Source organism: Aethalodelphis obliquidens, unplaced genomic scaffold (genome assembly GCF_003676395.1).
Source record: "Aethalodelphis obliquidens isolate GAN/ISIS:26980383/991018 unplaced genomic scaffold, ASM367639v1 scaffold1, whole genome shotgun sequence".
Classification (NCBI taxonomy): domain Eukaryota; kingdom Metazoa; phylum Chordata; class Mammalia; order Artiodactyla; family Delphinidae; genus Aethalodelphis; species Aethalodelphis obliquidens.
This window is the reverse complement of record NW_020837945.1, coordinates 95,449,922-95,738,279: the sequence shown is the minus strand read 5'-3', so window position 1 is coordinate 95,738,279 and position 288,358 is coordinate 95,449,922. Positions and strand designations below refer to the sequence as shown.

At 42.0% G+C, this 288,358-nt stretch overlaps 3 protein-coding genes across 6 annotated transcripts; 2 read left to right on the top strand and 1 right to left on the bottom strand.

The window, feature by feature from the left end:
* The first annotated feature begins 10,230 nt into the window (after positions 1-10,230).
* Positions 10,231-43,318, top strand: SKIL (SKI like proto-oncogene). 3 transcript variants are annotated; one of them, XM_027111939.1, is made up of 7 exons: positions 10,231-11,410; positions 11,820-13,578; positions 25,301-25,398; positions 34,213-34,445; positions 37,492-37,733; positions 38,028-38,183; positions 38,915-43,318. In XM_027111939.1, the coding sequence occupies exons 2-7, from the start codon at positions 12,481-12,483 to the stop codon at positions 39,071-39,073; spliced, it is 1,986 nt and encodes a 661-aa protein (XP_026967740.1). In that variant the 5' UTR covers positions 10,231-11,410; positions 11,820-12,480; the 3' UTR covers positions 39,074-43,318. The 3 variants fall into 3 exon arrangements, with proteins under 3 accessions (XP_026967740.1, XP_026967726.1, XP_026967736.1); XM_027111925.1 differs by having other exon boundaries at positions 10,431-11,410; positions 38,028-38,252; XM_027111935.1 differs by having other exon boundaries at positions 10,431-11,414; positions 38,028-38,252.
* A 14,772-nt stretch (positions 43,319-58,090) lies between these two features.
* Positions 58,091-72,786, top strand: CLDN11 (claudin 11). The gene is made up of 3 exons (XM_027112523.1): positions 58,091-58,525; positions 62,078-62,242; positions 71,475-72,786. The coding sequence occupies exons 1-3, from the start codon at positions 58,300-58,302 to the stop codon at positions 71,705-71,707; spliced, it is 624 nt and encodes a 207-aa protein (XP_026968324.1). The 5' UTR covers positions 58,091-58,299; the 3' UTR covers positions 71,708-72,786.
* Positions 72,787-96,819: 24,033 nt separating this feature from the next.
* Positions 96,820-215,884, bottom strand: SLC7A14 (solute carrier family 7 member 14). Of its 2 annotated transcripts, XM_027111905.1 has the most exons (8): positions 215,678-215,884; positions 164,373-164,829; positions 136,394-136,630; positions 134,586-134,803; positions 125,847-125,993; positions 123,101-123,309; positions 120,032-120,909; positions 96,820-97,903 (listed from the first exon to the last, which is right to left on the bottom strand). In XM_027111905.1, exons 2-8 carry the CDS (start codon positions 164,674-164,676, stop codon positions 97,581-97,583), a joined length of 2,316 nt encoding a protein of 771 aa, XP_026967706.1. In that variant the 5' UTR covers positions 164,677-164,829; positions 215,678-215,884; the 3' UTR covers positions 96,820-97,580. The 2 variants fall into 2 exon arrangements, with proteins under 2 accessions (XP_026967706.1, XP_026967713.1); XM_027111912.1 differs by lacking the exon at positions 215,678-215,884 and having other exon boundaries at positions 164,373-165,504.
* Positions 215,885-288,358: the final 72,474 nt, after the last annotated feature.

The window sequence follows — 288,358 nt, the reverse complement described above, 5'->3', positions numbered from 1 at the left end:
TTTCACATTAGAATTTTCCAGTCTTTCTGCATTGTTAACAACACTGATACACGACCTTGTTATACGTCTTTTTGCATTTGTCCACTAGGATGAATTTTCAGAAGAGTAACTGTCAAGGGTCAAACGGTATAAAAAATTTTAATTTTGCTACCTATCTTGCTAAATTTTTACCATTATATTTCTCTCGGTCTCTTAATATTTCACTTACTAAACACCAAGAATATAATTCTCCCTCTTTTCACGTGTGTAAATGTGTAAGAAAGGAAACTTTCGCTTCTGTAATCAGCTCACAAACATGGTTGAGTCTCACAACCTTGTTCTCTTCCTTGTTTTTTTTTCGTGAAACTGCTTATGAAAGATTTTTAATGTTATTTTGGGAAATATTCCTATCTCTAGAATGTTGTTTTATTTCAAGAAAACGTTAGGGTGGCTTGACTGCTGCTAGTGAGGCTACCATCCAAGAAAGAGGAAAAGATAAAATTCCAGGTGCTCTTTTTTTCACTTAATTTTGCAAATTTTGTAAAAGATTAATTAGAAAAACCCCAAACTGCTCTCAGGATGGTGGAACAGCTGACAAAGTTTGGAAAGTCGGGCCAGGCTGTTCTCTCAGGAAAGTTTGCACTTGCACTCTGCCCTGCCTGCCCGAGGGGCTGGTATGAGCGATCCTGTTCCCGTGGGTGTTCCTTGTCACACTTCAGGGAGAAGAATTCTTCCCCATGCTTTTCTTTATACTTCCCTTGGTGTAGAGCTTCTCAAATTGAGAGGGCAGAGAAGCACCTGGGAATTTGTGCAAACTGCAGATTCCTGTGCTCCAACCCCTGAGATTTTCTAACTTGGTAGTTCTGGGGCCCAAGGACCTATATGTTTAACAAGTTCCTCAGATAACTGGCACAGGTGCTTGATAAACCGCACTTTGAGAAAAATTGCTTCAGGGACTTAATGGGTACTTTTGGGGTGAGAGGAAATGAAAATTAAGTTTTCTATTTAGGGACTTCCCTGGTGGCACAGTGGTTAAGAATACGCCTGCCAATACAGGGGTCATGGGTTTGAGCCCTGGTCGGGGAAGATCCCACATGTCACAGAGCGACTAAGCCCATGCACCACAGCTACTGAGCCTGTGCTCTAGAGCCCACGAACCACAACTACTGAGTCCGCATGCCACAGCTACTGAAGCCTGCGAGCTTAGAGCCTGTGCTCCACAACAAGAGAAGCCACAACAATAAGAAGCCCGGGCACTGTAATGAAGAGTAGCCCCCGCTCAACTAGAGAAAGCCCGCGTGCAGCAACAAAGACCCAAAGCAGCCCAAAATTAATTAATTAATTATAAAAAAGATAACTGATGCATAAAAAAAGTTTTCTATTTAAAAAAAGTTTGTTCTATAAAAAAATTGGTTATGCTACACTTTGTTTTGGTAAGTCAGTTCTGGGTCTTATCAAACAACTTTCTTAAAGAGAATATTGAAATCTGTCTCCCCAGTACTTCACAAACAAGAATGCTATTGGCCCTTGCTTTTTCCTACTATCCATCCTGTTTAATTGACTTACGTGTTCACAGTCTTCCATTCCTAAATCCTCTGGTTCTGTTCTTTTTGGACCACGCCAGAATCCATCGAGGAGCTCTACAGTTTCTCCTGATCCTACTTTAGGAATTAGTATTTTGAAGACTAGCCCCTTGGACAGGTCAGGGCGTATGTGCGGAGGTTATTTGGCTGTCTGCCAGAAAAGGACCAGGCTGATGTTATCTGGGTTAATTAGAACCTGGCTCTTTGCCTTGATGGTTCAGATACTTGATTTTGTCAACAAACAGGACTGGATCCGGTCTGTGAGCAGGTTCACTTTAGCCAAACTCACAGCACCTTGTGCACATGACCAGCCTGCCACACATTTGTTTACAGTTAGAAAGGGACTGGAACATTTCCACCATTCGAGTGCTTTGGGACGTCCAATCACAATCAGAAGTTTGCTTCCTGGGTAAGAAATCAGAATAAGGGAGGTTCAATACATAATTTGCTTTCTGATACCTTGAGGCTGATGCATTCATTGCCACAATTGAGATAGCCTCGCTAACCTTGCTGACCAGATAGCCTTCTGAGGGATACATTTATTTTGTAGATTTGTTCATGCTACCAGTTAAATTTTAATCTGACCAGAGAACTATCTTTTCTCTTCAAAGTGACTTTGCCTCTCTCTGCTTCCCTCCTTTCTTTCTTTTTGTTTATTTTACAGGTAGTTCTTATTATCCTTTATCCCTTTTAATATCCTTGTCCCAAGTTATTGTGTGGAGTAGGAGATAGAAATGCAGTTTACAGTTACTGGGTCAGGCACTTCATAGTTGTGCCCTAGTGTTTCTGCACTGCTCGCAGTTTTCTTTTGATTCTTATCTTGACACTGCAAGCCAACTTTACTATTTGTATCTTGTTACAGAAGAAAACCTATTTTCAATGATTAGAGAGCTGTCCTGTTCAATATGGTAGCCACTAGCCGCATATGGTGGCTATATATATATATATATATATTTTTTTTTTTTTTTTTTTTTTTTGTACGCGAGCCTCTCACTGTTGTGGTCTCTCCCGTTGCGGAGCACAGGCTCCGGACGCGCAGGCTCAGTGGCCATGGCTCACGGGCCCAGCTGCTCCGCGGCATATGGGATCCTCACACACTGGGGCACGAACCCGTGTCCCCTGCATCGGCAGGCGGACTCTCAACCACTGTGCCAACAGCGAAGCCCCTAGATATATTTTTTTAAAAATTTGGGGATCTCCCTGGAAGTCCAGTGGTTAGGACTCCGTGCTTTCACTGATGAAGGCACAGGCTCAATCCCTGGTTGGGGAACAAAGATCCCACAAGTCTCATGGCATAGCCAAAAAAAAAAATTTTGGTTTCTTAGTTGTACCAGACACATTTCAAGTGCTCAACATGTAGGTAGTGTTTCCTACTGGGCAGCACAGATATAGAACATGTCCATCATTGCAGAAAGTTCTACTGACCAGCACTGGTCCACAGACTCCTACATTTAAGAGAAGTGAGAAGATCCTTAAATATCTCACATGCCAAAGGCAAGAAAAAATGATTAAAAACAATTTTAGTTGTTTTTTTTTTTTTTGGTTGAGGACTCTATTGCTGATGAGACTCGGCAGTTTATAACTAAGTCCAGTGATACATAAAATTGAAGTGTGTGGGTCTTTCTGCCACTATCCCATCCTTCCACTTCTTCTTCAGGCTCTCTTGTTTGAAAGTAACAGAAACCCACTCTGACTAGCTAAAGCAAAAAAAGGGGATTCTGTTCAAAGCTGCAGGATTATCCAAGGACAGGAGGACAGGTCAGCCTGGAACCAAACTGGGACCTAAGACTTAGGTCTTATCAGCACTCTATCTGCTCCTCTCTGCACCTGCCTCATTTTGGCTTCTCTCTGCAGACCAGCTTACACTGCTTTTCTACTCCATGATACAGCAAGTATGACCACCAATAGCTCCCGAGATTATATTACCTCCATTCACTATGTCAGCTAGGCTGAGGCTAGACTCTTTCAGTGCTCATTCCAGTCATCTCTGGGAAGGTGTTCATTGGCCTAGCTCAGCTCAGGTGTCTATTCCTGGTCCAATGGCTGTGACTGGGGGCAAGGTCAACCATAGCTGCATGAAGCCTTGCTGCCGTTACCATGTGGTTTAGAGAGTGCGACAGGAGCCAGGAAAAGACACAGCCAGGAAAAGACACAGAGCTTGGCAGCCAACCCCATGGGAGGCCACTGCAATTCTCACTGTATCATTTGGTGGCCCAGGACTCCCCTCTTTAGTCATTTACCTAAACTATACACTCCCTGAACTATTTCCCTCCCTGAACTATACCACAAATATACTCTATTTCTACATCCTCCTCTAAGTAAAGTTTCTTTATCTTGTGTACCATTATAATAGGATTATGCTAGAAGGGCAATTATTCTGATATTGACAGCAAACTGTAGCAAAGATTCAGATAAACCTAGAATATCAGTTTTCTCATCTGATAAATGAGGATTATTTTGTCTAGCTTAAGGTAGTTTTTGAGGTTTAGAGTTTAATAATAATAATAATGCTATTCCCTTCAAAGTAATACATTTTCAGTTTAACCTGGATATTAATGGAAATAAAATATCTTATGGGAATTTCAAACACTGTCAGAAAGGCAGTGGGGGAGATAAAAACTTTACTGAACCTGAGGTCATATAATATAAACTTTAATTCTATTTTTTTTACATCCAGATTGGTCTTGCATAGAACTCAGATTTGAAAATCAAGTATAATCTTTTTCATAATCTGAGGGGAAGGATTTACCTAGCTGTGTGATCTTGAGCACAACACCGTGCCAGTTTCTTCATCTATAAAATGGGATAATAATAGCCACTACCTCACTGACTTGTGAAGATTAAATGAGTTATCATATGTAAAATATAATAGAACAAGAGCCTAGCAATAGTAAACACTATGTAAATGTTAACACTGATTATTATTCTTTGACACATTGTTTCTTAAACTGTAGGTTGGGATGCATTAGTAGCCAATTAAAATACAAAGAAACAGACCAGAGCAGAATAAAATAGTAGAGAGCGCTGCACATGGTACAGGTATTATTGTGGGTTGTGATAAATATGCCATAACAATTGGTACAATGCTACCTACTCTGTAAGTTTCAATATTTGCTCTTTTTGGGCTAATTTGAATCGGTTCTTAAAGCTTATTTGAATGAATACCAAGAAGAGTGAGAAAATGAAGAATGGAAACTCCACTGATTGGGGGTCAGATGCATTTAGTTCTAACCACTGTTCTGCCACTGATCAGCAAAGTGGTTTGACACATGACCTGAACTCGACACCTCTTTTATTAAAAAGGGAATTTCTTGTATGTATCTCAAAGGAAAGTGTGAAGCACTGTGAGCCCTTATAGTCCAGCACTACATATGAATTAGACAACACCTCTCAACTTGTCGGTTTTGAATTATAGTTTGGCAACATCATAGGGCTAATTATGACTCCTCCCTTTTTTTTTTTTTTTTTTTTGGTTTGGAAAAAAAACACACGAAGTTCTCTGATTTGCAATAAATGCAACTTTGCCAAATTCTCTGACCACTCATAAAATTCCGAGAAGTGACAACGAAATACACTTAATATGTCTGTTACGTTGATTTTAGAGTTTATTGCAATTTAAGCCTGAAAATTCAAACATTTCTAACATCACCTTTTTCTATTTTACCCTTTCCTTTTTGCTTTCTTTCTCTTACTTCCATTCCAATTCCATAGGGCCCAAGTTAAAACCTGAAGAAAAGGGCTTCCCTGGTGGTGTAGTGGTTAAGAATCTGCCTGCCAGTGCAGGGGACAAGGGTTCGAGACCTGGTCCGGGAAGATCCCCCAAGCTGTGGAGCCACTAAGCTCGTGCGCCATGACTACTGAGCCGGCACTTGAGAGCCCGCGAGCCATAACTACTGAGCCCGTGCACCTAGAGGCCATACTCCGCAACAAGAGAAGCCACTGCAATGAGAAGCCTGCGCACCACAACGAAAAGACTAGCCCCTGCTCGCCACAGCTAGAGAAAGCCCGTGCGCAGCAACGAAGACCCAATGCAGCCAAAATAAGTAAAAAAAAAAAAAAAAAAAAAAAGACCTGAAGAAAAGAATTGCTATATGACATTATTCAGGAAGAGGAGGCGAATAGTTTTTAAAACATCTGGTCCTCATCTTATTTAAAGCATGAAAATGAGAATTGGAATCTTGTAGCTCTAGTATTGATTTGGCAGCTAAGAGAAGAATGGCGCCCCAGAAGGAAGTCTAGTCAATGAGGGGAAGGAACTTTGCACTGGCAGGGACAGTAGCATTAAACTAACATGGGGAGTAAAGTGCGCAGGGAAGAGGATTGGTAGGAAAAAGATGAAAGTGCTCTGAGAAAGTTAAGGATCATCATCCTCCCCATCATCATCATCATCATCATAATTCTGACAAGTAGAAATAAATCAAAAGCTACAGAAAAAAATGAGATGGAAAAGGAAATAGTTGAGATTCTTTTGTGAAATTGAAGGAACTTGTAGCATCTGACTTGCTGCTTTAAAATATTTCACACAAGTTTTTTTGTTGTTGTGGATCAAGGAAGGGGGAGAAGAGGCACTAGAACCATCAAGCTACAACTAGTTTCTCTTGAAAAAGAGCAGAAGGTAAGGGAGGGGATATATGCATATGTATGGCTGATTCATTCTTCAGTGCAGTAGAAGCTAACACAATATTGTAAAGCAACTATACTCCAATAAAAATTAAATTTAAAAGAGAATTGATTAATTTAAAATTAATTAATTTAAACTAATTTTAAAAAATTCAAATAACAACAATAACAAAAAAGAAACCAACTACTGATACGCACAACAACTGGGATGGATCTTAAGGGCATTATACAGAAAGAAAAAAGCCAATTTCAAAGGTCACATATGTATAATTCCATTTATATAACATTCTTGAAATACGATTATAAAGATGGAAACAGTGGTTTCAAGGGCATAGAGATGGGGAGTGAGGATATGGAATGATGGGTATGACTCTAAAAGGGTAGCACCGGGGATATCTTTGTGATGATGTAATCATTCTGTATCTTGATTTTGGTGGTGGTTACACAAATCTACACATGTGGTAAAATGCCACAGAAGTATATACACATATTGTGCCAATGTCAGTTTCTGAATAAGGGCAGGTACGTCTAAAGAACTATCTAGACCACCTGGAATGCAACACAGAACAACAGAAAGTAGAAAATATGAAAAAGAGATTACAAAACATGGAGGACAGAGTGAGGAGATTTAATATTATCTAATTAGTGTTACAGAAGGAGAAATGGGGGAGAGGCAAAACTAGAAGAGATCATATCTGGGCAGTCTCCTGGTGGTCTAATGGTTAGGATTTGGTACTTTCATTGCCGTGGCCCGGGTTCAATCCCTGGTCGGAGAACTGAGATCCTGCAAGCCATGCAATGTGGCCAAAATAAAATAATAAAAAATTTTTTTTTAAAAAGAGGAAAGAGCAGAAGGTATAAACGAAAACACAAGCCTGTTGGTACGCTCAATAAACATTTATTTGACTTTTCTTCCCCATACTTCATAAAAATAAAATGAATTTATATTGAATGTTTGCACTTTACCCTTTTTTGCTTCCATGTTCTTCATAATTAATATTAGTAGGTCATTATCAATAGATCAGTAAATGGAGACAAGAAGAAAGCATTTGCTTCAAACCATTTATCAAGTCAGAGGGCAGAGCTGGTCTTCAAATTTATAACCTCTAAATTCTTGGTTTCTATTATTACCAGACATCTGTAACTACTGAAAAAGAAGTTCTAGACCACCTAGTACCAGCTAGTTTGCATCTTCTATCTGTGCTGTTTAATGGAAGATGAGACAGTAGGTAGTGCTCCCGTACCCCCAGTCGTTTGGAATTTTAACGTGCACACAGGCACACACTCTCACTGTGGCCTTGCTTAGCACCTGCTGGAAACCAGGATGGTAAGGTAGGAGGCCATGCAAAACCAGTTTAATAGCTATTTACTAACTGATACTTAAACTGACTTTTCAACGCTGATGAAGACCATCAGTATGTGGGGATTACAATATTCATTACCTCACCGTGATTATTTTTTCTAAGGCCTGTATTCTCTGTGATCATTCAATTTTGTTTCTCAGATAAAGAACCATTATCGTTTGTTTCAGTGCTTTTTGTTTTATGTTATACAGTCAATTTTACCGATAATTTCCAAACATCCTTAAGTAGGCCTGCAAAAATGTCAGTTAGTGTGTGCCTTCCCATCTGCCTCAGATCTATGTAAATGTACCCTGCTTAGTTTCACTTGAGTTCAAACCTGTACCTTTGAGGCCAAGACCTTAGGAATTCAAGGGCAAAGTGAACTTTAATCTGGTACATTTCGTACTTTGATGAATAGTGAAAAAAAAAATCCTCAAAGCTTGATTGGTTCTAGTCACATTTGCCTGACACTATTTCTCGAACCATTGTACATAAAGTCACCAGCACAAAAGATCCTTCACTAAAAAAACATATACCAGGGGAAAGCAAATCAAAAGAACAGGGGAGAGGATAATGTGTTTGATTTCTCAAAAGTCTATTTACTGTCCAATTGATTTTGGCCCTTAGGCCTTTGGATGTGCTAGCAAGTAATTATTTTTATGGTTGATAAAATGAGTACTGAATATTTATCATTAATTGCAATTTGAAATCACTTAAAAAAAAATCTGTCATTTTGGTTTCTAAAAATTGTTTCTTCTGGCTAGACACGAGCCAAGTGCCGAGAGCTGACCAGATGCCAAGTCTCAGGACTGTCCAGTCTTCCACATCAGACCTTCAGCCGGGCCTTCTGACTCTTCTTGAGGTTAGAAAATCTATCCCCCAGTCTCGCAGATGCTGTTCTCCCCCAACTGGCTCTACAGAGAACATCATTATCTTTGCTGAGCTTCTGTCTCTATGGCAATAACAGATGGGAAGTGCTGCGGAATTATTCATGTTCTGGAAAGGAGGCAGTCAAGGAGGGGAAGATGGGGGGTGGGAGAAGGGGGCACGACCCGGGAGCACGGCGATCGTGGTGTAAAGAACGGAACGTGTGTGTGGAGCGAAAGAGAGGCTCGTGAGCCTTTAGTAGGCCCGTTGGGAGGAAAAGAGGGAAAAAAATCTATGAGCACAGGGGTATTCCCAGTTGGCTGGCTCCAAATGTGGACCCCATACGAGTGACCTCGAAGCAGTAAAACCAGGAGAAATGGGGCGAAAACTGGCAAAAAGAAAAAAAAAAGGAGGGGGACGAAGCTCGAGTCTTCTGAATTTGGTGCACTGAGACCTGGGGGTCAGTCTCCTGATTTTGCGGTGGGGCGGGAAAAAGGGTTTTTTCTTGGTGTTTCGAAATATGACGGAGCAGCTCGGCAGAGTTCAATATGCTAACTAGCCACCCCGGAACACAGACCAGGGAGACCACTGTCCAGCCCCGAGGGTCACAGCCGAAAGCTCTTCAGTCGTCTCTTTCCTCGTCTCATCTCCTGATCGCTTCCAAAACAAAACCCCAAAGCCCTCAGGAAACACTGCAGAAACATGTAATTTCTAGCTCCCTTTTAGAACCGAGAGAGCAGTCTGGTGAGGGGGTGGGAGGAGGGAGTCCGAGAAGCAGAGACAAAAATGTTTTCTCTCTGTTTTGCCGGAACTTCGGCCAGCCCTCCGGCCCGGCCGGATGGCGGAGAAGGTCAGCCCCGGCAAGACGCCTGGGCGGAGGCCGCCCGGGCAAGGCGGGGGCCGCCGGTGTGGGGCGGAGCGCAGCGCCAGCAGCTGGCGGGGCGGCCCTCGGGCGGGGGGGCCCCGCAGGGGCGGGGGGCAGCCCCAGCGCGCAGGGCCCACACTGTGGGGGGTGCGAAACTGGGAGGCCGCCGCTCGGCTGCCTCCGGGGCGGGGCGGCCCAGCTGCGCCCCGCGGGGGGAGGGTCGCCCGTGCCTGACCTCGGGCGGCGGCGCTCGGCCGGGCGGGCCCTGCCTCCGCCCTGCCGGCTGCTGGGGTCGCGCACAGTGCACCGCGCGGCCGCCCTGCCCCCTCTCTCCGTGTCGTGCGGCGGCCGAGCGTCCAGGGCGCCCCCGGGTCTGGCCCGTCTCCACCGAGCAGCGGGTGGGGCGGGGGCGGGGCGGTGGCGGCCCCAGACAGCCGGCTGGGCGACTCGAGGAAGGAAGGAGGGAGGGCGGCGGTGGGGGTGGGGCGGGGAGGGAACATCCTGTCTGCGCCGGGTGCACCGCAGACAGCGCCGCGCGCCAGCCGCCCAGACGGCGCGCGGGGCTGGGAACGCCGGGCGCGCGCCTGGGGGGAGGGGCGCGCGCGCCAGGCGACGGGCCGGGGTAGCCCTCGGGAGCCACAATAGTCCATACGGCGCGCGCGTCCCCGAGGGGCTAGGAGCCGCGAGGCGGCGGCCGGCCCGCGGGCACGGTGCCGCTGCTGGCTCCGTTCCCCTCCCCCCCGTCCCTCCGCCCCTCCGCCCCTCCGCCCTCCCTCTGCCCCGGGCGGCCGGAGACGGCGGCGGCGTCTGCGGGAAGCCGTGTGTCTCCGCAGTGACGTGGGCGGGCCGAGGACTCGGTGACGTCAGAGGGCTGTGTGTAGCGATGTGTGTGGGGTTCGGAGCGGCGCCGGCACAGCCGAGGGGAGCGGGCGAGCGGCGGCGGCGGCGGCGGCGGCGGCTGGCACAGGTGCGGCCTCGGCTCGCTCGGGGGACGCGGCGGGAGGCAAGGGGCGCGCGGCCCCCGGGGCGCCCGACGGCAGCGCCGGGGGTAGTGGGGAGTTAACAAAGCTCATCGGGCTTCCTGGGGCGCGGAGGCCGGAGTCGGGGGTGCGGATGCGCGGGTCACGGGTGGGGTCGGAGCCCCGGGGCGTGGGGGCGCGGGGCGGGTGTCTCACGGCGTATCTTGTCTCGCTGATGCCGGGCGGTGGGCAGGGGCAGGGCGCTGCACTTGACCGGAGCCGTCGGGACCCCGGAGACCTGGGCGCCAGTCCCCGCCCCCCCGCCGCCTGTCTGTGCTGCGCGGGGATGCCCCGGGCTCGACCCGGTTGGTCGGCGCCCAGCGGCTGGGGGATCCCGGCTGGGCTCCCCACCCGCCCCTCTCTCTTCTGGTCCCGGGCGGGCGAGGGAGGTGCAGCCTTAGGGGTGCTGAGGTAACACCCGAGAACTTCCCGGGGAGAGGGTGCACGGGGGATTTCCAGTCTTCTCAGCGGCCCACTCAGCGGGGTGGTGTGGGGAGGGCCCTGGGGGTGTTCCGAGACCGCGGTGGGGTGCTCCTTTTCCTCCACTTCCCACGACCCCCTGGCACGCCCCGAGGCGTCCCGGGTCCCTTCCTCCCCACCGCCCCGCCGCCTCCTCGGGTTTGAGATGGGTGGGTGGCTTTGCGTGGGCCGAGGATTTCAGGGTTTGGGGGCTCCCCCATTCTAGGTCTCGCCTCCTCCCCTCTTCCTTGGCCAGCGTTGGCTGAGGTGTTCCTGTGGTGGGCGAAATCAGTACGTTGGCTAGTGGCCTTGGTCCTTAACCCTTTGGGTCTGTTTTAAGGTAAATTCCTCGCAGTTTGGGAGGCAAAAATTTCTATTTATTGGGATTCCTTTTGGAATTTCTCTCAAGAAGGAAGTGGAAGAAGAATCTTTTCTTTTTTTCCCTCTTCCTCCATTTGCATTCTTTGTGAGGTCTGTCTGCCTTGTGCTTTTTGTCCCGGATTAGTCTTGTTCAAGGATGGAGATTCCCAGGAGTGGAGTCTGTAGCTTTTGGCTTCCATTAAGCAAATTCTCTAACCCTTTAAAGGGAAAGTTAATTTTTGCTTACAGTCATTCCAGAAAAATAGCCTACGCTGACTAGATGGATTATGCACTTAAGATTGTAACTTACATATGGTAGGTATGTTAACTAGTATCTGATTTTTTTGGATGAAACTGGTGGGTTTTTTTTTTTTTAATTGAGAGATGAAGTAATAGGTGATTTTAGCTAAAATGGCATAACTGAGAAAACCTTTAGTACTGAGTTTTGGGTGAGATGATCTCTTTAAGGTTCTTCCTGTTCTGAGTAGGAGTAACCCTCTCCCTTTTGAGGGATATTATTGCAACCTTTACCCATTCTCCGAATTGCTTTCCTATTTAAATGAAGGTACTTCTAGTTAACTGGTATTAGATTTAAAGGAATCACTCAAGTGTCACCTTTGGTAAAGTGAACTCAGTTTAAGATTAAGAAACTATTTTCAAACTGACCCTTCGGGCTCTGGAGCAAATTCAAATGTAACTCTCCCCTAACCCCCTTCTCTTCCAGATTAATTAAAAGAAGAATGAACAGTAATCCTGAAGATAACTGGGCAGTTTTTCTTTAGGTTTCATTTTTAATTGTAGAAGTTCAAGTGGAGTCAGAGACTCTTCTTAACTGGTGTGAGGATTTATACAAGCCTTCATTTTGTCCACACAGACCAACAGATCATCATTTTTAGAGAAGATACTTTTTTTCCTCCTTTTTTGGTGTCCTTGGTGCCAAATACTAAATTTGGGTGCATAATTTTGACTCAAGTAATTGCATAAACTTTTTGCGTGTTGTGCTTAAAACCAAACCAAACTATTGCGTTGAACTTGGACATCTTGAATTGAGAGAACTGGTAACTTTATTTTAATACGTATATCTGAAGAACTTAGGAAAACAAAGGCTTCCTTGGAAGTGTGCCTCTTAAAATTATTTTCTGTGTTATTAGACAATAAGAAATTTTATAGCACTTGAAGTGAAATTATACTTGGAGTATAAGCAGAACCAAAACAAAGTTGCAAAATCTATTGAGTAGTTTAGGGAGATCTCTTTGGAAATTTAAATTTTCTGTTTGAATAAGTTACCATAAGTATTGGTATACATTGTGTTTCTCTCTTCAAATAAGCAACTAGTTAACAATGCAAATCTCAGACTTACTTATTTAACACAATAGTTTTTAGCAATGGAAAACCTACAGACAAATTTTTCCTTGGTTCAGGGCTCAAATAAAAAACTGAACGGGATGGGAGATGATGGCAGCCCTCCAGTGAAAAAAATGATGACAGACATTCATGCAAATGGAAAAATGATGGTAAACAAGATGCCAACTGTAAAGAAGGAACACTTGGACGACTATGAAGCGCCAATGGAAACTGATGAAGAGCATGTCAAGAGAACCTGTGCCTCTGTGCCTGAACCTTTACATTTAAATCCCAGTTTGAAACACACTTTGGCACAATTCCATTTAAGTAGCCAGAGCTCTCTGGGTGGACCAGCAGCATTTTCCGCTCGGTATTCCCAAGAAAGCATGTCACCTACTGTGTTTCTGCCTCTTCCATCTCCTCAAGTTCTTCCTGGTCCACTGCTCATCCCTTCTGATAGCTCGACAGAACTCACCCAGACTGTGTTGGAAGGGGAGTCTATTTCTTGTTTTCAGGTTGGAGGAGAAAAGAGACTCTGTTTGCCCCAAGTCCTAAATTCTGTTCTCAGAGAATTTTCACTCCAACAGATAAATACAGTATGTGATGAATTGTACATCTATTGTTCAAGGTGTACATCAGACCAGCTTCATATCTTAAAGGTCCTGGGAATACTTCCATTCAATGCCCCGTCCTGTGGGCTGATCACATTAACTGATGCACAAAGACTGTGTAATGCTTTATTGCGGCCACGCACTTTTCCTCAAAATGGTAGTATACTTCCTGCTAAGAACTCATTGGCCCAGTTGAAGGAAACTGGCAGTGCCTTTGAAGTGGAACATGAATGCTTAGGCAAATGTCAGGGTTTATTTGCACCCCAATTTTATGTTCAGCCAGATGCCCCGTGTATTCAGTGTCTGGAGTGCTGTGGAATGTTTGCGCCTCAGACATTTGTGATGCATTCTCACAGATCACCCGACAAAAGGACTTGCCACTGGGGCTTTGAATCAGCCAAATGGCATTGCTATCTTCACGTGAACCAAAAATACTTAGGGACACCTGAAGAAAAGAAACTGAAGGTAATTTTAGAAGAAATGAAGGAGAAATTTAGCATGAGAAATGGGAAGAGGAGTCAATCCAAGGCAAGTTTTTTTTTCTTAATAGCAATTTTGAATAACGGTAATGGTTTACTTTGAAATTAAAAGTCTATTTAGAATATAACTGTTAAACTATTACTGCTCATGCAACAACAGGAAAAACTCATCTAAATAATATGTTTGTATTACACGTTTTAGGCTATAAAGTGCTTTCCTGTATGTGTTCTCATTTGATCTTCCAAACAACCTACTGAGAGAAGTGGGATTATTCCCATTTTACAGATAAAGAGAATGAGGCTCAGAGAGATCAAGTGGCTTTCCCAAGATTATATAGCCAGGGAGTGGAGGATCTGGGGCTTCTTTTTCAAGCCATGTCCTTGTTTTCACACATCTTGCTTTTTGATGACTAAATCAGTTGTTTTCCTAGGACTCAAGATAATTTACACTTTGGTGTTATCTCTATTTGCAAATGATATAATAGGTAGCCCATACAACTCTGGTGGTGGGCTCCAAACAGCGTTTTTTCAAAGGTGTATTTAGGATTTCTGACATTGTTTCTGTAATTGAATATTCAGACTTGATCAGTACTGGAGACAAATGCAAATGACAGATTTATCTGAAAATTTCTTGATTCTAGTCACCAAGAATTTTTTTTAAAGAGAGGAATAATTAAAAAAATTATGGCAGCTAGAATAAAGATGATTTTATTTTTTAAATTAAAAAAAATTATTTTATTTATTTATTTTTGGCTGCATTGGGTCTTCATTGCTGCACTCAGGCTTTCTCTAGTTGCAGCGAGCGGAGGCTACTCTTCCTTGCGGTGCACAGGCTTATCATTGCAGTTGATTCTCTTGTTGCAGAGTGCGGGCTCTAGGTGCCCGGACTTCAGTAGTTGTGGTGCGTGGGCTCAGTAGTTGCGGTTCATGGGCTCTAGAGCGCAGGCTCAGTAGTTGTGGCTCACGGGCTTAGCTGCTCGGCGGCATGTAGGATCTTCCCGGACCAGGGCTTGAATCTGTATCCCTGCATTGGCAGGCGGATTCTTAACCACTGCACCACCAGGGAAGCCCAACATTATTTTAGATTAAATAAACATTAATATAAAAACGTCTCAGCAAAGAGATTTTAAACTTATTTTCCCACTGCATTATCTGGTAGGCTACACTAGTTCATTCTAAGAGTTTGAATGGCTGGCTAATAGATAAGATTTAGGCTATTAAATATTCAGTTTGTTGATCTGGTTTTTAAATATTCGCCTACTCGATTAAAATCAGTATAATAGCTAACACTAAGTGTTTAAAATGTGGCAAGCATTGCTTTTGAACAGTTTTACACGTACAATTTTATTTGATTGGTACCACAAAAGATTGGCCGTGTTTCATCTTAAGAATCTAATATTTCCACTATTAATTAGTTTTTATTCCTTGAAATATCTCTGCCCTTTCTGCTTCACAGAAGTATTAAATGACTGAAGTTTATTTACAGCAAGATTAGAGCTTGGGCAAGAAACTTAAGGTTTCATGGCCTGTGCTTTAAACCTTTCAGGTTTTGAGGGAAATTTAGTTACAGTGTAGTTTTAAGACAGTGATTTGCTTCAGAAGCCCAATGAAGATAATTTCAGACTTGAATTCAGGGTAGTTTGCTACTTGCTGATTCCAAACCGGTCAGTACTTCTTGGAAATTCCTTGCCTGTGGCTACTAGGTAAGTTTATATTGTTTAACTGATTTTAAAGCAGAATTGACTTCAAGCCAGTTCTCACATTGTTGGACACGCTTACAGCTGGCTTGGTCCCACGCTGAAAATAGTGTTTAGAATTGTCTGTATTCTCAAAATGTGGAATGCCCCTTTTGACATTTATGATATCTTGCCCTAATGTAACTAGGACTCTCACATGTCCATAGGTGGCCACATTATTTGCCAGATATTCTTGGTCCAATCTTGGTTGCTCTGACGTAAGCATTTTGGGGATAAATTACTTTGCCTAATATTCCTGCTCTGTGTTTGTGAGAAAAAATATCTGAGAACCATGATAAAGGTTAAAAAAAAAAAGGTGATGAATTTACTTAACTGAAACTGAATGTGCTAGGGTTTGGTTAAAATTGAAACTGTCCTTCATCAGGATGTAGTCATTTATTGTCTCAGAATTTATTAATTTGAATTCAGTTTTTATTTGGGGAAGCCGTGAGATTTTTTTTCCCCATATTTTTACTATGTTATGTTTTGCAGTATTTGCCAGTGTTTCTGGTGTGTTCTGTTATTTTTTCCAATTTTATGTGAATTTTAAGCAATTTAAGGGAATTTGAAAATTTCCAGTAATCAAACCTTTAAGAAAGAAGTGTTTGGGGAGTTCATGTGTAGTAATACATGCTTGCCACTTCACATTTTGAAAATTTACTCCTCAAAACTTGGCGAAGTAGTTCTCTTTTGAAGTTGAGATGAGAAACCGGTGGGTTCAGATGGGTCACATGCTTCTGGTTGTATAACTGGTAAGTGGTAGAATCAGGAGTTGAATGCAGTTCTTCTGACTTCAAGTCTAGTAATTTTCACTACTTTTCCCAGAAGCAAACTCAGTAGCAGAAACTGAATTTTGAGAAACATTAACTTTTCTTATCAACTTACCTTAGTATAATGGTTCCTAAGCTCTCTGTTAACTTGTATGTAGACTAAGGTATTTTACTGGGAAGGGGTCACGGAGATAGTCCTTGGCTGGGGAACATTTTTCATTATCTTCTGTGAGTCAACTGAATTGGTTGCCCAACAAACCAAATACATCCAGAGGAAGCTCATTTAAAAAAGTCAAAACAGGATTTTTTTAAAAAAATTAAAGCATATGCTAAATATATTAACCTCTTATCTAAAGGTCCTTATGTTTAGTGTGAACACTGATGTAATTGGGTATGTTTAGTTAATGTAGTCAGAGTAGGTTTTTGAATTTTAAAAATCCCCTCAAACTCAGTAGGCAATTGTTTGAAATGTAGCAACTGTTGAATTATTTCTAAGGATGGAAATTATATTAGTGATGGTCACCAAACTATTTGCATAACTAAAAACTATATTTACTTTGCATAGTTAGGAGCTATATTTAGATGGGAGAAATAAGTGGTAGAAGGTCAGTGTTCTAAGTGAAGAGCTGACTATTCTTTGCAGACACCAGAGGTATAGTATTTTGAACTCTTTCTCACTCAGGTCACCACAAGAAATAATACTTGATTTTTAGATTTGCCTAGGTTGCTTTGCAAAATGGTGTTATCAAAACTGTCTCTTCATATCATTTGAGTTTTTTATGTTTTTATTAGAAAAATGATTATTGTATTTTATAGTGCACAAACATATGGAAGAATATCATATTCTTGATTCTTTTCCATATCTCCAGTGGGTATTGTTTATTTGATCTAATTCTGATTTTGTTGAATCTTAGTTTCTATCTGTGGAAAAAAGGTTTGCCAAGCAAACTGATCATTTGTAAGTAAAATTTGAAGGGTGATGTTTCCTTGAGATTATTTTCAAGCACATTAGAAAAACCTATTTGTAGTCAACTGATAAGATCATTATAGGTGATTCTTTGCTGTTACAGCATGTGGCTGACATTCTCCAGTTCACTAAGTAAAGATGGTTTATGCCTTTATAAATTTTTAGGGGTTAAAATTTAGATTTCTAACATTTAGACTTGAGTACTGTTAGGTAAGTAAAATAATACAGTTCTTACTTTGCTTAGGGAAAAAATCCTATGGATTATCTGTGATGCAATAGATTACCTAAAGATATCAACTTAAAAGTTTTCCTCTTAAAGCCTATTAATTAAACATTTCACTTTTTTTAGTTTTGCATTTTTCTTACAGTTCATTTCTGCGAGGTCATTGGCAATAATGATAATCCTCCAAAAAATTTCTCCCCTCTTGTAAGCTATTATACTTCTGTTTAGGAAGTGTGTTTCTTAGTACCAACCTAAGTGAGGTAAAGAAATACACTAGAGAGGATGGGTAACTTGCAGAGTAGTGTTGGGACAAAATGTGTACCAGTAATAATTGTGATAGATTTGATGGTAATTTGTTACATCAGAGGCAGAGTTTGCATTTTATGATTAGCATAAATTTTTATTAAGTGGCTATAAGGTCAGAATCAAATGAAGTATTTGTGCTCATATAAGGGACGAGTATGAATATTTTTTTCTAACTTTATAAAATTAACAACTGTCTTAATGAGTTTTGAGACGATCTTTTTCCTGGTTTCCCAGAATTTAGTTTACTGCTTGGCAGGTCAAAGTTACTCAGTGAAAAAGAAAAAATTTTTTAAACTGAATAAATTTTGGGGAGACAATGCTCCATTGTATTTTAGAATATTGGGGATTTTTTTGGAAAAATTATGGTTTAACCCTTAATAAACTTATATAATTTGCAAATAAACTGTTGAATAAGACAACTGGTCAAATGAGAGAATGGATTTAAAAGTACTTTGGAAGTTGAGTCTAGAAATATCAGATGGTACTTCAAACTATTATTGAAATATTTACTAATATGTATTTCGGGATTTTTCCTTTCCCCAAACATTTTCTTGATTTATCTAGAATTATCTGAAGATATTTCAAAGTAAGATAACTGAGTGTTGGGCTCAGCTGTATCTCACTTTTAGTTGTTTGTACACAGTAATTATACTAGTTGGATATTTGTTTATTTATCAGAATGAAGTATGCAAGAAGAAAGTACAAAACACGTTTGTTATAAAATATAAGAAGGAAATTTCAGTGAAAACACATTTGTTATAAAAAATAAGGAAATTTCAGTGAAATCTTTAGAATGGCTTTGGGAATAGTGCCCCCTTATGGTTTAGGAAATATAGAGTCTATATTCATTTTATCATTAAAAAATTTTAATTTTTTAAACATTTTAAAATGTTAATATTTTAAAAAAGGCTTCTGATAAAACGCTTTATCCTTTTGGTCTGAGAAATGGGAAAAAATTAAGAAACTTCAAGGAAGAAAAGAAAAAGGATAGGCCTGAATCGGTACATAGTTAGCCAGTAGTGTTCTCATACCTATGCATATGTTATAATTTATACCACTTGGAGAACAAGGAAGAAAGCAAGAATTGGATTAATTTCAATGCCTTTAGAATTCTGGTAGTAGAGAGTGTGGAGCCAGAACTCAATTTGTTCAAGTAAAGAGGTAGAACTAGTTTGGGAATAGTTTTAGTAATGGCTTGAACCTTTATTTTGTCAATGCATAAAATTTGGTCTGTTGAGGTTTCATATACGTTACATGTACATTAAAATAATGTAAGGATTTTATTTGACTAAAAAGACATGAAGAATATATAATTTAAGGTGTGGTTTGGTTCCATCACTAAATAAAGTATTACAGCACCATGCTAGGCAGAAAGAGAAATGAATAGGAAAGATTTAAAGTTAGTTTAAAACTCATTTTGATTCCTAGACTTAGAAATGGGTCACAGAAATATGTATGTAAAGACTAGTTGGAGGCTCCCTAGGGCAGGAATTCATCTCGTAGTTTCTAAACCTAGAATGTGATGTATGCTTAACAAAAGTTTGGATGCAACTGAATGAAAAGTCTTAGTAGCCCTAGAAAGCTACCAGTGATTTTCAAGGAGGAAAAGAGTTTCGTTTTAAAGCGAAACAGCATTTTGTTTTTATTTGTGGTATTGAATTTATTTTGAGATTTCTAATAGCCTTAAAAGTGCCTATTTTGTTTATCTTATGGGGACAAGGAATACAAAAGTTAAAATTACTAAAGACCATTTTGGTACATAATACTACGGCTTTCCATTTTGAAAAAAAAAAAATTTTTTTTTTTTGAAAGCAATATAGGCCCATTAGAGTAAATCCTAAAAAAAGTACAAAGAAGAAAACAGAATTTCCTCATAATTTCACCATGGAGTGATAACCACCATTGGAATTTATTCCTTTACGTACATAATGCTTTGTAAATCTGTGCAAAAGCATCTGTAGAGTGCACAGGTTATTAACTTAAGACCTAATTGTTGAAATAATACATTTGGACAAACTTTAGGACATGTACTTAGAGCAGTGTTTATCAAATTGCAATTTGTCACCCATGCAGCCTTTCTCATCTGGGGTTCTATGAGAGGAGAATTAAGCCATAGAAAGGATGGTATATAGTACCTTTCTAAGTCCTTTGGAGAGAAGTTAATTTAATGCATACAGTGGAAGCTTTGCAGAGTTTGGGCTTAATTTTCTTGAGAACCTCAGTTGAGAAGGGTGAGGGGGATATCAAAAAAGTCAATTTACTGGGTCACCAGCATTTTAAACATACATGAAATAGAGTAAAATTTTAAAAAATGCAATATATTGCACATAGTAAAATTAACTAATTTACATTTTGATATTGTCAATTGACATTATTTGAAGGCCAAAATCTGAGATAATTTTTAAAAAGCATCTATGCTGAAATGGGATAGAAAAGCAAAGCCTAACATGTATATAGATTAAAACTTTTTTAAAAAATTAATTTATTTTTGGCTGCGTTGGATCTTTGTTGCTGGGCGCAGGCATTCTCTAGTTGCGGTGAGCGTGGGCTACTCTTCGTTGCAGTGCGCGGGCTTCTCATTGTGGTGGCTTCTCTTGTTGCAGAGGACGGGCTCTAGGCGTGCAGGCTTCAGTAGCTGTGGCTCGTGGGCTCTAGAGCACAGGCTCAGTAGTTGTGGCGCACGGGCTTAGTTGCTCCACGGCACGTGGGATCCTCCTGGACCAGGGCTTGAACCCGTGTGTCCTGCGTTGGCAGGCGGATTCTTAACCACTGCACCACCAGGGAAGCCCTAGATTAAAACTTTTTATAACAGATATTTTAGTGAAAAGATGTATATGACATGGAAGTTTTCAAATAATTGCAATATTAAGTGGATTGGACACCATAGAATTCCAGTGTAAAGAAATTATTTTTCAAGTTCCAGAAATTAACAGGATTTTTATCAGTTTGTTTCCTTTAAGTTTTTTTTAAAATAAATTTATTTATTTTTGGCTTCATTGGGTCTTCGTTGCTGCACACGGGCTTTCTCTAGTTGCGGCGAGTTCACAGTGTGCGGGCTTCTCATTGCAGTGGCTTGTCCTTGCGGAGCACGGGCTCTAGGCATGCGGGCTTCAGTAGTTGTGGCACACGGGCTCAGTAGTTGTGGCTTGTGGGCTCTAGAGTGCAGACTCAGTAGTTGTGGCTCATGGGCTTAGTTGCTCTACAGCATATGGGATCTTCCCGGACCAGGGCTCCAACCCTTGTCCCCTACATTGGCAGACGGATTCCTAACCACTGTGCCACCAGGGAAGCCCTGTTTCCTTTAAGTTTAAGGGAGGAATATCGTACTACTGACTTTTACATGGCTTTGTTTCCATGAAGGATTTAAGAAGAGAGTTGCACATTATAAGAATGTGACCTTGCTTTTCCTTTGAGAGTTTTTAAGCACTTTAAACCTAAAATTGGCTTTATGAGGTAGATATGATTCTGTAGTGTGGAGGAGCAACAGACATTGTGATTTCTGCAGATCCATCTTTGATAAGTTAGTGGAAGTGCTTAGACCTTATTGTTCCGGTTTTGCATTAGGTTGATTAATTCTAATAATTACAATGAAATGAGGCACAAAACTAAGCCTTAAAATCTCTTAAGTAGCTATTTGCTACCTTGTAACACTATTCCTGTTTCAGTTGTTGAAACACTCATTCACAGCCTGTTGGAAGTATTGAGAAAACCTGATCCTATTCTGAGAGATTCAGTTTCTTTCAGTAGGAGTTGTTGGCAGCTGTCTGGTAGGGTGTCTTTTGTGTCCTTCTGAAATCATTTATGGACCACTTGAATGTCTTAGTATTATACACAGTAAAAGGAACCTGGCAGGTATATTGGCTTTATAGCTAAGGAGTTGTTGCTTAACTATGTGTTTGGTCATGTGTTTACTAAGGTTGCTAACGATTTACGTTTGGCTTGTACAAAGTAATGTGTATTTAATATGCATTATCTTTTACTTTTTATGTAAGCACACCATTATAGGAGGATAGACTATGAAATTTATCAGTCTACTAGTCCTTCATATGCTTACTGGCTTATAAATACCAAAATGTAAACATTAATCTTTGTCTTTCTAAATTCTGTTTTAAAAAATATTTTCCACATATTTTAAAAAGATTTAATTCTGATTTTTTGAGGGGAATTTTTGAAATCCCATCAATACTTTGAGATATTGTCTTGATTTCTTTAGTTCATCAATGTTTGTCATTAGGACTTAAAGATCATAATATTAATCTGACACTGTAATTAGAAACTAAAGTGCCACCTCAAATCAAAGTTTATTATTGAAGATAAATCTGGGAATTTTAAAGCATTTTGATTTTTGTTTTTTGGGGGTTTTTTTTAGTGCAAATTGGCATGTTAGTATACAAAGGGTGCTGAGTGGGTGGAATTGCTTTTGTAACTAGAAAGTGGTGACAAATGCTTATTGGTCTTTTTGTAAATGAAATCAAGTTCTCTAAACTATTTGTCATTGTGAGGCTAATAAGCATGGTACCAAAATACAATGATTCTTTATTAGGAAACCTGATTATTAAAGGGTCATGTGTATATAACACAGTAAGTTGAAATTTAGAGAAACTTGCATAAAGCATTTCCTAATTTTTACTTATTTAAAGTTAACTTCTATACATTTTGGGCTTATTTAAATTTTGCTTTCATAGACGTTATTTGTTGTTTTACGACTTAGAGAAAGAACTTTTGGAATAAAATCATATGTCTGAAATTTTTCTTATATGTTTCAGATGAGGATGCCATCTGTTCATTTTGTGGTAGATAATTATGGGGAAGTTGGGCAATAGAAGTATTTTAAAATCTTAAGGCTCTAACTTAAGCTACTAAGTGATCTACTTCTCTTCTTTGCCAAGTAATGTAATGTATTCTATTTTAATGTTTAAGTACACGAAGGGAATGAAATTATTCTCATATTGAAAGGTAAAAGGAAAGGCAATAGATGTGTGTATCTTGGTGTCTCATTTTTATTCCTGATCAGTAGTAGCATTATTGCTGTGCCATTTAATTATATTGTTATTTTTTTTGAAGACCTAATTTGTATGTTGCCACAAATGCATAATAGATGAGAAAATCTGGCATGCCCGTGAATGTTCTGTTGTATAATATGTGCTTTTCATAATTGTTTTTAACATGCAGTTAGGATAATTTGTTATAAATGTGTTTATGGCTTACCACAGCATATTAGGTAAAATTAACTCCCAACATTTTATCATGGTTAGTGTTGTGCATTTCCCCATCATTTATATTATTTAATTTGTAGATCTGATCTCTCAAAATACAACCCAGAGACTTAGGATTGTTGGTACTTCATTGAACAGAAGGGTATTAAATGTGAAAGAGACTATCTTGTGAGTTTCCTGGTAGCAGATTAACCTTAAAAAAGGCTACCCTGGGAATTAATGAGCTACACTGTCATTCAGAATTCATTCAACAAATATTTACTGAGTCCCTACTACATGCCATGCGTGGTGCTAGGAACTGAAAATACAAAAGTGATTAAGACAGTACTTGACCTCAAGCTGCTGTTTAAGCAGAGGCGGAATAGCCACTCGTCAGGGATTTTGTATAGGGAGTTCAGACATTACCTAGAGGACTGCACTAGGTGATCTTTAAGGAAGGTTTTTTTTAATAACCCCTCCTCTGTGACTCTCTTCATGTGTTGGTGCAAGAATAGGAAACAAAATAAAGGTCAGAAACTAGAGAGGGATGGATGTTTAAATAGAAAGAATGTGCTAGCAGTTATTTAAGGTGGCATTTGAAGTTTAGAGACATCATGGAAACAAAGCTATACTGAGTTTGGATCATGAATAAAGGTAAAACTTATACAAATCAAGCTGTAGAGTTTTAAAATGAACTTGATCAAAATTGAATCAGATTTGAAGTCAAGATCTCTGGCTGAAGAAGTTTAGAATTTGTTATTCTGAAGATTTGACATTCCAGTTATCTGTAATAGAGGGAAAACTTTAAAATATATAAATCAATTTTAGTAATTTTAATGTAAAACATCTGGAAACAGTTGATTTCTTGGGCAGTACATCCAGAATTGTCTCAGATATAAAACTGATTTAAAGTGGAGCTTTCCATATTTTCTAAATAATGAGTTTAACAGATAACTTCTAAAAATGAAATTCTCGTTTAATTTGAGCCAATCTTATACGTCACTGATTTGTTAGAGTGAGCTTACCCCTGCTCATTAACACCTTTTTTATCACAGTGTTGGGGTGAAAAATGTTCTGCCTAAGTGAGTTTTCTAGATGATGAAACTACTCTTCTCAGCACTGTGTCTTTTTAAAAACTTTAACCTTTTTTTAAATGAATTCTAAAATGTCTTAAATAGTTTTCAGTCTTTCTAAATGGTATGTGTATGGTATATATATATGTATATGGTATACTATAAATGTAAGTATAAATATCGACTATAAGTATGTCATGTTGACTCAAGACTTCTTAAACATCAGTTACTCTGTTGTGATAAGGGTAGGGAACAATTGAGGTACATTAAATTATTTGCCCTGGCCTATGTGTGATAAAGCCCTCAGATTGTGTTGCTTTTTGAATCAGTTTTTGTGTTTGTGTCTTGTAATTCTCCTCTCTCCCTAGGCTGTCAGCTGGCACCTGGTATCTATCATTTAGTATTTCTGTTGCCAGCAGTCAGTTCCCTTTCTAATTTATGGTAGAACTAAGCTATAGGCTGAGAAACTGTGTAAACAAATGATTGATTTATTTTATAAATAAGCAGTTGCTTTTGCCCCAGATTCTGAACTTTAGAATACTTGATCAGGATTGTGAGGTTTAGAAACAAATTCTACTCTTACAGAGTCTAGAGGCCCTCACTGAATACTCACCTCTTAAGTCCTTTCGAAATGCTCTTCTTTTCGCTATAACCTTGTGCTCTTGTTAGTCTTTCAAATTCCTTGCCCAGTAATTCTTAACAAAACATTGATCTCCTACCAATATGTGTGTGTGTCGGGGGAGGGGAGACAAAATATAAAACAAACCAAATGAGGAAGTTAGTAACCACAGGTTATTTATTCTTTTCTATCTCAGTTTCTGAACCTCAGTTTTCTTAGTTGTAAAATGGAGATAATTATACCTACTTAATCAGGTATTCGTTAGAAATAAGCAGGATATAAAGTTCTTATCGTGAACTTTGAGGTGGCCAGTTACCTTCTCCTCTTACTTTATTTACAGGTAGAGTTCATCCTTCAGGGCTAAAAAGAACTTTTCATATTTATGAGAAAATGTGGTTTACTGATAAGTGTTAGCAGACACAGTGGTTTTAAAGTTTGGCAAAATATTGCTGTAGAATGTTATCTAATATAATATGCTAAGAAATACTATAGGGATGGGGGGGTATATTCTAGGTAATTGTAACAATGAGAAGAATCAGAACTTAGCAATGCTGCACATTTGCAGAGTACTATTATTTAAAATGGATTTTTAAAATAGATTCCATAAGTATGATATTTGATGAAATCATTCTGGTAGTCCATGTTAACATACATGCTAAAACTGTTCTTGTGATGGGACAGTTCATGTCTCTTTCCGTTTTAAGTGACTATACATGGTACTTTAAGGAAAGACTGCCTTATTAGAAGATGATTCTTAAATAACATAATTCTTTACTAGTCAGTGTTTTCCGGAGGCAGCCTATGGCTCTGTCAAGTAGATACATAAAATTACCCATCACATCCTCTTTCAATAAACTTTTCCCCTTCCACATTTTTCTACAGATGGATACACCACCAGGAATGGAATTACAGTCATGGTATCCAGTTATAAAGCAGGAAGGTGACCATGTTTCTCAGACACATTCATTTCTACACCCCAGGTGAGTGGGTATTGGCTCATTCATTCATTCATTCAACATCTATACATCAGGTACTATTCTAGGCCCTGGGAATTCATTTTATAGTTTCAGGGTTTTTTGCTAATCAATGAAATGAATTATAAATAGTGTTGAATATTTGAATTAACCTTTCCTGTGTGTTTCTATGGTTTTTTTTTTCCCCTAGAAATAGGTCATTTCTTTTTTGCCGTAAAGTGAAAAAAATGGAAGTTTTCTTTTTATTTCCTTACTTCCCTTCAACAAGTAAACCAACTCTTCAAGAGTGTGGTGTGCAACTTTGATATTTTATTTTATTTTTATTTATTATTATTATTTTTTTACATCTTTATTGGAGTGTAATTGCTTTACAATGGTGTGTTAGTTTCTGCTTTATAACAAAGTGAATCAGTTATACATATACATATGTTCCCATATCTCTTCCCTCTTGCGTCTCCCTCCCTCCCACCCTCCCTATCCCACCCCTCCAGGCGGTCACAAAGCACCGAGCTGATCTCCCTGTGCTATGCGGCTGCTTCCCACTAGCTATCTACCTTACGTTTGGTAGTGTATATATGTCCATGCCTCTCTCTCGCTTTGTCACAGCTCACCCTTCCCTCTCCCCATATCCTCAAGTCCGTTCTCTAGTATGTCTGTGTCTTTATTCCTGTCTTACCCCTAGGTTCTTCATGACATTTTAAAATTTTTCTTAAATTCCATATATATGTGTTAGCATACAGTATTTGTCTTTCTCTGTCTGACTTACTCCACTCTGTATGACAGACTCTAGGTCTATCCACCTCATTACAAGTAGCTCAATTTCGTTTCTTTTTATGGCTGAGTAATATCCCATTGTACATATGTGCCACATCTTCTTTATCCATTCATCCAATGATGGACACTTAGGTTGTTTCCACCTCTGGGCTATTGTAAATAGAGCTGCAATGAACATTTTGGTACATGACTCTTTTTGAATTATGGTTTTCTCAGGGTATATGCCCAGTAGTGGGATTGCTGGGTCATATGGTAGTTCTGTTTGTAGTTTTTTAAGGAACCTCCATACTGTTCTCCATAGTGGCTGTACCAATTCACATTCCCACCAGCAGTGCAAGAGTGTTCCCTTTTCTCCACACCCTCTCCAGCATTTATTGTTTCTAGATTTTTTGATGATGGCCATTCTGACTGGTGTGAGATGATATCTCATTGTAGTTTTGATTTGCATTTCTCTAATGATTAATGATGTTGAGCATTCTTTCATGTGTTTGTTGGCAGTCTGTATATCTTCTTTGGAGAAATGTCTATTTAGGTCTTCTGCCCATTTTTGGTTTGGGTTGTTTCTTTTTTTGTTATTGAGCTCCATGAGCTGCTTGTAAATTTTGGAAATTAATCCTTTGTCAGTTGCTTCATTAGCAAATATTTTCTCCCATTCTGAGGGTTGTCTTTCGGTCTTGTTTATGGTTTCCTTTGCTGTGCAAAAGCTTTGAAGTTTCATTAGGTCCCATTTGTTTATTTTTATTTCCATTTCTCTAGGAGGTGGGTCAAAAAGGATCTTGCTGTGATTTATGTCATAGAGTGTTCTGCGTGTGTTTTCCTCTAAGAGTTTTATAGTTTCTGGCCTTACATTTAGGTCTTTAATCCATTTTGAGCTTATTTTTGTATATGGTGTTAGGGAGTGATCTACTATTACATGTACCTGTCCAGTTTTCCCAGCACCACTTATTGAAGGGCTGTCCTTCCTCCACTGTACATTCCTGCCTCCTTTATCAAAGATAAGGTGACCACATGTGCGTGGGTTTATCTCTGGGCTTTCTATCCTGTTCCATTGATCTATATTTCTATTTTTGTGCCAGTACCATACTGTCTTGATTACTGTAGCTTTGTAGTATAGTCTGAAGTCAGGGAGCCTGATTCCTCCAGCTCCGTTTTTCGTTCTCAAGATTGCTTTGGCTATTCAGAGTCTTTTGTGTTTCCATACAAATTGTGAAATTTTTTGTTCTAGTTCTGTGAAAAATGCCAGTGGTAGTTTGATAGGGATTGCATTGAATCTGTAGATTGCTTTGGGCAGTAGAGTCATTTGCACAGCGTTGATTCTTCCAATCCAAGAACATGGTATATCTCTCCATCTATCTGTATCATCCTTAATTTCTTTCATCAGTGTCTTATAATTTTCTGCATACAGGTCTTTTGTCTCCTTAGGTAGGTTTATTCCTAGGTATTTTATTCTTTTTGTTGCAGTGGTAAATGGGAGTGTTTTCTTGATTTCACTTTCAGATTTTTCATCCTTAGTGTATAGGAATGCCAGAGATTTCTGTGCATTAATTTTGTATCCTGCTACTTTACCAAATTCATTGATTAGCTCTAGTAGTTTTCTGGTTGCATCTTTAGGATTCTCTATGTATAGTATCATGTCATCTGCAAACAGTGACAGCTTTACTTCTTCTTTTCCGATTTGGATTTCTTTTATTTTCCTTTTCTTCTCTGATTGCTGTGGCTAAAACTTCCAAAACTATGTTGAATAAGAGTGGTGAGAGTGGGCAACCTTGTCTTGTTCCTGATCTTAGTGGAAATGCTTTCAGTTTTTCACCATTGAGGATGATGTTGGCTGTGGGCCTTTATTATGTTGAGGAACGTTCCCTCTATGCCTATTTTCTGGAGGGTTTTTATCATAAATGGGTGTTGAATTTGTTTTTGCGGTACACGGGCCTCTCACTGTTGTGGCCTCTCCCGTTGCGGAGCACAGGCTCCGGATGCGCAGGCTCAGTGGCCATGGCTCATGGGCCCAGCCTCTACGCAGCACGTGGGATCCTCCCGGATCGGGGCACAAACCCGTGTTCCCTGCATCGGCAGGTGGACTCTCAACCACTGTGCCACCAGGGAAGCCCATGGGTGTTGTATTTTGTCGAAAGCTTTCTCTGCTTCTATTGAGATGACCGTATGGTTTTATCCTTCAATTTGTTAATATGGTGTATCACACTGATTGATTTGTGTGTATTGAAGAATCCTTGCATTCCTGGAATAAACCCCACTTGGTCATGGTGAATGATCCTTTTAATGTGCTGTTGGATTCTGTTTGCTAGTATTTTGTTAAGGATTTTTGCATCTATGTTCATCAGCGATACTGGCCTGTAGTTTTCTTTCTTTGTGACATCCTTGTCTGGTTTTGGTGTCAGGGTGATGGTGGCCTCGTAGAATGAGTTTGGGAGTGTTCCTCCCTCTGCTATATTTTGGAAGAGTTTGAGAAGGATAGGTGTTAGCGCTCTCTAAATGTTTGATAGAATTCACCTGTGAAGCCAACTGGTCCTGGGCTTTTGTTTGTTGGAAGATTTTTAATCACATTTTTAAATTGAGTGCTTGTGACTGGTCTGTTCATGTTTTCTATTTCTTCCTGATTCATTCTTGGCAGATTGTGCCTTTCTAAGAATTTGTCCATTTCTTCCATGTTGTCCATTTTATTGGCATAGAGTTGCTTGTAGTAATCTCTCATGATCTTTGTATTTCTGCAGTGTCAGTTGTTACTTCTCCTTTTTCATTTCTAATTCCATTGATTTGAGTCTTCTCGCTTTTTTTCTTGATGAGTCTGGCTAATGGTTTATCAATTTTGTTTATCTTCTCAAAGAACCAGTTTTTAGTTTTATTGATCTTTGCTATCATTTCCTTCACTTCTTTTTCATTTATTTATGATTTCTTTCCTTCTGCTAACTTTGGGGTGTTTTTGTTCTTCTTTCTCTAGTTGCTTTAGGTGCAGGGTTAGGTTGTTTATTCAAAATGTTTCCTGTTTCTTAAGGTAGGATTGTATTGCTATAAACTTCCATCTTAGAACTGCTTTTGCTGCATCCCATAGGTATTGGGTTGTTGTGTCTCCATTGTCATTAGTTTCTAGGTATTTTTTGATTTCCTCTTTGATTTCTTCAGTGATTGCTTCGTTATTAAGTACTGTATTGTTTAGCCTCCATGTGTTTGTAGTTTTTACAGATCTTTTCCTGTAATTGATATCTAGTCTCATAGCGTTGTGGTCGGAAAAGATACTTGATACAATTTCAATTTTCTTAAATTTACCAAGGCTTGATTTGTGACCCAAGATATGATCTATCCTGGTGAATGTCCCATGAGCACTTGAGAAAAATGTGTATTCTGTTGTTTCTGGATGGAATGTCCTATAAATATCAATTAAGTCCATCTTGTTTAATGTATCATTTAAAGCTTGTGTTTCCTTATTTATTTTCATTTTGGATGATCTGTCCGTTGGTGAAAGTGGGGTGTTAAAGTCCCCTACTATGAATGTGTTACTGTCAATTTCCCCTTTTATGGCTGTGAGTATTTGCCTTATTTATTGAGGTGCTCCTATGTTGGGTGCATAAATATTTACAATTGTTATATCTTCTTGGATCGATCCCTTGATCATTATGTAATGTCCTTCTTTGTCTCTTCTAATAGTCTTTATTTTAAAGTCTATTTTGTCTGATACGAGCATTGCTACTCCAGCTTTCTTTTGGTTTCCATTTGCATGAAATATCTTTTTCCATCCCCTTACTTTCAGTCTGTATGTGTCTCTAGGTCTGAAGTGGGTCTCTTGTAGACAGCATATATATGGGTCTTGTTTTGGTATCCATTCAGCCAGTCTGTGTCTTTTGGTGGGAGCATTTAATCCATTTACATTTAAGGTAATTATCGATATGTATGTTCCTATTCCCATTTTCTTAATTGTTTTGGGTTTGTTATTATAGGTCTTTTCCTTCTCTTGTGTTTCTTGCCTAGAGAAGATCCTTTAGCATTTGTTGTAAAGCTGGTTTGGTGGTGCTGAACTCTCAGCTTTTGCTTGTCTGTAAAGGTTTTAATTTCTCCATCAAATCTGAATGAGATCCTTGCTGGGTAGAGTAATCTTGGTTGTAGGTTTTTCTCCTTCATCACTTTAAATATGTCCTGCCAGTCCCTTCTGGCTTGCAGAGTTTCTGTTGAAAGATCAGCAGTTAACCTTATGGGGATTCCCTTGTGTGTTATTTGTTGTTTTTCCCTTGCTGCTTTTAATATGTTTTCTTTGTATTTAATTTTTGACAGTTTGATTAATATGTGTCTTGGCATGTTTCTCCTTGCATTTATCCTGTATGGGACTCTCTGTGCTTCCTGGACTTGCTTAACTATTTCCTTTACCATATTAGGGAAGTTTTCAACTATAATCTCTTCAAATATTTTCTCAGTCCCTTTCTTTTTCTCTTCTTCTTCTGGAACCCCTATAATTCGAATGTTGGTGCGTTTAATGTTGTCCGACAGGTCTCTGAGACTTTCCTCAGTTCTTCTCGTTCTTTTTTCTTTATTCCGCTCTGCAGTAGTTATTTCCACTATTTTATCTTCCAGGTCACTTATCTGTTTTTCTGCCTCAGTTATTCTGCTATTGATCCCTTCTAGAGTATTTTTAATTTCATTTATTGTGTTGTTCATCATTGCTTGTTTCATCTTTAGTTCTTCTAGATCCTTGTTAAATGTTTCTTGCATTTTCTCTATTCTATTTCCAAGATTTTGGATCATGTTTACTATCATTATTCTGAATTCTTTTTCAGGTAGACTGCCTATTTCCTCTTCATTTGTTAGGTCTGGTGGGTTTTTGTCTTGCTCCTTCATCTGCTGTGTGTTTTTCTGTCTTCTCATTTTGCTTATCTTACTGTGTTTCGGGTCTCCTTTTTGCAGGCTGAAGGTTCGTAGTTCCTGTTGTTTTTTGTGTCTGTCCCCAGTGGCTAAGGTTGGTTCAGTGGGTTGTGTAGGCTTCCTGGTGGAGGGTACTAGTGCCTGTGTTCTGGTGGATGAGGCTGGATCTTGTCTTTCTGGTGGGCAGGTCCACGTCTGGTGGTGTGTTTTGGGGGTCTGTGGCTTTATGATTTTAGGCAGCCTCTCTGCTAATGGGTGGGGTTGTGTTCCTGTCTTGCTAGTTGTTTGGCATAGGGTGTCCAGCACTGTAGCTTGCTGGTCGTTGAGTGAAGCTGGGTGTTGGTGTTGAGATGGAGATCTCTGGGAGATTTTCTCCGTTTGATATTATGTGGAGCTGGGAGGTCTCTTGTGGACCAGTGTCCTGAAGTTGGCTCTCCCACCTCAGAGGCACAGCAATGACTGCTGGCCGCAGCACCAAGAGCCTTTCATCCACACGGCTCAGAATAAAAGGGAGAAAAAGTAAAAAGAAAGAGGATAAAAGAAAATAAAATAAAGTAAGGTAAAATAAAATAAAAGTATTAAAATAAAAAAATAATTAAAGTAAAAAACAAAAGCAACAACAAAAAAAACGGACGGATAGAACCCTAGGGCAAATGGTGAAAGCAAAGCTATACAGACAAAATTCACACAGAAACATACACACTCACAAAAAGGAAAAGCGGAAAAAATAATAAATCTTGCTCTCAGAGTCCACCTCCTCAATTTGGGATGATTCGTTTTCAATTCAGGTATTCCACAGATGCAGGTACATCAAGTTGATTGTGGAGATTTAATCCGCTGCTCGTGAGGCTGCTGGGAGAGATTTCCATTTCTCTTCTTTGTTCTCACAACTCCCGGGGTTCAGCTTTGGATTTGGCTCTGCCTCTGCGTGTAGGTCACCGGAGGGTGTCTGTTCTTCACTCAGACAGGACGGGGTTAAAGGAGCCGCTAATTCCAGGGCTCCGGCTCCCTGAGGCCGGGGGGAGGGAGGGGCTCGGAGTGTGGGGCGAGCCGCTCGGCAGAGGCCAGCGTGACATTGCAGCAGCCTGAGGTGCGCTGTGCGTTCTCCCGGGGAAGTTGTCCCTGGATCACAGGACCCTGGCAGTGGCGGGCTGCACAGGCTCCCCGGAAGGGAGGTGTGGATAGTGACCTGTGCTCGCACACAGGCTTCTTGGTGGCGGCAGCAGCAGCCTTAGCGTCTCATGCCCGTCTCTGGGGTCCATGCTTTTAGCCGCGGCTCGCGCCCGTCTCTGGAGCTCCTTTAAGCAACGCTCTTAATCCCCTCTCCTCGCGCACCAGGAAACAAAGAGGGAAGAAAAAGTCTCTTGCCTCTTCGGCAGGTCCAGACTTTTCCCCGGACTCCCTCCCGGCTACCCGTGGCGCATTAGCCCCCTTTAGGCTGTGTTCACACCGCCAGTCCTCTCCCTGCGATCCGACAGAAGCCCGAGCCTCCGCTCCCAGCCCCCGCCCGCCCTGGCGGGTGAGCAGACAAGCCTCTCGGGCTGGTGAGTGGCGGTCGGCACCGATCCTCTGTGGGGGAACCTCTCCGCTTTGCCCTCCGCACCCGTTTGCTGTGCTCTCCTCCGTGTCTCCGAAGCTCCCCGCCTCGCCACCTGCAGTCTCCGCCCGCGAAGGAAGGGGCTGCTAGTGTGTGGAAACCTTTCCTCAACACGGCTCCCTCCCACTGGTGCAGGTCCCGTCCCTATTCTTTTGTCTCTGTTTGTTCTTTTTTCTTTTGCCCTACCCAGGTACATGGGGAGTTTCTTGTCTTTTGGGAGGTCTGAGGCCTTCTGCCAGCATTCAGTAGGTGTTCTGTAGGAGTTGTTCCACGTGTAGATGTATTTCTGATGTATCTGTGGGGAGGAGGGTGATCTCTGCATCTTACTCTTCCTCCATCTTCCCCTCTCTGTCAACTTTGATATTTTAAAACGAAACTTTTTTGAAAGTTAGAGGATTTCATAGTAGCCACACCCTCAAAATCAATTTTCATATTTTCAATAAAAATGCACCTTAGATTACAGTTTATATTTATAAAACCTAGATTTTTATCTGCTACTGTACATATTTATCTCCCCAAGCACAGTGATAAAGAATCTCAATCTTACTTACATTTATATAGTTCCTTCTATTCCTATTACATTTGAAGTAAGTTTTTGGGCAGTAATAAACCTGTCAGTTTTCTTAGCAGAATACTGAGTTTTCATTCTCAGAATTCATGTGATTGGTAAAGAGGGACTACATAGATGTCCTGTACAAGGAAAATGATATGAGACGAGATTATTTAGAGTTCAGAAGATGAAGTGTTTGGTCAGTTAAATGGTTGCATCTAGAGGTTTTTTTGGCTAGAGGTTAAGCAGATTATAGTTAATCATGTGGCACTTAAATATGTAGCTCAAATTTTGTTCCATGAGTCTCTCAGATAATCTCCTGAACAATTTTATATGAGCTTTGAGTAAAATTGGTAGTTATCCCTTTGATCTTAGTTTTGCACAATTTATTATTGCTGTTTTATCAAATAAGTAAGAAATGCTAAAGTATTTTCAGAAGATTGCTCTGTGGGGTTTGATCCAAGGAGGACTGCCCAGTAGCTGGGCAGCATTCAGAATGCTGGTTCTCTCCCTGAGAAGGGAGAAGGGCCCTGGGAGCTCTTTGTTGGGGCTGTGATGAGTCAGGCCATAGCCTTGCAGTGTGGGACTGAATCAGTCTCACCACAATAAAGAGCAAGGATTCCTTGCTTTGGAGGGGTGGCAGGCACGGAAATAGTCCTCCAGAGTAGTGTATAGACTGTTTTCTTTCGGCATAAACCTTACCTACTCAGGGCTGTTGAACTGCTCTGTAAAGTACTTCATGGTTTTAGTTCTCGTGATTTTGAGGGAAGGAGAAGAGACTGATTTTCCATTATCTTTTTAAGTGCTTAGAAGCTACTTTTTGTAAAATAACAAAAATAACCTGATAATTTTACTCTTTCTGCCTCAACTACTTACTTTTTCAAGAATTCCTTTCTATGACCCTTATTTTCTGAGTTGTTCTGTTATCTGTTTTGATTTAAAGAAAATTGTTTAACCATAGAAATTGATGTAATATATTTTGCTTTTTACCTAAATGTAATATGTATCTTCTTTTGCCATTCTTTGTTTTCAGCTACTACTTATACATGTGTGATAAAGTGGTTGCCCCAAATGTGTCGCTTACTTCGGCTGTATCCCAGCCTAAAGAGGTCACAAAGACAGAGGCAAGTAGATCTATACCAAGACACTCAGAGAAGCCTCACAGTAGTGGGAAACATCAAAAAATAGTGTCTTATCCAGATGTTTCACTGGAGGAACAGGAGAAAATGGATCTAAAAACAAGTCGAGAATTATATAGCCGCTTAGGTAAGTATTCAGAAATTATCTTTTTAAAATCAAGTATCTAATAAACATATTCAGCATTTTCAAAGAGGATTTCTATTTAAGAGAATTTTCCGGATAATGGAAACTTTTATCTTAAAAAAAAATACCACCTTTCAAAACTCTTGAGTGACTACATAGACCCTCAGTTGTTCTGCTTATCTAGAATGGTGATATATAGAGAGAGGCTAATGAGCTAGAAAATAGACTATATGGCTGCATATTGCAAGTGACTTTTGTCTAATTATTTTTCCTTCTTCCTGCCTTTTCTTTACTGTCAGATTTCTTAAAAGGTCCTTATTTTTCTTTCTAATTTGCTGTGAACTGAGAAACCTTTTAACTAATAATGTGAAAAGTATATGATAATCTATAAAAATATTGAATCAACTTTGTTATACACCTGAAACTAATATAATATGGTAAATCAACTATAATTTTTAAAAAAAAGTGTATGTAAGAGTAGTTAGGTATAGGACTCAGAGACACTTAGTCATGGAATAAACAAGGTTTGAAAACTCATAGCTGTGGGGGCCAGGCAGATGGCATAAATGCAGAATGCCGGCTGGACATTAAAAAAATACTGCATAGTTACAGTGCCTTTTAAAATACTGTGGACCAGACAAGACATGTCTGCTCACATGCTGCCTGTGTTACCCTCTTCATAGATGCAGAGCTTTGCTAACAGCTTAGGCAAGTGCAACAGTTCTTTTCAGCTTTCTCAGAGCAGTCTAAGAGTCCTCTAGTTACCTGTTTTCATAGATAATTGAGATTCTTCAGGAGTTTTTTTACTTTAATTTTGAGATTTTTAAAACTCAGTTTTCCTTGGATTTAAAGATGGCAAACAATAATTAGTAATGTATTAATACCATTATACCATGTTTGCATTATATTTCCTAAATTATTTAATTCTAGAGACTTTAAAAAAATTGTTGAGATGTAATTCATATTGCTTAAAATGTACCCTTTTAGAGTATACGATTCAGTGGCTTTTAGTAAATTCACAAAGTTGTGCAATGATTACAACTATTTAATTTCAGAACATTTCATCACCCTAAAAAGGAACCCTGTCATCCAGTAGAAGTTACTCTTCCTTCTTCCCTTTTACCAGGCTCTGTCAGCCATAAATCTATTTTCTGTTTTTATGGATTTGCCTATTCTGGACATTTCATATAAAAGGGATCCTACAACATATGGCCTTTCGTTGTCTAGCTTCTTCCACCAAGGATATTTTCTCAGTCCATATTATAGCATGTATTAGTACTTCTTCCTTTTTTATGGCTTAATAACATTCTATCATATGGATGGATAATACCCCATTTTGTTTATTCATTCATCTGTTGATGGACATTTGGATGTGTCCACTTTTTGGCTATTATGACTAACGCTGTTATGAACGCTTATGCACAAGTTTTAATGTGAACGTACGTTTTCATTTCTCTTGGCTATATATTTTGGAGTGGAATTGCTGGGTCAAATGGTAACTCTACGTTTAATATCTTGAGGGACTGCCAAACTTTTCAAAGCAGCTGCACCATTTTCATTTCCTGCAGCGGCTTCTGAGGACTCCGATTTCTGCACATCTTTGCCAACACTTGTTATTGTTTGTCTTTTGATTATAGCCATCCTAGTGGTTGTGAAATGATATCTCATAGTTTTGATTTGTAATTCTCCAATGACTAATGATACTGAGTATCTTTTCATGTTTTTATTGGACATTGCAAATCTTTGGAGAAGTGCCTGTTGAGATCCTTTGCCTATTTTTAAATTGGGTTGTCTCTTTACAACTGAATTGTAAGAGTTCTTTGTACATTATGGTACTAGAATTTGCCATTCTGTCAGTTGTCTTTTTACTTTCTTGGTAGTGTCCTTTGAAACACAAGTTTTAAATTCTGATGAAGTCCAATTTATTGTTTCTTTCGTTGCTTACTTTAGGTGTCATGTCTAAGAAACCATTGCCTAATCCAGTTAAGAATTTTAGCTCTTACATTTAAGTCCATGATCCATTTTGAGTTAATTTTTATGTAAGGTGTGATGTTCAACCTCATTCTTTGTATATGGATACAGTTGTCCCAACACTGTTGAAAAGAATACTCTTTCCTGATTGAATTGTTTTGGCACCCTTGTTGAAAACCAGTTGCCCGTAAAAGTACGGGTTTGTTTCTGGGCTCAGTCTTTATGCCAGTACTACACACAATTTTGATTTCTGTAGCTTTGTAATAAGCTTTGAAATTGGGGATTGTGAGTCCTCCAACTTTGTTATTCTTTTTCAAGATTGTTTTGGCTATTTTGGTTTCCTTTTATTTCCACATGAATTTTAGAATCAGCTTGTCAGTTTCTGCCACAAAGCCAGTTGAAGTTTTGATAGGGGTTGCATTGAAAAAATAGATCATTTGGGGAAGTATTATCATTTATTGTAGTCCATTTGGGCTGCTGTAACAAAAATAACATAGACTGGGTGGCTTATACCACAAACATTTACTTTTCAACGTTCTAGAGGCTGGGAAGTCCAAGATCAAGGCACTAGCAGATTTGGTCTGGCAAGGGCTTGCTTGCTTCCTGGTTCATAGATGGCCATCTTCTCATGTGTACTCAAATGGTGGGAGAGCTCTCCGGAGTCTCTTTTATAAGGGCATAAATCCCATCAATGGGGGCTCTACCGTTATGACCTAATTACCTCCTGAAAGCCCCATTTCCCAATACCATTGCATTGGGGGGCTAGGATTTCAACATATGAATTTTGGAGGTCACTGACATTCAGATCATGATATCATCTTAACAATATTAAGTCTTCCAATCCATAAACATGGGATGGCTTTCCATTTATTTGGGTCTTTTATTTCTTTCAATAATGTTTTGTAGTTTTCATTTTACAAGTTTTATACTATTTTGTTAAGTTTATCCCTAAGTATCTTGTTATTTTTTATTTCATTTGTAAATGAAATTGTTTTCTTAATTTCATTTATGGATTGTTCTAGTGACATTTTAACAGAGTGATATTCATACTCTGTTACTTCATTTTTGCCTTTCAAAGATCCATCAGTCTCGAATAATTCTACAAGCAAAAAGAAACCTGAGCCTACCACTTGCAACTTAGCCAGAGACACAGGCAAGGCAGGAATTGACCGTGATGCTGCAGCTTCGTCTCCACTTCTTGTCAAAGATGTTATTTGTGAGGATGATAAGGGAAAAATCATGGAAGAAGTAATGAGAACTTATGTAAAACAACAGGAAAAACTGAACTCAATTTTGCAGAAGAAGCAACAACTTCAGATGGTAAAATTGTTATCTAAATGATAGTCCATTGTGAAAAGATACTTTTGCATATTCTTAAGGAAAGTCAAGATGAGATGCTATAAATGTATTTAAGATTATTCAGTTTTACATTTATAAGAAAGATTAATATACTTTAAAATTCTTAGAGAAGATAGTTTTCAAGATAATTACTTATGTATAGAATTGATATGATAGCTGAATTTTAGATATTTTCTGTCCTGTTTTTTCCTGAATTGAAAATTCTAATGTGATGGAAATAAAGTAAAAATTATATTGTGATTCTTTAAATTACAGGAAGTTGAAATGTTGAGTAGTTCAAAAGCTATGAAGGAACTCACTGAAGAACAGCAGAATTTACAGAAAGAGCTTGAGTCTTTGCAGAATGAACATGCTCAAAGAATGGAAGAATTTTATGTTGAACAGAAAGACTTAGAGAAAAAATTAGAGCAGGTAATGAAGCAAAAATGTACCTGTGACTCAAATTTAGAGAAAGATAAAGAGGCTGAATATGCAGCACAGGTAAGAATTACAGTTTGTATAGTGTTGCCCTTTCAATGTGGAAATTGAAGCCGTTATTTTAATTTCATTAAAGAAATTACTTTATGTTAAGCTCATTTCATTTAGACTAGATTTCAAAATAGACAGTTCTGTTAAACACAACTTTATATCATCCAAGATGATTTTTTGACCTTGATTACTTTATTACTTTAAACTTGTCAGGTTTCTGTAGTTTAGTTGTCCAAATTGCTAATCTCTAGCTATCTGAATATCAGAGGTTATGTTATTTTAATGTAGTATATGGGCTTTCAAATCAATGAATTAACAAACATGAACTGTTGCCCACTATGTTCACAGCACTCGGGCAAAAATGAATAGTAGCTTACAACTTGGGGAAGATGAACAAATAACTCTTAACCTGAGCCAGCTGTGATGAGAGTTATACTGAAGTGTAGGGCATAATGAAAGTGTTCTAGGTGTTCAGTTCTCTTGACCTTTTGTTTCACCCTCATTTCAACGTCATGTCAAAGTCTGATTAATAGTATTAGGTATTCAAGAGATGCATGCATGAAATAGTTCATTTTTGTAATAAGTAATTTGAAAGTAGGTCTTTGCCATGATGTGAGGAGTAAGTGGAAAAACAACACTGAATGAAAACTGACACAGTCTTCTAAATCACACAGCTGGCAGAACTGAGACAGAGATTGGACCATGCCGAGGCTGATAGGCAAGAACTCCAGGATGAACTCAGACAGGAACGAGAGGCAAGACAGAAGTTAGAGATGATGATAAAAGAGCTAAAGCTGCAAATTTTGAAATCATCGAAGACTGCTAAAGAATAGAAACCTTTAAATAGATTCATCTGTGTGTTCCCAACAGGGTTTATTTTTGTTTGTTTGTTTATTTGCTTTGGTAATTGAATTCTGAACAATTTATCTGCATGAAAATAACTAGGCATTGTATCCATTTGTAGATCAGAGAAAGTGAAGAGATTATATATTAGTATATAAATTTTTACATTTTCCAAATGAATGAAAATGTATGTTTCTTTGTACTTTTTTTTCAACCAGCTTAGTAACAATACTTTACGGTTTCAACTATTACATAATCTGCCTATATTTCTAATGCAATTTAGCAGTTGCATACTTTTTAAAAGCTGCATTGTGTGATGGAAAATAGTTTTGATCAATTTTGTTATCCATATTTTAGATTCAATTTTAGATACAATGGTGGCTTCATATTTCATATATAGAGCTACTCAAGGTGTTGAATCTCCATTTTTTTTCATGAACACAATCTCCTTTCTAAGTTAATATAGTATACTCATTATTATAATCAAAATTTGCTTTTATTTTGTTCATATTGTTGAATTTCCACCAGTTCTCCTCTATTTAATATCTCCTAAGAGACATTTTGTCAATAGAGGAATTTCATTGTTGAGGTTATAGCACACCCCATGGGGAAGGATAACATGCTTTCTTATACACTGCTGCTAAACACAAGAAGCGGTTATAATTAGATTTTCTGTTTAAATGTGGTTATATTTAGAAAAAAAATTTTATGCAGCGACTTTAGAAGAGGGAATAAAATGTAATAATTTTTGAACTTTTGTTTATGTTGTTAATAGTGGTGTGAAAATATTAATGTACTTGAGAAAAATTGATGTACATCAGTTCCCATACAATCCATAATCCTCCTGTACAGTTTTTATATGTAGTTGTGGGTCTTCCTGAAACTTATATAATGGATTTGTCTTCCTTTAAATTGTAAAATATTAAACACTTTGAAGGTTATTTTGGACTTTTGTATGTTTAAATGTTAAGTCTTACCAAAATGTGCACGAATGGACCATTTTCAGTTACTATTTAATATCAAAATCAGGAATTTACAGTCAACTGGTAGTGTGTGATAGGTTAATATAGGGAAGTTTAGTTATCTGCTACTAAAAGGCTTTTAGATAATTTTTAGAAGACAGGAATTCCATAGTTTGGGGGAGGGGCAACTTCTTCTGCACTTTTCTTTTTTTTTTGCACAGAAAATCCTGTCATTCTTTAATGGCAAATTTCATATTAGTTAATTCTTGGCTTAAAAGATACTAGGTAAAATTCTTAGTATGCATTTTTTAAAGAAAGTTTCCTGAAGCTACCATTAATTGACATTATTATCCCATGAGTTTTATGTTTATGTTCTCGTGTAAGGTACTGTATGAAATTAACTTGAGAGCTAAGTTTATTTTTTAAATATATCAGCTAAGGTTAAGGTTATTTACTATTCCCATCTTAGATGATAGATCCTTGGTATAGAACTTCAAAAAAATAAGTAGGTTATCATTTAACCAGTTATTTTCATATTTTGCTTAATGGTACTTATATATCCTAAAAGAATTTTTGTACTTCCCAAATACTAGAGTATGGTCTAAATGTGTATTTTCTATTTTCCATTTAACTTCGACTATATTAGACCTGCAATTAATTTGTTGATTCTTGTTCCTCCTTAAGGAGGAACACATGTTAAAATGACATATAGGAACAAATATTAAAAATGACATACCCTCCTAATACCTTTTCTTTATCTGGAGAAAGAAAAATCACAAATACATTTTATGATACCGTTTCATTTTAGTTGTGTGTTAGTTGTGTCACAGCTAAGCTTTTTGGGACATATAATTCAGGCCCCTATAATTTCATTTATTTTTCTAATTCACTCAATCTACTTATGTTACTCAGTTAAATGGTAAGCTTACTTACATTTCAACTCAAAACTTCTAAAACAAATTGCTTAATCTTTGAAATATGTTATTTAAAAATTCTAAGCAATGCTTAATCACCTTTAAATTATCATAAACTCTTAATGTAGCGTTGAGTAAAGAACTATTTTTTCTAGTTCTTCACATAAGGGAAACTTGCCACATGAAATTGTAGTCTTCATTTTCCAGAAGATACACTGATGTGCCATCAGTTTCTGTCTAACTTCTTTGAAAACGTTTTTTTTAGTCAATTGTAAATAGTATGCCTATTATAGTTAAAAGTAATTTCAAGTTAAACTGTACAACGTAGCTTGAAAATATAGAGACTTTGTAATACTCTACAAGTGGCCTCTGCTAAAATATCCATATAATTATTCTATTTTTGCATGCTCATTTTGTGTGTTGGTTGCTAGCTTAAAGTTTGTTTCAGTGTTAGTTTTTGTGTGCCAATTCATCAGGCAAGCGGATTTTCCCTCAGACGTCATAATATTTTTCTTTCTAGGAAAAATATAAAAATATTTACTTTAAAAAGCTGCATTAAAGGAACAGCCTATCAAAAGTGCTAGAGCATCTTTAAAAGGAAGAAAAGATAGAATGTTAGTTTACTGGGTGATGAGTAATGTTTAATTTGGGTGATGATAGTTTCTATACTCTAAACTTTGTGAGAAAAAGGTACCAAATCTATAGTAAATGTAAAACCTGCTGTCATTGAGGAAGCTCTAAACAACCCTTATTTCACAAATGCAACTTTTAACACTAGGAAAGGCTTTGACCAACAATGTAAGTTTGGCTTGTGCTTTAGTTTTGTAAAGCATATTCTTTTGCTTGAATTTCTGTGTCCAGGAGAGTCAGGATGTTTTATGGTTCTTGAACTAATTTTATAACATATTTAATATATTACCAGTTGAGCTATAAAATCATTTGTACATATTGAATTGAAAACCAGTTACTAAAGTAGGTGTAATAGACTGAGTACAATGATACTTGCAGGTTATCCATATATTTTAGAAGACATGACAGAACAACCATTTTATTTGCACATCTATGGCTTCTGTTTGAAGGAAAGTAAAATGATAAAGAAACTTGAGTAATATGAAACATGCTCAAGGTTATTTCCCTAAATGTAATACGAAAGCTGGTGCTGAAGGTTTTTGATCAGTTTCTAAAATTTTCTTCTCAATGACTTATTTTTGATTGCTTAGGGAAGAATCCTCATTTTTATTTGCTCTTACACATTTAATCTGCACGACAGGATATTAAAAATTAATGGAATGAAAAGTTGTGCTCATACTGTACATCTGTTTCTGTGCTTGAAACTACTTGTTAGTTTTTATTGAGCTGCCAGCAATAAGGGACACATTACTGCTGTATTATACATTGTGGGGTTGAATAACTTAAACAGCTTAAAATTTTTTTCTAGTGTAAGACACTTAAGAATTTCCATTATTGGAAGAAATTTGTATGGGTATTCAATATTGCGTCTTGTTTAAAAGGACAGTCTTTTTTTTATTTTGTAAAATCTTTCCATTTTAATTGGCTTCTAAACTATAATACATAATGCAATTTTGAGCCTGTTTTTTAGTGATAGAATTAAATGTCTTATATAGTGCTACTGTGTTTGAATTAAAGTGAACAAATGTAAAAACCGAAATTTTAAAAATTAAGCCCAGAAAACAAAATAGTGTATTAAGTTAGTTGAATGTAAGAGAAATTCGTAAGATTTTTTTTTCTTCAATATAAATACCTCACTTGAAAATAAAGCACAGCATACTTAAAGTAGTTCTAGTAAAAAAAAAAAAAAATCCTACTAAAAGAATTGCTAAATCTTGAATAACTCTTGGGGAATTATAGTTTGGGAGAAATAAAATATACTTGCTTTTAACCACCCTGTTAGAAGTATTTATTTGTCCTGATAATTTTAAGCCAACACAGTAGTCTTAAAGTATTTCTGAAGTTCTAATCTGTGAAGGCAGTAAATGAAAGATCTGTTGTGCAACTGTTGAAACAAATTGTTGACTACATTGACCATAATTCAATTTAAAATCTTGCCAATGATGTACAGTTTTATGGTTAAAATTGCTGTGGTTGGTTGTATTACATGACACACAAAACTGTCCTCTACCTCACGTGAAATAAATATTTTATATGGTTTTACTATAAAACAAGACTCATCTATCTGGTCACTTAGTTTACAAATTTTGAATTATATTTATTGAAACATGACATACTGTGCTCTTAGCTTATACCTCAACTGTATTTTGTGCTGTTCTCCATTTTCATGCCTTGTAAATAACTTGTATAGATTGTGGATTAAATTCCAAATAAAAACTTTTAATGCCAATGAAATTGATTCAAGCTTTCTTGGTATCCTGTGTGAGTTCAATGTTCTTGTTTCTTAAAATTGACATTTTCTCCTTTTGTTTCTTTAAAGTCTATTCATTACATAGCAAATAACTAACTTGAGAAACTTTTTTTTTAAAATTGTAAAATGTGAAATTTCATGTAATATGTGATGAACATAGCATTTTGTGATTATTCTCTTTCAAGATACTTGGACTCTTGCTTTAACATCTTTTCCTCACCTCCATTGCTGGTATTAGTTGTCAATTACTGCATAACAAACTATTCTAAAATCTAGCAGCTTAAAACAACATATCTCACACAGTATCTGAGGGTCAGAAATCCAAGAGCAATTTAGTTGAATGTGATGGCTCGAGAGCTGTTAGAAAGGTGCTTTTATGATGTTACCTGTGGGTGAAGTCATATGAGAGCTTGACAGCTGTTGGATCTGCTTCCCAGCTCACTCAGGGCTATTGACAGGCAGTCAGTTCCCCACTTCATGGAGCTCTTCACAGCGTGGTGGATGGCTTCCCCCAGATGAGTGATCCAAAGGAGAGAGTGATGCCACAATTTGTTTGATGACCTGCATGGCTTCCCCCAAATGAGTGATCCAAAGGAGAGAGTGATGCCACAATTTGTTTGATGACCTGGACTCTAAGTCATATACTGTTACTTTTGCCTTGTACTATTGGTTAGAAGTCAGTCACTAAGTCCAGCCCATACTCAGTCGGAGGAGATTATACAAGGGAATGAATCCCAGGAGGCAAGGATTACTGGGGGATATCTTAGAGTCTGGTTACCATATCCTCCAAACTTTTTTTGTGTGTGGCAAAATGTACATATAAAATTAACCATTTTAACCATTTAAGGTGTGTGTATAATTCAGTGGCATTAAGTATGTTCAAAATGTTGTGTAATTATCACCACTAGATCCAGAACTTTTTCACTATCCCAAACAGAAGCTCTGTGCCTATTAAACAATAACTCCCTATTCTCCCTCCCTTCCTCCCTCCCTCCCTCCAGCCTTTGGTATCTTCTATTCTACTTCCTATCTCTATGAATTTGCCTATTCTAGGTACCTCATATAAGTGGAATCAAAATATTTGTCCTGTGTCTGATTTAGCATTGTATTTCAATTAGCATAATGTTTTCAAGGTACATCCATGTTGTAGCATGTATCAATTTCATTCCTTTTTATGGCTGAATAATATGCCATTTTGTATGTATAAAACTGGAGAAATGCCTATCCAAGTTCTTTGCCCATTTTTAAATTGGGTTGTTTGTTTTTTGTTGTTGAGTGGTAGCACTTCTTTATATGTTCTAGATACTAATCCCTTATCAGGTATATGATTTGCAAATATTTTCTCCCATTCTTTAGGTTGTCTTTACACTCTTAATAATGTCCTTTGATACACAAAAGTTTTAAGTTTTGATCAAGTCCAGCTTTTCTATTTTTTCTTTTGTTGTCTGTACTTTTAGTGTTATATCCAAGAAATGATTGCCAAATCCAATGTCATGAAGATTTCCCCCTGTATTTTCTTCTATGAGTTTTATAGTTTTAGCTCTTACTGGAATTGTTTTCTTAGTTTCCATTTCAGATTGTTCATTGCCAGTGTGTAGAAAATGCAGTTGATTTTTGGTGTTGATTTTGTATCCTGGGACTTTGCTAAATTTATTTATTAGCTCTAACAGTTTTTGTGTGTGGAATCTAGGGTTTTCTGTGTATAAGATCACATCACTTGTGAATAGAGATAATTTTACTTCTTCCTTTCCAATTTGGATGCCTTTGTTTCTTTTTCTTGCCTAATTGCTCTAGCTAGAACCTCCAATGCTATGCTGAATAGAAGTGGTTAAAGCAGGTGTCCTTGTTTTGTTCTCAGAGGGAAAGCTTTCAGTCTTTTATCTTTGAGTATGATATTAGCTGTGGTTTTTTCATATATGGCCTATTTATTATGTTTAAGAAGTTCCCTTTTATACCTAGTTTACCGAGTGTTTTTTTTTTTATCATGAAAGGGTGTTGAATTTTGTCAAATGCCTTTTCTGTATCAGTTGAGATGATAATGTAGTTTTTTCCCTTCATTTTATTGCTGTGATATATTACATTGCTTAGTTTTCATAAGTTGAAATTTCTTTTGCATTCCAAGAATAAATCTCACTTGCTCATGGTGTATAATCCTTTTCATATGCTGTTGTTTATTTATTTGAAATAATTTGACATATAACATTCTATAAATTTAAGGTGTACATGTTCATTTCATACATTTATATATAGTCTAATATGCTGAATTTGATTTGCTAGGGTTTTGTTGAGGATGTTTGCAGCAATATTCATAAGGGATACTGGTCTGTAGTTTTTTGTTTTTTGTTATTTTGTAGTGTCTTTGTTGTTGTTATTAGGTTAATCCTGCTTCTTAGAATGAGCTAGAAAGTGTTCTTTCTTGATTTGATTGTTTTGGAAGAGTTTGAGAAGGATTGGTGTTAATTCTTTCAACATTTGGTAGAATTCACCACTGAAACCATCTAGTTCTGGGCTTTGCTCTGTTGGGAGGTTTTTGATTGCTGATTTAATCTCCGTACTAGTTATAGGTTTACCTATTCCCTATTTCTTCATGAGTTGCTTTTCGTAGATTGTATATTTCTAGGAATTTATCAATTTCATGTAGGTTATCTAATTTGATGGCATACAATTGTTCACAGTATTCTCAAAATCCTTTTTCTTTTTTTTTTTTTTTTTTTGCTGTACACGGGCCTCTCACTGTTGTGGCCTCTCACTGTTGTGGCCTCTCCCGTTGTGGAACACAGGCTCCAGACGCACAGGCTCAGCGGCCATGGCTCACGGGCCCAGCCGCTCTGCGGCATGTGGGATCCTCCCAGACTGGGACACGAACCCGTGTCCCTTGCATCGGCAGGCGGACCCTCAACCACTGCGCCACCAGGGAAGCCCGAGATCTTTTTTAATGGATGCCTTTAAAGCTATAAATTTCCATCTTAGAAAATAAAAAGTAGTTACAAACCAAAACTGCAATAATTCTGGCTTTTATATTTGCCTATGTATTCACCTTTACTGGAGATCTTTATTTCTTCTTACTTCTTCAAGTTATTGTCTAGTGTCCTTTTGTTTCAATCTAAAGGACTCCTTTTAACATTTCTTGTAGGGCTGGTCTAGCGGTAGTCAGCTTTTGTTGATCTGGGAATGTCCTAACTTCTCCCTCATTTTGGAAGGACAGATTTGCCAGATATAAATTTGTTGGTTGAAAGTTTTTTTTCTGACATTTTATATCATTCCACTGACTTCTAGTGTCCAAGGTTTCTTCTGAGTAGTCAGCTAGTAAATCTTATTGAGGATTCCTTATTTGTGATGTCACTTTTCTCTTGCTGCTTTCAAGATTCTCTCTTTGATTTTGTCTCTCAACAGTTTGATTATAATGTGTCAGTTTATCTTATGTGCAATACATTAAGCTTCTTAGATTTGTAGATTTAAGCATTTCATCATATCTGCAAGGTTTTCAGACATTATTTCTTCAAATAATCTCTTTGCCCCTTTCTTTCTCCTTCTAGGACACCCCCATAATGCTTCAGAATTTCTTTGGTTTATTTTTATAATTTCTATCTTTATTAATATTCTTATTTTGTTCATAAAATGTTTTCCTGATTTCTTTGTCCAGATTTTCCTTTAGCTTTTTGAGTATATTTAATACAGTTGTTTTGAAGTTTTTCTCTAGCAAGTCCAATGTCTGCTTTTTCAACGGTGGTTTCTATCAATTTGATCTTTGGATGGATTATATTTTTCACTTTTTTTTGTATGCCTTGTGATTTTTTTGTTGTTGAAAGTTGAGCATCTGGCAATTATAATGCGGTAATTCTGGAAATCAGATTTTCCTTCTTCCCCAAGGTTTGCTTTTTCTTTTTTTAAATTATTACTGCTGTAGGCTGTGGTAGTCCACGTGCTTTGAGATTTTTCCACACTATTTTGCAAAGACTATTCCTTATTGTGTGTGGTCATGGACGTGTCTGTTCCTTTAGCTCATGTTCAGCTAATGTTTTGACAGATTTCCTTGAATGTCAGGAGTTAAAAAACAAGACAACAACAAAAACTCACAAAAAATTTTAAAAAGCAGAAAAACAAAAAATCCAACTACTTCTCACAGTCTCTGCATCTTGACTCTATGTTAAAACACTCCTTCAAATACTCCAGTAGGCTTTCTCTGATCCTAGGAATCAGCCCAAAGTGAAAACTTAAGGCCTTTTCAGGTCTTCCAGGGTATGCAGCTTGCCTGGGCATGTGTGTAGCTTTCTAAATTCCCCCTATAGACAGCTGCTTTTGAATGTCCTAATTTCCCAAAGAATCTCATCCTAACTCATCCTCCAGTTCTTAGACAATCTATCAGTTGTTTACACCTGTAATCTTTTTTTTTTCTTCTTCTATTTTTTTGGCCGTGTGGCATGTGGGATCTTAGTTCCCTGACCAGGGATGAACCCACACTCCCCGCAATGGAAGTGCATTTTCTTAACCACTGGACCGCCAGGAAAGTTCCTATACCTGTAATCTTTTGTCCCAGGCATCTGTGAGTCTGTAGTCCACCTGGCATCTTTTACAAGCAGTGCCCACTGCTTTTTCCAAGTTCCAAGTTAGGCAAATTGAAGATGAGAGTCTTGTGTCGGTAGTTCATGTATACTCCAGAGATGTCAGAATAGATGTACATGATGCTTTTCAAATAAAGTCTCCTCTGTTCCCTGTTCAAGGGAGGGAACTGGGAACTGGGCTGCTGCTGCTTCAAGATGAAGACTGCTGCTGCACTGGGGTGGGAAGGCGAAAGGGTGAATAAAAATGCCCCCAAACTTTCCTATCATTTTGAAGATGGCTTTTTCTTGATTGGGTATTTGTTTTGTTGCTATAAACCTTTGACTATTTTTCAGAGCATCAACAAAGTTGGTCCTGACATTTTCTTCTCTCTCTCTCTTTTTGGATGTTTCTGTGGAAACATTATCAGTGTTTATCCAATATCAAACATAATGGAGTTTCCTAGTTCATCATTTGTCTTACCACTCTTTTATTTAGCCCCAGTCTTTTTATAACCTGACCTTGCAAGTGATATACCGTCACTTCTGTCATGTGCTATTGCTCATTCAGACTCACCCTGGAACAATATGGGAGGAACTACACAAGAGTGTGAATACCAGGAGGTGGGGATCACTGGGAGTCACCTTAGAGATTGCTTACCACAGCATAGGACAAGAACTTTCCTCTAAAGTGATGTTGGTTGAAACCACAGTGTTTATTTTATTTATTTTTTCCCTTTTTTTTTGGCCATGCAGCTTGTGGGATCTTAGTTCCCCGACCAGGGATTGAACCCAGGACCCGGCAGTGAAAATTCAGAGTCCTAACCACTGAACTGATAGGGAATTCCCTACCACAGCATTTTAGACATTAAGCTAGAACTTTAGTTTGGAAAGCATTAAGAGAAGGTGTTTAGCTCAGAAAACAATGATTACTGTTTGCCCTGGCCTGACACTGATACTCTACTAGATATTGGACTTAGGGGAATGAGTCAGACACAGCTTCTGCCTTTGAGGAACTCCCAGACAGCTGAACAGCTAATCTGAAAGCAGCATGACTCAGTCCTATACAGAGGGCTAGGGGAACCTGAGGGGTAGACTTCGCTCACCCTGGAGGGTGAGGGATGTTCCTCCCTCACCTCCCTCAAATGACACCTGGATGGAACTTAGAGAGATGTGAGCTGTGGCTGTGCTGGAAGGCATTCTAGGTAGAAGGATCTGCATGAGGATAAGTTGGAGGCTAGTAATGAATGCAATATTATTCTTGCTGAGAAAACAATCCACATGGTTAAATTAGAAACTAGACAGCATAGTATGGGTAATTTATGTTTTGATAAAAGCATGCACAAGGTCTTATGGGACCCTTCAGAACTTCATAGGAAGAGGTAGGAAAGTCCTGTCGTAGGAGGTTCTTGGGCTAATTTTGGGTGACTGCTAAGTAGCTGGGTGGAGAGGTCACTTCTTGCAGAATGAAGGTGTAAAGCATAGGGGACCAGAAGGTGTGGTGTTCCGCTACGAGGAAAGTCCAAGGAGTTCATTATGATTGGTGTGGACATAGCGTGGGGTAGGGAGCTGCACAGTGGAGGGGATTTCACTTAATTGAAATGTAAGGGTTGTTGAGGGGTTTGTGTCATAAAGGGCCTGTGTGAGCCTATATCCTAAAGGGCTTGAACTACGTTCTGAAGGTAAAGAGGACTGCTGGTGAGGTAGTCACATAATTATCAGGAGGGTCACATAGTGTATAGGGACTTGAGTACTCTTCGTAGACCCTTATAATAATGAATATTTAAAATTTTAAAAATATTTTATTTTATTTATTTATTTTTTGGCTATGCTGTGTGGCTTGTGGGATCTTAGTTCCCAGACCAGGGATTGAACCCGTGCCCTGCTGCAGTGCAATGTGGACTCCTAATCACTGGACCACCAGGGAATTCTCCCAAAATATTTTAAATTAAAAAATTAAACATTTTTTTCTCATCATAAAATCAACTCATGTTCATTATGGAAAATTGGAAAATGCCTAAAGAATAAAAGAGAGTAAAACCCCTCAATCTCACTACTCCAAGGAACGCTTGTTAATATTTCAGTGTATATTTTCCAAATATATTTATTTATATTTAAAAACTAGTCTCCAACTGTACAGGTATTTTGAAATAAAATTTAGCCATTTCCATTTTGAAATTAATATTTTATAACGTTATCATCTAGTTCTTAGTTGAACACTTAATTGAAATGTAAATTGAAAAAGTTAATTGAACACTTTCATAATAATTATTTTATTTTTTGTAGGTAACTAATACTGAATTTTATTTTTTAAAATTTTATTGAAGTATAGTTGATTTACAGTGTTTTGTTAGTTTCTGCTGTATAGCAAAGTGACTCAGTTAATACATATATATATTCTTTTTCATTATGGTTTATCACAGGATATTGAATATAGTTCCCTGTGCCATACAGTAGGACCTTGTTGTTAATTCATCCTATATATACTAGTTTGCATCTGCTAATCCCAAACTCCCAATCCGTTCCTCTCCTAATACCCTCCCCCTTGGCAACCACAAGTCTGTTCTCTATGTCTGAGAGTCTGTTTCTCTTTTGTAGACAGGTTCATTTGTGTTGTATTTTAGATTCCACGTATAAGTGATATCATCATCATAATTTTTTAGATAGACTTTTAGAAGCTGGATCAAAGAGCATGCATATTTTATTCTATTTGATATATATTGCTGAATTACTTTTGAAACGGGATTTATCAGTTGTGTTATTGGTATTTGGTGATGTTCATTCTTTGTGTTAGTTATTTTTATTGAATCACTTTTAAATAGCATTAATGAGAGCCTGTGAGAGCCCCCCAGTGGCCAAGCTAATTTCTGCAAAAATATTATCAGTTGATTAAAAAGGAATTGTATCTAGTTGTTAAATCTTAATGGCAAAAAGAGGGGAGTGGCTAGAAATATCTTAGCTGTTTTAAAAGCCTTATCCTATAGTTAGAGAAGAGGTGCAATTTGCTTTCCTTTCAAATTCTTGTTCATCAGACTACGAAATGTTTTGAATTTCACTGCTGTGTAATATGAAGGTTAAGATTATGTTAATTTCAGGGTTTCCCTGGTAGTGCAGTGGTTAAGAATCCGCCTGCCAATGCAGGGGACACGGGTTTGAGCCCCAGTCTGGGAAGATCCCATATGTCGTGGAGCAACTACTTAGCGCCACAGTTACTAAGCCTGTGATCTAGAGCCCATGAGCCACAACTACTGAACCTGAGTGCCACAACTACTGAAGCCCGCACCCCTAGAGCCTGTGCTCCACAACAAGAGAAGCCGCCACAATGAGAAGCTCGCGCACCTCAACGAAGAGTGGCCCCCCTCTCTGCAACTAGAGAAAAGTCCGTGAGCAGCAATGAAGACCCAATGCAGCAAAAAATAAAATAAAAAATTTAAAGAAGATTATGCAATTTCAAACAGGTTTAATATCAACTGATTATTTTTTGGTGTTAAAGCTAATATTTATTGAGTACTTACTATGTGTTAGTGCTCCAAGCATTTTACATGTAGCAATGCATTTAATTCTCATGGCTATTATGAAATAATTACTATTTTAAATACCATTTTACTGGCAGGAAATAGAATATTAATTTCTAACCAGAGTTACTTATCAGAAAGTTTAAATAACTTGCCCAAGGCCACACAGCTAGTAAGTATTGGAGCCAAGATTCCAACCAGGGCCCTTAACCTCCCTGCTCTAATGTCTCCCTGGGACTTTGGTGTCCAAGAATGTTCCCATTCAGAATAATTTCATAAAATAGGATCTTTATTTATGTAAGAAACAAACAACAAAAACTATTAGTAAGATTGAGACATAAGCTTCTCTTCTAGCCATTTTTTTAATTGGAACAGTATAGTATTGATAACATAATCGATGACTTTATATTATATATTAAATGAGTAATGACACATGATAGTTTTGATCACTTTATAGTTCATACATTTTCAGTAAAAGACAAAGTTTGACAAATTGCTCTGTACTTTGTTGCCTTAGGTAGCTAAATGCAAACACCTGCTCTTTTTTTCTTTTTTTCTTTTTTTTTTTTTTGCAGTACGCAGGCCTCTCACTGTTGTGGCCTCTCCCGTTGCGGAGCACAGGTCGGACACGCAGGCTCAGTGGCCATGGCTCACGGGCCCAGCCACTCCGCGGCATGTGGGATCTTCGCAGACCGGGGCACAAACCCGTGTACCCTGCATCGGCAGGCGGACTCTCAACCACTGCACCACCAGGGAAGTCCCCTGCTCTTAATTTCTAAGCAAATTTAATAGTGTGGCTTTCTAGTTAATTTTCTTATTTTCCCTTTCCATACTTCCATACTTTATTACTATTATATTTTAGTAAGTGTGATCCCCAGTTAGAGCTAAAACAAAGGACTTTTACTGCTCTTCAGGAAGTATGATCTCATTGGTTGAATTAGAAGTGATTTCATCCAATGTATTCTGAAACTTCTGGTAGAGAAGCAGATAAATAGAATTGGCTGTTAGAAAGCAGAAGAGAGAAAACATTTTGAAAAGGACTCAAACCTTATACTCCAGGTACAAGCTTTTCATTATTTTGCTTTATCTCCAAGTGGACAAAGGGGAAATTTGGAATAAAATGGCTTCTGAAGGAACAGTATTTTAATTGCACCACGAAGGCCAAGAAATGGGACCCTGAAAATGCAAATTTTTCCTTAGTTGAATTTGAAATTCTAGATGGAAGTAATTTGTGAAGGTGCTGCTCTTCTCTTGATGGAGAAACCTTGACTGAGGCCAGCATCTCTCGATAATCAGAGATTTTCCTGCTTGAGACCTGAGTAGCACACATCCCGTCCTCCTACTGGAGAGAGTTCCACTTTAGGCCTTCACTCTGCCTCTTGCCCACTCCCTAGACCAGTTATAATCCCCATCTCCTGATTTCTTCTGCGCTGTCTTCAGATTCCCATCTGTCATGGACTGCATATTTGTGTCCTACCAAAATTCATATGTTGAAACCTAATCTCCAATGTGATGATGTTTGGAGTTGGGGTCTTTGGGAGGTGATTAAGTCATGAGGACGGAGCCTTCATTAATGGGATTAGTGCCCTTATAAAAAGAGACCCCAGAGAACTCCCTTGTGCCTTCCACCTTAAGAGGACACAGTGAGAAGACTGCTCTCGGTGAACCAGGAGGAGGACTCTCACCTGACACGAATCTGCTAGTTGGTGTCCTGATCTTGGATTTATATAAGTTTCATGTGTATGACATCATATTTCTATTTCTGTATACCCTACAGCATGCTCCCCACCAAAAATTTAGTTTCTATCCATCACTACACAGTTGATTCCCTTTACCCATTTTGCCTTCCTTCTGCTTCTTCCCCTCTGATAATCACTACTCTATTCTCTACATGTTTGTTTTTGTTTGGTTTGTTCATTTATTTTGTTTGTTTGTTATATTCCACATATGAGGGAAATAATACAGTATTTGTCTCTCTGTCTGACGTATTTCACTTAGCATAATACCCTCAAGGTCCATTCATGTTGTCCCAAATGGCAAGGTGTCATCTTCTTTTATGGCTGAGTAGTATTTCACTGTATATATACCACATCTTTATCCATTCACCTGCTGATGGACACTTAGCTTGTTTCCATATCTTAGCTATTGTAAATGGCATTTCATTTTTTAAAGCTTATGTCTGACACATTATTTTACACTATGAATTGGTACTACAGTGTTTCTAAAAATGTGTGTGTATGTGGAATTTTTGCATTACCAAATAGCGAAATCCACCAGAGAAATTTCTCCTTTTAAAAAGGGGTCTTATTAAAAGTATTTTTAAATGAATAATCTCACTTAAGTAATTTCATATATGTCCTATGTTTTCATGTTTGGTTTCCTAAAGAGATACATTTTAATATATGAGGAAAGCTTTCACAAATAAGTGTACATTCCACTTGGATCTAATGATCACACATTTGGAATTTGCGGTTAATCATGTTTCCCTACGAGTCATAGGCTCCTTTACACAGAAAATGTTTTTACCAGCTATGCAATGATAAAAGACAACCACTAGTAGGCGCCGCGAGCCCACTCCTTTGGCCCAAGCTTTGCTTTCAATGTGGGCTTTCGATGCTTGTCAACAAATACATTTGCCAGTACGATATGCATTTGTACTCTAACTGAATCACACTTAGTTTGATTAACTACTTTTAGGTATAAATGACAGAAGAACAGTTAACCAGCCTGCTTCCTTTGTTCAGTACACATCTGGGGTTTAGGGCACTGACCATCTCTTCAATCCTCCCCTTTAAATATCTTCGAATAAGTTGAGGAACTTATGCTCAGACCATAGGAAAGACTCTTACGTTTTTCATAATGGATAGAATATTGGACTTAGGGTCAGAAGACCTGGAATCAGATTTCAGCTATACCTTACCAGTTCTGTTACATACTATAGAAATGTGAAGAGATGGCATGGCAAAATTTTCTGGGAGAAAATTAACTGGAAAAACCTCCATCTGGGAGGTCTGGGGATCCATTGTTCTCACTTATCTGGGGTGACTGGACCCTGAGAGACTGCTTCTCACAACTCAAAGGGTACCTGGGACTGTGGTAGACCTGGAATGTCAGTTTATTAAGTTATGCTATGTAGGAAGGCAGATTCTAATGAAGAGGAGGGCTTGGGGAGTAGAGTCACAGCCAAAGAATGCAGATGATTTTAGGAAAAGTACGTTGGCCAAGATAGCTTGAGGGACTTCCCCACTTTACAGAGAGCCTTGCCAAAGGGACCGCACCCTCGGATTCTGCGGCCACCATGCCATTTCCATCTCCTGTGGATAGTGGAGGATTCTCACGGCCCTCTCTCTGCCTCTTGGTTCCCAGGTCTCTATTCTTCCATGGCTGCCCAACTTTCTTTTCAAGGGACACACTCTTTATTTATGGCTAATTCGTTCAAGTAGGTTATATTTTGCTGGCCTCCCTTGAGTGGCCTTTTGTACATCTGTGCTGTGATCATTTAAACATTCATTTTAAGATTTTTTTCTCCCATTAATAGATAACAATAGCAATAACCTAATTATTTTAGTTTTAGTCTTTATCAAAGGCAACTCATATTTCCAATCGATCAATATTGCCTGTGAATAATACCAAAAGTAGCTAACATTTATGAGTGCCCATCAGTGCCGGGCACTGTGCTATGTACTTCGTAAAAGTTATCTCACTTAATCCTCACAATAACTGTATCGGGGCATCTGCTAGTCTCACTTTATAGATGAAAAACCTGAGAGTCGCATAGGATAAGGGACAGCTCAAGTAATCAAGTTGGAATATGAACTCAGGAAGTTCCATTCCAAGATCTTAACTTCACAACTCCGTCTACCAGTTAGAGCCTGAGTTCTGAAATCTGCCTTTGCAGGTGCCTCTGTGTGTCTGTGAGAACTTTGGGTGATCTGGGCATTGTTGAATTATGATCGGTTGAATTTTTATTGTTAGAATGTCAAATGCTCATGGAGTCGCAAGAGTGCAGATTGCATAACTTCTTTTTTAATGAATTGATGTTGCTTGGGTTTTATGTTTTACTTCTTACAAAAGCTCTTTTTTATGTTATAAGGAAATATCTGAAAACATCCAGGTCAGTAGACCCTGGTGATGAAATGCCCCAAACACAATGACTCACTCAAAAAACGGACATATTCCTATAATATAGTATTTCCTACAAACAAAACTTGTATGAGTTCAAGGAGAACACATAAGAGTACAAAAGCAAGGGTTCTGAATTATATATAAATATATGTGTATGTATGTATATATATATAAAATCATATTATATATATCATATATAATAGCAGCCCAGGTTCCCTGAGGCCTTACCTTGTACCAGACATTGGTTAAAGCTCAGTATGTATATTAACTCACATAATCATCAAGAAACCTATGAGTTAGGCACTATTTTAACCCTCATTTTACACATGAGAAAACTGAGGCCCGGAGAAGTGAGGTAACTTGAATCCACAGCTAGGAAATGGTGGAGACAGGATTCGAGGCCAGGCAGCCTGCATTCTTACCCACTGTGCTCTCCTGGGTGGTTATTGCAGCTTTTTAATTGACACTCATCTCTTACAGAGCCTTTTCTGTCTTGCAGTTGATTCCTTTGGGGTCTCCTTGAGGCAAGTCTTCTCTAGAAGACATGGTGATTTGCCCAGCAGAGATATGAGAAAGCTTACTACCTGTGACTTATGATCTATATCTTGGAGTGTTGAGTAGGAAGTCTTGTGCTTACTGAAATCCTTCTCATCTTTAAATCTCATGATTGTTGATAGAGGAATATAATAAGCCAAATGTATCAAAGGGAGTTAAAACTGTTTAATGTAAATATAGCCCAAGGACAACTTCTCTACATGATAGAAAAGTACATATAATAGGTCTTACTTGAATGCATGGAGAGAAGGTGGCTTGATGATGTTGATGACGGTGGTGATGATGATGATGATGACAGCTTACACTTGCAGAACACTCACTCTAGGCTAGGCAGTGTTCTCAGTGGAGTGCAGATACTAACTTATCTACAGTGAGCAGGAGCTGTCAGCCTAGCTTTTAATGTCAAAAATGAGACACGAGGGCTTCCCTGGTGGCGCAGTGGTTGAGAGTCCGCCTGCCGATGCAGGGGACACGGGTTCGTGCCCCGGTCTGGGAGGATCCCACATGCCGCGGAGCGGCTGGGCCCGTGAGCCATGGCCGCTGAGCCTGCGTGTCCGGAGCCTGTGCTCTGCAACGGGAGAGGCCACAACAGTGAGACGCCTGCGTACCGCAAAAAAAAAAAAAAAAAAAAGAGAGAGAGACACGAGCCCTTTAGGAATTTTCAGAAGGTGACAATCAGGACAGGTTCCCAGGAATGGTTAGTGAGGTGGGATGCAGGCTACCCCTTCCTTGTTATGTGAACTTGGGCAACTTAGCCTCTCTCATGCTGTTTCTTCGTGAGTATTATGTGTAAAGAATCATTCCTACCATAAAGGGCTGCTAAGAGAATTAAATGAGATAATTTATAAAATATAAACGCATGCACATGGTACATGACAGCTGCATAAATGTGAGTTGCTACTGGTGTTGTTATCATTACTCTGGCCATGGCCACCTCTGATGATTTTTGACCACTGGCAAAGGATCATTTTCTTTCTACCAGTAACTATGGTATGCTGAATGCTTCAAGTCTGTTTCTTAGGGCAATTCTCAGCTCATCAGTTGCCATCCTGGGCTGACAATGGAATATTACTCAGCCATAGAAAGAAACGAAATTGAGTTATTTGTAGTGAGGTAGATGGACCTAGAGTCTGTCATACAGAGTGAAGTAAGTCCGAAAGAGAAAAACAAATACCGTATGCTAACACATATATATGGAATCTAAAAAAAAAAAAAGGTACTGATGAACCTAGTGGCAGGGCAGGAATAAAGACACAGACATAGAGAATGGACTTGGGGGGGGAGGGGGAAGCTGGGGTGAAGTGAGAGTAGCATCGACACACACACACACACACACACACACACACACACACATATATATATAGCTAGTGGGAAGCAGCCGCATAGCACAGGGAGATCAGCTCCGTGCTTTGGGAAACCTAGAGGGGTGGGATAGGGAGGGCGGAGGGAGGCTAAAGAGGGAGGGGATATGGGGATTTATGTATGCGTGTGGCTGATTCACTTTGTTGTACAACAGAAACTAACACAGTACTGTGAAGCAGTTATACTCCAATAAAGATGTATTAAAACACAAAAACAAAAAACAATCCTGGGCCAAGGAGGAACTGTACTGGGCGCTCTTGGGAGTACCACGGTCCTTGCTCTCAGCTGGGAAGGAACAGGGAGAAGCTGAGGAGGGATGGAGCGAGAGACCCAGAGATAGGATGAGAGAGGGGCAGCAAGAAGAGAAAGAATTCGCAGCAAAATAGAACTCGCGCCTGACGCAGGCCCTCTTGTCACTGTCCATTACTTGGACCTGGATCGAATTATTTTCTTTCGAAATTTTATTATTTCCAACACTAACCGTGCGACGCTCGCCGGCGGGGCGGCGGGATCACCCCCTCCCTAACTCTGCTTCCCTCCACATCCCACTCCTGACCCCGCCCGGCGATTGGTCTGCTGGACCCGGGGCCGTCGCGGATTGGAGCTCGCCGGCCGGGTCTGCGGGGTTTAAAGAGGGGGGCGGGGGCGCGCTGCCCAGCTGCGCTGCTGTCCTCGCCGCGCGCCCGTCGTGCAGCTGGGCTCGCTGCGTCTCGTGGCTTCCCGCCTCCTCCAGCATCCCGCATCTCGCCGTCGCAGGCCAACGGCTCGCCAGCGCGGGAGAAGGAGGGCCGGGTCAGGCGCCGTCGAGCCCGGGCGCGGGCACAGCTAGTGAGGGGAGAGGCGCAGGGACTCCAGGGCGGCCACGATGGTGGCCACATTCCTGCAGATAGTGGGTTTCGTCACGAGCTTCGTGGGTTGGATCGGCATCATCGTCACCACGTCCACCAATGACTGGGTGGTGACCTGCGGCTACACTATCCCCACCTGCCGCAAGCTGGACGAGCTGGGCTCCAAGGGGCTGTGGGCCGACTGCGTCCTGGCCACGGGGCTGTACCACTGCAAGCCCCTGGTGGACATCCTCATCCTGCCGGGTAAGGACCCTGCCTTGCAAGTGGCTGTCCTAAATAAACCCTTTCCTTCCGGGCAGATGGGGGAGGGGAGCATTAGGCAGCGTTCACAGAATTATCTGGGGGCTTGAAGACTTTGGGGCATCTTTTGACACCTTCAGTCCTACTTTGTTGAGGAGGAATTAGGTAGCCCTGAACTTAACCTCTCTCAGCCTCAGTTTTCTTATCTGGAATTTGGGATGACAGTGGTGGCCACTGGCCGAGTCACCCTGAGAAGGTAATGAACTGAGACATAGACACATAGTTGGAACTCCCTACATATTAATTACCGTAGCCTCACCTGCCGCGTGCTCCCACTGTGGGTGGATCAGAAGTACTTCATCCCCTGGCCTCCTCCTTCAGGCGCCCCGCTTTCCCTGTTAGAATCCACCCGCAGAGGCTGGAGGAGGAAAGAGAGAAACAAAAGCATTCCAGCTACCCGAACAGGCGCAGGCTGAGTTTCCCAGTCCTTGTGGGACGGCCGAGGTGTCCTGGCCAAGTTAGGGCCCTCCTACCTGCGCCCAGTCGGTTCCCACAGGCCCCGGGGCCTGTCCCATTTCCCCTACCCCTTGCCCCCGCAGTGAAGGGCGTCGGTCCTCGGGCCTGCCGAGATTCCCCTCCCAGTCTCCGCACCCTGGGGTCAGAGAGGGAAGAACGGGCGCCCCTGGGAGGGCCCACTCACCTTGGGAAAAGAAGCAACTCCGCGGGTCGCCCCCTCCCCTACGGCTGTGCCTCAGAGTGGGGAGGGGAGGGAAGAGTTGCCTAGTTTCCACCTTCCCCGATGCCAGCCGGTGCCGAATCTTAACTTGCTGCCCTGTTGAAAAATTCTGGGCAAGTTTCAATTCAGATTTAAACCTCGAGCCAGTTGGATGATTGACAAGGTCTTCGGAGCCCCTTCAGGTTTTCTGCTCGGAATCTTGGCTTATCCCGGCCCAGGCCTAAGCACGACTGTCTCACTAGCCTTTGAGGATGGTGCGCCTTTAAAGGCCTATCCCGGTTTCCTTAACAAGTGGAGTAACTGGGCGGTAGGCCGGAGTAACTGGCCCCCGAGGCCGCCAGTCTGGGAGACTTTGGCTTTGGCCTTCTCCTGGATGAGCTTTTCTCTCCCGAAGACTGTCCCTCTTTAAGCCTCACCTCAAGTGCTTCCTATTTCCAGGTCCTTGTAGTCGGAATCTATCGCCCTTCCTCCTTGCCACCCTGGTATTTGACCCCTATCCCCGTCAGTGCACGTTTTGACTTCTCTGTTCCTTGTTTGTGAGTCAAGTTCTCCTAGCACATTTTAAATTCCTCAGAGATATAGATAGCATCCTACCCTCTTTGCATCTTCCCCTGCACCTGGCACTGCCCCTGACACACAGCAGGTACGCACAGTGCGTGCCAGTCCTGCCCTCCATTTTGGACTTTCAGAATGACAGAGGTCTGGGGAACCCAGATGTGGACCCACCTCCAGTTAAAGCTGCCGTTGGTCGACCTGGATCAGACTCTGGGATGCAGTGCTTACAATCCGAGTGCTTTGCGACAAGTTCCTAACCTCTATGAACCCCGGTCATCTTCTTTTAAAAATTAAAATGAAACCAACCCCCTATCTTTCAGAGTTGTTTTGGGGATTAAATGAGATGAGAAATGTAAGCCTCCTTAGATGGAGTAGAGGCTCCCTAAATGGTAGCTATATTTTTTATTAAAAGCCGGGCATGGTATTTTTAAGAATCTGACTTGAAGCATAAAATTACTCTCTGCTTCCTTCCTCCTGAAATTAAATTTGCTGAGCATTCGGTGACAAGTGGTTTATTTTTAGAGAACATAGACCATCCTACAGACGGAGTACACTTTAGGGAGGGCCTAATCCTTCCTGTGGTCCCCTCCCTCACACTGTAGGTGGGGACAGGGACAGATCTCAGTCTCCATCTTTAGATTCTCAAATGTGGCCTGGACACCTAGCATGTTCACAGACCGTGCCATGAATTTCAGAATCCGGGTGGCTAGCTGACTCTCCTTTATGTCAGCCCTGGTTCTCTGACCAGTCGCAGGGGCTTAGGGCTGAGGTCAGAGGTCTTGCCTCAGACCTCCTGTGGCTCCTATCTGGGGGTCTTCAAGTCAACAGATACTTGATTGATTTATTACCCTTAATTCAGAAGAAACTGAGTTGGGCAATTGTTGGGAGCGTGCCCTTGTGGAGTCTGAATTCTCGCAAAACACAACTTGCTAAGAGGCAATCTTGCAGTCGGGTCTTGGTGCACGGGTAGGCTGGCCACATTTGGTGTGAGGGTCCTGCCACGGGAGGCAGAAGCTGGGGCTTGTTTTTGGGTTTGCCATTAACTCTGCTTCCCCCAGGTCATTAGCTCTACTTTCCTCTGAGTCAAGAGGGAGAGTTACAACTCCCCGACCCCCTTTTTTGAAGGAGGGAGAGTGTTTTAGTGAGAAACGATACATTTAAGTGTGTCATATTCTCCCAGCATCTTGTCAGATTTATTTTACATAAATATTGCACATATTATAATCTGTTTCTTAATAAAGTAGCTACCTGGCATTTTATTTGACAGTATAAAGTTCAGGTAGCTTTGCTCCACTCTTATTATTCAACTCGTTAATTCCTTCATTCATAATTGTATGTTTACATCATCTGTTGTGGCCACTGTGTTAACTCCATGAAGACCAAGGCAGGTGTCTGTCTTCTAGGAATCCATGGGTCTGGAGAGATGCCTTTATGGAAAATGGACCATTGTGGAAGCATGCCCAGGGCACAGTCGGGGAGGCAGGAGATGGAGCCTGACCATCTATAGGGGACAGGATTCATGAGCAAGCAGTATCTGGGGAGATATCAAGAGAGGAAGCCTGAGTCTTAGCTTAGTCTAGTTAGGGCCACATACTGTTTATATACAATGTGAATTAAAAGCACATGATTAAGGGACAAAATCACCTAGTACACCTGGAGATAAAAGTACTGCCTTGACACAGAGTGAAATTAGGAATACCAGTAATAATAGCTGACCCTTTTTGCAGTACTTAGCATGCGCTAGGCACTGTTCTGAGCACTTCATGAATTAACGAATTTAATCTTAGTGGAATTCCATTGGAGAGATGTGGGTACTATTATTATTTTTACTCTGTAGGTGAGGAAAGTGTCAAGACACTTGCCCAAGGTCACACAGGTAGAACATATCAACAGCAGGCTGGGATCAACACAGACCATCACAGAAGAATTCTTCAAAGATTTGAATTTTAATCTGAATTTTTCACAAGGTGATGTAACAGTGTAATTGTACTCTTGGCCTCTTCATCTCGGAAGCTTGGAAGAGTGGTCTAAACCAGGGATCCCCATTCAGTCTCTCCAGCCCCCAACCTTCCTTTTTTTTTGTCACTGAGTCACGTTAAAAATTGAACATGCAAAGTGATCTTGGACAACATTTAACATATTATAAGTCCTGGAGTGGGACAAGAGGGAGGAAGAGGTAGATGGTGCTGGATTCCCGTGAGGCAGGACTGAGGATCCACGGGGACCCATGGCCTAACCCACCCTGTCTGCACTCTTGTTCCCAGGCTACGTGCAGGCTTGCCGAGCCCTGATGATCGCTGCCTCAGTCCTGGGTCTGCCGGCCATTCTCCTGCTGCTGACCGTTCTCCCCTGCATCCGAACGGGCCATGAGCCTGGCGTGGCCAAGTACAGGCGGGCCCAGCTGGCTGGCGTCATGCTCATTCTTGTGGGTAAGACAGCTTTCTGTAGAGCACCCCAACTCCCAGCGAACCTGAAGAATCTCGGGTCTTGCTGCTGCTTCATCGAGTTCAAGAGACGTGTGCAAGGAAGGCATGTGAATCCACTGGGGGAAAAGCCCCCCACAATGTGTATCCCTTTATGTTTCTTGGGCGGTTGATGCAGAGGGATAAGTAATGTCTGTGGGAATCACTGAACATAAAAGTAAGTTAAGGGATTTCCCTGGCTGTCCAGTGGTTAGGGCTCTGCACGTCCACTGCAGGGGGTGCAGGTTCGATCCCTGGTCCGGGAACTGAGATCCCACAGGCCGTTCGGCGCTGCCAAGGAAAAAAAAAGTTAAAGAAAACAAACAAAAAGGATTTTGAGGGTATACCTAAGAGAGAGAACAGTAGGCAGAAGAGAGTTACAGGAAAGCTCTCCACTCAGGCCTCATGATAAAAATCCCTTTTTGGAAACACCTGTGTCCAGGTCCCACTGCAGGTCCATTGAGTCAGAATTTCTGGGCATTAGACCAGGCAAAGATACTTTTTGAAAGCTTCCCAGGTGACTCTTGAGTGCAACCAGGATTGAGAACTTCAGTTAACATATAAAGAAAGACCAGAGAAAGAGGAGGGCAAGATAAAAGTAAGATGCTGAGGGTGGTAGATCACCAGGTGATGATTCCATCTTTTATTCAGTAAGCATTCACTGAGCACCCGCTGAGTGCTGGGCAGTATGGTAGGCACTGGGGATACTGGAGAAAAGAAGGTAGTCTGTGCTTTGAGTGTACTTGGACATCTTGATGTACTTGGTATACTTGCTCATCTAAAAGGTACACAGGCTGTGCACACACATAGGAAGGCATCTGATCCAGATTGGAGGAGTTTTCCAGAGCAGAGGACCCTGGCGATGAATTTTGAGAGCTGGATAGAAGGTGATCAGGTCATGGATTGGAGAGAGGGACAGCTCAGGCCAAGGACACGCCATGTGCTGGTTCAGTGTTCCTGATTACACCTGCACACGGGGGTCTTGATTTAACAGCCTAGGGAGGGTCCTTCTAGCTCTACTCTCTGACATGCATTTTAAGAACAGCAGCTCTTGTTGCCAAGTGTCCCGAGACATTGTGAGGAGACATTGGTTTGGATATGAGTTTGATATAAATCATGTTCTCCTGGGACAGGAAATTCCCATCCCCAAACTGGTATCAGACCACGTGTTTGAGGGGGAAAGGTAAGGAGCCAGGGTTCTGTGTGGATCAGTGCCACTTAGTGACGGTCACCCACAGTGACACCGGTGAGGTGAGGAGACATGAGGCATAGGGGTGAGGTTTCCCTTGATTGCAAAGGGTTGGAGGTTTTTAGAGCCTTGTGAAGCCATGGAGAATTCAGAGGAGGGGCTTGCGTGTGCGTGTGCATGTGCGTGTGTGTGCATGTGTGTGTGTGCATATGTGTGTGTGTGTGTGTGTGTGTGTGTGTTAATAGGAGTGAAAAGACCAGAAAACCTCTGTAATGTCCAGAGAAGAATTTGGGCGTGGACATTTTGGTTCCCGCCACAAAGAATTTGTGTGGGAGTGCCACACGGAACACAAAATCAGCATCATGTGCTTCAGTCAACTCACAGGGTCCTTCCTTGTAGTGCTTTTCGATGGCCAGATCTTTGCATCTGAACTCCCTTTCCAGTAGGTTGACAAAAGCTCTACAATTAAACTGGTTTGCAGAATCCAGGTGAAACCCTTCTCATCCCAGATATTTGCGGTTGTTTGTAACTTTCCTCACATTCTTACAGAAGCCCCAGAAGGCTTTCTCGTTAGCTCTGAGGATCCCAGAACCAAAGGATGGGTCCGTTGTGTTGAGCGTTCATCTTTAGAAATCCTAGCCTTCCATATGAGAGTCACAGAATATCCACAAGTAAGAGAATACATGAGAAAACCCCAAACCCAAACCCTGTAGAAAATAAAGATATAAAAGCAAAGTCACAGAGACAAATTGGTATTTAAAAAACCCCTGAAAACAACTTAATTGTCCAGTTGAATATAATGATTATTAAAAAAATAACAACCCGTCGTTTGAAACTTCCTAGACGAATTAAATACTGTTTTTCTTCATCTTTTTCAAGTGGGTTGGTGGATGCAGACAGAATCATAGAGAGGAGAGTGAGAGGGGTGGGCAGGTATGGGTGTGAGCTCCTCAGTCTTTGTTTGCTGCCCAGAGGGAGACGATGGACGGGGCATTGAGTGATCTGACACCCCTTCCCCCAGGGAGGCTGCCCCTTGCCCTCTTGTAGCCTTGCATCTCCAGTAGTACTTGCGTCCTCTTTGATGGTTCCTGTCTGGATTTGTTTCTCAGTGGGTCGCGGCTTGCCTTTGGGTTGGATGTTGTTTAGACTGGAACAAGCTCCCTTGCTTGCTAGATCTGGGAATGTAAAGCTCATTGTCTCAAGTGTGGCACCTGCTGGCCTCCCCTAGGTCTTCTCGGCAGGGAGCCCGTGTGCCTTGTTTCCCCTGCCTTGTTTCCTCTGCTGGGCAGTGGGTGGGAGGAACAAGAGAGAGTGAAGCCTCCCTTTGTGTGGCTCAGGATGGGCTTCTGTCCTAGGGGTCACCAGAGGTGCTCCAGTTGAGGTGTGGTCCCCTTCCAACGGGGGCCAGGCACACTGGGGTGTGAGAGCCTGGGAACCGGAAACAGTGTCAAAGCTAATCTTGGGATGAAAACTGTAAGCACTTTTAATGAAAATCAGTTCTTCCTGACTCTGAAAACCTTTATTTTTCAGAAAGCTTAAAATAAATTATGTCTGTGGTACAACAGCTTATCTTCTCAGGAGTCTGAGTTCAGTGTTGTGAGGATTTGGTTCCTGCTGTGGGGGAAGGAATGGGAGCCCGAAGCTGCCGATTTCTTAAGCTAGATGAGTAGTTCAAGGCGCAGTGGGCGCCTCAGATCCAGGATGGAGCAGAGGCAAATCTAATTCTAACCTATGGCTTTTCAAGAGCCCCTGCTGAGGCAGGAGGTATCTATGCCCTGAGATGCTTCATCCTATCATGTGGAGTCAGACCAACTGTACTAAATCTTGGACCCACCGCTTTCTAGCTGTGTGAATGGGGCCAGTTACTTAATGTCTCTGAGGCTTTATATAAAATGGGGACAATACTGCCTACTTCTGAGGTTGGTAAGAATAGTGAAATGATGTATGCAAGTTATTTAGCATGCATGGTGTCTGGCGCCTAGTAGGTGCTCAACAACTGGTTGCTACCTTATAGATGTTGTTGTTTAGAGGAAATAGAGAGCTAACCTAGAAGGTAACTGGGTATTCCTTCCATCACATCTAATTTCTGCAAGGTCATCTCCACACATGAAACTGGTAGGGAGAGATGACGAGCTGTTCCTGGAAACACCAGGTCACATCCTGGTCTAATGGAAATATTTTCTTTGCTTACTTTGTAAAAACCAGAGTGTAGGGATCAATAGTTTGAGTTTTGGACTTATTCCATTATGAAAAGTCATGATAAGCTACCCAACTGAAAATGCTCAAGCTTAGTTCTGATTCAGTCTACTTCTCATCTCACTGTAAGTTACAAAGTCCTTGATTTGGGTGTTTCTTGGGGAGATGGGGTAGGGAATGGAAGGAAAGGAAATGTATTTTCCTTCCTAAGTGGAATCCTTCGTCTTCTCTCCTCCTTTTCAAAAGTATGGCCTCAGGAATCCAATATTTGTATTGGAAAAAAGGTTTCAAAAGTATGGCCTCAGGAATCCAATATTTGTATTGGAAAAAAGTTTGCAACTTGGAACTTATAGGCTAATAATGAAAGTGCCGTAAAATAAAGGGTATATGCAAATGTGGGAAATATTGAGCTTGTCACACACAGAGAATCGGATGTCCTAGGGGGATTGGGAATCCTTGGGTGTGAAATAAACAGTGATGCCCTTAATCCCGGAGTACTGAGATAATAGAAAAAGTCTTCTTTCAAACTCATTGACTTTACACAAAGTTCCTAATCTAAATCAAATTTCATGTGGGTAGAAGAAAGGATGTAGCATCTTAGTATGGTTGTGGCTTAAAATGACCTTATTAGTAAAATTGGAGGAATTAACTGCTTTATGGGGTCTTTCCTGTCTCTAACTTCAGTGTTTTTTAAAAACTTAACAAATAACCACGAAGCTGGCTTTTAAAAAAGGTTGTAGGAAAAAAGAGATAACGATGTGTGGAATAGAAATAAAGGGGAAAAAGGGCTGAAAGCAGGCCAGGAAAATAATGTACTCAGATATTCCATTGACTTGATGATTGTTGTAAACATTAGATCTTCATAAAAGTCATTGCATAGAGGCCTGTGTCCTCTGGCGGCTGTTTTCTTAAGTCAAACTTTAGACAGTGACAAATGGAAAAAGGAAAGACGAAACATTTTGTGGTTTCAAATTATAAGGAAACAACAAATACGTACGACTCCAACCAACAGCTGGTTAGAAATCTGATTACTTGCTGTCTTGAGTTAACCGGATTCTTTGTGAAAAGCTAAAGTGAATTGCTAGTTAGATCATATGAGATAATAGCATCAATTGCGGAAGATGGCGTTCGGTGCACTGTAAAATGTTAAATGGAAGGGGATTTTAAAAAAAGGTGTTGTGGAAAATTTGAAGCATACGCAAACGTAGAGGCTAGTGTAATGAACCCAAACTCATTCCCAATAATGATCAACTCACCTTCAATCTGCTTCGTCTCTGTACGTCTACTTTTCTCCCAGTCCCCAGATTTTTTTGAAGCAAATCTCAGATATCAGATCAAGGGAGATTTTTTCCAGTATTACTAATGTAAGTCAGAGTAATTTAAGTTATTTTAATGAAAATATTGCTTTGTGCTGGAAACGATGCCTTTAAAAGTTGTTTCAATGCTTAGTACTGAAAGTGACGAAGCCTGAAAACAGAGGTGCTCATTGGAGGAAGGAAGAAATGTCAGGGTCTGCTGCTCTTCTGTCTTTCTGGGCTTCTTTGTCTGTCTGTCCTTCTCTCTCTGTCTCTAAGCTGTTACCTCCAAAGCCAAACACACCTGTACCAATTTTATTTAACTTCATCACATTTATTTAACTCCATGTATTACCCTGTGTCATCTAATCCCTAAAGAGATGAAAAGCTACACTTACATTTCATTTTTGCTCTTAAACTGCCTTCCCAAGTATTTTCTGTGTTTGGCTACATCAAGATCATTGCTAACTTTTAATAAGGGTATTTCCTATCAACTAAAGAACTGATTGTATTAAATTATTTGAAATTTATCCAAAAGGGCAAACAATTTTATTCTATGAGGAGCAAGGATTTCTGCTTGTGAGAGGACCAAGTCCAGATGAATCTATATCTATACAGTGAAGCTTTCTTCTCCCCTTCTCCTTCTTTTGTTTTTTCAGATGAAGATATCCCTAATTTTCACTTTCTAGTCCCCCACAAGTGGCAGAATTTTTTTCCTCTTGTGCAGTTAATTATTGCATCTTCTGAAGTTAGAAGAGGAGGAACAAATTGAAAAATCTAAGTGTTAAAATTCCCCGTCCTGGGCTTCCCTGGTGGTGCAGTGGTTGAGAGTTCGCCTGCCGATGCAGGGGACGCGGGCTCGTGCCTGGTCCGGGAGGATCCCACATGCCACGGAGCGGCTGGGCCCGTGAGCCATGGCCGCTGAGCCTGCGCGTCCGGAGCCTCTGCTCCGCAGCGGGAGAGGCCACGGCAGTGAGAGGCCCGCGTACCGCAAATTAAAAAAAAGAGAAAAAAATTCCCACTGTCCTATTTTTAGAGACTTAATTTAAAAATAAATTCTGATGACATAAAAAGAAATGAAAATTCCCTTTACCTTCCTTCAATGTTCTTTACCTTATGGGTAACTGTGACTTTTTAAGAAAAACATTTTCTTTATTTTCCCCAAATATGGAGAGAATCATTACAAACTCTTTGTATGTGTGTGTGTGTCTGCAAATAGCAATAATTCTAGCAGGCCTCCTATGTCTTTAAGAAAGCCAAAAATTACTGCCAGTTCTATTAATGTGTCACATCTTTCAGCTGAGTATGATATGACTTGCATTTTTAACTTTACTGATTAAAACTAGTAAATCAGTAAATCTTCTTTCCCTTTAAACCATGCTGAAATTGAGTAAACTCCTTTTTCTGGTTTTTAAACATTCTTCGTTGTGAGTTCAGTTGAAGGTCACAGTGAACCTCTCATTCCCTTTATGTTGTGTGGCAGTCTGTCATCTTCTAGTGGTTTTTGATGTGGTCCATCTTTGAGAGCCACAGGAATTCCACCCAGGGTTCAATTATCTACTAGGAAATAAAGAGCCTGCTGGTGCTCATTTGCTTTGTTTTGCATGGACTGTAAAAGAAGGCCATCTTTAATGAGGTAAATCATGAGCTTGTAGCTTTGAGTGTGTTAAAGTCACATTCAAGTTTTATAATTTTGGAAGTCAGTTTTGGTGTGGATGAGGTGGAGAATAGACTGGAAATGAATCTACCTCTCATCTCTCCATCTGTCTGTCCATCCATCCACCCATTCACTCACCCAGTCCTATAAGTTCATTATTTAAATGTTCAGACATTTTAATGATTTTTCCTTTTTCTGGTGAATTATATAGGAATGAAATCTAACAAAATCTCTAAAACATTCAAAATCAAGAGTGATAATTACTTTTGAATAGCGAGGCTGATTCTTTCCCTACGTGAAGATAACCTTTGCTTAGGAAAAGGGAAAGAATTCAGTGAAATTAGAGGCAAACTTTAAATCTTATTCTATAAAATCTAAACCAACCTGCAAGTTAAGTGAGGTTTAAATGAAATGTGGAGAATGCTTTTGTTTGTGTGTGTGTGTGTGTGTGTGTGTGTGTGTGTGTGTGTGTGTGTGGTATATATAAATACAAAGTAATTGAAAAACATAAAACTTAATTTGAACCATAACCTGTTTTGAATCCAGTTAATAGTTTATAGGAAAGATCAATTGGATTGAACCAAATCAACTGGGAATCAAATCTTTTTTTTTTCCCTATGGAATTTGGCTTTTCCCTCCCCACCTTTCCCTCTGATCAAGCTTGGGTGTTTGGAAGCCCTTGCTAGGTTGCTGTTTTTGCCCATATCAGAACGAATGCCCCTTTTTGGCATCTAGGGGTGTGTAGCTGGATCGTGTCTTGATATGAAGAATCTAGATCAATTCTTTCTGGCTCAAACACTCTAGAAAAAGCTTGTGCCCCTTTCATGATAGAGAAAAGGCTTTTCTCTGTGCCTCACTGAGAGTATAACTATGACAATAGCCAAGCAGTTCTCCAAGAGTGCCAGATTTGGAATCTGTGGCCAGAGGAAGAGAAAGAAAAAAATTATATCTTAAGTATTCAAAGCCCTGCATTGGAAAGGGAAGGTTCCATCAACCAGAACAACTGGTGTTCTTGAGAATACTCTATTCACAGAAGGAAAATACATCTTCTTATGGTATCGCATATAAAACTATTACAGAAGCTGGCATGATGGTGCTTTACTCTTTAAGTGAAGCTATTAGCATATGGACAGATTTTAGCTTCTTAGATAATCTATCAATATATAAACTGCTTAAATATATGAATAGTTCACAGTTAACGGAATGAATTTAGGCTGTTAGAAAGCCAGTTGGAGCAATTCAAAGCCCCCAAGTTCACTTTCTTACTTCTGACTTCCACTTGGGATCTATACTTTTTTAGGACAGGAATCACATCTATTTATATATATCTATACACACCTTGTGGGGATGGGCTTACAGTGTTGTCAACAAAACCCTATGTTACAATCTACACAAGTGCAATGAGATAGTCTAAAAGGTCTTTCAAAATGCGTAAGACTTAAATCTTTTCTTCAGTTTAGAACTAATGTACAGGGCTGTTAGATTTGAGTGCTATGTTAAAGAAAAATTACATTGTTTTCTCTGTGGGCATAGAAGTAAGTTAGAAAATTACTCTGTATAAGCAGAAAAAAGCTTGCTGAGTTGAAAGTGACAAGGGTACCCCTTGTAGCAAACAGTGCAATGCCCTGCCGTGAACGTATCGAAGGCTTTATGACTAACAATTAGAAACATTATTATTATTATTACTTTTTGGTCTGTCAACTTTCATGTGCCATCTCAACCTACATCTTTAACTAAAATTTCTGTGCTGCTGTAGTTGTGAGAGATCAGATGATACCAAAAGAAGAATGGAGTTACTTTGTCTAGAGCATTGTTATGTAGTACATTAGCCACTAGCTACATGTGTTCATTTAAACTAATTAAAATTCAAAATTTGGTTTTCAGTCTCACTACCCTCATAAGAAATGTTCAATAGCCCATGTAGCTTGTAGCTACCCTATTTGACTTGCTAGTGTAGAGGTTTAAAATGTTTCTTCAAGTCTTTATAGGCTCCCGCCTGCCCTGTTTTGTTACTTTGCTTGGGAGGAGGGGAAGCACTAAATGATGTAGAGGCTATTTCTTATGGTGATGACATTTGTTGTGATGGGTCACAACCCTTGAATGGGTAGCTTCTTTTACTCTGAGAACTGTTCATGTGTGTATGGAGATTTTGTGACTGTGAAACAGCACAATACAAACTCAGACTCTTAGCCGATACTCCACTGAGGTCTGGCAGTATTCACCACAGCAAGAGAATTTTCATAGCTTCTTCTGGTCTTTGTACTATGAATTGACCAAACTGAAAGAATAGAGTGGAAATTGGAGTGGGCACTGTCTTGTTTCTCATTTTTGAATAGCTCAGGTCATCCAGTCATTCAACTGGTATACACTGAGCACATACTCTGTGCTTTGTACTGAGCTAAACTCTGACTTTACAGACATAAGACATGGGCCCTGCCTTCAAGGAACTCAGAACTTGGAATGGGAAGTAGACATGTAAAGAGATAATTATAATGCAATTAGGTAAGTGTAAGAGTAGAATTATAATTATAGGTATATAAAGTCAAGATATATAAATAAATACAAATACATATTTTTTGGACTTAAATGATTTATTTCTAGGTTTTTACATCAGAGCTCTTTTGTCTCCGCCACCTGTTGAAAAAATTAGGACCTAGCAGTTTGGTACAAGCTTTTGATCAGCTTATTCCATAGATTCAAACCTTTAAGTTCTGATTGCCCCTGCGGGAGCAGAGCTGAGTGTATTGAGTTTTTGGAGTTGGTTGGAAGCCAGGGGGGTGTGTATGTGGAGTGAAGGGGAGCCTGTCCGCTGCTGGTGTGTGATGGGGATGCCCAGTCACAGCCCTCTCCATGTCTCCCCAGCTCTCTGTGCCATGGTCGCCACCATCTGGTTTCCTGTGTGCGCCCACCGTGAGACCACCATCGTGAGCTTTGGCTACTCCCTGTACGCGGGCTGGATCGGTGCTGTGCTGTGCCTTGTGGGTGGCTGTGTCATCATCTGCTGCGCCGGAGATGCCCAGTCATTTGGTGAAAACCGTTTCTACTACTCTTCGGGCTCCAGTTCCCCCACTCATGCCAAGAGCGCCCATGTATAAGAGAGCTACCAGCCTGCCCATGGAGGTGCTATAGATGCTGGGCCCATGGCCCTAGGTTTGCTTGCCACAGTGAGGGGGTGGGAAGCCCACTCCTCTGCCAGGCTCCAAAGCCAACGGTCTAGAAAAGCATCCTGTCTGGCATTTTGTAGTCTTAACACCTCCTCTCCTTTTGTTGCCTTAAGAGAAATCTTTAGCTCAGACGCCACACATTTTTTCCATGGTTTTGCCCACTATTAGCTCTTTTCTGGGCATTCCTTTGTCATATATATATATATATATATATATATATATACACACACACACACACACACACACACATATATATGGGAAAAAAATTTCCCCCTCTCTTTAACTTTTAAATATCTTGCAAACATTGCTGAGTTGGGTGTGGGGAGAGAAATAAAAGACACTTTCAAACTGTTACAGATGACAATGGGAGCCTCATAAACATGCCTCTCTGTTCCCTCCCTCCTCTCTCAGCTCCAAGGTCACTTAGTTATAACCAATAGAAAAAGATAGAATTGGGAACACGGGGTGGGGAAGGGAGGGGAATTGTGGCACTTTCCCTCCATGGGAAAGTTTCCCTTTTGTAAGTTGAGGGCAAGGGGTGGAGATATTTTTTAGTTTGTGATTTTACATTTATCTGTACATACTTTTTCAAGATTGCTCATTTTTATAACCATGGTTTTCCTGAAATTCTCAATTCATCAGTATGAAGGAAATGAACCAGGTAGACTTTAATGATACCATAAATAACAGTACAAGTGAGTATAACTCGAACTGACATTCCACAAAACGTTTTTGATGTCCAGGTTTGTATGATGTAGTTTTGAATCCTACACCTGCATGTGCTTCCATTTAACACATTTTAGAAGCTTTTCCCCATTTCTCTCTATTTTCATTCTGTTAGCTGCCTTGAAGCAATATTGTTTAACATAAATTGTACTGTTGAATTTGGCTTTATGGGTGCAAATACTGATGGTGTATCAGTATCTGGACCCCAAACTCTCCAAACATTGATGGTGCATTTTATTCTTTAAATGAAATCTGTGCAATAAAATAACGGACTGTCTGCAAAACTGGCCTTTAATATTCTGTTGTATCCAGAGGTATTCATCCATCAATTGAAAAATTTTTCATTAATCTCTGCTAGTAGTTTATAGGGAACCTGGTCAGGGATTCAAGAACCAGTCATTCTGCACTGCCATGAATAATTGAAAAGTTATATTTTATTCACTGTATCGTGGTGGTAAAGTGTGGTAGTAAAAATGTAACCTAGATGATCTCTAGGTCTCTTAAGTGGGGATGTTATGGCTTCTTTAAGTCATATATAAATAGGCAGCCATCAGATATCAAGTGCCAAGTATCACACAGTTAAACTCCTTTATCTACGTTGAGTGCTTAGCAAAGGAATTGGCTAGGTATAAAGGGAACTATAAAACAATCCCATTTTATTGGATCTTTAGGTCATAGTATCTAAATGTATTTCATTCAAACATATGAATGTATATATTAGGTAATTTTGAACAAAGACAAATACATTGAATTGATTTATGTGTGTTTTCTATACCAGAAATTCTGTCAAGTTACAAGTCTGCTCTAAAAAAACAGATTACAGTCTATTTTGGCTGTATTTTTCCAAAAGTATTAATTTCATTAGCTGATAGTATAATGATTGGCAAACATTTCCTCTTTGGAAATATCCACTTGGGCTATTCATTTTTGTAGAGATCTGTGTACATCAGATTATAACCTGGTGGAAACTATTTCTAAATTACCTATGGAGAAAAGATTATCTTCTTGTTGACCAAAATATTTGCTTAGTTATGATACAGTCTTTTTTTTTTTTTTGTGGTACGTGGGCCTCTCACTGTTGTGGCCTCTCCCGTTGCGGAGCACAGGCTCTGGACGCACAGGCTCAGTGGCCATGGCTCACGGGCCCAGCCGCTCCGCGGCATGTGGGATCTTCCTGGACCGGGGCACGAACCCGTGTCCCCTGCATCAGCAGACGGACTCTCAACCACTGTGCCACCAGGGAAGCCCTGTGATACAGTCTCGTAAGGACACAAGTGGTGTGATTGTATTGGAGGACGCTCCCTACCTCATGAAAACTTGCCAGGGAGTAATGATTGGGAACATGGATAGAGCAGGATGCTCTCAGGGGGCGTGGACAAGGAAGGCCCTTGTCCCCCTCGCCACAACCACCGGCTTGAGTCAGAAGTGTCCTCTTATGGGTGCATGCGCTCACTGACCCACACCCCTCCCTGAGACTGCTGCTTGCTTTCTCTCGTGAGGGAGTATGCTTTAGGAGCCCCCCTTTTCCCTACAGCAGGAGAAGATATACCCCAGTCTCTCCAAGGTGATCGTTGCCGGCCTAGTTAGGGAATCCCATATTGTAGGTCATAACTCCGGTGTTGGGTTTTATTATCAGTGTGGGGGGTGGGGGTGGGTATAGCTGTTCCTCCAGAACGACACTGTCCAGTAGAAATGTAATATGAACCACATGTGTAATTTAAAATTTTCTAGGGGCCACATTAAAAAGCTAAAAGTAAACAAGCAAAATTAATTTTAATATATTCTATTTTAATCCAATGCCTCAAAAATATTATCATTTCATTATGTAATCCATTATTATTATTATTATTATCTGTGGCTGTGCCACACGGCTGGTGGGATCTTAGTTCCCCGACAAGGGATTGAACCCGGGCCTTTGGCAGTATGAGAGCCGGAGTCCTAACTACTGGACCACCAGGGGATTCCCTGTAATCCATTATTAATGGGACATCTTACGCTCTTCTTTTTGTATTAAGTCTTGGATTCCAGTGTGGCTTTTACACGTACAGCCCCTCTCCATTTGTCCCAGCCATACTGCAAGTGCTAATTATGGCTAATGGCTATTGGATTGGACAGCACAGCTAGAGAACAGCAGTTCCCCCTTAGCAACAAAAGGGGATTCAGTCTTGATGATTTTAGCTGCCTTCATTAGAGCTCCGTTAGAACCTGGCACATATAGTAATTGTCACTCAGGGGAAGACAGTGACCCCTGTTCACAGGTAAAAAGGCAGACCCAAAGAGCTCTACCTGAATAACAGGGAAAAGGGAAGTCCTGCTCCTGAGACCTGTTTGTGCCAGGAACTTCACACACTCAATCCTTCCCTGTTGTATAGATGAGGAAAAGAACATGTAGAGAGTTTAGGTTATTTGTCAAGGTCAGATCGCCCCTGTAGAGCACTGAACTTGGATTAAGTCTAGCTCTAAAGCCCTTGTTCTCCAAGATAAGGATCACTACAGGAGGTCAGGTAAATTGCACTCACCTTGGACACCGACTCAATAGATATGGGTTGTTTCCCAAGAAGCTGCATTTTTATTGTACATCCCCAGTGATTCTGAAGAGGTGGTTCCCACGCCACACTTTGTTAACAGTGAAGGGAAGGACCTGTTCCTCATGCCTTTTTGTAGCGCAGCTAATCCCATCCTTCATCCCTCTTAGATGGTCCTCGGAGGCAAGATTACTCTAACAGTTACATGCAGCTTCCCTCCAACTCTTTGGCCTGTTCTGAAGGGACCACATGCAGGGGACCTTTGGTTTGAAATGAACCAGTTCTGCTCAAGCTTTCCAAGAATTTGATAGAAACCACATTAGAGAAAGAATGTTTCAAGGAAATCTCTGAATCTACAGATGCTAGTTACAATGACAGAAAAAAAAAGAAAAGAGAGAGAGAGAGAGAGAGAGAAGATTGTCTACTTTAAGAATACAAGTTACATATTTGTGCTGAACTGGTGGTTAGGGATAACAATAGAACAAGGTTTGGTTGTATCTTGCCCTGTAGTTTTGTTTTTGTTTAATTTCAAATCTGCGTTTCAGTGTTTCTCTATACAATGTACACAATGTGAACTGCAACATCTTAAATGTTTGGCAGGACATTCATGCTCATGACATCACATGCTGGGAGGACAGGGAGGCCACTGTAGGGCTGGCTTTGGGCAAAGGCAGCATCAGTGCTGCCATTGAGATGTCCCCACAAAAGAGTGTGTGACAGCCAGATGTGCAGCTTAAAGGAGACTAAACGAGAATTGTGGGTGGAACATTGGCACATGCTGCTTATGGCTTGAATAGCAGCTCTTGAGGAATCTATATTTCTTTACCTCACGCAGAATCTCAGAGCTCAGGCTTTGTGGCCCTGGGGCTGGGGGAGGGTGTGGAGATGGAGGGACTTGTCACTGCTCCATGCCACATTGTTGAAATGAAAAACATGGAAACCGTAAGCCATTTCTAGAGGATTGTGGAAGGTAAGAATTGCTTCTGCTTTATAGCAAAATTACCTACCAAATGGCAAAGAGCACCTAGTTGTCACAGTCTCGGGCTTTCTTTAATTAAAACGTTATGTCAAGTTACGTTCAACTTTGCTTTTCAAACTGTGGTGTTCATACCTATCACCTAGGGGTCTGGTTAAAATGCAGCTTCTGATTCAGCAGGTCTGGGGTGGGGCCTGGGACTCTGCATCTCTAACCAGCTCTCAGGGGATGCTGATGCTTTTGGTCTAGACTCACACCTGGAGTCGTATACACTCATTAAAGAAAATTTGAACACTAGAAAAAGACAAGTCACAAGCTCTTAGAACTTTAGTCATTCTAAAATGGATTTTAAGAGCATCTGTTAAAAGTATTTATTTATTCATTAATTGATTCATTTGTTAATTAATTAAGCAAACGTTTGATGAGTACTTGTTATGTGCCAGCCATGCATTAGCCACCAGATATGAAAAAGAATCTCAAAGTCAATCCCAGCCCTCAGTTAACTCACAACCTAGTGGTGTAGTCAGGAATGTCATGATGCCATTGGCTTCTTATCATTGCCATCTTTGATCTACTTTGGAAATTTACACCCTGACTGAGAGGAGAAAATAAAATACCAGCAGAAGCACATTAGTGCACAGATTAAAGATAGGAGTTTACAGAATATTTGATATATAAAGGCATATTGACTAGATCTTCTCCCAACTTTGCACCTTTTTTATGGGTGTTGAAAGTCAGCCAATCCCAAACTCTGTTGATTTAATTACGCACAGAAGACTGAGGAATGGGCAGAGAAGGCCTTCTCCAGGTTTCTGCGCCGTGTCCTGCTGAGACCTTCCACAGAGGAGCATGCTGTTTTTTAGGGGTGGAATTTAGTTGAAGGTGTCAATCTTTTCTTGTTTGAATGATATAAGAACTTCCTCTCCAGGTGCCAGAGCTCAGCTTTTATTACGATAGGTGCAACAAGAACAGTGAAGTCAGCTGCCACTGACTTGTCGTAGAAGGCTCGGCCAGGTATAGTGAGCAAAGTGGAAACTTGAAGCAGTGACCCCTTGCTGGGGATTGTAGATGATCCAAGGGTGCTGAACTGTTCCCAAGAAAAATATGAAGAATAATATTTCTTTTTTTAGCTGACTAGAAAACAAACAATAAGAATAAAAATCTAGGCATTCACCGAGTGACTAATACAGGCACACACTATTACCAAGTCATTTCATGAAATCCATTCTACACACGGTAAAAGTTGAGCAATTCACAGTTTTGGCCTATTAGATGGTTCTTCTTCACAAAGCCCTCAGGAACCCTGGCTCCTTCCAACTCACCGCTTTGCTAGCCCCAGGGGGTGACTCTTGAACTCATGGTGCAAGATGGCAGCATCTACATTGCCGCTGGAGAAAGGATCAAAGAGAAGGGCCAAAGGCTCATGCCCACCATCTCCTAAGATAGTTCCCTGAAGCTGCTGCAGGAATCTGCTTGCAGTAAGTCACACGGCCACATGTAGCTGCAAGAGAGGCTGGGAAGTATGGTCTTTATCAAGATTGGCTACATAAGCTGCAGTGCCCAGGATAAAATGGAAATATGTAGCTCCTTTTACAAAAAGCAGGGAAAAAGTGTGGTTAAAAATACTTAAAACATAAAGCTTTTTCCTTTTTTTTGTGGTCTCTCTCTTGAGTTGTCATGGTGGATTTTTTTTTTTTTTTTTTTTTTTTTGCTATTTAATGTTGTTCTAAGTAAAGAAAAATTAAAATTTTAAATTAAAAGCCTGAATTTTACCATTCTTATTTCTGTTGTGCAACGTCTGTTTTAAATGCAAATAAAAGAACAGTTCACTTTTACATGGAAACACTAAAATTCCACAATTTCTATTTGGTAGCATGTACACATATTAGTATTTCTTATTAGAACGGTGGAAACATTGCACAGAAGTAACTCATTTTTAATTTTACTTCTTGATATGCACACATTCTGCCAACATGCTCTACCTTCAGCTTACTGATGAGTAAGGAAGTATTGAAATGAATACGACCCATAAGTTGCCCTATCTTTCCCTTTCCTTCTTTTTTTCCCTTTCCTTCTATGTCATCATTTTCAGTGTAAAGTGGTTGGTGAATACAGGGAATTAATACAAAGATAATGTTCCTTGGTCATTCATGTTTCTTAGAATTTCATTGTCTTCTTTCTCTATTTGAAGAAAGTTGTTGTTTGAATGGTAAGTGTGGCCTCTGGGGACTGTCCGTGTACCTGTTTACCTAGTTTTAGTCTGTTCAGGCTGCTATAATAAAATACCACAGACTGGAAGCTTATAAACAACAGAAATTTATTTCTCACAGTTCTGGGAAGTCCAAGATCAAGACACCAGCATGGTCACCTAATGAGGACCCTCTTCCTGCTTCATAGCTAGCACCCTCTCCCTGTGTCCTCACATGGTAGAAGGGGTGAGGGTGCTCTGTGGGGCCTCCTTTATAAAATCACTAATCCCATTCATGAGGGCTCCACTCTCATGACCTAAGTACCTCCCAAAGGCCCCACCTCCTAATACCATCATTTGTGGGTGTTGGGATTTCAACATATGAATTTTGGGAGGATACAAACATTCAAACCATGGCACTCAGTCATAGGCATAACAAACACTTACCTCTGAACTTGCTTTGAGTCCTGCTGAGCTCCCATACATCATGGGTCCATCAGAAATCTGTGCTCGTGGGAATCACGAACACAGATAAGGTGGCAAGAAGTGATGCACACATGCATTGCACATATTTTCTCAGCTCACACGCATGCTCCATGGTCCCATTAGACTTCACTTACAAAACACAAGTTCAATGATAAAATTATTAAGAATCCGAGATGCCAACAGCAGAGAATTAAGCCAGGGTTTAATGGTCCTTCTGCTTGTGGGGCTTGTGAGACTATACAGGTGGCATGTCCGTGAAGCTGGACGTGGCCTTTGTTCTATCTGGCTGTGTGCCTGGCTAATTGTTTAAGTCTGTAAGAAGAAAAGAGTGGATTTTGAGGGAAACTTGTAGCCTATGTCATACCTTCTGACATTCTATGAAGAGGGCATCTGTTTTAGTCAGTTCAGACTGCTATAACAAAATACCATAGATTGGGTGGCTTAAACAGTCAACATTTATTTCTCATGGTTCTGGAGGCTGGGAAGTCCAAGATCAAGGTGTCGGCAGATCTGGTGTCTGGGGAGGACACTTCCTGGTTTGCAGACAGCTGCCTTCTTGTGTCCTCACTTGGTGGGGAGAGAAAGAGGTGGGGGGGGGGCTTTAGTCTTTCTTCTTCCTCTTACAAGGACCCAAATTCCATCACAGGGGCTCCTACCCTCATGACCTCATCTAAACTTATTACTTCCTAAAGGGTCCACCTCCAAATATCATCACATTGAGGATTAGGGCTTCAGCATATGAATTTTGGGGAGCACACAAGCATTCAGTCCATTCAGCCATCAGTATCATCCCTTTTATCTGTGTGAAGAAACTGGGGCTCAGGGAGGTGAAGTAATGAGTCTAGGCCACAAGCTAGTAAGTATCAGGTCAAGATTTGAACCCATGTCTTCCAATGCTAAGGCCAGTTCTCATACTGCTACAGCATACTTGCAATTTATGAAATGAAACTAAATTACGTTTAACAAAATACAGTAGAATAAAAATGTCAGAAGTATGCCTCTTTCTCATAGGCTATTAAAGATAAGCATAAATTTTACTTGAAATGTCGATAGTAGCATAGAGTGCACCATACATGTATTTGTTCATTTAATTCTTACAACAATTTCATGAGTTAATGGCTATCGTATACCCATTTTACAGATGAGAAAACAGAGGCATGGAGAGGTTAAGTAGATTGCCTAAGGTTCCACAGCCTTGCAAGCCTGACTGTAAAGCCTGAAGTACTGACCACTGCTCTAGCCTTCAAGTGGAATTTATTCCCTAAGAAAGGGGAATGGGACTTCCCTGGCGGTGCAGTGGTTAAGAATCTGGCTGCCACTGCAGGGGACACGGGTTCGAGCCCCGGTCCAGGAAGATCCCACATGCCACAGAGCAACTAAGCCATGCGCCCCAACTACTGAAGCCTGCATGCCTAAAGGCTATGCTCTGGAACAAGAGAAGCCACTGCAATGAGCCCATGCACTGCAATGAAGAGTAGCCCCCGCTTGCCGCAGCTAGATAAAGCCCGCGCTCAGCAACGAAAACCCAATGCAGCCAAAAACAAATAAAAATAAGTAAATTAAAAAAAAAAAAGAAAGGGGAATGAATTATTACAGAAAGCCATTTAATGAAAGGACAGATTCAAAATTAGCTTAAGATTCTTTAACATAAATATTCTCCCCATTGAAAATGTTAGTTTAGGGGTAGGTTTAAATTCTGGACCTGTTAGTCTTCAAAACAAATGTTCTTAGAAATGGATCATTTATCTGTGGTCACCTGGAAAGTAGAGGAAGCTCAAACTTCTCTATAGTATAAGGGCTAGTGAATATTTTTATCTGTGAAAGAGGAAATGTAGACTTATATTCTCCGCAAACAGATTTTCAGGAAATAAGGGGAATTAGCTATTGAAGGGAGTATAGTCTCTCATAGGCTTTGAAGTTCCAATGAAGGACAGAGATTATAATCTGTATGTAAAAAGCAAAGTCACAGGGGAGCACCTTTTGCTAGGCATGGGCCACTGTGATCACTACTTGTTAGCAACTCCAGTGTTGGGGGTTGATAAACAGAGTTCAGACTGTGGGTTTTGTTTGCAAACAAATACCAAGATGAGTCAGTACATGCTGTTTTTAGCAAAGAGATCATTGGGCTGGAAAACCCTAAAAATATCAATCATTCAATAAGGCCTCCTTAGGAAAACAATGCTGTGATTTTTGCACAGAGCCTCTTTGAAGTTAACCAATTTTGGCTTAAAATTTGAAAATAAAATAAAAAAAAGAGCACTGTTGGTCAGGAGGTCTTTCTGAGCTACTTTCAATTCCAAAAGGCCCCTTGAAGGGAAGTAGGGCCTTGATTTTGCTTAAAAAGTGTATTTGGCTTCAGGATGGGAAAGAGAGAGCAACAGTTCTGATTTCTTAGTCATGTACTTTCCTCCCCAGCCCAAGGAGGGTGGGCAGTGCCAAGACCTGGGAGGCTATCAAAGACGCCCTCTGTGTAATAGGATCTGGAATTTATTTCTGATGTCATGGTAAGAACAAAAGAACTTTGCTCTGTGTCAGGCCGGAGTAGCCGCAGTGCTTTTGATGGACAGAGGAGCGGGATTCATGTTCTCCTTGAGGTCCATCTCCAGAGCATGGAGTTCTCCCCGAACAAACTTAATTTTCATTTAATAACCCTTTAGAGAGTTATTCGCTCAGAATGCATCTGAACCCTCCTTGAACCCATTTATGCTTGAGTTAGCACTGTCACTTGGAGTTAACAAGTTCCATATGTTTACCACCCATGGTGAAAGTAGTTATTCCTTTTATTTGTCCTCAAATTGTCTCCAGTAAGCTGGCTGCTTTTGTCTCAACAAGAGTTCATTTGGTTGCCACTAAGTTTGCTCACCTCCTTTCATAGATCAATAAGCTGATCTCAGCAACTGAGCAGCTTTTGAGATGCAACTTTGGGGAGGAAGAGGGGGTAAATATTCTGTAGCGATTGAAGATCTGGGCACAGCAATAAGTGAATTAGCTTCAAATGCAGGCATCTTCTAATCTGTTAAATGGAACCAAAACTCCACAGAGTTTAAGAAAAGAAAACAAAACATGCTTGAATCTCATTTTCAAAGCACTATATTGCTATATAATGATAAGTGATAAAAATGCCTCTTATTTCCCTCTGGGCATTTTCTGGAAACAGACTTTCATTATATTCATGAATTCAAATTAGTGTGCTCTGAGGAAAGATACTAGAATGTGTCTTTGTTTGGTCAAGTGAATTTATTTAATGATGAGATCTTGAGAGTTTGTCAGAAAATGCCACTAAACTTCAATATTTAATTCCTCTCTGATACATTTTCTTAGCTGAATATACGGTTTCACATTCTTGTACACAGTGCTGTAGTTTACATTCTAATCTTTTACTCAGTGCTATAGTTTAAATTCTAGGACACCCAAATTTTTAGAGAGGATTTCTCTCCTCTTGATTATTACAAAGTAAATAGACCATGGCCTACCTAAAAGTATTCCCCCCCCATTTTATGTTTTTTTCACATTTTATGCACAGGCTCCATGGATACTTTTTATGTCTCTGCTATTAAATCTTAGAAGATTTGCACTCTGCAAACTTTTATTAACTATCTCTTCTGTCTCTGGATATACCTATGTATGTTTATTTACTTATCTCTATAGATGAACAACTGTATTAATATATTATGTACAGTACAAAATGTACAAAAAGTTGAAAGAATGGGAAAAATGAAACATTTGATTTCACATTATTTATTAATTTATTAATGATACAAACTCTTTTTCTTTTTACTAGTAATAATATTTTAATGAGAGCCATGAGTTTGAACCTACTTCATTATTTAATACTGGGATAAAAATATTCAGAAGTCTGATTCTTAGTTCAGTTAATTATACTACTTGGTTTTAATAGCTGCTTTGGCTGAAAAAAGATACTTCATATGAATACATAGAACCATATAGAAGAAGTACATCATTGACTGTCTTCCTCAATCACTATACTCTCGTGTCAACCTCCTCCACAAAGTTTGCAAAGATTTGTATTAAAATTCGGCTGTTCTCCATCTTCCTTGATGCCTTTCAGTTGTTTTTTCAAACTAATCAGGTAGGTTGCATGTTTTTATTTCTAAAAAATTGTTTGAAAACCCACAGAGACTCTCCGTAAAATTTCTTAATCAGATTTTAAAATTAAAAATTTTCTGTACATACAGTAGACCTGTTTTTATATTTGTTACATATTATTTTCAGTAAGAAAATCACACACATGTCCAAACATCTTTTTTCAAAATGACTTCTCCATTGCACTCATTTCCTTCAAAAAGAAATTGCTTTCTCATGAATTGTATAAGATCATAGATTAACAATGTCTATTTTGTTTTAAATCCTTGTCAGATAGCAAACTTTTGTACTTTTTAGCTTCACTGTTTTTGCTGCAAAGGCTGTTTTATGGTTTCTTGGCAGGAGTCTTTTTAGATGACTAGCTCTTTTTGTGAGGTTAGTTTGGTAAAAACAGATAATGCAATCTATAAATCCACTTAAATAGGTATTTGTATTATACAAACTATAATAACTTGAATGAAATAGTGAGGCTGGTGCTGTCTACCCGCCCTCTTTTATTTATTTTTTTGCTGTACGCGGGCCTCTCACTGTTGTGGCCTCTCCCGTTGCGGAGCACAGGCTCCAGACGTGCAGGCTCAGCGGCCATGGCTCACGGGCCCAGCCGCTGCGTGGCATGTGGGATCTTCCCGGACTGGGGCACGAACCCATGTGCCCTGCATCGGCAGGCGGACTCTCAACCACTGCGCCACCAGGGAAGCCCTACCCTCCCTCACTGAAGAGTGTCCTCTGGCCTCAGGAGCTCTTGAAGACCCAGATGATCATTAGACCCTCAGAGGAATGGTCTGATGAATATGTGGCTCAATGGATCCATAATAAGCTCCGTAATACAATACAAATCAAATTATGCATTGTACTTAGCACTGAAAATATTATTATAACAATGTTAATATATTTTAATGAACATATTATATTAATACTTTAATATATACTATAATCAATACATTATACTATATATTAATATTATATAATATACTGAATATAAGGCTTAATTTTGTTCTTAATTTTTAGACTAAAAATATTTTAGAAAAATAGTTCTAATATTTTTTTTTCGTATTTTTTGGAGGCTTCTGATCTATAGCAGGAGAGAGACATCTAAACAAATAACTGTATTCAACACGTAAATGAAAAAATAAAAATGCTATGGGATCATGTGGTCGGGGCGGAGAGGGTAGGGCAGAGGTTAAATTCCAGAAACTCAGAGAGGAGATACATTTGAGAGGAACTTGAAGGATGAATGGGAGATTGCTGAGTGGACAAGGGGGTAAAGGACATTCAAGAAGATACACGAAGACAGGAGAGTGTGCCCAGGAAACCCCGAGGAGTCTGCTGTGGTCTGAATATCGGACGTGGGGGAGAGTTAGACATGCGACTGGAGAGATGGACGGGGTTCAGGCAGTGAAGGGTTTCGTTCTGTTGGCGAGTGGGAGCCACTGGAGATTTGAAGTAGAGGAATGACCTCAGTGAAGGATGTGTTTCATTTATAAATCATGAACAATATGCACATTTTGAAAATAATTACACTTTTGGCAGATGTGGGTGAAATTCTGTTCAATCTAATTTAACAAATACTTATTGACCATATTCTGTGTGACAGGCAGTATCCCCAAGGCAACACAAAGGTATAATGGTGCATAGTTTACTTGGTAGAAGGATTAAACTGAATATTTACAACTAAATACACACGTATCTGCATTTATCCTTTAGCATGGTGATGTCTCTTTGATACCCTTGACCTTCGGAACAAATTAACACTGGTATTTAAAACTTAACAATACATATATGAGCCAAGTTTCCAAGCTTATGAGCTCCACTTGAGTATGGATTCCTTCTGCTGAAGAAATGTAAGCATCCTACATTTACACGTGCCAATGTAGAGAGAGAAATCTGTCTACGGTATGGCTTTGAGATTCTATTATTTGTGTCGTTGGTTGGGAAGACATGCCAAGGTGCCTTGTTGGTTTGCCATTTAGGATGTGGAAAATATTGAAAAGGCCCTTATGTCATAAGGAATAAACATTAATTACATTGTATCTTTGAAAATAAAAGTAAAATATATTTTGAAGAACATTTGCAAAAAACAGAAAATCATAAAGAAGAATATGCAAAGCCACCCCAAGTCAGACTTCTCAGAGGTAACAATGGTTAATACTTTATATAATCTCCTAAATATTTTTTCTATGCATATATAAAATATATACATTCTCAAAACGAAAGACATTGTATGTAATCTTTGCATCTTATTTTAAAAATTTAATGTAATTAGTGAATATTTTCATGGCATGAAACATTCTTTGAAGACATTTTTATATGACTGCGCAGTACTGAGTTCTAAAGTTACACTATAATTTATTTAAACAACTTGCAGTTTGAGACATGAGGTTGATTCCAATTTTTTGTTATTTTTTCTTGTAATTACAGAGGTATTCTTTGGCATAGATCTTTGACCGTATCTCTGATTATTTATTTTTGTGGGCTCAATTTCTGAAAAGATCTGAAATCTGTCAGAGAAGTGAACTGTCGAATATTTAAACAGGGTGATTGAAATTGTTCTCTACTTTGGCAAAATCATAGGGAGGGCCTCTGAATGATGAGAGAATACTTCTATTCATCCATTCCTTCAACAAGTATTCATTGAATGCCTCCTAATCCCAGGCTCTGCACTAGGTGCCAAGGTGCAGCAGGAAGCAAGAAAGATGTGTTCACTGTGCTCATGGCAGCGATCTGGAAAGTTAGAAATCGCGGGTCAACTTCTTGTTTTACAGATGAGGAAACAGGGGAAGCAACTTGCCCAGTTTTACCTAGCCGGCTGTGGAGAGCCAGGATTGGAATATAGGTTTCTCTCTTGTAGTTCAAGCCTCTTTGCCCCACACCAGCCATCTCTCCCCTCAGTGTGATCTTGAGGGCATCAGATCAGGGTTGGTTTATGGTATCTTCTGTATTTAGATCTAACTCTTGGCAAGGTTGTCAAGTGAATGGGGCCATGTGTGTCTTTGGGGCCCTGGCCTCCCCCTTCTGTGCCATTTCCCTTCCAGGAGTCCCCTAGCCCTTTCTCAGGCATCCAGAGACCTCATAATCTTTTCTTATGACTTGTGAAAACCTGCTTTCTGGGAAGGAACGGATATCAGTCACTCATATGTCAATGTGGATGAATTAAGACACTGTGTTTTTTCTTGCAAGGGGCGTTAACTCTGAAGGCATCTGAAGATCTCTTTCTTCTTGAGGAATGCCAGACTTGGTTTCCAGTGGAGCATTTTGGGCAATCAGGGAGCACACAGGGTCCTCCGCTGGTCCTCAAAGCTCACAGCGCACCTTCCTGCACACCATTTCCTCCATAGCTGCTTAGCCCAATCTCCTCCTCCTTAAGTACAAGGTCAACGCGGCTGGGCAAGAAAGCTGAGGACATTGTATCCACACCTTGAATTTATTTCCAGCATATTAGAGGGGCTACTTCGAACACAGAGCTTCAGAGAACAGGGAAACTCATTGCTAGGAAACCCCCTTCCCCCTCCCCACCTGCCCTGTGAGGAGTGTCTCCTCTAGGAAGGAAATTCAATTACAGTCTTCCAGTCACCAGAATTGAATTTGGATGGACTATTTCCTCTTTGGATTCTGTTCCAAATTGTATTCCTGTTGCTGGGTTTGAAGTTAATTAGTGTCACAAATCATCTGTATTTCCCTTCTCTGGAGGAAAGCCTGCCACAGTGCTTATCCTGTCCAGTTAATTGACTTCCAGAGGGCTCATCCCTTCCTGAAAGCACCCTAAATGGCTCTGATGGGTAAGCATCAGGCTTACACATATATGAAATAAAAGCTTGGAGAATTCAAATTCCTAGGTCATAGAAATGCGGATGTGCGTTTTTTTTTCTCTCTGAGCATCATAGCTTAGAGTTTTTCTCAATTTGATTGAGGCCAATATGAGAATGCAAGGAACTTATCCTCAGGTAGATGCATGTGGGCTAAGGGGAGGAAGATACTCTCATTGCCAGTCAGTGAACTGCTAATAGTTGGAAATAACATGTGGAAAATCTGTCAATTTAATGTTTGTCAACTTAATGTTTGGGATATAAGGATTTCTTAAATTTCTAATGGGGTATTTAATTTTTAAAATGGTTTTGAGTTACAGACTAAGGAGAAGATGCCTCTAGAATAACCTTTTAATTTTTTTTCAATTTTTAGAATTATGGTAAAATATACATAACATAAAATTTACTGTATTAGCCATTTTTAGGAGTACAGTTCAGTGGTATTAAGTACGTTCATATTGTTGTGCAAATATCAACCCCATCCTCTCCCAAACTCAAAACAGAAACTCTATATCCATTAAACAATAACTTTGCACTCTCCCCTCCCCCAGCCCCTGGCAACCTCCATTCTTCTTACTGTCTCTATGATTTTGGCTACTCTAGGTACCTCATATAAGTGGAGTCATATAGTATCTGTCTCTTTGTGACCGGTTCACTTCACTTAGCATAATGTCCTCCATGTTGCAGCATGTGTCAGAACTGTATTCCTTTTTAAGGCTGAATAATATTCTATAGTATGTAGAGACCACATTTTCTTTATTCATTCATTCATTGATGGACATTTGGGTTCCCTTCATGTTTTAGCCATGGTGAGTAATGCTGCTATGAACAAATACCTTCGAGAATCTACTTTCATTATTTTTGGATATATGCCTAGAAGTGGAATTGTTGGATCATATGGTAGTTCTATCTTTAATACTTTGGGGAATTGCCAAGCTGTTTTCCACAGCAGCTGCATCATTTTACTTTCTCACTAACAGTACACAAGTGTTCCGTTTTCCCCACATAGTCGCCAGTAGTTGTTATTAAATAACATTTCAACTTTAAGACCCATGTAATGAGGTTGTATTTTGGTATATCAACTCAATTATTTTTTTTTTTGCGGTACGCGGGCCTCTCGCTGTCGTGGCCTCTCCCGTTGCGGAGCACAGGTTCCGGACGCGTAGGCTCAGCGGCCATGGCTCACGGGCCCAGCCACTCCGCAGCATGTGGGATCTTCCCGGACTGGGACACGAACCCGCGTCCCCTGCATCGGCAGGCGGACTCTCAACCACTGCGCCACCAGGGAAGCCCAACTCAATTATTTTTGATCCTGATAATCCCTAGTTCCGGGTTGCCCTGTGGCTCTTCTTGGATACTATTTGTAAACAGGCAAATGAACAACCCTCCCACGGGTAAGAGTAAATTACAAGGCTTATTCCCCCCAGGAAGGAGGATAATATGTAGGGGAATCCTTGTCAGATGGAAAAAAGAGTGGAAAGCCAGCCCCTGAGGGTCTTGCTGGATGGTGGAGAGAGGAGGAGAAATAGAGATAAGACGGAGAGGGAAAAATACCTGTGCAGGCTTTCCCCGCTCTCTGTGCAGGGGTGTGATAGGAGTGAGAACACCTGAAAACATCAGAAGGGTTATGGTATACTTAGCTGGAAAGGATATAAGCCATGGTGTGCTTATAAATGTTTAACAGCTCTCTGGAAAAACAAAAACAAAAACAAAACCAACCCTGATTTTGCAGCATGTGCCAATTTGCACAGTGTAAGTACTTCCACCGTGGCTGATTTCAATCTATCAATGTGAACTCATTGAACATGGAGCTGGGAAGAAATGTGTAATAGCATATCATTATATAGTCTTTCCCCCATACACATGTAACAGTTGTAAATAACCTCAAGAGCATAGATAATGGTTACATGTAATAAAATAATTAGTTTTGAGTATTTATCACATTTATTTTTAATATAACTAATTGTAAGTTTGTAGAAGTTAAGTGTTAATAATGGTTGTTTCAGAGAGGAAAACATAGGAAGAACACTTTTTGACATAAATCACAGCAAGATCTTTTTTGACCCACTTCCTAGAGTAATGGAAATAAAAACAAAAATAAACAAATGGGACATAATGAAACTTAAAAGCTTTTGCACAGCAAAGGAAACTACAAACAAGATGAAAAGACAACCCACAGAATGGGAGAAAATATTTGCAAACGAATCAACAGACAAAGGATTAATCTCCAAAATATATAAACAGCTCATGCAGCTCAATATTAAAAAAGCAAACAACCCAATCCAAAAATGGGCAGAAGACCTAAATAGACATTTCTCCAAAGAAGACATACAGATGGCCAAGAGGCACATGAAAAGCTGCTCAGCATCACTAATTATTAGAGAAATGCAAATCAAAACTACAGTGAGGTATCACCTCACACCGGTTAGAATGGGCATCATCAAAAAATCTGCAAACAATAAATGCTGGAGAGGGTGTGGAGAAAAGGGAACACTCTTGCACTGTTGGTGGGAATGTAAATTGATACAGCCACTATGGAGAACAGTATGGAGGTTTCTTAAAAAACTAAAAATAGAATTACCATACGACCCAGCAATCCCACTACTGGGCATATACCCAGAGAAAACCATAATTCAAGAAGACACATGCACCCCAATGTTCATTGCAGCACTATTTACAATAGCCAGGACATGGAAGCAACCTAAATGCCCATCAACAGGTGAATGGATAAAGAAGATGTGGCACATATATATACAATGAAATATTACATATATATACAATGGAATATTACTCAGCCATATAAAGGAATGAAATTGAGACATTTGTAGAGACGTGGATGGATCTAGAGACCGTCATACAGAGTGAAGTAAGTCAGAAAGAGAAAAACAAATATCGTATATTAATGCATATACGTGGAACCTAGAAAAATGGTACAGATGAACCGGTTTTCAGGGCAGAAATAGAGACATAGATGTAGAGAACAAACGTATGGACACCAAGGGGGAAAGCGCAGGCGGGGCTGGGGTGGTGGTGGTGGGATGAATTGGGAGATTGGGATTGACATATATACACTAATATGTATAAAATGGATAACTAATAAGAACCTGCTGTATAAAAAAATAAATAAAATAAAATTCAAAATAAAATAATAATGGTTGTTTCAGGAACTGACTCACAAAAAGTCACGGAACGTTAATCATTCGTATGTGCAGGTTGCTGCTGTAAGCCTCCGTGAACACAGCCCAGAAATGATAGTGCGTCATTAGTGAAGGGAGTGGCTGCTACTTGAGCCCCAGGTCGTGCTCCTGGTTCCCCAGGCCCGGAGGGTATGTGGGGTGCGATGCAGCGGGTTCTAATGTGGAAATGCTGAGGCTTCAGTGGACCAGCAAAGGCCTGGAGTCCGTATGAAGAGGCATCAATGTGCAGGAACTTTTCTGGAGTTAAACGCCAGGCCTATGGACTTTGGAAATGAATGCCATCATGAACCCCCCCTGGCCAGTCGTTCTTCAGTGGTCATCTGTTCAGGGAGCCATCCTGGTAACCATTCTTCAGCAGCGTCCATTAAGGGTCCAGAACACCCTAGTTCTCATCTGTACCCCAACTCCCCCCCCTTAGGAGATCTCATAAGCTCTGTTCCCAGATGCCATTTTGGAGAGAATCAAGGGGGAGGAAGGGAGGGAATCCAGAAGATGGAGAATTTATCCCAAAGAGACTAGGTCATCTAAAAAGAGGCCAAACTGGAAGGCAACTGTGATTCCATAAATTAATATATTTAAAGTTTGTTTTTCTCTCCCTTGCCACCCAGGGGGGTGAACCTTTGCAAGGGAGATTAAGGAGTTGTAGGATAAAGACATGGCAGGTTCTTCGCATCTCATGTGGTGTGGGCAATATGTGACCCTGATACGCCCCTCTACCTTTTCTCCAGGTGTCACTACCTGTACCAGCAAAAAGTAAAATAAATGAATGCTACTGTCATGAATTGGGTTTGAGACTATAGGCAGGTAATGTTCCTGCAATTTGTCCAAAAAATGAAGGAGGGCAATGACTCGAATGTTCCATGGTGCTGAGGGTGGAGTGGTGTGCGGCTGTGACTGGGAGTTGGAACTGGGAATGGGGTAACTCATGAGGCAGCGTAGTGAGCAGGGTCCCAGGAAGAGAGCCCTGTACCTTGTTGGAGGAAAACGGTGAGAGGGAGATGGAATCACGTCACGTTCTCCCAAGAGTCTGCTAAAGCGGAATTTTAGTTTCTTCACAGAAGTAAAGTGAACTTTATAAGGTAGGATGGCATTTTCTTCTAATTTAAGTTTTAATAGTCGATTAGCTGTAATTTTTAAAATATTTTTATTCTGAAAACGAATTTTCCACAATAATGCAATTAGTTCCAAAAAATGAGCTCATTTATCTGGCTTTTCTACAAAGGACAATTGAAACATTTAAGGCAAGATTCACTTATTCATCTCTATTTTAGGATGGAAAGAAAGTAGCAGACTTCAGATACTGGTCAAGGTAACAAACTATGGGAAAGCTCCTTTTTCTTTTCTTTTTTCTATTGGTCATCTCCTGTGTAAGAGCTTTACATTATTATGAATATTTTATAGTAAGACACTTGTTTCTGACTTTCTTTATAAACACATTTTTAAATTTAAAGGCACACAATAAAGCTTTATGCATTTATTAAAATATACACATTTTGGTAAATTTAGAATTTTCCCTTAGTGTCTTGATAAATCAATATATTGTCAACATCACAGTCATTTAAAAATAAAACACACTTCATAACATAGCTGCATATTATTTCTTTCTTCATGACACTACACACCCCATTGTACAGTGCACCAATGGGAATTAGAAACCACAAGACAAACTTTAACAAATACAGCAAGTTCATACCAGAAAAAAAAAAAAAAAAAGCAGAGAACAACACCAGAAGTTACCATCTGCAAAAAAGCAAGTTGTAGCTCTCAAGGACCAAACAAAAATGAAACACGTTAGTAAAATTTACAAGCTGTATGTATAACTTTGGATATGAATTAAACAGTAACGTTTCTTTTCCACAGTGAGAAAAGCTAGAATGGGAGTCCTGGTTAGATGGTGTGCCTATATGGGATGAGGACTATAGCTGCTCTTTAAAAGACCTGCAGCCCCTTCTATCAGCCCAGATGGTTGAGGTATTTATGCGCCATCATAGCATTAACTGTGTTTTTGCTTTGGAAGGTGGGTGTTTGATTTCCAGGGTAGAGTCTAGCCTCTGGAAGCGTGAGTGAGTGAGACAAAGTACCTGCAACTGCCACCAATTAGTAGGAGATGTACAAGGAGCAGCCTTCTCAGAATGAATACAGTCCTTCATAGTCTGCACTTCCTGGGAAATTCACATGACACACAATTCCCGTTACTCAATGCCACCAATGTCAATGTCAGGAAAACGGGAAAAAAGAGCACAGAGGGAGTCCCTAATGAAAAAATCCAGGCTGCCCCTGTTTCCTAGTTCTAATATCAAGCCATTTTCTTTCCTTATTGTATCAAAATGCACTAAACGTTCTCACAGAATAAGAAATTACAGCTACCTGCCTTCAGAAGACTTCAAGCCCAAAGCTGTCTTTGTGAAGGTCCTATGTGAATTTTGTAACTCCATGCACGTAGCATACTGTTTAATGATTTCTAACACTATTTTAGTTGATGCTACAGAATACATGTTCACTTTTGATGGTCTTCAAAACTTCCACTAATCCTTTTTGGGCGTTAAGTCCTAAAAAACGAAAACATTTTCTCAGAGAAGTAGTTATGGCACAAGGCAAGTGCCTAGGTATTTCAGAACGACGAGTGAGTTACTCAAGCCGGGCAAGAAAAGGAAAGCCTTTAAGAAAGAAAGTTGCTCCTGAGGGGGGAAAAATTACAAGAGCCTCTCCTCAAAAGTCTTAGAGACAATAAAAGTAGACACAGGACTAACAAATTTGTACACGAAAGGGGCTTTCTGCTAGCCATCACCACTCCAGTTGAGAAACGCAAACTCCTTTGCGGAAACAGCATCCAAGTTCCCGCTTGGGGCGGGACCTGCGGGTTGGGACGCTGTCCTGCGCTTGCGCGTTGTTTACTTACACATTATTGGCTGTCTCAAGGCGGCGCCATCACTGGTTGGCGCCTGTCTTTGCCAGTAGGCCAGGGGGTCCTCAGCGTGCGGGAGGTGCGTGCGTATCGGAGAAACTGAGGCTCCGGGGAAATCTGAGATAGAAAAACCTTCCTGGACAAGTCTTGTTCTAAACACCATGGAGTGCGAATTCGACGTGGCGAATTTGGAGGGCGGCGAATTTGCTCCGCCCTTTCCTCCAGCATAAGAAATTAAGCTGGCCTTCGGAGTGCGCACTAGCCCGAGGGCTTAAATCCCAGCGTGGACTGTTAACCGCCGCCAGGACTCGGTGAGTTGACCCCAACTGTGGCTTCAGACACATTTTGACATCTCCACCCAGAAAGACATTTTAATCTGAGACACAGAATTAGTAAACGTGCGGCTGACCCTCAGTGGGCTTCCACTGACAACTCGGCCCTCCTAAAATCTAGTGCGAAAGGGGACAGCAATTTCCTCCAGTCTTTTAGACAGATTCTCAAACTCCTGTAGCTTCTCTTTATAATGCGGAGAAGAGGTAGCCCCTTGTAAAGTAGATTCACAAGTGGGATGTAAAGGAGTTCAGGTTCATCAACTCTTTTCAGAATGGGGGAAAGACATTTCTTTGAAGGAGTTTGTGCTTTGTTTCCCCGATATTACTAGGTTTATATCCTGACCAACCACAGGTTCTAGAGAAAGATGGATCATTAAATTCAACAACCTTTCCCCCCCTTTTTATTAAACAGGCACATCATGACCATTATGTTGACATTTGATTAGCTATTAGTTTGTTACTAAGAAGGAGAACTGGATTCTTGACCTAATTCTGTCATTCCTTTCCTTTCACAAAGTGGCTTTACACTCGAGTAAAATCTTGAGCTGCACTTTTACTGTTCAGGTTAGATAGATATAAAATGTTGTTAGGTTTGGTTGTTTAAATTTACTGTTGAAAATTTTAAAGTGGCTGGGAAATAACTTTGTGTTGTCTGTCCACATGTTAAATGACTATACGTCTCCTAAGTTGATGAAATCAGACAGGATTTCAAAGGAAGAATCATACGTTGTTTTAAGTATGGATATTTTCCCCCTTTAGGTATGTTAAATCAACTTGGAGTGTGTATGTAATTTCTCAGCCCCTTGCTAGGCAGATGAAGCCACTGCCCCAGCTTCTTGAAGTCCAGCCTTCCCTGATTCATACTTTCATCATTTCCTCATTGCCGCCCCACCCAAGGAGAGCCAGCCAGTTCAGTTCAACATTCACATCTATCTGTGCGTGAGCCCTGACTTGCCTTCTCAGCATTATTTTCTACAGTTCTAAATACAAATCATGTGCTCCTGTCAAACTAGCTTCTTGCTTTTCCTTGAAGGAGGCACGGTACAAATGATTAGTCAGGAGACAGCTGTTAGCCACAGTCTACACCTTACTCATGCTGATCCCCCAGCTGGCGAGCATCTCCTTCATTTCTACCTGGCAAAAGTCTCCCCACCCCACAAGCCTCAACACAAGGGCTGCATTCTCTATGATCTTTCCGATGGAGGGAGGTCTTTTCGATATTTAAACCCCTACAGCACATAATAAGCTCTCCACAAAAAATTGTTGAATAAATGATATTTCCTTTTCCCTTCATTCATCCATCCACCCATCCATCTGATCAGATATTTATTGAACATCCACTATATGCCAAGCACATGCAGTTGGTAAAATCTGGCTCTGAAGCTTATTATGGTATTGCAGTTCTCTGCCCTCGTGGGGAAGGATATATTCTTATCATCCAGGAACACTTCTTGTTGTCATTACCAACAATTCCATTATTTCTTAAGTTGCCTCCTCATTGGCAAATCTAGCAGTGCATGTCAAAGTTCTGCATTTGTGCACTAAATACACGTCTAGCCTTGTCTTATCCTTTCTATTTCTATTTTTATTTGCCTCAGTTCCTCACTTAATCTTTCTGTATTGTATGTATTTTTATAGCCACCTGAAGTCCTCTTGAAATGAAGCAGAGTGCTAATAAAGAGCATACAATTAAAAAAAATCAAGTATTTGCCTCCAAATCATAAATCCACATGATGAAATCTCACTGAAAGAGCTCTTGCTACAGAGGAGTCAGTAAAATAGAGGTCTTTCTTGGACTCTGTTCAAGGGGCTAAGTTTCTGAGGTAACTATAGGGTGATCTTACTTATAACGTGGTCCCACAAATATGGTCTTAAGAAAATTAATTAGGAAACGCTACTATAATCATTCTGGTGGCTTCTGGTATTTGAAAACTGCATTGTGAAATCTAGGACTGTTTCACAGAGGCTGGGAAACATGAGGGAAAAACATGTCTATTTATCTTGAAAAACTTTTTCTATCATATTGACTGACTTTTTTTAAAAACCAAGGTCACTGGTGAAATGACTAATCAACTTTAGAGCAATAAGGAGAGCAAAGCTTAAAAAAATATAGAGATGCTACTGGTGAGAAATGACTCCTGAAATGAGAATGATTTAGAGAAGGCCTTCAAGAAATCAGTACCAACGGGGTTTACCAAAGCATGCCTTCTCTCTTCTCATGCTGCAGAAACTGCATACATCTGCCACCAGACAATGGTTACGCTAGTACCTACACCTTACTAGCAAAAGGAAGCTCTTTCACTCACGTTAGGATTTTGTTATTTTTGTATTCATATTTCTCTTTGAACGCTTTTAAGGAATACAGCCCCATCCCATCTGTCTGGATGTGTCTCAGGTTTAACAGGTTATGTTTAAATTAGGCAGATTTGTTCAGTCCTAAGACCAGTTCGAAACTTTGTTTTCACAAAAATTACTGATAGCGAATTTAATCCCCAAGGATGTATTTCACACACCAGGCACTGTATCTTTATGGTTAATCTTAGGCGAGAGAAAAATGGCATTGCCAAGCCTTAAATTAAAATGAAAAAATGACCTCAGGAAACCAGAGCTCTAAACACTTAATATAGAGGAATGAAAAAGAAGATCTGGAAACAGTAATTATTTGAATTTAAATGGCATACATTGGCTATGGGTGGGATATGCAGTTTATTAAAAAAAAAAAAAACTAGTTTCAGTTGATCTTTTAAACAATATTATGTTAAAGCCCAGGGCATCAACCAAGAGGACTTGTCAGGTTCGGTTGTTTTATCTACATTTATCAGGCTCTGGTGCTGCTTGTTCCCTGGGCTGTGAGCCTCCAAGGACAGATGTTACATTTCTTTTTATTCGCATTGCTTAAAACTTGATACATTCTTGATCAGTGTTAGTTTTGCATAAAAATGTGCTTTTGCCTCCTGTTTATAATCCTGAAACATGCCAAGGTGGCACAAACCTCAACCTTTAAGAAAGAATAGACTTAAACATTAGTTGATGTTCTGGAAAACTTTTGGCATAACTCTAGATCCAGGAGACAGAGAGAGCAAAGAATTTGCTATTGCGCCTCCCTTTCGGGAAATTCTCAGAAAGATTTTAGCTTGATCCAAATTGTGCCTTCACATACATGCGTGCACATCTCAAGGCAGTGTTGGAATCCCTGTAACCCAGGACTAGAATGCATAGACCATGTGTTTTTTTTCTTGTTGCAAATGTTCTCTTCCAGCTTGTTTCAGAGAAAATACCTTTAAGAGCCCCCTCTATGGCCCAGATTTAGACCTTACCAGATTTTTCTCTGGGCCTCAGTGAAACTACTTTGGGAAATAACAGGAAAAATACACATCTAAAAGTGAGCTACTCCAGAGGAATAAGGTTCAGAAGTGAAATGTGACCTCATGGAATGCAGTTACTAAGTAGCTGTGCTTCAATATTTTTGTTTTCAGAGCAGCATCCACCAATCAAGTGGTTGCATATCTCACAAAACTACAGAATTTATAATTTTAGAAATCTGAAGTAGAGTTTGCAATGTGATCTCAGTGGCTGGGTCACTTCGCCTTGTAAAGCTTTTTTATCTGATCGTAAGACAAACAGCCTACTTCTTCAAGGCATACTAGTGCCATGAAATCATGCTCTTACTTTGCCCTCTTTCATCATATCACCAGGAGCTTAGAGTCTGGTATAAGAGAAGGCATGACAGAGAGTTAATTTTTGCCAATGCCCTTCTGGCCTTCACTGCAAGAGATGGTTATTCAGTTTTGTTTTTTTTTTCTGGGCATTTAAGTAGAGCTTTGATGGTGCTTCTCACCATATTATTGGGTCTGCATGACTGCTTTATGGTGCGTCTGAAATCTTTGGGGTCATGGTCTCAGAGTCCCTGACCTTTGCTGTGTCCTAAAGTTCTAGTTGGGAGATTGTGAGAACCTTGGCGAAGGACAAGAGGCGTGCATCTCCATGAATTTGTTTTTGTGAGATTGCAGGACACAATGTGGCTTGCTGAGGAAGTGCCACATGCCACCTGGCCTCAGGGAGCAGCTCTCAGCCCAGCACGCTGAAACAGAGCTTTGCCTTTGTGGTCTCAGGTGGCTGACATGCTGCCTTGTGCCCACCCCTGCCTGCTTTGGCACATCTCCAGGAGGAGCTGCAGCCTCAGTGTGGTCCAGGAAGTTTACTCCCTGCTTCTTGGGGCCTTAGAAGCGAAAAGATTCAACCAGCAAAGCGAAGGCCTGGGAAACGTTTGCTGCCATCAGCTCTGATGGTTGCACCTAAGGTAGAACTTCTTGTAGCTTCTTGTTTAGCTTTTTTGTTTTTGTTTCTTACAAGGGGACCAGCTATGGGACCTGGGTTAAGCCCTTCGACAGAACCATCCTGAAGAGCAGAAGTGGCAAATGACAGGCTATGACTGGGGACTGACTTTGGGGAAGGCTGGGTTTTTGCAATGAGAGCCAAAGACGTTTCCACCTTCTAGCCCACAGGTTAAGTTACTGAAAATAAATCACCATCATTTCTACACATTTCTTGCGTGTTTGCTCCTACTCTGGAGAGTACTCTAACTCATCATTGGCAATCAGGGCCTCTGAGTTCTGTTTGTGTTTGCTTTTGCTCTTCGCCTTGCTGCTCGTCTGGGTGTTTGCCTGTGCATCTGACATCTGCTGGTAATAGAAGCCTTTGTCTTCGGCAGGCCCGCCCCAGTTCTCCTGGCTCTCGCCCTCTGTGGCATAGGAGAAACCTTCTTCCACCGAGAAGGGGTCGTCCACGTCGTAACGCTGGTACGTGCTTTGGTGCAGGGCTTCTTCTCGGGCGCTGATTTCCAGGGTGCTGTTCCAGATGCCGTACCCAAAATAAATGAGCATACCTGTAGGTGGGAGGTGGGGGGAAGCACAAGTGGGATAAGCAGTTGCTTTGGGATCTGTGGGTCAAGCAGGGAGCTCACTCTCAATCGTGGAAGCAGAGCTGGTGCTGGTTGTGTTTTCTTTGGTCTATACAGTGTACTGAAAAGACTCGAATTAGATGCTGTTTAAAAATTGGGAGATCTTGCATAAGCAACCCATATTTACAGCTTCCCCTAAAAAAGTCAGAGGGACTGACAACACTGTACCCACATTCCGATATGGAAACGTTTGGCTGAGGTGAGAACTGGCTGCCTCTTTAGTTAGGATATGGGCTCTTGAGGTCACCTCAGTCCCCCCTCCCCTGTTGACATCTAGCTCACTGTACTCATGTAGGTGCTCGCCAGGAAATGTGCATTTTCTACTCTGGATTAAATAGTTATGGATCACCAGCAGTGTATTCCCAACCTTCTCATAGCATCTTATTATCCCATACCTGCACTTAGGGACTCCATCTTTTATTTCACCACGTAGCAACATGCATATATGATCCTACGATTTACTTTGCCATTTTTCACTCACCAAAGTCATAATACATTACTGGCACTCAGCTGTCCACTTTCATCTGTGGACTCTCACAGTGTCTAGTGCATGCCACTGTTTCGGCCCTTAGGGTATCTGTTGTGTGCTTATCTGCACAGGGTGGTTCTGTTGTATAGACTCTGCAGAAAACTGGCACTTAATGTTTGTTGAAGGAATGAATGAGAACTCCTGATACGCATGCAGTGTCCAGTGCAACCTTCTCATTCCAAGCGAAGGAAAGAAACCTGCCTTCCTAGTTAATACGTAGCATTAATATGGGCTAATGTTTCATTTCTATTAGAATTTTTAGGAAAAGATATATGAAAATAGTTTGAGAGACCCCATTTTCTACCTTGAAAAGCCCATGAAGGCTCAGGGCCTGGAGCGCTGAGAACTGTAGCCTTGGAGGCCATGGGGCATGATGGTTAAGAGTGCGAGGTCTGGGTTCAAATCATGCCTCTATCACTATTAGCTGTGTAACCCTGGACCAGTTACTGAGCTTCTTTGCGCCTCAGCTTTCTCTTCTAGGAAACCATGAGAGTACTACTGTACCTATACCTTGGGGTTGCTGTGAGGAGGAAACGAGATAAGCAGTGGTTCTCAACCCTGGCTGCACCTGGAGGGTCACCTGGGGAGTTTTTGCATAATCCTGATACCTGAACCTCATCCTCTATAGAGATTCTGATTTAATTGGTCTGCAGTGTGACCCAAGCATAGGTGTTTTTAAAGCTTCACAGGTGATTCCAGTGGTCAGCCAAGGCTGAGAACCCCTGAGATCAGGAACATTAAAGCTCCATGATGTGGGAATTCCCTGGTGGTCCAGTGGTTAGGACTCATCACTTTCACTGTTATGGGCCCGGGTTCGATCCCTGGTCAGGGAACTAAGATCCCACAAACTGCGTGGTGTGGCCAGAAAACGAACAAACAAAAAAACAACTCCTGATGCACATGCTTCACTGCCAACTTTGGCCATTTTGTGGCCTGGCCGCTGGGGGCCCCTCGGTTATGCGCCCTCCTTCCAGGCCCCAACACCCTCTTCTCGGTGGCACTAGCCTCTTTGACTTTGCTAACCCTGTGGGCATCTGCTGGGCTGTTTGCTTAGAACCACAAGGTGAGGCCTGCTTTCCGCTCTGATGCTTGAGGTATCCTGCTTCCTTTTGAATTTGCAGTGTGTCTTTTTAAGCTTGGATTTCCCCCCACCATCCCCCAGTGAAATCAACTTTCCAGGAGCCAAAGTAAGCAGAGATTTATAGTCCTAATTGGTAATAAATCCTGGAGTTAATCATTTGCAGACGTAGCTATTCTGAAATAGCGACTTCATTTGTTCTGAGCATGGCTCTTTACTCTTTCTTGTCTGGGGTGGGTGTGGCCATGGGGGATAGTTATTATCCTTGTGTAGAACAAGGCGCCAAACTGAGGCCTCTCTTAAAAGGGCCAGCATGCTGCTTCTTGGAGAATGCCTCTGTTGGAAGCATGTTTGTTTCAGGAGACTAGGTTTATCGTCAGGCACACACCTCCTTATGTCCAGTTTTTTTTTCTTGCTATCTTTTCTCTTAGACATACAGGCAGGTGCCAAAGCTTGTCTTCTCCTTCAGCTTGGTATCTATTACATCAATTCTTTCCTCTTTGATCCCCTTCTCGGATCCTATTTATAAGCATGTTATTTCCCTACTAAACTTAATACCATTTTTTCTTTCCCCCTTTGCCCCTAGCTTCTCTCTTCTGTACTATACGGATCATCATTCGAGCACTGGTTTGACATCTATTCTGACAGACCTTCCTCTGTCCCCACCAAGTATTGGGGTGTCAGGTAGATCGGTTAATGGGAATTCTCTGGGAGCCTTGGCATGATTACTCATAGGATCATAGATATTTAGAGCTGGAAAAGAGTCTATGTCATTTACCTATTTGAATACCTTCATTTTACAGACGAAGAAATGGAGGCTGGGAAAGACTGAGTCACAGCAGTAGCATTCCATGAGGATAGAGAGAAGGCTCTAGCTTACTCAGCCCTTCACACCCCCTCCACTGCTGCGTTATAGACTGTGCCTAGCGCAAAAATATTTGGTACAAGTTAGGTTCTATCTGGGGAGTGGCTGGGTCTGGAAGGAACATGAGTGTGTGTGTGTGTGTGTGTGTGTCTGTACGCAAATGTGTCGACTGTGATTACTTTGGGAAAGCAATCCATGGAAACCTACCACATAAATATTTATGGGCCTTCTAATGTTTGCTCTGAGCCCCCTACAGTTTCAAAGGTGTGTCACTCTGTCTTCAAAAATACATTTCAAGTATGAGTGCTGTGAACCAAGAATCGACTGTGTGTATCGGCCTGACAGCATGGCTTGGGCACATGCGTTCTCTAGGGCTTGGCGTTCTGTCTGCCTTTATCCTTCTCCCTGGCCCTTGAATCAGTTCAGGAAAAGTGGTGTGAGGCAGAGAAGGACTGGAGAAAAGGAAGAATGGAGGGGGACAAAGGAACAGAGGGGAACAAATGAGCGGGGGCGGAGAGAAGAGAGAAACATGTATTACCATCTGTCACACATAAACAAGGGCTTTGTGTTGGAGGAGTAAACAGAGCTGCTAAAAGCCTCCTGTGTAGAAGCAGGGTGTTTTGTTTCTGCTCCTTTTTTCAGTTGGCCTAGAGAGGGAAGCATGAGGTCGTTTCTGAAAAATCTTTGGGGAGCTTCTGGGAATCCTGAATCATCTGAACAAAACTTTACACAACCCCTCTGGGTGCTGAGGTCCTACAGTGATGCATCCTTTATGTCACACCTTTCTCCCAAGGAACACAAAATGTTTTACAAATGTTGTCTTGTTTAGACTCCTCCTGGCCTGTTTCAGAATGGTGTGTGTGTGGGGGGGGGGGGGGGTTAAGGTTATGTGCGTTTCACAGGCTGGAAACTGCGGCACAAGGCTAAATACAGGACTTTCCACAGGTACACAGTCAGTGTTTAGGTAGTGTTCAGACTGTGGATCCTTCCGGGTCCTCCATGTCATAATCCAGGCTGCTTTCAATTGTTATTTCTCCCACCTACCAGGGGTGGCTGGGAGGTATAGACTAATTGGAAGCAATTTTGCTGAACTTTACTTTTGAAGAATTTAAAACATACAGAAGTGGAGAGAATAGTATAAAAAAGCCTATGTATTCATTGCTAGCCCGCTCCCTCCCCCCTACTACTTTGTCTTTAGATTATTTTGAAACAAATCCCTTTCATCCTGTTTCATCTGTAAATGTTTCAGTATGTATCTGTAAAATAGACTCCTTTAAAAACCTTAACTTAGTATCATTATCACATCTAAAAACTGATAATAATTCCTTAATATGGAGCTTCCCTGGTGGTGCAGTGGTTGAGAATCTGCCTACCAATTCAGGGGACACGGGGCCCTGGTCTGGGAAGATCCCACACGCTGTGGAGCAACTAAGCACGTACGCCACAGCTACTGAGCCTGCGCTCTAGAGCCCGCGAGCCACAGCTACTGAAGCCCTCACACCACAACTACTGAAGCCCGTGTGCCTAGAACCCATGCTCTGCAGCGAGAAGCCACCGCAATGTGAAGCCCGTGCACCACAGCAAAGAGTAGCCCCCGCTCGCCACAACTAAAAAGAAAGCCCGTGTGCAGCAACGAAGACCCAATGCAGCCAAAAATACATAAAGAAATTTATTTAAAAAAAAATTTTATTTTAAAAATTCCTTAATATCATCTGATATCCAGCAGCATTAAAATTTCCCCAAATTATTATGTTTGGATAAACTCTTCATTTATTGAAGCTATACACTTATTTCAATGATTGCTTGCTATCATTGCTTGAAATAGTTTTTGGGTCCTGTCATTTAGGTTGTCACTGGGATTGGGTTTACTCTTTTGTAAACCCTTACAGATGGCAAAGTTTTATCTTTTGAAAGTAGATTTGCTTTTAGCATAAGCCAGAAGTCATTTGGAACCAAGCCTCAAGAATAAGATGGCTGATTGATAAATAATATTACTTATTCTATTTGGGTACTTAATTCTCCAGTTCCATAAAAACTTAGATCCACTGCTTTGTAGTTATACATCTGATACCTGAATGAATGAAAGGCAGGCGTGATGTTAAAAATCAGAAGGGAGTCAGCTTTTGTGTTGCAGCAGGGTCTTGGAGGCCCCCCTGCTGGGCTGGAGTTATTTTTTTAGTTGCTGGATCGTGGAGGGGAGGGACCACTCAAGGCAGTGACTAGTTAGCAGCAGGCACAGATGTGTTTCAGTATTTTAACAGCAGACACGGCTGTACTGGCCACCCAGTAATGGCAATGAGTCCCGTGAGAGGCTGTTTGCGCTGAAGGGACATATTCAAAGGGAGGCTCTGGCTTCTTTTCCGGACAGAAGTTCCCGGGTGGAGAATACGCCTGCCATATTGTCTTCATCTTGTCTAGCCTGAGAGGTTCGGGCTAGACAAGATGAAGAATCATGCCTTCAGCAATTGAACGGGCTTTCTTTATGTAACAGTACCTTGTGATCAGAAGGCCCTTTATACAAACACACTTCCTCGTCCATCATCCCAGAGAAGTTAAGAAGTGTGCAATATGCGGGGATTGAAATGGCACCAGAACTCACATCTCTTGAGTCTAAATGGAGGGCCGCTCCCATCCTACCCAGGGGCCTCCAGAGAGCTTTTCGGGGCGTCAGGTTGCCTTCACGAGATCAGGGCACCTCAGTGTCAGCTGGCGAAACACCTACTTACTCCACTTGTCTCAGTCCATCCTGTGCAAATTAAGCAAATGACCTCAAACCTACAAGTGAGAGGGGTAGGGGTAGGGGGTCCTCTGAATCATATGGGAGAAATCCAGAACAAAAGCTCAATGCTGAAAAGAGCCCGGGTGACCTCGGTCTAGACAGATTTCCAATCCTGCAGGAACAAGCTCAGGTTATGAAGAAGGTCCCTGACCTCTGGGGTCCCCCAGGAGCTGCCTGTCCTCTGAACATGGCTCCACGCTCAGGGCCAAAAGAGGCGGGCCATCTGCCCTCAGGCTGGGTGGAACAGCCTCTTCCTGGGGCACGTTTTCCAGCAGGAAGCCCTGCCCGCTGAAGGTAACCAGGCGCTTTGTTATGCCAGGAGGCTTTTTTATTTTTACTACTCTGGAATCAACTTTCCCAAACAGACACTTGCCAATGCAGAAATGAAGATGGTAATGAGAAGGTGGCCTCCCATCCAGCACAGTCCCCGCCAATTCCCACTTTGCTGGTTATTTTTTAAATACTCACAAGCCCTGTTGATTGTAATAACAGTAAGGTTTGTTTAACATGGTGTGGCCAGGAAGAGCAGGCTCAGGATGGAATGGGGACCGGGGGAGCTTCTCTTCTGGCCCTGCAGCTGATCTAACGTAAAGTCACATTCTTTATGCCTCAGTTTCCCACCTGCAAAATGGAGCTGGAGACCCTCATGTTATTTGTTGAGTATAATGGCTGTGAGACAGAATGCAATCTTGTCTAAAGACATATTAAGAAGCCCAGTAATCCAAGCCAACAGTTCCACCTCTAACTCAACAGAAGCCCAAGGGAAATGTGTCTGAGTGTCCACTGAAAACATGCACAGGAATGTTCGTAGCAGCTCTGCTCCTAATGGCCCTGACTGGAAACACGCTAAATATCCATGGACACCAGGATGGATAAATACCTTGTGGTGTATCAACACAGTGGAATGCTAGACAGCAAGGAGCATGAACAAACTAAAACTAGAAGCACGAGTCGGATGCATCTCACAAATGGAATGCTGAGGGAAAGAAGCCCATCACCCACTCTTTCACAGCGCTGTCTGTTAAGGGTGCACGGCACACACCTGCTCCAGGGCCTTCCACTGCCATGGTCTCCTCTGCCTTCATTCTCAGCCAGGTGTCTCCCTGTGTATCCCAGCACCTCTGCCAGCAGGCAGCGTCAGCTGCTGAACGATTCACCTTCTCCCTCCCTCCCTCTTGGAATCGCCCTGGCCCTGTGGCCATCCTCACTCTGGCCTCCGTGATTTTTCTTGCTCTTCTGAGCATGATTTTGATGTTGAAGCTGCCAGTTGTTTTCTTGTTTCCTTCAAGGAGAATGTCAAACTTATTTATGGGACATATCATCAGGAATTTGTTTATCTTGGTGCCCTGTCAGGTCGAATTCATGGCCCCCTTCTCTCCCTCCTCTTCCCTTCATCACAGTGGCTGCTTTGGGTCAGTTTCCAATAGGATTTCAGATGAGAGCTCAGGCGAAGACCGTAAAGTATGCTTTCTCTCTGGGATAGTGATGGTTTAGTACAGGATTTATGAGGGCCATTGCGCAAATCACAAGTCCTATCTGTTCTCTAAAGCTATAGACGGTAATTTGTTTTCCTCAGAGGGACTGAAAAAATTCCAGATGAAAACTTGACAGACTCCAGAGTAAGGGCGCCCACAGCTGGTCTAACAGATGATTCATTTACAGTAAAGGCCCACAGGGACCAGTAGACCTGACATGTGCCTGGAAAATACCATTGTATAGTGTTCTTACTGGTCCCTCCTAGTTTCATATTCCCTGAGCCCCTGCCCAACTCCTGAGGTATTCCTTTACAAAACTGCATCATCGAAGAGAAAAGGTATATGAAGGCCGCTTTGTGGTCATTTTGTTGGGGATTATTAAACATTTGCTATTTGTGTTATTTCTCTTGTCAAAAGGAAAATAAACAAGTACTGGGTGTCTAGTTAGGACTGTGCCTCGTTTCTCGCTGTGAGTTGTGCTCTCAAAAGCTTAGCAAAACATTGTTACAAAAATGCTGTAATTAAGATTCATTTAGAGAAATTTGGGTAAAAAAATGTGTTTAAGAAGATTATCAAGTTATGACTCAGCCTAACCATGTAAATCTTTTAAAAAAGTATCAGAAGTTTCATAAGAAGCTTCATTTAGAAACCTCTCTACTGTTCTCCCCAGGAAACTTATATTATGAATAGAGAGATTAAGAAGAATAATCTGACATGTTGGAGGCTCAGATGTTTAGAGATAGGATATTTATCCTACAAGATAGGATATTTATTCTACAAGATAGTTAAAAATTTTACAAGCCAATTTGGGGTTGTGGTATGGATATATTTTATATATCCCAAAATAGGGAGTTTTGTAATTAAATTATCTGCCCTTCTTGATAATATCTTCTTATTCTTCTCTCTAGATCAGTGGCTCTCAAATTTGAGCATGCATCAGAATTACCTGGGGGGCTTGTTAAAATCTAAATTGCCCTCAGAGATTCTGATTCTATCTGTAGGTCCAGGATGGGCTCTGAAATCGCATTTCTAACTAGTTTCCACATAATATTGATGCTGCTGGTCTGGGACCACACTTTGAGAACCACTGTTCTAGATCATTGTAAACCTGGCTGCACATGAAAATTACCTAAGAGTTTTAAAAATACCCAATAGTTGGCCATACCAGACCAATTGAATCAGAACATCTCTGTGAGGGGATCCTGGTCATAGAATGTTTCAGAAGCAACTCTCACGATTCTGTTGTGTAGTCAAGGTTGAGAATCATTGTTCTAGGCGAAACTTACTTATATTCCAGCCTTCAAAGATCATGAGACCAAAGCAGTTAATAGCTAGCAGTTGGGTGCTTCTTAAACTGCAGGCTTCATTGCCCTCTGTCTGGCCAGCCCAAGCTGCAGGGTGGCATCCTCCCATGCCAAGGAGTATCAGTTCCTGGAGCTAGTTTGAAGTTTGTGCTATCAGCAAGATTACAGAAGGTTCTCTGGGAGTTTTCTTCTGCCTGATAACTGGGAAGGCAGCCTGAGTCAGAACAGGTTCATGTTGTACTTTGGCATGTGATAGCTAATAGCTAGTCTGGGAGACAATGAATCATTCTAGCTTTTTAAAAGAAAGGCAGCAAAACAATATTTCTTACTGCTTTCTCTGATATTTTCTTATTTAAGCCCCAAACAGCAACTAGATCAAGGCTAAAAGAATTATCTGCATTTTTACAGATGAGAAAACTGAGGCCCAAAGGATGTTAAGTGAACTTCCCAAGGTCACAAGGAAGTGGCAGAGCTGTGAGTGAACTTGGGGCTGTCTGACTCCAAAGGCAATATACACAAATCAATAGATGTGATACACCATATTAACAAATTGAAGAATAAAAGCCATAAGATCATCTCAGTAGATGCAGAACAAGCTTTTGATAAAATTCAACACCAATTTACGATAAAAACTCTCCAGAAAGTCGGCATAGAGGGAACCTACCTCAACATAATATAGGCCATGTATGACAAACCCACAGCAAACATTACTCTCAATGGTGAAAAACTGAAAGCATTTCCTCTAAAATCAGGAACAAGACAAGGATATCCACTCTCACCACTATTATTCAACATAGTTTTGGAAGTCCTAGCCATGGCAGTCAGAGAAGAAAAAGAAAAGGAATCCAAACTGGCAAAGAAGAAGTAAAACTGTCACTGTTTGCAGATGACGTTACACTATACATAGAAAATCCTAAAGATGCCACCAGAAAACTACTAGAGCTAATCAATGAACTTAGTAAACTCACAGGATACAAAATTAACACACAGAAATCTCTTGCACTCCTATACATTAAAAATGAAAATTCAGAAGGAGAAATTAAGGAAACAATCCCATTTACCACTGCAACAAAAGGATAAAATACCTAGGAATAAACCTACCAAAGGAAGCAAAAGACCTGTATGCAGAAAACTATGATACTGATGAAAGAAATCAAAGATGACACAAACAGATGGAGAGATATACCATGTTCTAGGATTGGAAGAATCAACATTGTGAAAGTGACTGTAGTACCCAAAGCAATCTACGGATTCAATGCAATTGCTATCAAATTACCAACGGAATTTTTCACAGAACTAGAGCAAAAATTTTTACAATTTGAATGGAAACACAAAAGACCTCAAATAGCAAAAGCAATCTTGAGGAAAAAAAGAAAAAAAACAGAGCTGGAGGAATCAGGCTCCCTCTACTACAGGGCTACAGTAATCAAGACAGTATGGTACTGGCACAAAACAGAAATATAGATCAGTGGAGCAAGCTAGAAAGCCCAGAGATAAACCCACACACATATGGTTACCTTATCTTTGACAAAGGAGGCTAGAATATACAATGGAGCAAAGACAGCCTCTTCAATAAGTGGAGCTGGGAAAACTGGGCAGCTACATGTAAAAGAATGAAATTAGAACACTTCCTAACACCATTCACAAAAATAAACTCAAAATGGACCTAAACGTAAGGCCAGACACTATAAAACTCTTAGAGGAAAACATAGGCAGAACACTCTTTGACATAAATCGCAGCAAGATCTTTTTTGACCCACCTCCTAGAGAAATGGAAATAAAAACAAAAATAAACAAATGGGACCTAATGAAATTTAAAAGCTTTTGCACAGCAAAGGAAACCATAAACAAGACGAAAAGACAACCCTCAGAATGGGACAAAATATTTGCAAATGAAGCAATGGACAAAGGATTAATCTCCAAAATATATAAGCAGCTCATGCAGCTCAATATCAAAAAAATAAACAACCCAATCCAAAAATGGGCAGAAGACCTAAATAGACATTTCTCCAAGGAAGACATACAGATTGCCAACAAACACATGAAAAGATGCTCAACGTCACTAATTAGTAGAGAAATGCAAATCAAAACTACAATGAGGCATCACCTCACAGCAGTCAGAAAGGCCGTCATCACAAAATCTACAAACAATAAATGATGGAGAGGGTGTGGAGAAAAGGCAACCCTCTTGCACCCCTGGTGGGAATGTAAATTGATACAGCCACTATGGAAAACAGTACGGAGGTTCCTTAAAGAACTAAAAATAGAAGTACCATATGACCCAGCAATCCCACTACTGGGCATATACCCTGAGGCAACTATAATTCAAAAAGATACATGTACCACAATGTTCACTGCAGCACTATTTACAATTTCCAAGACATGGAGGCAACCTAAATGTCCAAAGACAGATGAATGGATAAAGAAGATATTGCACATATATACAATGGAATATTACTCAGCCATAAAAAGGAACGAAATTGGGTCATTTATAGAGATGTGGGTGGACCTAGAGACTGTCATTCAGAGTGAAGTAAGAAGGAAAAACAAGTATGGTATATTAATGCATATGTGTGGAATCTGAAAAAATTGGCATAAATGATCTTATTTACAAAGCAGAAATAGAGACACAGATGTAGAGAGCAAACATGCATACCAAGGGGGAAAGGGGGAGATGGGATGAATTGTAAGATTGGTATTGACATATATACACTATTGATACTATGTATAAAGTAGATAACTGATGAACCTACTGTATAGTACAGGGAACTCTACTCAATGTTCTGTGGTGACCTAAATGGGAAGGAAATCCAAAAAAGAGGGGATATATGTATACATATAGCTGATTCACTTTGCTGTACAGTAGAAACTAATACAACACTGTAAAGCAACTATGCTCTAATAAAAATTAAAACAAAAACAAAAACTGTAAACCAATTACCTATATGAATTTAGATATGCTAACATTAAAAAAATTTTCAAGTAAAATCTGGCTTTGTATCAAAAAAACAAAAAAAACCATAGGCAGGGGGTTCCTGTCACCTCATCACTTTTGCAAAATTCCTCTGGTTGTCCAGAAACATAGATATTATGCAGGACTGGCTACATAATTTGTAGGTCCCAGTGCAAAATGAAACCATGGAGCCTCTTGTTAAAAAATTGTTAAGAATTCAAGAAGACAGCAGCAGAGCATTAAGCCAAGTGCAGAGCCCTGTGTGACTGCACAGAGCATCCACCCGTGGAGCCACCCCTGATGTTATGTGTTAATCTGCACAGACTACATATCAAACATTCTGAGCAAATAAGGTCTGTTCAGAGGCACCCTGGTGGGGAGGTAGGAGCCCCAGATCTGAGCATGGAGATTCTGGATTGTAGTAATAGCTCTATGAATAACTTCCTGTTATTCCTGTTGACCTCGAGCATGTTATTTAACCTCATGGAGGTTCAGTTTGCTTATCTGTAAGGTCGAGAGAGGGAGAAGTGGGGAAGTGGTGGACCGTGTCAGTGTTTCTCAAACTTTATTTATATGTTATTTATATTCATATACTACATTTTTAGTATAGTGGTTATGATCATGGACTCTGGACCCACACACCTGAGTTCTAATTTGGCTTTGCTGTATTCTAACTGTGTGACCTCAGTCAAGTGCCCCAGTTTCCTCATCTGTGAAATGCAGGTGGCTGTGCAGATTAAATAAGTTAACATAAGTAAAGTCCTTGGAATGATGGCTAATATGTACCAAGAGCTATATAAGTGTTAATTATTACTTTGAATCATATGGCACAGGTACTAGTACTAATTTTTTCTTCAATTTGACTCTTTAAAAAACTTTTATTGCAGTATAATTGCTTTACAAGGTTATGTTAGTTTCTGTTGTACAACAAGTGAATCAGCTATATGTATACATATATCCCCATATCCCCTCCCTCATGAGCCCCCCTCCCATCCTCCCTATCCCAACCCTCTAGGTGGTCACAAAGCATCGAGCTGATCACCCTGTGCTATGCTGCAGCTTCCTACTAGCCATCCATTTTACATTTGTTAGTGTATATATGTCACTGCTACTCTCTCACTTCGTCCCAGCTTCCCCTTCCCTGCCTGTGTCCTCAAGTCTGTTCTCTATGTCTGCGTCTTTATTCCTGCCCTGCCACTAGGTTCATCAGTACCGTTTTTTTTAGATTACATATATGTGCGTTAGTATGGTACTTGTTTTTCTCTTTCTGACTTACTTCACTCTGTATGATAGACTCTAGGTCCATCCACCTCATTATAAATAACTCAATTTTGTTCTTTTTTACGGCTGAGTAATATTCCATTGTATATATGTGCCACATCTTCTTTACCATTCATCTGTCGATGGACATTTAGGTTGCTTCCATGTCCTGGAAATTGTAAATAGTGCTGCAGTGAACATTGTGGTACATGTATCTTTTTGAATTATAGTTGCCTCAGGGTATATGCCCAGTAGTGGGATTGCTGGGTCATATGGTACTTCTATTTTTAGTTTTTTAAGGAACCTCCATACTGTTTTCCATAGTGGCTGTATCAATTTACATTCCCACCAGCGGTGCAAGAGGGTTGCCTTTTCTCCACACCCTCTCCATCATTTATTGTTTGTAGATTTTGTGATGATGGCCATTCTGACCAGTGTGAGGTGATACCTCACTGTGGTTTTGATTTGCATTTCTCTAATGATTAGTGACGTTGAGCATCTTTTCATGTGTTTGTTGGCAATCTGTATGTCTTCCTTGGAGAAATGTCTATTTAGGTCTTCTGCCCATTTTTGGATTGGGTTGTTTGTTTTTTTTGATATTGAGCTACATGAGCTGCTTGTATATTTTGGAGATTAATCCTTTGTCCATTGCTTCATTTGCAAATATTTTGTCCCATTCTGAGGGTTGTCTTTTCATCTCATTTATGGTTTCCTTTGCTGTGCAAAAGCTTTTAAATTTCATTAGGTCCCATTTGTTTATTTTTGATTTTATTCCCATTACTCTAGGAGGTGGGTCAAAAAAGATCTTGCTGCGATTTATGTCAAAGAGTGTTCTGCCTATGTTTTCCTCTAAGAGTTTTATAGTGTCTGGCCTTACGTTTAGGTCTTTAATCCAATTTGAGTTTATTTTTGTGAATGGTGTTAGGAAGTGTTCTAATTTCATTCTTTTACATGTAGCTGTCCAGTTTTCCCAGCTCCACTTATTGAAGAGGCTGTCTTTGCTCCATTGTATATTCTAGCCTCCTTTGTCAAAGATAAGGTAACCATATGTGTGTGGGTTTATCTCTGGGCTTTCTAGCTTGTTCCATTGATCTATATTTCTGTTTTTGTGTCAGTACTATACTGTCTTGATTACTGTAGCTTTGTAGTATAGTCTGAAGTCACGGAGCCTGATTCCTCCAGCTCCGTTTTTCGTTCTCAAGATTGCTTTGGCTATTCGGGGTCTTCTGTGTTCCATACAAATTGTGAAATTTTTTGTTCTAGTTCTGTGAAAAATGCCATTGGTAGTTTGATAGGGATTGCATTGAATCTGTAGATTGCTTTGGGTAGTATAGTCACTTTCACAATGTTGATTCTTCCAATCCTAGAACATGGTATATCTTTCCATGTGTTTGTATCATCTTTGATTTCTTTTGTAAGTGTCTTATAGTTTTCTGCATACAGGTCTTTTGCCTCCTTAGGTAGGTTTATTCCTAGATATTTTATTCTTTTTGTTGCAGTGGTAAATGGGAGTGTTTCCTTGATTTCTCTTTCTGAGTTTTCATTGTTAGTGTATAGGAATGCAAGAGATTTCTGTGCACGAATTTTGTATCCTGCTACTTTACCAAATTCACTGATTAGCTCTAGTAGTTTTCTGGTGGCATCTTTAGGGTTATATATGTAGAGTATCATGTCATCTCCAAACAGTGACAGTTTTACTTCTTCTTTTCCAATTTGGATTCGTTTTATTTCTTTTTCTTCTCTGATTGCCATGGCTAAAACTTCCAAACTATGTTGAATAATAGTGCTGAGAGTGGGTACCCTTGTCTTGTTCCTGATCTTAGAGGAAATGCTTTCAGTTTTTTACCATTGAGAATGATGTTGGCTGTGGGTTTGTCATATATGGAGTTTATTATGTTGAGGTAGGTTTCCTCTATGCCCTGTTTCTGGAGAGTTTTTATCATAAATGTGTGTTGAAGTTTATCAAAAGCTTGTTCTGCATCTATTGAGATTATCATATCGTTTTTATTCTTCAGTTTGTTAATATGGTGTGTCACATTGATTGATTTGCATATATTGAAGAATCCTTGCATTCCTGGGATAAACCCCACTTGATCATGGTGTATGATCCTTTTAATGTGCTGTTGGATTCTGTTTGCTAGTATTTGTTGAGGATTTTTTCATCTATGTTCATCAGTGATATTGGCCTGTAATTTTCTTTTTTTGGTGACATCCTCATCTGGTTTTGGTATCGGGGTGATGGTGGCCTTGTAGGATGAGTTTGGGAGTGTTTTTCCTTCTGCTATATTTTGGAAGAGTTTGAGAAGGAAAGATGTTAGCTCTTTTCTAAATGTTTGATAGAATTCACCTGTGAAGCCATCCGGCCCTGGGCTTTTATTTGTTGGAAGATATTTATTCACAGTTTCAATTTCAGACTTGTGATTGGTCTGTTCATGTTTTCTATTTCCTCCTGGTTCAGTCTTGGAAGGTTGTAGTTTTCTAAGAATTTGTCCATTTCTTCCAGGTTGTCCATTTTATTGGCATAGAGTTGCTTGTAGTAATCTCTCATGACGCTTTGTATTTCTGCGGTGTCAGTTGTTACTTCTCCTTTTTCATTTCTAATTCTGTTGCTTTGAGTCTTCTCCCTTTTTCTCCTGATGAGTCTGGAAAAATGTTTTATCAATTTTATCTTCCCAAAGAATCAGCTTTTAGTTTTATTGATCTTTGGTATTGTTTCTTTCATTTCTTTTTCATTTATTTCTGATCTGAGCTTTATGATTTCTTTCCTTCTGCTGACTTTGGGGTTTTTTGTTCTTTCTCTAATTGCTTTCGGTGTCAGGTTAGGTTGTTTATTTGAGTTATTTCTTGAGGTAGGATTGTATTGCTATAAACTTCCCTTTTAGAACTGCTTTTGCTGCATCCCATAGGTTTTGGGTCATCGTGTTTTCATTGTCATTTGTTTCTAGGTATTTTTTGATTTCCTCTGTGATTTTCTCAGTGATCCCTTGGTTGTTTAGTAGCGTATTGTTTAGCCTCCATGTGTTGTAGTTTTTACAGTTTTTTTTTCCTGTAATTGATAACTAGTCTCATAGTGTTGTGGTTGGAAAAGATGCTTGATACAATTTCAATTTTCTTAAATTTACGGAGGCTTGATTTGTGACCCAAGGTGTGATCTATCCTGGAGAATGTTCCGTGTGCACTTGAGAAGAAAGTGTATTCTGTTGTTTTTGGATGGAATGTCCTAGAAATATCAATTAAGTCCATCTGGTCTAATGTGTCATTTAAAGCTTGTGTTTTCTTATTTATTTTCTGTTTGGATGATCTGTCCATTGGTGTAAGTGGAGTGTTAAAGTCACCTACTATTATTGTGTTACTGTTCATTTCCCTGTTTATGGCTGTTAGCATTTGCCTTATGTATTGAGGTGCTCCTGTGTTGGGTGAATAGATATTAACGATTGTTATATCTTCTTGGATTGATCCCTTGATCATTATATAGTGTCCTTCCTTGTCACTTGTAATAGTCTTTATTTTATTTTTTTTATTTTATTTTTTTTTGCGGTACGTGGGCCTCTCACTGTCGTGGCCTCTCCCGTTGCGGAGCACAGGCTCTGGACGTGCAAGCTCAGTGGCCATGGCTCACGGGCCCAGCCACTCCGCGGCATGTGGGATCCTCCCAGACCGGGGCATGAACCCGTGTCCCCTGCATCAGCAGGCGGACTCTCAACCACTGCGCCACCAGGGAAGCCCTAGTCTTTATTTTAAAGTGTATTTTATCTGATATGCATATTGCTACTCCAGCTTTCTTTTGATTTCCATTTGCATGGAATTTCTTTCTCCATCCCCTCACTTTCAGTCTGTATGTGTCCCTAGGTCTGAAGGTGGTCTCTTGTAGACAACATATATATGGTCTTGTTTTTGTATCCATTCAGCCAGTCTGTGTCTTTTGGCTGGGGCATTTAATCCATTTTCATTTGAGGAAATTATTGATATGTATGTTTCTGTTACTGTTTTCTTAACTGTTTTGGATTTGTTTTTGTAAGTCTTTTCCTTCTCTTGCATTTCCTGCCTAGAGAAGTTCCTTTAGCATTTTTTGTAAAGCTGGTGTGGTGGTGCTGAATTCTCTTAACTTTTGCTTGTCTGTAAAACTTTTGATTTCTCCATCAAATCTGAATGAGATCCTTGCTGGGTCGAGTAATCTTGCTTGTAGGTTTTTCCCTTTCATCACTTTAAATATATCTTGCCACTCCCTTCTGGCCTGTAGAGTTTCTGCTGAAAGATCAGCTGTTAACCTTATGGGAATTCCCTTGTATGTTATTTGTTGTTTTTCCCTTGCTGCTTTTAATATTTTTTCATTGTGTTTAATTTCTATTAGTTTGATTAATATGTGTCTCGGCATGTTTCTCCTTGGGTTTATCCTGTATGGGACTCTCTGCATGTCTTGGACTTGATTGACTATTTCCTTTCCCATGTTGGGGAAGTTTTCAACTATAATCTCTTCAAATATTTTCTCCGACCCTTTCTTTTTTCTTCTTCTTCTGGGATGCCTATAATTCATTGTTGGTACGCTTAATGTTGTTCCAGAGGTCTCTGAGACTGTCCTCAATTCTTTTCATTCTTTTTTCTGTATTCTTCTCTCTGGAAGTTATTTCCACCTTTCTATCTTCCAGCTCACTTATCCATTCTTCTGCCTCAGTTTTCCGCTATTTTTTATTTAATTAAAAAAATTAAAGTATTTTTAATTTCAGTTATTGTGTTGTTCATTACTGTTTGTTGGCTCTTTAGTCCTTCTAAGTCCTTGTTAAACGTTTCTTGTATTTTCTCTATTCTCTTTCCAAGATTTTTGATCATCTTTACTGTCATTACTCTGAATTCTTTTTCAGGTAGTTTGCCTATTTCCTCTTCATTTATTTGGCCTTGTGGGTTTTTATCTTGCTCCTTTGCCTATAAGATATTTCTCTGTCTTCTCATTTTGTCTAATTTACAGTATTTGAGGTCTTCTTTCCCTCGGCTGCAGGGTCATAGTTCCTCTTGCTTCTGTTCTCTGCCCCCGGTGGTGGGGTTGGTCCAGTGCCTTGTGTAGGCTTCCTGATGGGAGGGACTGGTGCCTGCGTTCTGGTGGGTGGAACTGAGTATTTTCCCTCTGATGAGCAGGGCCATGTCATGTGGTATGTTTTGGGGTGTCTGTGAGCTTACTATCACTTTAAGTAGTCTGTGTGCTGATGAATGGGTTTTTGTTCTTGTCTTGTTTGTTGTTTAGTGTGAGGCGTCCAGCGTTGTTAGCTGCTGGCAGTTGGGTGGAGCTGGGTCTTGGATTCAGATAGAGGCCTCCAAGAGAGCCCTTGGTGATTAATCTTTCCTGGGGCCAGGAATTCTCTAGTCGTCCAGCATCCCGGGCTCAGTGCTCCCACTCCAGAGCCTCAGGCTCGACTTCTGGTTGAGGGACCATGACCCCGCGAGTCGCTCGTCCCAGACAAATGGTAAAAAGTAAAATCATACAAACAGAAACAAGGAAACACGCACACACACAAAGAAACAAAAACAGAACAAAATAAATCAAATAGCAAAACAACCAGACAAACAAAAGAACCCAAGAAGAAAATCAAACAATTAAGAAGAAAGCTGACAAAAACCCCGAACCAAAAAACAAAACCAAAGCAGAGTGCCAGCTGGAGAATGAAGCAAAGAAACAAAGCAAACCAACAAAAGTGATGTTAAAAAAAAGAGAAAAAGAGAAAGGGGAAAGAAGACAGAAGAGCAGAAAAGCAACATAGAAACAAATATTTAAAAAAATAGAAAATATATTAAAGAAAAAAAAGACAAACAAAATCCCAGAGAAATGGTGAAAACAAAATCAAACAGAAACAGAAACAAGGAAACACACACACACATAAAAGAAACAAAAACAGAGCCAAATAAAACAAAAAGCCAGAGAACAAGACAAATAGAATTCAAAAATGAAATCAAACAATTAGGATTAAAAGTAACAAAAACACATAACCTAAAAACAAAAGCAAAGCAGTGTGCCAACTGAAGAAGAAAGCAAGGAGACAACAAAGTGATAAAAATGATTAGAAAGATAATAAAATAAAATAAAAAGGGAAAAAACACAGGACAACAGAAAAGCAAAGTATAAATAGAAATGTATAAAAAAATTTTAAAAAAGTTATACAACAGAGATCCCAAAAGACTAAATAAACAAAACAAGAAAACCCCCCAAAACAACAAGAAACAAAAAAAGAAAGAAAAAGAAACCAAAAAAAAAGCTAGAACCAACAACAGAATGAATCAAAACATAATAAAGTCAATAGTAATAATTATGTTTCCATGGGGTGTCTGCTGTAAGTGTCCTTGCACACGCCGTGAGCCACAGCCCCCCTCTGCCTCCCCAGGAGGCTCTCCTCTGCCTCTGGGCTGGTCTCTGGACCTGCTGTGAGCACTGTGGGGACCACTCAGGCTCTGATCTGGCCCAGTTCCTGCATGTGCTGCCTCCAAAGTCCACAGCTGCCAGAGCTAGACTGTTGTTTTTTTTTTTTAAATAAATTTATTTATTTATTTTTGGCTGTGTTGGGTCTTCGTTTCTGTGCGAGGGCTTTCTCTAGTTGCGGCGAGCGGGGACCACTCTTCATCGCGGTGCGCGGGCCTCTCACTGTCGCGGCCTTCTCTTGTTGCGGAGCACAGGCTCCAGACGTGCAGGCTCAGTAGCTGTGGCGCACGGGCTTAGTTGCTCCACGGTATGTGGGATCTTCCCAGACCAGGGCTCAAACCCATGTCCCCTGCATTGGCAGGCAGATTCTCAACTACTGTGCCACCAGGGAAGCCCTAGACTGTTTTCATTTGTGGGAACACTCAGTGTCTACTCAGATATTCTATAGACGCAGGGTCTATCTAACTGATTGTGGGGATTTAATCTGCAGCTTGTACAGCTGGTAGAAAGATTTTCCATCTTCTTCCTTAGTCACCCCATCCCTGGGGTTCAGCTTTGGTTTTATCCCCACCTCTACATGTGGTCCACCCACAGGAGTCTTGTCCTGAGTCTGCCTTGGAGCTCTTGGGTCTGCCCCTGTGAGGACCAGGCACAGAGGTGGTATGACTGCTTGGATCATGGGAGCCCCAGGGGCGCCAAATGTGCAGGGAAGCCGGCGGCCACGGGTGCAAGAGATATGGCCCTAGCGAGGGCCTTTTCTGCCTCCCGGCGTAAGGCACATGAGGGCCAGCCCTGAGGGGGCTTTTTTTATTGTCACTGGCAGGTGCTGGCATGTAGGTAGAGAGAGGCTACAGTAATGGCTTCTCCCCCTGTGTGTGACTGATCAATAGCACCCTGCTTCCATGGCAGTCCAGTCTTCCTCCCTAGGCATTCCCTGCTGCAGATTTCCTCCCTCCCATCCCCTCAGTCCGTCTCCCCACAGCCAACAGCAGTTCTCGCTCTGAGCCTGTTCTCCAGTCCTCATGCACCAGCTCCCAGCCCCTTTGCACACCTGTGAATACATGTCCCAGTCCCGGGCACGTATGTCCACAGTATGGACCGTCTGTGTGTTTCTCACTCGGCCCTGTCTGCCACAGACTGGCCACTTCACCGTCTTCCGACAGCCTCTAATGCTTCCCGTCTGTCCCAGTCTATTTCCCCGTCAGAGAGGGGTTTTCCCCCAATTCAGGTCTCTCTCCTCTGTTTCAGCTTCCTCTCCTTGGGGTGCAGGTCCTGTCCTGCTTCCTCTCCTCCTCCTTCTCCCTTCTTTTTTTCCATCCTACCCAGTTATGCAGGGATCTTTATAGTCCTTTCCAGTGTCCAAGGTCTTCTGCTAGTTTTCAGCTGGTGTTCTGTGAGAATTGTTGCATCTACAGATGTATTCCTGATGCATCCGTGGAGAGAGATGAACTCCATGTCCACCTACTCTCCACCATCTTGAATCTCCTTGACTCACTTTTAGAATTTAAAAATAATCACCAGATTCATGGGAATGTATATATTTTTCTAGTATTTGTGAAAGTGAATCATAATCATATAATATTTTTTAAAGTTCATTCATATACTCTCTAAAATCGGTCCAAATATTAACAATGGAATAGTCACCACACTGTGGGTAACACTGTACTAGATGTTGGAGGCTTCTTCTAGCTTAAATAGTCCAGGAAAAGATGAATAAATTCATGTGTATTTGTGTTTGTGCCTTCATTCACTTGACAAATACATGACTCTAATATTTCTACCCACTGCATTCATTTCTACCCATAATAGCATCTTTCCATTGGTTAGCTTCTTGTTCCAGTGGAAAAATGTTTAAACAGAAAAGAGAGATTGTGAATGAATCATATAAATGCTTAGAATTTTCATGAGTCGGTGGGGTCCTCTCAAGAGATCCCTTAAAGTCTAACAAGGGATGAGGCTTAGGGTAGTGAAAAATTGGTACAAAATGCTTACAGGAAGGCATAGGATGGCCTTCGGATGTGAGGAGTCTTCTGGGAGACATATGTTCTTTCCTTTGAATCCTGTGTTTTCCCCCCACTTCCCTCTACCGAAATCCTATCTTATAGGCCCAGTTCAAATTCTACCTCCTAAGTCCTTTCCAGCTATTCTGACTGGAAGTTTCCTTTTTCTCATCTGAAGAGTGCTTTACAATCATAGGTATTTATTAAGCACGAACTATGTTCCGGCACAGAGGTCACCGGGTTGAACACCCATATCCCTGACCTCAAGGAGTGGATGGGCTACAACTCAATGACTCTCTATGCTGCCTTGCCCAGGCTGGTTGATTCACACATATTTGTCTTGCCTCCCTTAAGGCTGAGTTACTTATTCTTTACTTTCCTATTCCTCAGAGCACCTAAGGACTCTCCTTAGCTAAGTATTTGTTGCCAGAGACCCCAGGGTTACCAAGTTGTATAGGAAATATAAAAATAATAACTAAGGACCTTTAAAATTAGTCTTCACTTAAACATCCCTCTCAAGTTATCATGAGCACCAATCCCCAGCAATTTCGTAAACATCGGTGATGGTCATATAGGATAAACATGTAATGTGAATATAATATAAATTGATCCCAAAGGAAAACTAGAAATCTTAGGAATGATACAGGCCTTCCTGAAGGCAGTGAAAGTGAGTTTAGAGAGAGCAATAGTAATTCACTCAAAGCTGTGGACGTTGATGACCCAGCAGAGTCCTATCAGTTATCAATAGAAGGAGAGAAAGCAACAAGGATGATGGTATGATGGGTACTTCCCAAGAGAATGATCGGAATATCAAAGGATGAAGAAAGATCTTGGGGAAAAAATGAAAAACTTGAATATTTTGCAAAGTCAACAAAAAGTGAGGGCTGTTAAATGGTGCCATGATACAATTTTGTCAAAAAACTGTGCCTAAAACCCCATACTTAATTCATAGTTTGCTCATTTAAAAAACATGGCATGATTGATTGCCATTTTAATTTTGTTGAACGTAAGGTAAATAAAATTTTTCATAATTTTTAGTTTCTAAGAATTCCAATCAGCCTTTCCCACCCTCATTTTTATATGTTATTTTTGTCCTTTTTAAAAATGTGGATTCATTTTAAGTGGAATTTCTATGATACTAATTATCCACCAGAAGAACATCCAGTAATAGGATTCAGTGAAGTGATGGATTGATCAGTATCTTTCTTCAAAACTCACAACCAAGATCATAACAGGCAGAAAGGGCACAACTGGCTTTTTTGACTCTAAAGCAGGAAGTAGGGATCCACAGAACCAGCCAGATTTCTCTGGAATAGTGATGCCCAGCCCAGCTAGGAGGTAATTTTGAGATAAGCCTGATCAAGGTCTTAGAAGGGAACTCTCAAGGCTTCAAAGGAAGTTGCTTACCCACAAAGCACCAGACTGCAAACCGGATCCACGTGATGGTGGAGAGCTTTAGCATGAGATAGATGTTCACCAGCATGGCAAAGGCAGGCACAAAGGGGAGACAGGGAGCCATATAGGGCAGCTTCTTGGGGTTCTCTGGCTGCTGCAGGATCACAAACACCAGGATGCTGATCAGCAGCACCATCAGAATGACCAGAAGGATGGCCCACCAGCTCTGCTTTGAGATGTAGTCGGAACCAAAGATGATGAAGGAGCAGAAGATGAACATGAGGATGAAGAGCAGAAGCACGCAGATGGTCACCGTGTGCCCTGTAGCTGCTGTGGGCCGGTCCATTTTGCCTGGAAGGCCCAGCCGGATCCTCATGGTGTAGTAACGGGGCCCAATCAGCTTCTTTAACTTGATGAGATAAATGTTTTCAGTTTCATCAGCTTCTATGCCTGTGGTCATGTCCACGGTGCCGTAGTTTGGGTGGTTGACGTTGTAGGTCGACTTGTCTGATTTCCCTATGAGCATCTCGTTGTCTCCCAAGGATGGTAAGTTCTTAGCCCCACATGTGTTGGTGGCTGGGCCGGAAAACTCTTCCCCTTCACTCACAGGAGAGCCAACTTCCTTCTCACAGTCAGCCAGAATGCCCTCCTTCTTCTTTGTGTGCTCCTGAGACAAAAACTTGACAAACCCGTCGATGTCACTTTCTGGTTGGTATCGAAGGAGCAAGACGCAGACAGAGACCAAGGTGTAGGCGAGGAGGGTGCCGATGGACATCATCTCAATCAGATCTCTCAGGCTGACTAATAGGGAGAGGAGAGCCGCCAGGAACCCCGACACAATGCAGGCCACCACTGGGGTCTCTGTGTAGGAACTCACGTGAGCCAGGAACCTGAAGGGAGGGGCAAGCAGAGGGTTCACGGTGAGCTACACGTGGGGATTGATTCAGCATGGTTTAACACCTCCTGGTCCTGTTTCTCCAGCTTACTTCTGGATTCACTGCTTTAAATACAGCTGCTATTCCCTACCCCAGGATTTGGTTCCCGGAGTAGAATTTAAACAGAATTTACTTTAATTCCTTGAGTTTGAGCCGAACTTCTCTATTAAAGTGCCTACTTCATTATGTGATGTGATGGGTTGATTGAATCTAGGGGATTCTCAGAAATCCAAATTGAAGCATAGGCTTTGCTATGAAGAAGGGATACTTGGCAAAGTCATACATCTGCTTGGGGGTCCTCTACACCTGTGTTACCCAAAGTGTGGTCCATGGATCAACAGCATCAGCATCACCTTGGAACTCGTTAGAAATATGTATTCTGAGGTTTTACCTGAGACCTACCATGTCAGACTCTCTGGGAGTGGGGCCCAACAAAGTCTACACTTTAAAAAACCTCCAGAGGATTCGGATTTATGCCAGAGCTTGAGAAGCACTTGCTCTACAACAGAAGTACAGGGATTTGGTTGGTAAAGTAGTACAGTCGTTGAGAACATGTGCTCCTGAATGAAACCTAAATCCAGCCACTTACTAACTGGAGAAGATAGAGAAGACCAACAAGGGTGACTGAGTGGCACCCTTCTTTAGCAGTTCCTGGAGGCTTAGGTAGGTTCCCGCCTTCCTCCTCTCTCATTCTGGCACTCCCTGCTCCCTCCTCTTCCATTCCTCCCTTATTTCCATGTTTCAGTCCATGAAACAGGAATATAAACTGTGCTCGGAGTGCCAGCATCTTTCCTCTCGGTTTTCTTTGACAGCTGAAAAACGTTTTGGGTGTGTGAAGTTGTCACACCTCCACTATGGTCAGCCTTTTCTTTTTTTTTTAACATCTTTTTTTACATCTTTATTGGAGCATAATTGCTTTACAATGGTGTGTTAGTTTCTGCTTTAAAACAAAGTGAATCAGTTATACATATACATATATCCCCATATCAACTCCCTCTTGCGTCTCCCTCCCTCCCACCCTACCTATCCCACCGCTCTAGGTGGTCACAAAGCATGGAGCTGATCTCCCTGTGCTATGCGGCTGCGGGGAGGGGAAGGGTAAGCTGGGACGAAGTGAGAGAGCGGCATGGACATATGTACACTACCAAATATAAAATAGATAGCTAGTCAGCCTTTTCTTGATCTTTCCAGCTCCCCCAAGGTCACAGCTCGGTGGTGACCTCAGGGGGTATGCGGAGGAAAGGGTGCAGAATGTGACAGCCGATGGCAGGGATAAAGTCCCTGAGCTGGATCCCTCTGCACTCCTGAGAGCTCCTTGGAGGTTTACTCCTTGTTTTGTGCGCTTGAAGAATGCCTTCCCTGCAAGCTCTTCACACAGTAGACACTAGGAACCAAGAGATGGGGCCACATCCCCTTTGTACCATGGGCAGATAGGCTACTTCATAGCCAGCTTAGGGGGCTGGAAGTGTCAGTGTACTGGTGTGGTTAAAAGTCTGGTTGTCGGGATCAGACAGTCCTGGGTTCAAATCCTGACCCCGCCACCCAGCAGCTGGGGGATTTGGGGCAAGTTTTTTTTTTTAACCTCTCTGAGTATATTCATCTAGTATACTCTTCTGTAAAATAGAGTTATTGTGCTGACTAAATGGGATACTATATACCTGGGATACACAAATGTTCAATAAATGGTAGCGATTGTTGCTACTATTATTAGGCTCTGTTCAGAGGGTCTTATCCTCTCTTTGATTGTAACTGTGAACTTTTTCAGCTTCAGAGAGGGCAGTCATCAGGCCTCAATGTGAGGGCAAGCCTCAGATGCCCCTGGGATGGGTTCTTCCTTCTGGAGGCCACCCAGTGTAGCATTTTGGCACTCATCATCTTTATACAATGTCAAATAAGAGGGGAGTGGGCCATTGGGGGGACATATTAGTTTGTTGCTAGATTGAACATGTGGACCCAGAGTCAAACGGAGGGGCTGTTTTAGGACCTAAACTAATTTCACTCAAACCCTTTGCCAAGATACATGAAAAGTTCCATTGTCTATGTGACAGGCACTCACATCAGAATTACAGTCAGGCTGACAGTGGGTGACAGTCTCCCTGGGCAGGCATGGAAGAATAGAATAAATGCCACCGAGCATAGCCCTTACCTGAAAAGGAGCCCGTCGCCAGCCATGGCATAAATGATCCTCGGCATTGGGAAGAGGGAGCCCAGCAAGCTGACTGTCAGTCCTGCAACCGACCCGATGGCCACTATGAATTTTGCAGCATAGAACCCACGAGCCACAAACATCTCCATGAGCGGGGATTCCGTGTCAATCGCATAATATGGCACCATCAGAGTTAAGATCATGCTCACCTGTTAAAACAAGAGGAAACATGGCTGGAGGTAGAGGGGTCTGTTTGAAGCATGGATGGAGGTCCCATAGGAGAGGAAAGAGGCCTGGTCCTGCATGGGAGCTGGAATCTGCCACATCGTGGCACGTGCCTTTACTGTAGACCAGTTATTTGGCCTTTGGAACGCTCGGTCTCAGTATTTTCTCCCCACATGTGAATTTAGTGGACTAGACCAAATCATTTGTAATATCTCTCTGTGACCCTTTTGTATCTGAGGGATAAGTCTGCAGGTATTTCAGCTCCATGAGAGCAGAGCTACACTGATAGTTCAATGAAGGGCAGATATTATCCGATGGAAGGAGCTGCAGCCTAAGGCACTAGAGCCAGGGCCTGGCAGTGACCATGAGCACCCTGCCCACATGGACAAGAGTCTCATTTCTTTTATACTTTCAGGGTCCTACAGGATCTTAACTGTACTAGATCTTACCCTAAAGACCAGAGATCAAAACTCTAAAGGTAAATACGTAGGAGATCCACAACCGATTAACTGACAGGACTCATGTTTCCATTTCCTCTCTGTAGCTCAGTCCCAGGAACCCGGCAGGCCAAGAAGTAAATTATGGCATCAGGATGGAATCCAGTACTACTGTGGGCTATAAGACCACTATGGCTTTGCTTAACCAGGACCTGTTTCTCCTCACATGTCATAGATCTGCTGTAACATCCCTCCCGGCATAATTGGCCCCAGGTGATGGAGCCACCAGTCATAAGACCAGGTGCCCCCTGGCCTGTGAAGGCCAATCCCGGCATCAGTGAGGGAGTCCAGAGCCTGAAAAGGAGAGAGTGGTTCATTTCTAGATCACCTCTTTGCCTGTTTCTCAGGAGCCAGGATCCTCCAGTGAAGCCATGCGCCACTAGGGAGGACAGCAGGATGAATGACCACAGCCCAGCAATTGGACTTTTTCCTGGTGGTAGAATGGATGCCTGCTGACCAACACAAGACCAAACAACCCCTGAGGCATGGTTAGGGCCCACACATTCTAAAAGGGAATCTTTCCCAGCAACATTGGGGTAGACCTGAGGAGAGAGGGATAGATTCTTACAGCAACTCTCAGAGTGTGTCCTGCCCACATTAGATTAGGATAGGCAAAAGTTGGTAGATGCGTAGACATATTCTGTAGTCTATAAAGCACTCTTCTAAGGAAGGAGCTGTGATTATTAACTTTACTGCGTGTGCTACAACGGTTGACTACTGGAAGAGGGGAGGTATGAGGGAGGGGGAATGCAGAGCAGAGTGTCTCTGCTGCTACCCCTGCCTGCTTCCCCCACCCCCAGCTACTCCTGAACATTCTGTCTGCAGGGCTAATCAGGGTTGGATAAGATGAAGCCAGTTGCATGTGTGTGCATGGGGCGGGGCGGGGGGGTTGATAACTGACCTATCCATAAAGGTTTGGGTGGGCAAACCACATCCAGTGCTGCTCTCATGTTTTCCTTTGGCTTCCAGGACAGTCCTGTTTTGCAGCTTGCCTTAATGATCCTTTGGCCTGGTTTCTTCAGGTTGTTGCTAAAGGTGTCTTTCCGGTTTTTTTGGTAGGGGTTGTGAAGAGGTTCTTGTCGCATGCCGTGGCAGCAGGAGCAGCAGGGCTGACGCGTGCACCCTGGCTGCTGGCTCTTTCTATGATAATTGTGGTGGCTGAAGTGAGTTGGACCTCCAGGACTTGGGGGGATTTGTGTAACCACACATCTGTCGGCTTACCAGCTGGTCCTCTCCACTGCCAGGGGCTGAGGGGGATGTTGCATGTGGCTGAACTATTTCTGTGATAGAAATTCTGGGATGGGAGCTGAGAGATGACGCATCAGAAGTGTGAGGAGTGTCTGAGGGACGTGATCCTCAGGAGACAGCCTGAAGGCTTCATTCTAAGGACTTCCCTTGGCAGGGAAACCTGAAGAGGCGAACTTGAGCCAGTGTAAAAAGAGGGAGCAACTGGCAGAAAGAAATTACCTCTCCTCCCACTCTGCACCCCCCAACCCCCCAGATTTAAGGGAGAAGCATTTCTAGAGGATGATGAATTCTCTTTCCCCACCCTGGGAGAGCCTTGTCTCTTTGCTGCCGGGAAGCTCCCAGAAGACAGAAGGGCATTGAGGAGGGAGCGCAGAGGCCCACAGTGCCTCTGCTTGCACACCCACCTGTTACTGCCAGCCTGTGATCTGAGCTCCTTGGACGGCAGCCCACTCCCTGCACACTATCCCCTGGGCAGCAGCGGACACCAAGAGCCTGTGCATAGGACGGAGCAGGGATGGGGGCCATGGCTGAAGTGAGGACCTGGGGCTTCTCCCGGCTCCAGTTTGGAGCCCTGATTTTCTCCTTGTCATTGGTGGGTGGGGTGAGCTTGAGCCAGTGTAAAAAGAGGGAGCAACATGAAACATATGTGTACAAACACCTAGAAGGCACAAGTAAAGGATTACTTCCTGACAGAAGGACACCCAGTCCCAGAGCCACATTTTAAGGTCAAATATGAAAAGGCCATGAGGAGGGTCACATAAGCATTTGGTACTTACGGATACATATGCTGTCAGGCAGATGACCAGGGAGGCAGTGATAGCATAAGGGATGGATGTGTTGGGATTCTTGGCTTCCTCTCCAGTGGTGGCGATGATGTCAAAGCCAATGAACGCATAGAAACATGTGGCTGCTCCTTGCAGCACCTGTAGGGATGAAGACATTTATCAGACTCAAAGTGTCAGGGCAGCACCAGGGCCTGACGTGGTCCCCAGAGTTGCCTGGTGCCCGGCAAACAGTACTGAGTGGTAGAAGGAGTAACGTGGTAGAACTTGTGCTCAACGCTTGAGTTCTGATCTCTACTTTCTAGCTGTGTGACACTGGGAAATTCCCCCATGTGTAACATGAAGATAAGAAGGATTATATCCAAATAAAAACGAGGTCATTCAACACATTCAAATAATTTTTGGAAGTAAGTGGGGTTACAAATAAATCAGTAAGTTGGCTATCCCTATGTCTTGGGGAACTCATTAACTTCTTTGTGCTCTGTTTTCATTCAGTGGCTCTCAATCACAACCAGGGTCCGTATGACTGCCCTTAGGAGATGTTTGGAAATGTAGGGAGGTACCTGTGACCGACAGAGACATGGGGCGGGCGCTTCTGGCATTTAGTGTAGGGGCGCAGATGCTTTTGCACATATTGTCCTGCGCAGATTACCATTAGTGACCCTGGCAGATCATTTCCAGGGCATCTTCCAGATGTGAAACGATATAAAAGATTTTCAGATCTTCAAATCGTGTAGTGTCTTTCATGGGAAGACAGGTAGAGACAATTTGATTTTGCTGTTCCTTTTGGGGGCTTGAGTGGCCTTGTTGGGCTACAGGGCAGGGGCAGGAGGAGGAGGGAGGCAGTGTGAAGCTGAGGAGGTGGTACCCAGTGACATCTGCTGGATGCCTGTCTGACAGGGGCCTGTATGATCCCAAGGATGGCTGTGACTTGATGAGTCAAGCAGTGAAAATCTTCCATTGAGGAGTGTGTGACTTTCTTCCAAAGAACCTCTCGAAGTTTAAATTATGTTTTCCCACCTTAGCATTCTCATTATCAGCTGAAAGTAAGAAATGTGCCTCTTTGAATGCTTGGGGGTGTCCCATTTGGGGAAGATGAAAGAGATTTTTCTGGGCTTTTGTGTATGGGGTGAGGGCATTTGGCAACCTGCAAGCTCTAGCCAGGGGGCCAGGAGTGAGGCTCATTGTGGACTGACCATTTTTTCCTTTTCTCCATATTCGGTTTATAAATGATGAAATTCTAAACACGTGCCAGGCAGACACCTGTCCCTAAATTTTCACTCTTACCTTTCCTACTGACTTCTCAATAGGTAAAAGACGAAAACCTGGAACCCACAAGGAACATCACAAAATAGAAGATTGTGTCAAACTTTCAAAAGCAACCTTTGCTCATCTGTAAAATGAGTTGGTCTCTTCTACAGTCTCTCCTGTCAGGACTTTAATGCTTCAGTTCTCTAACTGGAAGTTCTTATTCTGGGGTCCATGCAATTCGCATGGGGGAGGGTCTGAGAATTTTTCAGAGAAAAAAATACATCTTTCTTTTCACTACCCTTCAACTGAATGTTATCATTTCTTTCAATTATGAGTGTAGGTGACTAACAGTACCTGTGACTTTGTCACCAATAGCAATCAGCTGTTTTCCCATCGTATTAGTTGTTGCAGAGATCTTGAAATACCACTTGTGCTCATTGTGACTTCCAATTTATGTCAGTTATTAGACATAGATATTAATATTTAAAGCACTGATAACAAAGCACATTGTTATATCACAATTTAAAAATATTTTTATAACTATATTTCAATATACAATTGACCCTTGAACAACATGGGGGTTAGGGGTGCCAACCACAGCACAGCTGAAAATTTGAGTATAACTTATACTGGCCCTCTGTATCTGTGGTTCCCCCATGTACTCGGTTCCTTCATATCTGTGGTTCTGTATCTGCAGATGCAACCAACCACTGACCAGTGTAGTACTGTAGTATTTACTTTTGAAAAAAAATCCACCTAAGTGGAACCGCTTGGTTCAAACTCGTGTTGTTCATAGGTTAACTGTAATTGATTTCTTTCGAACTCCTATGTAATTAGGTTATTCATTTATAAACACAATTTATACATAGTATAAACATAATTCAAAAGGGGTCCATCGGCTTCACCAGACTGCCAAGGAGTCTACTGCACACAAAAAAATCTAAGAACTCCTGATCTATTCTAATAGAAAGAACTTCTCAAACAAGCAGTTGTCACCAGAGGGGTACTTTCTGGGAGAGGAGATAACTCCCAATTTCACACCAGCGAAGTCCTCCATTTGAGGACGTGGAAAGTGTCTTTGGCATCCAGACAAGAAGGTCAAACAGATCTCACCTCATCGTATGTGGAGGTTCACAGGTTTGGAAACGTGCTTGTTTTCATTTGTCTAACAAATGTCTCTGGTGTTCAGGGATGAATGATTACTGGGACTGTAGGCTCGCTAAGCTGCTCCAATCAAGGAAAGCCTTGCTTTAAGACAGCTTCCAGAAAACAGTCCTGTCTTCTCTTCCTTTAACATCTTTCTTCCCGTACACACACACACACGCACACGCACACGCACACGCGCACACACACACCCCTCTTGTAAATCATACAGTGACCTTCTCTGACAATCAGTCTAAAGATGCATTGCTCCCGATTAGGATGTCCCACGGCTACGGTGCTATGCCCACTTGGTGTGATCAGTGCTGGATGGAAAGGTCATAGATACTGCAAGAGCTCCCTGCTGAGGATAGGTGGGTAGGAAGGTCCTAAATAAGAACTATAGGGCCAGTCTACCCTGGAAAAAGGTGAGAGGTCTGTAAACCATGCCATATGAAGATTAACTGAGGACCAGGGGATGTCTAACTGAAAAAGAAGACTCAGTGGAAGATACCTCCAGACAGAATTGGAGGGACACCTTCCAATTTTGAAGGCTTCAGAGGGAATCACAGAGCCATGCAAATGGGTGGCATAGGACTTGGTTAGGAGTGCAGATTCTGTAGACTGTCAGACCTAGGTTGGTTCTGCCAGGTACTAGCTTGGTGACCTAGAACAAGTTCCTAGCCCCTTGGGGTCTCATTTTCTTTATCACTTAAATGGAAATAAAGCTCATTGGATTGTTCCAGGGATTAAATGAGATAATACAGTCAACCACAGTCATAGAACACAATAGGTACTTAATAAATATTCCTCTTATCAGTAGTATTTTTATTACTTTTATAAGTTTTTCTAGAACAGATGAAACCAAGGGCACAAATTCCTCCTCCTCTTCCTCGTCCTCCTTATTTTTTCTTTTAGAACTTGACACATTTTATTAACTGTTCCCAAGAACCAGGAACTGTGCTTGGTGATGTGGATGCAGTTATGTGCAAAAAGCACTCTGAGCTTGACTTCCTGGGGCTTGGAGTCTAGAGGACGCTGCACGACCCGAAATGCTACCTTGACTGTGGTAACAAACTGAACAAGATTAATAAATATCTATATTGTTTGTAAAACACGGATGCTACTATTTCCCAGATGAATGAAAGAATGGATGGCAATTACTGATAATGATTAGATACCAGAAAATTAACTATGATCAAGTTGGGAAGAGAGAGAATAAGTTTGCAAAGAGAATATCTGTTAGCCTGAACTTGCATGTGTAGAACTAGAAAGAAATTATGGTTGAAGAAAGACTAAACAGATCAAAGGTAGGACATCTGGAGGTTCTACTGCGATAGGCAGGACACGGAATTTAACTCAGATGGTTCAAATGAATGATTTCAGTGCAGGCACTCTAGGGGTCAGGGCTGGGAAGAAGTGAGGAAGAAATACCCTGGCCTTGTTCTCTTCTCACCTTCTGATCTGATGATACCTCCCATTGGCTAAACCCAACAGGAAGCAACCAGCAGGGGGTCTTCTGGAGCACAGAACAGAGCATGAGGGGTAGAGAATGGATCTGGGGACTGTGGGCAAATAGGGAAAAATCAGCGCACCTGCCAAGATCAAACAGACTCTGGCCTAACAAGATATAGATTAAATAAACAGATTATGTAAGAAAAGATAACACAATTAGCAAATAGGGTCACCTTTTTACCTGAGTTAGTTTGAATAAGTTCTTCTTCCTTGTAAGCAAATAATTTCTGGTAAATACAAAAGAACCATGAAATGAAACTGTGTATGGGTGTGTCTCTACCCAAATACCCACTAAAAATGCTTTCCACTTCACTCTACCCAGATCTCAGATCCGGCCTCTGGTATTTACGATTAGGATACACTTCCATGCATGAAAGAATGTGTGTGGTACCTAGGGGTGAGCATCTGTGAATTAAATTGGTGGGTGAAGTGTGTGTGTGTGTGTGTGTGTGTGTGTTTCTGGGTTCATCTGTACTTTATCCTAACTTTCCTTTAATGTTTTATATAAATAAAAAAAAACCAATATTGATTTTTATTTGATGACATTAATGGAAATTGTCTTCCAAAGTCCACCTGGTGTAGCTGCTCAGCCAGGCGATCCAGATGGCTCCTTCCCTCTACAGAGGTTTGTGGGGAAACAGCACGCCCCTCAGTTGCTGGCGGGCCGTTGCTTAATTAGTTGACAAAAGAATGTCATTGCTGGCCTGCTACTCAGCGTCTGGGATCCCTAAACGCTGGCCCTCGTGCCTTGCTGATATTTGAGAGGCATTAGGATGCGGCAGCTCTCTGTATTCTGCCTTGGCGTGTCTGCCAGATGTGCCTAGGAGATAATTAGGCACATTTTTATAATTCACTCTCAAGGTCACAAGACAAAACTCCAACTTTAACAGCATTTCCTTCCACCCTCATGCTCCAGATCTATTAGCAGCCTGTCCACAGCGACAGTGGAATGTGCTAATACGTTCCAACAAGTGGATTCAGATGTGGAGACATGGGAAACAGGTTTTCCTTTGTTTGGAGGCTGTCAGCATTCCCCACAAATACTTGCTCTGAACCATTTTCCTGGGAGCTATTTGTGCTGGTAGAGTGTCTTATTTGGTTAAAGAGAAACCATAAGATAGCATCGAGAACAAATAACATATAGCGAATACGCATCCAACAATGTTCAAGAGCTGAGGAATTGCAGATGGAAGCAGGGGTTCAGCTGAGGGCCAGCAGTTACTTGATATAGGGAAAAAAAGTGTTTGTTGTTCTTAAGCTCTTCAAGACCAAAGAAGCATTTGACCCAGAACCTGTAAGTGAGTAAACCATTCCTTATGCTATTTTCTTTGGAAGGAAGTGGTTGGAGCAGGGAAAGAGTAGGCTTCTGAGGGGTCTATGGCCAGAGGATGGATTGCTCTTTAACTCTTTCAGAGTCCTTGAAAATTGTTTCAAGTCATGTAATGGTATCCTTATAAACCACTCTGTCCACAGTGGTTTCCTCCATCCCGTCCTACCTAAAAGGATTGAAGAAGAAAGTGGACTGGAACTCTGCACTAGTTCCTTTGTCGGGGTGGGTCAGAATTTCCTTAAGGAGTGAAGAAGTTCATGAAACTGCCAAGTAGGCAACTCGATTTTGTTGACAATTGTCAGATGACAGTAGGGAGTGTGTTTATTCACTTGGTGGATGACATTCTCATGAGAAGGTGTCAGATCTTAAAAAATAGCCTCCATATTCAGACTGGCCTTGCTGGACTGGAAAAGCAACCTGAAACCAAAGTCAAGAAAGAACAGGTCTAGGCAGTCGGCTGTGGAGGAAATGTACAATGCAGAAATCCAAGGCCAGGCAGACAGCAGAGAGGATGAGTCAGCATCATCTTCACACTGGGCTGTCCTTTGTGCTCAGATGATGTTTTTAGGCACAGCCACTAGGACATACATTTGAATTTCTTGCAGGGAATATGGATTTGCAGCGAAAAATCCAAAATCCCAGCCAAGCTTTTTTGGTGACCAATGACAAGCCTACTCCAGGTAGACGTTTGGGTTGGAGTGAGGTCAGTGGCCAAAGGTGCCAAAAAGGACAGTTGGTTTGATGCGTGCAAACCTGGGCGTAATGGAGTAAATAAGGGCTTTGGCTCATCTAGGACTGGGATTGAATTTCAGCTCTATAACAGTCTAGATCTGTGATCTTAACTTTTCTAAACTTCAGTTATTTTGATGTAAACGTGGAGATCATTGTACTTATCTTGCAAGGCTGTGGTGAAGATTAAACGAAAAGTGTGTATGAAAGAGTATGTCATAAGGAAAAAATGGTTAGGGATGGCATCCTTCCTTTCTTTTTTATGCCTTGATTTCCGATTTTCTTTTCTTGCTGTAGAAGCTAGTGAGACCTGGGATTGGGTAAATGGGAAGCCCCTAAGCCTAGCTTGCTTAGCTCCTTCCGTGATGAGGCAGCTCCTGACTGAGGAAGGATGTGGAGCCCCTGAGCAGGGAGAGGAGATGCCCCCAAAGAGAATAAAGACCCCAGAACAAAGCACAAAAGGAAGAGCTAAAAGACTGGTTCATCTTCTTCAGCATGGGCAAAGGGTATTTACACAGAAGATATTGACTATTTCCAGTCTTCACATGGGGCCTAGACTACAGTGTGTGCCGTTTAGATAAGTTCTTAGGGAGATTTTGAAAATTAAACATGATCTGAGTCATTAAGAAGAGTTTTCGAATTGCTTTGATATGATGTCTTAGTAAAAATGCACATTTGGCCTGGGCCTGCTTAACTATACCCCCATCTTAATGCTCCTTCTAGCTCCAAGACCCCAGGACTTTGTGAAGGCTTAAAGGAAATGAAAATGTGACATGTCAGATTAATTACATTCTTACTTTTTTTTAAAAGGCGGCTCAGAAGGGAGGGGTCATCATACATAGGCACTCAGTGTAGTGGAAGGGACTCTGGAGCCACACACCTGGGTGGGAATTTCAGTCCTGGCACCGACTAGCTAAATGACTTTAGGCAAGTTACCCAGCTTCTCTGAGCCTTGAATTCTCTATTTGTAAGTTGGGGATAGCAGCAGCTGCTTTAAAGTTTTGTTTTAAGAGTGAGATAATATTCATAGAGCAGAATGCTGGGCACCCAGCAGGTAGTGGGTAAATTCTAACTCCATCCTCCTGTCATGATCGCTGTTGCTAACCACACAATGTGCACATAAAAACATCTAAGCTTTTATTCTTTTTTTGCAAACATTTGGTTGTCTTTAGTTTTACCACTTGATAGATGAGAAAACCTGAAAGCACAGAAGTTAACTGTTGGCCGAAGTCTTGTAGTAGGTCCATGACCCAGTAATTTCTTACATTGTTAAGAAAATGGTGAGAACATTTTCATGTGCTATGATGAAAATGCAGTTGAGTTCTGGGAAAACATTCTTTCTTTTTCATTATTACAATTTGTTTTTTTCTTATTTGATAGGAAGGGAACGATTTGTATCATAAGAAAATATAGGCTTGGGAATCCAGAATGGGGTTAACAGTGTTTCTTTGTCTCTTCTTCTGGTTTTAACCAGTTTTAGGATTTATTCACTTCAAGAGGGAGGGATGAAGTCTGCAGAATTCTTACTGATAAGCAGAAGACTAGAAATCTTGGCTTAAATTGCTTCCTTGCTTGTTTCTCTGCATTGAACAGCGTGGCATGGTTTAGAATACACAGAAGTTATTTTGAGTGTTCTCCAAGAGCTATTTCTGGTCCCTGGACCTCTTGGAGGAAAACCAGTGTAAGCAAAATCTACAAAAGCAAAACTGGTGGCATCCTGGACTTGCTTCTGTCACTGATTCTGGGTGGGTGTGCCTCTCCCAGCCTCAGTTTATTTACCTGTTAAGTGAGGGGTTGGGACCAGGTGACCTCTGTGATCCCTTCTAACTCAAAATTCTCTGATTTATATTCTACTATTTGAAAAAAAGAAGAATGAGCTGGTGAATTTTACCAATAAATCCATAAAGTAAGCATTTTTAGTCGTGCTAGAGAAAGAATCCAGGTGCGACTTAGAACTAGTACTTCTCAGTATAAAGAATTTGCCACTCGGACCTTCCCATCTTTCTTTAGCATAAACCACACCATCAGGTCACAGGAATGAGATCTGAAAATGTGCTTTTGGTCCAGCGCACTCTCTTGTCAACCCACAGACCACACCAGGTGGGCTTCTCTGCTCTCAGACCCCAGCAGAACTCTCCACCTTGGGTCAAATGTTGGGATTAGATTTGAAAACTGTTCTTTTCTTTTTCCATACCCAGGCAACACTCATGCTTTCCTCACCTGCCCACTCTCCCGGCCTCCTTTACTGCCTTGTGTATTTACGGACTGTCTGAATAGACTGTAGAGAGATTCTGTAGGACTGAGCTGTTCATGTACAGGCTATGGAGTCAGACAGTCCTGGCTTTGGGTCCTGACTCGGGCACTTACACTGTGTGCGTAATAGCAAGTCATTTGACCTCTCTGAGTGTGAGTTTTTTTCATCTGTAAGACCAGAATGTAAATATCCTCCTTGCAAGGTTATTAGGAAGGTTAAATGAGATATTATATGCAGAGCATTTAGCGTAATATTAGGTATATTGCAAGTGACCAAAACTTCAAGTCTATTATTGTTTTCCACATAAAATAGGATCTCAAATGTTTGTGAAACAAATAAATAAAAAAGAACCTCTTCTTCAGAGCATTCCAATTAAATTCAGATAAAAGGTGATGAAAAGAGTGCCATGAAGGTTATGAGACAAGCAGCATTTTCTTGAAAGTATGTCTCAGACTGTCACAGGGTGGATGGCAGAGCGTGCAACAGGTACACTGGGATTTAGGAATGAACTCACCCCTGACCAGCCGTGGGGCAAGAACTGGCCCTCAGACCAGTATTTCCCATTGATGAAGAAGCAGCCTGCAATCATGATGAACACCCACACTGCCAGGTTCAGCACATTGAGTACGTTGTTGAAGCCCACAGAATTCTTCACCCCCAGTGCGACAATGATGGTGACGATGACTGCGATCACCAAAGCCAGAAGGTCCGGGTATGATTGTTTTCCTTTCCCTAGAGTGGAAAGACATGAGCTAATATTGTCCAGGGAGAAAAAATCCCAGGCCTACCCCGGTGCATCTGCACTCAGCTCAGAGAAAGGTGGTCAGTTTGTTACGGAGGGAGAAGGAACTCTGTGTGTGTGTGTGTGTGTGTGTGTGTGTGTGTTTGTGTGTGTGTGTTCACGTCCACTGTGGTCCACAGGTGTCTATTTGCAAATGGGAAGGTTTTGGTATATAGGTGAGGCGGCCTAATATCCTGGACCAAAAATTGGGACACATGATACGACAATTACAGCAGTGCCTATGGAACCATCGCATGAAACATCCAAAGTCAGGACTGTCCCAGGACATTCAGATGTATATATGGATCTGACATGTTATTTGAACTGTTTTATCTTCATTGTTGTTTAGTTTATAGTCCATAAATTTCTCTTTGTTAGCAAATTTAGAAATACGTGTCTTGAAAATTATTGGAAGAAGGGTGTTCTTTCCATTTGAGTGAATGTGGTTGCGGAGAAGATGGCCGGAGAACATGCCCCGCCTTTTCTGGTCTTGTCTGTTGGCCAGTGGACTCCTGCCCTCTATAGAGTGGAGACGGCACTGCCTCTACAGTCACGCTCCTGGATTTCAGCTGAACTCTTGCCTGTGACCACCTTTCTCCGGACCTCATCTGTAAAGTGAAAGGGCGGGCTACCTGATTTTGGAGGACACTTTCAGACCTAAGATTCTATGAAATCATTATACTGAGAAAATGTGGTCTTCATATTTTTTATCTTCTCATGGTATCTAGGTGCTCAGCATTTTGGTCAGTTCTTCTGAGATAGGGGCACCAAAGTCAAATGACTTGCATGCAGCCCCTGAATTAGTCCCTGGAAGTTCTGGGGCAAGACCCCAAAGCCTCCTCAACTACTGTTTAGCTTCCCTTGAATGTAAAGGGATAGTCAGACATCAGGATGGAAAGTGGGTTGTAAGTGAGGCTCAGAGCCTGAAGTGTCAAGGTGTTTGTTACATGAGCTTCTGATTATTTAATATTCACTCATTTCGGTTACTCATCCATTCTGTTTCTTTTAGAAATATATTTTCTTATTTAAAAATTAATGCCTGCTTTTTTATGAAAAATTTTAAAAATGTTCTAAGGAAACCACTGGAGAAGTTCCTTATAGTTCTTTTTCCTGTATTAGTTTTATTTTTATATAGTTATTAACATGATGCACGTCCAGTTTGTATCCTTTGTCATACAGCATCGCATCAAAAACATACTCCATGCTATTACAGCAGTCTTCCTGGTCTTCCTTTTAATTGCTAGCTCTATAGTTTATAGATTACATAAACTAGCTGCCCTAGTTTATGTAATCACTGTAGAATGTTTAAGCTGTTTCTAATGTTTTGTTATTATAAATAAGGCTGTGATGAACATCTTTTCATATAAAGCTTTTATGGAAACTAGAATAATTTCCTTAGGATAGATTCAGAGGGGGAATTACTTGGCAAAAAATGTATTAAGGCCCTGGATACATTTTGCCAAATTGCATCCTGAAAGAGGAACCCATTTATTTGGCTCAGCAAGTTTGCATGTTGGGGTTAGAGTCTGTGGCAGTCTCACCCAGGCCGTTGAGGGTCCCCACGCTGTCCGCCATCCGGCGGCTGACCGTGTGGTTGGCCAGTGAGTCAAACATGCTGCTCAGAGCGCTGGCGCCGGCCGCGGTGCCAATCAGGTACTCCAGGATCAGGTTCCAGCCGATGAAAAACGCCACAAACTCCCCTACGGTGACATAGCTGTAGGTGTAGGCCGACCCGGTGGTCTTGGGGACGCGGACTCCAAACTCTGCATAGCAGACACCTGCATGGGACACACACATGGATGATGGATTTCAGAAGATGAGCTAAACTTCTGGTGGTTAACCATCTTGGGTAGAGAATACTGGAAATCTCTGGGACCTTAGAACAAATAGGCGAGGTTTTATATAAATGAATCAATTCAAAGTTCTAATGTGTTCCAGCTTCACTTCTGGAAAACTTTTTAACCTGAATGAATGCCAGAACTAATTCTAAGGAACTATTAGAAGCTGATCCTTTTCATTAGGAAAACTCCCGGTTATTGTATGTGTCTCTGTCATTGTTCCTTAGGTGTCAGGATATCCCGAGTGAACATGGATCTAACTCGTTATGACCCCACAATTGATGGCAGCAGGGTTAGGTTATACTAGCCTTCTTCTCTTTCATTTTTACCTGTTACAAAAGGTGTTCCTCATTTGAGAGTGATGCCTCAAGCGACCCTCGGAAATCCTGTACTATACTGGCGGGCGGGTGGGTGATAACAATGCAAATATAAATAACTGACTAGTTATTAACCAGGAAATTTAGCGCATACAAAAGATAATTTAATGAACACTTTTAGAGTGCCTACTGTGTGCTTGGGAAGGTGCCAAGTGCTGGGACTAAAAAAAGACAAGTAAGGCAGGGCCCTGCCTTCAAGGGGAGCTACACCAGGAAATCAGCTCACGTCGTAGGCTGTATAAGCTCAATAATCCAGAGACGTACAGGAACAAGGGGAGCAGAGATACATGTGCCTCAGCTGTTCTTGAGGTATACGGAGGAATTAACTGCACTCAGAAGGTGGAACATGAGGCAAAGACATGGTGGGGAGAGACAGTACGAAGCTTTGGGTGGAGTGGGATGTGCCTGGGGGGACTGGGAGGGTCCGAGGCTGGAGAGGCAAGCAGAAGTCATGTGTTTTCCAAAGTGGGTCAGGGCCGCCTTCCACCAGAGTCATCTGTTGAATTGTAGTTTCGGGAGATGGAGACCAGGAATCTGCATTTTAACAAGCTCCCCACTTACATTTGAGAAACACTGGTATATTGCCTCATTTTTTTGTTTTATAGAATTAGAGATCAAATTAGAAAGAGACAGGGAATACACCAAACTTCTGGAAGTTGGGAGAATATTCTACACTGTACTAGGAATTCTGGATTTGGGGCCAATGGGTGGGGTACCAAGTGGAAGGACAGACATAAGACAGCTTGGAGGAAACACACCAGGAATGGGATATAGGAGGAGGTAGAAGGGAACTCAAAGTAAACTTTACTTTCAGTCCCAAATTTGTTAAGAGCCAACCTTGAGGTTCTCTCATCACAAATCAGGGAAAAGTTGTTCACTCTTTTGTGACTAAAGAGAACAAGTTTCTTCTCCTTTTTTTTTTTTTTTTTTGCTTTACCCGGGCCTCTCACTGCTGTGGCCTCTCCCGTTGCAGAGCACAGGCTCCGGACGCGCAGGCTCAGCAGCCATGGCTTACGGGCCCAGCCGCTGCGTGGCATGTGGGATCTTCCCGGACCGGGGCACAAACCCATGTCCCCTGCATCGGCAGGCGGACTCTCAACCACTGCGCCACCAGGGAAGCCCTCTTCTCCTTTTGAAGGGAGTAAAATCAATGCAAGGAAGCAAAAAGAGAGATATCAAAAACATGGACACAATGAATGATTAAATGTGATGCACTGTCTCTTTTCCTTCCACTCAGTGGCATCAGTGTCAGGGCGTCCATGTGGAAGGAGCACTAGACCAGCTGGGCTGCCCTCTTGTCTTGACTCTACCTTGGACCTGTGTACCCCTGTACGTTGTTTCCTTCCTTGTAAAGTAAAGGAATTAGGCTGGGATGCTGTCTTAAGTGTCTTTCTACTCTGACAATCTAAGATTCTATTGTTATATGGAATTTTGCTACAAAATATATTGAACATAATTTTCTTTTACATTAGTTACTGTATTGTCCTGTATTATGGAGATGCTCTCAAGGCTAGCAAAGCTGTTTGTCCCTACCTTGAATGGCCTAGGCTGCTACTTATTTTGAGTTTCTATGTCATCCCCCTTCCCTCCACTTTGTAAAATTGTTTTCATCCACTTCCTGGAGGTCAGACTGTCAGTTGTTTCTTCTTGTTGCTGTCACAAGGCTTACATGGAGCAGTCTGACCTCCTCCTATTCTAAATTGCTGCCTCCAACACCTGATGTTTAAATTGTTAGGGTGAGTCTAAAATTAAGAGGAAGTGGTGTCAGAAGGAAGGCCTGGGGAACTCTATAAGGAAAGTATAGAGTGTGTAAGTGCTGAGTGTGAGACCTGGTGATATTTTCTTGGATGCTTGGCGGACTTGTGTAACTTAAGTGTTCTTTTCTCCTGAAGGGAGTTGAGTTTGCACATAGAGTAGGTTTCTTTTTAAGTGCAGTGTAAGGAAGGGCTTAGGAGGTAACTAAGTTATTCTCTGTAGTGCAGGATCCACATCTTTACCCAATAATTCTTTTTCTTATGTTTATTTATTTTTTTCTTATTAGTCATCCATTTTATACACATCAGTGTATACATGTCAATCCCAATCTCCCATTCAGCACACCCCCCCACCCCCCCACCCCCGCCACATTCCCCCCTTGGTGTCCATACGTTTGTTCTCTACATCTCTGTCTCTATTTCTGCCCTGCAAACCGGTTCATCTGTACCATTTTCTAGGTTCCACATATATGCGTTAATATACGATATTTATTTTTCTCTTTCTCACTTACTTCACTCTGTATGACAGTCTCTAGGTCCATCCACATCTCTACAAATGACCCAATTTTGTTCCTTTTTATGGCTGAGTAATATTCCATTGTATATATGTAGCACATCTTCTTTATCCATTCGTCTGTCGATGGGCATTTAGGTTGCTTCCACGACCTGGCTATTGTAAATAGTGCTGCAATGAACATTGGGGTGCATATGTCTTTTTGAATTATGGTTTTCTCTGGGAATATGCCCAGTAGTGGGATTGCTGGGTCATATGGTAATTCTATTTTTAGTTCTTTAAGGAACCTCCATGCTGTTCTCCATAGTGGCTGTATCAATTTACATTCCCACCAACAGTGCAAGAGGGTTCCCTTTTCTCCACACCCTCTCCAGCATTTGTTGTTTGTAGATTTTCCGATGATGCCCATTCTAACTGGTGTGAGGTGATACCTCATTGTAGTTTTGATTTGCATTCCTCTAATAATTAGTGATGTTTAGCAGCTTTTCATGTGCCTCTTGGCCATCTGTATGTCTTCTTTGGAGACATGTCTGTTTAGGTCTTCTGCCCATTTTTGGATTGGGTTGTTTGCTTTTTTAATATTGAGCTGCATGAGCTGTTTATATATTTTGGAGATTAATTCTTTGTCCATTGATTCGTTTGCAAATATTTTCTCCCATTCTGAGGGTTGTCTTTTCGTCTTGTTTGCAGTTTCCTTTGCTTTGCAAAAGCTTTTAAATTTCATTAGGTCCCATTTGTTTATTTTTGTTTTTATTTCCATTACTCTAGGAGGTGGATCAAAAAATATCTTGCTGTGATTTATGTCAAAGGGTGTTCTTCCTATGTCTTCCTCTAATAGTTTTATAGTGCCCAGTCTTACATTTAGGTCTCTAATCCATTTTGAGTTTATTTTTGTGTATGGTGTTAGGGAGTGTTCTAATTTCATTCTTTTACATGTAGCCCTCCAGTTTTCCCAGCACAACTTATTGAAGAGACTGTCTTTTCTCCATTGTATATCCTTGCTTCCTTTGTCATAGATTAGTTGACCATAGGTGCATGGGTTTATCTCTGGGCTTTCTATCCTGTTCCATTGATCTATATTTCTGTTTTTGTGCCAGTACCATATTGTCTTGATTACTGTAGCTCTGTAGTATAGTCTGAAGTCAGGGAGTCTGATTCCTCCCGCTCCGTTTTTTTTCCCTCAAGACTGCTTTGGCTATTCGGGGTCTTTTGTGTCTCCATACAAATTTTAAGATTTTTTGTTCTAGTTCCATAAAAAATGCCATTGGTAATTTGATAGGGATTGCATTGACTCTGTAGATTGCTTTGGGTAGTATAGTCAGTTCACAATATTGATTCTTCCAATCCAAAAACATGGTATATCTCTCCATTTGTTGGTATCATCTTTAATTTCTTTCACCAGTGTCCTATAGTTTTCTGCATACAGGTCTTTTGTCTCCCTAGGTAGGTTTATTCCTAGGTATTTTATTTTGGTTTCAGTGGTAAATGGGAGTGTTTCCTTGATTTCTCTTTCTGAATTTTCATTGTTAGTGTATAGGAATGCAAGTGATTTCTGTGCATTAATTTTGTATCCTGAAACTTTACCATATTCATTGATTAGCTCTAGTAGTTTTCTGGTGACATCTTTAGGATTCTCTATGTATAGTATCATGTGATCTGCAAACAGTGACAGTTTTACTTCTTCTTTTCCAATTTGTATTCCTTTTATTTCTTTTTCTTCTCTGATTGCTGTGGCTAGGACTTCCAAAACTATGTTGAATAACGGTGGTGAGAGTGAACAGCCTTGTCTTGTTCCTGATCTTAGAGGAAATGCTTTCAGTTTTTCACCATTGAGAATGATGTTTGCTGTGGGTTTGTTGTATATGGCCTTTATTATGTTGAAGTAGGTTCCTTCTATGCCCACTTTCTGGACAGTGTTTATCATAAATCGGTGTTGAATTTTGTCAAAAGCTTTTTCTGCATCTATTGAGATGATCATATGGTTTTTATTCTTCAGTTTGTTAATATGGTGTATCACATTGTTTGATTTGCGTATATTGAAGAATCCTTGCATCTCTGGGATAAATCCCACTTGATCATGGTGTATGATCCTTTTAATGTGTTGTTGGATTCTGTTTGATAGTAGTTTGTTGAGGATTTTTGCATCTATATTCATCAGTGATATTGGTCTGTAATTTTCTTTTTTTGTAGTATCTTTGTCTTGTTTTGGTATCAGGGTGATGGTGGCCTCATAGAATGAGTTTGGGAGTGTTCCTTCCGCTGCAATTTTTTGGAAGAGTTTGAGAAGGATGGGTGTTAGCTCTTCTCTAAATGTTTGATAGAATTCACCTGTGAAGCCATCTGGTCCTGGACTTTTGTTTGTTAGAAGATTTTCAATCACGGTTTCAATTTCATTACTTGTGATTGGTCTGTTCATATTTTCTGTTTCTTCCTGGTTCAGTCTTGGAAGGTTGTAGTTTTCTAAGAATTTGTCCATTTCTTCCAGGTTGTCCATTTTATTGGCATAGAGTTGCTTGTAGTAGTCTCTTAGGATGCTTTATATTTCTGTGGTGTCTGTTGTCACTTCTCCTTTTTCATTTCTAATTTTATTGATTTGAGTCCTCTCCCTCTTTTTTTTGACGAGTCTGGCTAATGGTTTATCAATTTTGTTTGTCTTCTCAAAGAACCAGCTTTTAGTTTTATTGTTCTTGCTATTGTTTTCTTTGTTTCTATTTCATTTATTTCTGCTGTGATCTTTATGATTTCTTTCCTTCTACTAACTTTGGGTTTTGTTTGTTCTTCTTTCTCTAGTTCCTTTAGGTGTAAGGTTAGATTGTTTATTTGAGATTTTTCTTGTTTCTTGAGGTAGACTTGTATAGCTATAAACTTCCCTCTTAGAACTGCTTTTGCTGCATGTCATAGGTTTTGGATCATCGTGTTTTCATTGTCATTTGTCTCTAGGTATTTTTTGATTTCTTCTCTGATTTCTTCAGTGATGTCTTGGTTATTTGGTAACGTGTTGTTTAGCCTCCACGTGCTTGCGTTTTTTACAGTTTTTTCCCTGTAATTGATTTCTAATCTCATAGCGTTTTGGTCAGAAAAGATGATTGATATGATTTCAATTTTCTTATATTTACTGTGGCTTGATTTGTGACCCAAGATGTGATCTGTTCTGGAGAATGTTCTGTGCGCACTTGAGAAGAAAGTGTAATCTGCTGTTTTGGATGGAATGTCCTATAAATAGCAATTAAACCTATCTGGTCTATTGTGTCATTTAAAGCTTGTGTTTCCTTATTAATTTTCTCTCTGGATGATTTCCATTGGTGTAAGTGAGGTGTTAAAGTCCCCCACTATTATGTGTTACTGTCGATTTCCTCTTTTATAGCTGTTAGCAGTTGCCTTCTGTATTGAGGTGCTCCTATGTTGGATGCATATATATTTATAATTGTTATATCTTCTTCCTGGATTGATCCCTTGATCATTACGTAGTGTCCTTCCTTGTCTCTTGTAACATTCTTTATTTTAAAGTCTATTTTATTGGATAGGAGAATTGCTACTCCAGCTTTCTTTTGATTTCCATTTGCATGGAATATCTTTTTCCATCCCTTCACTTTCAGTCTGTATGTGTCCCTAGGTCTGAAATGGGTCTCTGTAGACAGCATATATATGGGTCTTGTTTTGGTATCCATCCAGCAAGCCTGTGCCTTTTGGTTGGAGCATTTAATCTCTTCACGTTTAAGGTAATTATCGATATGTATGTTCCTATTACCATTTTCTTAATTTGGGTTTTTTTTTTTTGTAGGTCCTTTTCTTCTCTTGTGTTTCCCACTTAGAGAAGTTCCTTTAGCATTTGTTGTAGAGCTGGTTTGGTGGTGCTGAATTCTCTTAGCTTTTGCTTGTCTGTAAAGCTTTTGATTTCTCCATCAAATCTGAATGAGATCCTTGCTGGATAGAGTAATCTTGGTTGTAGGTTCTTCCCTTTCATCACTTTAAGCATATCATGTCAATCTCTTCTGGTTTGTAGAGCTTCTGCTGAGAAATCAGCTGTTAACCTTATGGGAGTTCCCTTGTATGTTATTTGTCGTTTTTCCCTTGCTGCTTTCAATAATTTTTCTTTGTCTTTAATTTTTGCCAGTTTGATTACTATGTGTCTCGACATGTTTCTCTTTGGGTTTATCCTGTATGGGACTCTCTGCGCTTCCTGGACTTGGGTGGCTATTTCCTTTCCCATGTTAGGGAAGTTTTTGACTATAATGTTTTCAAATATTTTCTCGGGTCCTTTCTCTCTCTCTTCTCCTTCTGGGACCCCTATAATGTGAATGTTGTTGTGTTTAATGTTGTCCCAGAGGTCTCTTAGGCTGTCTTCATTTCTTTTCATTCTTTTTTCTTTATTCTGTTCTGCAGCAGTGAATTCCACCATTCTGTCTTCCAGGTCACTTATCTGTTCTTCTGCCTGAGTTATTCTGCAGTTGATTCCTTCTAGTGTATTTTTCTTTTCAGTTATTGTATTGTTCATCTCTGTTTGTTTCTTCTTTAATTCTTCTAGATCTTTGTTAAAGAATTCTTGCATCTTCTCAATCTTTGCCTCCATTCTTTTTCCGAGGTCCTGGATCATCTTCGCTATCATTATTCTGAATTCTTTTTCTGGAACGTTGCCTACTTCCATTTCATTTAGTTGTTTTTCTGGGGTTTTATCTTGTCCCTTCATCTGGTACATAGCCCTCTGCCTTTTCATTTTGTCTATCTTTCTGTGAATGTGGTTTTTGTTCCATAGGCTACAGGATTGTAGTTCTTCTTGCTTCTGCTGTCTGCCCTCTGGTGGATGAGGCTATCTAAGAAGCTTGTGCAAGTTTCCTTGGGAGGGACTTGTGGTGGGTAGAGCTGGCTGTTGCTCTGGTGGGCAGAGCTCAGTAAAACTTTAATCCGCTTGTCTGCTGATAGGTGGGGCTGGGTTCCCTCCCTGTTGTTTGTTTGGCCTGAGGTGACCCAACACTGGAGCCTACCCGGACTCTCTGGTGGGGCTAATGGCAGACTCTGGGAGGGCTCATGGCAAGCAGTACTTCCCAGAACTTCTGCTGCCAGTGTCCTTGTCCCTTGGTGAGCCACAGCTGCCCCCTGCCTCTGCAGGAGACCCTCCAACACTAGCAGGTAGGTCTGGTTCAGTCTCCTTTGGGGTCACTGCTCCTTCCTCTGGGTCCCGATATGCACACTACTTTGTGTGTGCCCTCCAAGAGTAGAGTCTCTGTTTGCACCAGTCCTGCCGAAGTCCCACAGTCAAATCCCACTAGCCTTCAAAGTCTGATTCTCTAGGAATTCCTCCTCCTGTTGCCAGGCCCCCAGGTTGGGAAGCCTGACGTGTGGCTCAGAACCTTCACTCCAGTGGGTGGACTTCTGTGGTATAAGTGTTCTCCAGTTTGTGAGTCACCCACCCGGCGGTTATGGGATTTCATTTTATTGTGATAGTGCCCCTCCTACTGTCTCATTGCAGCTTCTCCTTTGTCTTTGCATGTAGGGTATCTTCTCTGGTGAGTTCCAGTGTCTTCCTATCGATGATTGTTCAGCAGTTAGTTGTGATTCCGGTGTTCTCGATAGAGGGAGTGAGAGCATGGTCTTCTACTTTGCCATCTTGAACCGATCTCTGTATACCTAATAATTCTTATATTCTATGGGCTTCTTCTCTCCATCCTTCTTTACCACCTGATAATGTACAAGGCTTATAAGTAGAATTTGTGCAAGGAATGCTTTTGAAATGGGCATCAGTTTGATTGCAAATTAATTTGGAGAGCCAGTATTATGAAGTTTGGGTAGTCAAAGTTCTCTCCTTAATATTTGATCTGACAAATTAAATTAAAAAGCATCCAATTCACCATCAGAACCCACTGACCAAGGGTAATTAGCAAAGAGTCAAGTCTTCTTTAGGTCTTGTGAAGGGACCCGCCCCTTGATCTCCTGGATTGGAGGAAGAGGCCCTATGCTGTGCACGGTGCAGGAACATATAGAATCTTAGTCACTCATTTCCCCAAACCTGATTGGATCCTGATGACTAGAGTTTGGGGAGAACAGTGGGACAATCAATTAGCCACTAACCATGTAAGACAATTTCTGCTACCATAAATCATTCTTTGGGACACATTCTCATTTTGAACACATTGTGAGGGGTTTTATTTTTGAAACCTTCTGATTTATTTGTATGCAGGAATCCAAGCTTTTGGTGGACACTAGAAAGTTTACAGCTTGTCACTGAAGCTCAGTGGTGAGGAGTGAGTGATTTCAACCCCAAGTATCCTGGAAAAAAACTGGAAAATGTTGTCGGTCATTCAACATTTGTTTCAACTATCTCATGTGTAAGAGAGACACATTCAAGGGTATCTTTCTAATTTCTATGAGAAATAAAAACCACGGAAAGGGAAGCCTTGTTTTTCATCCTAGATTATGTAGTAACTGAGTGTCCAAAGGCAAGTTACTTACCTCACATGGGTAAAACGAGGGGGTCAACTAGATGAGCTTCAGGCTACCTTCTCATGCTATTGTTCTTTGGTTTTACGGCTAGAAGAAACTCTTAATCATTTGGGTCAATGGGGGAAACCCTGTAGGAAATACTGCAAGCCAGTAGTCTCGGGAAAGGTAGTACTGCCTCCTAGGGGAAATTTTGGAAATCTGTGAGGGTGTCTGTGGTTCACATGATTATTGTGGGCACTCATGGCATTAAATGGGTGGGAGCCTGGGCTGTTAGACATTCTGCAGTGTGTGGGACTGTCCCACCGAATGAGGCATTGTCCTGTGTCTTACATGATTCCGAAGGTCCCAGTGGACATTCATGTAAGACAAAACCTGTTTATGATTTCTAAGCTTGAATCTATCTTCATTTTACATATTAACACAAAGCATTTTTTTGGTATGGTTTTATGTACATTGAATTTTCCTGGGATGCAACGACTGGGTAAATTGAGGGACAGTTGTAATTTGTTTTGTCTCAGAATTTACCAGGAGCTGCTCATCATTTGGGAAAACCACATCAGCAGCAGCTCAAGACTCATGGTCTTTGAGCACCAAACAGCACACCTATGTGAAGGTACATTTGTAGCAGTTGCATTCATAGTGGTTCTACAAATGACGGCAGGCAACCAACGACTCTGTTGTGTCCCCTAATGTACTTATGCCCCAGCATTCACATGCTGATATATTATTTTTATCAGAAATTACTCTTCTTTCATTTATCTTCTATACAGAGGGCATGGTGATTTTTTTTTAAAAAAGTTAGTGTTTAGGAAGGTAACATTATCTCTAGTTTGCTTTGCAGAATAGTAGAAAAAGAATTGCAGTGTATTTATTATCTAAAGTTGATTTGGTGTACTAGGATGGAGAATCACTATTCTAAATGTGAGAGAAGTCTATAAACAATCTCTACTCAATTTAGTAAGGCATTTCAAAAATTTCTTGTCCCAGAGTTACCTTCCCAGTCATATTTGCCTTATGCTGTTATCGAAGTGACTTTGCGTTCCTTGGCTATTCATCAGGTGGTTGGAGAGGGAGAGGCATATTGATTCCCAAAGTATAACCGTGTAGGTGGAGAAAATCAATAGAGAGTACAATGTCGGGGTGCAAATGGCCATCAGCGAGCGACAGCGTGCTGCAGAGAACATGATGGAAGTTCTCCCATTAGGGTTGTTCAGAGATGGCAAGTCCTCGAGCAGTATGGAGGATTCATTTCTGCAGGACTAGAGAGAATAGGAATGGTTCCGCATAGCCTGCAACTCTGATATCCTCTTCGGTTATCTACCTTTTAAGTATATTGTAAACATACCCCTGTTCTCATTTTGTAATATCCCTAGTGTTCTGTTTTATTTCCATACCTAGAACTACTTTTGCTTAAATTGAGTAATTCCCAGCCTGAAGAGCAGTCAAACTTAGGATTTACACATTGAAAAGTGGGTTGGGACAAGATACCAGAAGATTCCATATTTGAAACATTCTCGATCAGTCCCTTTGTGAGTACCCCAAATGTGTGATTTGAGGTTCAGAAAAGTTTGGTTCCTTTCAGTGTGAATTTCTTTTTAACTGCAAGAGTCTATGGTCCTATCATATATAGGTATAATAGGCCAGACTTTAGTTAGATACTCCCAGGGAGCCTACGAACAATATTGAACTTTCTAAACTTGTACCTAAGACAGCGCTGCCCAAGTGTTAAGATGATCACTACATGTTCCTCCCTGTCTAATGTCATCCTGTCATTCACAGCCTGCCCACCCTGGTTCTTTAGTACCTTCTCAGGACCAGGAAGCAAAGATTCTCCACCCTAAGAGGGTGTAAAGGAGAGAGATCCCGCTGGCGGTAGGTGAAAGGTAGAGAAGGGTTTCTCCACTCGAGAAATACATTTCCCTCTTCCTTCCACCAAAGAAAGCCATCAGACAAATAAGTACTTTTTAAAAGTGTACTTGGGCCTGGGAAGATTAAATCTAGTGGTTATTTACACCTGAACACCAATTACTCTACTCAGATAAAGAGAGGTTTTCCCATTACCATGTAGTTTAACATATTGACTAATTCCCTAACCTACTGATCAGTGTATTTACTGATTTCCTGAATAACTTCGGACTTCCTAAATTTCCTTCCTTTAGTGCCTACTAAATCAGGCGCTGTGGTGAGTATCAGAGACTTAAACGGGAAGTAAGGCAGGTCTCCTGACGTTGAAGTGTCTATATTCTAATCGGGAAAGAGCTTAATAACTGGAAGATTCCACGCGGCTGGTACGTAACGTTGTAGGGTATTTATGAGGTGCTCTGGGAGCCCCGTGGGGCGAGTGTGGTTCTGAGGGAGCATGGTTCTCTGGTTGCCGGGGAAGAGGGGAAATGAAGTGGGGAGGCTATTGAGTTGCATCTTGAAGGGTGAGCTGGGCTTTCCCAGGCAGAACAAAATGGGAAAGGGGGGGTCTCAGGCAGATGAAAGGACACAGCTGGAATGACGTATAGGCTGCTTTGGGGATTGAAGATGATGAGTCTCCAGAGATGGACTGGGGTCAAGTGTTGAGGGAGCAGGACCTGGTTAATACGTTGGGGGAATCTAGCAGAAAAGGACCGTATGGTTCATCTACTATAGTCGTAAAGCTTTCTCTTGGTTGTAAAACCCACTCTGCCCACAAAGTCTTATTTGAGAGCTTAATACATAAATAAGTGAAAGGTGCTCTGTCTGAGGAGAGAGTAGGAGACCTGAGGCTGGTCTGCCCGGGATCTCCCGCATCCCACGCCTCCCCAGAGCTTTTGACTATCCTCTGAGGACCCACGGGCTGTTCTGAGCGCGGGGTGGGGGAGGGGTATCAGCTGCTCATCTGGTTGGTTTTCTTACTTGATAGAGGATGCAGCCGAGCCCCAGACCTGAAGCTGCATATTCAGGTAATGACAGAGCAGGGGCTAGAATGGAAGTCTCCTGATAGCCAGTTCTAGGAGCTTTCCAATTCATTCATTCATTTATCTGAAACATTTATAAGGTGCCATCTTGATGCATCTACGTTAGATTTTAGGGACTTAAAGGTGAATAGGAAGAATACAGTTCCTTTTCCGTGGGTCTTATAGTCTAGTGGCGAGGACAGACCAGAAGAGCAACAATTACAAGAAAACAAGAAAGGAGATACTAGTTGTAGGGAGTGGGGGAAAGTGCATGGGCTGCTTTAAAGAACTGCGACCCTGAGTTCTGAAGTGAGGTGTTCAGAGAGCCAGAAGGACTGTCCATAGAGAAAAGGGCGTCAGGAGGTACGAGAAGGAGTGGAGAGGAGCGTCCAGGAAAACAATTAGTCAGCTCTGCAGTTTCATACAGGTCTCTGGGATCAGTCCCAGCCTGTGTGTTGCTCAGAGGAGCCTGCCTGGGGTGACTGGCCACAGGCCACAGATAACAGGCCTGATTGGTTGTTTTGAACGTGTTGTATCGGTCAGCGATGCCTTGTCCATGAAGTCAGTTCCTCCTGAGTGCCAATTATCCTCTGTCTCATAGACCCAGGAAGGAATCAGCTGTTGGATGACACCAGTGCAACTCACCACTTAGACCCAAACATGTCTTTAAGGAAGTCCTCACCAAAGACGGCATTTTGCTGAGATCATTGTTACCCATTTCCTTCTCATTTTCTTAGTCTTCTTAAAATATCTCTGTTCCATTAATCAATTCACAGCAGGGCTATACGTGTTGTGTATACTAATATGGTTGCTAGTACTGCTAGTAGGTTGGGAGTGGGGTATAAGGAGAAATCACAGGATCCTAGAGAGAAGTAGAGTGTGAGTTCTCTTGGAAACATTTGTGTTCTCTGCAGCACTGAATTCCAGATGGTGGTAATGAAGTATCCCCATCATCACTGTCCCCCTTGAGAAGCACGTTGCTGGATTCTGAGAAACATCTATTCAGCCCCCTGCGACCCTGCACCAATGTCCTCTTCCCAATGCTCTTGATCAGCCAAGAAAATTGTGGGTTTCTTTTTCAGGGAGTAATCCATCAGGCTCTCTCTCCCTCCCACTTCGACCGTCTCTTCTACCTGAGTAACCTTGGTCACTCCATCACCTGTCAGTGAAGCCCAGGCAATGTTTACAAATGCATCTGGAAGAAAAGCAGTCTGTCTGGGGACGCCATAATTTTTCTGCCAAAGCGGGTCCCAGGTGGACAGTAAGAGCCTGTGTTTAGGGAATGGGTGGCATCTTCAATCAGGGTGTGTGTGACACTATTACTTACTGAACCTGACAGGCCTCCAATTAAAGTTGGGTAGGAAGCAGAGAACTGGAAAGTTCCCCAACCTGCTGCACCAATATATCAGCATATAAACAGGAAGGAAAGAAGCTGTCCTCATAGTCAGAGAAGTGACTCCCAAAATAGGTCAAGGAAGTTTATTAGTTTACTTATGAAATAAGACCAGACTATGTGTTTACTCTCTTGTCTAGATCTCCCGTTTGAAAATATTTTAGAGGTTATTGGAAGGTACAGTTTTCATAACATGATGAATTCCAGTGTCATATTGTCTGGTCATGCTATTGTTAATATCATCATTAGTGTACATTAATTGTATTGCTTTATCAGTGATAATGAAGATGGTAATAATAATAATAAAGATCATATGGTTGCTTTCAACTGAAAAATTCACAGGGTTAGCTTTTCCTGAGTCCATCTTCTGGCCCAGATTGGTCCCTCTTCATTGCTGAGATGGCAGGTGGGCTAGAACTGCCCTTTTTTCTGCTCATAACATTTTTATGTAGGTGACCTTGGGTTAACATCAAAGAGAGCCTTGCAGGGGAAGAGATGTTACAAAAGGGAAAGACACATGTGTTGGAGCATCTACCTATGGTAGGCCCATTGTACATGGTTCCTCATCTGATGCCCAGGTAAGCTGCATGGGAATGTTGGGGCCTCCATCAGCAGCCCCTCTTTGCTTTAGGAGAAGCCATGAGGTGTCATAGAAGAGACACAGCCTCTGGAGAGAGACCCAGAGAGTGCTTATAACAATTAAATGAGATAATGCACACAGATCATTTTGCCCAGTGCATCACACAAAGTGAGTGCTTGGTAAATGGCAACTAGAACTATTACTAACTGTGGCTTTGAGCAACTCACCCAATTCACTGACCCTTAGTTTCTCCATCTGGAAACTGGCGATGGTGATGCCTACTGTGCAGGTTGTCACGGGCAGGCACTCCTCCAGTGGGAGTTATGGCTGTTACTACAGTTGAGGAAAAGGATATCAGAGAGCTTTACTTAGCAGTAGCTTCTGGAGTGTCTGTGCAGGAGCCTTTGCCTCGTAGATGGGATAAAAGAGATTAGAAACAAGTATTGTTGGCTGTTGGTTTTAGAGACTCAGCATTGGCAGAGAAGTCATCTAGAATCTGGACCAAGCCCTATGTGTGCTTGATTCACTTCTAAGTCAAGACCTGGAAAATTTTCTTTTTAGGTTCTTAATCTTTAATCTAGAAACATCTGTTCTTTTCCACAAATCCTGTTAGAAATTGTGAGGGTGAAGAGAAAGTTCCCAGTTTCTTGTTCAACCTTTCTTTATGAGACCTACTGCCCCTCGTCCAGATGACTCTGATGACTGAGCCATAAAGGCTTTGTGCGGAAAGGCAAGGAGGGCAGGCACTGAAATGACAGCCAGTCAAAGATTTTCCAGCTCATCTCTCCAGGAGTAGGCAGTGCCCCCGCTGACAGAGATGACAGTCCTAAGAAGCTTCTGTGAGGGGACCAGGCCATCACCCCCTTGCCCTGAGAATTTAGTGGGCAGGACTAAAAGAGAGTGCTAAGAGAACACACCTGAGCCCTTGCGTGGCCTCCTCAACCCATCTGACAATCACGTGGGACCAGGTTCCCCCGGGACAGGCTGCGTTCTTGGCAGATGCCCAGGAGGGTGAGACCCAGAGAATCTCTCGTGGGCCTGGATCTGCTCTCAGTGGAGGACCTTCCCAGAGACATGAGAAACCCCTCCGAAGAGGGGTGCCATCTTGACTTTTTTCCAAAGTGGGCCACATGCAGACCAGAGACTCAGGACTCAGGAAGTTGTTAGAATCTTCTGGGTGTGGGCATTTGGTTACAGCTCCTAATTCTTTCTAGTATATTCTCCCTCCTGGGGTACAAACACATACCACTTTCACCTCCCTCCCTCTCCTTCACCCTTTCTACTCTCCAGCCCACAAACTCTAGAAGAATTTGGCCTTCTGTAGGGCATAAGTATGAAGTTTGTATTTTAAGGAGTGAGTGTTGCTGCCTGCTGGTCCATGAGGATGGAAGGATGGAGTGCACGGTAAACAGTACTGGGGCACAGCTGACCAGGATCTGGGGTAGCTGTTTTTCCTAGATTCTCACCTAGATGGTCCTAATGGATTGCTTCCAACTGGACAGCCCCTACCAAATGCAATAGCAATGGTGGGATTTTAGCTGACTTTTCTACAAGACAACTCCAGTGAATGGAACAGTGAATCGCTTGGATATGTTGGTGGCTTCTTGACAGAGGCATGCCCTCCAAGGAAAACACTGAGTGCTTTTGACATGATTTATTGTGTCGAGTGCTCTCATAATTAAAACATGCTTAGAGGTGTTTGCAAAGGAGCAGGCATTTATATCTATGTTTTATACGTAAGAGAAATTCATTGCATTGTTTATTTTCTTTAAAAAGCCTCAGAAATTATAAACTGGGGTATTTGTAAATAAAGTCTCAAAATAACCAAGGACTATTGAATTTATTACAGAATAGGAAATTCCTGAAGAGTTGATAGGATATAAAGATATATTTATGTGTGCATGCGTATACATACATATTTATGTAAATGTATACATATATTTATATGTTTTCAACTACTTTGCAAGGGACTTTGAGGACCAGGTCTATGTAAATGGCCAGTGGTGAAGTAGAGTATGAAATGTTTGTGATGCGTGCTAGCAAATCATTGCTTTTCACGCACATACAGCTACCCGTGGACACTCAATAAAGCACAGGCACAGACTGTGTCTAGGATGAATGCATTTCTTGGGTTGTTAAATCAAAGTTTCACTGTACTGCTTGCTGTTCTGTCTTCTCCATGCCAGCTCTACCCTTTGTATTACGGTGTTTGTCTATGCTGTACCCCAGAAATTGGCAGCTCCGATCCTCAGGCTGTCAACTGGAAAGGCCGTTTATCAGCGTCCCTGCAGCTTGGGCTGCCAGTGCTTACACCTTCTTCAGTTCCATGTGGAAGAATATATTCTTCCTTCAGTTTCACTCCTCCACCTCTGCCTACATTTTTCTTTCTCCATTATTGCTTTTGATCTCTCCATCTCCATCTGATTGTAGCCATTTAACAAAGTTCTGCCCTTTGTTCTTTTCTCTTCATACCCCCTTTGCTTGGGTGATCTCACCCCCTTGCCAGGGCTGGTGGAATTTGCCGGGGTCGGGGCAGTGACCTCCCTGATTCACTCGGCTGGCCATGGGCCCTTAGCACCAGCCTCTGTGACCCGGCAGTGTGAGGAGGGGCACCGAGTGGGGCAGGGTGTTCAGAGCTGATGGCTGGCACATGTGGAGCTCCTGAGCTGCTGTGCCCAGCCAGTTAGACTCTGCACGTAGTCTGCCTTTCCCCAGAGCCCCAAGGGCAGGAGCTGGTGCTAGGAGTAACTCCTCTATGAGTTTCCATGAGCGCTCCTGTCTCAGGTGCTTATCCTTGCTTGTTGTTCCTGACTCACTTCTAGCCCCTGTTTTAGTGCACAGAATGGAGGGTGCTTAAATATCACTTGTTCAGAGAGAGAGAGTACTTCGCACTGGTACCCTGTTTAGTTTCCATGGAGCCCTCACCACAATCTGTAATTCTCTTATGCACTTATTTACTTGTTTTCTGAGGCACAGCTTTTTGGTATGTTTTGCAGCACAGCTTATTTGAAGGGGACTGTCCCTGTAGAGATGAGAGTTCCTCTTGGGCAAATACCTTCAGGAACAAAAGTATGCTTTTTGCCCAAGGTTTATCTGGAGAAAGGCTGAGTAGGAGGCGGGTCTGAGTCTTTTACCAGGTGTGCGCTGAGGGGCTTCAGAATCTGAACCAAGGCCTGCTCATTTGCACTAAGAACGAACCTAGCCTTGTTAGGTTGGAGATCTGCCCAGCAGTAGTGGTAGTAGGGATAAAAATAAGAGCAAACATTACTAAACATTTACTGTGTGCACCAGCTCTACTGAGCACTTTACATACTCGATCTTAATCTCACAAGATAGAAAGGATGCTGAGGCCATCATTATTCCATTTACAGAGAATGAGTCCAGGATCTAGACAGGTTCTCAGGACTTCCCAATATTTTCCACTTGACAGAATACACCTAGAAAATGACGTTTGTACGGATGTGGGAAGGAGGTCATGTGTAACGGGACGAGGCTGTTCACAGGTAGCAGTGAGTAGCCTTGGGCCTCTCCCACCTCCTGCTGCCCTGAGGGCTGAGGGAGCAATACCTTGGCACACCTATAATTTTTGGCAACCTGCTTGGGAAGCTCTAGGTTAAGTACATTTTTCAAGTTGCACAAGTAGTAAATGGCTGAGCAGGGCTTGAAGTGAGCTAGATCAGCTCTGGGACTAATTGCTCTGATGCTTCCTGGTGCTCCTCTGCTACGTGGTGTTGGGATGTGTGTGTGGGGAGTTGAGGCATTGGACCTTTCTTGACAAATCTTTCCGCTCCCTAAGTTCTCTTTTTCACCGTAACTCACACAGGCAATCTAATCTGAACTCTTCATTGTGCATAGGAGGAAATTGAGGTCGAGAGATGTGAATGACTTGTTCCAGGGTCCTGAGCTGCTGAGGGACAGAGCTGGAACTAGATCCCAGGTGTCCTGACTCCTGACCCAGGCCCTTTGTCTCTTGCAGCTCTCATGACTATTTCACGTGTGCCTGTCTTGCTTCTTTGCATCGATTGATGTCAAGCCCTTTGTCTCGGAGTTCTTTCCTGTCTTCTGCGGCACCCTGCCACGCTGAGCCCAGAGCCGGCGGCCAGTCCCTCTCACAGCCATGCTAGGGGCTCTCGGTATGCACTGTCTGCCCCAGCAAGTGCTGGAGAAGATGTCAAAGAAACCCAGTTTCTCCTGTGTGTGCTGGAGGAAACTCATTTTCACAATCAGCAATTTGAGAAACTTGCATATTTCTATTAAATTGTGCTCACCTTTTCTGAACTGGTAACTGACATCCTTCCTACAGGGCTGTCAATCCAGCCCCACATAGAAGAGCTACATGCACTTCACAACACCCTTCTCACGGCTGACAGGTGACAGAAAGCCGCTGAGCTTAGAAGTCATTTTCATGACCTGGGTTACAGAAGTTTTGAGCTAGAAAAGTGCTCTCCTAATCGATGGAATAGAATGAGCTGCAGGCTCTTTTGAAACCCTGATAAGAATGAGGGTTTCCTTGATTCGCTCGATTCTCTCTGGCGAGTTTTTAAATTTTTTGAGGGGGTGTGTCTGCATGGAGCAACATGGTGGTAACAGTCTCTGGAGCAGGCAGAATCAAATTTAGACTTGCCTTTTGCCGCTGACTGCTTCGTTGCCCCGGACAAGTCACCCATCCCCCGCAAGCCTCAGTTTTGTCATCTGCAAAATGGATCTGACAGTGGTACTTATTTTGTAGGATTTGTTGAGAAGATTGTGCAACTGGTGTTCAGCTAGTGCCAGGCATGTTATCGGTGCTCCGTGGCTTAGCTATTATGATCGGGCATACTACAGGAAAGCTACTATCACCTACCAGGGAGGCTGAGAGGACTAAGTGAGGTAGTATATGCATGGTGCCCAGGGCACAGAATTTGCCTAATGATAATAAAAACAATAGTAATAATAATAGAAATGACTAACATTTACTGAGTGTTTACTAACTTCTGTCTTAGAGACTTTAAAACATCAGGGGCAGCTGCTATCATTATTAAGATTTCAAACTACAGCTGTGTATTTAGACAGTATTTTGGAGAGCTAGTCTTCAATAAGCTTGGAGACTGCCCTGAATTTGTTCATCTTTGCATTTCCTCTCTACCCTCTCACCCACTTTGCATTTCTGCCTCTCCCAGCCCCCAGTGTGGTTAAGAGCAGTTCTCAGATATGTTTGGGGGAACAAATAAATGCAAGTTTGTGGAATGAATGAGTGATCTTAGGTCATTGAAAATAGGTTGCAGAAGGGCCAACCCTTCTGGTGGTCACCTCTCAGGTCTGGCTTCAATTTGGGGAGGGGAAAATGGTCTGTTCTGAAAAACAAAACAAAGAAACTCACTAGGCTATCTAAATAGATCCTAAATATTTAGCGATCTTCCTCGGCATGAAAATCCAACCCGAGATGAACACTGGAACGAGGAGACTCTGCTTAAACTTTGCGAAGGTCTGCAGAACGAGCCCAGGGAGGCGGTTGGAAGCCTCGTCTATGGGAAAGAGCTCTGTTCCCCTTACCGCCTCTCCAGGGATTCAGTTACCAGGGTTCACCTAATGTTGGTTGAGAAGATGCTAAAGAACAAGTGAGGGTGACAGGAAATACAATGATCAACCCTAGTGCTGAACCATAAGCTTAGAGTGCCAAGAAACGTACTACTCGGTGTGACGGGCCTTTATTGCCTTTTAGACCGTTTCATCCATTGCAATTTATTAATCCCCATCTAATGCGAAAAGTGTTTTGCTTTAAAGATATCAGAGGCAGCTTGCTGAAATGGAGGACCGTGCGTTTTGGAGTCCTGCAATCTTAGATTTGAGTTCTGGCTCTGCCAGTAAATATCTGCCTGCTTCTCAGGAAGTTACTTTAACCTCTGACCCCCTGGCTTCTCATCTGAGGGCAGAACTAAAATCACCCCTCCCTGCACTGGCTTGGTGGGGATGGAGAGGAGGCGCTACACTAGAGCACCGTATGCAGTGTTCTGAACACAAAGATTAGTTTACTGAACCTCGTGGTGTTCTGTGGCGGGGCTGTTTACTAGAGTTTTCTGTTTCTGCCTTCACTTTCTTTCACCAGGATGGTATTGTAAATCCATTGTTCAAATGACATTATCTCAAAAACGTTCTCATTTGTTATGTGCCTTTTCTCAGCTAGAAAGAGCATTTATCCTTCTCCCTCACCCTCCCTCATCCAGCCATGCCCAAATCCTCTTCTCCATCCCAGGCTTCCTGTCAGCCCCCACTTCAGCGCCTAGAGCCCCGTGGTCTCTTGCCTGTTCTGTACAATATGCACACAGCCAGATTCCCACCTCTGTTCTCTCCCCACTGTGTTACTAAAATACAGATCTGGTCACGCCACTGAACTTCTCAATGACTACAGAATGATGTCTAACCTTCCTGCCCTGGCCCCCAAATCCCTCCTTCTAGAACTCACTTTGTTTAAATGAATGATCCTGGTGGACCATTTTGGTTAGGGGATGATAGTCTTTGGAGAATGGCCAGGATGAACTTGGAGGGCGATAGAAAGATATGTAGACTGCTCTGGATAAGATATGAACAAGAGTTTTAGGGCTTGACAGTGAGCAGGTGAGGGAGTAGAAGGTCAGTTTAAAGGAGGAAGGCTGCCCATCAATGGGGCTGGAGGCCGAAGTCAAGAAGAACAGAGGGTTTGTGGACATTCTCTAAAGTCAGGGAGAATTGGAGTAGCCTATATTCCATCGTAAGCTTGCTGTCTGCTGGGACGGACTGCATTATATCTCCTATCTCTGGCCCAAACTTTCCATAAAGTTCACTGCACATACAGCTTTACCTTGCTGTTACTTGGAGGACAGGAGGGACTGACGTATCATCTAGTTGGATGATGAAGTGAAGAAAAGGGAAGAAGCCAATGAAACATGGAGTGGAGACAGAGACTCTATGGAAGCAGAGATTCAGAGCTGGAGGAAGTAAGCTTCACAACTCTCTAGGTTTATTGAGGGAGACTCTAGATTTTCTGATTGTACATTACTGGGAATCAGAACAAATTTTACTTAAATGTTTCAGAACAACTTGACCTCAGCGAACTGGAGGGCCTAGGGGCTATGCATCGATTATAGATGTGGCAGTGACAGCTAGTTTTCCTTTTCTTTACCACCAATAGAACCCCTGTAATACTTGGGTTGGCAATGTACCCAGTCAGAAGACTACATTTCTCAATCTCACTTGCTGTATCTTAAGTGTTCAGGTTTTAAGCAATATAAATGGAAGTTATAGGAAAGGATTTATGAGAAAGCTTCTTTAAAAAGGGACAGAGATGTGGGAAGTGACCTGCCTCAACTTCCTGTTTCCTTCCTGCCTTCCAAAACTCAGACAAATTGACTGGAGCCACAGCAGCCATCGTGGGTCTTGCAGGCACCTTGAGGATGGAAGCCAAGTATCCAGATGGTAGACCAGAAAGATCAAGGGGCCTGATTACCCATGACTGCAGAGCCACAGTAGCAGCCTCCCTCCAGACTTCTGTTATACAAGAGAGAAGTGAAATTATCTTTCATTTTTAGTTTTCTGCTGTATCAACTGAACCTAATCCTAGTCTGCTAATACAGTAGCAGAATAACAGTGATTATGAGAGGGCTCTGGAGTCAGACTGCTTTCACTCTGTTCCTTGCTCTGCCACCTCTTAAACAAGAGCCTTAAAGCAATTACCAAAGGTTTCAGAAGCCTCCTTTTTCTCATCTGTAATATGAGGAAAATAACACCACGTACACATGGGGTTGTTGTGAAGATTGAGTAAAATAATGTGTAAAGCAATTAGAACTCTTTAGGTACACAGTAAGTGCTCAATAAATGGTAGCTGCTGCTATCATTATTATTATCATGACTATTATTGCCATAATTACTTATCAGGTTTAGCATTCGTCTCCATTAATGGAGATGATGGGTACTTTAGGGTAGAGGCAATTTCTTATTTATTTTTGGTATTGCTCCAGGACTGGCATATGGTAGGTACCCAATACAGCTTTCCCAAACCGTATCTTATTAGATTTTTGCTACTATTTCTCATGAGCAGATGATAAAAATTACTGGTATAGTGTACCGGGCAGGAGACTGATACTATGCATGCTTACTGTCATTTAATCCTTACCAGAACCACCTGAGAAATGGGTTGAAACGGTAGTTGTAGACAGTGCAAGAGCTTAGGAGTCATTCAGACCTACACTCTGTTTGAGGTTCAATTTCATTAATATTAAAAGAACTGGAAATAAGTTTTATTTCTCCACTCACGTTCCATGCATAGGAGCCTCTTGGGGCAGATTATTTTTAATGGCCAGGTGTCGCTGACACGGAGGCTTTACTTTGTGTTTCATCCCAAGCCAGTGAACTAGAGAACCTCTATAAACTACCCTCCTTCCATCCCTCATCTTGCAACAAAGCTGTCAGTGGGAACCAGGAAGAAAAACTGTTTCCCCTATCTGGTTTATACAGTCTGGTATATACAAAAGGGTTTTAAGGTTTGGCATGGGCACGGGGTCTGGTTGTGGGCTGCTGAGCTATTCAAGAGTAGATAAGACCTTTTGGACAAGGGTAAAGGTTACAGCACAAGCTGCTTCCTCTGATAAATTTCCCTCTACCTGTGATAGGGCTGTGGGCAGTTATGGTGTTGGGGCAGGAACAGTAGGAGGAGCCTGGGAAGTTTTTTTTCTTTTTTTAATTTTATATATTTTTGGCTGCGTTGGGTCTTTGTTGCTGCACGCAGGCTTTTCTCTAGTTGTGGCGAGCGGGGGCTACTCTTCGTTGCAGTGCGCGGGCTTCTCATTGCGGTGGCTCCTCTTGTCGTGGAGCACAGGCTCTAGGCGCGTGGGCTTCAGTAGTTGTGGTGCACGGGCTCTAGAGCACAGAGCTCAGTTTTTGTGGTGCATGGGGCTTAGTTGCTTCGCGGCATGTGGGATCTTCCCGGACCAGGGATTGAACCCGTGTTCCCTGCATTGGTAGGCGGATTCTTAACCATTGCGCCACCAGGGAAGTCCCTGGGAAGTTTTTGTAACTTTGGGTCTTGTCAAATTATAGAGAAAGTGGCTCTCTCTCTTAGATTTGCTTCATGTTATAAGCTGGTTTGCATCTCATGGGAGATGATGCCACAAGGGCAGAAGTCTCTTAAGAATCTGCTGGCCAAGTAGTTCCTATCTTAACATACATTTCCTCTTCTTGTAGGTCATGGCTATTCCAGAGGTAGCTCCTGGTTCCTATAGTGGAGTAGTCCTTAACCCTGGCTGCACATTAGAATTCCCTGGGGAATTTTTTTTAAATGCCAGTTCCTGGGCTCTACCCCAGTCCAACTGAATTAGAATCTCTAGGGCGTAGAGCCTGAGCATCGGTATTTTAAAAAAGGAATAAACAGAAGTTCAAAGAAAATTTTAAAATGAGTCACAAACTGAGAGAAAATATTTGCAAAACCATATATCTAATAAAGAACTTGTATCCAAAATATATAAAGAAGTCTTAAAAGTTAATAAGAAAATGAAGACTCCAATTAAATAATGAAAAAAATATGTGAACACTTTACCAAAGAATATATTTGCATGGCAAATAAATACATAAAAAGATGCTCAAGATATTCGTAATTAGGGAAATGCAAATTTCAACAGTACTGAAATATCACTATACCCCGTCCAAAATGACAAACAAACAAAACAACCACAAAAAAACACACCTGACAATTCTTAGTGCTGGCAAAGAACAGAGCAGCTGGAACTCTCATGTATAGCTGGTGAGAATCAAAAATAAGATAGCTACTTTGGGAAAATGTCTGGCAGTCCATTATAAAGTTAAACATATACTTGCCACAAAACCCAGCAATTCCACTCCTAGGTATTTACTCAAGAGAAATGACAACTTGTGTTCACACAAAAACCTGTACACAGATATTTATAATGGCTTAATTCATAATGGTCCCAGACTGGATCAACCCAGTTGTCCTTCAGCTAGTAAATGAATAAACTGTGTGGGGCTTCCCTGGTGGCGCAGTGGTTAAGAATCCACCTGCCAATGCAGGGGACACGGGTTTGATCCCTGGTCTGGGAAGATCCCACATGCCGTGGAGCAACTAAGCCTGTGCGCCGCAACTACTGAGCCTGTGCTCTAGAGCCCGCCAGCCACAACTACTGAGCCCGCCTGCCACAACTACTGAAGCCCGCATGCCTAGAGCCCCTGCTCTGCAACAAGAGAAGCCACCACAATGAGAAGCCCGCACACAGCAACAAAGAGTAGCCGTCGCTCACCGCAACTAGAAAAAGCTTGTGTGCAGCAACGAAGACCCAACAGAGCCAGAAAATAAAAATAAAAAATAAAATAAATTGAAAAGAAAAAAAACAAACTGTGGAATATCCATATGGTGGGATACTACTCAGAAATAAAGTGTAATGTTTCATTGATAACACACAACATGAATGAATCTTAGATGCATCATACTAAGTGAAAGAAACTAAACTCAAAAGGTTACATACTGAATGAGTCCATTTATATAACATTCTGGAAAAGACGAAAGTATAGAGACAGAAAACGTCTCTGGTTGCCTGGGGTTGGGGGTGGCAGGAGGGGAAAATCACAAAGAGGTAACATGAAGGAATTATTTGGGGGGTGATGGAACTCTTCTGTATCTTGATTGTAGTGGAGGTTACACAATTGTATGTATTGGTCAAAACTCATAGAATTGTATATTTAAAAGGGTCAACTTTACTGTATGTACTTATAACTCAGTAAAGCTGAGCCTTCCTCCCCCAATCCATTATTCAGAAGCAAATTCCCCAATTTAAATTCATAGTCAGGGTTGAGAGATATTGCTGGCATAATAAATTCAAATCTAGTTTCTGTTATTTAAACTTCAGTTTCCTCATATGTAAAACTGGAGATAATAAAACCTACTTTGAAGAGATATTATGAATCTTAAACGTGATGATGTGTGGCAAACTCCTAATACAGGGTTTGGCACAAAATAATAATAACCACTTAATAGGTGCTACGTGCCAGGTGTTGTATGGGCATTTTACAGATACCTCATTTAGTCTTTACCACAGCTCTATGAAGTAGGTATTATTGTCACCATTTTCAGGGTGGAGAAACTGAGGCTCAGAGAAGTTATGGAACTTGCTCAGAGTCTCACAGCTGGCCAGTGGCTGAGGCAGGTTCCAAGTCTAAAGTTATCGTTACTGATTACTTTACCACTCTGAAATCTTAATTTCAAGCATCCTACTCTTCAACTTCACTTCTGTCTTCTAATTCACTTTCTCGGTGTTTTTACTTCAGTGATTTCCTGACCTCATTGAGAACACCAGTCTTCATCGATCCTACCACTTCTCGTAAATCACCACTACCTTCATGTTCTCACTTCCCTTCTCATCCAATCTAAGTTGTGTGGTCCAGCAGTATTTCTTCTTCCTTTTCTAGTATTCCTAGCCCCGTGGCTTTTTTCCCCCTCTCTCTCTGCCTAGGAAAAGCTAAATCTAGTCAATCCCAACTTTTTCTTTATTCTACTCTTGCAACCAAGCAGCAGTTATTGCTGAAGATAGATGCAGATATGGAGAAGCAGTGGGAAGTTGGGTCCAGAGAGAAGCTATATGGAGATGATGGTGGGGGAGTGGAAAGAAGAGGGTGGAGGGAGACTTTCCTTGGTTTAATGGCAAAGGATCATAGAGTGAGAGGCCTGGTTGAAGAAACCTGATATAAAAATGCTAACTTTGGCACAGTTATTTTGGTCCTGTCCCTGGCTGGGGGCTCTAGGAGGATTCTGGCTGGCCTCAGCTGGGAGATGTCAGTTACAAAGTGTAGAGAAGTGTTATGGATGAGGCCATGTGCAGAGAGGGGCATCCCTACTGGGACAGAAGCAGGGCTTTCTTTTGGTGCCTGGTGCCATGGTGAAGGCACCAATAACTGGCCAGTACCGGAGCCTTCGGTGGAGCTGGTTCAGTGATGTGCTGGTAAATGTTTAACAACTCACTCTCTGAAAACAAACAGCAAACAAACAAACTCTGATTTGTAGCATTTGCAAATTTCTGTGGTGTAAATACTCCCTCCATAGCCCCAGTCTAGGTTACACAGCGCCCATGAGCACGCTGTCAGGGGGACAGGCTACCAGAATGTGACTGGGCCTTGTTCTAATTTCTAAATGTAATGAAGCACCTTGAAGGGTAGGAAGGAAGGATTCATTTGTGGGAATTGTCATGGTTTGGGGGACTGGGCCTTAATAGGATGGGATCTAGAGGAGACTGTGCAGTCTGCATTGACCAGGCAGGACTCTGAACCGTCTGCCCTACATCCTCTGTAGGACTCCCTGGTTACATGCCTGCCTTTTGTCTTACCACTGCTCTTCTGTTCTATGTGCTAACATTTTTAGATTTATAAATTTGTGGTGAGTAAGAATCTGGCACCTTCCCCCAAATAATTTCCTTGCCAAACAAGTTTGAAAATGATTGCAATCAGGTTAATATTAATAGAATTTCAAGCATCCACAGAATTTATTCATATATAAGGAAAAACTCCTCTATTCTGCAGGAATCTCAAATATTAGGATATTCATGCATATTAGAGAATGACTTCAGGAAAAGATAGTGGTAAGACCAACAAGGATATAAGCCATGACAGGAGATAAATCAAATCGGTCCTGGAAATATTTTCCTCATCACATTAAAACGATGTCAGATATAAACAGTGCACTTTCTGATGGCGTTTCCCTAGTCTGTGCATCCCACATGGATGGGGACTGTTTAGTCTGGATGTACGATACTAATGTAGAACTCTTCTTATGATGATGTGCGTTAGTACACAGAACTCCCAGTGTAGGTTAGCATCTTTACTTCTCCAGAGACATTTGAAGAGGCCACAACATTCACTGCCAAGACATGAGCTGACCCACGTGACCTGCCAATCCCAAACCCAGCAAAGCCTCATGCTTTTGCAGTATAACCATCAAGAAGCAGTAAGTTTTCCTTTTCTTTCTTTTTCAAGGTGTCCATTGACCCATCCCCAGCATCTGGGAAGATACTGTGGATTCCAACTCAAGAGAAGAGGAGGAAAGAGAAAAAGGAAATAGAGCTATTTCACAAACTATGAACGTGTAAGTCCTGGTACTTCATTAAAAAAAGCAAACGCGTTTTACGATTCTTTCTCAAGGAGAGAGAAGGCGCTGGCTGAGCTACCTCTGCAGAACATCAGTCTGTTGCAGTGCTGTGGCAGATGGTGCTTTGTGATTCTCACGATGGCTTTATTTCCTAACTTGCTTTCCTCCTGCTTGGAGATCACAATGCCAGTTTGAGGCTCATAAAATCCCAATCATATCAGATTTACTGACTTGTCATTTTGCTACTCTGCCGATCCAGTATTTATTATTTATATCCTGGCTCTATCCACCCCCCACGAAAGAACTGACCTTTCTTCTCCTGAAAGGGAGACAGAATAAAAATAGAGCCATTAGGACATGACAGGGAATGAGAAGTTGGGCAATGGCTCGGCACCAGAATATTTATTTGGATCGAAAAACCAAAGAAAAAGGAAGCTACTACAATGAGCCCAAACCTAGCGCTGAACTCCCTGATAGTCAAGGCAAAAAGGGGGCATGATGACCACTTTGCTCCTCTCACCACTAAATACTCTAGGAGAGCGGGATGAACAGTAACAGGCCTGCAGGCACACTCTCCACAGGCCTGCGCCTGCACAAGATGCTTACCTGACAGTATGGATGCAACGGCTGCAATGATGAAGGACACAATGACGCCGGGTCCTGCCATTTCCTTGGCCACCAGGCCAGATACCACGTACATCCCAGTGCCCACGCAGCTGCCAACTCCGAGTGAGATGAGGTCCACGGTGGTGAGCACCTGGGCTAGCTTGGTGCCATGTGCTGTGGTGGCCCCAGTTCCCTCTAGCATGGACTCCACCGGTTTGGTGCGCAGGATCCTGGAGTGCATGGCGTACCAGGCAGCCCCCCACTGCACTCGCCGGGGGTCCAGGGAGGCGAGGAAGCCACTCATCCTGAGCGAGATGGGTTGTGGTGAAGATCAACTGATGGCAGAGGGCTGCAGAAGCCTTAGTGGATGCTTCTGGAACTCATCTAGTGACCAGGGATCTCCCTTTTAGGAAAGGTCGAGAGGTCCCCAGGGCCGACTTCTTCTGGGAATGAATGTCTGCAGGAAAAACACAAGAAAAAGGAAGATGAGACCAAGTGGGAAACAAACTATGGCTTGAAGGCATTGATGGAGGTCAGTGTACTGAACTGGTAGAACTGATCTAACCTGTGTTTTTATAATGCAGGAGGGTTGCATTTCCCCCTTTGTCTTGCCTCCAGTCCTAAATGACAGTCCGTAGTTTGCACTGTGTGGCATAGTGGTTATGAAGAGGGTGGTCTGAGTCAGGGCTCTGCTACTTACGGTTCTGGGAACTTAGAAACGTTACTTCATGTCTCTGTGCTTCAGTTTCTACTGCATAGTGGGGATAATCAAGCCTCCTGCCTTGTGTCGATGTGAGAATTAAATTAGTGTTTGTCTAAAAAGAGCTTAAGACAATGCCTGGCCTGTGGAGAATGCTCTTCTGTCAGACTCTAAGTGCTTCTTACCTGGCTCTGCCGTGACCTGGTCTGTGATTCTTGGGCATAATCTCTGGGGACACAAGTCCTCATTTTTTGTATAAGGATGTAAAATTGGATCTGTGACTCTCAAGAGGGGCAGTGCCACCCCACGGGATTGTCTTCGAACTTTGTTCTCAAATGAAATGAAAATGTTTTGAGAAATTTTTTGCTCTCAGAGGTTGGGGTAGGGGGAGTGTTCATGGCATTTGGTTGGTGGGCCCCAGAGATGTTAAACGCGTGGGATGGTGTCATACCATTTTCGGATATCGGACATTTTTTTTTTAATTAATTAATTTTATTTTTGGCTGCGTTGGGTCTTCGTTGCTGCGCACAGGCTTTTCTCTGGTTGTGGTGAGCGGGGGCTACTCTTCATTGCGGTGCATGGGCTTCTCATTGCAGTGGCTTCTCTTGTTGCGGAGCATGGGCTCTAGGCACGCAGGCTTCAGTAGTTGTGGCGCACGCACTTAGTTGCTCCGCGGCATGTGGGATCTTCCCGGACCAGGGATCGAACCCGTGTCCCCTGCATTGGCAGGCAGATTCTTAACCACTGCGCCACCAGGGAAGCCCCGGACATTCTTGTAGGTGAAAATTCTGGTTATGATGATCTGAAGCTAAAACCTAACTCTGTTTTACATATAAGCACATGAGATTATTTTGGATGGTTTTAATAGACAAGTACCTTGACTTTTCCAGGAAGGCAATTATAGAATAAATTGAAGGAAGATTGTAAATTCTTTAGTTTTGAACTTAAGTGGAGTTCATCACTGTTTTAGAAAACCAAGACACCCTTTCAGTGCAACCCATGGTGTTGCATCACCTGTTCAGCACACCTGTACCAGCCTGCCATTTGAAACTGGCACGTTTACAGTACTTTTTCATATAGTGCAAGCATCTCATGATGACAGCTGTACTTGCCTGAGTGTTTAAATACTGAAATATGTTATATACAGGCAGGTTACCCATGAATTTTGCTTTAGGATATTAAAGAGGGGTGTATCAAGACATGTATTACAAAAAAGAGGTGCTGGGTCTGATAGACTTGAGAATTACTGTACTAGATGATTTCTAAAGTTTTATCAAGTTAGAAAATGCCAAGATTATATGAAGTTACTTTCTTTGGAAGCCAGAAGCTTCATAAAATTCTATAAAGAATTTTTAAAGTACATCTGGAACATTGATTCCAAGTACTGTGCTGATAAGCCTAGGACATTTACATTTACAGCAAGTTCCAGCCCGTGTAATCTACCCATATTATTAATTAATACGACTTAGCACTTAATGTTACACTTGTCCACTTCTAAAAGCTTTGTAGATACAACCTAATTAGAAGAATCAGGTGAAATGTAGCAGTTTGGCTCACAGGGGTTGGGTGATGGACCTACTGGTTTAATTTCCTCCTAAATTTGGCAGCGTTGCTTCCTGCTATGTGTTAATTCTTGACATCTTAGATATCAGTACATTTAGATAGTGCCACTGTATGTACCAGAGTCATTCAAAAGCCTAGAGTGCCAGCATTTTTTTTTTTAAGATTTCCAGATTTGTGAGAAAATGTATACCAGGAAGGCTGCAAGAACAACTGCTCTACTGGAGCTCTTGAGCTCTTGTGGGGAAATCAGTGTACATATCTATTTAATTTCAACCCAGCCAGCATGTACTGAACAGCCGTATGTGCCAGGCATGATGTTAGGCTCAGGGATGCAAAGACACGGTCCCTGCTCTCGTGGAGTTTCCAGTCTAGAACTGGAGATGATGGTCACCCAAATCACAATGCAAGGGAGAAGGTTTTTTTTTTTTTTTTTCTGAAAACCTTGTCTTTACTTATTTTTCATATTACAAATGTATATAGCATGGCCATTGCAGAAAAATCAGACAGTATCAACAATAACATTCGGTGAAGATAGATAAGACAATTCAACACACAGATAGAAAAATAAAAACCAGATCATTCTAGAGAGGGATAAGGGGTATGTTCTAGTGTCCCCCCAAAATTTATATGTTGAAGCTCTAATCCTCAGTACCTCAGAACGTGACCTTATTTGGAAATAGAGTCGTTGCAGATGTACTGAATAATTAACTAAGATGAAGTCACATTGCAGTAGGATGGGGCCCTAACCCAATACAACTGGTGTCCTTATAAAAAGAGGAAATTTGGACACAGAGCCACACACACAGGGAGAACGAGCTGTGAAGATGAAGGCAGAGATCAGGGTGATGCATCTGCAAGCTAGAGAATACCAAGGATTGCCAGCAAACCACCAGAAGCTAGGAAAGAGCCCTGGAACAGATCCTTCCTCACAGCCCTCAGAAGGGACCAACCCTGCTGACACCTTGATCTCAGACTTCCAGAACTGTGAGACAATAAATTTCTGTTATTTAAGCCTTGCAGTTTGTGATACTTTGTTATAGCAGCCCTAGCAAATGAATACAGGCTATAAAGGAAGTCAGACAGGGTGATGAAGGGGCGAGAGGGTCTCTGTGGTCACAGCATTGGCTCCTGAGTGACGGGAAGCAGCCGGTCATGCCAGGTGTCAGGGGAGAGGGTCTTGCAGAGCTGGGCCAGAGGGGAGACGGGGTGGCCTGCTCTGGGAACTGAGTGACACTGGGACAGTGTGACGAGGAGGATTCAGGTACCACGTGAGAGCTTTACATGTGTCAACTAGTTAAATCCGCATTTACAGGTGAGGCAGAGAAGGCCAGGGAGGTCCAGTAACTTCTCCAAAGTCATGGAGCCCATAAGTGCAGAGCTGGGCCTTGGCTCCACTTGCCAAGCTGTTATTCCTGGCTTTCCTGCCTGAGGGGCACAGGGTCAGACTGCTGAGCATCTCTCAAGCCAAGACAAGGGGTTTGTGTTTACTCTAAGAGCCATGAGAAGCCATGGGAGGGTTTTATTCAGGTGGGCAACATGATACGATTTACATTTTTAAAGGCTCATTGTAGCTGCTGCGCAGTTAACTGAAGACTCGTGCCCGATGATGAGTCAGTGCCAGGACAGATGTATCAGTACAGAGGGGAGTGAGGTGTGGACCTGCTGCTGAGGGCAGCCATGGTTCTCCAACTTGGCTGCACGGGGGAATTACCTGGGGATCTTTCAGGAACAATGGTGCCTGGCCTCAGCCCCAGAAATCCCAATTTAATTGGTCTGAGGTGTGGCCTAGATATAGGGATTCCTTAGATCCTTAGAGCTCCCCAGGTGATTCTAGCACAGCAGGGTTAGGGTCCACTGCCCTGTGAGTAATGACTAACGTGCTGGTGTAGAAAACCAGATACTGCCTGTGATGGTTAATTTTACTTGTCAACCTGACTGGGCTAAGTGATGCTAAATAGCTGGTGAAACATTATTTCTGGGTGTGTCTGTGAGGGTGTCTCTGGAAGAGATTAGCATCTGAATCGGTGGACTGAGTAGAGAAGATCCCCTCATCAGCATGGGTGGGCATCATCTGATCCGTTGAGGGCCTGAATAGAACAAAAAGGCAGAGGAAGAGTGAATTCACTGATTCTGCTTGAGCTGAGATACCCATCTTCTCCTCTCCTCGGACACTGGTGCTTCTGGTTCTTGAGCTTTCAGACTCAAACCGGGACTCACACCACCTGCCCCTCCCGATTTTCAGGCCTTCCGACTCAGACTGAATGATACCACCAGCTTTCCTGGTTCTCCGGGTTGCAGACAGCTGATCATGGGACTTCTTAGCCTCCATAACATGTGAGCCAATTCCTCATGTAAGAAATCCCCTCATATGTATCTGTATAAATCCTATTGGTTCTCTTTCTCTGGACAACTTTGACTGAGCCATTGCCATTTTCCACGTGGGGTCCCAAGGCCGACAGGTACTTCCTGTTTCTCTTCCTGGGCAGGTAACTGGGCCTTTCAGCAGCAGTCTTCTGCAGGCGGTGACTGTGGATCTGGAGATACCCTTTGGGATATTTGTCCTGATCAGCCCTTCATCAGAAACTGTCACAGAGACACTGAGAAAAGAACCAGGCTGGTTAGGGACGTGACAGTTTCACTTTGGTAGATAATTAGAAATCATGGTGAAAACATAGAGAATCAACTAGAATAAAAGTTGAAGGTGGTAGAATTCCTTCCTGGCTCCATTCCCTCCATGTAATTCCTCTGAGTGCTTGCTTTATTGATGCAAACAGGGGCTTGGGGCATTTCCTTCCTTGGTTGGAAATTTACTGGAGAGAACAAAATGTACAAAAGAAAACATGCTTCTAAGTGACTATTGACAATATCCATATTCATTACCCCCAGATTATGTTAATCAAAGAGAGTTTTGGAAGCTTATTGCTGTTGTCTTTCCAAGATGAGCAATAAATGTGTGTTGTGCTTTCTCTAGCACTTTAATTCAAGTTTCTCAAAATACTTCACAGCTATAGCTAAGGAAGGCTTGCAGGGCCCCTGGGAGAAGGGAGTCATCATTGTGGTGTTTGCCGACATGCTTGAGGGTTCTGTGGGCTCCAAGTATAATGACAGAAAGAGCAGGTTTGTGTGAGGATGAAAATAATTATGGCTTGGAAGTTCACCGTCTAGGTAGGATTGTTGAATTAGGTTGGAGCCTGCGTTAGGAGGCGAAGACAGGAAGGAAACGAAGGCTAACAAAACAGTAAACAGCCTCAAATCATTCCTGCCTGATTTTGCAAATACGCTAAGGGATTACAAAAATCCCTTCCTGACACTTCCCATGAGCTGGTGTCCGGCCTTTGCTGGAACATCTGGAGCAGCAGGAACATTGGCTGGTGGAAGCTGCCCCTTCACGTGGTTGAACAGTTAGGATTGCAACAAAATTCTTCTAATCGATGTCCCTAGGCAAAAGGAGGTTGCAGTTGAGAGTGCCAGGTTTGATGAGCCCTTCCAGGTGACTGCAGGATCTGAAGGAGCCTTCTGAGGCCCCGCCCCCAACTCCTGTACCCTGTGTCGTGTGCTAGCCCTCCTCCCCACCAGCCCCGCTGCTTCTCCTCTGGGCTGAGCTCCTGGCTCCTGGTTAAGAACCTAATTCAGGAGCCAGGTCCCCTGGGTTCAAAGTCTGGCTCTGCCCTTACTCGCTAAGAGCCTCTCCATGCTTCAATTTTGCCATCTATAAAATGGGAAAATAAGGGCACTAACTAGCTCACAGGGCTAGTTAGGAGTGAAGGAGTTAACGTGTGTGGAGCTTTTAGCACAGTGTCTGGCATACATGACTGCCAGGAAGTGGCAGCCTGCTAGCATCACCCTCCTCTGGCCGATGACCAGGTCTTTTTGTCCCTGACTGCTGACACTCCCTCCCACCTCCCTAGGCAGCTCTAAGAGGGTCCTTGGCCTGCTGCCCAGCCCTTAACCAGGGCTCTTCTCTGCTGAAGCTCCCCTGGATTCTATGGCTGCAGACTGTACACTCTGGTATTTCACTCCTAGGTGTCCATGCTTGCCTTTTTCATGCTTTTAGGGAAGGGCTTTCTCCTTTCCCGTGTTTTGTTATCTAAAGGGGTATCCTCAGCCGATTTGCTTGGACCTTTGGATGTTATATCTGCTCTCATTCCTATACACCCTTGACTTTTCTGCTCCAAATGCACACACACAAAGGTGGCTAGGGCATGGTGGATTCACCTGTAGTCACCACCCTACCCCTGAAAGCACGAGCTCCTTTTTACTTTCTTGCTTGTGGCTTACGGTGGCTCACTTAGCCGGAGCCTTTGATGGCAGATTCTCTGCTGAGGTCCTGGCTTCCGTTGCTCTTCTATTTCTTCCAAACTTGCCGCTTATGGCTCTAAGTTCGTATCCCAACTGTGGAGTCACTTGCCTGTCAGTCACTATGATTTTACACGGGGTGGCCAGACACAGGTCAGATATATGTGAATCCCAGGGTCTGCGGCGTCCAAACAGAACACCCTAGTAAATTGGATTGAGATCTATGTCCTGGTAAATTTCTCCTGTTGTCCCCAGTTTTGTTCTCTGTATCTGTACTGATTAACAGGGCTAATCTGTTTATAGGAAAGTCTTCAAGTTTTTGAAGGCAACTAACATATCTCTTGGAGTCTTATCTTCCCCAGACTAAACATCTTCAATTTCTTCAGTGATCAGCAGTGTCTCACATGGTATGGCTTCTAGATCAATCACATTCTGATTTGTACTTCTTGGGCAGGCTGCAGTTTATCATGGTGACAGTTTTGGACCATAAAAGAGTGGTAAGGGAGATGTTTTTGATCAGTCTGGCCGTGTGTGTGTGTGTGTGTGTGTGTGTGTGTGTGTGTGCATGCGCACATGCATGAACCTCCTAAATCATACAGTGCTGGTGCCTGACAAATTCACTCAGATGTACAACTGGCTTTAAAACCAGGGTTCCTGATTTTCAGATTGCCAACCTTCCCAATTATGTCTTTGCTAAGTGTTTGATTGAGATCTCAGACACAGCTGGCTTTGTTTTGCTTGGAATGCTTTTTAAAGGAGAGTTTGAATCTATGACAACTGAATAGCTATGCAAAAGAGGTGGTACCATTTTGGCTTCCTTTACAAAGCTTGCTATTTCTTTTTCTGTTTCTAAAAAGTTATTGACTGTGTTAATCAGCTTTTGCTGCAGTAATAAGCAGTCTTAAATTTCAATATGTTAAAACAATGACATCTATCTTTTTTCTGATACATATTTTAAAATATATATTTATTCTTTTAAATTGATTTACAACGTTGTGTTAGTTTCAGGTGTACAGCAAAGTGATTCGGTTGTACATATATATATATATACATATGTCACTTTCTCCTCCAACACCCAGGCAGGGAGGATATCCCCACCTGACATCATCTTCCCCTCCTTCCTCCCCCTGACGTCATGCCAGTGCTCTTCCTACTGCTCCATATTTAAGAAGGTGGACAGAGCTGCCTCCATTTTCTTTGTATGATATCACAGTCATGCCAGGCTTGGGGTGATCCCCAAAGGAAAACGAGGCATTTACCTAGTTGTCTATGTGGTAATGTTCCTTTAAAGGAGCTGAGGGTGTTTAATGTTCCTCAAAACTTTTCCTATTGACTTGGCTTCAGTGGGAATTTCTTCATCCTAATTTGGAGAAGCAAGAGTCTTTCTTGTAGGAGTCTAATCAACACTTTTCATTATTAACCAGCTGGCTTCCTCAGTATCGCCCAGGAAAATCCTTAAGTAGATACATCCCTGCAGCTTCTCTCCCTGCATATGCTAAATAGAGTTGCCCACATGAGAAGCTCCCTCACAAATCCATAACTGCAATTTGGATACCTTTGTGCCTTTGGGTTTGGAGCCCATATTTGAAACTCCTTTTGTGTTCCCTATTCACTGTGTCTTAACCCATAGCCAGGCCTCTTTGTACTTTGATTCAGTTATTCTGTAGATTCTTGTCTCTGAGATTCCTTCCAGTGCCCCCAAAGGAAATTTCTACTATTCTAAAGAGTCTGCATTTTAAGTCAGATAATTTCAGGCAGATCCTTCAAATCTTGATAATGGCCACTTGTATGTGATAGAACAACAAACAGACAAGTGGACAGATCTTAATTTTATCGATGTAGGTTATCATACACGCCTCATGAACTTTCGGTTCTCAGCAAAGCCGGACGCCACATACCCAACCCCTCTTTATTCTCGGTTTGTACTGTTTTCAATACACATCATCTGCTTTAATGGGTTCAGAGCACCTACTAAATGTCTGGCATCGTGTGTGCAAGATGCAGAGACAGAAAGAGGAGGAAGATGCTCCCCTTGTTCTCGGAGCTCCCAGGCTGGCCAGGAAGACAGGCCTGACGACGAAGTCAACACTGACTACCAAGATTTTACTTCTTAGCCTTTGCTTCTTGCTTCTTTCCCCATCTTTGCCTCCCCAAAGCTATCCATATTTTCATGTTCTTTTGGCACTCAGCTCATATCTCATCTGTCATTAAATGTATGTTAACCACTTGGGGCTCCTCTTCTTTGATTTCCCCCAACTCAGCATATGTTAAGTTGTGTCTTGCCACAGATTGTTATACACCTGAAGGCTTGGATCTCTTTAAAGCCCCCCAGATGGTTTTGTCTTGGAAAGAAAATAAAATCCAAGTTCCTTACAATGGCCTATAGGGCCATAAGCGGCCTGGTGTCTACTTCCTCTCAGAGTTCATTGCCTGCCACCCTCCCTTTTGGTCCACTGACCTCCTCTCGGTTCTTGAAACACACTAAATTCTCTGTTGCTTCAGGGCCTTTGCACTTATTTCCCCTACCTGGAATTTCCTATCTCAGGTCTTTGCATGGCTTTCTTTTTCTCCTGATTCCAGTCTTAGCTGAAATGTCACCTCTGCAGAGAGAAGCCCTCCAGGATCATCTGGGCTAAAAGTAGCCCTGGTCTTTCAGACTCTTTCTCTCAAGTTCTATCGTCTATCTCTCTATCTGTCTTTCTGTCCTCTACTTATGTATTTATCCATCCATTTATTTTTGAGTAATTTATCCCTACTTGACATTTATTTACTTATGTTTTCATTGTCTGTATCCTTTCTCTAGACTGTAAACCCCTTGAAGGTATGGATCTGTCTGTGTCGTTCTTTCTCGAATCCCCAGGGACCATAGCAGGGACTGGCAAACAGTAGGTAATCAACAGTTGTTTGTAGAATGAAGATTTTTCCACAGCTAAAAAGAATATTTGGCATAAAATATTTCTTTATAAAAGATATAATTTACAATAGGAGTTTGTAATAATCTGTGTTCTCTTGAGACATCTATTACAGTGTAAGATGACTTCCTTTGTTGAGTACCCTTTGTGCATAACATCAAAGAACACAAAACCTCAGAAACCATTTAATTCAAGTCTCAGATTTTACAAATGATTAAACTCGTTGACTGCCTTCACAAATCCCTTTGGAAAACCAAATTATCTATATTACCTAGTTATAAATAAATTATATTTCTGTGTTTTTGATCCTTTAATATTAATTAAGTCAAGGGAAGACTGAATTAAAAATCCACAATATTATAATATTAAAATATTTAACATGGGCTTCCCTGGTGGCGCAGTGGTTGAGAGTCCGCCTGCCGATGCAGGGGACCCGGGTTCGTGCCCCGGTCCGGGAAGATCCCACATGCTGCGGAGCGGCTGGGCCCGTGAGCCATGGCCGCTGAGCCTGCGCGTCCGGAGCCCGTGCTCCGCAACGGGAGAGGCCACAACAGTGAGAGGCCTGCGTACCGCAAAAAAAAAAAAAAAAATTTAACATTAAAACATTAACGTCTAGTTAAGGTTACAGTTGTACTTTTTGGTATAGATGGTTCATGTACAATAGCTCCTTGGAGACTTCAGTCTTTTACCCAATCAGAGCAGTAAATCTCATACATTATAGAGTATGCACCATAGAAGAGAAGGTATAATTTTTAGTTTGCTTCATTGCTTTTTTTTTTTTTTTCCTTCATCTGGGAGGAAAATAGTTGAGCACTTTGACAGCCTGGAATTTAATATGTTTTTGAAAAATGGAGATCACTTTGCCCTGTGGGTATACTGTTCATTTCTAGCTTCTGGGTCTACTTGGAAGATAGCACCCACTCAGGGTTCGTGGATCTGCAGGCCCTTGGGGTATACTCTGGATCCACAGCCCAGAGACCTCCTCTCTGGAGGCAGGTTTCTTTCCTGACTATCAGCATGTCTGTTCATTAGGAAATCTGAAAACTGGGAGAGCACATTTCAATGCCAACAGCATTTAACTCACAGAGGAGTGCCAGATTCCATTTGGGGACTTTTAAATGAATTTACAACCTACAAGCTATTTGACTTAAAAGTGCTTGCTTCCAAGCTGTTGAGTTAAAATTTTTGTAAACTGCAAGTTCTTGAATTCAAATGTATTCCTCATAGAGCACATTAAATAGCAACTGTTAATGCAAATACAAATATTCAATAATATGGATCAAAGAAATGGTCAAAGAAATGATACTTCAGTACACTGACGGTGGGAGTGTGAACTGACATAAATGTTTTTGGAAAGTAAATCTATCATGTGAAAATAATCAGGTGCAAAAAAGTTCTTTTTTTTTTTTTTCAAGGGCCATGGCAGTATCATTTATAGTGGTAAAAATTGGAAACAATGTAAATGCCAAAACTAGGGACAGAGTTAAGTGGATTATGAGGCATTCAGAGAATAAAATTTTAAGCATCCAATAAAATATTGTTCTAAAATAATATTTAATGACATAACAAATTACTCAGAATATATTAATTTAAAACAACTATAACAATAATAAAGGATATAAACTGTACAGTGTACGATTTAATTTCATTCTCTTCTGAAGGCAGAGTGTTAAAATGTTAAAAGGAGGGATCAGTAGGTGGTAGAATTAGGAATGATTTCTATTTTCATCTTTTCTGTGGTCAGCATGTATCTTTTTTTTAAATCAGGAAAAAATGTTTAATTGAAAATCAAAACAGCCTGCTCCTGTTCCTGGCAATGAAGATATATCCTTGGTTTTTGTAGTTATGTCTCCATGCATCTCCATTATGGGGAACTGTTTTAGGATCTGTTTCCTTCATGGAATTAGATTAGCCAATATTATCATTATCACTCTTTTCACTTTGGAGATAGAATTTTCAGAGAATTTCCAAGGAAAGCTCTGACTTGGTTACAGAATCATCCTTACACAGCAGATTGGAATTACCAGGAGCCTGGAGTCAGGATTCTCCCAGTTGCCACACAAAGCTCAGGCCAATACAGGAAGATAGAATCTGCCCCCAAAGCAAATACCTCAGTCCTATGACCCTGGCTTCTCTTAGATTGGTTTTCTTTCTTTCCAGGTTGACCATCCCCCATCCCCCAAAGGCAGCTAATTCTGATAATTTCTTGGACTGTTGTAAGAATTCGAATTATTCTCGATAGTTTCATCTTACAAAAGAAACAAGTAAAAACACCCCTCCTCCCCCAAACTGCCGTGCCCTCTTTAGGTATTGCCACACTTCAGCTATTGTCCTCCAGGCTGTCTCCACTTCTTCATATCTTGTCAGTCGTTGGCCTTCTCTCTTCTGCCTTCTGTATGTTCCCTGCCACCAAAAGTGCATTGCTGAAATAATCAGTGGCTTCTGTGTTGCTAAATCCAATGGACATATTCTAGCCCTCATCTCCCTCCCTTGGCCTGTCAGAGGCATTCAACACCGTTGTTCACGTCCTCCTCAAACACTCTTATTTCATCTTATAGCAGTGAGAGCCATGGGTTGAGTGTAGTAGTGTGCAAGCTTGATGGTGACCTCCTATTAGGAATAAGCTATTGTGATTTTCTTCTTCTTTAGTGTAATGGGATTTTAAAAGGAAGAATGCATCCTCTAGAAGATCTTGACTGCTGGTACATTTTTAGTCCTTAATATGGGGTCTACTGTTAAATGGAATCATAGAATGATATTTACAAGTAACCATGTATTGGTCAGTGTGAGTCAACATCAAGAAACCATTATGCCACGATGCTGGAATGTCTTGGCTGAAAGAATGATTTAGAAGGGGAAAAGACACCTTTCATTCAACATGACAAAGAAATTTGAGAATCTACTTAACAAATATAAACAAGAATAAAAATATTCCTTGAGGTAGAGGATTAGATGGTTTACAAACTTTCAGGTCCATCTGGGCTATTGGTCATCCATGCACCTTGACCTGTACTTGGAACTGATGTGTCTGAGACTGTTGCTCTCTCTGAGATCTGAAGCTTGGTAGAAAGTGTAAAGTCCCTTTTCCAAGCTAGGCTGGTGGACCTGCTGCCCTGGAGCCTTTGACCTACACCCTTTCCCCAGAAGACGCCAGCCCAGATGTGACCTACTCTCTTCTCTGTCTACCCCAGAAGAGAAGGCCATGGTGTCTGGTGTTCAGACCCAGCCCCAGAAGACCCATTTCACTATATTCTGCATCAGTGAGATACATAAAGAAGTACAGTCTCTCTAGCACCAAGCCGGGTAGGGTGGGTCAAACTCTGTGTCATATTTTGACAGCTGATGAGTATCCCAACAAATGAGCCTCTGTGTTCAGAGCCAGGTATTGAGAACACTTAATTGGTCTCACCTGTCATAGGCAAGGGCTGAGAGTGTAATTCCTTCCTGTCTGTGGTTTGCATCTGACTAGGACCCCATTCTATTTAGTTAGTGAAAATCTCCAAGTAAAAAGGGGTGAGCTCCCCTTGGGACACATAAAAGGATTAAAACAGCCCCCTTGTTATTTTGAACTCTGGATTTCATTCTGTTGCAAATGGATATAGGGTAAAATAGACAAAAAAGAGAGTCTTTTATTGTGAGGCTAAAAACGGGGAGGTCATATGGTTATATGTCTAAAATGCAAGTCATAGTGCTTAAAAAAGAGGGTCTTCCCTCTCTGCTTTTTCTGTTCATCACATGTCAGGTAGAAATATTTGCCCATCTCCTTCTGTGTGCCAGATGCTGCCCATATCCTATCTTGGGTAACAATTCACTTATAGAATAGCACCACTTATATGATGCTTACTATGTACCAGGCACAATTGTAACTGATTTATATATATATATATATATATATATATAAAATTCTTACAACAGCCCTGTGAAGGAGATTTATTTTTAACCATCTCTAAATGAAAGATGAGGAAACTGAGGTACAGAACAGTTAAGGCATTTATTCAAAGTGGCACAGCTACTAAGTGGCAGTTATGGGATTTGAACCCAGGATTTGTATCTCCAGAGCAGTGGCCCATCTAAAGCAGCAATGTCCAGCAGAGTCCTGTGGTGGTGAAGTGTTCTTTGTGATGTCTGGTATGGTAGCTATAACCTCACGTGGCTATTGGGCGTTTGAAATGTGGCTAGTACAGCTGAAGAACTGAATTTAAAATTTTATTTCATTTTAATGATTTAAATTTAGATAGCCACATGTGGTTACTGGCTATTATACTGGAAAACATAGCTGTAGAACCTGTGTTTAATAACTTCCAAAAAACATCAGAAAGGTGGTGGTATCCTTTCCAGAAGAGGACAGTGAGTGTCAGTAAAGCTGAGGATTTATCCGAGGTTCTGAAGCCAGAACGTGGAAGAGCCAGGCCGCCAGCCTCTAAAACCACGTGCTGCGGTCACCAGAGATACACCCCCGCCTCTGACCCCCATCCACTCTCCTGGCTCTTCATCTCTTTCCAAACCGGATCAGAAAGCCTATCTTTCTTCCTCCACCCTTATCAAAGAGTCTCTCTTTCCCTTCCTTCATTATTAATGCCGTAACAGTAGAACGGCACTTTGAGACAGAACGTCATGCTACGTGTTTGGGGGGTGTGGCATGGCCCTGCAGAGTTTCACTGACTAAACTGGAGCAGCTTGGTAATAAGTAGTGTACTCATTCTTAACATTCGTAAGGGCTTACCTCAAATTATTATTTTGTTGTCTCTTTCTTCTTGATTATTCCTCCTTTCAACCCACCCTAATTCTTTTACCATTGGTAACAAAATATATGCCCCTAAATCAAAACAGCCTTTGGTTAAAAGTACTAAAGTTATATTAACCTCCAGCTTTGCTCTTTAATTTGAACTCCTCACCCACCCACGAAGAAAAACACCCCAAAACAAAACAGAACAAAAACTTCTTTCGATTAGGTTCCCATTAGCTAATAGTATTATTAAAGAAAAGATAGACAATCATGTATGATTTGGGAGACAGTCATGTTTCTAAAGCATAGTTTTGAATAAACCAACTTTATGTTGACCCATGGTGAGCCAAGCACCGTGTCTTGTACCCAGTAACCTCTCAATAACTAATAACATTTCATTGATTTGCCTTCCTCTACGTTACTTTAGTGACTTAGGACTTATGTGAATAGGAAACCCCACTTTAACTATTGGGCATGAACAGAGAAAACAGAACTCTATTCAATAAAGAAAGCCCAAATTCAAATACTAGTGCACCCAGGTCCCAAGCACCCAGGCAATCCTTTCTGGCACCAGAAGAGAAGAAATGCTGTGACTTCTTCAGATAACAGTCTGCCCATCTGATCACAAAATGCGATCGCTGTCTTATCTGGAGACGAGACTCATCCAACTCCCAGACAGGAGGCAGAATCTAATGTTTCCTGGTGGGGAGGGGCAAGCCAGTATTTCCAATGACCTGGAAAGTAGGAGTTCGTTGGAAAGCAGCTTGAGAAGAGACTGAGGAGGACTCTTTTAGGACATTGAGGTACGGGGAGGAAGGGCATCTGTGTTTGAGTCTCCTTGATGCTTCCTGTTCCCCTGTGACATACCCTGGACTCGGTGGATCTCAAATGATGACTGAGTTATGCAACTACAGCCAACCTGATGGTACTTAAAAATTCAGAGCAATGACGTCAATTAGTGTCCTCATTTCCACTGACTTCTTTAGAGGGAACAAATTCACGTGGTAGTGCAAATAGAGAAGGAGAAAGGGATAAGGCATTTTATAACTTCTCAAGATATGAAATCTAGCATTGTACTTTGAAACAGAAGCTTTTTCTATTCCCAGTCAGACCTCCAAGCCATCTCCGGGAGCAATTCCACTGTCAAACCATGCTGTTTCCTGGTGTGTCCACCAATAAAGCAATCAGAGGGGGGCCCCCTCACACTGATACTCAGCTGGCTCTAGAAGGTGATTTGGTTCAGGCTTCTACTTGTCAAATCATTTTTTTCTGCCTAAAGGCTGGACTTGAACTAGTATTGTTGGTGAGAGATGTAGCACCATGAATAATACCACATGCAGGTGGATGATACACACATCTCCCTGGCCTTTCATGTTAGACCCCCAGACATTCTCAGCCTTAGAATCTTTTAGAACAATTTGAGTCACCTGGGGAGCTTCAAAAACTAACAATAGCCAGTTCCACTTCCAAGAGATTTCTATTTAATTGGTCTGAGTTGGGAACCTGGCATCAGTGATATGGGGGGATCCCTGGTGATTCCAATGCACTAAGACCCTGGATGGAGCAACTAGCAACCTCAGGACATCAGAACCCTGTCCTGCTCCTTCTTCTATCTCCTGCGGTGACTCAACAAGCCAGATAGAGTCGGTTCCACTTTCTGAAGTGGAGGGTTTTGTTTTCTTTCATGAACGTGATAATATTTTCCATCTCCTGGAAACAAAACAATATATACCTATTATAATTTCAATTTAGAGAGATCTAAAAAAGAAAGTTAAAACTACTAGTATTTCTTTTTAACCACACACACATGCATGCACACATATGTATATATTTTTACAAAATTGAGACACTATTTTATGATCTTCTTTCACTTAGTGTATCAGAGATATCGAGACGGTTAATGTAGATGTACATCATTTTAAAGAGTTGCAAAGATTTGCTCATTTTATGTGTACAGACATTCCCCAACTTACAATGGTTTGACTTATCATGGTGTGAAAGCGATACACGTTCAGTAGAAATCATACTTCAACTTTTGAATTTTGATCTTTTCCTGGGTTAGCGGTATGTGGTACAACACTGTCTCTTGATGCTGGGCAGTGGCAGTCAGCCGCTGTGTAAACAACTGATACACTTACAACCATTCTGAACCCACATAACCATTCTATTTTTCACTTTTAGTACAGTACTCAATAAATTACATGAGATATTCAACACTTTATAACAAACTAGGCTTTGTGTTAGATGATTTTGCCCAACTGTAGGCTAATATAAGGGTTCTGAGCACTTTTTTTTGTTGTTGTTTTGGCTGTGTTGGGTCTTCGTTGCTGCACACGGGCTTTCCCTAGTTGTGGTGAGTGGGGGTTACTCTTCGTTGAGGTGCACGGGCTTCTCATTGTGGTGGCTCCTCTAGGCGCGCGGGCTTCAGTAGTTGTGGCACACGGGCTTCAGTAGTTGTGGCACACGGGCTTCAGTAGTTGTGGCTCGCGGGCTCTAGAGTGCAGGCTCAGTAGTTGTGGCGCACAGGCTTAGTTGCTCTGCGGCATGTGGGATCTTCCCGGACCAGGGCACGAACCCGTGTTCCCTGCACTGGCAGGCGGATTCTTAACCACCGTGCCACCAGGGAAGTCTAGTGTTCTGAGCACATTTAAGCTACGCTAGGCTAAGCTGTGATTTTTGGTAGGTTAGGTGTATTAAATGCATTTTTGACTATGATGGGTTTCTTGGGATATAATTCCATCATAGAGGAACATCTATATTCAACAATTAGTTTAATCTTCTTTTAATAGAAATTGAAGCTCTTCTCATTATTTTCCTCTCATAAGCAGTGCCACAGTGGACATATATTTTGCAGACATTTCCATATAATCCCTTACCCTAAGTTCCTAGAAGTGGAGTTGCCAAGTTAATTAGGTATGCATCTTTTACGTTCTGGTGCCTTTGCCAGATTGTCCTTTCAAAAGATTGTGGCACTTTACACACTCCTCAGTATGATATGCCTGTACCCATTTCCCGCCAGTATTAACAGCTTCTGAAATTGGCGGTTCCCATAAAATAAAAATTTGCATCAGTAAAACTTGATTCAGGCTGCATTTACAGAGTGTCTAATGTGTACTGGGTGCTAACAATACCAAGATATATAAGCCAGAGTTCTTGCCTTCTCCTACCTAGTGCTCCTGGGTACATACATGTATGTAAATATCACCTGGGCATCTTGTTAAAATGCAGTTTCTGCCTCGGTAGGTCTGAGATGGGGCCCGAGATTCTGCATTTCTTAGAAGCTTTCAGAAAATGCCTCTGCCTGTGCCGTTGGTCTGCATCTAGCAGCAAGACTCAATCCCACCTCTGGGCCTTTGCAGTAGCTGTTCTATTTACCTGCTTTGATCCTCCCCACTCTTTGCTGAGGTCAGTTGTTCCCACATCTGGCTGCACATGAGAAATCACCCAGGAAACTCAAAAAACCAAAAGCACAAACACAGCTCCTCAGGCTTTTCCACATCTCTGGGAGTGGGGTCTAAGAATCCGTATTTCAAACAAAATCACAGACCAGACTCTTGAAACTTCTGGTTAGGTTGCTCCTACTGACCCCCAGGCCTCACCTGAGCATTATTTCTGATCTATGAATGAGTTTGGTCCTATCCCCCACCTCTATAAGCTGTTATAGCACCCCACACTTCTCCTTTTGAACACTCCATGGAGTAAATGAATTAATTGTGTCATTATTCATTAGAGTTTGTCCCTTTTAGTCTCTGAGTTCCATGAAGGCAGAGCTGTGTCTGTCTTGGGCACTGTAGTGTCCCCAGCACCAAGCCAGGACTTCTGGCAACACAGGAATGGATACATGAGTTGACATTCCTTGCAAAACACTTTGTAAATATTTTCACATTCAATTGTCGTAAGTCCGTAAGGCAGGAAGGTAAGGCATTAATATCCCTAAACTAAAAATGAAAAAAAGAGGTTTAGAGACATAAAGTGACTTGTTAATGATGACACAGCTTAGGTCCAGATTTGGACATTGGCTTTCTGTCCCTTCTCTGCCTCTCCAGGCTGTTCCTCTACAGGTTTTATACTCAGCCAGAGCTGAGGAAATTTGTTTAAATGTCCCCAATGTGACACTTATTTAGGATTTCAGAAATTAAGAATACTAACAGTTATCCCCACCTGACATCCTACAGAGGGGCACTTGGCTTGAAGAGTGACATGAAGATTGCATCCTTTGAGAATAAACAATGGTGCCTGTGGTCACTTCCACACTATACTTTAAAACGTGAGCAGGGGAGAAAGCATATGTAGATCAATCAGGAAAAATCACCTTACCCCAAACCCACGGAGGCATGGGGAGTCTGAATGAGAGCAAAGATAGAAAAGCAATTTAAGCTTTTTGCAGGAAATCTTTTAATTGCAAGGGCAGAGGCCTAATGGGTGAAGGCTTCAATGAAGAAAAGAGGAAGATCTTGGGTTATAATTAAATGATGGTTGTGACTGGGTATGTGTGTAATGAGGGGTTGATTTGAAAATAGGTCAAGGTCCTCAATTCTATTAGCCTCAGTGCCAGCTTTTTTATAGCACACATTACATTATTAATGTGATGGGGAATCATACCCATTCCTATACTGACATGAAATTCATAGGTAATATAATTAACCCACAAACATTATTTAAGAAAAATCAATATAATGCCCTCATAGTATGAAGAACTAGAAGGCAATTAATTTATAATAAAAATGCTCTTCAAACTGTAAATGCTCAAGCACAGTATAATGAAGCACACTTGCATCTATGCCCAGGGTGATCTCAGCAGCCACAGGTAACAAAGTTGTGGGCTGTTGGTGATCCAGATACTACCGATGAGGGTTTGTGAGTGAAGCGATTTTCTGAAAACTTCCAAATTAAACCTAATACCACTTGCCCTTGATTTGTATGTTAGTTGCCTTTCTGAAAAATTCAGCACATATAAATTTTTAAAATTGAGGTATAACTCACCTGTCATACAATTCATTTTTAAAATGTATGATTCAGTGGTTTTTAGTTGCATACCCATCACAGTTATCTAATTTCAGAACATTTTATCACCCCCAAAAGAAACGCATACCCATGAGCAGTAACTCCTCATTGCCTCTTCCTCCAACTCCTGGAAACCACGAATCTACCTTCTGTCTCCATGGATTTGCCTTTTTCAAGTATTTCATATAAATGCAATAATATATGTGGCCTTTTGTGTCATAAATTTCACTTATAATGTTTTCAGAGTTCATCCATGTTGTATCATGTATCAGAACTTCATTTATTTTTGGGGTTGAATAATAGTCCATGGTATGGATATACCACATTTTGTTTGTCCACTCATTGGTTGATGCCATTTTGGTTGTTTACACTTTTTGGCTATTATGAATAATGTTGCTGTGAACATCTGTGCACAAATTTTTGTCTGGACATAGGCTTTCAAGTCTGTTGGGTATATACTAGGAGTGGAATTGCTGGGTCATATGGCAACTCTATGTTTAACATTTTGAGGAACTGCCAGACTGTGTTCCAGGGTAGCAGCAGCATTCTACTTTCCCACCAGCACATAGGAAGTTTCCAGTTTCTCCACATCTTCATCAGTACTTGTTATAGTCCATCTTTTTTTTTTTTTTTTTTTTTTTTGGTGTTCGGGTCTTTCTTTTTTTTGTCTCTCCCGTTGCGGAGCACAGGCTCTGGACACGCAGGCTTAGCGGCCATGGCTCACGGGCCCAGCTGCTCCGCGGCATGTGGGACCTTCCCGGACCGGGGCACGAACCTATGTCCCCTGCATCGGCAGACGGACTCTCAACCACTGAGCCACCAGGGAAGACCCTGTCCATCTTTTTTACTACCACCATCCTAGCGAGTATAAATTGATATTTCATTGTGGTTTTGATTTGCATTTCCTTAATAACTAATGCACATCTTTTCATGTGCTTATTATCTGTTTGCATATCTCCTTTAGAGAAATGTCTACTCAAATCCTTTGTCCATTTTAAAATTGAATATTTGTCTTTTTATTATTGAGACCTAAGAGTTCTTTATATATTCGGAATACTAGATCTTTATCAGATATATAATTTGCAAATATTTCCTCCTATCCTGTGGACTGTCCTTTTACTTTCTTGATGGTATCATTTACAATGCAAAAATTTTGGGTTTGATGTAGTCTAATTTATCTATTTTTTCTTTTATTCCTTATGCTTTTGGTGTCATATCTAAGAAACTATTGCCTAATCCAAGGTCATGAACATTTATACTTATGTTTTTGTCTAAGACTTTTATAGTCTTAACTCTTACATTTAGGTCATTTTTTGATCCATTCTGAGTTAATTTTTTGTATATGGTTTGAGATAAGATTCTTTTATATACGGATATCCAGCTGCCCCGGCACCATTTGTTGAAAAGACTATACTTTCCTCATTGAGTTGTCTTGATACCCTTGTCAAAATCATTTGCCCATAAATGTAAGGGTTTAATTCTGGACTCTCAGTTCTGTTCCATTGATCTGTATGCCTGTCTTTATGGCATATATAAAATTTATGCATAGTATTTCCATGTAAAATGGTATTATGTTCTGGGCTCAGACAATTGTCAACAGGTTTTTTACCTGTATGTTTGTCCAGTGGGGCATTTGCAAGTCATGTGAGAGGCAGGGCAATTCTTCCTTCTGTGAGACTATGCTGCCCATTGCAGTACATCTAGCATTATTAGCCCCTGCCAACTACATGCCAGTGCGCCCTCCAGTCATTTTGACAGTTAAAATGTCTCATAACTTTCTAGAGTATCCCTCAGGAAGCAATATTCCCATTGAGAACCACTTCTCTAAAGGCACCTTCTGTACCTTCAGCCTTTTTCCTTCTCTGCCTCTCCAGCCCATCTCCCACATGGCTAAAATATGAGTCTTTCCAGGTTATTCCTTGCTCAAAAGCTTTTAATAGCTCCTTATGCTCTGTGAAATGAAGTTCAAGTCTTCCAGCATAGCTCATCAGCTCGATTACCCTCCAGATCCCTGTCCTGCACGCCACCTGGCCTACGGAACTGGCCTTGCCACTACTCGCTGCCCCTCCATTGCGCACACTGACAGCTCTTAGGAAATCACATTCATTTTCCAGAACCAGCTCTATCAGCTCCTCTGGAAGCCTTGTGGGTCCCCTCTCCAGCTGGCGGTGCCCTTCCTTGAGTTCCCAAGGAACATGCTTAGACTTTGGGCTTTGTTCATCTTGGCATCTCTGGTTCCACTTCAGTCCGAAGCACACTGCCTGGTACACTGTTGGGATCAGTGAATTTTGTTGCAAGAGTGAATCCTCAGTACTCCCGTAAGTTCTTTTTTTTTTTTAACATCTTTATTCGAGTATGATAGCTTTACAATGGTGTGTTAGTTTCTGCTTTATAACAAAGTGAATCAGTTATACATATACATATGTCCCCATATCTCCACCCTCTTGTATCTCCCTCCCACCCTCCCACCCCCCAATCCCACCCCTCTAGGTGGTCACAGAGCACCGAGCTGATCTCCCTGTGCTATGCTGCTGCTTCCCACTAGCTATCTATTTTATATTTGGTAGTGTATATATGTCCATGCCACTCTCTCACTTCATCCCAGCTTACCCTTCCCCCTCCCCGTGTCCTCAAGGCCATTCTCTAGTAGGTCTGTGTCTTGCGCCTAGGTTCTTCATGACCTTTTTTTTTTTTTTTGAGTTACTTCACTCTGTATGACAGACTCTAGGTCCATCCACCTCACTACAAATAACTCAATTTCATTTCTTTTTATGGCTGAGTAATATTCCATTGTATATATGTGCCACATCTTCTTTATCCATTCATCTGTTGATGGACACTTAGGTTGCTTCCATGTCCTGGCTATTGTAAATAGAGCTGCAATGAACATTTTGGTACATGACTCTTTTTGAATTATGGTTTTCTCAGGGTACTCCCCTAAGTTCTTATTCCTCAGGAAACTAACTGCTCTGTTTCTCCTGAGGCATTGATTAGCTTTGCAGCTCATAAAGATTTATTATCACTTATTTACACATATACCTTTATTTGAGAAGACAGACAGGGATCTGTATGTGTAATTCAAGAGAGTAAGGAAAGGAAGCTTCCAGGTAAAAATATCAACTTCATCATCATCATCATCATCATCAACAACAACAACAATAGAAAGTCTTCCAAATGCTAGAAATTCTATGATGGGGCAAAGCCTTTTTGTTCCATTAGGAAAGAGGTGGTTTAATACCCAAATGCCCCATGTGATATATTCAAGGAAAGTGGAAATGTCTGATAGAAAATGATTAGAAGCTATGGAGAGATGAGGAAGCTCTGGGGAACTAAAAGCAGCCAGAGTGCAGGGAACAGTTGGAAGAATAAGTTTGTCTGAAGTGGCAGCTGCTGTGTTTAAATTACTTATTTGCAAACATTGGCACTAGAGTCAACCCTGGACACCAATTCTCCTGCTACTGCTCTGATGCCCAAGCCACTGATAAAAGTTTTTTTTTTTTTTTGCATGATTTGACATTTTTAAATGATTTTTTTCATTCCAAAATTAACACACACTAGTTGGAAAAATCATAAGAAATATGGTTAAATAAAAAGAAACAACATCCATCACCATGAATTCCACTGCCTACAGACGGCACTGTGAACATTCTGGTGCACATGCTTCCAGTAACTTTCCCTCCGGTGTTTTTAACCCCTCTGTGGTGTGACTTTGATAGTCAGTCATTGGGGAAAACTGCAGATTTCAGAGCTAAAAAAGAAAAAAAAAAGAGGACAAGAGCAAGAAGAGGATAAACTCTTCTCCTCTGTCCAAGGATTGTGCTGGGCGTGGCTAGGAGTGATTAGAGTATTGATTGTATTACATGTTGCACTGCACAGCCGTGACGTCAGCAACACAATTCAGAATGACCAGAACGAAATTAACCATGAGTCAGATGGCAGCTCCTGGCTTTTTAAGCTAAGGAGAAATGATTTTTGTCGGGGTTTATTGATTAGGTATTTTCTCTTCTATGCCTATGTTTCATTTGTTTAGTACGAAGTCCAAAGGACCATGTTGAAGCCGCATTTTAACTGACATTCAGCATTTTCCTCTCCACAAACGGGCAGCACTAAGCCTGTGCAATGTCTCTGGCACAGCTCCCCTCCTTCCCACAATCCTCATGCACTTCAGCCTTCATGAGATACGGCTGCCCTAACCACTTCTGACAGCCGACTGGCTTCTGCTTTCAATTCCTTCCTCTCTATCTTCTGCCCCACGGCGGATGCTGCTCCTAAAGCCCAGCCCTAGTTATTACATTTTTGCTCAGAAACCTTTAACAGGGTCCTGATGCAAAAGGAATGAAGTTCAGGCCCTTAGCAGGTTATTTGCCCAAGTCTGCCTTTCCAGCCTACTATTCTGTTACTCTCAGATGGCTCCAGTGGAAAGTAATCTTGGAAGAGGCTGCCAAGCACTTTGAAAAAATATTGCTTGTTTAGCTAATTATGAAAGTAATAACTGCTCATTGTAGACAATTTTGAAAATGTAAGGAATAAAGAGGAAAATAATCATTGCCCATATCCCACTGCCTAGAATTAGCCACTGTTAACATTTTGGTGCAAAATGTTCCAAGTTATGCTCCAACTGTACATACAATATAGGATTCTGCTGTTTTCATCTCTTATTATGTTACGGACATTTGCTCAGATCATTAAATAGTCTTATAAAATATGATTTGAATGGTTATTCAGTGTTTCATGATATAGTTGTGCCATAATTAACATAATCATTCATCTGTTGTTGGTACTGTTAGGCATTTAGGTTTCTATCAAGTTTTTACTCTTATAAATAATGCAAAATGAACTTGCTTGCATATACATTATTGACCACATTTTTTACATTTGCTTAGAAGAGATTCCTAGAGGATGGCAACTTATAACTCTTCTGCCTATTATTTTAATAATTGGCATATTTGTTTTATCTCCTTTACTAACATGTGTCTACCCTGTGCGAGCTGGCACAAAGTTCTGCCTGAAGTGGGTGTACTATAACTGTTGGTTGAATTAAAAGACAGTTCACCTCCCTGGATCTCAGTTTCTTCATTTGTAAAATGGAAGCATTGAATTATATTATTTTAAGGCATGCCATTCGAAAGTTTCTGTACCTTCAGACTTTAGCTAATAACATATATTTAAGATATGATATTCATAAATAGTTGGGATCACAGCCCATTTCTCATATAGATAACTAATGTCCCATGGGGCTCAGGACAGCCTGCAGCCTGTATAAGGACTGGGGTTAGATGCCGGGGGGCAGTATGGCAAGTTGGGAAGTCCACAGGATTGCATTCCCTTAGTTCTGGCTTCCATTGCTCATCTGGGTGCCCTTGGGCAAAGCACCTTTGCCTCTCTGGATTTCAGATCTTCTTTTGTAAACACTACTAATCATCCCTACTTGGATGTGAGGACCAAAAGGGATAATGTATGTAGGACTCCTTGTAGGGGTGGGTTTTAATTGTCATGCTATTTTTGTAATACACATTTCAGTGAATCACTTAGTGCCCTGGATGATGCCACACAAGTTTGATATAACAGGGTTGCTCTTCAAGGAAGACATTAACCCTCTTTTTCAACATCAGCACAGTAAATGGTGAGTCACCACATGGGAAAAAATAGTCAAAATGGCTGGATTAACACACATTTTATATTTATAGTAGAAAAGTGCACACTTTGGAATGAAACATTTCTGTGTTAAAAGTTTGTCTCTACCCCATACTAGTGCATGGTCTTGGGCAAGTTACTCCAGCCTGCCAAGCTGTGCAAACTGGGGATAATCACAGCACCTACGTTACAGGGTTGTTGTGAGCAATTCTATAAAATGATGTACGTGAAGTACTTAGTACAGTCCAGGCACATTGGAAGTACTAAAGAAACAAACCCAGGGACTTCCCTGGTGGCGCAGTGGTTAAGAATGCACGGGACACAGGTTCGAGCCCTCCTCTGGGAAGATCCCACATGCCGCGGAGCAACTCACCACAACTAGAGAAAGCCCGCACGCAGCAACGAAAACCCAATGCAGCCAAAAATAAATAAATTAATTAATTAAAAAAGAAAAAAAAAAAAGAAACAAACCCACAAACCAAACCTTTTATGATTTATCATATCATGGCTTCAGGCCAGGAAGTTTTCAATCAGCCTTAATTTGTCACTGTTCCTGAGTTATGTAATTCCATATTGATTTTAAGAACAGTGCCTCTGGAGTTGCCTAATTTTGTTACTTAGAATAGTTCAATCCTATTTATCAAACTCTAACCAAGCGCCGATTCTGTGTCAGACTCCGTGCTGGGTGCTGAGGCTGGAAATGAAGCGGTGGGACCCTTTGAGCCCGTGTAGTGGAAGTGGCCTTGGGTTGGGAGACATAGGTGGGAAGGAAGTAGTAAGACCTAGTGGATAAGAGTGGAGACCTGGCATCTGACCACCTCCATTCAAATCCCAGCTCTGTCGCTGATCAGCTGTGTGACCTTGTAACTTGAGCTCTCCACATCTCGGTTTGAGTTTTTCCTTTTGTAATATGGGGGTAATAATAGCATCTTCCCTAAAAGTGCTATTGTAGGGATTAGATGAGATGCTCCATGGAACTTGCTTAGAAAATGCAGGACTTAGAGTAAGCATCAGTAAATGTTGTTTAATTACTATCTGTTGAGAGACAAGAGTGAATTCTGAATTCTTGTCCTCTCTTTCCCACTGAATAGTTTTATAATCTTGGGTAATATTCATGTCTCTGAATCAAAAGGGAAGGAAGGGGGTTACTGTGTTGGCTGGGCTGATTGGTCCTGACAGCCAAGGGGAAATTGGGTTGTACTATACAATGGGGGCAAGAAGGATAAGTCTGGAATACAGGGAGGAGCTCCCCTAGGGCATCTCATATTACCTTGTCCTGTGCTCAAGTCACTGGGAAACTGCACCAACCCAATTCAGGCAGAACTGCTGGGAACCTTGGTATTCTCAATTTAGAAAATAAAAAGGCAGGGTGGGAGGGATTAACTGCTTACATTCCCTTTCAGGTTTACAATTCTCAAGTTCTAAATCCCCATTCTACTTCTAACTTGCTGTGTTTTGTACACTGAGGTATCTGGGCAAATAGCCAGTTTTATTTTCAGATCACCATGGTAGATATGAGTAGCTCAGTAATAAGACTGTGTGGCTGAAATTCATATAGGGAACACACCCACTTGGTATGGAAAATGTCAAATGACAGAGTTAAACATGATGTTTTTCTTATAATGTCATTCTCAATGGAGAATTACAAAGTTGGATTTCAATGACTGGGCTTGTTCACTGGCTATAAATATAAGGTTATAGTATAAGAATGGCTTGTTTAATCTTCTCCTTACACCTAAGCAGAAGGGGTGGCAATTCCTTCCTGTTATAATAGTGCTTAGTCCTGATATAAATAGTTCTCCCTGTGTGTGGCCCTGTTCAGCTAAAGGATGTGAGCTGTTGATTTTCTTTTTTATTGGGGTATAGCTGTTTTACAGTGCTGTGTTAGTTTCTACTGTACAGCGAAGTGAACTAGAGTTCCCTGTGCTATACAGCAGGTTCTCATTAGTTATCTATTTTATACATATTAGTATATATATGTCAATCCCAATCTCCCAATTCATCCCACTCCCCCTTTCCCCCCTTGGTGTCCATATGTTTGTTCTCTACGTCTGTATCTCTATTTCTGCCTTGCAAACAGGTTCATCTGTACCATTTTTCTAGATTCCACATATATGCATTAATATGTGATATTTTTTTTTCTCTTTCTGACTGACTTCATTCTGTATGACAGTCTCTAGGTCCATCCACATCTCTACAAATGACCCAATTTTGTTCCTTTTTATGGCTGAGTAATATTCCATTGTATATATGTACCACATCTGCTTTATCCATTCATCTGTCAATGGGCGTTTGGGTTGCTTCCATGACCTGGCTGTTGTAAATAGTGCTGCAGTGAACATTGGGGTGCATGTGTTTTTTTGAATTATGTTTTTCTCTGGGGAACTGTTGATTTTCATGCTAGTAACTGCCTGGCTAAATGACGGCCCCCGGAGGTTTATATAGGAGTCTAGTTGCATGAAATTCTGTTTCATAAAAACCACAAGTGACATATAGTGCTTTCTAAACTTGTACCTCACAAAATTACTAATTAATGTGTTCCTACCAATTGCTAGTATTAATGCTGATAAAGGGCCTGTTGAAACAGAACATTAGTGATTTCACAGGGTTGTTTCAATTTTTAAATTTGTTCAGGGGGAGAAGATAGAATGCAATTCTTTTCTCTTTTAGAAAGGTGGAATGTCATTAATTCAAATTGATTTCTTAAGTGATTGTAAGATTCTCTTCCAGGTACCAGAAAAGATCTATTTCTCTCAATCAGTAGAAATACAGTAGAACTGTATTTCTGATTTCAGAAATACAATGTTACTCTTTTTTTCTTAAAAACTTTGTTACTATAAAATTGATAACTATCATTGTGAAGAATTTAGAAAGTAGGAAGAAGATTATAGTCTTCCACCTTAACATGCCTACCATTAGACCAGTTTAAAAATTGTTTTCATGTAAGGGATGTAGCATTCACAGAGTAATTTTTTGTTCCTTCCTTTTCTCTAGCAAAAAATTTTTCACCCCTGAACACTCATTAGGTTGCTTGACTCAAGAATGGGATATTGATTAATCCGTGTTCTAGCTGAATGCCACAGATTTTTTTTTTTAAACTACTAATTCTAATACCTGGGCTATAAAACAAGCAAATAGTTTCAACTGACACATGTGGAGTTTCTCCCCCCATCCCCCCTCCCCTCTTGAATTTGGGAGGCCAGACTATGGTTGGCTTTATTAGGTGAGATTCCAGTCTCACACAGTGTGTAATTAACAACCAAATCCAACTGAACCCTTTCAGTCCACTGGCATTTCAGAGGTGAGAAGGACCAGCTCAGTCTCTGCCAACTTTCTGGCCAAGCTGAGTCATTCACTGGGACCAGGAGCTTCCTTCCATGACACAGCACCTATGGCTGTAGCTGCTGGGATCTCCAGTCTCTGAAGAAACAAACACGGATCGGACTGGGCTAGTCAAGGTGTGCGAGAGCCCTGCCTAGGGTACCTGATGGTCTCATCCCTCATCTCTCTCTGTAGGACTGTGACCTCCAAAATTCCACTCTCTCTTTTTTTAAAAACTATTTTCTCTTGGGACTTGAGAATTCTTTTCTTTGACAATGGCCGCATTGCGGAGCATGCAGGATCTTATTTCCCCGACCAGGGATTGAACCTGTACCCCCTGAATTGGAAGTGCAGAGTCCTAACCACTGGACCTCCAGGGAATTCCCCCTCCACTCTCTCATGAATTGTTAGGAAGACTTTTCTCAAAGCCCCCAACCTCAGTGAGGCCATCTTGCTGCTCTGATATGGGACTAGGCACAGTGCCTCAAATTTTAAAACAAAACATAAAAATTTTAAATTATGAAATATTTCAGACATATGTAAAAGTATAGAAAGCAATATGATAGCCACTCCTATTTAACCAATTTTGCTATAGGTCTCTCTTTCTGAAAATAAATCAAAGGTACCAGTTAATAGCCAAGACTCTCCTATTTCATCTCTTCCCTCTTTTTCCATAGAGGTAACTACTATCCTGGAGATAGTACACATCATTCCCATGGATGTTTTAAACATTTTTTTTTTTAACCACGTAAGTTGTATTCTTATAGATTATTGTGTTGTCTGTGTTCGAAATGTTTAAAAATTGTATCAACTGGCTTTTGCACTTAAATTTTTAATTTTGAAGTTGATCTGTCTCTATGTCTAGGTAATCTATTTTCACTCAGGTGTAATAATCTTACTGTACAAATCTACTAATTTATTTACTCATTCTCCTAATGCTGGCAGTTTAGTTGCTCCTCTTTTTTCACGAATGCAAACCATGCTGCAGGGAACATCCTTTCAGTGTGTGTCTCCTTCCATGTGTGTGGTTGGGTTGCTGGGTATAAAGTGGGGGGACCTTTAACTTTACTAGATACTAGCGAGCCACCAAACTGCTCTCTGAAATGGTTGCAGAAATTGGTACTTCCATCAGAAACGTGCAAGACTTCTTGTTTCTGCACATCCTCACCAACACCTAGTGTTATCAGGCTTTAAAATTGTTGCTTGTATGATAGGTTTGAGAAGCCTTCAGTGGGTTTAATGTGTTCAGCATTTCTCTGATTATTCAATTTGTTAAGTAGGTCTTTTCATGGTTTTTGTTTGTTTGTTTGTTTTACCGCATGGGTTTCCTTTTCTGTGAATTGCTTGTTCCTGATCATTGCCCATTTTCTACTGTGCTGTTGTTTCTTTTCTTATACATCTGTAGGAATTTTAAAACACATGTGATTTATACTAATTCTTTGATAGTTAAATGCATTGACTGTATCTTCTGTAGGTCTGTGGCTTTCCTTTCTTTTCTTTTTTGTTAAAAGTTCATTTTATCCTGGTGTCAAGGAGACTTACAGCTCTTGCATTTCTTTTGCTGACAGAATCCTCAAATTAAACAGAGATTTTTCTTTCCAGTGAAGCATGGTTTTCAGAATCTAAAATGGAAGGTGCTAAAATATCATGGCAAATGTAGACCTCCTGTGATGCTTCTCTCCACCTCTGATAGCTAACGTAAAATTTGCTTCAAAAGAGAATTTAGTTGGAATAATGCTTTAAGTCTCCCAATTCTTGTGAAAATACTGAGGAGAGAAATTTTACCCCAAAAAAAGGAGCAATGGGGATTGGGTTTTCTTTATCCAGTACTGCTGTGCTCTTCAAGAATTTTTTGGTTAAAACAACTTCTATGTTAGAAAACCAAAAGAAGTCAACTAACTGGGAGATGAGCCTCTTCCCTGAGAAACAAAACAAGCATTGCCTCTCCACAGAGCCCCTCATAATCTGCACATGATGGACCAAAGTTTTGGTTTATGGAAAACCATACCAAGAGCAGGGAGTGGCCTAGCATTTGCAGCTCTTCTCCATAACAGAAGGAAATCCTGAGCATAGCTGGATGGTATTTTTAATTTCCAGTGAAATATTATATTCAGTTAATCTGTTTGACTTATTTTATTTAGCCTATACATTGATATTGCCTGAGTCACATACATAACCACTTTCACCATGTGTCTAGAACAATACATAACAGAAAAGACATACACACATACCCATACACATTTAACTGTGTAGTATTGACCTGTAAAAAACAGTACCAGCCAGTTCCCTAAGACTTAACATCTTTTCTATCTTAACATTCACTCTGCATTCTAATATGTCATATGTAGCTCATAATGCTATAATGACTCTGTGACTTGTCTTTTTTTAAATAGTGTCTTTTGTATAGAAGTCTTTAATGTTAATGTAGTCAGTTTATCAGTATTTTCCCTTATGATCTGCTGTGTGTGTGTGTGATTTATGTAAGAAATCTTTCCTTACTCTGACACAATAAAGATTTTATTTTATATGTTTATCTAAACATTATTTTTCAAAACAAATAATTTTTTATGGAAGTACTGTTGATTTACTATGTTACATCTAAAAATTTTTAATAGCTTTTCCCATTTGGGAATTTTATGTATTTGATAACTTTTGCTTTATATATTTTGAAGTTATATTGTTAGGGCTATACAGGTTCAGAATTATTATATATTCCTGATAAGTTTTTCCTTTTATCATTACGTTACTATCATTTTTGTTTATATTTTATACTAAAATTATTTTGTATGATACTAACAGAGCTATAATATCCTCTTTTGGTTAGTATTTGAAAAATATTGATTATATTTTTCTATCCCTAAATGTTAGACCTTTCTATGTCTTTAGTTTTTCAAGTATATCCCTTAAATAAAATATTAAAAATCCACCCTAGAACCTTAAAGTTACTCACTTAATATGTTGATATTTTTGGATTACTAGAATATTTAGATTTATTTCCCCTATATTATTTTGTCTTATGTATTTACCATGTCTTTTTTTTTTGCTGTCCACTTTACCCCTTTTTTAATCAAATGAATAAAAAATACATTTTCCTTTTTATTCATTTGATTATATACCATCTATTATTTTTGTTAGTTACCCTTAATTTATTGACCTGAAATATGAAGCTAGTCAATATCTTTCCCTACTTTCTACATGAAACAAGTGCCTTTAACTCCTTTTGCTCTTATTAATTTCCTTCACTCTTCAGTGTTATTGTTGGCTACTATTATATTCCTACCTTGTTTTTAAGTCCGCACTGCCTTGGCCATTATCCTTTATTTTTGTTTATTTATTTATTTATTTATTTTGCGGTATGTGAGCCTCTCAGTGGTGTGGAGGTGTTTCTTTAGGTTTACCCAAGTTTCCAATTTCTTTCTTTGCTCATTATTCCTCTGGTCTCAATATTCTTCCTCTAGAAGAATATTCTTTTTTTAATTTATTAATTAATTTTATTTTTGGCTGCGTTGTGTCTTCGTTGCTGCACACAGGCTTTCTCTAGTTGCGGTGAGCGGGGGCTACTCTTGGTTGTGGTGCGCAGGCTTCTCATTGCGATGGCTTCTCTTGTTGAAGAGTATGGGCTCTAGGCACGCGGGCTTCATTAGTTGTGGCTCACGGGCTCTAGAGCACAGGCTCAGTAATTGTGGCACACGGGCTTAGTCGCTCCACGGCATGTAGGGTCTTCCCAGACCAGGGCTCAAACCCGAGTCCCCTGCATTGGCAGGCAGATTCTTAACCACTGCACCACCAGGGAAGCCCTAGAAGAATATTCTTTCGTTGTTCTTTTATTGAAGGTCTGAGTGACTAAGTATCCTAATATTTGTTGGAAAATGTCTTTATTTCAGCCTTACTCTAAAAGGGTATAGAATACTAATTGACAGTTATTTTCCCTCAGCATTTTGAACATATTATTCTGCTGTCTTCTGGTCTCTATTGTTGCTATTGAAAAGTATGCTTAGATTCCACTGTTTTCTTTTCTATGTAATCTTTTTATGCTTGCTGTGTACATTTAGGTTTTTTTGTCTTGTCTTTGGCATTCTGAAGTTTATTACATGTATCTAGGTTTGGGTTTATTTTTATTTGCCCTGCTTAGAACTGGTGGCTATCCTTATACCTGAGAATTCATATCTTTATGAAATTCTGGAAAATTCCCAGGCATTATATTTTGAAACATTGTTGCCTACACATTTTTTTTTTCTGATTTCTCTTTCTGAAATGCCTACTTGATAAATGCTTGGCCTTCTCATTTCATTCTTCTTATCTCTAATGGTGTTTTCGTATATCCAGCTCTTTTATCTTTCTCTACTGCATCCTGTGCAGTTGCCTAAAATCTTTCAATTCACCGATTCTCTCTCCAGCTATGTGTTATCTCTTCGTTAGGCTTTAAATTTCAGTGACCATATTTTCACTTCTAAAAATTCAATTGGTTCTTTTTCAAATTCATTTATTTTTTTTCTCATGACATCTTGTTCTTTCTTTGTGGTCCCCTCCCCACTTTCTTTTGGTTTTAAAATTATTTTAAACACATTTATTTCAGTCTCCTTCAGATTTTCTATTATCTTAGGTTCTTGGGATAACCTCCAGTTCTCTGTGTTTACTCATTCTGACTCATGGGGGAGTATTTATCTGTTTTTAAATTTTTGATTGTGAGCAAACTTCAGTGGAGCTTGTTTTATCTAGGATATCCTGTCTGGCCTGGGTTGTGGGAGTATCCTTCCAGAGTTGTTTTGCATTTTGCTTCTGCCAGGTGCCTCATGGGTATTTGTGGCCCAATTTTTATGTTAAATTCCCAGCCTTGGGATTCTCATACTGAGTGAGCAGTGAGAATCTGGCCTCCACCCTTGTGTGGAAAGGCTGAGGTTTTGATTTCTCAGGCAAGACTTTTTTTGTTCTCTGTTCAGAGCTCTGGGCAGAGACAAGCTCCCTTGATGATCATTGATGGAGTGGGTAGGATTTTTCTTGTCTCTCCTTTCACTGAGAATGAGGTACTTTGAAGGTCCTAGATCTGTGTAGGGGTCTCAGTTTCAAGTCCCCTCTTCCAGAGGGCCTAAATCTACAGTCCTTCCTGCGTGTGACTTCAAAGCCAAGTCCTTAAGCGTTAGTGCCCTGTCTTGGGTCTTATAACCCTTCTTCTCCTCACTCTCTTTTTTTCTTCTGACTCACCTGTTCATTCTCTGAGCCTTAATTGATGCTAATATTACTTCTGATAATACATCTTGTGGCTTCAAATCCCTTCACAGTCTAGGCGCCACAGCTGTCAGCTCACTGAGGACATGACCTATGTTTTAGTCTTTTTCAGGGTTAATATACAACCTAGCAAACTTCTTGCCACAAATATTTGTTAATTGATTCACAAACTTCCCAGTGTGAGAAGTTGCTATGTCTGCACCTTCACACAAAATATATAAGCTGTTTTCCACTTAAACTGATATAGTTGGGGGTGCCCCAAGCCTCGGATCTTATTGGGGTATTGTGGAGAGAGCCCTGGACTGAGTCAGAAGTCTAGGGTATTAGACTAATCTGTCGCAGAAAACTTGCGTGTCTTTAGACAAGTCATTCTACCTTTCTGAACCTCAGTGTCTTTGTCTACAAAATGAAGATAGTATATTCATGCTGTGTACCCTGCAGGGTTGTGAAGAGGATTAAATAAGAAATGCCATGTGGAAAAGTGATATAAACTTTAAAAGGCTGTCCACGGTGTGTTGTTGATAATGTATTGTTTGTAGGTCAGGACATGGTAAACCACAGAGGCAGTAATAAGATTTCCTGATTCCTCCTGGGAAATATTGTTTATTTTGGCATTGTCTGGTTGCTGTCCTTGCTACAAGAAATATTGTTTTTGCTTGGCAGACTCTCTTTAATGGTTAACATGTTGACCAAAGGAGGCCTATTAATATTCTAGATGGCTTAGATGAAGCTTCACTTTTGGTTGTTTAACTCAAAGAATTGCACCATATATCATCCTCTCTTCTAGCAACATCCTTCCAGTTTTTTTAAAAGTCAGCGCAATATTTACTGCCATGATGCCTTTCTAAGCAGAAAAATGGGGCTCTGTCACATCTTACCTCCACTTTCCATTCTCCTTTCCTCACCCCGCTGCATAGATTCATACCTGTGGGGCTCCTGCCATACAAAATGTACTCTCACATCAGTTCAGCAAATACTGGTTCCTAATGGCTGTGTGTAAAGCAAAGTTTTGCAAACAGGATATCTTATTTTCACATTAAATAACACACGTTCCCACTTTGGTTTTGATCTGCATTCAGTCAGCATTGGATTTAGTATCTATCACTCCATCAAGTTCAGTCTCTGACAGACTGTAAACATACACTATTTAGGAATCCTGGTGATTCCTTTTATTAAATGAAGACTCCTTGCTAGTAAATAACCCCAGCTCTACCTGCCATTAACGCGTTCTCGTAATGGGTTTTCACATAAGAGGTACGTGTGGGTTGTAATATGAATCTTTTACCCTGTTTCATTTTTGAGTCACTATCCCCTTTAACACATGGGTGACAAAAAACGGAGCACAGATCCTCTCTCCAATGTCACCAGAATGCCGTGGAGTGGAATGCTGGTGGAATAAACAGCGCTGAGTGTTACCTAGGCTGGCCCTGACCAGTGGGTAATCACAGTCATATAAATTATAGGTTCTCTTTGGAGAACGGAATGATTTTCTGAGTCATTTCCAGAGCCTCTGAAGTGGCACTTCCTGTTGTTAGAGATCTGTTGTGCTGAGATGATTTTAGCTGCTGGCTCCTGTGAAAGAGACACGCAGGGACTAGAAAGCACACTCCCAGGTGCTGGAGCTGGAAGAAATAATTGGATCCGAAACTCATTTCATAGACAAGGAAAGTGTAACCTAAAAGATGTGCCCAGGGTCACACTGCTGGTTACAGGCAGTAGTCCCAGGACCCAGGAGGTCTGTCTCCAGTTCACTGGCTTTGGTTTTATTTCATCAAGTTTAAGTTTTAGCAGTTTATCCTTTTGCAAAAGTAATAGGCTATAGTCTTTGAAGTCAGACAGATTTGTGTTAGAGTCTTTGCCTCACCTGTTAAAGTTTATAGTCTTTCTGAGCCTTGGTTTCTTTTTCTCTTCTTTCTTTCTTTCTTTCTTTTTTTTGCTGCACTGTTCGGCATGAGGGATCTTAGTTCCCCGACCAGGGACGGGGCCCGTGCCCCCTGCATTGGGAGTGCTGAGTCTTAACCACTGGACCGCCAGGGAAGTCCCTGAGCCTTGGTTTCTTTATCTAAAAAATGCACATAGAAATGCGTACCTTATAGGATTATTGTGCTAATTCATGTTAATGTAGTCAATATATGAAGTGCCTGGTACGTACTGGATTAAAATACAGATATTATTGTTATTACTCTAGGAGACAGGGCTGGACCAATTGCCTCCTCTAATTCTAATAGTAACTTATACTTCCCATAGGACTTTTTTGGCAACTAAATCTTTCCTTATCTCTCCAGCTTTGGGCCCTATGTAGATCCACATAGGCCTTTCTTGGGTATCAAGTTTTTATTTTTAAAGTATTTCTAACCACCCAATAATCTGGTTCTCATTGCAGACTCCTGGGTTGTTAGGAGGAAATCTCTAGTCTCCTTAGCCTATGAGGAGCAGAACCATCCTGGTTCTCTTTCTTTTGAGATAACGAAGTTGCCCTTGGAATATCAACCAGACTGGTATAGGAAGTGAGACGCCGAAGTAGTGGGTCGGAAGCCCTGGGCTGGGGGTGGGAGTGAGGTAGAGGAGCAAAACAGGGGAGACCCTAGCTGAGCTCAGCTTCAGCTGAGCTGAGCAAGACAAGGAGCTGATGCCTCTCAAATGCAATAGTAGCTCAAGCGACTAAAAGACAAGTGACCAATTTGGTGTCCGGTCCTTTGGAAGTGAGGCCTCCATGGCCCTGCTGACTGGCTGGATTTGAGGAAGCCAAGCTTAAACAGAGGCAGTTGCAGATAGGAGGCTGGACGGTGTGTGTACATGTGCGTGTGCATAAGACTTGTAAAAAACACCTCTCTCTTTATTACTTTTCCTAGGGTAAAGGGGCTGACAACCATCACCTTGCTTGGCTTGCAGGCAGTGAGGGAGAGAGTTGCCTAGAACATCTGGAAGCCTGCAGCTTGGCGGAGAAAGCAGTGATAAAAAATAAGTCAGAAGGGAGGGTGAGTTCAACTTCCCCTTCTTGCTGGTGCTGTGCTGAGGGTCACCAGCAGAATGATGTGGAAAAGAGCTGGCTGGTTAGGCCCTGGCTTCTCCTTGTCTTGTCAATACACAGATGATCTCAGTTTCTTGTCTCATTGAAACAGCCCCTTCCCTGCTGCCACCAGAAAATGAAGAAACAAATGGAACAGGGGAAAAATACTCTATCAGAAAAATAATGGAAAAATACAAGAAACAGAGGGAGAAAAAATAAACAGAGGAAATCAAGCCCTTTGGAGCTTTGGCATTTTGTACAGTGGTCCACGCTGGAATTGAATTGAATTGAATGTGGTCTGTGAAATGCATCTTTAATAATATGCTGCTGGTGTTATAAATTTTCAAGCTGGAAAGAACCATGATAATCATCCATGGTAGCCTTTCTGTCTTACAGATGAGGCATCTCAGGCCCAGAAAAGCACAGAGACCTGTGCAAGGTGATGCACAGGCAGCTGGAGAGAGGCAGACTTGAAACCACCGACCCTGCTTCACTTCCTCATGGTGCCTCCTTGGCGCCATTTTGGTTCCCGGCAGGCAAAGCTTATCTGGTGTTCCCCCTCTTTGTACTTCTGCCCATTCCCACCAACCCTTTCACCACAAGTGTAGAGGGGCTCCTGTCAGCTGAGAGAAAGGGGGGCCCCAAGTCAGGTGTGGCGCCTAGGAGAGAGGGTGCTCTCTCTCCCTAGTCCTGGGAGCTGTGCTCATCTCAAGGTCCAGGTGACATAGTTCCACACCAGCCGAGAAGTAGCAAGAATGGCCCCTGATTCTACAGCTATGAAATGCGCTGTTTCTTGTACGTTCTTCACAGCTTAATCTCCTGACTTGACTTTTCTATTTCCACCCTCTCTCTGGCTCACTCATCTGTCCCACTCACTGTTGCCAGAACCTTCTGTCACTCTTCTGGTCACAACTTCACTGTACGAAAACCTTGGGGGGCTCCCACTGCTTGTGACTTAAAGCCTAATCTTAGCTCAGCATTCAAGGTCCGGGACAGATGAGTTTTACTAATCTTATAGCCATCGAGCTTGTAATGAAACACTTCTCCAAAAAACTCCAAGCAGCTGAGCAACAAACAAATTCTGGTGAGGACCACCTTATAGTTCACTAAAAAAAAAAACAGCAAAAAGCTAACCCTGAAACCTTTGCTTTAACATTTAAAGCAAAGTTAAAATGGATCACCCTTAGTGTTGTGATGCAGTCAAGCCATAAGTTACATTTTAACATTCCGCTCACAAACCGGTATTGCCCTACTTTTTTGTAGACATGCTAAGCTGTGAGATTAGGTTGGCAAATTTACTTTATTTTCTTTTTTTTCTTAAATTAATTAATTAATTAATATTTATTTTTTGGTTGCATTGGGTCTTCGGTGCTGCGTGCGGGCTTTCTCTAGTTGCGGAGAGCGGGGGCTACTCTTCGTTGCGGTGCACGGGCTTCACATTGCGGTGGCTTCTCTTGTTGCGAAGCATGGGCTCTAGGCGCGTGGACTTCAGTAGTTGTGGCACGCGGGCTCAGTAGTTGTGGCGCACAGGCTTAGTTGCTCCGCAGCATGTGGGATCATCCGGGACCAGGGCTTGAACGTGTGTCCCCTGCATTGGCACGTGGATTCTTAACCACTGTGCCACCAGGGAAGTCCAAATTTACTTCATTTTCTAATGACTGTGATTCTCCCTTGAGTTTTGAGTTTGTGTTTGTTTTGTTTTGGTTATGTGCTGGGAAAGGCTTGATGTCCCTTGTTTTAAGAGGAGAAAATTACCTTAAAAGTCCAAATAGTTTCCTGTATATAAATTAGGCTTCTAAGCTTAGTGAATTGGGGATCATTAGTTAATGGCTTCATGACGATGCCTTTTGCAAGTGACTTCTGAAAACTGGGGGCAAACTGAGTGATTCAGAACTGAGAAAGACCCATCTGCTTACTTGTGTGAGATATACCTCTTACTCTCAAGCCTGGGACACTGGTAAAGACTTTGACTGGGGGAAGGGAAATGCATCTCACTTCTTACTGCCCAGCAAATGCCCCTGTGCCTCCGACCCCAATTTTTCCTTTGAAGGGAAAGTACTTTAGGAAGAATGCGATTTCTTTCCCCTCCATTTTTTTGGGTTGACTTAAGTTTCTTTTTTACTCTCTCATTTAACATTTTCTTAATATCCTCTAGTCCATCAGCAAGATTAAACTTTAGAATTTTCTTAAACTGAACAACAAAATGGCCTTTCAAATTACTTCCCTTTCTTTCAAATCCCCCATCCTGTTTTGCTTAATAAATATCCCTTTTGCCATCAGTTCTCCCATTACAGCTTATTAGTCTTCCTGTTTTGGGGTAATCACATAATCTCAGCCTTCACTGAAAGAAATGAGTTCCTGTAGGCAAATGAAAATGCACTTTGATGTTCTACAGTATTAATTTCTTTTAAGTCTAGAGATGTATTGTGCATCACTGACCGTTTAGGACAAATTGGTCTTCAGAAACCATTTACAGGAACCTTGAGAATGCAGGCCATTGTTTTTGTAAGTAGAAACTTGCATTACATTGGTCAGTTGGGCCTGTAATTTTGTTTAGTTGACAGTTACATGAGAAGAATTCAAATCACTTTGCTGATTAAGAAACAAACCCCAAACAATCAATCCTGAATGCAATCCTCTACATACCCTAGGTACTTGGGACTTAGTATTGTTTTAATTTTAGCAACAGTAGTCTGAACAGGGGTTCCTATTTTTTTTTTGCGGTACGCGGGCCTCTCACTGTTGTGGCCTCTCCCGTTGTGGAGCCCAGGCTCCGGACACGCAGGCTCAGCGGCCATGGCTCATGGGCCCAGCCGCTCCGCGGCATGTGGGATCTTCCCGGACCGGGGCACGAACCCATGTCTCCTGCATCGGCAGGCGGACTCTCAACCATTGCACTACCAGGGAAGCCCAGGGGTTCCTATTTTTATTAACAGCTCCTAGTCTGTGTTTTTCTCCTTTGTAGCTTCAGTTTTTAGTATATTTTGTTGAATGAGTGAATAACTAAATGATTAAAGAGCCATTATTTTTCTCTTTCTTAGATGGAGTGACTGAGGCCTAGAAAAGGTATGACTTGCCCAAGGTTCCACACTAAGTCTTTGGACCTCTGGGTCTAATCCTCTGATAAGGCCATGAAGTTACACCTGCAAAGTCATTCTTATCATCCATGCACTCATGTAAGCTATATTAGGATTAGTCTGTTTCAGAGAGAATTTTAAAATTGTGGATGAGTAATGCGAATGGTGAAGATCTTGGTGTCAGAGGGCACAGTGTTTGAATCTGGCTGTGAGACCTTGGGCAAGTCATTTAAATTCAGTAATTCTCATATGTAGAATTGGGACAATAATGCTTATGTCATAGGATTAAATGAGTAAATGTGAGCAGTTATTACTATTACCAGCAGTATTATGATGTAGCCATGTAATTATCCTTGACTTTAAGACGAACACTCAGTAACTGGCCATATTGGAATCACATGTATAAAGAGATAACATCACAAAGCTCAACTGACAGGTTCTCCCCAGATTCCTAATGTACTGTGTTGGCACCATAGCATTTATTTACAACTGTAGTTTGGAATAGTCTTGGGGGCAGCAAAGAAGAACACAGGCTAGTCACGAAGACATTATTGAGATAGAGAAGTCTTGTTTCTATTTTGACATTAAGTTCTACGGTGGCATGTTTTAGTCGTCTATATGAGGAATTTATTTTGGCACGACAGTCTCTACTCATTCAGATATTGTCTTCCTCTGTGTTCTGATGCTGGAATAGAAAGTGTGTCAAAAGTCTGTGTGACTAGGAAAGAACTTAAGATGAATCCCAAACAGTCTGCTGTAGTTTGTGCCTGCTTGGAACCAGGATAACTAGTCTGCTCAAGGGGAGAATAAAAATAGTTAAAATGGTTGTTGGACCTCTGTCAGAGGTAGCCATGGTGTCTGATTTTTAAAAAAACATTTTGAGAGTTGATTCCTTTGGCATTTTGTGGATGAGTCATAGTCACCCCATGAATGTTTTCTGTGTTGAGAGTGACTAATGAGTACAGTTTCAAATGTCAGGGTCCACACATGAAGATTACTGACAAGGATAAACCAGATCTGGTGCTCTCAGAGCAAGGTCAGATCATGGCACCCTCTGGAGAGGAATAAACAGAATCAGCACAAAGTACAAGGGTTTTGCCCGTTACAGAAATAACCCAACCACTAGTATGGCTTATTCATGACTGGTGGTTAAACTGGGGCACCTACCAGAACTCCCTAAGGAAGACTAGCCTGTAACAAATATAAGATAGACTGTGAGTTAGGAAGTTATAACGTGTATGAAATAATATCCTAACAGAAGATGGGGGATGCATGGAGGCTAGATAAAGTCTCTACCTTCTGCTGAAATAATTTCCCCAAGTTTCTCTAACACTAGGGAAAGGGGAAACAAGACCCTTTATTTGAAGGGCCCAACATTCCAGTAAACTGAAAGGTGTTCTTGGGTGGAATTTGGAAGAATTCTCTAGTCCTTGTTGCAGCCTGGATGGCAAATTTCATGAGACTGCCTGTCCAACTCCATTGATCCTGATGTGCTCACAAGTCAGCTCATTCGGGTGTGTTGCTATCCTAATACCAGGATGGGAATGGCCTGGGTAACACTCACAAGCATCCTGCATTGCAAGTGACTTGTATTGGCATCTAGTTAACACATCAGCCTCTTGGGATTTGGGGATTATGGCTTGATTCTTCAGAGCTAGAAGACTTTTGATGGAACTGATAAAATCAAGTTTCTATACGTAATAAGGCTGGTCAGACTGTGAGACAATCATGACCCTATGAAACCCTACCTGAGAAGCCAGTTCTTAGATTTCTTCCCTCATTCTCTTTTCAACACAATTTTTACTGAAACACCACCTGTTTTTGTCTTTAAATGATTTCTCAGAATGAATCTATATAGAAAATATGAGTTTCATTGATTTTCTAAAAAAGAAAAACCCTATCATTGTAAGCCTTGTGTACATTAAATTAAATGTACTGTGCTGATCCATTTGGGCAAAACACCTTGCCCCTGAAGCAGAAATGGTTTGGGAGTTCTCTTTTTTTACTTTCTTACTCTTTTTTAACCAATCTTGCTTAAATCTATCCATTTACCCAATTACCTGGTCCCTGGGATTATGAATCTAATAACCTGCCATTTACAATGAATTTGGGATGAACTTTGCTCCGTTATCAAATGATGGGAGCCATGGACCCTGCCCTCTTTTTTCTTGGGCACACTGTTTTCTGTGGTGATCTCTACCTTAATGGCATTAATCGTATATAGCCTCTAGACTAGAAAGTGTCCTGCCTCCATAACCAGCTTCTTAATATGATAGATGGATCAATACAATGTGGACGATAATAAGTTGTGGGTATTCTAAACAAGGTCTTGGAATGAGCATCTGAGCACAGTGCAATCAGTCATTTCCATCCATCCTTATGGGGTTGGTCAACGAATGAGGGGTGTGGAGAGTGGGAAGATGCTCTGTTACCTACTGTTGGAAAGCAGCGGCTTGGTGTGGAGGGAAAAGCCTGGGACTGGGAGCCAGAGAATCTAGTCTGTTCACAGTGCTGCTTTTAGCTTTGCAACCTTGAGCAAGTGGCTTCACCTCTCTGGCTCTCAGAGAGAGTTTCATCTCTTGTAAATTGAGTGGATTGGTTTAGATGATCTCTACTGGATGTATATTGGATGACAGGTGGCCAGAGAAAGGAACGTGGGAAATAAGCAATCTCAGAACCTAAATATGCACAGACTAACTTGACTATGAGGTGAAATTTAAGACCATAAGCCTGGATAAATTATTAGGAGTGTGCAGATGGGTGAAAAATTTAACCCTGCTACAGAGAGGGATGGTGCTCTGGAGCCTGCAATCCTATCTCTGACATGCTCTGTGTGCAGGCAACTTCATCTTTCTGAAGGCTCCCTCATCTAGAAAATAGAGAGGCTGTGATCATTTATATGCAAGCATGAGCAGCATATTATTTACAGAATCACCAGAGATTAAGATGCCTTCTGTTCAGGCTGTGCCTCTATAATCTCTGGCAGTTTGAAATGAAGAGGCGGGGAGTGTGTGTGAGGCGGGGGAAGAATGCCATGCCCATGTGTTGGCTATGCTGCTCGTCTGCATTTCTGAAGAGAATATTCTCATGTAGAAGCAGCCCAGGATCTGATCTCTCACCTGGTTGTTATGAAGGAACCATATCTTAATAGTGAGCTATGGAAAACTTGGAGCTTCATAAATACTTAATAATCACATTGTGTGTTACATTGGATTATGCACCAATGATGAATAAAATTCCTGAAGGCAGTACAGAGCAGGGCAAAATGTTATGAACTCAGAGGATAGACTAGGCTCTAGTCTTTCTCCTGTCTCCTGTCACTAATTTGCTGGCTGACCTTGAGCAAGTCATTTAATGTCTCTGGGTTTTAATTACTTCAACTGTAAAACATAGGGAAGGGAGAAGGCTGGCTGGGATGATTTCTGAGGTTCCTTCCAGCTGTGAGATTAGATTTCATGATTCTGATATCTGCCATGAACCAGCCCTGAGTTCAATGATATTCGCAAAATATTCATAAAAACCCTGTTCAAAGGATAAACTCCGGGCTGGATAAGTACATCCACTCAGCTGTATTAAAGTTTCTTCAGAGTCTTTCTAGTATGACCTTTCACCATTCTTAGCCAGGTCTCTACTTAACCACATCAGTCTGCACATATATCATTTTCATTCATACTTCTAGAATTTGCTTATGCTATTCCCATTTCTACAATAGCCTTTCCTCTCATTTATTCACATGAGAAAATATTATATATCATTCAAAGTATGGTTCAATTGTAATTTCTCTATGGAAGTGAATCGTTCCCTTGTCTCTTTTTGGAGGCTCCTTCATAACATGTTATAGCATATGTCACATTGCATAGATAATTAGTGGAGTTTACATGTCTGACTGCTGGAGTGTCGGTGACTTGAGGGCAGGGATTGTGCCAGTGCTTAGCTAGATCCATGCTTCTCATAAAGTAAGAGCATAACCCTGTGTTTCTCCAGTGAACCGCAAAGGTGGTGTTTTTCAGAGTTGTATTCACTAATTTTGGGTCCTCAAATGCCAACCTTTAGTCTGGGCCTTGCAATATGGGCATATTACCCTACTGGGACTTCTTGCACCTGCAGAAGTTGGAAGGGGCTTCTTATATAAACTTCTGAGGGCCAGTTTGAAAACCACTGATCTCTGACCTTCTATTTTACTTCTCGATAAAATTACTGGAATCCCAGTAATGCTTCTGAGCTGTTGTAGACTTCACATGAGTATGGCTGGATTTCACCTGGGGAAGGATACCAAAAGTAAATTCTCTCTATATCAATTGGGGAACTAGGAAGCACGAACAGCATCTCCCCTTGAGCACTATTTCTCAGTGGAAGACAAGTGCTATGGGCATTAAAGGTAGGATTCTTTCTTACTGTGCGGGGTTGTCCTGTCTAGTGCAGGATATTCAGCATTCCTGATCCCGGTCCACCAAAGGCAGTAGTAACAGCCACCCCCAGTGTATGTAACAATAAACAAAATACCCTTTAGTGAGATAGCACCTGAGGTTGAGAACCCTTGATTTTAGAAGTAAACCAGGAGGCCTCCCATATTGTAAATGCCATTTTCTAGACATGCAGCTTAGATCTAAGATCTTCTTAACCCTAAAGACTTTGATTTAGCCGTCAACTCTAGTTCAGGACCGTATATCAGCAACTTGAGAGTTACTTTTGACTGAGAAGAACTGAAAGGACGAAAACTGTGTTCCTTTCTTTTGTAAAGACTTTATGGTTTATAAGCAGTTTTAAAAAGTGCTGTCTCATTGGCCCTTCTTGTAATATGAGGAGCAGATTTAGTGCACATTAAAATCCACAGTGAGATAGGTAGATACTGTGATATATTCTGTTTGACTAATTTGGTAAGGTAGGGTTAATGAGAAGAAAATGAATTTCACACATGATTTTGAACATTTTAGTCTTACTTTTGACCGAAGCCCACCACCAGGAAATGGCACTCGGGAAACTCTCCGTCTCTGTCTTAAAAGCTGTCTAGATTGTCACTCTGAGTAAAAAACCTAGAGGCAAATCCAGAAAACTCTACCGAACAGTGAAGATGTGGCAGGCTGACATTTGTAGCCATAGAAGGTGCTGAATCCTACACCAGCATTCATTCATTTCTGGCAATGCAGGCAATTCATACATTCTGGGGAAAGCATCATGCAAAGCCCAACATTGAGTACTGAACCACTGAAACAATGGATTAACTTGAAAAAGGACAAGAGCCGTCTTGCAGAAAGACAACGCAGATCCCTATATAGTTTCATCAGAACCAGAGACCTGAAGTTCTATTTACCCTCTTGATTGCTATTCTAGCCAGAAAATGTAGGTAAAGTAAAAATTCCCCAGAGAAGGAGCTTGTGTGTTAAGTGGCCTAAAAATGATGCACATCAGTTATCTGAGAGACCGGTTATCTGGTTTTCAAAGACGCAGTGTCGCATGGTGCTTAAAAGCACAAACTTGTTAGCTGGATGAATTTGGGCAGGTTATTTAACTACTTGGGGATCCAGTTTTCTCATCTGTAAAAAGGGGATAATAACATTACCAACATTTAGGGTCAGAGTAAGTGTAAATGAGTATTAGCTATCATGATCATCATCATTGTTATTATTGTTGTTACTTTGTGAAGTACTAGCATGAAATGTCAGAGCTTCCAATAAATAATGATGTAAAAATAAGAATCTTCATTTATTTTTGATTATTTGGGCTGAATGAGGTAGTATATTCAAGGCTTTGGCCTCATTTCATAGAACCATAGAATGTTATAGCTGGAAGGACCTGAAACACTATTTAATTCAAAATTCTTGGTTTAGAGATGGAGACGATGAAGGTAAGAGGAGTTAAATCCTTGCTCAAATTCTTGCAACAAAGATTCTGAGGTTTTGAATGCTTTTCTTCTCGTTCATAGTTCTACCCATGAAATTTCTACCTGTTGATTATCCTTGACTAGTAGTTCACCTGGGGGTGCAAGGAAACTAATCTGAAATCCAAGTACCTTCACTTTCCTACTCTTAGCAGCTCTGGTAAAAGTTTGGTGGCTAAACTCATTGATAAAAAAAAATTTTCATGACTAATGAAAAGATGCATGATGTTAAAAGATGCAAAGAGCAGTGGATTGAGAGAGAAGGCTCAAGTCTTGCTTCTGCCTCTGCTATTAACTTGGATGACCATTCGCAGCCTCGATTTCTCTGTTTGCAAAATAAGAAAGTTGGGCTGTGTGATTGTTACAAAATATTGGCACAATAATATATTGTATAAATATTTTCTCTAATGAACATTCAAGTCTTTACAATTATGAGAAACATTTTGTCATCAGAATGTTCAAACACCTGGATGCAATTGTTTTTTAATTTGCTAATTATTTGAAAAACAAACAAAGGGAAAAAAACAATTTAAAAAATGAACAGGCCATGGAAACCAGCTTGCTCATTTGTAGGACAGTTTATTGGGCTGGAATATTTTGCCTTTGGCAAATGAGAATCAGTTAATTCCAGGCATTTGCTTATTGGCTTGTTAGAATAGAATGATCTATTTTTATTTCATTTTTGTCAGTAATCACCAGTTAAAACTTTTAAAGGGAGGCCCAGTTATTCCTGGAAAAGGGTAATATTCTGTGACCTGCCAGACTGTGATGTCGTCAGCTCTCCTCTGATCAATATATGTGTTTTCAGTTTAAGCTAAGCACCCTATGAATTTAGTAATAAGAGTAATTGCCTGCAACAATCATGAAGGCCAATCAAATACTTTCTCAAGGAAATAAATATCTCTTTAAGGTAAAAGTGAAAAATAACATATACAATTCCATTGAAGCATTAAGTTTCTGAAATTGTCTCATCATAGTGAAATGCAAGGCCTTTGGGCTGATGTGTCCCTTGTTCCCTGGAAGAGGACAGCAAGGCACAATTCTCAGTAGCAGTCTGTCTTGGCCATCACTACCTGTGCCCCTAGAGGGGCTAGGAGGGTGGTTGTCAGGGTAAGATTTGATGTTCTGTGTTTGTCTCCTGTTTTATTTGCTGAAGGAAAATGCTGCAGGGAATACTCATTTCTTGGCTAGATGAGTGTATGGCATGAACAGACCTGGAACAATGGTCTGAATTCAACAAATATTTACTGAGCACCCATGTGCCAGGCTATAGGAGTTGCAACACCTTTGACCACAGCATTTCTGTGCTAATATAGGACACTCCTCAATTACTTTATTGATTAAGTGAATGATTGTGTACTACCAGCATGAGTTTCAAAGCTACATTGTCAGTTCTATTTACTTCTTGGGTTGTAAAATCAGTTAAATCCCTCAAGCTAAAAACAGTGAAAATTAAACTCTTTTCAGCTCCGAGGTAAAATAGTTTCTCCCTTGCAAAATCCAAGCCCTTTCAAGAGATACACAGTTCCCATGAAATGAATAAGCCATGGTTCCGCCCAAAATGGTATTTATAATTAAAGCCAGCATGATCTGCTAGAGACCAGAGTTGACAATCTCCCTAAGTTCCCCTTTAGTGATAAAATTACATACGCAACAACTGGCTGAGAGTGGCATGCTTGACCAGCTTCAGGCTAAGAGTATATCTCAGCTACTTCTCTGGCAGAGTATCTTACAAGTTACCATTCCTTTGTTAAGACTTTGTTGAGATCTATTTATCTATCTATCTTAAGACAAATATATACATATATCATATATAAGATATATATATATATATATATATATAAAGTTTATATAAATTTGAATTTTGAATAAGAACCACTAGGTTATTTCTAAGTTGGAATTCAGGAAACCAGTAAGACAGTAAAATGGAACGTTTTACTTTACTTTATGGTAAAATGGAATCTATGTGAAGCAAACTCCAGAGGTCACCAGCTCCTTCAGTGAGATGTGTTCTCCTTGCTAGCCTTATTGTCTTGAGCATCTTTGGGCTTTGGGGGATGTCCTGGGCACAAGCAGCTTTTTCTCCTCTCATGGCAAATGTTTCAAAACAGAGTCCCAAATCCTTATTCCCAATTTCACGTTCTCAGTTGCTGTGAGGATGTTTTTAGCACTTTCCAAAGCAACACTGTCCAACAGAACTCTCTGCAGTTTTCTGTATCTGCACTGTCAAATAAGGCAGTCATTAGCCACATACGGTTTTACTGAGCACTTGAAATACGGCTATTGTGATTAAGGAACTGAATTTTTAATGTGTAAATTTTAACTGACTAAAATGTAAATAACTTCATGTGGCTAATGACTACCATATTGGATAGAGTGGTTCTAGACAGTGTAAGCTTATGGTTCATGGGGCCGAGCAACCCAGCAACAGCACCCTTGCAGGATCGCCCAGTGAGGGTATCATAGAAGTTATGCATTTAATTATGAGTTATGCCTTACTTGCTTCTATAGGGGGTTTGAAGCAGAATGTCAGTAATAGCACTAGGAAGACATAAAGGGATCTCTAAGTAAAGGATAGCAAATGGGAGGAATATGTTGTGGTAAATATTAAGAGATTGAACAGCAGAACAATGCCATTTGAATTGAATTTGAAGTTCTAAATTCTACATATTGGAGCAGGATAGAACTATCCAATTCAATATAAAAATTACATTTTGCCGCTGTGATTACTAGGGCTATAAAAATCCAATTAATGAAGGTGAGATTTTACTGTGAGCTGAAAGAGAAGCAAGCAAAAATGAATCGAGTATCAGGCCCACTGTATGTTAGAGTAGACTAGAACTCTAGGACCATCTCTAATGAAATTATCTACTTGACTGAATTGTGAAAATTCAATGAAATGATTTATGAAAGGACTTAGCATAGTGGCTAGCATTTGATAGATATCAGCACTTATGATGATCAGTGATTTCTGCCTAGGTCTTTTTGAGGCCTCTTCCAAGTACCTTTGAGAACATAGGAAGATGCTAAGGGTAACTGATTTTGGCAGAATTATTTGTTGAGAATAGATCATAGAAGAGGAAATATAGACAACATAAAGGCAAGCAAAGAAATGCCACACCATCTTCCCCATTTGCAATTTGTTGCTATAGGGAGAACAGTTACTGAGGAAGGTGGGTCAGGTATCTCAGTTATGTTGGGTCAGACAACACTGGAATAGTGAGACCAAAGGGGAAAGAATAGGTAGAAAAAGTAGGAATGAGGACTGCTTGTATTTTAAGTGTTTATAATTACTGAATATAGTTCACTCATGCTGATGTTCTTGTCAAAGATAATCAAAGAAGGCATGGAAGAATATTTGAGGCACCATGGGGGTAGTGGAAAGGGCACCGGCCTCGGAGTCAGGTCAACTGGATTCCAATCCTAACCTTTCAGTTTTCTGACTTAGACTAATAACCATCTTGTGGTTCCCAAATTCTCCTTTTTGTAAAACAATGATGCTTAATGATTTTGAAGATTATTCCAGCCCTCTAACTCAAGGGTGTAATTCTAAATATGAAAGCACAAGTGGGCTCTAATCCTCCAGATTCCCCAAAGCCCTGCTGTTCTTTCAGGAAAGCCTGCTGTTTTAGTCCTCTAATGTGTTTCTGTTATCCTGAAGCCCGAGTTGTGTGAACAGTGGTGTCTCAAGCAGCATGCACAAAAGCAGTTGGTATGGTGGGAGTGAGTGACAGTGGGTGGGTGAACAGATTAAAGAGGAAAGGGTTGGAAGAGAGAGTAGTGTGTGTGAAAAAAAAAAAAAAAGCAGGCCCTCTACCTTTGACAGACTCTCGCTGTATTCTCCAGTAACAGCTATCCAAAGCCAAATGCCAAAATGAAGGCATGAAAATAGCTTGCACTTCAGAGTTAAGCAGACTTGAATTTGAATCCAAGCTCTGGATTTGAGATACGTAACTTCAGTTTTCTTAACTTGGTGAAACTTATGGTTAGCAGCTATTGTAAAGCTTAAATGAGATAATATGATTCAGCAGGTAGTAGGTTTTTAGTAAATATTCTCTTATCGTGGCCTCCCTAAATTGGCTTAGTTCCTTCCTCATCTAGCCCATAATGTAAAAGGCTCATCAAAGAAACACACTGGGCTGCTTAGAGATCTGTATCTAGAAGCTGTAAATAACGTGTGGTGGGGAGAGAAGGGTGCTGAAGACAGAAAAATCTTTGGCCAGGAATAGAAAGTCCGGTCTCTCCATTGATGAAGCCTCTTCCTTTGTGCTGCCTCACAGTTCTCTGGTTCTTGAAAGCCACAGAAGTGTTTACCAGAACAACAACCCTAACTGTGTTTCCAACGCTTTACCAACAGGAAGATTCACAGCGCAGGCAGAGAAAACAGAACGAGGCGCCACATTCTTTCCCATTCGAAGACAGCAAAGCTGGATCCTGGAGTGACAGCCGCTCCTTGCTCCTCTAGCCAGGAGTGGGGAAAATCTCCTTCCAAGCGGAGTCCGGGGGAAGGCAGAGAACCAGGGAATGCATAGCACCTTTACCCATCTCTCTAGGTCGCTTGCCCCACCTGCCCCCCTTTACGTGGTTCTAACGCAGTTTCTGCTTTGGAGAAATGTTGGCAAGCGGTGAGCCGCCAGTCCCCTGGCAGGATTATTTCCCTGTCTCGGAGAACTTTCAGCACCGCGGACAGCGCCCCTCCCCGCCATCCTCTCTGTGGTCCAGGCTCCTGACCGGTGCTATCCTGCCGCTTGGCGTTCTCCCGGACCCCTTCCTGGAGGGGGCTCTGGTGGGAGTGGGTGGAGCAGGGAGAGGCGGTGGCTTATCATTCTGTGTTTCTTGGTCAACTCTGGCCAGTGACCGGCCCCGCCACTTCGGTGAGAATCCCTCCCAAGAGCCGGTTCCTTTGCGCCTCTCAGTTCAAGACCTCAATGAACCGAGTCTGGCACAGGTGGTGGGGTGGGGAGTGCCAGGAACAGGCGAGAGCTCTACTGTTCCAGCATTCCCGCATCTTTCCTCCGCCTTCACTTCGCTTCTAGTCATTTGGCGACTTCTATCTTACTGTTCAATCACAAAACAAAATACCTGTGTGTGGGGGGCGGGGGAGGGAGGGGGTGACTCGAGCGAGAAGGAGGTTGGGGGCTGCGTCCCGCAAGGCCACACTGCCCTACTCTGGCCCTCTGGATTCGTAGGACACTGATGTGCTTTGGCATGGGGGAAGAGAGGAGTCTTACGTGCAGGTGACAGTCCTCTCCCCAGGGTTGCCCCCTCTGGCCAGGGAGCTTCCCTGGACACTTCACCCATCACGTCCTCCTCGTCGCCCCTGGCGTGTCACCGCTCTCTGGGGACAGATGCTCCTGAGAGCGCGCTGGCCTGGTCGGGTCACCGGGCTCAGCTAGAGTCCCTGTGAAGAGTTTGCTCTCTGGTAAAAGGGCAGACGTTGTTTGTCCCCGCTCTCCCCTCGGGCTTCGGCCGGAAAAGCGTCTCTTCCTCTCCATGGACTCTTTCCGAGGCCGAGAACCGAACTGTGCGAGCCCGGTGTGTGCAAGGCATGGGGGGACAGGACGAGCCCGGCGTCGGTGGAGACCCGGGGGGCCCGGACGCAGCTCGCGGCTCCCTCCTTCACCTCTATCTCCCGCCGCGCCGGAGCTGCATTCGTCCCAGCCCCGCCTGGTAGCCCTGCGAGTTGGAGCCCGGCGTCCCCCTACCCTGCATGCTGTCCAGGCCACATTACGGGCCAGAGCCGGAGAGACCCCGACTCGCCTCCTTCCTTCTTACAGGAGACCCCTTCCCGGAGGGCGCGCCTCAGCCTCCGCGCCATGTTCCTGCTTCCCCCCTCCCGGTGGCTCCGGCTCCCTGGTTCATTCAACCAGAGGCAATCATTCCCATGCGCGGGGGTCCAGCTGGGATGCAGAGGGCACGGAGGCGGACAGACCGCGGCGAAGGGGGACGTTCACTCACCGGAGGGCTGGAGGCGATGACCTGGCTGCCGGGGTTGATGGCTGGCCGTCCGCACTTACAGCGCCCGGCCCTGCCTCCTGTGATGCTGGCTGGTGGCGCCAAAGGAAGGCAGCAGGCAGCCGCTGCTGCGGAACAGCTCCTCGGTTATGCAGATTGCCCCGTCTACCCCGCACCCTCCCCGCGGCCTGTCAGTCCTCCCTCCAGCTAGCTGGTCTCCGCCCTCCTGGAATCACGTGGGCTGCCCAACCCCTTACGTTATTGAGCCGAAGCCTCTCACCAGACGGCCCCCCTCCCCGCAAACACACACACGCACACACACACGCACACGCGCGCGCTCTCTCTCTGTCAACTCCTGCCTGGCCTACTGAGCCTCCAGGTGCCGCTTCCAGTATCTCAGGCTATATGAGGCCGAGGGGCAAGAGATGCAAGCAGCTCTCTGTCCGGGGAAAGGACCAGGCAGGACTCTGCAGTATCGGTGTGTTGCGAATGCACAGACTCTGCCAGAAGCTCCACCTCTGCTGGACTTGGCATTGGACAAAGCCGGCTACCCAGCCCCGCTTCCTGCCCTCTGAAAGCTTCCCACCTTCTTCAAGGAGCCCTTGCTGCTCTTAAACTTCTTCCACCTCCCTTAGCATTACTGAAAAGAAAGGATGGGAGAGATTGATTTCCCCTCCCTTCCTAAAAAAGGCAAGACCTTCCTCCTTCTCCAAAGTTCAAGTAGGCCAAGTTTATCTTTTGATTCTCAACATCTTATGAGTAGAAAGATCGAGGATTTGAGATTTGAAGACTGACCAGGAATTTCGGTCTATGTGACCTTGGGGGTATCTAACTTCTACTAACCTTTCTTCTCTCATCTGTGAAATGACCTCCTCACAGAACTATTATGAGAATTTAAAAATGATCATATTCTTAAAATTGCCTATCTCAGGGCTAGACACATATTTAGAAGTCAATAAATGAGAGTCCTTCCCCTGTCTCTGTTAAGAAATAAATTTCGGAAAACAAGGAGATTGTGATTTGTGCCAGTAGAAAGGAAGTATCTTTTGTAAACTTAGAAGGGAGTATCTGTGCATTCAGGCTAGACAGATAACGTGTGAGTGGGGACAAGATATACACGGGGCTTATATTTTTCCATTGGCTCTGTTAGGATGAGAACTATGTTATGTCTCAAAAGGATGAGGTATAGATGGTACAAACCCAGGCATGTTTGGCCTCATCAGAGAATGAATTATTTAACATGCATTGAATAGACTGATTTAGATGGAAAGTACCTACATGAATTCTTGCATCTTTGGTCCAAGCCCTCAAAATACATGGGATCTAATGAGATGTAACTCTCCATCCTTGGAAACAAATTCACTGGGCTTCTGTTTGGGAAGAATACTGGCTGTCTGACACTTCCCTCCTAGGATGGAGCAGTTCAAGTGTACCTTTAGGTTGTGTGTTCTAGCTCAGAGGACCTGGGTTCTCTCCAGAAATATGACTAATCAATGCCAGGACAGTCTGGGAAAGTCCACCTAGCTTAAGCTTATTATTGCCTTGGACCAGCATCCAGGTCTGAAGTCTTGAGACATTCCCATAATTTGAGCTTATGAGAGTTCTGCAGGGTATATCAGATCTCCTGGGATACCCAAGAAGCTATGAAACATTTCAGGACAGGCAGAGTTAAAGAATCAGAAGTTTGAAGCCTTAATGCAGTCTCTGCCAGTTGCTTATTGTATGATCTTTGACAAGTCACTCAAACTCTCAGAGTCTTAGCTTTACAATGGGAATAGAACATCTGTCTGCCTTCTCCATGAGCTTGTTGTAATGTTCAAATGGGATAAAGTATGAGAAGCCATACTGTGAAAGGTGAAGAGCGAATAAATGCAAGCTATTAACATTATAGACTGAAGAAAACCCTGAATTTTTTCTAGTCCAGATGCATTACAGTCATGAAGAGATAGGAAGTTGGGATTTGTCATGGAATGGGCAGCTACCAAAGTGTCAGTGTTTTTCTGTAAGTCTGTGTGTGTGCATGTAATTCAAGGGGTGTGGTGTTTCAAGCACTGTATTTTCATTTTTGCTGTCTTCTTTGATGGATTTCTGGATTAAATCTCATTTTTTCCTGGCTTTTCATTATTAGAACAACACCAGCCACAATCACAGTGGTTATGAGTATTTAATATCGAGGTAAGTTTGTGCCTGTATTTCAGGACAGAGGGTTTACACTTTTCTGACTTTCGCAGGTAAAACTGATTTGGGTTAGAAATTCAAAATGGGTTTGATTTCAAAGAAAACAAGATTTACCATCCAGGAGCAATTTCTGGTTAATCGTCAGCACCTTGAATGGTGATATGAGTCTCCAGTCTACTGCCAATAAACCCAATGAAATCTTCACACAAACCAGGAACTCCTGAGGAGGTCTCCCACCTGTAAGCAGATTCACTTTCCTGTTTACTTCCTTTTAATATTCTTCAGAAAGTGTCAGTTTGGACCTCTTTATATTTAGGGACACCAAAAGACCAGAAGGTGCCAACTCATGCTCCTATACCTATCATTAAAAAAAAATTGTCCAGGGTTGGTAAAATGCTAACTCTGACTCCTACCTACCTCTGTGTTGTCATGAGGAAACATGAGAAATGGAAGAATAAGCATGAAATAATTTAATTTTGCCTCAAAAATTGTGCCTTTATGAGCAGTTACTTGGATGAGCATAAATTTCAGAAAAATTTGGACAGTTTCACCAGAAGTTGCTCTGGGACTCTGAATAATTTTTTCAAACAAGTTTTCAATGTCCAATTCACCTTTCCCAGCACAGGGCAGAAAAAGGAGCTTAGGGAACAGATCTTGCATAGATTGCAATAGAAAGTTACACCTTAACAACGATTTCTAGATAAGTTTTCCCTTGGGTCCTACTCCTTTACTTACAAGCGCTTATCTTTTGCCTGTTGACTGCCTCCTTTATGAGACATTGCAGACACTTTCCAGCTGTAGACAGAGCATAAATGAACCAATGAATAGAAATGCAGTAGATAAAAATGTAGTGGAGCATTTAGAGCCACACACAGCAGGAGCAATTAATGTGTATCTCAGTTCCAGGGTTGAGCAGTGATACTGCAGAGTGATTGCTAATTAGATCTTGAAAGTACACATCCTAGTTTTCTTTTTCCAACAGTTGGAATGTGGGACTTTTGATTCATTTATTCAGTGTATTCTAGACACATGAGATATAGCCATGAACAACCCAGAAATGGTTCCTGCTCTCCTTGAGCTTACAGTCTAGTGGAGGGAGTCAGACCCTAATCAAGTAAACAGAAAAGTGGAGATAAGTACCATGATGAAAACAAAATAGAGCGATATAACAAGGAGCGAAGGGCACCACTTCAGTTGAGTGGTAGAGAACTGACAAAAGCAAATGCAGGGGCCAAGACACACAAGTTATTACTTTCCAAGGAAGGGGCAGTGCCCTCTTACCCAAGGCCTTTTGCCAAAAGTCTACATTATTAGCAGGGTAATCATAAAATCCTTCATGATTGACCCACATGGATGGATTATGGTTAGGCCACCAGGAGATTGGCCAGATGCCTTAACGACCATTACCTGTTTTTCTCTCATGATTCATGATGATGAATACCTGATGCTTTCTTCTAGAAGGAACCCAAGCTCATCAATGCCCCTGACTTTTGCCTCTAAGCAGATTCAAAAGCTGAGAAACCAAAAACACCACTGTGACAGCCTGGCCAGAGGCTGGTCAAGAGCCCTCTAAGTGGAGAGGTTGCTTCTGGGCAGCAAAAGGAGAAGAAAAGACAGAACCAGAACCCAGTGTATCACAGGCACACAGTAAAGATATGGTAAATAAATAACCTGCTGCTAGGATTCTAACAATGGGCTGGGAATTTATAAGCAAATTATCTATGAGTAACTATCCTCTGGGTATTTAAATTCCAAGAGGAAGAAGGGGGATGCTGACCTGAGCATGTTCTTTTCATTCCTCCCAAATTTACAGAGAGGTATAGCAACTCTCCTCACCCCGACACCCTGCAGCATGAGTAAAGTTCCTTAATGACGAAGCTGTGGAAAGAAGTCAGGAGTGTCAAACCAATGGAGTTCCCTGACATGAAAGGAAACACTAAAGCAAACAGTTCTTCCCACTTTTTATACATTTTCTTTAAATACACTCACTTTTCCACTTAATTTATTTTAAAGATGTTGCTATCACTACCTTAAAGAGAAAACTGGCAACAGTTGCCATATAGACAAGATCATCATTTAAATAACAGTGAAAATAAAACACTGCTCCTGTGATTAAGCCAAATACTATTGCCTGCCCAGGAACCTGAGGCTTGCTTTCTTTTTATGAAAAGAAGAAAATTAGGGGACTTCCCTGGTGGCTCAGTGGATAAGACTCCGCACTCCCAGTGCAGGGTCCCGGGTTCGATCCCTGGTCAGGGAGCTATATCTCACGTGCATGCCGCAACTAAGGAGCCCATGTGCTGCAACTAAGACCCGTGTAACCAAATAAATAAATAAATGAATATTTAAAAAAAAAGAAGAAAATTAGCAACTGTTAAAGAGGTGTTAAAATATATTCGCATCAAACTGAGACTTTCTCCATGAAGGAATCAGAAACGTTGAAAGACAAGTGGAAAAGGATAACTTTTTCACTGTGTGATTATAGGTCATTTAGTGCTGAATCCTAGTACTATTTATTTTATTTTATTTTATTTTATTTTATTTTATTTTATTTTATGTTTTTTGCGGTACGCGGGCTTCTCACTGTTGTGGCCTCTCCCGTTGAGGAGCACGGGCTCCGGATGCGCAGGCTCAGCGGCCATGTCTCACGGGTCCAGCCGCTCCGCAGCATGTGGGTTCTTCCCGGACCAGGGCACGAACCCGTGTCCCCTGCATCGGCAGGCGGACTCTCAACCACTGCGCCACCAGGGAAGCCCTCTAGTACTATTTAAATCAGTATTTCTCCCAATTTTAAAGTGCATAGGAATCATATGGGGATCTTGTTAAAAATGCAGAATTGGATTCAGTAGGTCTGGGGTGGGACCCAAGGAGTTGCATTTCTAACACAATCTCAGTGATGCTGGTGTTGCCAGTTGTTGGATCACTTCTTGAGTAGCAAGGATCCAAAGTACCAGTGATGGTATGTGTCCCACATTTGGGGGTATGCCAACTCTTATTTTACAGATGAGAAAAGTGAGGACTTGGGGGTTGTAAATAACCTAAAGTTATTTAGGTTCTCTTCCAAAAGATCTGTATGGTCACTGCCTTGCTGCTAGGGCCCTCAGAAACCGTTTTTCAAGGGGCTATGACATGAAAGTCAAGGTTCAGACTGCTGTGTTCTACAGGTTATTCTGTGGTAACAGACACACCCAAACTCTCAGTAGCTTAAAATAACAATACTTATTGTTCACATTATGTCTCCACTGTGGATGACTCTGGGTTCTGCTCCATGTAAATCACTTTGTACCATGTTATGATGCCCCATCTCAACATGATACTTCAGAGTTGACCTTGGCAGGCAGGACCAAAGCTGGAGGACCTTGTACCATCAACTAAATGCTCTGGTTTGGAAGTGATGCATGTCACTATTGCCCACAGCCCATTGGCCAGAACATGGCACCACTCAGCAGTAGTTACAAGCAGGGAGTGGAAGAAGAATACTTCCATCTTCCTGGAATAAGAGTAGAATCAGTTACAGTGAACACGAAAAACCTCTACCAAATAAACAGTTTTTCTGTCACTAACAATCCTTGATTCTGTTATCACAGTCTTTTCTGTCTTCTCAGGACCTCCCATATCCAATGTTCCCAGGCCATGGGGCCACTGTTAGCCCACCTCCCCCCGCCCCCTAGTCCTTCTGTATCATACAGAAGGAAAAGGCAGTATAATGGCAGAGGGAATGCAGGATGCCAGGAGACTTTGGTGATAGCAGGGGCATCAAAAGAGGCCAAGTCAGGGAAAGTGGCCATGGTGACTGGGAGAGAGAGAGGAGTAGAGAAAAAGGGGAGCAAGGGAAAGGAGATGAAACAACCATTTCTTTAGGGCCTACTAAATGTTAGGCCCTGTATTAGGATATTTACATAATTTTGCCCTCATAACATTCAGGTTGTTATTGGCCTGTTTTACACTCAAGGGAACAGAGGCTCAGAGGGCTTATATAATTTGTCAAGGTCAACACAGAGTGTAAACTAGGATCGATGCCAGACTGTAAGCCTAGAATCTCCCAGGAAGTCTAAGAAAGTCACTCTCACAGAGCAAGGCAGGACTGGTCCTGAAGAATGGACTCTACCTGTTCACACTGACATTGGAATTCCTTGGTTGTAGGGGGCACGTGCACACAAACAGCTGAGACATCCTGATTCCACAGTGGCTACTACGTGCGGTTATACAGTACGCCTGGGAGACCAAGCTTCTGAAGCCCTTGAGGGGAGGATGTAATAGTTAAGGTCTGTGTGGGTGTTGGGAGGTCTTGCTCTGGAGCCTGAGAGTGATGGGGCCTAGAATTGTCCCATGTACTGTTCAAATCAAGGTAGGAAGGAGCAGAGGCTCTGGAGTCAGACAGACCTAGGTTTGTATCCAAACTCAACCGCTTATTAGTGATGTGGTATTTGGCAAATCATTCAAGTTCTCTGAGACTTGGTATTCCAACCTGTAAAAGGGGATAATAATGCCTAACTGCAGAGTTGTGGTGAAAACTGGAAATAGCATACATAAAGTGCCCACCACATGTAGTTGCTCAATGTAAATGTCTAGTCTTAGTGTTATTAGCGATGAGAAGATCCCTCTACCTACCTGAGTGAGTTCAGCCATGGCAGGTTCCTGTTCTGAGCCTCCATTTGTTCTTCAGAAACATGAGGGAATGGGAGCATATTTCCCCTAAGAGCTCTTCCAGAGACTCAAGTCAATGCACCAGGAGTCATGGGGTTCTCCTGGGGACAGCTGGGGAACGGGCCCACTGAGCAGCCGTACCCAGTGCAGCACTGAGAAGGGAAACAGCTTATGCTGAATGAAGAGTCCCTGGGCCCACTGGCAGGGTTCCCAAGCCCCAGACAGTAGCAGACTTCATTTTGTTGCCATTGCCACCAACCAATGACCCACTAAAACAATAGGCAATGTAGGGATGACTATGGGTCCAGGGGTGGTCTTTTTTAGCCACCCTTGCGCATAGGAAGGACCACGTTGCTAACAGAAGCAGTGCCTGCCAAGGCAGCAGCTCCAGCAGCAGCTTTGAATACAGAACAAAAATGTCAATAAGCACCAGAGAGAATTGGAGGGAGAGCAATGGTGCTCACACTAATGGGATTGTTAGCTTACTCCAGTCTCAACAGCTCATGCTATTGCCACCAAGTGGAGAATGGATTATACTGGTCGTGTATAATCAATTATGTCCACAGCAGATTCCCTTCATGAGATGGGCAGGCAAATCACTACCCTCTGAGTAAGCATCCCTCATGTAAAACAGTGATTATTTTATTGTCAGCCTTTTAAAGGTATGTATTCATCTGCTGTGTATAAGCTTTCTCCTGTTTAATTCAATGACTTTTAGAAAATGAGAATATTTCCTTCCATTGACTCATTTCTTAAAGCTCTTAAGAAGACCAGAGACTCTATAAAGCACTCCAATACATTAGATGAAGGTGATAAGACAATTTAGAAACGGGAATGAAGCTCCAGTTTCTGTCTATTCCCAGTCCCAGCTGGGGAAAGCTTAAATCCTCAACCACAGATGTCTGTTTCCAGAATCCCAGGGAGGGAGAGTTCACTGGCTCCTGCCTCCCTCTCCTTCCACAAAATGTGATTGTGTTTAATTATCCTTTTGCAATAAGGTTTTTGTCTCATTGTCCATGTCAGGTACCAGGAGGGCCTTTAAGATGATTCAGGGCAAGAACCAGTATGTCCTGCTTGGAGGATTCAGTCATCCCAGGCCCTGCAGCCCTCTGTCTTCAGATGGGCCAGTCACTCTGGCACTGGCGGTTGGGTCTGTGTGCAGCTTGGTCTGGGACACCTTCCCCATGTGGTTTGGAGCAACTACCAGTGAACTTCCAGATCTTGAAACATGACTCGGCCTCTTGGATCTAGTCCTGAACCAGACACCAGCTCGCTGCTTTCTAGGTTCTGACCCTACAGGCCCCACTTTTAATTGTCTAGCCAAGCCCTGTGTTATTGCAGAGGATATACACTGAATTGTTTTCTTAATTTGATCTCTGTTTATATATCCGCGTTCAGTAGAGGCTTGGGTGTCTGTTAAAATGGTGACCAAACAGGAGGCACTGATCTAATGTATAAAAACACTGTTGTGAGAAATAAGGCTGGCTCCCTTTATTCTTACCCTGTCCTGATGGGTAACTGCATAGGTTTGCTTCATTCATGAGGTCTGTTCCAGGCTTGAGCTTTTCTTTCTGTTCTCTGGGCTCTCCATCTTCTGATGTGGAGATATGGTGATGCAGATGATGACGGCTGTGCAGTAACACTGCTGATGCCTTCCCACCTGCTCCTTGCACCTCAAGCCCCCTACCCTGGCTGAATCAGCTGCTGCTCTTCTCACTATGGTTAGTCTAGGAGACATTTGTACCAATTAACATATCATCAGAAGACATACTTTAAGCTATAATGGGAAATGAGGTAAACTTAATCCCCATCTCACAATAGCTTAAAGACTTTGTTTTGTCCAGAATAGATGCTGACTATGGCTGGTTTAAAAAGCAGCTGCCCATCTCCTTTGAATCCTCTAAGTGGCTTTAACGTCACTGGTTCTTTACTAAATGAACTCTGCATAAAACTTGTGCCATCTCACACATGCCAGTGCTTTTGGCTGGTTAGGAATCTTCATAAAACAAGAGAAAAAGTGTCAATGTGAAGGAGAGCAAGAGAATGTCTGCCCTATTCAGGAAGGTGATGTGACCTCTGGCTTTGAGAAAGTTCTGTGTCTAGCCAAGAGAATAGCATGAAATCTTTCAAGAATTAGGCTTTCTTCCATGTCAGGTAAGTGAATTACAAGATAAAGAAAGCTCCAGCTGTACATATTGTGTTTATGTGGCGGGGGGCATAAAATAACCTTAGTGATGTGAGACGTGGAAATGATTGCTATGCCCTGACGCCTCCCGTGATGAGACTTAGGTGGGTTTAGGAGAGATGTTGGAGGAACTATTTATTTGAACTAAATGGAGAAGGTGCAAGTAAAAAAGCATCTTTTTTTGCGGGGAGGGGGGAGCGGTGATTTCAGCCTGATCAAGAAGGCCAAATGTTTAAAAATTAAAATTATAATGGCTAACATTTATTGAGTGCTGACTAGATAGGGTTCAAGGAGGTCATAGATACCAGTCATTTGTTGACTAAGTCAAATAAACTCTGAATAACCAAATTAGTGGTAGAATCTGATGTGTAAGTTTTCAAGGAGAATTTCAGAATAGCTGCCCTGAGGAGAATTTATTTTTATTTATTTATTTATTTTTTGCGGTACGCGGGCCTCTCACTGTTGTGGCCTCTCCCGTTGCGGAGCACAGGCTCCGGACGCGCAGGCTCAGCGGCCATCGCTCACAGGCCCAGCCGCTCCGCGGCATGTGGGATCTTCCCGGACTGGGGCACGAACCCGCGTCCCCTGCATCGGCAGGCAGACTCTCAACCACTGCGCCACCAGGGAACCCCGAGGAGAATTTATTAAACGAACATCAAATAAATATTTCCCAAGAGCTGACTATGTGCGTGGTGACCAAGCTGGGCCTTTGTGATAAAGGAAAAGAGGAAAAACAGAACTGCCTAAAACTGAGTTGCTGAGTAGAACTGTAGAGGTTTTTTTTGGATGCTGTGTGTGTAATGAATACTAGGTAGAGGTGAGGGGGAGTTGGCGTCCAGCAGTTTGGCTAGCTTGCTGTGATCTGACATTGAGTGGGCAATAAGGAGAATGTGGCTGTGATGTGGCCTTTTCAGTCTTCCCTGTGAATGACTTTCTAAATGAAAAGTTAGAGACTTCAGGCACAGCTGGGTCCGGGTGCTGAGAGAACATCGCGAGGTGTCTGTCATCATCTCTCAGTTCTGTTTGTATCTGAGTTAGCTTCATCCTCAGCCAAACTCTCTCCTCAAGGCTGGCAAATGGCTACCAGTGGCCCCAGGCTCACTTTTTTTTTTAAAGTCTTGACTGAATGTGTTACAATATTGCTTCTGTTTTATGTTTTGGATTTTTGGCCGCAAGGCACGTGGGATCTTAGCTCCCCGACAAGGGATTGAATCCACGCCCCCTGCATTGGAAGCGTGGAGTCTTAACCACTGGACTGCCAGGGAAGTCCCCCCAGACTCACTTTTTTACCAGGTTAACAACCCCAGTAGAAGGAGAGTATCTCTTTTCTAATAGTTCCCGCACAAGTCCCAGGGCTGACTCTCACTAGACTGACTGAGGTCATTTACTCACTTATTAATTAATTACTAAGTTCAGGGAAATGGAATGTGATAATTGACTGGTCTATGCCCTGTGCTCACCATAGTTCTGGGAGGTGAGGTTAGTGCCACATAAGCCACCTGGACTGGGAATGGGGATAAGACACTGTTATTAGGAGAAAAATAGATTCTAGGCAGGTGAAAACAGTGGAGCATTTCCCAAAATTTATTGCTCAAAGAATCCTTTTTTCTTGAAGTTACTATTCAGTAGGACATACTTGGGGAAATGCAGTCTTCAGTGATCAGATCCCTAAATATGTCTCATAATATTCATGGTCTTGTGCCTAGAAATTTTTATCTGACCCCATTAACGTTGTTTTTAAATGAAGATGAAAAATGCACTGCCTACTTTTTTATACCCTTAAGAACTGCCATATTGACAATGATAATAGTGATTAAATTTGTTCTTAAAAGTACCTCTTTGCATCTGTTCAGTGCTGTACACCTTATCAAGTTTTTCCCCCAACATACTATCTCATTAGCTCTGAGATGCTATCAACAGTAGTTAATTACTCAATGACCTCAGCTACCAGACTTCAGTCCTCTTGTCATTAGTTGCCAAAATATCATACCTGATTCCCACCTCCCTTTAGCTCCACCTGTCACCTTGCTGGACTCAAAAACTCTTAATGAAGATGTTAAATGTACTAATTAACTTTGCCTTGGTGAAAATATCTTTTATTTTAGTGCCATAAGAAACTAGCAGAGGAAAGGGCTGCTTGAAGGAAGAAGACTGGCAAATTGCCTCCAGCTGTCAATCTGAACAGTGACAGAAGGCAGTGGTCCAGGCTCCAAATTATTTATGTTCAAAAGCATTGGAGTTGGGATGGCTTAGTTGGAGCTGCCACTGAGCACTGGGTACTTCATTTTTACCCAAGAATGTATAAATGTATGCATGTATGTATCAGTGAGGATGCATTTGGTTGCAAGTAAGGGAAAGCCCAACTCAAACTGACTTGAAAATAAAGGAAATTTATGGCTCTTATAACTCTTATGTCTGCCTTAGATCCTTTTTAGGACAAGGATGGATAGATAGATAGCTCGATTGATCTATCATATTATATGTATGGCTCAAGAGTTCAAGATTTGTCTGATTCAGTGGCTTAACACAGTCATCAGAAAGGGCTTCTTTTCATGGTGTCAAAATGGCTGCAATGGCTTCAGGCTCCACCTCTGCATCATATGCTCTCCAGAAGGAGAGAGCAAGCCTTTCTTTCCTATGAGCCCTTTCATATGACCCCTTCTGATCAAAAGCTTTAACCAGATGTTTGGATTATGCCAATTAATATTCTACCCCTGAAGCCAGACTTGAAATTATTTTCCCCTCAGTTATATGAGGGAATTGGGTGGTTACCAAGGAAGGAGAGCTGGATATGGGGGAGGCAACTTCAACAAAGCCCATTAGAGTAGGAATATATTATTGTATTCCCTGTCACTCCCTCTCTACCTCTCTCTCCTTTGAAATACTATCTATTTATCCTCATTCTACAAAGGATTTCAGTCAGATGTGGATCATCTATAGGAGGAGTTTGGGGATAACAGAAAGAGCACTGGATTTGGAATTCAGTAATGCCATACACTATCTCTATGACCTTGGGCAAGTCCCCGTACCTAATATCTAAAATTCAACCTCTCTCATTGGATAAATGAGAATAATATTTACCCTATTCACCTCACAAGGTTGTTGTGATCAAAGAAAAGATCATGAATTTAGTAGCATTTTCTAATTTACAATTCAAATGTAAATTATTACTGTTTTTTTCATGGGTGGAATCATATAATGAGGAATAGAGATTTCAGAGCAATCACTCAGAGAAGCAGATTTGCTTCGGAAAATGTTCTATCCCAAACCTCCAGTTGCAGAAAAAAGCAGCAGCAGTGGCTTTTAGATATATGGTGCTGAGCACAGAAAACAATGACTTTGGAATAGCTGGAGAAAGACCAGATGGATGCCTCTATGATCAAAGGAGTTATTTTTAGAAACATGTTCAGTATCCTAGGACAGCGTCATGGGGGGAGAAATTATGCTCTGCAGTATAAAGTACTGTACTAGTATTCCCCCTGGAATATCCAGAGGTAAAAAAACATGGGTTTTGGAGCAGACAGACACCAAATTATCATGTAACCTTGAGCCAATCATTAACCTTTTTGATCTTCAGCATTCTCATATGACAAAGGAGATAATAACTCTGACCTTATAGTATCTGGGGGATGGTTATACAAGTTGGTGACATACAATGCCAAATAGTGCCTGGCACATAGTAGCTGCTTACTAAATAATAACACCTCTGGCTGCCTGCAGTAATCAGTAAATGTATAAGTGTATAATAACAGGAGGACCTTATCTCTGAAGCTTTCTTCCTAAGCCTCAAACGTCCATAAACATTTTGAATAGAATTCTTTATATTCTTACTCCTAGGAAAAATGACTTAGAGATGATGTAAGATATTTAAAGCCAGACAGTGATTTCTGAACTGCTTAAAATGTCTTAGCATGGTTGGCTCTGTGTTTCCAGGTCGGTTTCTATTACCAGAGTGATTTGGATATAAAGTACAAACAGGTAGCCATCCATTTAGTTATCAATATGTCAATTTATAGACTTAATTATCACCTTTTGAAAAGTTTATAGGGCTTCTTTTTTAAAAATTTTAATTAATTTATTTATTTAACATCTTTATTGGAATATAATTGCTTTACAATGGTGTGTTCGTTTCTGCTGTGTAACAAAGTGAATCAGCTATATGTATACATATATCCCCATATCACCTCCTTCTTGCATCTCCCTCCCATCCTACCTATCCCACCCCTGTAGGTAGTCACAAAGCACCAAGCTGATCTCCCTGTGCTATGAGGCTGCTTCCCACTAGCTATCTATTTTACATTTGGTAGTGTATATATGTCAATGCCACTCTCTCCCTTCGTCCCAGCTTCCCCTTCACCCTCCCTGTGTCCTCAAGTCCATTCTCTACATATGTGTCTTTATTTCTATCCTGCACCTAGGTTCCTCAGAACCATTTTTTTTTTTTTTAGATTCCACATATATGTGTTAGCATACGGTATTTGTTTTGCTCTTTCTGACTTACTTCACTCTGTATGACAGTCTCTGGGTCCATCCACCTCACTACAAATAACTCAATTTCATTTCTTTTTATGGCTGAGTAATATTCCATTGTATATATGTGCCACATATTCTTTATCCATTATTCTGTCAATGGACACTTAGGTTGCTTCCAAGTCCTGGCTATTATTGTAAATAGAGCTGCAAAGAACATTGTGGTACATGACTCTTTTTGAATTATGGTTTTCTCAGGGTATATGCCCAGTATTGGGATTGCTGGGTCATATGGTAGTTCTATTTGTAGTTTTTTAAGGAACCTCCATACTGTTCTCCATAGTGGCTGAACCAATTCACATTCCCACCAGCAGTGCAAGAAGGTTCCCTTTTCTCCACACCCTCTCCAGCATTTATTGTTTGTAGATTTTTTGATGATGGCCATTCTGAACGGTGTGAGGTGATACCTCCTTGTAGTTTTGATGTGCATTTCTCTAATGATTAGTGATGTTGAGCATCCTTTCATGTGTTTGTGGCCAATCCGTATGTCTTCTTTGGAGAAATGTCTATTTAGGCCTTCTGCCCATTTTTCGATTGGGTTATTTGTTTTTTTGATATTGAGCTGCATGAGCTGCTTGTAAATCTTGGAGATTAATTCTTTGTCCATTGCTTCATCTGCAAATACTTTCTCCCATTCTGAGGGTTGTCTTTTCTCTCGTTTATGGTTTCCTTTGCTGTGCAAAAGCTTTTAAATTTCATTAGGTCCCATTTGCTTATTTTTTATTTTATTTCCATTACTCTTGGTGGTGGGTCAGAAAAGATCTTGCTGTGATTTATGTCAAAGAGTGTTCTATGTTTTCCTCTAAGAGTTTTATAGTGTCTGATCTTACATTTAGGTCTTTAATCCATTTTGAGTTTATTTTTGTGTATGGTGTTAGGAAGTGTTCTAATTTCCTTCTTTTACATGTAGCTGTCCAGTTTTCCCATCACCACTTATTGAAGAGGCTGTCTTTTCTACATTGTATATTCTTGCCTCCTTTATCAAAGAAAAGGTGACCATATGTGTGTGGGTTTATCTCTGGGCTTTCTATCCTGTTCCATTGATCTATATTTCTGTTTTTGTGCCAGTACCATACTGTCTTGATTACTGTAGCTTTGTAGTATAGTCTGAAGTCTGGGAGCCTGATTCCTCCAGCTCCGTTTTTCTTTCTCAAGATTGCTTTGGCTATTTGGGGTATTTTGTGTTTCCATACAAATTGTGAAATTTTTTGTTCTAGTTCTGTGAAAAATGCCATTGGTAGTTTGATAGGGATTGCATTGAATCTATAGATTGCTTTGGGGAGTATAGTCATTTTCACAATGTTGATTCTTCCAATCCAAGAACATGCCATATCTCTCCGTCTGTTTGTATCATCTTTAATTTCTTTCATCAGTGTCTTATAGTTTTCTGCATACAGGTCTTTTGTCTCCTTAGGTAGGTTTACTCCTAGGTATTTTATTCTTTTTGTTGCAATAGTAAATGGGAGTGTTTCCTTAATTTCTCTTCCAGATTTTTCATCATTAGTGTATAGGAATGCAAGAGATTTCTATGCATTAATTTTGTATCTTGCTACTTTACCAAATTCATTGATTAGCTCTAATAGTTTTTTGGTAGCCTCTTTAGGATTTCCTATGTATAGTATCATGTCATCTCCAAACAGTGACAGTTTTACTTCTTTTTTTCCAATTTGAATTCCTTTTATTTCTTTTTCTTCTTTGATTGCTGTGGCTAAAACTTCCAAAACTATGTTGATTAATAGTGTTGAGAGTGGGCAACCTTGTTTTGTTCCTGATCTTAGAGGAAATGCTTTCAGTTTTTCACCATTGAGAATGATGTTGGCTGTGGGTTTGTCATATATGTCCTTTATTATGTTGAGGTAGTTTCCCTATATGCCTACTTTCTGGAGAGTTTTTATCATAAATGGGTGTTGAATTTTGTCAAAAGGTTTTTCTGCATCTATTGAGATGATCATATGGTTTTTCTCCTTCAATTTGTTAATATGGTGTATCACATTGATTGATTTCCGTATATTGAAGAATCCTTGCATTCCTGGGATAACCCCCACTTGATCATGGTGTATGATCCTTTTAATGTGCTGTTGGATTCTGTCTGCTGGTATTTTGTTGAGGATTTTTGCATCTATGTTCATCAGTGATATTGGCCTGTAGTTTTCTCCTTCTGTGACATCTTTGTCTGGTTTCGGTATCAGGGAGATGGTGGCCTCGTAGAATGAGTTTGGGAGTGTTCCTCCCTGTGCTATATTTTGGAAGAGTTTGCAAAGGATAGGTGTTAGCTCTTCTCTAATTGTTTGGTAGAATTCGCCTGTGAAGCCATCTGGTCCTGGGCTTTTGTTCGTTGGAAGAGTTTTAATCACAGTTTCAATTTCAGTGCTTGTGATTGTTCTGTTTGTATTTTCTACTTCTTCCTGGTTCATTCTCAGAAGTTGTGCTTTTCTAAGAATTTGTCCATTTCTTCCAGGGCGTCCATTTTTTTGGCATATAGTTGCTTGTAGTAATCTGTCATGATCCTTTGTATTTCTGCAGTGTCAGTTGTTACTTCTCCTTTTTCATTTCTAATTCTGTTGATTAGAATCTTCTCCCTTTTTTTCTTGATGTGCCTGGCTAATGGTTTATCAGTTTTGTTTACCTTCTCAAAGAATGAGCTTTTAGTTTTATTGATCTTTGGTATCGTTTTCTTCATTTCTTTTTCATTTATTTCTGATCTGATCTTTATGATTTCTTTCCTTCTGCTAACTTTGGGGGTGTTTTGTTCTTCTTTCTCTATTTGCTTTAGGTGTAAGGTTAGGTTGTTTATTTGAGATTTTTCTTGTTTCTTGAGATAGGATTGTATTGCTATAAACTTCCCTCTTAGAACAGCTTTGCTGCATCTCAGATTTTGCGTCATCGTGTTTTCATTGTCATTTGTTTTTAGGTATTTTTTGATTTCTTCAGTGATTTCTTGGTTACTTAGTAGATTGTTTAGCCTCCATGTGTTTGTATTTTTTACAGTCTTTTTTCCTGTAAATGATATCTAGTCTCATAGTATTGTGGTCGGAAAAGATACTTGATATGATTTCAATTTTCTTAAATTTATCAAGGCTTGGTTTATCCTGGAGAATGTTCCATGAGCAATTGAGAAGAAAGTGTATTCTGTTGTTATTGGATGGAATGTCCTATAAATATCAGTTAAGTCCATCCTGTTTAATGTGCCCTTTAAAGCTTATGTTTCCTTATTTATTTTCATTTTGGATGATCTGTCCATTGGGGGAAGTGGGGTGTTAAAGTCTCCTAATATGATTGTGTTACTGTTGATTTCCCCTTTCATGGCTGTTAGCATTTGCCTTATGTATTGAGGTGCTCCTATGTTGGGTGCATATATATGTACCATTGCTCTATCTTCTTTTTGGATTGATCCCTTGATCATTATGTAGTGTCCCTTTTTTTTTTTTTTTTTGCGGTACATGGGCCTCTCACTGTTGTGGCCTCTCCCGCTGCGGAGCACAGGCTCCGGACGCGCAGGCTCAGCGGCCATGGCTCACGGGCCTAGCGGCTCCACGGCATGTGGGATCTTCCCGGACCGGGGCACGAACCCGTGTCCCCTGCATCGGCAGGCAGACCCTCAACCGCTGCACCACCAGGGAAGCACTGTAGTGTCCTTCTTTGTCTCTTGTAATAGTCTTTATTTTAAAGTCTATTTTGTCTCATATGAGAATTGCTACTCCTGCTTTCTTTTGATTTCCATTTGCACGGAATATCTTTTTCCATCCCCTCACTTTCAGTCTGTATGTGTTCCTGGGTCTGAAGTGGATCTCTTGTAGACAGCATATATATGGGTCTTGTTTTTGTATCCATTCAGCCAGTCTATGTCTTTTGGTTGGGGCATTTAATCCTTTTACATTTAAGGTAATTATTGATATGTATGCTCCTATTACCATTTTTTTAATAGTTTTGGGTTTGTTTTTGTAGGTCTTTTCTTTGTGTTTCCTACCTAGAGAAGTTCCTTTAGCCTTTGTTTTAAAGCTGTTTTGGTGGTGCTGAATTCTCTTAACTTTTGCTTCTCTGTAAAGGTTTTAATCTCTCTGTCGAGTCTGAATGAGATCCTTGCTGGGTCGAGTAATCTTGCTTGTAGGTTTTTCCCTTTCATCACTTTAAATATATCCTGCCACTCCCTTCTGGCTGTCAGAGTTTCTGCTGAAAGATCAGCTGTTAACCTTATGGGGATTCCCTTGTATGTTATTTGTTGCTTTCACCTTGCTGCTTTTAATATTTTTTCTTTGTATTTAATTTTTGATAGTTTGATTAATATGTGTCTCAGTGTGTTTCTCTTTGGGTTTATCCTGTATGGGACTCTCTGTGCTTCCTGGACTTGATTGACTATTTCCTTTCCCATGTTACGGAAGTTTTTGACTATCATCTCTTCAAATATTTTCTCAGACCCTTTCTTTTTCTCTTCTTCTGGGACCCCTATAATTTGAATGTTGGTGTATTTAATGTTGTCCCAAATGTCTCTGAGACCATCCACAGTTCTTTTCATTTCTTTTTCTTTATTCTGCTCCCTGGCAGTTATTTCCACTATTTTATCTTCCAGCTCACTTACTGTTCTTCTGCCTCAGTTATTCTTCTATTGATTCATTCTAGAGTATTTTTTATTTTCTGTTATTATGTTGTTCATCACTGTTTGTTTGCTGTTTAGTTCTTCTAGATCCTTGTTAAATGTTTCTTGTATTTTCGCCGTTCTGTCTCCAAGATTTTGCATCATCTTTACTATCATTACTCTGAATTCTTTTTCAGGTAGGTTGCCTATTCTGCCTTCATTTATTTGGTCTTGTAGATTTTTACCTTGCTCCTTCATCTGTAACATAGTTTTTTGTCATTTCATTTTTTTTTTTTTAATGTGTGGGGCTGTAGTCCTGTCTTACTGGTTGTTTGGCCTCAGGTGTCCAGCACTGGAGTTTGCAGGCAGTTGGATAGAGCCGGGTCTTGGTGCTGAGATGAGGACCTCTGGGAGGCTTCACTCTGATTAATATTCCCTGGGGTCTGAGGTTCTCTGTTAGTCCAGTGGTTTGGATTTGGAGCTCCCACCACAGGAGCTTGGGCCCGACCTCCAGCGTGGGAACCAAGATCCCTCAAGCTGCGTGGCATGGCAAAAAAAATAAAAGAGAAAAGAAGAAAGAAAATGAGGAGCAGTACAATATGAAAGAATAGAATAGAAAGATTAAAAAATATATTAGGGGCTTCCCTGGTGGTGCAGTGGTTGAGAGTCCGCCTGCCGATGCAGGGGACACGGGTTTGTGCCCTGGTCCGCGAAGATCCCACATGCTGCGGAGTGGCTAGACCCATGAGCCATGGCCGCTGAGCCTGTGCGTCCGGAGCCTGTGCTCCGCAACAGGAGAGGCCACACAGTGAGAGGCCCGTGTAGCAGGAAAAAAAAAAAAAATATATATATATATATATATATATATATATATATTAGGAAAAATAAAAATATAATTGAAGCAACGGGTCACTGGGGGCTCCTCCTGTCCCCTTAGGGGTCCATGGTCCCCCACCAGTGCCTGGTAGGTGCCCTTGTTTTGCAGAGATGCGAATTCCACATCCTCCTAGTCCGCCATCTTGACTCCGCCCCTGTAGTGTCCTTTTAATGACACTGTAAAAAATCTTTTGAATGGAATAGTTGAATTTACCAAAAAATTTAGATTGGGTTATAATTGGGATATAACATAGGTATAAAATTTTGCACAAATCGTAAGTGTGTAGCTTAACAATTTATCATAAAGAAAACACTCCTATGCTCATCTTTCAAGACAGGAAATAGACTTTATGAATATCTCCCTTTTGCTCCCTTTCTTTAATAACCCTTCTTTCTTCCTTAGAGTTAACAATTGTCTTAGTTATCTATTTCTCTATAACAAATTATCACAAACTTGGTGACTTAAAACAACAAACATTTATTATCTCATAGTTTCTGAGTGTCAGGAATCCAGGGGCAGCTTAGCTGGTGATTTGAGCTCAGGCTCTCATTAGGCTGCCGTCAAGATGTAGTAAAGGCCTGTAGTCATCTGAAGATTTTACCAAGACTGAAGGATTTGCTTCCAGAAGGCTCACTCGTATGACTATTGACTGGAGTCCTCAGTTCCTCACTGGCTGTTGTATGAGGCCTCAGTCCCTCACCGCGTGGGCCTCTCCCTAGGGCTGCTCAGAATGTGTTAGCTAACTTCCCCAGAGTTGGGGTGGGGGTGGGGTGGAGGGAAGAAGGGCGGGGGAGAGGGGGAGGAGGAGCTATGGTGACTTTTCTGACCTAGTTTTTGAAGTCACACATTGTCATTTTTACTTTATTCTATTGGTTAGAAGCTAGTCTCTAAGTCCAACCCACACTCAAGGGGAAGAGAATTAGACTCCACTTCTTAAAGGGAGGAATATAAAATAATTTTATAAAATCACTAAAACTACGTTTACTTCCAATATCTTTTCATTTTTCTTTTTTTGTGAACTTCATAGAAATAGAATTATACAATATATATTCTGTATCAGGCTTCTTTCATTCAGAATTATGTTTATGGAATTCATTTTTGAGCATAGCAATCTTCTGTTCATTTTACTTTCTGGGTAGTAGTCCATTATACAAATATACCACAGTTGATTTATTCATGGACATGGGTTGATCCTAGTTTGGAGCTATTACAAATAATAGTGCATGAATGTTCTTGGACATAACTTTTGGTGCACATACGTATGCATTTCTGATAGTTATGTATTTTAGAGTGAATTACTGGGTCCATAGATTATGCAGTGTTATGTATTAAGCGTTAGTAAGTGATGCCAGAGCTTTTTCCAAAGTGGTTGTATTGATTTACATTTCCACCAGCAGTGTATGAGAGTTTCGGTTACTCCACATTTTTGTTAGCACTAGGTATGATCAGTCTTTTAAATTTTAGTCATTCTAGTAAATGTATGGCAGCATCTCATTTTAGTTTTAATTTGTATTTTCCTCATGATTAATGAGATTGAGCTCCTTTTCATTTCATTGACAATTCGGATAACTTCTTAAATTGTTTCTTCAACTCTCTTGCCCACTTTTCTACTGAGTTGTTTATCTTTATTTTATTGATTTATGAGAATTCTTTATAAATTTTCATTGCATGAATTACAAATATCTTTTCCCACTCTGCGGCTTGCTTTTTTCATTCTCTTAATGGCATCTTTCTTTTTTTTTTGCGGTACCCGGGCCTCTCACTGTTGTGGCCTCTCCCATTGTGGAGCACAGGCTCCGGACACGCAGGCTCAGCAGCCATGGCTCACGGGCCCAGCCGCTCCACGGCATGTGGGATCTTCCCGGACTGGGGCACGAACCGTGTCCCCTGCATCGGCAGGCGGACTCTCAACCACTGTGCCACCAGGGAAGCCCATGGCATCTTTTGACGAATAGAAGTTTTTGACTTTAATCCAATTTTTCAATCATTTCCTTTGTTATTAGTGCTTTTTTTGTGTCTGTCTATCTTTCTCTATGCCTAATATGAAAATATTAGTCTATATTATCTTCATTAAATTTTAATGTTTTACCTGCTTCAGATAGATCCTCAATCAATTTGGCATTGATTTCTGTGTAAGGTGAAGTAGAGGTCATTTCATTTTGTAAAACATTCACATAAATAATTGGCTCAGCATTGAAAAGATTGTCCTTTCTCACCACTCTGCATTGCCACCTGTGTTATACTTCAAGTGTCCATGTGTGTAGGTCTGTTTCTGGACTGTTATATTTCACTGATCTATTTATCCCCACGTCAACACTACACTCTATTAAAAACCATATCTTCATATGTCTTGAATTTATTTAAGTACTTCCTTTTTTAATTATTTAATATTTTTGCCCATTCTTGACACTTTGCACTTCTTAATTAATTTTGGAATCAACTTGCTTAAATATCTCTTAAATATTGAGATCAATTGATCTGTTAAATATTGAGATCAGTTTTGGGGAGGATCAATTGATTTACAACATGGAGTATTCTAATCCACAGCACGCTAGAACCTTCCATTTATTTAGATATTCTTTTACTTATCTCGGTAATTTTTTAGAGTTTTTGGTAGAGGTCTTATGTATCTTTTATTAAATTTATTCCTAAGCAATTGAGATATTTTCTACTATTTTTGCTTATATAGAGAAATGCTACTGATTTTTTTTTTAATATTGACTTGGTATCCAGTAACTTTGCTAAGTTAAATTATTAATTCTAAAAGTTTATCTTTAGTGCCTGTGGATTGTCTACAGTACCATGTCATTTACAAATAATGATAATTTTATTTATTTGTTTATTTATTTATTCATTCATTCATTCATTCATTTATGCATTGCACTGGCTATGACTTCCAGTACAATGTTTAATAGGAGGGATGGTAGCAAGCATTCTTGTTCTATTTCTAACCTCAGAATTTGAAATCTGTGCCTACTTTTTATATTTACCTCTATATTCAGATATTCAACCCACACGAAGCATTTTTTAAAGTATAGTTAAGAGGTAGGAGTTCCACTCAGTTTGTTCTACATACTGATATTTTTTTCCCAATACCATATTCTAAGTAATACATTCATTTGTTGTTGATTTGGCTTGTCACTTTGATTATATACCAGATAAGCAATGAAGGTCACTTATATCAGTATGGGAGTGATAGATTTGGTGAGACATGGCCAGAATCTGGGTATTTTTTGAAAGACCTGTTTTCTAATTTAAACGTTAATACAACCCATGAATACAGAAAAGAGTGCACATACTCTGGGTGTGTCATGAGAATGATGAAGGTTTCTGATTGTTTGTTTAGCTTAAGAGTATATAATTCTTGCCATAGATAGTCTTTATAAGGAAGGGCAGCAGTTCACTATAAATCTGCTTGACACCAAGGGTCAAGGCAATAATGAATAACCTCTTGACACTATCATATGAAGTTGTTTTTGTGGCATCTGGCCTGTTGGCAAAGAAAGGCAGAGGAAATATATATCTATGAATGCAGGTAGCTCCAAAAGGAAGTTAAATCAGTTCTTTTCCTAAAAGCTTTTTTAAAAAAATCATAAATAGGTGTTGGACTTCAGTGAATGCCTTTTATGCACCTACTGAGATATTTGTGTGGGTTTGCACTTGCAGTGCTATAATGTGGTATAAATCGTTATATTTAATATGCTATTCAATTCAGTTAGCCAAGGTAGTAGATGCCGTGTGTGCCCTGGTCATATCCACTTGGGATGAACCATTTCTGTGCATGCTGAGCCCACTACCAGTGGTGGACTGTGATTCTTGGCCTGAGAGTTTTCTCTAGTCACTGGAACCTCTTCTGTTTGTGTGCAGGTCAGGCTGCAAGTACCAGAAAATGAACACTTCTCCCATCCCAGGGGCAGCCCTCAGCCAATAACTGATGAAATTGAGAGGATAAAGGACCTAGTTTCCATGCCCCTTGGGAAGGATAAAACTGAGACATGTGTTCTACATTGGCTCCCAGTCTAACCTAATGGATTAAACACAAGTTGCTCATAATGATAACTTGCTTGAAAATGCACTTGTTTCCTTCTTTCATTCTCTTACTTCACTCACTTACTGGTGTTTCCTAGAGTCACCTTCCAAATAAATCATTGCCCATCAATCCTTATCTTAGGGTCTGTTTCTGGGGTATCCCAAAATAAGATAGCTAACTTTTTTTTTTTTTTGCATTTTGTATCTATGTTCAAAAGTAAAATCAGTCTGAAATTTTTTAATCTTATGTTTCCCTTTTCCAATTTTATTATGAAGATTACACAATCCTAATAATGTTAGTTTGATAGCTTTACTTTTTTTTCTTCTTAAACAATTTATATTAGAGAGTGATTGTTCTTCAAAGTTCGATAAAACTCACACAAAACCATATGGGTGTGATGCTTCTTGGGGAGGAAAGAGGTAGCTTTGATTGCAATTATAATGTCTTTAATAGCAATTGGTTTATACAAATTTTCTATTTCTTTTTGTGTAAATTTTGCCATATTTCATACATTGCAAGAAAGTTACTCATTTAACTAGGATTTCAAATATACTGGTTTATAGTTATTCATCATAGTCATGTAAATTGTATGGTGGAGCTGGCTCATACTCGTTCATGAGAGTTGATGATTGTTAAATTTTCAGTAACTTTATGAGTGGTTAATGTCACATTGGTAACTGGTCACAATTGGAAATTGGCCATGGTGGGAGTATTTACACCATAGAAATTGGCAAACACTACATATTAGGAATTTTTTTCTTGGTGAACTGGTTGTTATACTTACCAGCACACCTTTGGTTACTCTCATACTTCACTGGTCCCTCCTCCTCCATCTCCTTTATTGATTTCTCCTCTTTTCCTTGACTCTTAACATTTCAGTGTCCCATTAGACAATCTTTGGTCCCATGTTCATCTTTGTCTTCACTGACAGCTCCTGGTGATCTCATCTAGTCTCATCTAGTCTCAGGGTTTTAAAACCTACCCATCTTCCCATGAGTCCCAGATTTCTACCTCCAGCTTGGACCTTTCTCCTAAATGCCAGACTCACATGGCCAGTTGTCAACTCAGCAACTCTTCCTTGATGTCCAATAGACATCTCAGATTTAACATGATCAAAACTGACTTCCTGATATACTCCCTCAAGCCTGCTCCCCTGGCAATCTTCCCCACCTCAACTGTTGGCAACTCCATATTCCAGTTACTCAGGCAGAAAGTCTTATAGTCATTCACAATTTCTGTCTTTCTCTCATACCCTACATACACTCTATTAGAAAATCATATTAGCTGTACATTAAAATGTAAACAAATCTGGCAATTTCTCACTCTTCTGCCCTAAGTTCCCACTATCTCTTAACTGAATTATTGCCATAGCCTTGTAATGGGTTTCCTCCTCACACCCACCCTTACCCTCCCTAGAATCCGTCGTCAAATCCTTCAAGTAGCAAGAATGATCCTTTTTTTTTTTTTTTTGGCCACAATGCACGGCTTTTGGGATCTTAGTTCCCTTGCCAGGGATTGAACCCTGGCCCCCTGCCGTGGAAGCGCAGAGTCCTGACCACTGGACCGCCAGGAAATTCCCCAGAATGATCTTTTTTTAAGCATCAGATCATGTTACTCCTCTGCTCAAAACTTCCTGATGACTCCCAGTTTCACTCAGAATACAAGCCAGAGTCCATGTGATGGGCCTCACCTTTACTTCTCTGACCACATCTCCTACTATATTTCCCTCCTCTCAAAGTCTACTCCAGTCACATTGATCTTTTCACTGATCTCCAAAAAAATGAACAACCCCCCCCCCCCCAGCCCAAAACCTCAAAACCAACAGAACAACACAGGCAAACTCCTGCCTCAGAGCCTCTGTCTGGTATGTTCTTCCCCCAGATAACTGCACAGCCTACTTCCTCATTTGATTCAAAAACCATATATCATATGATTGCTGTTTATTATGTCTCTCTGAGCCCTACAAGGGTAAGAAGTTTTCTGTTTGTTCACTGATATATCCCCACAGTGAGGCAGAAGATTGCCTGACACACTGTGATGCTCAGTACATATCTGCTGAATGAATGTATCAGCTCAATCACAGAAGATGTGGCCTTGCTCTTCTTGTTAAGTAAGATTCAGGGCTCTGCCTAGTCTCCCCAGGATAGTCTCAGGTAATGGGACACACCAGTTTGTGCTTTCATATCACACCTTCTGAGAGCAGCTCCCATGCTGTCCTTTGACTGGAGGAAGCAGACCTAGTTTTCTTAGGAAATTACAGCGGGAACCACTCCACCCCTTCTTTACCATATCTGTAAGTGTGAAGTCCTGCTTGGAATGAGAAGAAACTTTACCCTTCTCTGGCTGAGAGCCTCACTCTCTTTTGTGATCCCCCAAGTTGGGATTGAGATTGGAAGGCAGACTTAAAGTTTGGTTAGGCTTTACCTCTGCTTACCAGCCTATGTTCCCTGAATTAATGCCCTTTCTTTAAAGGGCATTAACTCCACCCCTGAAATTAGACAGTTAGTCGTTAATCAGCTAAAGACAAACAGGTAATGACTCAGAAATGGGTTTAGCAATTTATTGAGGAGATTCAGCTCAGTGGAGTACAACAGTTTTATTTTTTCCAATTACCTCTTTAAACTATGCTCTGATAAGTCCTCCATTTCCTGTCTTTTAGCAGTATCTTCAGCTGATTCCATAACTTTCTTGTCACTCTTGCTAATTAAAAGTCCAGTTCAGTTGCAAAGTCTATTAAAGCTCATCCTCTACCCTCCCTGCAGCATAGGTCTGAGCGATGACCTCTGGATTTTGGAAGCAGAAAAGTGGAGATGAACACATCCTGCCCTTTCTTCCTCTAGGCCTCCATCCTCTTGGGCAATAGGGGGCTGGAAGGAGAGATGGTGCAGTCAGGGGTCATCGTACAAAACTGGCCACATGTGTGTGGCAGGGAAATATCCCTGGACAAGCCCTGTTTTGATATGGTTTTGTTTGATGCTAGTGGCCTCTGCTGATGGAGTGGTTCTGCACAGATACTATTCAAGGTTTTTTTGAGGGTGGCATCAAATTTTGTCTGATTCCCTCCCCTCTCCACCCTTGGTACTAAGAATCCCTCAGTGAAAGACAATTGGGTCTCTTTTAGGTCTGGCAAGTGGTCCAGGTCTCCACCCTCCTCTCCTGATGGGGTATCACCTCACCTGGCCTGGTGGCTGCCTTGACAACCCTATAACTCATCCCTCCTGCTATAGCATCTATGCTCTTTGCATGATGTCCTCGAAACCACTGAGGTATGTTCCACACCCTCTGAGAGTTTTGGGGGCTTGGACTGAGGCTGTCTCAACTATCATTTCCTTACATGGCATAATACATTATAGTTCCTTCTTATTCTGACGGCCCTTCTTTAGAAATAGGCAGACAAGAAGGAAGTACCAGTCTCTAGATTCAGGAGCATTTCCTCTCCCCATCAGTGACTGCATGTCAGGATATCCTAAGAATTCTATCATCACACTCTGACCCTCCCTGGAAGGCAATGGCAGAGCAGGATTTAGATGCCATTGCTCAGCAAGCATCCATCCAGGGATGAGGTGATGGGCACCGCTTCTTGTGAGCACCTCCAATCTCTACAGAAGATTCCCTTGGAGCCTTCTCTACATCATGTGGCACTAGGTGATGTGTGGTTGTGGGTAGGTGTCTGCTCCAATTTGTGTTCCCCTTCCACAGTAGAGAGAAGCCCCTGGGAAAGAGCTGCCCAACCAGGAACTATAATTCTCAGCCCCCTTTGTGTCTAGTTCTGCCCACGTGACTTGCTATCACCAACGGAATGTGAGCAGAAGTGATGGGACACTTCCGGGCTGAAGCATTTAAGAAGTAGACATGCCCCTCCAGGCACTCTTTCCACTTGCAGTGGTTGGTTGCAGATGATGAGGACTCAGGAAATGATGGCAAAACCACAAGATGGGGGAAGCCAGAATCCCTGAATCACTTATAGATGAAAGCTCTCTGCTGAACAAGAACATCTGCTTTGAACTGTTACGTGAGAAATAAACTACTGTGTTTGAGCTACTATGTAGAGTTTGGGCTCATCGGTTATGGCAGCTAATGTTACACTAACTATTACATATGAGAAGGAAGCTGCTGTCCTCTTCCCTGGTTAAGGGAGAAAGAAGCCTTTCACAATGAACACTGAACTCCCTACATGAGACACATCACAGTCTTTCCCAACTTCCAATCTTCTTGTATAAACTGGAGGCTGGAGTGAAGCTAGGGAGTAAGGGGGGATGTTTTGTTGGCTCTTATTTTGCTGTGGACGCAGTGTGTGGTCCAGCTATGGCTGTAGTAGAAAGTAAAGCTATCTGGTTACCAATTCTAGGGCAATAGAAAATGTTCCATTCAGCATGTTGTGACAGGAATTTTTGAAAATATGAAAACGTGTTCATGGACTCATTATCATCGTCACACAGCCTTGAAAGAGCCAGAAGCCCCAGACTGGTAACAGACGTGGACTCCCTGCTTTTGTTTACTGTTGCCTCTGTTCCCTGTCACTGGCCTGCTAATGTTGAGGCTTCACGGAGGTGCAGCTGTGGTGTGCCCAACGGCTGAAGAAGACTATGGTTTGATGCCTGGAGGAACTATTTAGGGAATATTAGTCAGGCCTGGCTTTGGTGACAGTGACTACATGACTCCACAAAATGCCTCCTCTGCCTCCTGCTCCTGGGCTGAAGTGTGGTTGGTCCTGGGACCATCGGAATGTGGTTACTTGGTGCCAAGATATCAGTGGGGTTACAGGAGGTACAGTCAGCTGGCAAGAGGTAGCAATACAGACAGGCGGATGGTGAGTATCAGAGAGGCCCTGGGGAAGGCAAGAATGAATGCCTGGCAGGTGGGAGAACTGTGGCGTTGTTTAATTTGTATAAGAAGACGGGACCATAAGAAATCCCAGGCTGGAGGTTGGCAGGAGGACTCTGGTTTCCAGAAGGTGGGGACCAGTGTGCTAGTAAGACAGGCTTTAGGAGAAACTGGTGCAGTGTAGGGAATCAAGATGGGGCCTCAGGCACTGGAACCTATAGGAAACACAGGAAAAGTGTGCATGGAACTCTTTTTAAGGTTGCCTTGGCACCGAGTCACCGAGTATCTATTATAGGGTTATGTAATCTTTTCTGGTGAAAGAGATGAATTGTCCTAGAGCCTGGCCAAAGGTTGAATCTACAGCTAAAGATTAAGTGGTCCAATCAGATGATATCACTCATATGTGGAACGTAATTTTAAAATAATGATACAAATAAACTTATTTACAAGACAGAAACAGACTTACAGATATAGAAAACAAACTTATGGTTACCAAAAGGGAAACGTGGGTGGGGAAGGATAAATCAGGAACTTGGGATGAACATACACACACTTCATATATATATATATATATATATATATATATATATATATATATGATAGATAACAAACAAGGACCTACTGTCTAGCACAGGGAACTCTACTCAATATTCTGTGATTACCTATATGAGAAAAGAATCTTAAAAAGAATGAATATATATATATGTATAACTGAATCACTTTGCTGTACACCTGAAACTAACACAACATTGTAAATCAAATATACTCCAATAAAATTTTTTTTAAAAAAAGATTAAGTGGTCCAAGAGGACCATAGGTGCAGGGATGTAAGTGTTCAGGCAGATCAACACCTTCTGGTGTCTAAAATTTCCACCATTAGAGTTAAGACTTTAGGTTAAAATAGAATGTAAGGCCGTTATTAAAATGCAGTTATTTCCCAAGAGAAGTAATTAACATTGGCACGTCTGCATATTAGAGTATCACCTCACAGTAATTTGCCAAAGGACACACAATTCATAAGTAGCCGTGGTGAGTTGTATTATTGTTGAAGATATTTGCTGTCCCTCCTTGGGGATGGGTTAAACCTCCCTCTTCTGTTGGTGTTGGACTTGGCCATATGACTAGTTTGGTCAGTAAAGTATGAATGGAAGTGATGAGAACAGAAACTTTAAAAGCCAGCATAGGATTTCATGGTATCTTGTCTTTCTTCCATGAGATCAGTTTCCCAGATTGAGGCTGCTCCTTTAACCTGGGTCTTGAGACGAAGACAACATGAAACAGAGCTGCAGCTGACCCATAATTGATATGCAGACTGAGTGAGAAATAAACCTTTGCTATTGCAGCCACTGAGATTCTGGATTTGTTTGTTACTACAGCATAATTGAGCCTAAGCTGATTAATACAGTGACTGAAACCGGATTCGAACCCAGGCCTGTCTGACTCCAAGGCGCATGCCCTTTCCTTCATAGCATGCTACCCCTCGTGTCCGCCCCCCACCAGCAGAAAGGACACAGAGGCTTAATCACCTGTCTGTGCAGCTGGCAGCCTCTCCTCCCACCTCCTTACACAAATGCCTAGTAGAAGCTCGAGAAAGTTTCAGGAGAGCACAGCCACCCCCAGAGGAGCCCCGCCTAGATGGGAATATAGTGCTACCACAGAGCAGATCTGATTCCCCAGTTTCCTGTCAGCTTCCTCCTTCCTGGAGACACTAAAGCAGGAAATGCAAGAACAAGCGATGACAGTGATGAGTTCCGCGCTGCCCAAGCACGTTGCAGATGCTTTCTCTAGCTTGGAGTTGGTGCGATCTGGTAGATGGGCACTGGCTGGAGTGATGGGCCAGCATTCCATTCCCAGCTTCCTCCTGCCTCTGGAGTAACTGGGAAATCCGTCTTCCCAGATTGGATGTGGGCGCTTCCCTGTGTGGGGGGAATGGGCCCAGTGCCTTTCATTCAAAACAAATAGGTGTCTAATGAAAATCAGGCTGAGCCTTCAGGCAGAATGGAATTTTGCTGCTTAGACTGACAGATTAAGACAGGTCAGCAGGGAGAAATAAACAGACAGACAAACTAATCTACGGGAAGAGCTCAGCTAATCCAAAAAGGGGTCTGATGTTGCTGCTTTTTATTTTTCAAACACCTGTGACAGTTTTCCTCCAGAGATTTAAACTAAGAAAATGGAGTTGGCAACCCCTCTCTTTGTTCGAATTTTCCCCTAGGATTCTGTGTTGCAGGGAAAAACCAGCCTGGGTCAATGACCTGGAGAATTGTCCTGAAGAATCACCTGTCCTGGCATCTGTCACAGGGACCATCAGTCAAGGAGCAGCTGAGGCTGCCTGGGCAGAGAGTAGGGCAGACCGAGTCTGCCGTTAACCTGTGACCACGGAAAGGAGATCTGTGTAGTCAACCCACAGGACACAAGCCATCATTTATTTTGCTTTTTTTTTTTTTTTTTTTTTGTGGTACATGGGCCTCTCACTGTTGTGGCCTCTCCCGTTGCGGAGCACAGGCTCCGGACGCACAGGCCCAGCGGCCATGGCTCACGGGCCCAGCTGCTCCACGGCTTGTGGGATCTTCCCGGACCGGGGCACGAACCTGCGTCCCCTGCATCGGCAGGTGGACTCTCAACCACTGCGCCACCAGGGAAGCCCCTGTTTTGCTTTTAAAGTGTGTTTGAGCCACTATGTAATCTGCCCCAAGTGATGGATCTTTTTTTTTTTTCGGAACGCGGGCCTCTCACTGTTGCGGCCTCTCCCGTTGTGGAACACAGGCTCCTGGACGCGCAGGCTCAGCCGCTCCGCGGCATGTGGGATCTTCCCGGACCGGGGCACGAACCCGTGCCCCCTGCATCGGCAGGTGGACTCTCAACCACTGAGCCACCAGGGAAGCCCGTGATGGATCATTTTGAGGAACTGATTGGCACTTGAGTCTCTTGGGTCTATTTTTGTGTTCCTGGAATTCAGAGCAGCAAAAATATCATTTTGCTCTGTTTCACGATATATCCTTTTCTTAAAAAAAATTAATATATTTATTTATTTTTGGCTGCGTGGGGTCTTCACTGCTGTGCGTGGGCTTTCTCTAGTTGCAGTGAGCAGGGGCTACTCTTTGTTATGTTGCACGGGCTTCTCATTGTGGTGGCTTCTCTTGTTGTGGAGCACAGGCTCTAGGCACACAGGCTTCAGTAGTTGTGGCACACAGGCTTAGTTGCTCCGTGGTGTGTGGGATCTTCCCGGACCAGAGCTCGAACTCGTGTCCCCTGCATTGGCAGGCGGATTCTTAACCACTGTACCACCAGGGAAGTCCATGATATATCCTTTTGATATGCCTACAAAAGAGGCATTTTGTAGAAAACCTAAGGGTCAACACTGATATATAACTGATTTACAAAAAGCAAGAAGATACCAAAACTCCCACTGTTCCACAATATGTATATTTGCTCCCGCTGTATTTACCAGTGAGGCTTTCCCTCGTTATAAGTCACCATTTGAGGGAAGAAACGCATCTTCTTGGTTCTAGTGTTCTCAAGATACGTGATGGCTATAGTGGACTGGCCAGTTGACCAGCTCCAATGAACCTGGCTTTTGATTCAGTTCTCCATTTTGTTTAGTTCTGCACTGTAGTTAATAATAGCGTTTGAAGAGGGCTTCACTGCTCCGACAATGCTTTTACATGCATTGCCTAATCAAACCCTCACAATATCTGCAGGGTAAGTTGAGCAGAATATCATTAGAAGCCCCTGTATATAGTGGGTCATATAATGGTTTCACCATTAAATAGTGTGGGTCTAGAAAGTTAGGGACCAAGTTGCCTTGGTATGGTTCTGGATCATGTGCTCTTTTACCTCTAAAAAAAGGTGCACAAAATGAGACAGAAATAAGGAAAGAAAGAAGAGGAGGAGAAATTGGCTAAGAGGAAGCAAAGAAAGAAGATGGGTCAGCGTGCTAAAATAACAGTTGAGCATTTAACCAACTGGAAGCCCTCATTGGCGGGGTTGAGCACCCCATCACCAGGCAGCCTTGGTGGTTCCCTTCTCTCATCTATCACAAGTCCTGAAATGACACCCGTGGGGCACTTCCTTCAGTATTTACCGCCTGAATTGATTAACAGGGATGATTTATAACGCTTACACCGATGGAGGAATTCTTGTATTTTTATGTATATGAGACCCACTCGCCTGTTCTTGTCATAAAATAACTGGTAACAAGTAAAGCGTTCCAACAATCTAATTTTCTCTTGCTTGGATAATTTCAAATAGCACGAGGGTAGTATCTTTCCACTAAATTGATTGAGTTAGCGAGTTGTTGCGGTAATGTGCCTGCCATACAATAATTTAGTGAACTAATTGTTTCCCCAAAGTCAGTGTGGGCAGACCCTTGCCCTGTGCACAGAGCCTGTGGCAAAGGCTGGCTGTCGCCCTCCTCGTGTGCCCTGATTTTCATTCTCTTAAATAAGAGATTGTGTCTGGGAATCTCTTGAAAATTGCACTCTTAGCTTCTATAGTGTCATTCACTTTGATATTTAATTGTTTTCTGCCTTTAACATTGTTTCAAGCATATGGGGCTTAGCTCACGGACTCAATTGAAAACTCCTTGAGGACAGTGCTGTCGACAGAATTATGCCCCCCCAAGTCCATGTGCTGAAGCCTTCCAAATGTCACTGTATTTGGAAAGAGGCCTTTAAAAGAATAAAATTAAAATGAGGCTCTTAGGGTGCCCTAATCCCAGCTGACTGTGTCCTTATAAAAAGAGATTAGCTCACATAAGGAGACACAGGGATGAACACAGAGAAAAAGACCATGTGAGGACATGACAAGAAGGCAGCCATCTGCAAGCCAAGGAGAGAGGCCTCAGGAGGAACCAAACCTGCTGGCATCTCCGTCTTCCAGACTCCAGAACCGTGAGAGAAATCTGTTGGTTAAGCCACCCAGCTGGTGGTATTTTGTCATGGCAGCCCAAGCACGCTAATACGGAGAGTGACACCTTGTATTTCTCTGATGCATCTCTGCCCCATTGTGCCTCACAAAATGCTCAGCACACGCTTTAGATGGCATTTAATAATACCACTTGCATTTATTTTAATTTTTTATGTATTTAAGGAAATCTGTTCATGAAATATTTAACATAGTTTATTTCATATGAAGTTCTTCGCGTTTGTTGGTCGTCAGCTATCTTCATTAACGAAAGCTAAGTCATCTGTTTGAATAGATAGTAATGTGTCCATGGTAAATATTTTAAACAGTGTGAAAGACTATATAGTGAAAGGTAAACCTCACTCACACCTCAGTCCCTCGTTCTCTTTCCTAGAGGTTGCCATCATTACCAGTGTGAGATCTGTCTATCTTTCCAGATACCTTTGCTTAAAAACGTCTGTGTGTGGGGGACACATATTTATATTATAGATATATAACATATATATTTATGCAAATACATGCTTTATGAAACTGTCTCTCTATAGATATAAATATATGTCCTCCTCTCCGATTTTCTTTTCCATTTTATTTTGTTTTTAACAAATGATAGCATAATGTACATGTTTCTCCTTTTTAAAGAGAGTAAGTTTAACAGTGTATCTTGGGAGTGGTTCCACATAGGACATACGAATCCATCTCATTCTTTGTAACTTATTTCGTTGCACTTATTTTAAATGCATCGTCCTCCCTGCTTCCTCTTTAATTAACCCACATACTTTCACACAGATAGCCACGTGGAGCACGTAGGAAGTATAACTTTGAAAGAGGCTCATTCTTGCTGCTGTTTCCTGATAGGAATATTTGAATGAAGGATTTAATCAGGCACTAAAGCCGTAGGCAGTAAACAGGGCACAGTTTTTAGGCAGTCCAAATAAGTAGGAATAGTCACAGCGAGACTTTCTCAGACAAACCTCATGTGTTTCTAGTCAGTACAGTAACTGCAGGTACACACCAGCAATCATATTTATAGCCCATGTTCCCTCTGACTTTATTATGCAATTAATATTGCACCAAGAAATAATAATAATTTTTAAAAGAATCATACATAAATTTACTATGCTGGAAAACCAAGGTGTCTTTCCCTGTTGCCTACTAGTACTTGTTCATTTGTATACATAGTTTGATAGTTTTAATTACAAATCAGAGCCATTATGCATTCTGCTTTGTCTCTTAAAGTGAGTCATAAACAGTGCCATTTGTTACTCTAGTGCTATTTGTTTACATAATAATGATTTTACATGGTTGCAGTTGATGTATTGTTTCTTCTAATTAAAAAACGGACAACTGTATTATCTGAGCTATAATTAAGTAAACCTTGCAAGAAAATCAATCTGACACATATTAATGATATACATAAATGTTATGAACTACAATGTAATTGACTCTAAAATGGAGAGCAGCTCACATAAATTATAATAGTTATTTTCTATACCCTTTGAAATCAGAACTTTTTAGGGGAGAAGCTATAGAAAAGGAAACTGTTCAGATGCCGTCCTGAAAAAGGAACAGACCTTTCTATTCCTTTAAGAGTTGGTTTCAGGAGATGAGGCTGCATTTTTTGTCCCTTTCCTGCAGCTGGACCTCTACTTGCACAGAGGTGGAGGGAGCAAATTTGTGTGTCTCAAATCAGATTAGGTTAATTAGATTGATTTCCTAACAGCTAGCCATCAAGTATGAATAACTAATGGTCTTCTTTAATTCACTAACTTAATCCACAAATATTTATTGAGCACCTATCATATGATGGATGTGAAATACATAGGAAAGAAGATAACCTCTGCTCCCTTAGCGTTTACAATCCAGGCAAGGTGTAGAACCGTAATCAAATAAATAATAAAGTAATTACAAGTTTTAATACATGCTAAGAAAGAAATAAAGAGGACACAATCACAGGTAGAAATGAAAGCGGGGCATCCTATAGTTAGGTGATCAGAGAAGGCCTCTCTGAGTAAGTCGTATCGATGCTGAAACTTGGAGAAGAAAGCATCAGCCATGCAAAGAGGGGAAAGGGAACAGTGGGGCAGAGGCTCTAAGGCGTGATCAAAGCTGGCAGGCTCACTACTGCCAGTGAGAGTGCAGCGCGCTGAGCAAAAGGAAGTATGGCCCTGGGTGCGGTGGAGAGGAGGGCAGGGGCCCCATGGTGCACGGGCCAGGGCACCATGGTAAGAACCTAGATATCATTATAAATACAATGGGAAGCCAGATGAAAGTTTTAAGCAGGTGCATAGAATAATACAAACCATGTTTTAAGAAGAACATTTGGCTCCTGTGTGGAAAATAGATTGGAGGGGGCGGGGAAGAGTGGCAGTCGAGTGAGTAATTAGGAGGTGGTTGGTGTCGCCCCCGTGAGAGATGACAGTGGCTGGAACCTCAGTGCTGGCAGTGGCAATGGAGACTGATGGATGGGTAGATCTCCATCAGAGATAGAGCTGACAGCTGAAATGGCTATGAAGGATGAGGGAAAGGGAAGATGTCTATAATGACTCTGGGGAAAGCCCCAAGTTTAGAAGTGGAAGGCAGGAACTCAAGAGTTCTCTTTGGACCTTCAACTTGGAGAAGCCTTATGAAGCATCCGGGTGGAGTTGTCAGCTAGGTGGTTAGATACAGGAGTCTAAGATCAATCTGGGAGTTGTCAGCAGCCTGATGATACTTGAAGCCTGAAGACTGGATGAGGCTCTGAAGGAGAGTGTGTAGTTGGGGAAGAGAAGGGGGCCCAGGACTGAACCTGTAACCTTCCCAGAGATGCCCAGTCAGGACCAGAAGTAAATCCCCACGTGGTGGGACCTCAAGCTCTCTGGGGATTCATTATTAACTGCTCCCTCCGTGTCTGGGAAATTGTCCAGGGACATTTCTTTTCCCTTCAGATCTCTTAGTTTCTTTCCCGCCTATCTCTCTTAACTCTGGTATCTTCTGAACCCTGGGAACCCTCCTATGAGAAAAAGAGAAGGCAAGCGCTGGTGAGGTTGTTCATGCTCAGTGACCCTGTGGGCTGTCACCTTAAGCAGTTGGACACTGGAAGCTCTGCACAGCTGCCAGAGTATTTTGCCATTTGTCTCTCTGTTTTCATGGGTGTAAGCAACTGTTGTGGCTCTTCCCTGAGAGCCAGAACCCCACAAGCTCTTACCTCTGCAGCTACCAGTAGCTTGTGGGTCAGCACTTCACAGCTTAGATGCCCCATAGTGAGACCGTAAAGTAAAGAGCCAGAGGGACCTTTGAAAACATAAAGCCCAAGCCTCCTATTTTACAAATGAGGGAACTGATTCACCCACTGCCCCTCAGGAAATGAAAGATATTTCAGGTTTCATTTCACCAACAACTAATAACTCCTCTGATCAAGTGAACCCATCAGCCTTCATTCAGTCCAAGAGATGACTTCACTGTGGCTCCTAAGAAAAGACCAATCCAATGTTTAAAACCTCTCTAATTGGAAAAAGAAGTTGGGAGTATTTCCAGGCCTGAAACATGGATATGCTAAGAAATACCCGACTCGTGCTGCACTTTACCCCAGCCTGAAGAAATGAGGTAGATTCTGTTACCCAGGGTCATCTTCAGTTTGAGACACTGCGTCTGCAGAGGCTCAGAGTATACTGTACTATAAGTGACCATAAAAAAATGGCAAGAGGTTCTATAAATTAGAAAGATGGGTTTGGCGTTGGCCTAAGGAAACCCAAAGCCTACATAAAAGGCATTGTCTCCACAAGCAAGGTGAATAACAATAGGCTGACATGTATTAAGTAATTGATAAAACTTCCCTCTTCCATAAAGACTTCTGTAAAAGCAACAACCAGAGGGTGTAATGAATTCAGTGGGAAAAGACCCTGTTTAATCTTTTCTGAGATGTGTCTGTTGAGAAAAACACGCATTATTTTCTGATTCTCTCTCTTCTCCACCTGATGTTTTACACCTGACTTATGTGAAGAGGTGTCTCAATGCCTGTTCGTGATTTCAGTGAGTTGAGGCACATACTTTTCCTTCTAGGATGTCGAGATTCATAGATTTTGGGGGGACAGCAAGAGCTTTAGAAATAATTCAGCGCATCTCTCTTACTTTCCAAAGACAAAACGAGGGAGGTAAGAGGCTTGGTCAAAATGACACAGCGATTAGAGAGCTAGGCCTACCGTCAAGCACTCATGGTGGACAGCCCGGCTTTTCCCATTGTTGGAATTCAAACTAGTAGAGAACTGCTCGACATGAGTAAGGTTTTATTTTCTTTGTTAACTATTCATTTTATACGAGTTTGACTTTTCATTCTATTAAAAAATTGGGGGGACATAGGAAAAAGAAAAACTACTATGCGTGTAACCACTGTTAGCATTTTAATGTATCGCTTCCCAATGCATTTTTTTCCTTCTGTATATTTTAAAATAACTGTTATTTAGTGTGTACGTAATTTTCCATTTTTCAGTTAATATATTGGAAACATTTCTAAGGAATGCAAAATATTCAGGCAGATGGATATACCGTAATTCACTGAATGTTTCTGTGGTCGTTGGGCATTTAGGATGATGTCAGTTTTTTGCTACTGCATATAACAATATTTTTATATGATATATAAAATTCTTATGGCATATAACTTTCTTGATAGATTATACCCTTAATATGGAACTCCAGAAATGGAATTAAAGAACCATGGTTATTAAAGTCATCCTGATTCACTCTTGCTTTACAACATTAAGTATCATCACAAAAAATATTTGCTAATTTTCTTATTGAAAATGGCACTTGTTTGAGCTCTCACTTCTTTTACGGCTGCTGAGTCCTCCTCTGGACTTTTTTTTACCCATCCTACCTTAAGCATTTTAGCTTCTTAACTGCTTATGTTTCCCTGAGCAAAACATCCTGCTCCATAGATTTCGTTTTCAGGTCTCTCTCGACAAAATAGGAATCCCTTGAGGATAAGGTCTGTGTTTTATTTACCTATAGGTTCCCGGGATTTTGTGTAGTGCGTGGCACACAGTGGGTGCTCAATAAATATTTATTTAACAAATGGATGAATGAATGAATCAGTAAATGAGGCTGAACATCCCCCTCCCCCGCCACCATGTTTGTTCAGTAGCTGTGATTTCTGAATGCGTTGTTTGGTTGTGTCCTTTGTCCATTTACTTATCAGTGTCAGATGTTTATTGATTTTTACTAGTGTTTGAATATGAGAACTCTTTGCCTGTCACACTTGGGCTAATATTTTTTCCAGCAAATATGGTTTGCTTCATATTTTCAAGCAGAGAGTAGAAGTTGGGCTAATAAATGTGTCATCTCCTGCTGCACTTTGTCCACTTAAAAGGAGCTCAGAAGGGAGGGGGATGAAGAGAGAGAGAGAGGGAGGAAGAGAGAGAGATGGGAAAAAGAGAGAGAGAGAGGGAGGGGGGAGAGAAGAGAAGAGAAGAGAATTCTAGGGCAATGAGTTCTGAATTCTGAGAAAAGTCAGGTAATTTGGTTTATTTAGGCAGATTTCATGCGTTGTTGATGTGAAAAGAGTGACTGTGTCGACCACATTTCAGGCCCTCTGAAGCTGAAAAGGTCAACCAGCCCCTGCCTGCAGTGAAAAACAAATTCTGCTTGTCCATGCAGAGAGGTAGGTTTCAATTAAAAGACACAGAGATATTCCATTTGTAAATGAGAAGTGAGAACACTCATTAGTAATCCTTAAATCGTTGGTGAATCAGCACAGTCCATAGGAAACAAACCCTTACTACCCTGTTTACATTGAAAGGAGAAAAAAGACTCCACTTGCTTTTTTATCCCCTTTGTTGCTAGTTATGCTTCTCGTGTGTTTTTTTTTTTTTTTTTTTTTAAGCATAGTGAAAATTGTATCATCACCTTGTCCCTCTGGGTCTGTTGCTGGATTTGCAAACTTTAATATTTTTCTGGTTAATATTTTATAAAGCAGACAAACTCACAAAATGCAAGCTGTCAGGAGCCTTCAGGATAACATCAGTCCCCTCTAATCAACGTGGATGGAAATAAAGAGAAACAAATTCCAATTTCCCAAGATTGTTGGATCTGTTCTTTGGAAGAGGAGATTTCTGATTCACAGGCAAGAGAAACAAACAAAACCCAAAACCAAATAGCAACAGTAAAAACCCATCTCCCCTACCAGAAAAAAGCTTCCTGAGGTTAGGGATCCATTATAGACATGTCAGTGTGTCCTCAGAACCTGGTGCGACGCCTAGGAGATGGCTCTGAACGGTTGTTTGAAAGATGAATAAATTATTGGGGTGGCCCTGCCTTGGATGGTGGGTCCCTCCTGTGTGCACCCCCCAGACCCACTCTCCATCCTCTACCTGCTTCTCCGCCTGGGAGGCTGCCCAACACAGCCCACATCAATGGACTCCCTTCGCCTGTGGCTTTCCAGGTGAGTTCAGCCAATGTGGAGTCCCAGAAGGAGTTTGGAGGGCTGGAGCAGAGTGAGGTTGGGGTATTTATTTCCTGGGCATCCTCCATGCGAGATGGTCTTTGAACAGGTGCTCTCCAGAGGTCACAGCACCTGTCAGGTGACCCTCTCGCCTGATCCAGGTTCCAGTGGCCCCCTGACCCTCATCCTTTCAGCCTAGGAGTTCTGTGCTGTCCCTTGTGGTTCCTTCCCTGCACTCTGCCCATACCTTAGTGGATGCCCCTTTATTAAACTCTCCTCGAAGTACCCTAATTTGAATGCGCCACCTATTTCCTGCTGGAACATGACGGATATGGAAAGTTATGGGGTGTGTGCATGTTGGTTTAGTGGCTGCACCCTAAAATTCAGCCTGCCATCTGCTCACCAAGCTGTGTGCCCTGGAGAAAGAGCTGCCTTTTCCTAATGCTCATATTGGAGAGTATGGGCTAGTGCCACCTTGGGCTGAGTGTATGTATATAAGCCTCAGCTTATTAGAGAGGAAAATCTGCTGATAGATCCGTTTTCTCTGTCATCTCTCCCTCCCACCCCCCTTATCCTGTGAGTTGCAGCTTTGTCTGCAGCCTGAGTGAGTCATGTCTCTCTACAGCTGCAGCCACAAAAGCAGTAAGATGGTTGGGGGCAGGGGGAGGTCCCATTGCTCTCCAAGTGTTGACTGATTTGGCTGTTTCTGCAGAAGCAGAAGGACCACACAAACCAATAACACCTCTGGTCGTTTAATGTTTTGTAGGCAAAACAGCCTCGGGTGGCTGTTTTCCCCTGTTCCTTCAGTTGTATTTTCCTGCAGACTTACCCTCTCTCATCTCCCCCTCCCCCTTGCGTCATGCAAGGCCGGCAGAACCTGTTCTTATCATTCCCATCTTAGCAGATGCAAAGGACAAAGGATACCTCAGTGCCTTGAACCGATCTGCCCTCTCCTCACACCCCCTCCCTTGTGGGACGTGAGGCCCATTCCCATGGGGGTGACGGGGGTACTTAGACTTCCAGCCCCTTTATTGTTCAAGTTTCCTTGCCAGTCATCGCTGATGATTTTAACTACTTGACAACATCTGCCTCAGAGCCTGAATGCTCCCAAGTGAGGGTATTGTGAACTGCATGTTAGAAATGGGATGTGTCACTCCATTCCATTTATCTGTCTCCAGTGACCGAGGGTGTGCTGGCTGAGGGGAGTGAAGGAGACATTCATTTCTCCTCATCCACACAAAGGAAGTGATGGTTACCTGGGTTACTAGACTGGGCTAAGGCCCCTAAATCCGACTCGATTGTTCGGTTCAGATATTGCTTTCTAGTTTTCTCTTCCCTGTGCATTTTGAAGCTCATCTGACCCTCTAACTATTCAGCTCCTTGTACAGCACCGGCTTCTCCCTATAATGCTAGTGTTAAGCTGATTTTAGATCAGAATCCAACAGATCCTTTCAGCAGCGCTCAAAGAGATGAAATCTCTAGCTGCAGACTGTTCTTGCTGCTGAAAGAGACTGGCAAGGTTTCACCAGCAATAATTAATTTCAAAGAAATTTTCCATCTCCAGGCCTTTACATCTCACTAATTATTTTCAAGGTAAATTGGATTTGCTTTGCAGTATCTTCCCACCCCACCTTGCAATAAGCAATTTAACGTGAAATTGCTGACCTGTGCTCAGTCCAGCCATGGATTCCTAATCCTTTTACAATTTAGAGTTATATCGTCTTAGAGCTGCAACTGAGTTTTCCACCAGCATGATGATCGCCTTCTTTATTTTTACCTGTAACAAGCAGCGGTATTACTGAAGCGCGCAGGAAAGCTTCAGTTGGTCACTGAAAATTACGGAATATCAATCGTCAACGTCTATGCTGTCGGCGGGTGGCAGCGTATTAGAAAATGAAGTAGGTCATTTGGGGGAAATATTTCAGTGAAATCCATCAACCTGGGTGATGTGCTGAATCTTAAACCAGAAGGCAAGAAAGCCAAACCAAACAAAAAATGGTTGTTTTTCCCTTTGAAGAACAGATAGCAACAACTTTAAATGCTAAATGACATCATCCCACCCTGGGGGGTGCCCCTCAGAGACTGTTGTCTGAACTCCAGTCAGATCACTTGGTTTTCTGCCCTCTGTGCTTCCTTCCTCTCCCAGCTTTCATTCAAATGTTCTGCAGTGATTAACAGAGAGTAGTCAGCCTTTTATTTCACAAGACTTCCCTGTAATGTTAGAGCTGTATTAGAGTTATTTACAGATCATTCTGCATAATGGCTTAACATTGCCACACCTGTATGGCAGCCAGTGATAGGCGGAATCTCTAGACTTTTGACTTATTTCTGCTTGGCCTCAAATCAGGTCATTTCTCCTTCAAAGTTTGCCAGGTGCTTTAGAAACCAATTCCCCTGGAGGACCCTTGACCTTGTGTGTGAGGAAACAGGCACCATCTAAGGAAAGAGGGTGCACAGGGAGTTGGGAAGATGGTGGATGAAGAGCCCACAGTTCAGCTGGAGAGAGCTGTGCACGTCCAGGGGCGCACCTGACCCCGAGATGAAGCCCAGACCTCTGAGAAGTGTTCACCAGGGTGGGGCTGACGTTCCCAGGAAGGAGGGGTAGACCCCCAGTGGTTCTCTACCAGGGCAGTTTTGTCCCCCTGGGGACATTTGCCAATGTCTGGAGACGTTTTGGTTGGCACAACTGAAGGGCAGGTGTTTCGTTCTAAGTGTGAGAGGGGAACCTTTGGGAAGTTTTGAGTAAAACACGTGGGTTGGAGGAGTGTCTTCCATGGCTGGGACTCTGCTGGCCAAGAAACGGTTGAAGTCAGTCATTCTGAGCCCTGGCTGCGCATCGGGGTCACCTGGACCCCTCCATGCACAGGTTCCCCCCAAGACCAACAAAAATCAGGGTCTTTGGGGGTGAAGCCATCCATACTTTATAAAAGCTCACCAGGTGATGCTATTGTATTGCCAGAGTTGAGGGCCTCTGGATTAGGTGAACTCAGTGGCAAAAATGAATATCTTTGTAGAAATAGGGTTAGAAGGAATGTAGCCGCTTCTTCCTGGGGAGAGAAAGGCGTTGCTTTTGAGCTATTAGTTGAGGACTTGGACATAGAGAACTGGGCACAGTGGAGGGAGGCATGTTCCCACTGATGAGGGAGCAGGCTGACCCCTGAGGCCTGGTGTGGGCCCCCTGCACAGCAATGCTGCAGAGCCCGGGCTGGGGCAGGGCTCACCCTGGGAAGCTGGGCTTCGTCTGGGCTTTCTTCAGTGTCAAAGTTCCCTCTGTCTGCTGTTGTTGCCTTGATTGTTCCACTTGCACCTACCTCCTGCCTTGTCCCTGGTTTGCTCCCCGACTTCAGCCTCCTGATAGGCGGCTGGCTTTGATTCTCTGCAAACCTCCCGGCCTAGAGCACACTCCCAGTAAGCATTCCCAGCCTGTACCAAGATCTCCTGGTTCAAGCTTCTAGGTCGGAGTCCTCAGGCCCTGTTTACAATTAGGAGGCAACTAATACCTTCTTTGGGGTCCACTGGTTAGTAGACTTTTAGTGATGTACAGTTCGTGATTATGTGCCTGTACGTATTCACACACACACACACACACACACGCGCGTGCACACACACACACACACCTGTTTTTCCTGGCTTTATAACCATGAATGACAATTACTAGGACTAGGTACCATCAATCAATTCTCTTTCTCATACCCATGCCAGATCACATTTCCATGACTGAGATTATGACTGTCCTAGTAGCCAGTAGTAATTGCCAGGAAGATGAAACCCTGGCTTAAAGGTGCCATGTCTTGCTTCACACAGCAGCCTGTTGTGGACACGTGCCGGAAGAGTGGTCTACCAGGAATGGAGAAACCTCCTAGCCACAATCCGAGAGGCAGATGTCAACTTTACAACCATAAGAAAATGGGAAATTTCTCTTGCCACATAGAGTTTCAAAGTAAGTTCATCACTCAGGAGTTTAGACATCATTCTGTAACTCACATAGGAAGCCATCACAAGTTTTTGGCAGGTAAGTGACAAGAAGAGAGCTGTTCTTTAGGGAGATGGATCTTGCAACTGCATGTAGGGTGAATGGGGGTGGGGTGGGGAGATCACACATCAGATAAGGTAGGAGGTGCACAGACTTGAAGGGGCTTGAGGGTATATGGTCCCAGATAGCTTCTCTGTTCTTGGGCAAGGCAAGCTGTGGGACTGAGAAAAGGGGTTGGCATCCCCAGAGGCTCTGAACCCTGCCTTCTTTACACAGGTCCAACACCCACAGACCTCGGGAGAGGATTCCCTGGAGACCAGACAGGTCACCACATAACATATGCAGTTAGAGCAGCAGTTTACATGGAAAAGGAATTCGTTACCATCTGCTTTAACCGGCCCACTCTTTGTGCATGTGGCCAAGAGTCCAGGGCAAAGCTCCTTAGCTGATAGCCGGCGATAGTTCCCCACTTGCTCTGGGAGAACATGAGTCCAAGATCAGGGTTGCTTTACTAAACCATAACCACTCAAGCCAATGGCAACAAGGGAAGAGGCCAGGGCATTTCTCACCCTCTATCCTCCAGCCCCAGGCTCCCACTCTGTGAAGATGTCCAGACTTGGCCAGACATCTGTGTGCAAATTATATTTATTTATGAGGCTGAATATATACTTGAGCTAAAGTTGAAATATATATTAAGTATCAAGTATCTTGGTATGAAAAGGAAATATTTTTACTGCAGATATATAAAGATTCTGAAATCCGATAGCAATCCATGGAATGTACTCATTATAGTCAAAGCCATTCGTAATGAAGGGAAACAAAATAAATAAACACAAGTCCGTCCAATGTTCAGCCTCAGGAGTAACTTCATTGCTATTACTGACGGACACCACTGTCATGTTGCAGCCAAAAGTAGCAGATGTCTGCAGAGAGACATACGGGACTTGGAGATGCAGCGTTGACAAGCTGGCATCTCATCTCCCGGCTCAATTAGATCTGGGCCTTCTCTTCCTAAAGAGCTTAGGTCTTGGCCTGGCTTCAGAAGAGACAACTATCAACAAGCTGGCTGCTGGTAGATAGTGGGGGCCAGCCATCACCTGACCTTAGTGTAGTGAATCTAGTTTCTTCACGTCTTCACAAGAAAGTCTTTAGTTTTATTGAGTGAAATGTGGAAATGTTTGGCTACCAGCTGGATGCCAAAACCTACGGAAAACAAACATCCCTTGGAGCAACATGGTAGCCCAAGCCAGATCCCTTGTGGGCCACATCCAAGCAGTGGGTCTGAACCAGAGAGAATTTTGAAGATTTCCTGGGGGAAGTGGCTGAGCCTAGATCACATGGGTGGTCTGTGGAGTCAGAGAGGCTCAGCCTTACAGAGTCTTCCTAGAAATAGTCTGGTCTCTAGGGTTGCACCACAGTGCAAGGAGTCTAACAATGCCAGTCCACTCTCCCGGGACCGGTATTGGACAAAGTAGTGACAATTTATGGCTCAGATGAAGCTCGAAAAATCATGGGGTAAGAATGGGCTTTGTTGTAGGATGGGGTAAAACCTAGAATGTGGGGATGTTATTGAGGTGATGGAGTTAGTTTCACAGTTAAGACCACCCTGTGTCACGCTTGAAAGTTGCTAGGTGTCCTTCTCTCCACTTAGTTCACAATCACTCTGCATCATATTACCAGCCAACGCTTCCTGCTCCTTTCCACATTTATTCATGAATGAAATTGTTCCAATGACGATTTTTATTAGAAGAAAATATTACAATCAAAAGAAGGTATAATAGCCACAGAGGTGACACCTGGATCTGCATTCCCTGCCCATGGCCCTGTGATGGAGCCCGTTCTCTCCTTCCCGCCCTGCTGTGACAGAGGAAATGCACCTTCCCAAGACCTGTGAGACACCGTTGGGGAGGGCTGTGTGAGCTTCCCCTCTCAGACTACCTGGTCCACCTTCTAGAGGCCCACACCTGTGCTGAGAGCCAACCCCAGCCTGCTCTCAGCAGCTGCAGCACTAACCTGGAGTGGAAGGGTCTGGGAGACCACAACTCCCTCTGTGCCCAGCTGGTTCGGCCCAGGTGCTTTGCCCCTGAGGACTCGTCCACTGAACGATCACTGTGTCACGTCTGCACTTGTTATTGGTTGTTAGTCTGATGGGATTTCCTACATCAGACTAACAACTTCTTTGATGCCTCTTCCCCTCTTTCTGATGGTACAGTGACCAAGGCAGGCCATTTGAAACTCTGGTGTTGTTTCCCCTCCGAAGTGAGGGATTTTGTTGTCACCAGTAAGGCCAGTGCCTCAGGTCCTGTGGCTCCGTTTTGGCCGGTGGGAGCCAGGCTGCAGTGGGACTTCAGGGCAGCCACACAGCACCTCCAGGGTTACTCTGGGACCCCTCAGCCTCAGCACTCAGACGCGGCTTTGAGTGCAAAGCGGGAACTGGGCCATGGGAGGGCAGAGGTCTTTCCGAAGTTCTCACCGTGTTTGTGTTAGCTTGTCTAAACAGAAGCAGAAAGTTGCTTCTGTACTTTACGAATGAGACAAAGAAGACCGAACAAAACAGCCAGGATCCCAAAGGGCGAGTGGAGGGCAGGCATTGGGACCCGTGCTTTAGCTTTTCGGGAACTGTAGCTTCACTCCCCATCACGAGAGAGGGGCTGTCTCGCCCACGCCTTTTCCCTTCTGCCCTGAGAAGGTCAGAGCTGAGGAGGGAGACTACTTAAAATGGTGCTCTGGGGCTTCCCTGGTGGCACGGTGGTTGAGAGTCTGCCTGCTAATGCAGGGGACACGGGTTCGAGCCCTGGTCTGGGAAGATCCCACATACCGCGGAGCAACTAGGCCCATGAGCCACAACTACTGAGCCTGTGCATCTGGAGCTTCTGCTCCGCAACAAGAGAGGCCGCGACAGTGAGAGGCCCGTGCACCGCGATGAAGAGTGACCCCCGCTTGCCGCAACTAGAGAAAGCCCTTGCACAGAAACGAAGACCCAACACAGCCAAAAATAAATAAAAATAAATAAGAAGACCCCAAGATCACTATTTAAAAAAAAAAAAAAAAAAAATGGTGCTCTGACAGAGCAGCTCTCTTACCGTAAGGCAGGTTGAGAAGATGGAAGAATGAATGGCTGACTCAGCGGGAGCCCCTGCCCAGGGCGAGGCTGGCCCCGGTCACTGCCTTCAGAAGATTCTGCCAGAACTCTGGTGCAGAAACAAGGGCCTTCAGGAGGCTGGAGAGATTGAGGCACAGCCCCTTGGAGAGGCCATGGTGCTGCTGGGGCTTACACAGCCCGGGGGAGGGTGCCGTCGCGCTGACAGTGTCTGTGCTGTGGGATTAGAGTTGAGGCGGTTGATCCCAGGGAACGTGGGTGGAGCGGTGTCTTGGGGTGCACACGGTCTGGTGTGTTTGGTGACCCTTTCTCACATGCTCGTTGTTGCCACTTAGCAGACAAGCCCTGGCAACAGAGACTGCTGAACTCCAGCCGCGTCCAGGCTGTGAGGGGCACTGGCTCAAGTCCTCCATCAGCTCTCGCAGGGCTTCTGCTCACCCTGTCCTCCACCTCCCACTCTCCTCCCTGCCTCCCTTTCCCTCTCCCCCTTGTCTTCTCCCTCCCCCTAATTCCATTCGGTTCCCCCCCCAACCCCCTGCCCCGACCCCATTTTCAAATTCTTTTCCTCCTCTTCTGAATTGACCACTTTTCTCTTTCTATACTTCAAGTTTTGGAAAATTTTTATTTATGTGTAGGTCAAGAGTAAGAGGCTTGGGCTTCCCTGGTGGCACAGTGGTTGGGAATCCACCTGCCAATGCAGGGGATGCAGGTTCGAGCCCTGGTGTGGGAGGATCCCACATGCCGCGGAGCAACTAGGCCCGTGCGCCACAACTACTGAAGCTAACATGCCTAGAGCCCACGAGCCACAACTGCTGAGCCCGTGCGCCACAACTACTGAGCCTGCGCTCTAGAGCCCCCGTGCCACAACTACTGAAGCCCGCACGCCTAGAGCCCATGCTCCGCAACAAGAGAAGCCACCGCAGTGAGAAGCCTGTGCACTGCAACGGAGAGTAGCCCCCACTCGCCGCAACTACAGAAAGCCCGTGCAGCAACAAGGACCCGATGCACCCAAAATTAAATAAAATAAATAAATTTAAAAAAATTTTTTTAAATAGTAAAAAAAAAAATGAGGCCTGAAGACATACAGATGGCCAACAGACATGTGAAAAGGTGCTCAGCACGACTAACCATCAGGGAAATGCAAATCAAAACCACAATGAGATATCACTTCACACCTGTCAGAATGACTGTTATCAAAAAGACCACAAATAGCAGGTGTTGGCTAGGCTATGGAGAAAAAGGAACCCTCGTGCACTTTTGGTAAGATTATAAATTGGTGCAGCCACTATGGAAAACAGTGTAGAGGTTCCTCAAAAAATTAAAAATGGAATGGGGGCTTCCCTGGTGGCGCAGTGGTTGAGAGTCTGCCTGCCGATGCAGTGGACATGGGTTCGTGCCCCAGTCCGGGAGGATCCCACGTGCCACGGAGCGGCTGGGCCCGTGAGCCATGGCCGCTGAGCCTGCGCATCCGGAGCCTGTGCTCTGCAACGGGAGAGGCCACAACAGTGAGAGGCCCGCGTACCGCAAAAAAAAAAAAGGAATGACATCCAACAATACGATTCAGCAATTTTACTTCTGAGTATTTACCTGAAGAAAATAAAAACACTAATTCTAAAAGATATATGCACCCCTATGTTCATTGCAGCATTATTTACAATAGCCATGATATGGAAGCACCTTAAGTGCCCATCAATAGACAAATGGATAAAGAAGATGTGAGATACATAGAAAAAATGAAATATTGGCCGTAAAAAATGAAATCTTGCCATCTGTGACAACATGGATGGAACTAGAGGGCATTATGCTAAGTGAAATAAGTCAGACAAAGACAAATACTGTATGTTTTCACTATATGTGGAATCTAAAAAAATAAAACAGACCAAAAAAAAAAAGAAAACAGATTCATAAATACAGAGAACGAACTGGTGGTTAGCAGATGTGGGGGCGGATGAGGAAGGTAGGTGAAATAGGTGAAGGGGATTAATAGGTACAAACCTCCAGTTACATAATAAATAAGTGATGGGGATGTAATAGACAACATAAGAAATATGGTCAATAATAACTTTAATAACTTTATATGAGGACAGATGGTTATGAGACCTATCATTTCATAATGTATGCAAATATCAAATCATTATGTAGTACACCTGAAATCAACATAATATTGGAAGTCAACTATATTTCAAACAAACAAAAAAAGAAACACTTGGGAAAGACACAGGAACTATATTACAGAGATCCCTAGCTACACCTTACCAATTTTTTTTTTTTTTAATTAATTTTTTTTTTTTTTTTTGCGGTACACGGGCCTCTCACTGTTGTGGCCTCTCCCGTTGCGGAGCACAGGCTCCGGACGCGCAGGCTCAGCGGCCACGGCTCACGGGCCCAGCCGCTCCGCGGCACACGGGATCCTCCCGGACTGGGGCACGAACCCGTGTCTCCTGTATCAGCAGGCGGACTCTCCACCACTGCACCACCAGGGAAGCCCACCTTACCAATTTTTTAAAAGCTTATATATTGAAAAAGTTCAGATATATACGAAAGTAGAAAGAATACTATAATGCACCCCCACGTACCCATCACTCAGCTTCCACAACTGTCAACTCATGGCCAGTGTTACTCACCTCCACCCCGCCCGCTCCCAGAGCTTTGATTGAAACAAATCTCACACATCACATTATTTCACAGGTTTCAGAGTTGACTTTTCTTGATGACTACAAATTATCTTTCACTTTTCAGAGGTCAGGAAATACACATGAAGAAAGCAAAATGAAAACTTTAGGTAAAATTGTTACTGTTATTAAGATAAATTATATAAACTTGTTATAACCCACCCCCAAGGCTCCCACACCCCAAAGAAAAGAATAAGGGGGCCGGGCTTCCCTGGTGGCGCAGTGGTTGAGAGTCCACCTGCCGATGCAGGGGACGCGGGTTCGTGCCCCGGTCCGGGAAGATCCCACAAGCCGTGGAGCGGCTGGGCCCGTGAGCCATGGCCGCTGAGCCTGCGCATCCGGAGCCAGTTGCTCCGCAACGGGAGAGGCCACAACAGTGAGAGGCCCGCGTACCGCAAAAAAAAAAAAAAAAAAAAAAAAGGGGGGGCCTTGGTCGTAGGAGCAGCTCTGCCATTTAGCGAGCTGTATCACCTTGGATAAGCTACTGGCCTCCAGTCTGCCACGTGGCCTGAATATTTATTTAAGTTTTAAAATATGTAATAATGTGGTTCAAAAACTTTTAAACTTTACAGCGAAAATCCTGCCTGTCATCTCCAGCCGTGCAGTTCCCTCTCTATAGGCAAACAAGGTCATAGTGTTACCTCCCAGAAAGATAAGCAAATACACACACACACACAGATTAGTGCTCTTTCCTTCATTTTCATACAATAGGAACACACCATGGACACAGTTCAGCACCTTGCCTTCTTCATTTAACCTATTTCAGGGACCTTTCCACATCAGCACATGGACGGCTGCCTCATCCTTTCTTCCAGGTGCTTAGTATTCCACTGAAGAGCTGGTCCTCTATTGGTGGACACCGAGGCTGTTTCCAGTCGTTTCTGTGAGGCGTGCTGCGGTGAATAACCTTGCTTGTACATCCTTGTGCCTGTGTGAGCAGATCTGTGATATAAAGTCCGTGAAGTGGAATTTCTGGGTCAGACAGAAAGAGAGCAGACAAACACACCCTAATTAGCCATGTGGCCTCTGAGCCTGTTTTTTCTTTTTTTTTAATTTGTAAAATAGGGGGGTTAGCCTATGTGACTCGCAGGTCCTTTCCACCTTTGGAGTTCCTGGCATTCAGAACCTCCCACCTGGGAGGAGTTTGACAAGGAAGACTGTGGTGGCCCTTGTAGTCTGCCCATAGACACAGTGCCCCTGGGTCTAGGCCACCACAGCCAGCTGGGGGCCAAAATTCATTCTGTGCACAGCCAGCAGAACAGAACTTGAAGAGCCAAATCCAAGGGCCAGGCCTGACCTCGTTTGTCCCCAAGTGGCGTGTCTCGTCTGTTTTGACGTCTTTAAAAGTAGCTGCTTTGGTAGGCTCTCTGGAGATCAGACGGGGCATGGAGGTATTTTGCCTCCGTTAACAGAATTGAGGGAAATGAAAGGGATAAATACACTTCAGACGAACAGAGTGAAGTATTAGCCAGAATACTGGGGGAGAGGAGGACATTAATGAGATATTTAGCAGAAGATTATTCAACAAGGCCATCAACCAACCAATGCATACTTTGTTGGCACACTGACTGCAGACAAGCCTGTCTGATGCCTTGCCCTCACTGAATATTGAAATTGAGTGCTTGCGAGGCTAAGTCTTAGGACAGCCACGGCCAAGGTATGGGCCTCTGCATGTGCCCTGACGCTCACTGTTATCACCAGTCAGATCTGAGAATCAGACAGTGTTTGACCTGCCAGATGTCCTAGGGTCACACAAGCAAGCCTCTTGCTTCTGCACACGGAGGTGAGGAAATGGAAAGCAGAAACGGGGAAGTGCACAAGGGCTGTGGTCACTGAAAGGGAAAGGGCCCTGGGAGCAGACCCAGGCATTCGATGGTGTGGTGAGTGGGTCGGGCAGTGGAACGTCCGTTACAGCAGGTAGAGCGAGGCATACAGAAGGCACTGCAACAGATGGTCAGTCCCCAATAGCACAGCCAGTATGCTCAAGTGGAGTGGTGGAGTGGAGTGGTGGAGCTTGGAGATTCAGGCAAAAGACTTTAGGAACCTCTGATAAAGGGAGGAGAATTAACGGGGGGCTCCAACCTTGGAAGGCTTGTGTGTCCCTGGGCGGGCTGTTGAGATGCAGACTTAGGTTCAAGGGCAGGAACAAGGCAAGGCCCCAGATTCCAAGACTGAGGCACGCCATGGGGACAGGGCAGAAGCGCAGCTGTCGGAATTGGGACCCTAGCAAGAGTGATTGATTTGAGCAGTAGCTCCTTGCATCACCCTATCTGGGCTCATGATAAGCTCTAGAGACTTGGAGAAGTAAGCTTGCAGATGGGAACACTCCAGTCCAGAGTGGGGAGAAGGGAACCAGGAACCCGGTGGTTCTGATTACTTCTTAAGCGAATTCCCCTCAAATCCTTCTCTCCGCCCTCTGCAGACCCACCACTGCCCTTATTCAGACTCTCATGCCCCTCTTAGGACTAATGCAACAACTGGTGACACCTTCCCCATCATTTCATCCCTCAACCTGTTCTCTATTTGGCATCCAGGTCTGACCATGTCCCTCCTCTGCCTAAAACGGTTCAGAAAAAAGTATGTATGTGTGTATCTATCTATCTATCTACTATATATTTATCTATCTTTTATCTATCATAATTAAATACCTATCTAAATATTGATACTTATATAAATGTTTATTGTGCAGTTATTCTACCTTCTTGGTGTTTGAAATTTTTCAAAATAAAAACCTGAGGAAAAATTATTGTTCCATCCAGATTGGCTGGACCTTCTGTCTTTTCACAAGTTCCTGAGTGGTGCGGCTGCCCAGAGCTGGTGAGGGCCGTGGCATTCATCACTTACCACATTATTTGACAGTCTCTTTGTTGTGACTCTGACTCCCCTAGAAGACAACCAGATCTTTGAGATTCTGTCTTTTCAGAACTTTGCATCGCCCTGTCCTCCAGCCCTAGCAAGTGCCTGGTATGTAGTGGGTATTTAATATGTGTTAGTTGAGTGTAACCGAAAAGAAGTTATATCCAAGGCAGATAGGTGATTATAATATTTATTATTCATTCATTCAATGGTTCTTTCATCATGTATTGGGTACTTACTATTTCATGCATGTCTGAACCACAATGGGTCATATAATGATCTCAGCACCATTGATATTTTGAGCAGATAATACTTTGTTGTGGCGGGCTGTTCTGACCTTTACCCACTGGGTGCCAGTAGCACCCTTCCCCCCTGCCCCCGCCAAGTTGTGACAATCAAAAATGTCTCTAGTCATTTCCAAAAGTCCTCTGGGGGGCAAAATCACCTCCTGTTGAGAAGCACTAATCTTCAAGACAACTTGCCTTTAAGAAACTTGAACTGTAATGAAGGAACAGACATGTGCATGCAGTGAAAGACAAGGTGTGTGAGGGACTGTGATGTATCACAGAGCGCTATGGAGCACAGGAAGAGGAAACAATTCCATTTGGGGAAACACTGTATGAAAGAACTGGGTCTGAATTTTAATGGTCTTACAGACGGGAAGCTCCTTCTGTAATTTCCTTTCTTAAGCTTCTGCCGCCTTACACGTCTACTGTCTCCGGTCACCCATGTCATCTTCTGGCCCTCGTTACAATCCTGTAAGGTAGACAGAGTAGCTATGAACTCTATTTTATAGATAAAGAAACTGAATTTAAACTAGTTTGGATAACTTGAGAGGCAATAACGTGGTCCACAGCACAGACCCTGCAACCTGCCTGCCTGGGTTTGAACTCTAGTTCCACCACTTTCCATCCGTGAGCTCTGGGCTTGTTTCTTAACCTCTTCACGCCTCAGCATCTTCATGTGGAAAATGGAACTCATAATAGCTCCCATCTCACAAGACTGGAGAGACACCGACAAGTGTCAAATGCTTAGAGTGGTGCCTGAATTATTAAATATATTATAGAAGTGTTTGCTACTGTTTATTGTCATCAAGGCCATGCAGCAACGTGATGACCAGTGTGAAATAATAATCTGGATCTGCGATATCTTGGTCCCGTGTTCTCTCCATCTCAAAGTCTTCTTGCTGTTTGAGGAAGAAGAATCATTTATGGCTCAAACAGCACTGCTGGGAAAAGCAGACCCCCTGACAACCATCCTCTATTTAAACTTCACTGTCCAATAGAAATACCATCTCAATCACATATGTAATGGTAGATTTTCTAGTAGCCACATTAAAAAAAGTAAAAAGAAACAGGTGGAATTAATTTTGATAATATATTTTATTTAGCTCAATATATCCAAAGTATTAGCATTTCAATATGTAATTAATACAAAATTATTAAAGAGATATTTACACTTTTTTTTCATACTAAGTCTTGGAAGTCCGGGGGGGTACTCATACAGCACATGTAACTGGGATTAGCCACATTTCAAGTGCTCCATAGCTGCATATGGCTTGTGGCTACCATACTGGACAGTGCAGGTATTCTAAACACAGCAAAGGGCATTGTTTTTGGTGGCTGGACACTCATATTTTCAGACTATGTCCTGGAGATGGCAAATCAGAGCAAATAGTGAGAGTGTCCCTGAGTTTTATTTGCAGGACACTGAATCCTCTCCTTGCTTGTTCCTATCCCAACTTCATCGAAATAAGCCAATTATATATTTTTAAAACTAATGTACTCAGTAATTAACCTTTTCACTTTTGATTTAACTTGAGTACAGCTTTCAATAAATCATGTCAAGACAATGTCAGACGCTACCCTTCAAGCACTTCCGAAGTGCATACAACCTTAGAAGCCCCAAGCTCCCAACCAGATGAAGCCCCTCTGTGATCAGGCTGCCTCGCCTTTTCTTTCCATGGCAAACCCAGGACCACTTGCCCTGACTCTGGTGAAGCTGGCCTCATATCGCCTCTCAGTACCTCTTGAGCAAAATGCCATTACCCCTCCTCTGCCATCCCCAGATGTGGGAATGGAATGGAGGCTGAGAACAATTAGTGACCCGACCTGTCTGAGGCCAGGCAGCAATTTGTTACCAGCAATGGAACACAAGCTCTCAGACCCCTGGGTGGCCTCTTTAAGATGCTCTGTAGTGCAAGCATTGCATGATCCCAGCATTTTTATAAGAGCAGTGTTCAGGATGATAATAAATACATTCTCACCATGCTTAGTGCTTTACTCAATTGATTTGATCTTCACAGCAGCCCTCTGAGGCTGTTGCTCTTATTAGCCCCACGTTACAGATGCTGAGACTGAGGCACGGAGAGTTACATGGCTTTCCTAAGGTCAGAGAGGTAAGAGGCAGAGTCAAGTCCAGACAGAACCCAAGCTGCCCACCACACCACGGTGCCCCTTTTGACTGGGGTTGGCCTACTAGCATCTTCTTCTCAGTAGGGAATGTAGGCTCTTGCTCTGTCCTCCGTACCTACAAGGCAGCATGACACCGGGTGCTCAGTAAATATCCATTGACTGACTGTCACCTGTTTGCTGCTGGTGATGTCCAACCTTAGCTCGAGACCACATGGAAGCAGATGGTTGCTCCACTTGATGCCTTTTGTCCTGTACTTGAACTGACTTTGACTTCATGCCTTGTCTCCTGGATTGCACTTGACTTTTGTCTGCGGCCTCTGTAACTCAGGCTAAAGACAGGCCTAATCTTGGCATGAGCACCATTGAGTCCCATTTTCCCACCTGCTGAGTGAGGACTCTGGGCCAGATGATCTTGAAGGAGCATCAGGCTTCCCACCCCTTCACTCCTGACAGGTTGGGATTGGCGGGTGGAGGAGTTGGGAGGTGGGGATAGGGTAGAGGCTGATGTGCCAGGATTTCTGAGAGCAAGAGAATATGCCCTGAGCCAGCCTTCATGGTTGGTTGCAGGGAGGAGAGCCTGGCACCAGCTACCCATCCACAGACCTTCAAAACCCAGCCTGGGTGTAGCAGGTTCTCATTTTCCTTCTTCTTCCTACCCTGGGCCCTAACTCAGGCCTGCCTGACTCCAGGGTTCATTTTGTTTCCACACTGGCTGGTGGCTGCAGGCCTGTCCTGAAAGAAACCATCCTGTACTCCCTTTCTACTCACCCACAAACACCTCTGAATAACTGCATCTGAATCACTCCTGATTTTTCTGCATCTGAATCCCAGGCATAAAGACCACTAAGAGCTTCCTTGAATGGGAGAGTGTCAGAGGTGCCTCAGGAGGGCCCTGGGGAGTGCAGGAGGTCCCTTGTTGTCTGGGAACCTGCAGCCTGGTGGCTCCACCACCTATTCCCCTGTGCAGACTCAGGTCCCCGTCCCAGGAGGTATGCAGGCCCTTACGGACCAGGTCTGGGGCCTTCACGCTCATGTATCCTGCTCCTGGTAGAGGGGTTCCTGAGAGAGGATGCCTTGAACTTTGTGGAGAGAAGCTGGAGAGCTGGGCCGTGAGTAGGGGTGGGATACAGGGCCAGCTAAACTAGGACTCAGATTTTCCCCTTGAGTTTGAAATCCTTTGATTCTCAAATGGGGACGTTTCCATGATACCATAAGGCAATGTTTGACCAATTTTCTCTCTCTCTCTGTGTGTCTCACACCCACCCACCCCACACCAGGCTTCAGATCTGAGGTCCTCGGGAATATTATTCAGCCATAAAAAAGAAGGGATGACAACATAGGTGGACCCTGAGGGCATTATACTAAATGAGTTAAGTCAGACAGAGAAGGACAAATCCTGCATAGTATCACTTATACGTAAGCTCTAAGAAAAATAATGAAGAAAGAGAGTGAAGTCAAACTCATAGAAACAGAGAGTAGAAAAGAGGTTGCCAGGGACTGGAGGAATTAGGCAGAGGTTGGTAAAAGGGTACAAACTTCAACTATAAGTGAAACCAAACAGGACCCTCCCAGGTACAGAAGCCACTCTGTATCCCCTGTTTCTTGTTTGTAGGAAAAAAAGGCTTTAGTCTCCGTGGCCTTCCCTGAGTTCCAAAGAGCAGGTTCAAGCAGTTAATAGGACAGTAGAGTCACAGGACTGCTAGTGCCTCCTGAAGGGGTATAGATAACAGTCTCATGCATGTCCTTGAGCTGTTCTGTAGAAACTAAGACCCCCACCAGGTGGAGGACAGTGACTGCATGCTGGCCACAAGCATGCAGACCCCAGACTGGTTGGAATCAGAAGGTTGAGATTCCAGAAGCATCACCCTTATTTCCTCACCACAAACCAATCAGAAGAAAGTCACAGACCCAGCAGCCCTCACCACAAATTTTGCCTATAAAACTCTTCCCCAAGTACCCCTGGCAAGTTCAGGTCTTTTGAGCATGAGCCACCCATTCTCCTTGCCTGACCCTTGCGATAAAGCTTTCTGTGCTCCAAATTCTGGTGGTTTGCTTGTTTGGCCTCACTGTGCATCAGAAACATGAACTTGGGTTCAACAACATAAGATGAATGAGATCTGAGGATCTGAAGTAAAACATGATGATAGTTGATTACACTGTGTTGTATAATCACAATTTGTTAAGAGAGTAGAACTTAAATGTTCTTACCAAAAAAATAAATATATGATGAATGTGTTACTTAACTGGATGGTGGGAATCGTTTCACAATGTATATGTACATTAAATCGCCACAATGTACACTTTAAATATCTTACAATTTTATTGGTCAGTTATACCTCAATAAGCTGGGAGAAGAAGGGCATGAGGGCAAACCTCTCAGAGGATTTAATGTCACACTTCCAAACTTGATTAAACAAAGCCATCTGGAAACTCTCTTTCTCCCAGAGGCTGTTAGTTTTTAACTCCTTCAAAAGCAGGGGTTAGTGGTGCTAAATGCAGAATGACATTTAGCCAACTGAGTAATACCAGCCCTGAGGGTCAAAGGCTTTGATGGAAAAGCCAACTTTTATCCCAAGCATTAGCAGACTAGATGTGGTTTGTGAAACCTTTGGAGCTTTAAATTGTCCGGTGCTGTCCGTCCCTTCCAGAGACAGCCTGGTCAATCAGGACACAGATCTCAGACAGGTCTCTACCTCACCACCACCTGACCCTTGCAATAAAGCTTTGTTAGTTAGATTAGTTTCAATCTTCCAAAGGGCCTCAGTGCTTTCATTCTCTGCCCACAGAGACAACTAAAATCAGGAGACTCCTGGATGAAGGAGATGTAGCACAAGTCACTCCAACAGGTTGTGAAAGTGGTGAACTGGAGATGGAGCCCGGGTGAGGACCATCCACCACCGATGGGGAGGCATGGGCTGGGCTCCTGGAGAAAGTAACGTGGAGCCGAGTCTGGAGGGGCGAGTAGGAGTCAGCTGGGGCATCCCTAGCATAGCGGACAGCCAAGCGTGGGGATGTGGTCCGTGTTAACTGGAGGGTCAGGCAGGACACACTTGCGGCCCCAGGAAGAAGCCATTCATGGAAAGCCTTGTGTGCTGTGATAGGGAGCTTGAACTTTCATCCTGCAGGTAGTGAAGCACCAGCAGAGTTTTAACAAAGGCAGTAATGTGGACAAGTAATAGTAATAGCTGTACTTATTGAATGAATACTTTTTATACGTCAGGCATTGTCCTAAGTACTTTGCATGTGATTAAGTCACTAAATCCTTAAAACCTACAGGGCACATACGAATATTATTCCCATTTCACAGCTGAGGACACTGAGGCATAGGGTGCCCCCACAGTCACAAACCTCCTAAATTATACAGCTGGGATTTGAACCTAGGAAGTTTGGTTCCTGGGCCCACTCTCTTAGCCACTCTGCTATTACTTATAATTTTATAGTCATTTCTCTTCAAAAAGTATTTTAGGTGATTTATAATAAAACTACATATAGAGAGAGTAAGCAAATTAAAAATAAAATTCAAAATGAAAGAGAGAACAGAAACATGGCAAAGCAAGGAGAAGTTGATAGCAAGAATCCAGGATGGATAATCACAGAACCTGAGCCCTAGCCTCCACCTGAGCTTTCTGACAAGAAAAGTGCAAAATGTGTCAGGAATCAACAACCCTCTTACTTTTTGCTGGGTAAGGGGGAACGTACACATTTATCCGGAGAGACTCTGCTTCCTTGTACGGAATTCTGGAAGGAAATTTGTTGTCTAATCCCTGATATTAAGGTCGATATAAGATACCAAGTGTATTAGTTTCTAGGACTGCTGTAACAAATTACTGCAAATTTGTGGCTTAAAACAACAGAAATTAATTTTCTTACAGTTCAGGAGGCTAGAGGTCCAAAATCAAGGTGGCAGCAGGATTGGTTCCTCCGGGAGGGTTTGAGGGAGAATCCATGCTTCTCTCCTCATGTCTGGTGGCTGCAGGCAAGCCTTGGAGTTCCTTGGCTTGGAGATGATCACTCAGATCTCTGCTTCTGTCTTCACGTGGCACTCTCCCTGTGTGTCTCTGATCCCTGTGACTTTGCATGGTCTTCCCCTCTGTGCCTTGAACCTACCTCTCCATTCTCTCATAAGGACAGCAGTCATTGGATTAACGGCCCACCCTAAATCCAGGATGATCTTGTCTCGATATCTTAATTACATCTGCCAAGACATTATTTCCAAGTAAGGTCACATTCACAAGTATCAGGGTTTGGATTCAGACATAGCATTTGGGGGAGCCACTATTCAATTCACTACACAAAGCATTCAATAGCAATTCTGCAAAATAATTAGAAGTATTTTTTTAATGCCTGTCTCTCACAGTGGTAAAAAGGCAAGGATAGTGTTTTGATTGCAATTCAGCCCACTCGAGATAGGTAGCTTCATTTAATTGGGCCACCAAGGGGCTTATGTGTCCTCCTGAAAGTGTTTCTGAATAAATGTCTTGCAAGCTATGTGTCTCTGGTGGAGAGAACTTCACTGTAGGTGAACTCAGTTGATAAAACAGGGCTCTCAGTAGGAAGGAGAGTTTTTGGCCAGGGCCTGTTTGTGGGAGGCTGCCCGATCAGTAAAGGAGTTCCTAAGTAGGGGCACATGTGAGCATCACCAGAGAGATTTTGCAAAATACACATGCCCCAGTTGCACCCAAAGCAAATGAAGCAGAACCTCTGACGTCTATTGTCCTTTCTCTTGTATGGGCTTTTTGGTGGGAATTACCATCTGGGATGGAGCGGTCGGGACAAACTGTTCCAGGCTCCCACTGGTTTCCTTCCAGTCTAATGACACGGGGAGGGGGAGAGGGGGCACGTGTGCTAGGTGCTTTACATACTTTATTTGTTGTTCTGTTAAAACATGCATAACGTAAAATTGACCATTTTCAGTGTACAATTCAGTAGCATTTAAAACATTCACAGTCTTGTCCAACCATCACCACTATCTAGTTCCAGAACGTTTCCATCATCCCAAAAGGAAACCCAGTACTCATTTAGGAGCCACTGCCCATCCCTCCCTACTGATCCCAATAAATGGAATCATTCAATATGTAGCCTTTTGTGTCTGACTTCTTCATTTCCTGTGTTTTCATCCATGTTGTAGCGTGTATCAGTGCTTCCTTCCTTTCTATGGGTGACTAATATTCCATTGTCACGGATATACTACATTGTGTTTATCCATTTATCACTTGATGGACGTTTGGATTCTTTGCACCTGTTGGCAACTGTAAATAATGTTGTTATGAAGATTTGTTCACAAGTTTGTGTTTGAACACTTTCTTTTCAATTCTTTTTATATACTTTTTTTTTTTTTTTGCGGTACGCGGGCCTCTCACTGTTGTGGCCTCTCCCGTTGCGGAGCACAGGCTCTGGACGTGCAGGCTCAGCGGCCATGGCTCACGGGCCCAGCCGCTCCACGGCATGTGGGTTCTTCCCGGACCGGGGCACGAACCCGTGTCCCCTGCATCAGCAGGCGGACTCTCAACCACTGCGCCACCAGGGAAGCCCTTATATACTTTTAAAAGTAGATTTATTGATATCTTATTTTACAGATGAAGAAATTAGGTGATGGAAATCATATTTGTTGAAGTCATCTAGCTAGTAAGTCACAGAGCTGGAATACAATTGCTGGTTTCTGTCTCCAGATTCTGGGATCTTTTCACTGTACGGTGAGCTGTTTCTGAGAAGTCAGACCTGACTTGTCCCCTGTGGTAACCTTGGAGTTACATTTTCTTACTTTCTATTCTCAACTTTCGATACTCTTTTTCAGGCATCCAAGACATGTTATGTCTGACATGAGCTTGTTCTTTCTTTGACGTCCCAGGAGAGCAGCCAGGACTTGGGTTTATCAAAGGAGGAGATTTGTGTGAAAAGCTCCTTGAACGCTTTATTATAAAGGATTACCCAAAGTATAGTGATTCTTTTAAAATGTCCTGAACTGACGTCATGATAAATAGTCCCTCCCTTATCGTGATAGATGTACCTTATCCTCCTAGAATCAACTCTTTATTATGCTTATCGCTATGGATGTTGGATTTATAGGTGTTCACTTCCATAATCAGTCAAACATTAATGACAAAAGAAGACCTTGGAGTTACTGTCATCTTGAGACTTGAGGAAAATGATGGTGAATGATGAGAAAAGGAAGGAAATGTGAAGCCTCTCAAGAGAGCGCCAATGAGATAGGATTTTTGAGATGCCTAGCAGTTACTGGAAGCAAAGGGAGAAAACGGTCCCTGCTGAAGAGCGATGAGGGTCAGCAAGTTTGGGGGCCAAGGCTAGAGTAATCCATGATGCTTTGGGCTTGAACTGTGGGAGCTGCGGCTTGTGTTTTGGCGTCCTGCCAGGAGGAAAATTCCCAGGTGGATTGGGGGAAGTGTGTTTGGATTCCTGCCAAAAAAGCGCCAACGTTCTCAAGGGCCAGATAGCCACTTGGGGCTTAAGGGAGGTGGGCCTGAATCAGCCAGACTTGGTTGTTATGCTTTGCCAAGCACTTTTTCCAGTTTATATACGGCTGCAGAAAAAAAAATCATCCTAACACCATGCTTTAAAACAAAAATATTTATTATTTCTCATAGTTTCTGTGGGTCAGGAACTGGGGCACAACCCAGCTGGGTGCTTCCGGCTCAGGGTCTCTTATGCAGTTACGGTGAGTCACTTCTAGCTGGAGCTGGAATCGGGAGCAGGTGAGGGCTGGCCAGCACCTCTTTTTCTTCAGCGTCTTAGGGCTTTTCTGCAGGGTCTCTCCACATGGACTAGCTTGGACTTCCCCACAGCATGGCAGCTTTGGGCTTCTTACCTGGCTGTTCAGTGTCCCAAGTTGAGTATTTCAAGAGAGAGAGACCTGGTGGAGGCTGTACTGCTTTTTATGACCTAGCCTCGGAAGGTCACAAAGCATCAGATTCACCATATTCTATTAGTCGAGGCAGTCAAAAGGCCTGCTTCTGTTCAAGCAGGGGGCACCTAGACTCCACCTCTTGGTGGGCAAGTGGCAGGGTTCTAGAAGAGTATGTGGGACTGAAAAGATTATTGCAGCCATTTTTGGAAAATGCAATCTGTAACTAAGTACCGCTTTTTCTGGTAATTTATGCAGTTTGCTACTCTCTCTTACTTCTTCTAGATTCTCTACGTGATAAGAATGATGATAGGAGGGTCTTCTCGTGCCCTCTCCTCTCATTGTGAGGAGAGGGCACGAGAAGACCCAAATGTAAACCCTGGTCATGAGGCTGTAGAGTCAGAATGTTTATTCACACATTTATTCTTTTTTTTTTTGATAGGCTATATTTTTTAGAGCAGTTTTAGATTCACAACAAGATTGGGCAGAAAATACAGACAGTTCTCATATACCCCCTTGCCCACTCACATGTATAGCATCCCCCATCCACATCCCCCACCAGAGTGGTACATCTTTTACAAACAATGAATCTACATTAACACATTATTATCACCCAAAGTCCATAGTTTACATTAGGGTTCACTCTTGGTGTTGTACCTTCTATGGCTTTGAACAAATGTATAATGACATATATCCACCATTATAGTATCATACAAATAGTTTCACTGCCCTAAAAATCCTCTGTGTTCTACCTGTTCATCCCACAGTTCTCCTCAACCCTTGACAACCACTGACACTTTTTACTGTCTAAATAGTTTTGTCTTTTCCAGAATGTCCTGTAGTATGTCATACAGTATGTAGCCTTTTTCAGATTTGCTCCTTTCACTTAATAATACGCATTTAAGGTTACCCCATGTCTTTTCATGGCTTGATAGTTTATTTCTTTCTAGTGCCGAATAATATTCTATTATCTGGATGTACCACAGCCTATTCATCCATTCACCCACTGAAGGACATCTTGGTTGTTTCCAAGTTTTGATGATTATGAATAAAACTGCTGTAAATATCCACATGCAGGTTTTTGTGTGGACCTAAAATTTCCACTACTTCAGGTAAATAAAGACATAAATTGATGAATCATATGGTAAGAGTATTTTTAGTTTTGTAAAAATCTGCCAAACTGTCTTCCAAAGTGGCTGTACCATTTTGCATTTCCACCAGCAATGAATGAGAGTTCCTGTTGCTCCACATCCTCACCAACATTTGGTGCTGTCAGTGTTCTAGATTTCAGCCATTCTAATAGGTGTGTAGTGGGTTCATTCATTCTTTCAAAAGATATTTACTCAGTGTCTACTATGTGTCAGATAATATCATCAGCACTTAGACCACATCAGTGATCAAAACACAGACATAGATCTCCACTCTCAAGTGGCTTCCATTCTAGTAGAACACGTTTCAAGCGTACTCTATGTGCCAGTTTCTCTTGTAAGCACACCACGTATGTGATCTCATTTAATCCTCACAGCAACTCTATGAAGTAGGTACCATTTTTATACCATTTTACTCTGGCACAGAAAGGATGAGTAATGTGCCCAAGGTCACATGACCAGCAGGAGGTAGAGTCACAGTGTGTATCCAGGTGTCCAGCTCTGGAGTCCCTATGCTGTGCTGCCTCTAGATCTGGAAGGGATCTTGGAATTCAGTTAGTTCATCCTTATTCCACAAATGTGGACTCACAGGTACCAGATAGTCAGGTGACTTGCCCAAGATCAAAGAGCTGGTTAATATCAAAACTGGGACTGGAGGGCTTCCCTGGTGGCGCAGTGGTTGAGAGTCCGCCTGCCGATGCAGGGGACACAGGTTCGTGCCCCGGTCCGGGAAGATCCCACATGCCGCGGAGCGGCTGGGCCCGTGGGCCATGGCCGCTGGGCCTGCGCATCCGGAGCCTGTGCTCTGCAACGGGAGAGGCCACAACAGTGAGAGGCCCGCGTACCGCAAAAAAAAACCAAAACAAACAAAAAAACTGGGACTGGAATCTTATCTTCTAGAACATGACTCTTTTCACTGTACCCTCAGATTATTTGGGCAAAGAATTCTGTGAAGGCTGAGGACTTAGCTATATCCTCCTTCTACCCCTCCTCCTGCCCCCCTCCCCCCACTTGAATGGTATTTCTTTCAATACTCACTACTATTTTTTCTATATTGTCTACTCGCCTGTAGTCCTTGTTCTGTCCTCCACGAGTGGGTAGAAGATGCCCTGCTCAAGTTCCCAAATGGTGTTTTTCAGCCTAGAATAGCTCCCCCTCGTCTGAAGGCGCATTTTTCTTCCTCCTGATCATCCATGGGATAAATGCTGTATGGGGGTCTCTGGGACCATCATCACCCTTGCCAGTTTTTGCCTCTCCTTTCCTCAGCCATCCGTGAGCCCACTATTCCCCATGGCAGTGCCACCACGGTGTGCCTACCTAGCGTTGGTAAAGAGAAAGAACACAGGGATTAGTTGTTCCTTCTCAAGCAGCCGCCTCTGTTCATGAGAGGCCATGGAGGGAGGCACGACAAGGACGGTGCTCTGTGCATCTCTCGTTTTCCATCAGAACCATCTTAGTCACCAGTGGCCTCTCAACCGCAAGGAACCTGCTAGGCCTAGGGAGCAGAGTGGAGCGTGAATGTCCCATCACGGGGGACCAGACAGCAGAGCTGTAGAATTCCAGCTGGAAGTTAGAGTTTGGCAGCTATCCTTCTCAGATTTTCCAGAACAGTTCCAATTTCATGCAACGTAATTATTTTTAATAAAGATGGCTCATTACGTAAGTAACTAAATGTGATTTAATTTCTATGCCTCTTAGAGGAGTTTTCATTTAAATAAATCCTCTAATCAGAAAAACAAAAGCCTTTCTCAGTGCCAAGGTACGTATTCAGACTTTGGAAATATAGTCCCCTTATTTGTGGATCATCTTGACTAGAAAGGTGTCAAAGAGGAAGTTGGCTGGGCTTAGATCAGAGAGTGAGGGAGTTGGAATCACACGCCTCCCCTGACTAAAGGAGGGCCATCATGTATGAGTGTACAGGTTGTGCCTTGTACAAGGCTGCCACATATAAGGATTCTCTACTCACCTTGTAGACGTCATTGATGTGTAATTACAAATTACAACAATTGATGTGTATTACAACAATTTCATGACCGGTGGGCAGATTTTATTCTAGTATAATCAGTATACAATATTAAGACAATTTCAAACAGAATGAAGCAACATGTTTTAAGGGAGGGGTACCTGTTCTAATTTGCACAGTCATGTCCTATAGACCACAGACCAGTCCCCCACAAGTCATGGCCCTGGGATAGAGAAGCCAGGATTCAGAGCAATAAAAGGAAAGTGGAACACTGACTGTGGGACCTAACACATCATTCACACATCATTTTAGTGCTTCTCAAACTCAGCTGAACTTTAGAATCTCTTGGGGAGACTTAGAAAATATTGATGTCAGGGTTCTACCCCTAGAGATTCTGATCTAGTTGGTCTGGAATGCAGTCTGGGCTTTGGGATAATTGCAGGTTCTTCATGTAATTCTAATGAGCTGCCACGGTTGAAAGCATTGCATTATTTTTCAGATGGGTGACAGATGAATAAATAAATGGATGGATTAGCGGATGACTGCATGGATGAGGTGCATAGATGGATGAATAAATGAATGAACCAGGAATTGGTCAATATGGTTGTCATGACGTGGCATCTGCTTACGTCTCCAGACACATTCTCTTTGATCATGCCCGAACTACTGCCATCCATGCTCCAGCCATACTGAATTTCAATCAGTTCTAATGTGGCGACTCTTTTGCAACTCTGGGCCCTTATCTTCCCTGTTCTCCTTAATTAGAATGCATTTCCTGCTTCTGTTTGCCTCCTAGCTCCTACTCACATTTCAGGCCTCTACTTAAAGATAATTTTATCCTAGACTCCTCTTAACCCTGGGCAGATGCCGGCCCTCTGTGTTCCCATGACCTTTTGTCCTTCTGCATCAGAGCATCTGTCACCTGGAATTGCCAGCTGGGCTCAAAGGGGAGAAACAGGAAAACCCAATGGTTTATTTCTCCTGGCCCCATGCTGTGTGGCATCACCCCGATTCAAGCATTTGAAGACAAGTACTTACTTTGACAAAATCTGCCCATCATCCTCTGAGGGCTTAATAAAGGATGTGATGCCTTTGGATGACGCCTCCTCTACCCCTGCCCTGCAGTTGTCATTTAAATCTGCCATGTGTCAACCTATAGAGTGAGAGTGGCTTTCTCTACGTCCATACAATACTAATCAGGATGAGAGAATCTTGACAATAAGAGCCAGAAGGGACGTTAGGAATCCTTGCATCAGATTCTGCATTGTAAAGATGAGCAAGTGGCTATTTCACAGGCAATGACTTGCCCAGGGTCACACGGTGAACTAGTGACAGAACTAGGACTCAAACCCAATTTCCTGGCTCCAAGCCCGGCTGCCCCCACATTCAAGTAATCTTTGGAAAATTTCCCAGAACTCTAGAGTTTGGCCTCTTCTCCTGTATCCTTCCAGCGCCGAGGCAATCGTACGTGAGCGAAGCCCTGCATTAAAGTCATACGAGGATGTGGTGGGAGCTGTTGGCATGTCTTTATGGGCATAGTTACTCTCTGGGCAGCTCTTAAAGATAAGACATGCCTATGAGGGTGTCAATATTTTATAATAACTTTAAATGGAGTATAATCTATAAAAATATTGAATCACTACGTTGTACACCTGAAACTAACATAATAGTGTAAATCCACTATACCTCAAAGAAAAAAAGTTGAGTTTTGCATAAAATAGGAAGATTTGGTGACACTGGCCCTCATTCTTTTGAAGCATTCATAGCAGGGAGGAGAGCAGTGGCTGCCCCTCGAGACAGGGCCCCAGCTCCCCTACGCCCACTTGATGTGGTCCCACCTGGTTGATTTTTGATTTTGTTGCTTGTGCTTTAGGTGGTATATCCAAAAACTCATTACCAAAACCTTTGTCCAGGAGCTTTATTTCCATGTTTTCTTCTAGGAGTTTCGGGGTTTCAGGTATAGACCCCCTTTAAATCATTAGAAAGTAATACAGGTACACGGTACAAAATTCAAAAGGTCAGAGTGAAAGTAAATCTTCCCGATGCATCGCTGAAGCCTCTTAGCTTCCCTTACTGCCTCTGTTACCAGTTTCTTGTGTATCCTTCCAGAGATATCTTATAAATATATAAAATATATGCATATAAATAAATATATGAAAACTTTTTATACAACATTCACACTGTCCTGTAGCTTCTTTTTTCACTTAATATACCGTGGAGATTTTCCGCATCAGAAAGAGTGGCCTCTTCTTTAATGGTTGCACAATACTCTATAGGAGGATGAGCCATAAATTGACTTAACTGGTCTGCTATCAATGAACATCGAGTTTGCTTCCATGCTCTTGCTATTTTTAACACTACTGAGATGAATACAGCATACATGCGCATTTTGCAGGCATGCATGTAACTGTAGGATAAATCCCAGGACATGGGATTGTCGTGTCATGGGATATGTACAGTTACATCTTGATAGACATTGCCAAACACCCTCCAAAGAAGTATAATTCAAACTAAAACAGACTTATTAAAGCTCTATTGCAAACCCAACCCATCTATTTTCCTATGACAGAGATGTACTAAGTGATCAGGGTCCTTTTGCTTTTCTCTGCCCTTATTCATTCATACCTACCATGCCAATCTTGAAATGGAAATAGTTACAACCTCCAGAGTTGTTTTGAGGGTTTCTTTAGAGAGCTTGGCACTGCCTCATCCTTTTTCCCCTTCAGAAGGTTTCCGAGAGGATCTTCTTCGGTCATCCATGACAGGCAAACGCCTGGCCCTGACTGCGGCAGCAAGGTGCCCACGCCGCAGAATGACTCCCATGCTAAGTCACCATGTTCTTGAGCATATATCGCTCTAACCTAAAGATTCTCCTAACACCTTTGCTTGAATGTTTTAGATTGTTAGACACTAATCAATGAAGAATTTCATTTAGGTCAAAGAAAAAGATGAAAGCCGTCATTCTTTGGAGTAAAAATATTGACTTATCACCAATGAAGTGGAAAATGACTTGTTTCTTAGCCTCAAAGAGGCTAATCAAAGAGCGAATGCCATCGTAAATTAAAAACAGCTCTTCAGATGGTCTTATATTATGATTGCGGTGACTCCTGATCTCTTCCTTGTCATCTACCGTGCCACCCCATTTTTTTATCCTTCAGATTAACTTTCTTTGTTCCCCACGTAGGGGCAGAGACTATTACCAATGGCATTCCAATCGATTTTCTTTTTCAAATTCTCTTCAGGGTTACTTCCCAATGTCTCCCACAAATAGAAGAAGTACGGTCAGGCAAGGGCAGGGGACGCGGGCCCAACAGCCAGTCTGTGGCACTAGCTGTCAGTATCTGGACTGAATTTCTGTGAGAGGTTTGAGAGCTCCCCTTGGGACTTCGCCTCCTCTGGCCTGAGGGTAGGTGATCAACGGAGAGGATTCCAGAGAGCTCAGTCCACACTGGGGGTGGAGGGGAGCTGAATACCTTCAGATTCATATGCAAAAAACCTCTTTGCAAAGGAAAAGACGAGTAATTGGGACGAATAAGTATTATAATTTTACAGTTTAAAATCTTTCTTAAGTATTTTTTAGTCTTGATACAAATTACTGCCTGGGATTGTGTTTTTTAAATAGTGGAATAGTTTAGGTATTTAAGTTCCAGCCCTCACAGTAAGCTATTTTTATATTGATTTTTATCTTTACCAAAGTGGTATTAATAGCAAGCAAGGTAACAAGAGTGTATTGTGGACCCACCGACACTGCATTAAGTCCAGTTCACCGTTATTGTGTCTACAGTTGCAGCACAGATTTGCCCACAGCTGCTGAAAAACTACCCAGGGATGTCTTCCCCCTGAATGAAGTCTCATTGGCAGGACAGTTTGGGAAAAGTTGGCCTAAAACTAAAAACCTCTTCCTAGGCGGGGGTGGGAGGACGCAGTTGCTGTCAGAGCAGCGATTCTTGACCTTGGCTTCACCTTGGAATCATGTGGGAGGTTTCAAACTCCTGATGCCTAGACTGCACCCTAGCCTAGACCAAGGGAGTCAGAATCCCCAGTGGGGACGGTTCTGGTGGGAGAAGGGGGACAGACCTGGCTGAGAACTACTGTGTTACGGAGTAAAGATGCCTTTTTTTTTTTTTTTTTTTCCGGTACGCGGGCCTCTCACTGTTGTGGCCTCTCCCATTGTGGAGCACAGGCTCCGGACGCACCGGCTCAGCGGCCATGGCTCACGGGCCCAGCCGCTCCGCGGCATGTGGGATCCTCCCGGACCGGGGCACGAACCCGTGTCCCCTGCATCGGCAGGCGGACTCTCAACCACTGCGCCACCAGGGAAGCCCAAGATGCCATTTTTGAACGTCTCCATTTCCCCCTTGCTCTGAGCTTAGTGGGCAGGAGGAGAATGGGAGAAGTGAACAAGAGGATGGACTGGGGGCTTTAAACCACCTTGGAGAATAAACACCCCACCCCTGGAAGCACGGGCGCTCCACTCCCCCTAGTGGCAGCTGAGAGAGGGAGCTGGAAGCCGGACATGGGGGCTCCTGTCTGGGTTGGGTGCATCTAAGTAGGCTGAGAGTCTTCTCCCGGCTTCCTTTGTATAAAATATATATAAATGGATGAGGATATGCTTATATATTTGTATACTTATTTAAATAGGATTTACTTATTTTTTATTATTTATAATAATGCTATAAATAATGTAAATATATACACAGGTGTCAGCCACACAGAGCTCTAGCATATTCTTGGGTTAGAACAGGCAGGGGAGGGTGAGGCCAAGCAGTAAGCCCAGATGCTTTTCCCTGGGTCTCAGAGTGGATTCCAAATGGAATGGTAGGGCCTGATGCCTTATTCTGAACACGTGAGCTGGAGTGGCCTTCTGGATGGATTGGTGGACACACCTGTTTCCCCAGCCCTTCAACATAAGCATACACACACTCCTCCAGTTGCAGCAGACCAAAGATATGCCTGTTCCTTCCTAAAATTTCAGCATGGGACTTGGTCATTTTCCCCACATAGCCCCCAACACTGACCCTTTTGCATCTTTCTCCTCACATTTAAAGCCAACCACATACATTCTGACATATGTACAGAAGCCACGATATTCTTTATCCCCACTTAGATAACATTTCCTGCCCCAGGACAGGGTGTGGGAGTACAGGGATAATGATTTTTATCCTGAGACTGCTGTGCTCAGCCCATCTTCTGCTTATTAAATTGGGCTTCTGCCCCCTTTACATACTGCAGAGCAGAGATGAAGGGGCAATAAGCCATGAGCACCATGTCTAGGGACCTCAGGGAGAGCGTCACAGAGACTGGCCCTTGTGCTTTCCCACTCAGGTGCACACAGGGCCCAGGGCAAGATACCAATGGACAGCCAACGCCATATGTCTGAATACTTAAAAGTTTGATGTCAAGATAAGAGACTGATAAATGAATATATTCCACCCTCCTACTCTCACAAATATATCTTTAGAAAGACCTGGGAGGCCAGGCTCAAATGTAGAATTCTTGTATTCCTCAGAGCTCCTCCCCAGAACATGATGGCATGAAACAGGTTGTCCCAGGCTCCCAATACCTGATGACAGCCTATCCACCTGCCTTTCCATCCCCTGGCTCCATCCTATCCCACAGGACCCCCCTGCGTGTAGGCACACTGGCTTTCCTGCCCAAGCTCTGTCCACACTACTTTGCCAACAGCCGGAGCCTAAGTGGTAACACAGCCCACCCTTTAGAAGATGGAGCCATGGGAGACAAGACTGAGGCTGGTCTTTCTGGGCAATAAAAGCTTTTGCTGGTGTTAGCCACTTTTGACCTTAATGCAGCTCTTCGACAAGGATTTCCTTGCAAGATCTAAAGGAGGAGAGCCTTCACTTGGAAGCCAAGAGCTCTGGATCCCGAAGTTGACTCACTGGTCAGAGCCAGTTCAGCTGACCTCACCTTACAGGCATGCAGTTATAGAGAGGACTGCATGACTCATCTCTTGGTCTTCTTGAAATGGCTTGTTGCCTGTTGTTTACCCGTGCCTTGTATCAATCAGCATAGGCTAAGTTGTGCTGCAGTAAAAAACACCCCCCAAGCCTCAGTGACTTAACACAAGTTTAGATCTTGCTAGGATGACCGTACATTTTGAATTGTGCCTGTTGACCCTTTCACTCTCAAAATTGTTCACTTTGGAATTCTAGTCCTCAATCACACTACAAAGCAAGTCAGAAGAAGGTTTAGCTCACTGTAAATGCTTAGAGACTCAAGCTGGAAGGGGCATCATCCTGACACATGCTTTCATCATCATTTCAGCAATGGGAAGGGACTGAGGCAAACTGCACATTGACTTGTAAAGCCACCACTGACAAATCATTGGCTGAAGATAATCACGTGACCACATCAAATCTCAAAGGGGAGGTGAAATGCAATGCCTGAACCTGTGAATAGCACTAATGACTGCCCTGATTAGGATCAAAGGTTTTATTCAGCATTCAGAAACCATCAATAAAGGTGAAGTGTATACATGCTTCATCTGATTTTGTTGTAAATGTTTAATTAAATAGATCTTGTCTAGCCTAATCTAATAAACCACGCTTCCTATTCCTCAGACAATCACAAGACATTGGGAAAAGAAGGTGCTCTGGGATACTCGATCTATCTGTGGCCTTAAGTTTGGTTCTCCTCTTCTCTGCCATATCTTACTCCTGATCCCACCTTGTATTCAAACCCCTCCACTATGGTTCTTACTACTCCTTAACCCATTTTTGCCTTCCCCTAATCCTTAAGAGTAGCAAACTGTCTCATCTGTGACCTCTCTCTCTGGCCATGACTCTGCAGGCAGAAACATTTCTTCAAATTTATCTCAGCCCCTGACACTCCCGTCCTTCAACTTTCAGATTTTTCTCAATGCAGTATGATGATTTATATAAACCATTCTATAAAATGTATTTTAATAAACAAAAAGTAGGTCACTCATAAAACAACTGCTATCAACGTCTATGCAGAAAAGAAATGCAGTATTCAGATGCCACAACATATAAGTCCTGTTGCTGTGCTCTGCTTAAATGTATTGATAGTTGGACCCCACGTTTAAAAGGGGCCCTGGAGAGGATCAGGAGGGGAATGTCTAAGATAAGAAAAGTATAGGATGGGCTTCCCTGGTGGTGCAGTGGTTGAGAGTCCGCCTGCCGATGCAGGGGACACGGGTTCGTGCCCCGGTCAGGGAAGATCCCACATGCCGCAGAGCGGCTGGGCCCGTGAGCCATGGCCACTGAGCCTGCGCATCCGGAGCCTGTGCTCCGCAACGGGAGAGGCCACAACAGTGAGAGGCCCACGTACCGCAAAAAAAAAAAAAAAAGAAAGAAAAAGAAAAGTATAGGAAATGTGGAATGTGACTATGAAGGAGACTGGTAAGGTATGTGAAGATTACAGTGCAAACCCCATAGGAGTTACCATGACCCCCGTCACTAAATATCTGAAATGCCCAACTGAGTGTGGCACCGGTATCAGCACCCTGAGTATGATACTGGTATTGATACTCTGAGTATGATACTGGTATTGATACTCTGAGTATGATACTGGTGTTGATACTCTGAGTGTGATACTGGTATTGATACTCTGAGTGTGATACTGGTATTGCTACTCTGAGTATGATACTGGTATTGATACTCTGAGCATGATACTGGTATTGATACTCTGAGCATGATACTGGTATTGCTACTCTGAGTATGATACTGGTATTGCTACTCTGAGCATGATACTGGTATTGATACTCTGAGTATGATACTGGTATTGATACTCTGAGTGTGGTACTGGTGTTGATACTCTGAGTGTGGTACTGATATTGATACTCTGAGTATGATACTGGTGTTGATACTCTGAGTGTGGTACTGGTGTTGATACTCTGAGTGTGGTACTGGTATTGATACTCTGAGTGTGGTACTGATATTGATGGCATCCATGGTGGTACCACCACTGCTATGATTACTACTTCCACTTATTATGATTGTTGTTCTTTCTTTGGAAGGATTCTTCTGACTTCATTCAGTTGGGTCATTGTCCAAAGTATTAAAATAAATGAATCTTTAAAGGGCACTGGAAATTTCCTTTATTGCTAACTTCAGAGGCTGGTGATGAATGGCTTTTGCAGAAAATTAGTATGAGCTGTTCATTAAAAACACATCACGAGACATGCACCCTGCCTGGCAAAGAACCATAATCTGACCCACAGAATTCGATTTCCAAAACCTTATGGAAGATTGTACATCATTAATGAGAAACTCCTTATCTAAATCATTTATGACCTCCAACAACTATGTTAATTTATGGTTACATCCTTTACAGTTGCTAGGCACGACCGTCTTAGACATACACTCGGAAGCTTGGAAATCGGCCAAAACAGTTAGGCAGTGGGTGCTGTTATGAACACAGACATACATTTTTCTTAGTAGAGTTGTTCATTTCCTACTGTGGTTTAAATGCCAAGTGTGTCAATAAAAGGACAACAGGGTGACAGAAAAAGGGATATCCTATAGTGAAAGACCTTTCTAGAGAATAATAAGCAATCTT

Excerpts from the sequence above, each read along its gene's own strand:
- SKIL (XM_027111925.1), top strand. The coding sequence starts at position 12,481 with ATGGAAAACCTACAGACAAATTTTTCCTTGGTTCAGGGCTCAAATAAA. Across the intron at positions 37,734-38,027 it reads AGAAGCAACAACTTCAGATG|GAAGTTGAAATGTTGAGTAG; the intron begins GTAAAATTGTTA and ends TTTAAATTACAG. Across the intron at positions 38,253-38,914 it reads AGGCTGAATATGCAGCACAG|CTGGCAGAACTGAGACAGAG; the intron begins GTAAGAATTACA and ends TAAATCACACAG.
- CLDN11 (XM_027112523.1), top strand. The coding sequence starts at position 58,300 with ATGGTGGCCACATTCCTGCAGATAGTGGGTTTCGTCACGAGCTTCGTG. Across the intron at positions 58,526-62,077 it reads GGACATCCTCATCCTGCCGG|GCTACGTGCAGGCTTGCCGA; the intron begins GTAAGGACCCTG and ends TCTTGTTCCCAG. Across the intron at positions 62,243-71,474 it reads CGTCATGCTCATTCTTGTGG|CTCTCTGTGCCATGGTCGCC; the intron begins GTAAGACAGCTT and ends ATGTCTCCCCAG.
- SLC7A14 (XM_027111905.1), bottom strand. The coding sequence starts at position 164,676 with ATGAGTGGCTTCCTCGCCTCCCTGGACCCCCGGCGAGTGCAGTGGGGG. Across the intron at positions 134,804-136,393 it reads GGGGACCCTCAACGGCCTGG|GGAAAGGAAAACAATCATAC; the intron begins GTGAGACTGCCA and ends TTTCCACTCTAG. Across the intron at positions 125,994-134,585 it reads TGCCCCACGGCTGGTCAGGG|GTGCTGCAAGGAGCAGCCAC; the intron begins GTGAGTTCATTC and ends TCATCCCTACAG.